This window comes from Elgaria multicarinata, chromosome 11 (genome assembly GCF_023053635.1).
Source record: "Elgaria multicarinata webbii isolate HBS135686 ecotype San Diego chromosome 11, rElgMul1.1.pri, whole genome shotgun sequence".
Lineage (NCBI taxonomy): Eukaryota > Metazoa > Chordata > Lepidosauria > Squamata > Anguidae > Elgaria > Elgaria multicarinata.
The window spans coordinates 7,567,396-7,855,753 of record NC_086181.1 but is presented as its reverse complement, the minus strand read 5'-3'; the positions used below and the strand labels follow the sequence as shown (position 1 = coordinate 7,855,753).

The 288,358-nt window shown below is 43.9% G+C and overlaps 5 protein-coding genes across 7 annotated transcripts; 4 read left to right on the top strand and 1 right to left on the bottom strand.

Moving 5' to 3' along the window:
• The first annotated feature begins 1,581 nt into the window (after nt 1–1,581).
• On the top strand, nt 1,582–10,240 carry CCR7 (C-C motif chemokine receptor 7). Its single transcript, XM_063137771.1, has 3 exons — nt 1,582–1,591; nt 2,823–2,872; nt 8,883–10,240. Exons 1-3 carry the CDS (start codon nt 1,582–1,584, stop codon nt 9,960–9,962), a joined length of 1,140 nt encoding a protein of 379 aa, XP_062993841.1. The 3' UTR covers nt 9,963–10,240.
• A 27,096-nt stretch (nt 10,241–37,336) lies between these two features.
• Nucleotides 37,337–82,250, top strand: TNS4 (tensin 4). 2 transcript variants are annotated; one of them, XM_063138813.1, is made up of 13 exons: nt 37,337–37,409; nt 46,437–47,047; nt 54,262–54,691; nt 57,535–57,803; nt 59,888–59,974; nt 65,121–65,228; nt 70,480–70,572; nt 71,650–71,727; nt 73,117–73,188; nt 75,990–76,158; nt 78,562–78,630; nt 80,811–80,837; nt 81,556–82,250. In XM_063138813.1, the coding sequence occupies exons 2-13, from the start codon at nt 46,561–46,563 to the stop codon at nt 81,683–81,685; spliced, it is 2,019 nt and encodes a 672-aa protein (XP_062994883.1). In that variant the 5' UTR covers nt 37,337–37,409; nt 46,437–46,560; the 3' UTR covers nt 81,686–82,250. The 2 variants fall into 2 exon arrangements, with proteins under 2 accessions (XP_062994883.1, XP_062994882.1); XM_063138812.1 differs by having other exon boundaries at nt 57,535–57,950.
• A 52,720-nt stretch (nt 82,251–134,970) lies between these two features.
• IGFBP4 (insulin like growth factor binding protein 4) lies at nt 134,971–182,319 on the bottom strand. Its single transcript, XM_063138811.1, has 4 exons — nt 181,801–182,319; nt 143,584–143,747; nt 141,306–141,440; nt 134,971–136,991 (listed from the first exon to the last, which is right to left on the bottom strand). Exons 1-4 carry the CDS (start codon nt 182,156–182,158, stop codon nt 136,857–136,859), a joined length of 792 nt encoding a protein of 263 aa, XP_062994881.1. The 5' UTR covers nt 182,159–182,319; the 3' UTR covers nt 134,971–136,856.
• An 18,616-nt stretch (nt 182,320–200,935) lies between these two features.
• On the top strand, nt 200,936–238,222 carry LOC134406609 (collagen alpha-1(XVIII) chain-like). The gene is made up of 25 exons (XM_063138115.1): nt 200,936–201,083; nt 201,787–201,899; nt 210,192–210,302; nt 211,441–211,512; nt 212,551–212,619; nt 215,325–215,390; nt 215,830–215,898; nt 216,283–216,339; nt 217,247–217,411; nt 219,878–220,237; nt 220,689–220,790; nt 221,722–221,763; nt 221,929–221,955; nt 222,074–222,160; nt 223,315–223,359; nt 223,716–223,796; nt 224,494–224,535; nt 225,460–225,487; nt 228,235–228,287; nt 230,129–230,263; nt 231,524–231,586; nt 234,876–234,944; nt 235,373–235,567; nt 236,016–236,137; nt 237,622–238,222. The coding sequence occupies exons 1-25, from the start codon at nt 200,936–200,938 to the stop codon at nt 237,815–237,817; spliced, it is 2,517 nt and encodes an 838-aa protein (XP_062994185.1). The 3' UTR covers nt 237,818–238,222.
• A 7,371-nt stretch (nt 238,223–245,593) lies between these two features.
• Nucleotides 245,594–287,514, top strand: TOP2A (DNA topoisomerase II alpha). Of its 2 annotated transcripts, XM_063137346.1 has the most exons (35): nt 245,594–245,679; nt 249,551–249,703; nt 250,682–250,772; nt 251,070–251,133; nt 253,902–254,047; nt 255,350–255,447; nt 255,936–256,148; nt 256,308–256,481; nt 257,533–257,634; nt 258,196–258,333; nt 258,507–258,645; nt 259,071–259,228; nt 259,590–259,715; nt 260,920–261,030; nt 261,153–261,258; nt 261,892–262,001; nt 263,436–263,528; nt 264,952–265,066; nt 267,713–267,834; nt 268,454–268,602; nt 268,831–269,062; nt 269,518–269,652; nt 269,769–269,969; nt 272,142–272,337; nt 274,619–274,710; nt 275,175–275,330; nt 275,423–275,506; nt 275,968–276,159; nt 276,449–276,557; nt 276,782–276,940; nt 277,255–277,402; nt 279,286–279,350; nt 285,612–285,728; nt 286,081–286,304; nt 287,389–287,514. In XM_063137346.1, the coding sequence occupies exons 1-35, from the start codon at nt 245,647–245,649 to the stop codon at nt 287,506–287,508; spliced, it is 4,671 nt and encodes a 1,556-aa protein (XP_062993416.1). In that variant the 5' UTR covers nt 245,594–245,646; the 3' UTR covers nt 287,509–287,514. The 2 variants fall into 2 exon arrangements, with proteins under 2 accessions (XP_062993416.1, XP_062993417.1); XM_063137347.1 differs by lacking the exons at nt 277,255–277,402; nt 279,286–279,350.
• Nucleotides 287,515–288,358: the final 844 nt, after the last annotated feature.

The following is a 288,358-nucleotide window of genomic DNA, read 5'->3' as shown; positions in this document are numbered from 1 at the left end:
TAGTCCAGGGATCCCCAACACAACACCTCCTATAGCTCCTGGAAAGGGGTCCCCAAAGTGATGCCATGGGCACCTGAAAATTTCCCATTTTAAAAAAAAAAATGTACATGGATTTGTATGAAATGCATACAACTTTCTAGCAATTATATATAGACTTCAGCAAAAGTGGACCAACTATCCAAATAAGAATCCATTTGAATGTGGTGTCTATGTGCGACCCATTATTCAAATATTGAATGAGGGGTGGTAGGGTCTGTTTTGGGGGGAATGTCACCCACCCCTGAGCTAGATGGACCAACGGTGTGACTCAGTCTAAGGCAGGTTCCTACCATCTATAGTGACACTGTCTTCAGCATTCCGTGGTGGCACCTGTGCTATAGACCCTCCTCCCATGCAGATGACACCCATCAAGCCATCTGTCTTAGAATTTTGAGATGCCTAGTTAAAGAAATTCTCTTCTACCATGACTTCTTCAGTGGCTTTGAAGTGCACTGATTTTCATATGTTGCTGTTGTTTTTAAACGCATTGGCTTTTGACATTCTACTTTTTTAAAAAAAAAACTTAGATGTATAGTTTCTGTTGATACATAGGAACATAAGAAGAGCCATTCTACATCAGACCAAGGGTCCATCTAGTCCAGCATTCTGTTCACCCTGGCCAACCAGCTGTCAATCAGGGACCCACAAGCAGGACATGGGTAAAATTGCACCCTCCCAGCCATCTTCCCCAGCAACTGGTGCACAGAGGCTTTCTGCCTCTGACCCTGGAGGTGGCGCATTGCCACCATTGATAGACTTCCTCTCCAGGAATTTATCCCGTCCTCTTTTAAAGCTGTCCAAATTGGTGACCGATCACAACATCTTGTGGTGGCAAATGCTATAGCTGACCTGTGCTACGTCACTTCGTGGTGTCACCGTAAGAAAGTAAAATATGTTGGGCAGAGAAGCACCGAAGTACATGGAGGGTGGGTGAAATTTTGTCTCACATGTTCAGTTTTTGAAAGAGAAAATGATGGGGTTGGGGCAGGGGGGGTAAGATATTTGTTGGGGGACATTTTCCAGCCCTTGCCCACCTCTGTGGTGCTGCCTGTATGCTTTGAGGATCTTTCCAGGTGAAAAGCAGGCAATACATAAATATAAATGGATCCTGACCCTCAGAGGCCACGGAGGCCCAGTTCTCTACTGCACATCACTGCAACAGTTTGACTTGCAACATTTCATTCTACAGGGACTTTTTTCTCAACAGGGCAAAGCCCTCCACATCAATCACACCAGCTGTGTTTTCCTAATGCAGCAGAAAACATCTGAGCCTATTAAGGCCCCACAGCAATGCCACAAGCCAAGTGGCCCTGTTTTCCTGTCCACCTTGCAGGTAGAAAAGCAGCAAATAAATTTTGGCCTCTGAGTACAACACATCATGTGCACCTTGCAGAGTATGAAAGAAAGGTTGCGGGGCTGCATGCTGAGCATAAAAGGGAAGTTCTTACGCATTGCCTTTCATAGACGATTGTTCTAAGCTCCCCTCCACTGACTAGCGCATACATTTCCTTTCTGGTTTCTGTAGCTGGTTAGTGAAAAGCCATGGACAGTGGTGAGTACTGATCTCTCTTCCCCCCCCTCTCTCTCTTATTTGCTCCTACAGGGATGAGTTTGAGCCAAAGGTCAGCCCCTGGACAAGTTTTTAATGTCAAACCTCTGTCTTGGGAAGTAGTCCCACTGAGACGGCATCTCTGGCAACCTGCAGAGTAAAATCCCTTTACTGTTGAATAACGGCACCCTTCTGCTCAGACACTCATCTGGGAACAGGGGTTGGGCTTCCAGGTTAAGAGGATCAGATTTAAGCCCCAGTTCCTCTCCTTTTTCCGATAGTGATACTCCGCTCCTGTTACAGCTGTTGGGAGAACCGCAGTTTTTAAATTACAAGGCAGAGGAAAGGACTTTAATGTGGTGTTATCATCAGAACTTTGTTCTCTGTTAAAAGGAGAAACTTCATCCCACAGTTTCACTTGAGAGATGTGGTTAATTTCTAAAATAAGACGTATTGGAAGTCAAGCTTGCCTGGGAGCAAAACTCTGCCCAGGAAGCCCTCAACCCCCTACAACCTCTAGTGTACAGAATGGCACAGTTACTCCATGATAAGTGAAGCTCTTTTTAAATGAATATTTGACAAGTTTTGTGGCTGAACCTGCCATTGACAATAGGATCTAGGGCTCAATTTTGACTGGGAAAACAAGTATAGATGTTGGTAGCAATATATGTGGTTGAATTTAAGTTTAGTCATATTTAGAGTAGACCCAGTGATGGGATTTAAGTTGGTCATGACTTCTTCCATTGATTTCAATGGGTCTGTTCTAGGACTAAATGTTGATCCAACTCTTGAGTTTTAAATATCTTGTAGATAAGCAAATAAATTTAATGAATTGCAAGGAGGACAGCGGAATAAGGTATTCAAAAGGACCTGGGTAAACTGCTTTGGATAAAAATATTCAGAGCTAAATCTTGCTTGAAAAGTACATTTGGAGCTTTGGCATTCGTATTGGTTTTCAATTGCATTCTGAGCACAATTCTAAGAATTGTTTTGAATATATATAAAGGCAGCTTTGAGCTTTAGAAAACACCCCCTTATACTGGTACAAGTCCCTGATCACAGGCTCTGTGTATCACTATTACTAACATAAGATCTCTTGATGAAACAAATTTTGTGTGAAAAGCTTAGCCAAAAGATATTGGTCTTTATGACATCCCAAAATGACAGTGCTGAGAGCTTCTCTTTGCTTTCTGATACAAAGGCTTGTAATGTGTTGTGTCTTTCTCTCCTCTAGGTAAACAGTTAAAAGTGGCCATCCTTTGGAATCTTCCTTTCCTTTTCAAGGTATGAAGCTAACAAAAAAAAAACCACTTGCATTCTCCACTGTCCTTTTATTTGTCACCACTGTTGCTGAGGGGAGAAAGGGGGTCTATATATACCCCCTCTCCCCGTGTTTCCTCCTTCCAATCTTCCTTTTCAAAAGCTGGGAAGAGTGGGGCAAAGGTGCCCTGGGGGGGGGGAGGGTATGGGACAAATGGGGCATTCAACCCAGATGTTAGCTTTCTAGGAGGTTCTGAGAATCTAATGTTCTTATATCTAAACAGACATATGGGCATGGTGCAACAACAAACCACATTTTGCCACCACCTCTGGACTAGGGTTGGCCTTGCATACTGTGGACTCTTATTCTCATTCTCATTCTCATTCTCATTCTCTCTCTCTCTCTCTCTCTCTCTCTCTCTCTCTCTCACACACACACACACACACACACACACACACACACACACACGGAAAAGTGCTGAGGTCCCTCCTTCCTTTCTCTCTGAGCGATGCTTCTTCAGGTACACCCACAGGATGTGGTAGAAGCCCTCGCTCACTGAGCCCACCACAAGGGTTTCATCATTAACCTTACATGTCTAAGACATGTACGTGTGTGTGTGTGTGTGTGTGTGTGTGTGTGTGTGTGTGAGAGAGAGAGAGAGAGAGAGAGAGAGAGAGAGATGGCCAGTAGCCCCAAACCCATGAGTGGTCTTTCACTGTCCTCACCTGTGCCTCCTCCACCCCACCTTGTCACTGCTAAGAATCTCTGTTAACCATGATCCCTTCCCTGTTTCTCTCCCACTGTTTCTGCAACAACACCCCACTCCCTTCCTCCTATCCCGGAGATCTCTGTTACTTTCTCCTAGCCTGCTCCTACTGACGCTGTCCCTTTTCTCCCACCACTGCCCATCCACACCCAAATCCTCAACCAAACCTTGTGTCAAACTCATCCAGATCCGTGGGGCATTCCTCCCTTCCATTGGATAAGGGCAGAGGCATCATACTTTGAACTCCTCTGCAGGGCAAGACTTCCCAGACAATTTGCATCCCTGCGGTGTGGTTTTCATTGTCCGAAGTTTCCTAGTGTAAAATGAAGTGCACATATTTGCTTTCTTTGTGATGATGCAAGGGATCATGAGGCATGCTGTGGCCACTTGTGAGTTTGGAATGGCCCTATTTCAGGAGGGGCAGTAGTGTCATATAACACATTTTAACCTATTTGAAGTGGAACAAAAGTTATTTCTTTTTTTATTTCTTAAAAAAGTGAATTCTTAAATGTGAGCTTAAGAGAGTGGCTCAGTTCAGGCATCATGCCAAACCATGATTCAGAAAGTTTCATGATGGGTTGGTGCGATGTCTGAATTGACAAACCATGGATTGGGAGAGGCTTGCAAACCATAGTAAGTAGGATTTTTCATGACTTGCTTGAAAAGCAAAACCACTGTGTTTTCTCACCTGTAAACATATTCACAGGTAGGCATTCCACTTGCAGGTAATTTTCTCACTTCTCCTTTAGCTAACAAGGCAACATTCTTTATGATTTTACTCCAGACATTGGGTTGGATCCAGGCTTAGTCAGAATAGACACTGAAATCAATGGGATATAAGTTAATTATGAACATGTTAAGTCCCATTGATTTCAATGGATTTATTTATTTATTTATTTAAAATATTTATATCCCGCCCTATATCACTAAGATCTCAGGGTGGCGTACAGATAAAAATATACAGTAAAAACAATAAATATACACAGTTAAAAACAAATTAAACCATGATCCAAGTTAAAACAATATATAATTTAACAGCAATAGATACAGTTAAAACAATTAAAACAATGTGCCAGTGAGTTTAACCATCAAAGGCTTTGTTAAAAAGCCATGTTTTTACTTAGCGTCGAAATGCAAACTTTAAACTTGAGAAGGAAGCCTCTTTTGTCTATGGTGACAACCTCAAAAAGAAACAAAACTCTTGCATAAGATGTATGTTATGTGAGCCGGGTGTGGTGGGATTCCCCATTTGTATGTCACGTGAACCCAAAGGTGGGGATTTTGAATCTTTAACCTATGAATCTGGAAATCATGGTAGATGCTCCATAAAGATAGACTCTTTTTCTGGTTTACATTGAAATTGCTTTCTGAAGTTGGTATTCTGGACATAATTTTTGCCCTACAATTGCTGGAAAACTTGATTCCTAGAACCCTGTGCCTGCAACTTTATCTTTGTCCCATCAATGGGGATTACGCTTTATGAGGGCATTTTCTATTTTGTTCTTCTACATGGGCAAAAGATTATTGTTTAAAAGCTGTTCAAATATTATTGGGTGGGTTCGCATGATCACCACAGCCCAGTATGGCTTATCTTAGCCACAGTTTGTTGTGGTGCATACAGGCGACCATTTTGAATATTCAATGGTTTATTGTGGCATACAAATCCAGGCAGCAGGGGTTGTTTGAGGGTTTGGATGACATGACCAGCTGTGGCCAGGGTTGGAATATGCAGCTGGCCGCCAGTGGGTGCCACTACTCATTGTGGCTTAAATAAACCACAGTGGGCTGCAGGGATCAGCAACGAAGAGCCTCTGGGGAAACTCTTGATAGACACCATGTGGACTGCAAAGGCAAGAGGGGCATGTGGAATAACAATTGTGATGACCATGGGATTGGGTACATTGATGGGTGTGAAAATAGGGCTGTCTACCACCTTCCAAATCCACGTCATCTCAAAATACCCCTGAAGTAAAGCTCATTGCTAACTAGAACCCTAAGAGATTATTTCCTTCCTGTAGCGAGTATTAATACAGCAGGGGACAGGGACATCACATGGATATTACCTCAATGCTTCCAGAAAGCCATTTGCAATCCTTCATACTTCCTTTGTGCTTCTCCCTTCAAGATGTTTTTTACTGAGTAGAAGGATCCTTAAGCCACCTCCAGAGGAGATCCTAGAAGCTTCACTCACTAGCTAGAATGTAACCTTGAGTTGAGACATAGCTTTTATGATTTCCATCTTCATGAACGATGATCAGCTACACTAGCCTTCCCCAACCTGGAGCCCTCCAGAAGTATTAGGCTACAATTCCCATCATCCCCAACAAGCATGGTCCATGGTGGTGATTGTAATCCAAAACATCTTGAGGGGACAAGTTTGGGGAAGGCTGATCTACACATTTGGATTCTGGACTAAACAGGAAAGTATACTCAGGCTATAAGACCCATTGAACACAATGGGATTTATTCTGAGTATATAATCACACTGTAAAAATGCCTTCAGTGTTGCTTTATTCATTCATTCATTCATTCATTCATTCAAATATTTGTATCCTGCCCTATATCGTTGGGATTTCAGGGCAATGTACAGATAAAATCAATTCAAACAATATAAAACAGTAAACAATGTACACAGCTAAAATTTATATTAAACTGTTAATAAGCTAAAACCAATAGAAAATTTAAAAGCAATAGAAACAATTAAACTATGTGCATCTTTTAGGCAAATTTAACCCTTAAAGGCTTTGATAAAAAGCAATATTTTAACTTGGTGCTGAAACGAGGCCAATGTTGACCCCAGTTCAACAGCCCAGTATGGCTTGGAGGGGCGTTCCACACCCTGGGTGCCATAACAGAGAAAGCCCTCTCCCATGTCCCACCATAGCATATGTCTCGCATTGGTGGGATGCAGAGGAGGGCTCTTCCAACAGATCTCAAATCTCAGGCAAGCTTTAAAGGCTGAATAAATCCCTGTCCTGAATAAATCTTGTTCTGTGGTTTTCTTCACAGAGAATAGAATCTGAGGGCCAAACTAGGTGCAACATTATTGACATCTTGTGTGGCTGATTCTCTTGCTAAATAGCCATCCTAGGGAAAGTAAGCTGGATTGGGAACTGAGCAGGGGTGTGGGGGGAGGTTAGGGGGATTTAATACTCCACATCCCATCATCCCAACCTGGATTACACAGCCCCAAACGCTATTTGCATCGGGAGGGGTGGGGAGCTTCCAATTGCCATTGGCACAAATGGGAGCTTTTCTTTTAAAATAAATAATTACAGGTGTGCTCCCCTCCGTCTGGATTGGGATCACAGTGAGGGGAATAGGTCACACCCTCTATCTCCAGGGTCCCCATACCTGCTATTTACTTTTTTAAAGACCTTCACAAATTGCTAATTGCATAAATGGCATCTCACCTTTTTTTGCCCCCCTGACTGTGACCCAGTTCACAGGATCAAAACAGCCCACAGTGGGTTGTGGCATATATCAGTCTAGTTTTGAATATTCAAATCCAGCTGCAGCTTGTCATGACGTCCAAACCCAGGGACTATAGGTTATGGGAGGGTTAAAGAACCCTCCCACAACCCACAGTCTGTTGTTGGGTTATACGAGGGTTGTTTAACCCTCATAAAATCCAGAGTCCCTGGGTTCCGACAACACAACAAGCTACGGCCATGTCTTCACTATTCAAAATAGCCACCTGCTTGCACTGCAACCCACCATGGCTTAAATAAGCTATGGTGGGCTGTTTGATTGTGTGAACCAGTAGGGGTGTGCACTCCGCCCTGGAATTATCTGGTAACTGCAAACATCCACAGAGCATTCGATCTTCCAGAGCAGAGATTGGCCGCTTCCAAACCCATTGATTAATATCAGAATGGAGACATGCCCAATCGTAGCTCTAAAGTCTCTGGAATTATCCTGCTGTCTCTCTCTCTCTCTCTCTCTCTCTCTCTCTCTCTCTCTGTGTGTGTGTGTGTGTGTGTGTGTGTGTGTGTGTGTGTGTGTGTGTGTGTGTGTGTCTAAAGTGAATATCTCCATATTTGGAAGACGGTGAGTGGGGGGATATTGATATTGACATCTGTGTCTAATCAATTAGGAATAGCCACAGCGCTGTCACTGACCATGTTCTCCTCCAAACGCAGTGTTTTGGGGAGTGGGAAACACTAACTGGCTGCTGTTTCTGGCCATGGGATGTAGAGGGATAGAGGGAGCGCATCTCTGCTCAGACTCATAGAAGTCAATCATCCGTATTTCCACAGTGTGAAAGTGCTGCTGGGTTGGCTGCCAGGCATAGTGAGTAAGAAAGCTTCTACACCTGAGTCGGGCAAAGGCAGGCTTTTTATTCCAGTGGCTGGGCTTCCAGTGTAGGGGGGAGGGGGGCTCTGTCCAATAGATCTGGAGGGCACCAGGTTAGAGAAGGCTAGAGTGGGATTTTTTTTTAAGAAATCCTAAAAAATCAAGGCATGTGTGGATCTGATTCAAACTTGGCATGGCTAAAGCACTCCTTAAGAGCTGCCACATTGCCATGTTTCATCTCTTTATCTGTAAAAATTATGCAGATGGAAGCATTTTTGTTAATTACCATTTAAAAATTCCTAAAAAATCAAAGTATGAACCAATCTGATTCAGACTAAGGCCCTCCTTAAGAGCTATCACTGTACTAAGTTTTATCTCTTTATCTTTAAAAATGAGGGCACTGTAAGCATTTCTGTTTATACCAGTTACCCAAATACTGAACTGTTCTTCAAAGGGTAATTTGACGAGGTGGAGAGAGAGGGGGAGAGAGGCAGAGAATCACTTCTATGGAGCTCCAGATCAAATTTCGAGGCAGAGAAGACCCACTTTGCACACCCCAATGAACCAGCCCTGTGTCTGCTTAAACTGGTTTAACTATCATTCCCTCATCCCAGGGAATGCTGGAACATGTGATTCTATGAGGGAAGGCTAGAGATCTGTAAAAGCACCTTAAAACTATGATTCTGTGGGGGAAGCCACAATAGTTAAACTGAAACAAAACCAAGACAGGTTTGCTGTGTAGATGAGCCCGCGATACTCAAGGACTATGCCACTCTTATCTGAAGATTGGTTCCTGGCTTTTCTTCACTTAGGGCAGCCTTCTCCAACCTGGTGCCCTCCAGATGTATTGAACTACAACTCCCAGCATACCCCAGCCAGCATGACTGGCTGTGGAGATGTTTCCAGCCAACATGTAGAAATTACACGTAGATCGTATGAGATCCTTTTATATCCTTTGATCTCCTTTCCAGTTCTGCATGGGCGGGTATACGACAGCTGACTACAAAGATGCCTACTCCAACGACACCTTTGACTACAGTGACTTTGAGGAGGTCTGCCGGAAGGATGAGATCCGGAGATTCCGTGCTACCTTCTTACCCACCATATACTCGCTTGTGTGCTTTGTGGGCCTGGCCGGCAATGGCCTGGTCATGTTGACCTACATCTACTTCAAGAGGCTCAAGACCATGACTGATATCTACCTACTCAACCTTGCCTTAGCAGACATCCTCTTCCTGCTGACTCTCCCTTTCTGGGCTGTAAGTGCAGCCAAATACTGGGTCTTCAAGGAGTTTGCTTGCAAGGCTGTCCACTGCATCTGCCAGATGAGCTTCTTTAGTGGCATGTTGCTGCTTCTCTCCATCAGCATCGACAGGTATTTCGCCATAGTCCAGGCTCCCTCAGCCCACCGCCTCCGCTCCCAGAGGATGCTTGCCAGCAAGGTCACCTGCCTCTCCATTTGGATACTGGCTTTCATCCTTTCTGTCCCTGAGGCAGTCCACAGGGGCGTGTACGAGTCTGATTCCCAGAAGCCACGCTGTACCCTCAAAACGAACAACTTGCTGGAGTTCAGTACTGCCCTCAGGTTATGTCAGATGCTCTTTGGCTTCTTGGTGCCTCTCCTGGTGATGACCTTCTGCTACTGGATCATCATCAGGACCTTGCTGCAAGCGCGCAGCTTTGAGAAGAACCGAGCCATCAAGGTCCTCATTGCCGTCATGGTGGCCTTTGTCATCTTCCAGCTGCCCTACAATAGCATCATACTTGCTGAGACCATCTCGTCCTTCAACAACACCACTGGCCAATGTGAAGCGATCAAGCGCCTGGATGTAGCCAATGATGTGACATACAGCCTGGCCTGCTTCCGCTGCTGTCTCAACCCCTTCCTGTATGCTTTCATAGGCATCAAGTTCCGTAATGATGTTCTCCGGCTCCTTAAGGACCTGGGCTGCCTCAGCCAAGCACAGCTCTGGCGAATGTCAACATACCGGGAGAACAACAGATGCTCCATTGCCACTGAAACCGAGACCACCACCACTTTCTCCCCATGAGCTGCTTTGAGCAGTAGGGCAGGAATGTTGGGCTGCCAGTGAAACAGATGTCACACGACCATATTCTCCATCGGCCAGCATCAGGAATCAAACCAGGAACCTCTGAATCTCACCAAGCAGGTATGTTGCCAAGTACCGGAAGAGGTCAAAATACCACACCATCCTGTCACCCCTCCAGAAATCAACTCACATAATTGAGATTGTGTGCCATGAAGCAAAGAGAACGGGACTGCACAGAGTTCTTTGCAGCTCTCAAGTCAGTGAACTGAGCCATGAGATGGAGGAAGAAGCAAAACATCCTCCCTCTGCCCTAGAAGAGTGAGCCTGAAAGGTGAATCCAAAGATGCTGACAACATTGATAGGAAGGTGACAAATTCCCACTAGGGGCCTATTTAGACCTCGAATGAATTTGGATAAAGAACTATGAAAATATAAAATGGTGACAATAATTCAGCCTCTTCCACGCACTGAGAAGCAAGCGAGGTGGGAGGTTGGGAAGCAGACAGACAAACTCATCATTGCACTTCTGGATTCTTTCTCCCTCCACGACCCCCACCCACCCACCCGCTCCCCTCCTTGCAGTTTCTTCTTTGATTTTCCTGGCATCCATGTGTCATTTTTACACACGGCCATCTGGCTCAAACGATTTCCCCCAGAAGCCAGGCTAGCCATGTGCCCTTGACGTCGCTCAGATCCACCTCTGCAAACGTGATGCTCGAGAGCAAACAGCGGCAAGGAACTCTAGCAAGAAAAGAATGTGCTGTTAAAATGCAGACGACAAAGCTTGGCTCCTAGACAAAAGCTGCATTTAAACAGGAAAATTGTAAAATATACTTGTTTTGTATACCACAATACGTATATATCTCTGCAGACTTTAGTGCCTTACATCAGGCTTGTTATTACCCGCTCTCCCAGTTGCCTACCTGCCGTGAGCAGCAGAGTTCCCACTGTTGCATTGTTGCACTGCCCAGTGCTTATGGGATTATGAACAATTTTCTCCCCAGAAAGGACTAAAGGCCAAACTAGCTGTGATGTTAATTGCAACCACCATTCTGGGCAACAATCTCTTCACCAAACTGTTATTCGCATTTTGAGGGAAACCTCCACTGGCACCAATAGGAGCAGGCTGGGTTCACGCAACATGGTGAATCATAGAATACCAGAGTTGGAAAGGGCCTACAAGGCCATCGAGTCCAACCCCCTGCTCAATGCAGAAATCCACCTTAAAGCACACCTGACAGATGCTTGTCCAGCTGCCTCTTGAAGGCCTCTAGTGTGGGAGAGCCCACAACTTCCCTAGGTAACTGGTTCCATTGTCGTACTACTCTAACAGTCAGGAAGTTTTTCCTGATGTCCAGCCGGAATCTGGCTTCCTTTAACTTGAGGACGTTATTCCGTGTCCTACACTCTGGGATGATCGAGAAGAGATCCTGGCCCTCCTCTGTGTGACCTTTTTAGTATTTGAAGAGTGCTATCATGTCTCCCCTCAATCTTCTCTTCTCCAGGCTAAACATGCCCAGTTTGGCATGTGAAGCATGGGTTTTTTGTTGAATGAAGGGTTATGGCTGCTCTAACAAACCATGGTTTGTTAGTGTGGCTGGATTCACACAACACAACAGCTGTTGTGATGAAGAGGGAATTTCACCAGATGCATAAAAATGACACCTGCTGAAATTCCCTTTTCTATGCAACTGTTAAAGATACAGGAGCCCTGTCCTCCTTTTCATATGGTCACCCTAACTAGAATGTACAAGATTTAATGGAAGGGAGAAGGAGTCAGCAGTATAGCTTCTTCCAGCATAATGCTACAGCAGTGGGGGAAATGTGCAAGGTAGAGGAATCCTATTCTGTTTTCACTCTTTTTCTCACATGTAGCACCACCTCTCTCTCTCTGAATGTAAGCTATTGTGGATAGAAACCTTCCCCACCTCCAAACCCGATTATAGCAAAATACTAGACTTCCCCAAAGCAATGCACATTAATTAAAACATTGACCCTGTTAACACACTAAGCCACGGTGGTTAAGCATTTGAGCTAAACATTATGGCTTAGTGTGTCATGTGAAGCATGACTTACCATGTTGTGTGAACCATTCCTAACCATGGTGGCTACATAACAACGGTTTAAACGTGCTCACTAAACATTTGCTGCAAAAGGGTTCACAGCCTAACCATGGCTTAGCATGTTGTCTGAACAGGACCAATAAAATACAGCATCTACCTAACTTCACCCTCTCTCTTATCCGCTGCATCCTAGAGGTTCTTTGTTTTTTGTAAGTTATCTGCAAAGCTAGTAGATGTATGTTCTTAAACTCCATTTTTTGTGCTCTGCAATGCAACTAATAAATGAAAAGGATCAGTTGCAGTCAGTGCCAAGGTTCAAGTCCGATTAGAAACACAATTTTGAAAAAAAAATTAAACATCCCTTTCCCCTGCCCCTGACACACATACACAATCTTAGAACGTGGAATCATAGAGCTGAAAGGGACCTCAAAGATCATACAGTCCAACCCCCGTCCGATGCATGAAATCTGATGCTACAGCCTCCCTGTTAGGTTGACATTCAGCCTCTGCTTAAAACCTCTAACAGAGGCGAATCCACCACCTTCCGAGACTCCCGGTTTCCACCATAGTTCATGCCCTTAGGAACTTCTTCCTAATGTTTTGTTGAAAATCCCCTTTCTTGTAATTTGAACCCATTAGTACTGTGCTCTGGAGCAACATAAAACAAATTTGCTCCTACGTGACAGGGCCTACCACTAGTTGGAAATGGCTACCCTAATGCCTCTTCATAATTTCTTTTCCAGGCTAAATATACCCAACCTTTCGGTTTCCAGGCATACCACTATCTTTGTGTGGGGGGATTCTCTATACCAGGGGGACTCTTTGTGGCCTTCCAAATTTTTTTGGCCTACAACTCCCATCATCCCTCACAATTCACTATGCTGTTTAGAGCTCATGGGAATTGTAGGCAAAATACTTGGGGGGCAATAAGTTGCTCACCCCTGCTATACTATAATCTCTCAGTGGTGACAAAAATGCACTCTGTCTCTACTCAAGGACTCTTTAATATATTTTACTTAATGAACCAGTTTTGCACGCTTAAACACCCCACCATGGCTTAACCAAGGCACGGCAGGCTGCAGTTTGTGCCAGCAGCCATTTTGAATATTTTGGCCATGGCTTGTCACGTTGTCAAAAACCAGGGAGTGGGATAATGTGAAGGTTAACAACACTTGCATAACCCATAGTCTGTTGTTGGGTTTGTGAGGGTTGTTAAACCTATACATAACCCATGCCTCCATGGGTTATGTAACACAACAAGCTGCAGGTGAGGCTTGAATATTCAAAATGGCTCCAGCACACACCAGCAAGTGCCATGGCTCAGCTTGCCCATGGTGGGCAGTGATGATGCTGTGAAAGGAGTCATTATCTCGTATGTTTACTAGTAGATTACTGTGAATAAGACGATCACTCACTGGGGCTTTACCTTAAGGAAATACCTGGTAAGATTCTTGGACTCGACAAAGGAATGTTAATATTCAGAGGATGGATCTCAAAGAGGGATAATTGTTAGAAGATTGTTTCTTGATGCAGAATATTCTGGAATGTTTCGAATAGAAGAAATCCATCAGAAATTGGAGAAACCCTCAGACCTCCCACCCCATCTGCAGGTGGTGTAAGCAAAATCCATTTGTGAGAGAAAAACATGAATAAGTGGCATTTTTGGAGTTGGATTGAGAAAATGGCAAAGAGCTAAACTGAGCTTTGGAAAGTGCTTGGGGGGCGGGACTACTTCTCTGGAGATCAGATGTGGGAACTGGAATTTGCTGTTTCTAGGAGTGCTAACCTGTGCCTCCACCTATGTTTATCTTGTATATTTGTAAATAAACTCAAATATTATAGAAACACCATAAGTCTCCAATGATCCCTCCTTCCAAAGGGAACTAATTGTAGGTAAGTGCTGCTCCTTGAGCATCTTCCCATTCAGAGAAGTTGGGGAGTGTGTAAGAGTATGTTCAGGGTTTGAGCCCTGGCACTGAGAACAGATGCCAGGGCTGGGTTCTGATATGCCATAGCACCCAGTAAGCCCTGTAGGGCCAATGCATTACCACAAGCAATGCATCCCAAACCTAGGATGTTGCGCCAGTGCAAGAACTTAACCGGACGAGGCAAGGTGTGGTATAGGACAGACGTTGGGGGAACAATGATAGGAAGCAACAGAAACATACAATGGTAGAAAAGCAGGGGTTCCTTTTATACCTGGGCAATCACAAAAAGCATCAGAATTAACTAAAAACACGAGTACCATAAATAAAAGCCCATAAGCAGGCTACAAAGCCAAAGATATTTTGGGTGTCTGAGGCAGAGAATCCAAAACACTCCCGGGACTCCCCAGACCAATGCACCACAATCAAAACAGAAGTATATATGGAACAATTGACAATTTGCTGCCTTATAACAGTACCCCAGCATCCACCACCTGGAGCAGACCCTGTCATCTTGGCTAATGGTAGGCAGGACCAGTGCCAGACTATTTTGCGCCCTAGGCAAGGTGAGCTACTTTCACACACACACACCCCGAAAAAATGCCAACTTTGATTTTTAAGAACATATGTTTCCTGGAAAAAATAAGAAGCACAAAACTTGAAACTGCTAAATTTATTTTAAAGTGCAAGGAATATGTCATGCCATTTATAGCAAACAAATTGGAAAGAACGTCTATGGGTCTAAAATGCATTATTTAATAGAAACATCACCTCCAAATCATCCCCCCCCAACTCACACGCGCACGCACACACACACTCAGCATCACTCACTCCAAACAAACACACGCACGAACACATGCATTCACTCAAAGACCCCATGATGCACCCCATTCACCCAGACATTCCCTCTCTCTATCTCTCTCCCGGGCGCGTTCCAGAAGTCCGAACGTGGAGCCGCCCCACCCCAGCGTCCCTGGCTTCGCTTTAGCTGGGCGGCTGCGGGGCGCCATCTCGTCCGCCCAGGCCCAGCTGAATCCTCGGGCTGGCCCAGCTCACAGCCAACGCGCGTGAGTGCTGCGCTGTGCCCGGCACCCCTCTTAGCTTGGCGCTCTAGGCGGCCGCCTGAGTGGCCTTTATGCATGCAGCCTTTATGCATGCGGCCCTGATGATAGGCCCAACGCTGCTACAAGTGCAACAGCAGCCCTTCGCAAGCCTTCCCATTATCAAGCGATCGTCTCTCTTACATTTAAAACCTACCTAATGGGAATCAGGTTGGTAGCATTCTACTTCGGGCAGCACTTTCCAGAAGGTGGTGCTTTAGGATAGAGGTCCAGAGCCCCACTCAACAGAAAAAGGAGGAAGCTCAAATAAACAGCAGAGCTGGCCTTCTGCATTTCGGAATAAGTGAAGTAATGCACATTACCAGCTTAAAAGATGCACACAAAACCTAGGGTGAGGAGCCCTGCTTTCTTTTGTATCTGGTCACTCTAGTGTAGCTCCTGCAGCTTTCACTGTTGGGATGAAGAGGGGATTTCACCAGGTGCTGCATGCATACAAATGACACCTGCTGTAATTCCCTTTTCTGCGCAACTGTTAAAGATACAGGAGCCCTGTCCTCCTTTCCATATGGTCACCCTACTGACAAAATCATTTGAAATAGGTGGGGGAGGCTCTCCCGTACGACCCTTGCCAAGGAGAAGCAGCTCTACAATAGGCTCCTTTCCAAAGCAGGGAGGTGGTGTTAATTTATTATTTATTTATTTATTTATTTAGAATATTTATATACCGCTCCCCATTGAAAAATTTCGGAGCGGTGTACAAGGTAAAATGAAAATAAAAACAGAATAAAACAGTTAAAACAAAATTTAAAAAGAAGCAAAAATCAGAAATCCAAGGCTGCATGTTAAAGAAAGGCTTCTTGGAATAAAGATGTTTTCAGGAGGCGCCGAAAGGAGTACAAGGTCGGAGCCTGCCTGACCTCCAGAGGCAGGGAATTCCACAGAAGGGGGGCCACCACGCTGAAGGCTCTTCCCCTGGTGGATTCCAATCGGAGGGTGGATCTATGTGGAACCACCAGGAGCAGGCCCTCGGATGACCTCAGTGACTGGGCAGGTTGGTAAGGGAGAAGGCGCTCTCTCAGGTAAATGAAGGTGTGAAACCTGTGCACTTCTTGCTAACCTACAAACTCTTCTGAGGGGAGCCACACAAGAAAAAGAATGCCGAGGTCCTGTCAGCATCCTCTCTCAGAGATGCATTAATCATTCAAGAAAAGGTGAAGTGAAACTCTTCCTGAAACTGCTGTAGAGATTTGGGTTTCCCCCTCCTCTTGCTTGCTCATGTGACCCCCCGAAGCAATGTGACTGAAACTCTCCATCCTAAACATGAGGCCCTTGAAAGAATTAGATGTTTTTTCCCCAACAGCAGAGAAACAGCCTACTAACTTTCATATTCCTAGAAGCTGGTTGGTGTGAAAATGGGAAATGAGAACTAGAAGAAAATGAAATATATATGCTATTTTTAAACAAATAAAATATTGTGAAAGACAAGTTGTTGCCTTAAAACCATCACTAGGAATGCATTAGGCAATCCAGACGCATCAGAGAGGCAATTCCAGTTTTGCAACCTGTGTAAATTCTGCAGATTGAAAAAAGAATGTGAGTATATGCATTGGTTTGCACATGAACATATTTGTAAGCACGTCTTTCGTTAAATTTGTTTCTACGTTTTCCCATTCACCCCCCAAAAAGTGGAATGATGGAGGACAGGAGATAGAAGGAGACAATGACATGGAAATTGAGCACAGGTTAGATTCTATGGGCTCCATCACACCAGCGTTTTATCACTCTTGTCATGCCTGGTTTGTGGTTTTGCAATGCGGTACTCACGTGACATCATCACTGTCCTGCTCTCATCTTGCCTCTTCCCCTCCCTTTTCTGTCTTAGTTTGAACTGGGGAAAGTCTGCTTTATTTCCTCCATGTAGGATTAAAGTGCCCTTCCACCCCGTGTATTGCCGTCCTCCTTTTCCCCCCTATTTTTGGGTATGTGTGTGTGTGCTTTGAAATGTGTGCTTGCTGATGAAAGGAGGGTGGGGCAGTTCTCCTCCTCCAGCACATGAGATTCCCTCTCCTGGTGCCCTCCTTCGACCCATCTTCTCCAAGTCTTTCCTTCCTACTTTCCCTCTGGGTTTTTGACCTGGCTGCCTGATGGTTTGCTGGGTGTGGGTGCATGTAAGCCCTTCCTTCCTTCCTTCCTTCCTTCCTTCCTTTTTCTTTCTTTTTTTCTCTCCTTTTTGGAAGCGAGTTGATCTGGTCATTACACTGGGCAGGCTTATTAAGGGCTGCTCAGCAGCCCTTCCATCTCAGCTCTCCTCCTGCTCTTTGCTTCGTGTGGTTTCTAAATCTTTTAATTCCACGCACACACCCCACACACTCTTACTGTAGCTGCCAGAGCAGAGAGAGGCGTGCATCTATCCAGACACACAAGGGAGAGGTTAGAGAAAACATGGCAGAGGTTAGAGAAAACACTTTCACTCCTTAGTGTCCAGGTCAGACCTGATCCCCTAGCCCCAACATGGCTGAGGAAGGAGCCCATGCCTGGTTTTTAGTAAGTTGTCCTAAAGATGTTGGCTTGTATCCCATGTTAGTCCTACTTCGCAAAGACCCATTGAAGTGAATGGGACTGAAGTTAGATGAATGCGGGAGACACCCCTGTGAAGGTTTGAGACCTACACAGGCTTGGGTTTGGTTTAAGCCTGAAGGCCCAAACATCTGATGGGAGGAGGCATTCCTGAGTTTCATTTCCCCAGTTTTAGGTCACCTGATAGTATGTTTTCAGTTCTGGGGGAGGGTATAAAAAGGGGTGGAGTTAACTGTACACAGAGAGAGGGGAAGAACTACAGAGAGAGCTGCAGAGAGCCACAGAGGGACTGGAGAAGAACAGCCAGGAGAAGGCTGGAAGGGACTCTAGGGGCCCGTCTACACTTGTCTAGATGAAATGTAACAAGTTGGCAGAGATGACGTCAGCAGTCACGTGATGCTGTTGTTGTTACGTTTCTTCTGACTTTTAAAACCGTTCTACTTTCTGTTAAAATCGTTTTAAAACTAACAATGTGCCCCAACCTTTCGTTGTTTTCAATGCCGTCTTTCAAAGTCATGTCTCGTGACCATGGTCTTTGCTTCCTGATTAGGACGACTTCTGGTAGGCGCCAAAAGCAGCTGTTTTCTCCTCAGCGTGAGTGTGTGTGTGAGAGAGAGAGAACATAAACTACCCCAATCATAGAATCATAGAATAGCAGAGTTGAGATTCCGTTCTCCAGCCATTACATCTATCAGTGCAACCACCAAAGCAAGAAGTCCTCCAAAAATCCCGCCTGAAATCATTTCAAATGGGGAGGATGCGAATTGCAAACGGCCAAAGGCAGAGGCGCACAAGTGAGGGCTTTTCTAGACGAGGGGAGGGAGAGCTGGCACAACGCGGGGAGGGGGAGGGGGAGGGAGGGCGGTGAAAGAGGGGACAGAGGCTTAATTTTTTTAAAAAAACGCTTATCTTTCGGGGCGCACGTGGCCCCTTTAAGACGCTGCAGGGCTTCCCTCGTCCCTACGCGTCGCCCCGCCTCCCTGCCAGCTTATCCCGGCAGGTCTAGCTCAGAGTCACCGGAAGAAGGAGGTTTACTTCAGAGCCGGTATGAGCATAATGAAGAACGTTCTAAAGAAGAGTGTGCCCGGGTAAAACGATAGAAGAAAAGGTATTTCGATTGACTGGGCTCAAGTTGCATTTTGTAACGTAGCAAGGGAGGACGCAACAATGCACTTAAACAACGGTGTAATGAATAGTGTAGATCCTGCCTAGGCCAAAGCCTACAGGTAAAAGCGTAGCTAGGCTAGAGGAAACTGTGGTTTTATTTCTTTTATTTCCATTTTAAATGCCTTTTGAAGTCTTACAGCTCTGCTTGAGTAAATACCTTAAGTTTATGTGACTTTGCCTTATATTTTGGAAACCAAAAAGGAGGACAACATGGTCACCCCCCAGGGCGCGTGTCCAGCACCAAGGGGGCGTGCCCACTCGAACATAGCCTTGGTCACATGTCTGATTTTACAGCACACATTTAAGACAAATCTGTTATACATAACATCTTAATGTTAAAATCACTGAAATAAAGAACAAGTGAGAGATTCAATGTATCTGAAATTAACTTCACTCACTCCTACTTTTGTAGGTTTTGCTGTACTTTGAAGCTTTTGCTATACTCTCTGTGTTACATTCTCCCCTTCCCTCAAATATATTTTCTGACTGTATCTTCACTCATTGCAAGCTGCTGTTGTTGTTAACAGGGTTTGCTACTGGCCCCAGATCTGTTTCAAATTTGGTATGGCTAAAGCTCTACCTAAAAGCTATCATGGTGCCAACTTTCAGCTCTTTTTCTTTAAAAATGACAGTTTTAAAAATAATAATTTTAAAACCTCATTTTTAAAAAAATTCCTAAAAAAATCAATGGGTGAACGGATCTGTTTCAAATTTGGTGTGGCTAAAGCTCTACCTAAATCCTATCATGGTACAAAGTTTCATCTCTTTAACTTTAAAAACGACGATTTAAAAAATAATCATTTTAAAACCTCAATTTTAAAAAAAATTCTAAAAAATCAATGGATGAACAGATGAAAAATCAATGGATGGAAAATGGTGTGATGGAGCTCTATGTCATGGAAGTGAACTGAAAATCTATGGGTGAGAATAAAAGAGCTGTGCAGGGCACTGAAGTATTCCCACCACCACCTCCCTTTGTCCACTGCAAGTCCTGGGAAACCTTTATGTGGCTTTAGCCACTGCTCTTGACAAATTACGAGGCTTTCCCTGAAGCCAACTAGTCTAGACGTTTGATTTTTAGAAACTGCTACAGAAGATTTTGCTTCTGACACCAGTCTGTCTATTTGCATGTCAAGCTGGCTGGAGTGTGGAACACGTTGAGCCTTCCCCCATTCTCTGTAGATGCAGAGTTAACACTGGAGATGCAGCAACGATAACAAACGCTATTGTGCCCTTGCGAGATGGAAGCTTCCGAACTCAGAGACTTGCGGCTCCTCCGTACCCCGTCCTGTGATTGCTGGGTTTTTTGCTAGATGGCCTTCCTTGGGTGGGGGAAAGGGTCAGCCCTAGAGCAAGACCAGTACTGAAAAGGTCCACTTTGGAGCATACTGTCCAAGATAATCCTTGAGCAGTAACAAATATCCCACTTTTGCTCATGGTGCTCAGATGTCTCATGTCAGCACAATTACAGGCTTTTCTGGATGAGTCTGGATCCATTTCAATCTTATTTATGACCTGGTTTTGTTTAGTTTTTAATTGGTGCATGTGTGTATGTGTGTTTAGCTCATTCTACTATTGCTTTTAAGTATGCTGTTGTTAGTCACGCTGAGTGATTTTTCTGTGAGTTGAGAGGAAGGATAGAAAGATTTTAATAGTAATAAAATTATTTCATGTGGCAAGACAGCACTTTAGCTCATTTTTATACATTGTACAGCAGAGGGCAGTGTAACATAATCTGACTTTCTGCAGTTTGATTTCCCGTACATTCAGGGGGTGCATGCAATACCGTTGTTTATAAAGTGTGCATAGAAATGCAGCGTTAATAAATGTTGACTGGAAATTAGAGGGTGGTTGAGGCATAACATTCTGGGCAACTGCACATTGGCTTTGAAACAGAGATATAAGCGTTTTATGAAGGCAACACAGAGTTTCCTTAGGGTGAATTTAGGCAGTCATGCTATTCATTGGGTGATTGCACTGTCGCATAATAGCTTCCTTGTTGAAGATGTTATGATATGATAACCTAGACAGGAGATAACAACCCATGGCTGCCAGAGTTTTGTCAATTTTAGCAAAGCAGAGATGTGAAATTGACAATATATTCCTTGTCCTGTGCTCTTGGAGAATTACTTTGTTGAGATGTATTTATCTAGTGCAGCAGGCATGGCCAACTGACAGCCTGCATCCTGATGCTGGCTCCCAAAGCAACTTTACCTATCCCTCCTAAGCCCTGTATCCATGAATTTTGTGTTGAGTTCTTCACTTGTATGATACTCAGTGTGCATTTCATATAAATGTTGTTATGCTGACAGTTTATGCTCAGCTAATGACTACTATATAATAGATTGTGACTATCTGTTATTAGGTCAGACTGTACTGGCCTAATAGAATACTTGGAAACAGAATGACACCACCACCCCAAATACAGATGTTGTCCGACCGTGGTCTCCAAAGCTAGATGAGATTTTTCCATGTCTGAATGGTAGTTGTCTTGGGATGTAGCTGCCAATGGAGGTAGAGGAAGAGCAGGAGGATTAGAAAATGCAGGGTCATCCTATGAAACTGATTGGTGGGAGATTCAGGACAGGTAAAAGTGCATTATAAACTATGGATTTCGCTACCACCAATTAGATGGTTATGGCCACCAATTTGGATGGCTTTAAAAGGGGATTAGACAAATTAATGGAGGAGAGTGCTCTCATTGGCTACTAGCCCGATGCCTCTATGCTACCTACAGTATCAGAGGCAGAATGCCCGGGTACACCAGTGGCTGAGGAACTTGTGTGGGAAGGTGCTGTTGCACTCTTGTCCTGCTTGTGGGTTTTTTGTGGTCAACTGGTTGTCCACTGTGTGAACGGAGTGCTGGATTAGATGGACCCTTAGTATGACCCAGCAGGGCTCTTCTTATATTCTTATGATGATGCTAAACAAGTGCGGTCCTGCAAAAAAAATTGCCATTTATCACCAGCCGCTAATGGTTGTACTCCTTTTCCAGGGCTTCAGACAGCCTAGAAGAGGACGTTGGTAGTGCTAATCAGGTCTCATGAGGCGGGAGGGAAGGTTCTCAATCTCATGAATCCTTCCCGTTCTCATGGTTTGTGTACTTTCTTGCTATAGAGCAGCGGGTGGAGATTATTTCTGGAGAATGGTAAAAGTAAAAGCCTTTTCCTTTCCCTCCTCCTGATACCTCACCATTTAGCATGGGGAGAAGAGTGGGGGGTTTTACATCATCATCATCATCATCATCTACATTTGTATACCGCCCCATAGCTGAGGCTCTCTGGGCGATTTACATAATGGCGCTTACTCCACCTCCACAAATATTATAAGGGGCTGAATTAGACCAATTCACTTCACTTCCCCTCCCCCATTTCCCTTTTTGATTTCAACTGACTCCCTCAGTGTTTTGCATCTTCACTGTTCTCTGCATTCTGTAGATCCCAGAAACTCATTGGTCCTTGTTGGGCCATGTTGGCTTTTCTTTAAATTTCTTTTTCTTTTTAATTTACAAATGAATATACTTCTGCAGATCGGGAGCCCCCTAACTATGTAAAAAACACTCTCATTTTGAGGTGCCCCTGCTTTGCTTCCAAACTAATAAGCATAGGACCCACGCAAACACACACACACACACACACACACATTTAGTATTAGAGGAAATATGTGGGAGCTGCAGTAAAATGTTGTAGTATGAAGTGCTCCTGCTCAGGATTCCAGTCAGGCTGTCATGCCCCTTTTCAAGGTACTCCATTACATTTTCCATGCCAGTTTTCCATTCCCACCCCCCAACAGACACTCAGCACTTCTAGTCACTCAGCATGTTCAATCTTCATGGTGCTGTTTTTAGGGATCCCCTCTTAGGTTCCCCCCTTATGGTCCCCTTATGGTTTTGTTGCTGTTGTTCTTCTGCAAACCTTGGGACTCCTCCAAGCCTGCTAGTATGTGGATGGGGTCATTTGGGGTACTTAAAGGGCCATCACTCAGAGAATTGAGATTGCTACTTCTATATAGGATGATGATAACCCAGAGAACAGCATCAGGAAAATGGAAGAACTGTGTGAACTTATCAGTAGTGATGCGATGGACAGTGGTCCCTGCAGGTGCTCAGGACATGCACGCAAGCACACATTCTGAACACCTCCAACTACCAGATGCTGGGGACCAATACTAGAGGGGGAGCTGCTGTCTTTACATCCTGTTGAGAACTTTGGGCTGGCCACCGTTGGGAACAAAATGCTGGACCAGGCGGACTTCTCAGCATTCATAATTGCAACTGAACTGCTAGTAAGGAGAGGAAGGGGAAGCAGAATTTGCAATTTCCTACCAGCGACATTGCACAGTTGACTGCTATGGTAATCCAGTTCCTCTGCTTCCAGGATGACTTGATTGCATATATCATAGCTTACATCTTCAACATTTCAGGCAGCAAGCCGTGGCTATGTATTATTTGCACTAATGCACTAGGCTATTGACCACAGAGGCCCCAAGTGATCCCTAAGCCCCACACAGATTATACTTTCTATGGTTTCCAGAGAAGATATGATCACAATTAAACCAGATGGCTGTACATGTCCAAAGATTCACTTGGCCCTCCATACCACATTTTCTCATTCATCCCTTTCCACCAAAACCTTCTTAATCCACTACTAATGCTCTCTCACTCTCTCCATGCAACTTCTACCCCAGCTTTTATAGTACTTCCATATTACATGATCTGGTCAACTTGTCAGCCACTCCAAGAAATCTTGTTGTTGGGCGGCTGATATTGCCCTATTTGTTTATTTTATTATCTTAATGTGATAAAATCAAAGAAATTAAATGTTTCAATCCCGTAATGCTTAGACTTGAACTACATTTCCCAGGAACCCACCTCACCACCATTTCCCAGTGGTTTTACTGCCTTGATCATTTCCACCCCACCACAAGCTTTCTTCGGTCTCTGTTCCAGGCTAACTTCACTCTACGTCACCTTGCTGTTTTAATGATGTCTTTCCCATCGGCCAAGCTGAGCGGCTCTCTTCCTTTTGCCTGGGAATGACTGGAATAAGGGCAATAACAGCATGGGTTCCCCTCATATAAAAATCCCAGGTTTCTCATGCTCATTCACATCCTCGCGTTTTCACGGGGAAAAGCCAAATGCAAAGCATCCCATGCTCGTAAACCCTGGCCGTTCCCAGGTTTTCCCACAAGGCGGTGCAGCCGATGTCGTGAGAAAAGCCCCTGCTAGATCCCCCCATGGCCAGTGGGGAAGGAGAGAGGCCATCCAAGTTGACTCATGTGTCAGTACTCCTTGTCCCAGCTGCTAGCTGGGAGATCCAAGTGGCCGCCCTCGCAGGGAATGAGTTCCCTTTTCTTTGGAAGGTGCTAGGGCTGAGCCGTGCTGCTTCTCTCAGAGGCAAAGGCAGAACGCCTGTGGCTTGTTTGTGCATCGGAAGGCTGGCACCCAGATGCAATTTTAAACAGCCTAACATTGAGATGATGCATTTAAAAACAAGCAATCCAGAGAACAAGGAAAAGTCTCAAAGAAAAGCTTTTTATTATCTGTTTGTTTTTTCGTATTTTATTGTTGTTGTTCTTTGCGGCTTGTGTTATCAGTTTACACAGTGGTTTTATCAAGCGATGTAAATAAAGAGACATGCCTACATCCTAAAGTTCTTACAATCAAAATTATCCTGAGTGTTGTCATGCCAGATGTGCTTTGAGGATGACCAGATGGAAATGAGGACAAGGCTCAGGTGCCTTTAGTAGTTGTATAGAAGAAGGAATGCCAGCAGGTGTTGTTTTTCTCATTGCCTACAAGAAAAGTTGCATCAGACCAAATTTCCTCTTTTGCACAACTTTAAAAGACGCAAGAGCTCCACCCTTCTCTGCTTATATCTGTTCTCTCTGTAGGACTTTTCAGAATCTATCCAATTTTACTCTAATGTTACCTGCCCTTAATTTTAGGGATGGGGTTGATTGGTTTAAATAAAGAGGTAAATAAAACAGTGTTCTGTGCAACTTGCAATCTTGCTCATCTATCCATATCCCTGGAGCTGACTGCAGACCACACAAGCCTATATAGAATGCAGAGAATGGAGATGGTGACTGAATATACATCCCTTCTGTTGCAATGCTCTCCTCACTAGGATGGAGCCAGTGAGCCACCCATTGTCTCTGGCACATTCCTTGTGAGCAACCTATCAGGAATTCAAGCCACAAAGTGGGAGACAAATTGGCCTGCTAGTGATGGTGAAACAGAGGGGAACACACATGCCTCCAGGAACCAGAAAGGTACAATGCACTTGCTGTATAATGAGTAAAGCCAAGATGAAGGGGCAGGGGAGGGGCTGTGGCTCTGTGGTAGAGCACAAGCTTTGCATGCAGAAGGTCCTAGGTTTGATCCACAGCTTCTCCAGGTAGGACAGGGAGAAATTCCAGCTTCAAACCCTGGACAGCCCCTGCTAGGCTAGGTCTACACTACTGCTTTATAGTGGTATTGAAATGCACTGATAACTATTGGTGCACAATCCACATTCCATATACTGCTTTTAGAGTGTAATTTAATCCACATTCATAATGATTTGAGACAAGGTGTAGATCTGGCCCCAGTTAGTGTTGACATCGCTGGGCTAGATGGACCAATGGTCTGGTCCAGTACAAGCAGCTTCCTATGTTCCTAATTGGGCATAGAATCCACCTTCCTGTGAACCTATGTTCTTATGTGCAGTTCCCGCCTCCACCACAGCATACCCAAGATGTAAAGCTCCATCACACCTAGGAAAAAAGCCCTGGCTACCATCGCTTCTCCATCGTCGCTCAGTTACTTCCTGTTTGAAAACAGGAAGTAAACAAGGAGCACGAGGCCCATTCAGTAGGGCATTGTAATCACACTGCTTCTCCCAGACACAGCAGGAGAGAGCATCAACTTCCAGTTTAAAAAACATTTCAGAGTTTTTCTGGTTTTTCTTGCAGTGCAAGGAAGGCCAGAAGGGGTGGAAGGCGCGCGAGAAGCAGACGACGTCATGTGAGAGACCTCCGAGAAATCTGTGAGTGCCCAATAACAAGTGTGCAATAAAACGCTTGTCAGATGGAGCTCATAGTCACGTGCAGGTCAAGTGTTAGTATAGGCACCCATTGTCATTTCCAAAACTAAATGATGGGCTAAACCTCATTTAGGGTAAACCCTTTGTAGGGTAACTACAAAGCCTGCTCAAAGTTTGGGAAGTAAAAGCATCACTCACTCTACTTAGCTTCATTCAGAGTAAGACTACAAACTCCAGGCCTACACACAAACCACAAGCCTACACGAATTTCAAGTGTGCTTAGATATATTGCATTCTCAACTCTGGGTTCATGTATACCACCATACTGTGAAGTGCTGCACAGGGTATGGTCTCTACTGTGAAATTGCATGTGTCTCCATTTTTACATTGCAGAACACCATGTTTCTAGTCACTGTGGTTGGAAAGAAAACACTGGAATGGAGAGGGTGGATTTTATTTCTTTGTTCAGTGCTGTAGAAAATACAAAATAGAAAACATCAGGAAGAGTCTTGCAGTGAGGCATAGATCAATTATCTGAGAGCCAGGCCAAGATGGAGCCCCCGCCTTCCAAGTACAGAAGCCAACTAGTCAGGCAGTTGAATCCTACTTCAGCAACGGCAACGGGACAGCATCTTCTCCTGCAGGCATGGACAGACTTCCGGTTCAGATCTACACAGAGTCGTGAAGGCGCTTGCGTGCGCCTGCAGGGCGCCCCGAAACTCCTTGTGTAGATCCTGCCCACAGAAGAGACGGAGGAGGAGGCAGCGGCCCCGCATCGCCCCTCGCGGGGATGGGGTGAAAAGTTTCTGGGCTTGGTGCGTCCTCGCCGCCGCCGCCCACCTCCCCGCTGGCCTCCTGCTGCCGGCGAAAGAGCCTGGTCGGAGAGCTCGAGTCCTGTGGTACACCATCTGAAACCAGGTGCAAAATAGCAGCTCCGTCAGGTGGATGCCTTGCTCTGCTTAATGCTAAAACTGCCCCCTTCTCGTCAGCCTCCACTTGAACACACCTCCTTGATCCCCTTCATGCAAGGTTCTGCCAGCACTTCTAGCTCCATATATAGTCTTCTACCTTCATGAGATTCGAAGGTAGGGCAAGAGCACCAGGCAGAAATGAAGTGGCTCAATCTAATCTCAGAAAGCACAAAGAACATTTACCTCTCCCCTGAGGGGAGCCAGACAAGGCGCAATTTGCTGTGTGATTCACCCCCTCTATATGGTTACATAAACAGGGGACAAGTTTGGAACTGTAATGGCAGACTTACATACTATGACGTCTGTGCTTCTGAAGAAGAAGTCAGAATTGCAGAGGCAATCGGCGAAACATATTCTTTGGAAAGCTCATTCAAATATGCCTCTCAGAAAGCTGATTTACACATGATCCATGTTCTTCAATTGATATCACTTCCTTTTATGACTCAGTACTTGATTACTTGCAGCTGAAAGCATCAATCGCCTTCCTTAAAAAGCATCGTGTTTGAGTTCAACTGAGGTAACAGAGAATCTCTGCATATGATCAGAATAGCTAGTCCTTTGCTGCTGCAAAGTGATAAACAGGCAAGTATGAATTCTCTCTGAGAAAAGGTTTTGCTAAACCTGGTTTCTCCTCCTCAACCACAGATCATTTTTTTAAAAAATATGTTAGAATGTTATCTACCAATCCAATAAAGAAAAAAAATATTAAAATTCACATTACTAATGAAAAACTCAGTTAATGAAGATAAGAAAAAATGACATTTACCATATGCAAACAAAAAAACACAAGACACACTCACAGACACGAAGTAACTAACATTAGAAGCAGTGCATGCAGCACGGCAAAAAATACATGATTGTACATTATTTGGAACATTATTATTCTAGAAATGTATAAACAGATATCACCTTTCAAGAAATCTATTAAGTGGTCTCCTTGAGCAGTTTCTTTTTAAAAGTCAATGCTAGTAATAGTGCAGTGACCCTGTTCTGTTTTGTTTTTGTTTGTTTTTAAACACAAATTTTATCTGAAGTTATAGGAGTTTATGTGGATTTCCAGTATTCTGCAATACAATTTCTTGCAGGTACAAATAAATTAACGACTAGTTCCAAGTTGGGGAACTTAAAGGAGAAGGTTGAAAGGGTTGATTTGGAAGGATTATCTTCAGATCAAATGAATTATCATATCCCATAATTTCTTTAATTTTGTCCAAGGATGTCTTTCAAAGCCTTGGTAAATATGGATAGCTTCAAAAACATGCATAAAATCTGCCTGAGCAAAATTATATTACAAACAGTTTTTAAGAGCATTTGAATGCATTTTATATAAGGTATACATTATAAACTATATATTACAGTATGCAACGTGCCACTGATACTGTCTTAAAACAATTCTCTTTCAAATTGGCACTAATTCAGTATGTTACTGAATAGCCAAAACCACCCAAGAACTCATTCTGTGGTGCCGGGCAGTTCAATGTTTTTCAATTACTCTGGTGGATTATGCAAATATCCAAAACTGAGGGCAAAAGAGGATACACATTTGCAACAAATTGACATATGCTAATTTAGCCACCTTCAGCATCATTTTTGGTGGGTTATTTTCAACCTCTGCTAAACAGGTTCTCCCTCATTTGTATACCAGTGACTTAGTCCAGCAAAGTTACTGGGACAGAATACAAAAATGCAAAGCTAAACACCTCTACCAGTGAGTAAGCCTCACTTCATGGAAGTTCCTTCCTAGTAACATATCTCCGAGTACACTGGAAAAGTTATGTTTAAAGACAAACAGTGTTAGGACTCTATTATTATCCCCAAAATTGGGGTGAGGAAGAATTGAAGCTTAGTCTAGAGATAGAACATGATTTCTGAGTGAGTTGAAAGTAGTTTGAGAGAAGCAGAAGAAGAGGTTACCTGGGTATGGATAACTGTAGCTAGATAACTACGGAGTCGGTATATCATCAGGTTGGAATTCAAGGTGTTGGTAATGACGTTTAAAGCCCTAAATGCCTTGGGACCTCGATACTTGAGGGAGCGCCTCTCCCTATGAGCTTTATCACACTAGCGTTATACTGTGTAATCACTGCGAATTGCATGCAAGGGACTCAGAAGTTTTCCACCTTATAATTTGCTTTCTTTGTGAAGTACTCCCATGCATCCTGCCTTAATTGTGCTATAAAGCCAAAAGATTCGCCATATTTAGCCCCTACTTTTTGAGCGTATCTTCCGAGCTGCCGCTGGGGCGCAGGAGCAGGATTTTAAAGAAATGCTTACATCTGCGTAAGTTTTAAAGCCAAAGACACCAAAATTGGCACAGTAATAGATATTAGGGAGAGCTTTAAGCATACCAAATTTGAATTGAATTGGGTCATCCGTTGATTTTTTATGATTTTTTTACATTTCCCCCCTTAAACTCACTTCCTGGTATTCAAAGGATCGCTGTCACCCGGTAGCAAAAACAACAACAGCGAAAGCATAGCGCTACGGGGATAATCCGAGGGAAGCAGGTACATGGGATGAAGGACTATATCTGCCTACCTGAGATCTGGGATCTGTTGAAGGAGCCCTTCTCTGTGCCCCACGAAAGCAAGATATAGGCTATGGTGGGACATGGGAGAGGACCTTCTCTGTTGTGGCACCCCAGCTGTGGAATACCCTCCTCCAGGAGGGCTGACTGGCGCTGGCACTGTCTTTATTTCGGTGCTAGGTTAAGACATGGCTTTTTAACAGAGCCTTTGATGGCTAAATCCAACAACCTGCACACTGTCTTGTTTTAATTGGATTTTACTGTTTTAAAATTTCATATTGGTTTTAACATATTAATGGTTTAAATGTTTTAGAACTGTATATTTATTCTATTTTATATGTATGTTTTTTTTCTGTACGCCGCCCTGAGTTCTTTGTGAAGTAGGGCGGAATATAAATGTTGAAATAAATAAATAAATAAATAAATAAATAAATAAAAGGCGTTCCATGCCACCAACTCCATCTGTGCCTCAAGTGACAGTTCTGGGTCCAAGAGAACCCCCAAACTACAAACCTGATCCTTTAGATGGAGTGCAACCCCCTCCAGGACAGGTTGAACATCACTTAGCTAGGCAGACAAACCACTTTCATCTTGTCTGGATTGAGTCTCAGTTTATAGGCCTTCGTTCAGTCCATTACCAGACCCAGGCCCTGCCAAAGACAAAACTATAGGGAAAAACCATTCACTTATGAGGTGAAGCATTATAAAAACGAGACAACAGGTAATGTATTTAATTTATTATTGCTGCAAATTATGAATATTATGACTATCAACTAAACAGCATGGATATTCACTTTTCATCTCATGGAAAACACTGCTTTGCCTAGTAAATGCTGGCCTTGTTTCTTAGCATTTAGCACATACTTTCAAGGAAAGAACCTTATAAATTTACTGTACAAGTGATTTACCTGTGACAGACACCAGAAATTCAGAATTCTCCATGGAAAATACAATACAAACAACTGGAACTATATGGATTCCTTGTAAACTCATTTCAGCTCTGACTCATCCCATGAATATAATAATTCAAAGACTGTAAAAGTTCCAGCATTGTTATCCTGGCATAACTAGGCCCCTTAACGACACACTGTTTTAACCACCCTGACCCCATAATGGCAGAGCAGGTTATTAAGTATTGCCTGACTTGCTCGAAAGGTTCTTTTCAGGCATATGCTCCAACTCTTCCTATTTTCAGACACAATCCCTCTGTCAGTGATCCTGGACTTTTCTACACGAGGCTTTTAACACGGCACTTTACCAAGACTTCTGCTTCAGATTCTTTGGGGGATTAAGATTGGCTCCTTTACACATGTCCCCCCCACCCCCATCTTTCTTTCTCTCCTTCATTCCTTCCTTCCTTCCTTCCTTCTTTGCCTTTCTATATGTTCCATTACACAACCACTGTGCTATAATAGAATTGTGCAAATACATGAAGCTTCTATAACACCTTCACAGAAATACCAGACTTTCCTCATTAGAAAAAAGCACATGATATAATGATTGCAAAGCACTGGAAGGCCCTGGTGGAAGATGACTTCATGTAAAGCACCTGTAAACTACTGTGAGTGAGGAATCATGAGGGCACAATGAATGCCTTGTGAAAATAAGATTTCCTGTTTTGTCTCTGCTTATGCATATGGATGGTGTGGTAAGGTTCTTCAGATTCTAGCCTCTAGAATTCAAATCTCTGAATAGAGAGCAGCTGCACCCAGTTTAAAATCATAGATTGGAAGGAACATTGGAGGTCATCCAGTCCAACCCACTGTTCACAGGATCTACAAAGCAGGATGGAATTAGAGCATGCTTTTACTCTAAACCCGAGATCCACCAACTGCAGCTGGGTGCAAAATAGTAGTACAGGCAGATGAACGCATACTAAGAATTAAGGAGAAGGGCGCAGTTCTGAGCATATGCTCAGCCCACATGATCAGTACTAGAAGCAAGCTCACAAATGCTTTCAGGCAAAAATTCACTTCAAGTCATCGCCTCTGCCCCCAGCATGCTTTTTCAGAAACTTAATGTTAGTTGTTGCCAATCTAGGACAACTGAGAGTCAAAAACACTTGTGGATCTACAGCAAATAACATAGAGATTTATGGTAGATCAGCCCACCTCTGAACTAGAGTACCCAATCTCAGGTGAAGGAGAGCCTACCACCTCTGGAGGCAATCCGCTAACAGCTCATACTGTTAGGAGATTTCTCATATGGTTAGGAGAGGGGTTTGCCCCAGGGTGGATCCGTAGCGGTGGCAGGTTATGATGCAGCTGCCATCATGCAGCCATCCTGAGGCGAAGCTCCTGTCTAAAAAAGTCAGGGACTTACCCTGACTTTTTTCTCTTGGAGTGAGGCGATGATGGCATCTGCTGACTGTCACCTTGCTCTAGAGCTGCTTCGGAGGCGTGTCTGCACAGATGGTGAACCCTGATTGGTTGCCATCTGTCCATGTAGCGGGGAAGGGGTGGGCCAGCTAGCCAAATGGCTGCTGGCCCATCTCCGCGCTTCTCTGGCATGGGGAGAAGCTCCAAAAGGTTTTGTTTTTTTTAAAGGGGATGCAAAGAGGTGCAGGCGGGCCTCCTCCAAAGAAAAGGAAAATAAACAAACAACAAACGGGGATACAAGGAAAAATGGGGATGCGGGGAGGCCCTCCTCCTTGCATGCAATCCTCCGCGCTCGCTCCTTCATGTGTGGATAACACGAAGGAGTGCACATGTGGGGATTTGGGGGTTCACAGCGCAAAAGCGCTGTCATCAAGTTGCAGCCAAAATCTGCTGTCCTGCAATTTCCACCCATTGGTTCTAGTTTTTCTCTCCAGCAACAGAGAACAAATCTGCTCTATCCTTTACTTGACAGCCCTTCCGATATGTGAAGACTGCTACCCTACGTCCCTTTAATCCTTCTTCTTCAGGATAAACATATCCACTGCTCTATGACCATTCCTCATGAAAATAAATGCACATACACACATGGAAACAACCATGTTTCCATGCACTTTAGATCACTCTTTTAGAGTTCTGACTGGTTCTGGCTGGAACCCAGAGTGGATTCACTGCCCCACTGAAAGAGGAGCCACCAGCCTCCAGTGGGGTACTGTTGACTACACAAGCATGTCCCTGCTTTCGTCTGTGAAATGTTGATGCTTTCAGATTCTGGTTAACAGACGTCTACTTCAAGTTCATCACTGCCTTTGCTCTCAGCCTGGTATCTTTTGAAACCGGATGTGGTGGCCTTGGGGCATGGAGGATGGCAGAGCTGGAGGCGGAGGCAGTTTCCAGGAAAGGTTTATGGAATTAAGTCACTGATACATTAAATCACAGTGGGAGAAGAAAAGGAAAAGTTGGAAGAGGGGGATGGGTTCATTGGTTGGCAATCCAGCACTGAGTCAACATGTTTTTACATTCCTAAGAAAAAGGTGACTCACTTGGAAGCAAAAGGGAAGAAACAGAACAATTCTTTTTTTTCCCCTGAAGTAGAATTAAAACATAGGAGGAGCTGCACTGGATCAGACCAAAGGCTAAGCAGATGTCTATGAGATGCCCAAAGCAGTAGAAAAGAACGATCACTGGGTGGGCTCAAACCACCAACCTTTTGGTTAAGAGCCGAACCTACTAACTGATTGCACCACCAAGCCTATCTTTCAGGAAGTTAGCTTTCTTCCCAGAATATCCAGGGAAAGGATTAAAAATGCAGGGGGGAGGAGGCAGGATGACGATTTATTTATTAGGGTTTAGGCAATTGCACCCCTTGCTTAGCAGGCAACCAGGGCAATGATAATAAAAGTTGGATTGATTCCATTTATACCACACTTTTTTATGAAGCTCACACCCAAGCTTTAATCAAAGGAACAGGCTATTTCTACTTGACTTGAGGGCTTTTGCCCTTTGCTCAAGGGTGCCCCTCTCAGGTTACCTTGAGCCACCAGACACAGGCAAGCATTCTCTGGGCCAGTTGCCATCCTACCCCCAGCACAGCCACAACCACAGCTGGGTGGTACAGTACATGCTTTGCATGCAGAAGGTCCCAGGTTCAATCCTTGGTATTTCAAGGGGGAGGGGGGCTGAAGGATAGCTTCCTTTGTATCCGGAGTGGCTTACAAAGCCTGGAGACAAATCGGAACTGGTTCAGAGGAAGGCAACAAAAGATGGTCAGATAGAAGCATGGAAAATAAAGCCTTATGAGGGAAGGTTGAAGGAAGTGGGTAAGTTTAGCTTGGAGATGAGAAGACAGAGAGGGGTGGGGGCATGATAGCACTCTTCAAAGATCTGAAGAGCTCTCACACAGTAGAGGGCAAAGACCTGTTCTTGGATGCTCCAGAGGGGAGTACTAGATCTAATTGGCTTACATTACAGGAGGGTAGACCTTGGTTGAACATTAGGAGAACATTCTTAATTGTAAGGACAGATTGATAATGGGAGAAATTATCTAGATGGGTGCTAGGCTCTCTCTTGCTAGACGTCTTCAAACAGAAGCTGTTCATCTGCCGGGGGTGCTCTAGCTCTGGATTTCCTGCATCAAGCAGGGGTTGGGGGTGGCCTGTAAGGTCTCCCCCCATTCTATCGGCCCCACCTGAAACCCTAGAAAGACACTGCCAGTCAGTGTAGACAATGCTGAACTCAATGGACTAATATGCAATGGGACTTAAGCCAAGAAAGTGTGTTTAAGACTTCAGCCAGTGAACAAAAGAAAAGCTCTGCTAGATCGGACCGGAAGACTCTATGGTCCAGCATTTTGTTCCCACAGTTGCCAACCCGATCGCCCAATGGTGAGACCACCAGCAGGACATGAATGCATTTGCACTCTCCTGCTCATGTTCCACAGCATACTGTCTCTGATATTGGAGGTAATATGTAGCCATCACAACTACTAGTAAAGCTTTAATGTTTCAACCAATGATACAATTATACAACAAGCATAATAAAAACAATGCTAAAACAAATCATACATTCTGCAAGGTCAGAAATTTTGCTCTATACATTTGGGCTGTAAGAGCGAAGTTGACCAATGCCAATACGACAGTCTTGTTATTGCTTGTAAACAAAAAGTATATTCGTTCTGAATCGGACCAGCTGGACTTATTCTAAAAAAAAAAACCACAATCTAAATATTTAGAACGAAATTGAGAATAGATAGGGCAGTAGAACAAATAATGAGGCAGATCCTCCACTTTGCCACTACAGCAAGGGCAGAAACTCGAGGCATAAGGAATTGAATTAAAATGCCCTTCTAGCACTGCTGTTTTCATTTGTTGCATCTTTAATCATGCAAGGGCTGATCTAAGATGAGAATTAGAAATTTGAGTCAGGTAGCATTCACACAGGGCCATAGAGGCAGCTCAGGCGGCGGCCTAGAGAGCCAAAGTAAGGGGGCGCCAAATGGCGCTCTCCCACAGCGGCTCTGGGAGAGTGGCTTCTGGGCGTGCCGTTCCAAAAGCCGCCATCCTGCCCCCCAACCCCAGCATCCTGGCTTCAAAGCCAGGAGCGACTTCCGGCCGGGCGCTGGCTTTGAAGCCAGGACGCTGGGACGCAAAATAGTCTGGCACCAGCCCTGCATTCACATTCAAATTTAAGCTTAGTCTCTGCAAACCAAGGCGCTATCTTATTACTTGAGACTGCACAGAGATCCATTTGAATAGAAACTCTATAGACCCTCTCCTTAAAGACCTCTTTGCTGTGAGCTAAATTCAAAGTAGTAAAGTACTGAAAAGAAAAACAATAATAATGAGGAATCAGTTTCTGAAACCAAGATGATGTATTTGATGAATTGGCTCTCGTTTGCTCTAAACGACACAATTTAGATAATCTGGATGGAGGGGGGAAATAAGTCTTGAGCCAGTAGTTAAAGGCCTGATGGCAGTGATAGATCTGACTGCTATGATGCCAGTTTCTGAGCGTAAAAATGAAGCAGGAGTGCATCTTGTTACACCTAGAATTGTCCTTAACAATTTATCACATCAGATCCCGAGGTTTAACAACGCACTGTTTGAAGAAATACTTCCTTTCATGACTCTCCCATGATTTTATTTCACTGGATGACTCTGGGTTCTAGCATTATGAGGGAGAAGTTCTCCCTATCCACTTTCTTCCAACTATAAATATTTTTATACACTTCCATCATGTCTCCCCTTAGTTGCCTCTTTTGTAAGTTAAACAGTCCCAGACGTTGTCAAACCTTTCCTCCTAGAGGAGTTGCTTCACTGCCTTGATCATTTTGGTTGCCCCTTTCTGCACCTTTTCCAGCTCCATATTATATGTTTTGAAGTGCAGCTATGAGAACTGTACAAAGTATTCCAAGTGATATTGAGACTGGGGTGAATTTATTTATTTATTTATTTATTACATTTCTATACCGCCCAATAGCCGGAGCTCTCTGGGCAGTTTACAAAAATTTGTGAACAAAACTTGACAACTGAGACTTGATGTTGATTCTGATGAGTTCTGCTGCAGTTTCAATTACACATATCTTCTAAAGATTCATATCAGATACTTTGGACTTGACATAATACTCTTTCAGTGTCACCATATCATCCTTACCACTTTTACCAGACATTATGATACTGTCCCCATAGTGTTCTATAAAGTTGCATTTGATGTGTCTCCTATTATATGCTTGTAAATCACCACCTTCAGGGAATGAACCTGTCAGTCATACTAGTTCTGCAACACTAATCTGTTTGTCATTTGCTTTTAAATAATGACATGTCCTCAGAAATACTTCATGCTGCTGTTCATTACTTGAGTGTCCCACATTCAACATTTTGGCCAAGTGCTTATTACTTGCATGCTGTTGTGGGATGTTTTTCCCATTATGAAAATTTGTGCCACAGGCAGCTTTGTTAATATATGCAGCATGTAGATCAGACAATTAATACCCTATTCTTCCTCTTACTAAAAATAATCATTTTTAGACAAGGTCTCTTACAGGTAGTTTGAATGCTTTCACAAACTGACTTGTCATTACTTTTATATGACCTGCTTTTGGCTTGTGCATTCATGAAAATCACTACAAATAAATAGCTTGATTGAATATTAAATGACCCTTAACTTAAATGAATACTTTTTTTGAAGGTACTGTTAACATTGCAGATTTCCCCCCTTAAAAGTTACATCTTTTATGTTGGTAAACAACATTGGTAAACAAAAGTGCAAGGTCCACTTTTAAGCCAACAGTTGTAAATAACAAACCATGGGCTGTTTGTGAGCACATCGGAGTAAGCAAGCATGCTGTCTTCTGCTACTTGCCCACTTCTGCTTTGCTAAACAACCCAGGGAGAAACAACTCAAGAATTATAACTCATGGTGTGTAATTGGGTTGAAACTCTGGGTTGTTTCTCCCTCAACAGCCCAGAGTTCTGGATTCGTACATCACAAATATCCTCAGCTGCTTAGCAAAGCGGAAGTGGACAAGCAGGTGGGAGCCAGCATGCTCACTCACTTCCAACCTCTCACAAACAATCATAGAATAGTAGAGTTGGAAGGGGCCTAAAAGGCCATCGAGTCCATCCCCCTGCTCAATACAGGAATCCACCCTACAGCATACTTGACAGATGGTTGTTGTTTAATTGTCCAAACTGGGTGTTGTTGAAACCTCTTCTTCCAGTTTTAATATTTCTTTTAGGTTATACAGATATCTGACAATTCAGCCATTATTTATCATTTCAGGGAACTGACAATGAGACCCTCAAAGTTTTTCAGACCTGTCCTTGATTGGATGTATGTGAAAGGCCTTCCGTTAGTCACTCATTATTCTCTGAGTTACCAGAAATCCAGATAAGAGCCAGCCCCCATTTCAATCATCCAGATTCACTTCTCTACTTCTGCTTATTAATTTCCATTCAGTATTATGTAGGCTTTTTGACTTCCTGATAACTTCAAGCTATGAGTTGTGGCGGAGGGATGCTGGCTGGCTGCTTGCCAGCTTCTGCAGTCAGCTCCTTCAGCTTTTTCACCACCCCTGGATATGAGCCAAAAGACACGCCTAACAAAATCCAGGTGTGGCTGCCATGAGCTCACCTGGCATAGGCGGGACAAGGCTACCGTTAAAGCAACAGCACCCTAAAGGCATTGAGATTTGCTCACACTTTCCTGTTGCCACACTTCAGAGACTGAAGACATTAAAGAAAACAGCTGCAGTTTAGGTAATGGGGAAAATGTTTCTCTCTCTTTTTCTTTTCTAGTTGCCCATTTGCTTTTCCCTTTCTTTGCTGATGTTTGCCACATTTTCTAGCATTGTGTATTTGCCCGAAAGTATATAATTTCTGTCTGAGTATGATATGTAATACTAATTTCTAATGAATTGGAATGCAACTGTGGGATCCCTTTTTTGGAGGGGTGTGTGTGGAGGGAGGGGAAATTGAAACATCTTTGTGGAGGATGGTTTAGCTCCAGAAGTCTAGAATACTATGCTAAAAAAAATAACACCCTGCTGAATCCTTCTACTGCTAGAGCGTTCAGATTCTTCATTACATATGTATCAAGCAAAACCTACATGGAAATCCTACTCAAAGCCTGTCGGACTCTTACACTAAACTTTTCCTGAATATGCAGGTGCTGTTGACATGAGGATGGGTTAGAGATGGGTGGAGGGGAAGAACATTTTAGTTGTGGAACATATGGATAATATGGGCTGATGTGTAGAGGAACAGTTAAGTGTGTTTCTGCTTGTGAACTGAATATGTGGTAAAAGTTGCTTATTGCTTCACAGGGTGAGCCCTGATGCCAATCCTGGGGTGCTTCCACACTAGGCAAAAAACACATATTTTTATGGAGCATCCATCATCATCCATGTATCATGCTGTATTTTGCCTGTGTTCCTTCCTTCTTTTCTCACACCACAGAAAATCCAACTTTGTTTCACAAGGACAGAAGTGTAGCACAAATTGCACAGGTATAGTGGTTCTTAGAGATGCTTTTCAGGGTTTTTGTTTTTTAAAAAGAGTGCATTTTTTTGCCATGGGCAGCGATGTACTTGGGGAGTGAGCATCTCAGCACACATTAACTATAAACTTTGTGATGGGGCACCATTTAAAAGCTTTTTTTCAAAAACCCATGTTTTTGGTCATTGTCATTAGCCATCTTGTGAAAATGGTGGTGACTGGAAAGGTTTTTAAATATATTATTATTATTATTATTATTATTATTATTATTATTATTATTCTTACCCGCCTCTCCATTTTGATCAAGGTGGAGAACAACAGTAAATATAAAATACATAAAACTGAATTAAAATATAATATACATTGTTAAAACATCCTAATACCACAATAACACTCTTTCAAGTGGAATCGCAATAAGATTGTATTTTTTTAAAAAAAAAAAGCTGAAAAAGCATTTTAGTGCTAATTAAAAAAACATTTTTTAAAAATATATAAAAAAGTGATAAAATGATGCCCACCACAAAGGTCACAGTGAATGAATGGCCACTCAGGTGAATTGTACTTTCCCCTTCTCTTTCCCCACCCACAGCTGTTTTGTCTGCTTTGGACAGAGCATAGTGGCATGTGCACGTAGAAAAATGTGATGCCCCCGATAGTGTGGAAAGTCAATTGCAATTCCACTTGTAGCATACAGTGGAAGAGCAATGATTGGGTTATGATAGACGGGTGTCTGGAAGCAGCCCTAGTCAGTCAAACATCAGAAACTATGTGCAGTTCTGAAGAACTATAGGGGTGAATGTGCTTCTTGATTCAGGATGGCTAGGACTAGCCATAAAAGGGCTTTATGCAGCTATACTATCTATAACAGATTTTTTGTGATAAGTGGTGAGAAAACACAAGAGGCTAAGAAATCGAAGGTAATATTGCCCCCTATTCCATGAATGAGGCAGGGATGTCTCCATGGTTTTTCCCCTTTAATCCCACTTTCAAAAAGGTCAGAGATCTGAAATTTATGTATGAGTGGCCTATTGCATAAATGGAGGGTTGTAGGGCCTCTGAAAAAATCAAAGTCTGGATAGGGGAAATTGAATGAAAGAGCGACAGACAAGAACACCATTAAAAGGGGCACTGGTATCTTTTGGATATGGGCCAATAGATTTTGATGCAAACTCTTTTTGATGCACATTCTTATCTGGATGCTATTGAACCAACTATCCTTGCATGCATATTCTCATCTAACATTGACCTACAGTTGGGATGGTCACTTCCACATTGCCAAAAAATAGAGGAAATGCATTCCCCAAAAAGAGGACCAAAAAGAGGATACAGTGTTGCATAAAAAGATGCATGTACTAATTGTTATGTATAGATACCCATTTAGAAATAATCGCTATAATTTAAATAAGAATACAAGAGAGATCACCATAATGGGTAAGACTGAGGCCAGGTGTTCTGAGTGCCTGCTCCATCTTCTGTCCAGCAGCTCACCGTTAATGGACACCTTCAGGGTTCCTGTTTACCCTTGTTATGTTTATTTTTAAATCAGTCGTACATTGGACAACCCTTCAAATAGAGGACACCTTCAACAGAGGGCTGTTCTCAGTAAAGTAGGGCACATGGCCACCTACCTACACCTGGAGACAATATTTGTTCAAATCTGACTTTAGTTTTTCTTATCTTTTGCTCTCCCCTCTTGAAATTTGAGCTGCAGAGGTAATCTGGCCTAGGATTTCCTGATCCTAGAAGTAACATGGAAGGGAAGGTTGGATCACAGATTACATGTGTCTTAATCATCAATGGGTTCCTTTGTGTCTCATCTGGATTAAGAGGGTGTGCTGGTGAGATTGAGGGATACAGTTACCATAGTTACTGAGGGTGTGTGTTTTGACTGAAGTAATAATGTTATCAGCAACACAGTCTAATATTAATACACCTCCAAAGCACTCAGCTCTCACTGCCTCCCTGTTTGTTTGTGTGTGTGTGTGTGTGTGTGTGTGTGTGTGTGTGTGTGTGTGAGAGAGAGAGAGAGAGAGAGAGAGAGAGAGAGAGAGAGAGAGAGAAGACCAGGAAGATTGTTTGAAAGCTGGCTCTACCATTAGGCAGAATGAGACAATTGCCTCAGGGCACCAATTTTGGGTGTTTTCAGAACAGCATCTTGTTAGTTATTTAGGGTGCAATCCTATGCATGTTTAGACAGAAAAAAGTCCTACAACTCCCAGCATTCCCTAGCCAGCTGTAAGACTTTTTTCTGTCTAAACATAATTGGATTGAACCCTTAATTTATTAAGTATGCACTTTGACTGGGGCAGGGGGCACCTCAGGCAGGAAAATGTCTTAAGCGAGCCGTGTGTAAAGGAAGGGCAGCCCAGAGATTATTTTCTTATACTTAATATTACTGTGGCTCGGAATAAACAGTAATATCTACTTTAAAACCAAAAAAGCTGACCATGTCAGCTCATGCAAATCACTAAAAGCCAGTTAGGGTGACCATATGAAAAGGAGGACAGGACTCCTGTATCTTTAAGAGTTTTATTGAAATATGCATAGGCACTCATCATGCAATCTGGAAGTCCCAAAAATAGATGTTTCCACCAGCTGTTCTCAATCTAGCACCCTCCAGGTGTGTTCAACTGCAACTCCCATCAGCAGTCTAACACATCTGGAGGGTACCAAGTTGAGAACAGCTGGCTCATACAATCGGCATGCATACATGATCAGATGCACAAGTGTAGGCCTTGTGTAGATCTTAAAGTTTAACTCTTAAATAAATGGAGGTCAGGGATCTGGATATTAGGCACATTCTCAAGGTCCCCTTCCCTGTGTTCATCTGTACACACGCGGAACTTTCCAAGAGAGAGGCAGTGTGGTGTAGCAGTTAGAGTGTCAAACTAGAATTTAGGGACTTGAGGTTCAAATCCTCATTCAGTCCTGACTCTCATTGGGGCTCTCACCCTAATCCAGTGTAGGCTGGTGGCTCTGGTTTCAGTGGGGCTGTGAATCCATTCCGGATTTCAGTCAGAACCAGCCAGAAGTCAAAAGGACCTACGCAAGGTGCTGAAGCTATTTGGGGGTAGGGATCAGCACTTTGGATAGGTCCTTTAGAGTTCTGGCTGGTTCTGACTAAAACCCAGAATGGATTTACAGCCCCACTGAAATTGGAGCCATCAGCCTCCCTTGCCCTAACCTACCTCACAGGGGGGTTTTTGTGTGTGAGGACAAAAATGAGGGAGCAGGGGGCAATGTATTATACACTGCCTTGTGCTTCTTGGGAAAGGCAGGATATAAATAAACTTTCTTTGCACAGGGTTAAGTTTTGCCTCAAGATCAACACTCTACTTACTTTCCTTAGCTCCTTATCTATCTTCTTTTTAAACCTTCTTGGATTACAAAGCCAAGATTCTGTTTCCTTTCCCTACTTGTGGAACACTCTAGCGTATGCAGGGCTCCATCTCTTCCTATTTTTAAACAGCACCTGCTCTTTATAATTGCTTTTCCAAGTTAAGGGGTTATTTTGGCCTACAGCTTAACCCTTCGTTTAGTTTCTTTCTCTCCCCCTCCCCTACTGTTTATATTAGATTTGTGTCCCTGCAGGCAGGGCTTGCCTCCTTTTAACTTTTGATCTAAACGGTGCTTCATTTTTAAAAGCTATAGAAAACCACGTTATTTTTACCTCAGGGGTTCTTAATCTGAAAATTGCTACCAACCTTATTGTGCCTATTCCTTAGCACCAGCAGAGGTTGTCTGGACAAACATCTTAGAATCAAGGTTTTGTCCCAGCCTTCTTCCTTCACTTTCATTAGAGTGTTCTTTCAAATAAAAAGCACTCATCCACATCTTTAAGTCTTCACCAGCACAGACCTCTTCTCAGTGTTCCTTCTTCTCTCTTTCTCTGGGGCAGGTGGTAGATTCTGGGGCAGGTAGTGGAACCTTCCTCTTCCCACTAACTATGACTTAGATGGGCTGAAGGCCTCCTGTCAGGGGACTCTCACCCATCTACTGCACTGGATTGGCAAGGGTGCATGAATCCCAGTACCCCCATTATCCCATTCTAGTTGAGGGGCTGAACGCTTGGGGGAAACTGCTGCGTTGTTGAAATGATAGTTTCGTGCACTCTCCACTTCCTGGAGCAGTCAGGAATTCCAGAGGCAGTGCTACCTCGGTTTGGTTTTCTTTGGATCGGTGTGCAATGGAGACTTCACAACTTTGTGACATTTTGCTTTATTTCAAGATAGAGCCTAAGAGCCTTTCTACATGTGGTTTTTATTGTGCATTTGTGATTGCTCACTCATGGTAGTTTTCTGCTCCTTTACACTACATAGTCATCCTCCACGGCATCTCCCATGCTTTGGAAACTTTATCATGTTTTTTCCCCTCTAATGAGGAAAGTGTAGCATTTTTCTGAATGGTGTTATAGCACCCCCATGTAATTGTGCAAGACTGCTGTACCACAGCACCAGCTAGCGGTTGTGTAATGAAACATATAGAAAAGCAGATGAAGAAACCCCTCAGGAAAAAAAATGTGTAAAAGAGCCAATCTTAATCCTGCAAAGAATCCAGAAGCAGAAGTCTTGGCAAAGATGCAGGTTAAAGCCTCATGTAGAAAAGCCCTAAGTGGAGGCAAAGAGGCAGCAGATCTCCCATCCGAGCCTTATTCAATCTGGTGCCTTCCAGATGTGTTGGACTACAACACCCACTATCCCCAGCCAACATAGACAATTGCCTGTAGACCCATAGTGATGGGAGATGTAGTCCAGAACATCTGGAGAGCACTAGGTTGAGGAAGGCTGCACCCCCAACATACCTTCAGCCTATAATTACCTTTTTCTTTGCATCTCTCTCTCTTCCAAACCAATACTGGTAAATATTAAGAGAAACTTCCTAATGGAAAGAGCTGTTTGACAGTGGAACAGATTACCTAGATTGGTGATGGGCTCTCTTTCGCTGGAGTTATTTCAGTGATGCTGTAGTTGCAGCCCTGCATTCAGCCTGGGTACCCTGTAAGGGCCCTTCTAACTCTTAACATTCTGTGATTCTATGACACTGCTGCTTTTACACACACAAGCACCAGACATCTGAGCCTCTCCACATCTGAAGAGGTGTCACTTTCCTGGGGCTCTGTTTGCATTCAAAAACTGCAAAGAGACTCCCAACTCTCACCATTAGATCCTGCTGAGGAAACATCAACCAACCATCCTGGGCTATGAACCAGAAGTCTACCTGACTAAAGAAGGGACAGCCAGCAGCCTAACAATAGTTTCCTGCATAGGGCTTTGTGGAGGCCATCAGAAAGGTCCATTTCTACTGCCAATATCTGATTAAAAACAGCAACAACCCGCATGCCAGCACAGGAAGCATCATCAGGAGGTTACGTGCAACTGCACATGTGAAACAGATTATTGGTATTGGGGACCAAGAACACAAGGTGGACTAAATTTGAAAGGGGCAAGTTCAAAAAGTTTGAGAATCTTTTTTTCTTGATTGTGCCCCCTTACCTATTTAGCACTCTAGAAAATGGCACCAAGCCCATCTCGCATATGGAAAGAACAACCACACGATTAGAGGAGGTGGAAGGCCATTGAAAGGCATGGACCTGGTTTTTACGATCATTTTCAGCCACATCCACCATGGCTTGTGGCATTTGCCAAACAACCCACAGGCACCCATTCTGTAACCCAACCTCCACTCATAGGTTGTCATGTCATCCAAACTTGGCAAGAATCGGCTGTTGGCATGGCTAACAAACCACCTACAACACTAAAACAGCCCGTGTTTCCTGGATGGTTTGTTAACCATGCCAACAACCCACCCTCTCCGGGTTTGGGTTCGGACAATATAATAACCTACAAGTGGGGATTGGGTTATGGAATGGGGTTCACAGGCAACCAGCACATGCTGCCAACCACGGTGGCTTATTTAAGCCACACTGGCTGAAAATGATTGTGTGAACCTGCCCATTGTATAAGTTTTCCCTTTTCAGGGAAAAGAGGACAGGAAGGAGTAGTTTGTTCATGTCCAATGTTTATATCATTCCTATGGCATAATGTTCTGGCCGTTTTTCAAGGCTTTGTATCTACCTCTCCCATCAGCCTTCAAGGCGGTTAGTCAGTGCTTGCTAGACATGACGTGTGGCGGACCTTTCGTTTTTCCACCCTAAGTTTGAGCTGTACACTCCGACTGCCACCAATTTGTCTTCTTCTGAAGGGACCTCTTCAGTAGCTGATAAAAGATGTAAAGGATCTTAAATAGATTTCTGTATGTAGGCAAACTAAGAAAAAAATTACTGTGGAAACTTATGATAGTTATTCTGACCATCTGTGCCTCTGTTTTCAAGTCTGTGCTAGGGTTACGTAAGACAATATATGACTGCCGAATCTAAATTTTTAAATGTTTTGCTGCTGTTTCCTCTTCAGCCTCTCCAACAGTTGCTCTTTCCTCTCTGTGGCTATGATTAAAGCTGTTCTGTATCCTCTTGTCTACCCTTTTCTAGATTGCTATAATGTAGTCTCTGATGGTTTACATTTACCAAGGACAGTCCTGATTTCTCTAGTGCCTGTCCATGGTAAATCACTTACTTACCTTTTATCTTCTTAGTAAACTTTGGCAGTGCATTTTCAAAAATTGTTGTGAGTGATCAGTTTGACATTCTTCTCCAGGGGCTCATCTACACCAAGCAGGATATTCCACTATGAAAGTGGTATGAAAGCGATATATAAAAGGCAGGAGCCACACGACTGCTTTATAGCAATATCGAAGTGCACTGACAACTGTTGGGGCCCATTGACATATACCATATACAGCTTTCATACCACTTTCATAGTGCTATATCCTGTTTGGTGTAGATGTGTCATGGGCCCCAACAGTTGTCAGTGCATGTCAGTACCACTATAAAGCAGTAGTATAAATCCTGCAGTGCACTTCAATACCGCTATAAAGCAGTAGTGTGGTTCCTGCCTTTTATATACTGCTTTCATAGTGGAATATCCTACTTGGTGTAGATGAGCCCCAGGTCTCTTAAAGTTAAACCACCAAGTGGGGAGGGGGCGATACATCTTGATTCTGCATACAATTTCATTTGTCTCCATGTAAAATGCTTGCCTTCCCTAATACCTAACATTGTGAAAAGCCATTAAGGCACAACTTATCTATTAACTACAGCCAGGTCCGTTATGAGATTAAACATTCCTAAGATTTATTTATTTTTTGAAGGCACCTGCTTTTGATCAAGTTACTGACAGCCTCTGCTTCTGAAGTCTGTGCAGGACAAACTAGGTTAGATTTACACTACTGCTTTATAGCGGTATTGAAGTGCACTGATAACTGTTGGGGCACAATCCACATTGCATATACCACTTTCATAGAGTTATATCCTGCTTTGTATTCCACATTTGTAATGATTTGAGACCAATGTGTACAGCAGGCTGACAAAAGCTTGGCTATAGCAGGGAGAAATAATAACATATGGGGAGTCTTCTGGCAGTAAACCTTGATGAGGCGATAAGGGTTCACAATGCCTTATTTTCATTTGTGAGTGGTGCTATAAAATCCTCACCTTCTTGCTGCTCTTCCCTCCTGCTTAACTAACACCCCTCCAGAGAACACCTCGATTCAATATAACAGCACAGCAATGGGACAAGAGATTCTCTCCTTAAATCTGCACGCTAGAACCAAAACAGATATGCTACGAAATGGGTGTTTGCATTTAACATGAGCATTACAAAACACACATAGCAGGCATAGTGGGGCAAGAGGGAGCTGATTTATTATCAGGATTGCAGCAGGTGGGAAGTAGGAGTTTAACCCTTTTCTTCCCCTTCGCTTCTCCAAGAGCTCATCTACAAGCAGGATATTCCACTATGAAAGCAGTATATAAAAGGCAGGATCTACACCACTGCTTTACAGTGGTACTGAAGGGCAATGACAACTATTGGGGCCAGCCCATGACTCATTGACACCAAGCAGGATATAGCACTATGAAAGCAGTATATGGCATGCATCATGGGCCCCAACAGTTGTCAGTGCACTTCAGTACCGCTATAAAGCAGTAGTGTGGCGCCTGCCTTTTATATACCGCTTTCATAGTGGAATATCCTGCTTGGTGTAGATGAGCCCCGAGTCTCCTATTTGCATTGGGAGGAAATGCAGTGAGGCCAGTGGTCTTGGCCTTAACAGTTAAAAGTGCATGCTTCCCATTCCCCCCCCCCATTCCCTGACCACTACCTGCTGTTCTGAGGAAGACTAAAGTGCATTGGTGACCAGAGTATTCCTAACCATTTTTCCTGTAACTTTAAGGTGCCATTTATATGGGTTTTCTCCTTGGATAAGAAAGGCCTCAGAAGCTTACATGCCTTGGCAAATCTTAGCCTTACAAAAGACAGAGACAATAAATAGTTCTTGAAGACTTAATAGCCGAAAGATGTCAAAGGTCATCCCAAACCACGTGGTACGTGTTGGGCAGACAATATGTGTTTCATCCCAGGAAGAAGATGCTTGTTTGCAGCACCCTAGTGGTTGCTTGTCCTATCACTCTTTGCCAACATCGTATTTGTATTACTCAATGGACGGCTGGGACAGACAGAGCTCGTCGGCTCAAACCAAGGGATGTTCGTTGCCCAAGGCAGAACTCTATGCCTCTAGTAACCCTACCACAGAAGTCACGCCTGTGATGTCCCCAAATCTGAGAGATAGATGTCTGCAAGAGGAACCAATGGAAGCAAGGAAGGACAACTGCCCAGTCTCTCCGACATTGGATGTATCCATTGAGAACTTGAACCGCCTGATACTGGAAATTGACCCGACTTTCCAGCCTCTGCAGCTGAAGCCAGCTCAGGCCCAGAGTCCTGTCCAAGCTATTCCACAAAGCAACACAGTGGTGGCCGCAAAACAGGAACCAGATTCACCAGGTAAGATGTGAAATTTAGCAAGTTGCAGGGTCCAACCTGCAGAGCCAATTAGGCTCTTCCCCAGGGGGGTTTTGCATAGTGAACCCAGCATGAGTTGTTTCTGAGGCCTTAGCTAGACCTATGGATTATCCCAGGAAAACGGAGGGGTCACCCCACCTTCTCCCGGTATCCCCTGTGTGTCATTTGGATGTACAGAAGATGATGGTGATGATGATGATGATGATTTTCTTAAATCCTTCAAAGCTGTCCAAACCACCTGGAGGGCACCAGGTTGCCTACTCCAAGGTATTCAGAATCTCAGTAACTTAAATCACATAGTGGGTGCATCTGTGCATCACTTTAAGCCAGGAATCTTGGTTTATGCAGTTTAATGAGCCAGGATTCCTAGCTTAAAGTGACACGCTAACATAGCCAGTATGTGGGAAGGGCTACTTGCCTGTGAGTCTTGAGAAAGGAATGAGTAGACATGAAGGGTGGATAAGCCTGAATCAATTGAGGCTCAAGCTCTTTGCTACAACCTTAAAATGTGCAACTCTGAAGTAAGTCCAACTGAAATCAAATGGGACTTATTTCTAAGGGACTGGACCTATATGCAAGTATAAAATGATGGGATATTGGCCATGATAGCAAATGAAATTTCCACATACAGAAGAAATATTCGTCTGAATTCTAGATGCTGGAGACACAGGCCATCAGCAAGGTGTGGTAGTTTCAGACCAGGACTGGGGAGACCCAGGTTCATATCAATCAGACATAAATCTCCTGGGGTGTCCTTGGCCCAGCCACTGTGAGATGAGATGGTAAACCTGTGTCTGGGCTGTACAACTTCACACTGCGGGTGTAGACTTGCCTTACTCAATGCTACACCAACCAGGCATCTATGTGTGGAGGAGTGTTCCATCAAGCAAGTCTCCACCTGCAGTCTGAAGTGGTACAGTCCAAACATAGGATTATCAATGCATTTGCTGTTTGTGACAACTAAGCCTGTCATGCTTGCATTATCAACTTGTCTCAGTTCGTGATGGTTGGGGGATGGGGTTAGGTCTTTTAATCTGAGGAGCATATGAGTGTCCCCTCTAACACACCTGATTGATTTGTCTTAATTGGTAATGGATCAGATGCGTCAATTAAATACAATGACATTTTGGGTGCTTTCCCCATAGATTTGGCTGGGCCTGGGGGCTTGTTCAGACAGGTGTGCTTACTCATTCTAAAAATCCAATGATGTCTCAGAGGGTGTTCCGTGTGGTGATTGCCAAAGGCAACAAAGAATTAATTGTGTGCGTCCCCCCTCCCCTCACATACACACACTCCATAGATATGTGTTTGAACTGCAGTAACCTAGCAAGTAAGGAAACTCAACAGAAATTGCACCTAATCCCCTGTCTCATCTGAAATGGGAATGTGGCTGATAATGTTTCTGCCCACATCTCAAGATTTTCTGGATGATCTCCTAGAAAGTATTTGGCAATGCCCATGAAACGCAGAGAACCAAAAAGCACTGCATATTTCAGTACAGAATCATAGGGTTGGGTCAAGACTTAGTCATACTTAGCATAGATCCATTGAAATCAATGGGATGGAAATTAGCCTTGGCTATTCTTAAACCACAGATAGACAAATACATGGATGCAGGCCTCTTCACCCATTCCCACCTCTTGCTATAGTGAATTCTATAAGTTAATTTTGTCTTCAGTGAAGAAGTACTAATTTTCACCTGTCATGAATAGTGATGGCAGGGGGGATTGCATTCAGTTCACATTTTGTTAAGAACGTACCGAATTCACACTTCCCGAATCAATATATGTACTGGAATGCAGTTATCTTTTGGTACTCACGTGTCTCCAGATTTTGCAATATAGTGTGTACTTGTGCAAAAACATACACAAAATAACACTATATTAAGAAAAACTGCCAGCAAAACCTGGGTATATTAGGCAAATTTGCATATACAAATGTACATATTAGCAATTGCCTGCAAAAATGCATATATTTGGGGAAATGTGCACAAAAATGCAGACTTGTTTTAGTCCCAAACTGATGCAAAAATGTGATGGAATGAACTTGATGGGGAAAATGAGAAGTGGAGAGAAAACCGAAACTGACAGATTCATCCATCCCTAGTCATAAACCTAGCGCTGATCAACTTCAATGAATGGCTCTGACTTCTAGTACTGTGCAAGAAAAAATCTCCCTCTGCTGATTCAGTTCATAGGGCTGAATCTAGGTTTAGTTGTACTTAGAGAAGACCCATTGAAATCAATATCTCATTGTTTTCAGTGGGTCTGCTCTAAGTATGAATACATGGGGAACCATCCAATCCATAATTCTGTAAATTTCCATCAGGTCTTCCTTGCCCTCTCTTAGTCTCTCCACCCCTGAACTAAAACAACAACAACAACCCTGAATGCTTTAGGCTCTTTCTCATGAAGGAAGATTTTCCTTTCTCTTGATCATCATATTGACCCACTTTTTTGACATTGCGTAGGAGGCTGCAAATCATAAGTAAGGTAGAAGCTTTTTAAAAGCACTTTGGTCACACACAGCCAAACGGGTATCTCTCCCTACAGCACCCCACCCCCACCCCGCAGCCATTGGCCTTTCTTTCTCCAGAACTAGAAGGGCAGGTGGGAAGGAGCATTGGTCACCACTGTCTAAAGGCACACAGGGCAGCTTTTAGGTAGCAGAGCGCAATGCGATGTATTCCCTTTCCCTGCCTGGGGGTGGAGGGGGGGGGCTTGATTGGTGTGGGGCTGACATCTACCATTTTTGGCTGGCTGGCAGAACATCTTGCCATTCAAATCAAAATCCCCAACGATGGCTGTTTTCCTGCTTTATCACATGCCTCTTCCAGGCAAAATTGGTTTCAGCCTCCACTCTGGAAGGCAGCTTTAATACTCATTCCGGGTATTTGGACCAACCAGCCCATGACAGCCTACTGATCACCATCAATGTTGTGCAGACTTTATAATGTTAGTTTTACCCTACCCTGTGCCTGCTTACCCTACCCTGTGCCTGTTTGCATTCTCTTCCCCTCCTTATTGTTTTACTATGATTTTATTAGATTGTAAGCCTATGCGGCAGAGTCTTGCTATTTACTGTTTTACTCTGTACAGCGCCATGTACATTGATGGTGCTATATAAATAAATAAATAAATAATAATAATAATAATAATAATAATAATAATAATCATCATCATCATCAATGACCAGGTCATGCCAAAGTGTAAAAATAAGGCAGTGACAGAGGCCTCGTCTACACCAAGCAGGCTATTGCACTATGAAAGCAGTTTATAAGAGGCAGGAGACACAGTACTGCTTTATAGTGGTATTGAAGTGCACTGACAACTGTTGGGGCCTGTGACACATACCGTATACCGCTTTCATAGTGCAATATCCTGCTTGGTATAGATCTGGCCAAAGTTAAGGATGATAAAGATTATTAGAGATGCAATTATTTAATCCATGACATATAGTACCTTGATATACTGTGGCTGAAAGCCACAGCTTTCCCTTATAAACTTGTGTAATCATCCCTGCCCAGAGAGTTCCACAGGTGAGAAGTGGAGATGCAGATGTGGGAGAAAGCAGGTTGGTGACTAATTTGAGCAGAAGAACAGACAACGGGAAAAGGGTTAAGAACCCCTTTTGCACCCCACTAATCACAGTTGTGTTAGGCTGAACTTAATTTTTTAAAATCACATATTTTGCAAATAACATCTAGTTTATCTCTTAGACAAAACACTGTTCTTTCAGTTTCTGATTTCTTCCCTGCCTGCACTGATATGATGATGATGATGATGATGATGATGATGATGATATTGGCCTATCTTGTAAGAATTAATATAATGTTGTATGTGAGTTGCTTTGAACATTCAAAACCTGCTACCAATACTTTCTGCCTGTTTAAAACAATTGGGATCATTTCCCCTTTTTCTGATTCCAAAATCTCTGCAAATTTTACCTCTTCAGTGCAGCTTAGAGCTATTAAATCACAATCAATTTGGGCCTGCTTGAAGAAGAGAGGAAATTTAAATGAGAAGCCTTCCTTGACTAATTTTGCAAAGAAAATCCTGCCAGTTACTTCCAATCTGAGCAAATGAGTCACAACCTGGAAGCAACCATAAACTGATATTTTCTGGGTTGGTAAATTGGTAGTGGCACCTATAGAAATCCCATAGAAACCATCTTGATGATGCTGTGATATGGAAGCCCCCTTTTCATGTATATTGGGTATAATATATATCGGAAAAGGTCAGTGTGAGTTCATTGCCTCGCTGGAGTCAAAACAGCACTGAGGAAGTTCCTGTGGAAGTTCCCGTTGCTTGCCTCTGATGTCTTCTTTGGGAGTAGCCAGATGTTTTTCATCTGGAGTCAGGCACAGGCAGGAGGGGAACAAAACTGAAGCATGCATCCCCACCCTCTTGTACAGGTGGCAACAAGTAATGGACTCCATGATGATCACAGGGATGACTCTACATAACCCGTGTTTTTTGGCAGGGCAGTTTGCCTTCCAGATCTGGGAAAAGGTCTTTTGTATCTAGAAGAAAGAAGGGCCTGCAGTCAAGCCATCCTGGAAGCAATGGCCTTTGGTCTAGGTAGGCTGCCCCCTTTTTATCCCAGGCACTCATGTGTAGGAATCAAATGTGCAGCCTGGTTGATGGACGACACAGGAGGCTGCCTTAGACCACTCGTCTATCTAGCCCAGGAACATGTATGGAACCTTTGGCCCTCAAGATGACCTGCCTGTGCTTTGAGATCTTCTGGGGAGGCCCTTCTCTCAGTCCCACCACCATCACTGGCACGCCTGGTGGGAATGCAGGGGAGGGCCTTCTCAGTGGCTGCTCCAGGGCTCTGGAACTCCCTTCCCAGGGAAGCTAGACTGGCTCCCTCTGTGAAGTGTTTTTGGAGGCAGGCAAAACCATTTTTGTTCCAGCAGGCCTTTGGTGAATAGTCTGCACTTCCGTTATGTATTTTAATTGTTATGTATTTTAAACGTTTTAATATTGAGGTGTATTTAATTATATTTTTAAATTTTGTATATTTCTGTTTATAGATTTAACTGTATATGTTTTAATTTTGTAAAGCCGCCTTGAGTCCCAGCTTTGGGCAAAGGGCGGAATATAATAATAATAATAATAATAATAATAATAATAATAATAATAATATAATTAATAATGATGTTGCTGGACTACAACTCCCATAACCCCCAGGCAACATGGTTAATGATCAGGAATGCTGGGATTTGTAGTACAGCAGCATCTGGAAGACTGCAGGGTCCCCACCCCTCATCTATTCCATTGGTCTATCTACTCTGCCTTGCAAAAGTGATTCTCAGCCCTGCTACGTTTTGAGATCCTTTCAGCTGCGTATTTCAAGGACTGAATCTGCGCAGCTCCTGCATGCTCAGCACCTCTGCTACATAACTCATAGATAGACCATAGAATCATTGCATGTGTCTGTGTCATTTGAACTTAGCAACTGTGGCTTTCCAGTTTGTGTGTGTGTGCGTGCACAGATTGTGCATGATTGTCACAACTGTCCATTCCTGTGGAAGCACCTTCTATGTAGAAAGGTTACACTGTGTAGGGAGAAAGTTACCAGTTACATTAGTTGTGTATTCATTTCTGAGTACAATTTAAGGTTCTGGTTTTAACTTTTAAAACCCTAAGCAGATTACGGCAGGTTTATCTGAAGAGACACCTGCAGCCTTATGAGCATGCCCAGGTTTTAAGATCAGCTTCAGAAGCCTTGCTTTATGGCCTGCCATTGCAATCTACCAGAAACAGGGCCTTTTTAGTCGCAGCCCCATATCTTTGGAATTCTTTCCCCGTGGAAATATGCATTGACACTGTGAAAATACAATTGATACTGTGTGTTTTTTAGAAAAGAACCATGACAAATTTTTAAAAATTCAATCCATATTTGGCTGATGTGCTGGTTCTTGAATTTTATTTGTTGCTGCTCATTAATTAGAAGGTTGCTTGGAACAATTCTTTTGTGATTTTATTTTATTTTTAAAAGAAGTAGGGCTATTCCCTGAAAGTCAGGCTAGAAATCTTTTAAAATAATAATAATAATAATAATAATAATAATAATAATAATAATAATAATAATAGGGATGTTTCTCAAAGGTGAGGCAAATATTCTCTGCATACGTATCTTTCTCTGTGTGTGTCTTGGCCTTATGATTTGCACATCCCTGGCTTTGAAAAGAGCTGCTAGGACAGCAGCCGGCCATGAAGCCAAGGAAGTTTCAACCTTTTAGCATTCTACAGTTGTTGAAAGTGAAATGAAGGGCACTTTCCCACCCCCTGGGTTTGGACTAACTTTACACATGCCCATAAGCACATTTTGTCATGAGTGAATGTTGTTAACACGAGATGGAATGCAAAAGGGAAATCAAATGTACATCTAAGCTAATGTTTGCTTTACATTCACAATACAGACTAATTCAAATACAATCAAATGAAGTCACAGGTGTGCAAATGCCCGTTCTGTTTACTGTGATCCAGTATGGCTTTGAGAGTCAAAGAGTGCCTAAAATGGGATTGAAAGAAAGCCATTTATTAGCAAATACCTCTGCCATGAACTCACTAGGTGGCTTGAGGCAAGTCATTGGTCTCTTCACCTCAGCCCCTTTCTGCACTGTGGGAACAATAATACAGGCCTCCTTTACAGGGTCATGTTGGTTTGGTTGTAAGGATTATTGAGATAATGTGAAGACCTTTAGACTATTCAAAATGGAACATATACTGCTTTTCAGGATAGGTTACAAAAGTAACTGAAGAAATCACATCTATGTATATATATATATATATATATATATATATATATTATTTTATTATTATTTATTTATATAGCACCATCAATGTACATGGTGCTGTACAGAGTAAAACAGTAAAACAGTAAATAGCAAGACCCTGCCGCATAGGCTTACATTCTAATTAAATCATGGTAAAACAATAAGGAGGGGAAGAAAATGAAAACAGGCACAGGGTAGGGTAAACAGGCACTGGGTAGGGTAAAACTAACAGTATAAATACATATATATATATATATATATATATATATATATATATATATATATAAATACATGCTAAATATGATTATATATACACTGCTTAAATATATAAGATTTTAGGGCTAAGCCTTTTTGAGCTCTAGTTGATCTTGTCTGAGTTTTGTTTTGTTTTTGTTTGTTTTTTAACTAGACATAAAATACATCGAAATGTCACCTGCCAGAGCAAGGTGTCAGGAGTCTTGGCAGAGCTCAGCAAGTCCTTCCAGCACTGCACTCTCTGGGTCTCCCCATTTGTTTCCATGTGGAGGAACCCACAGAGACGACTGTGACTTGAGTGGCCACATGACCTTCGCAGGTGGCCATGATTCCGGAGGACCCCGGAATGTCCCAACCACAGGGAGGCAGTCGCCAGCTTGCATCCAGGTGTCGGAGAGTATCTCTATTCCACAAGGGGACCAGAAAAATCCTGCTGCCTATGGATCAAATTCTCACCTGGCTTCCTCCCCAGGCTTGGAGTATTTACTGAAATTGTCACAGCATGTGAAGATAGGCCAGAGGTGCAGCGCGGCATCTGTACTTTCAACAAGTCCTGGGTCAGACACCAGTTATGTTCTTGGAAGGTAAAGCTGATGTTGGGGAATCCTATCTACTAAGAGAGAACTCATTCTCCAAGTGCCAATCCAAAATGGCACTATCCAAACACAAGAATGGAATAATGATCTAGATAGATAGACATAGATAGATATAATTGGTATTTGTGTCGTGTTTATCTATAAGGTTTTTGTTTTATATGAGATAGAAGAAAAGATCAGGATGAACTTGAAGATGGGCTTTTTTCATACCCTGCAATATACCTGACCCAGTCTGTACCCGTGCCTTGACCAAACTTCAGAGGCATACTTTTTCTTAATTAAAATTGGATACACTCTTTGCCCTTACAGCCCCAAAGGCTGGCTTTTCACATTTAAAAGTGTAACAATTCCCTGCTCTCCTAGGGGATTACCCCTGTGCTCTCTTGATGAGTCATTCCTGATTGGAGAGAGGCACAGCCAGAGCAGGGACTCATGCAGAGACAAAAAGACAGCTTTTCTGTGGGTGGATTATTCTGCTGACATCATGCAGAGATGCAACAGGCACCCTTCCCCGTAGATGAGTGTTTTGAGTGCACACCAGCTTTTTTTAATCATATCTTTCTTCTGGGACACTCATGTCAGTTTTGCCTTACCTTTATACAAAGCAGTGAGAACACCAATCACCCATCAAAAGCCAAAGGCCGGGGCACACATTGCAGCAGTGCTGCTGCTGCTGCTAGGCATGGACTTTGGGGACTGGGTCTGGGGTCCTGCAGCCACCCACCCCCCACTCTCAGGGAGAACAAAGCTCTAGTTTTCTTCTGCTGCTCAGCCCTGGATCGAGCCTAGGGCAGCCACCAGCACCGCTGGCAATCTCTCTGCAAAAGCTGCCACTTGGAGCTGTGTGGCTGGATTTTTAAATGCACTTTTTCCTCAAAGGAGAAAATGGACATTAAAATCCAGCAGCGTGTCTCCAAGCGGTAGTTTGTGAAGAGAGAGCAGAAACAGCTGCCCAGGCGGCCAGCTGCCATTTTGAAAATGCCTCTCAGCTGAGAGGAAGCGAGAGGTTGACCCTGCCTTAGCAGTTCCCATTTTCTCTCAGCTGAGCTCCATTTTCACAGTGGGAGCCAATGGTGAGCCTGGCTAGTGATCAGGGCTGTGGAGTCGGCACATAAAACCTCTGACTCCTTTATTCATGGCACCTCCGACAACTATATATCAATAAAGGAAATAAATTTCCGATATATTTCCTACATCGACTGCAAACACACAACTTTTTAGAACCATAGCCTGTTAAAGCCCGGGTCTAAAGGCTATAGCTAAGACATTCTGGCTTTTTTATTTTATTTATTAAAGAAGCCCAAAAATGAAAACAATGAGGTTATATTTTTATTTATTTAATTGCATTTATATCGCCCCATAGCCGAAGTTCTCTGTGCGGTTTATCAAAAGACTATGGAGTATAAAGTAATAGGATATAAAAGAAAGAAAATATAAAAGAAAATCGGGAACAACTTTCTCTACTAGTTCAAAAATCTAAAGTATATACTTTGATATCAAAGTCAAAATTACAAAAAAGTTTTTAAAAAACCAATTGAACACCTAAAACAACTTAACAAATTATCAGTTAGGTACATAAGTAACATAAACCTTTTTCGAGATTAAAGTATCATTTGAATATAAAATTCAAGTGAATATACATTTAATGAAATAAACATTATATTGGAGAAGGTTGAAGACTAACATATTGCTCTTAGAAACAGAATTGCTTCTGCCAAATCCTCCCTCATAGAAGCCCTTAAATCTGATTTGACTATTTTCAGTGCCGAAAACAGTCTTTCAACACTGACTTGGGTGAGTGGCATTGCTGTTACAGTTCTAGCTGCATCACTAATAAACTATATCCATCGCTGGATAAACTATAGTCAGGTTTTCAGGGACATATCGCAACTCTATATACAATTTAAATTTATTAGGAGTTGGAGTCAGTACATTTTTACCGACTCCGACTCCAGTAACCCAAGAATTGCTTCCAACTCCGACTCCACAGCCCTGCTAGTGATACTGGCCCCTGAGGAGAAAAGAGGAAGGCCACCAACCAAGCAGGTGGGGAGTAACCGTGGCAAGGGGAGAAGAAAACAGTGGCAGTGGGAGGAGAGAAGACACTACAGTGCAGGGAGTGGGGCCAGAGGGCGCCTTGCGCAAGGCCCCATGAAATTTGGCAGCACTCCTGCACTGCGGTTGAGGTGAACAGGGAGCAGCAGAAGGGGGGATCACATCACTGCATCCTTGTGCAAAGACAGCAGACGTGGGCGCATTTCATGATCAGTTCTCGTTTCCTTCTGCACCGCCAAACACTTTCAGCTCCCCCCACCTCTCATGACGAAATAACTAAATAGCATTGTTACAAAATGAAAAGTTGGGAAGTTCCAGATGCCAAATCTTGCTGCTGCTGCTGCTACATTTTGCCCAGACAAAGGGGAGCTGCAGAGGCACCACATGTACACAGCTCTTGCGAAGCAGGAGGAGAAACGTCCAATTGCGAACTAAAGGGGTCAGCAACAGGCGATCCCTGGGCAGATCTGATCCCCAGCGGGATGCCACCTGCCTATCCTCCCAATCTAGGACAAAAGAAGGGATAGGAAGAGGGGTCTCTGTGGCACAAGGCTTAGCCAGCAGGTAATTATGGGGAGAGTGAGGTATGACTTTGGCTGACAACCCCCTACTCCATATTTAAAAACTAGGTGCTGATCAGGACCGCGAGGGCTCTAGGAAGGGCCTGTGCCCCTTTCACATCTTGTACATGAACCATTTAGTGCTATATGAACATTTAGTAATAGTCGTTGCACGAGTCTCCTTTAATCCTTCTGTATTTCCTTTCTCTTTTGCAGTAGCACCCAGTCGCTGTCCAACAATGAACCAGACACTCCTCAGACCAGGTCTACCGGAAGTCCTTCCTCTCTTGGATCCTTCAATGGCTCTTATGCTGGATCCTGTAGCTCAGGTTCCTACTACCCTAGTGCCACTTGTTCCCAGAAAGGGAATTCTTCCCAACCTCAGCTGTACCAGAAGGGACAGACCCAGAGTGGCTCGCCATCCCCCATTGCAAACTCCCCGTCCCCAATCCCTATTGTGCTCATCAATGGTCGTCCAGAAGAAAGTGAGATTTCTCTCAAACCTTTCCGGGTTTACCCAGCTTCTTTCAGACACAAGATACCCCAGCCCAATTCTGGAACGTTTTCAGGAGTTAGTGCTTCCAACAAGACCTCTTCTGAGAGCTCGCTTTCCTCCTCTTCAGCTGTAGATAGTAAGTTATTTCATCCCTGCGTTTAGGGACAGCATCTTAATACCTTTATTCCCATTTTGCAGCACTTGATATTTCCATGAGCAAATTGTGTGTGGGCGGGGGGGGGGGGATAAATTATGCCTAAATGAAACCTCCCTGAAACAGAGGTAGAGGAAGAACAGTCTGGGCTAAAAATTGCGATGTGCCCACATGCATAATGTCCTGGGTGACAGGGCCAATCTGTTTGTTGTCCAGGGGAGGTATCTTAGCAAGATTTCCTGCACTCACTCCGGGGGCCCTGTTTATTAATGCTCCCTCCCCTTTCCTCCCCTCTGAGCTTTTTGAAACCACTTCAGAAAATGAAGAGGGAGGAGAAGGCAGGGACTGCATGGAAAGAAAATTCCTTCCTGCTCTCCCTTCTGTTTCCATGTCTTCCACTTGGAAACCAGTTTGAGAGGAGAGCAAGAGAGAAGCCCCAGTAGCAGAACTCAGCCCCTGCTTCTCTCGTTCACATAGATGCACCTCCTCTCTGCTGCCAAACCAGCCATTTCTCATCACATAAAGAGGAGGGGGTAGCTGTGAACTTTAGGGAACAGGTTTGCCTCCCCCTTTCAGAGCGGCCCACCAGGAAAACAAGTTGCTGACCAGGGACAAAAGGGCAATGATCCATTCAGGCTACCTTGTTGTTGTCTAAAGCAGCCCTAGGAAAGTTTACAAGTAGGAGAAGGCAACACTGTTCACTGAGACAAGCCCCAGTTATTCTGAACATGGAGAACGTACTTCTAGTTATTGTACTTCTACCTTTGGAACTCTTCGGTTTGGATTCCGATTTAGTCTGACTTCAAGTATACCTATTGAAATAAATGGGAGTTAAGTTAGTAACTTGAGCCACATTGAATTCAATGAGTATACTCTGAGTATGACTGAGTCTGGATCCAACCTTGACTGGGAAATGCTGGGAATTGTAGGACTTTTTTCGGTCTGAACATGCCTGGGATTTTGCCTTTAGGTTTAACCCCATTGTTTTACATCGGTTGTCTATTGATTTCAGTGGATGATTCTGGATACTTTATATTTTGAGAGCACATAATTTCCCCCCTCTTCTCTTTCCCCTTATATGAGCCTTGTGTGGCGCAGAGCGGTAAAGCAGCAGTTTCTGCAGCTGAAACTCTCCCCACGGCCTGAGTTCGATCCCAGCGGAAGCTGGTTTCAGGCAGCCGGCTTGGGTCGACTCAGCCTTCCATCTTCCCGAGGTCGGTAAAATGAGTACCCAGTTAGCTGGGGGAAAGGTAATAACGGCCGGGGAAGGCAACAGCAAACCACCCCGCTATAAGGCCTGCCAAGAAAACGTCACCAAAAGCTGGCGTCCCTCCAAGAGTCAGTAATGACTCAGCACTTGCACGAGAGGTTCCTTTCCTTTTCCTTTCTCTTTCCCCTTATTTATTAGCCCTATGCAGCATTCTGCCTGCACACATTAAGATTAAAACTATGGTGGTGGAGGGGGCATGTACATAAGCCCCCTTCCGGACCCCGATATCCTTGCACATCCAGCTCCTCTGTAAATCTTAACAGGCTAAATGTGAAGGTTTACAAGGGGGTAGTCAGCACATTGTAAGCTTAACACGCCTACAAACCCAGTGCAGACCTTAGTGCTAAATGTGAAAAGGTCTTTACAAGTGCATGTGCAACTCAGGGTCATTGGGGGCAGGGCTTGCCTGTGCATCCTCACCCTCACTACTATTTGAATCCTTAGGTGTTCAGGCTGAATGCCTGAATAGGGCTGTTGCGAATTTATAAACCCTGTTCAGATCCCACTTCAACCATCTTTTTTTTTCTTTTTGCCCTAACGCTTTAAAACTAATCCTGTCTCCAAAAGGAAAATATCCCTCTCTCATATCGTCTTAGTCGCATCTTTTGTTAACACCTTCAACTTCATAATAGCCTATTTCTTCTTGCAGGTTATTCCAAAGATGCCCAGCCAACCATGAAGTTTGTAATGGACACCTCTAAATATTGGTTCAGGCCTAGCATCACAAGAGACCAAGGTAAAATAAGCCACAGGGCCAATGGGGAAAGGTGACGGAAGAGGAGAAAATCTAAGAAAATCCGGATTTGTCCTGATTTAGGCCTAACAGCAAGGCATGGTTCATTGTTACGTGAATGGGCAGACAAAGGCCTTTGGCTCGTGTGCTTCCCTGCTTCCTGTCACTTGTGAGGAGACAGTGGCGTTGCTGGGTGTAAAGGGGCACTTGGCAAGGTGCCCTCTGGCAGCTTCTCTGCACAAGAGATTTATTGTAAACTCGTGATGGTCATTCACAGACGTTTGTAAATCCTTTCCATTACTTCATCAACCTCCAATGCCTCTCCCACCATTTTCAAGAGGGAATCTGCCATTTTATAAAATCCCCAAAATGCTGTAATAAATCGCAATTGCGCAATAAAGGAGCACCATCTGCTGGTGATATAAATGAAACATATGGGAAAGAACTGGGAAAAACAAGGGGGAAAGCGTGTGTATTGTGCCCATTGTAAACCCACAAAGACTCTGGAAGACAAAGCCCTGGTAAGGCTGCAAGGTTTTTGCTTGCCCTGAGACCCCGATGCTGGGATTCCTGGCTCCCTCCAGAGCTATCACTCCCGCTTTGTCCAGCTTGCTTGCAATACCCTGCTCTCCCCCCCAGCCTGTTTCTCTCTTTTCACCACTGCTTTGGTTCCTCCTCACCTTCCTCCTTCCTGCGGCTTACCAGGTGGTGCAGGAAAGGGGGTTACATAAGAACATAAGAAGAGCCATGCTGGATCAGACCAAGGGTCCATCTCGTCCTGCATTCTGTTCACACAGCTGTCAACCAGGGCCTCACAAGCAGGACATGAGTGCAACACTACCCTCCCGCCCATGTTCCCCAGTAACTGGTGTAGATAGGCTTACTGCCTAGGATCCCAGAGGATTCCTTTTTCATCTTTGTTCTTTTAAGGAGCAGTGGTGGGGCAGCAGTCATGCACACCGGTCAGCCAAGCAATGGGTGCTTGTGCCTGATAGAGCTGCCTGCCTGCCACTGTGCAACTGGGTCTTAAAAAGAAAATCAAAAAGGAAGGAATCCCCTTCTTGATGCTGCTTGGTAAGTCACAGTGGGGAGGAGAGCGAGGGAGGGCGAGTGCCGGGGCTGCCCTGGTGATGCTCAGCTGACCTCCCCAGCCTATCAGGTGGTATTGGGAAGGGGAAGGGTTCTGGTTGCCCAGCCAAGTGCAGGAGCAAATTCGCCCAGTCCTTGGCGTAACTATGGCTTGGCTGCACAATTGTTTTGAAGAAGAAAAAGGAAACCCTTCCTGTCCTAATGCCACCTGCTAAGGTCGTGGGATGAATTCTAGGCCCACCATGGATGCTCTGTTCTTCTCCCACACCAGCCCCCGCTTATCAGGTAGCGTCTAGAATGGGCAAGGGTTCCTTTCCCCCTCTTTTCCCTTAAAAATAAACCACAACAGTTCAGCAGCATCCACATGCAGCTGCTGCCACCACCACCTGTGTTTCCAGTGTGCCTCTCTAGCCCAGATGTATGCTGGGAAATTATGGTGATGGCAGACTGTCATGTTACTGAAAAGTGTGGCTGCTGCTGAAAGGTTGTGGTTTCTTCCCCAAGGGGGATGCTGCTGCCTTTCTCTGGGGGCCCTGGGGGCTGAGGATCCCCAGATGTCTGCCCAGAGGTTCAGGGCAAATGATGCCAGTATGAGGGAAAGAAATTTTAAGCTTTCATTTTGAAATCAATAAATGGTGGTTTGTTTACAAGCCGGGATATCAAGCCAGGATCAGGTTGTGCCACCTTGTTCAGTCAGCAGCCAGCATTGGTGGGGCAAATGCCAGGGCCCACACAACCTGGATGGCCACTGGGGCCGATGTTTGTCTCCAGCTTCTCTTTTTGAAAAAGACATTTTCACTAGGAAGGCAGGCTGGTAGTACTCAGCTTGGCAATGTGACGCAAAGTGCCAGGTGAGGCTGCCGCCATCCTCCCTTTTCATTTCCCCAGAATGCCTCTGGGCCCCAACATAGCTGGTCCCACAGGTACTTTGGGGAACAGAAGGTGGTGGGTGGCTGCAGCCTTGCCCAACGCTTTGCCTCGTAGCACCTAGCTGATCACTGCTGGCCTGCCATCCTAGTAGAAATGTTTTTAACAAAGGAAAAGGGATGCCCAAACCCACTGATTTTGCTGCCAACTGGCAAGCTTACTGGATAGTGAGGCCCTCGTGGTCACCTTACCCAGGGGTCCTTCACACCTGGCCCTGGCCTAGGCTTATTCATGTAACAAAAAGCTATAGTGTGCTGTTACGACTGAGCTGTTGTGTTGCAGGAATAGACCAGCGACCCCATCTAGTCCAGCATTAGATGTTGGTGAAGGGCAGCGTAAGTTTGCATGTCTGCCTCTGATGTTTAAAGTGGGGGCAGGGATGCATTTGCAAAGGGGAAAACAGCAGATGGGAGGGGGGTTCTTATCCCATACTATGCCCATTGGTTTTCTTTGCCAACTCTCCCTCTAGTCAGAGGCTTACTTTAGCCTGCTAAGCTTGGGACTGCTTAAGGAGGAAATCCACCGAGTTGAGAAGGGCCAATTTGCAGGGTGAGGTGGTGGAAGAGCTTAACCCTTTCCCCACCCATCACTTTTTCCTGTGCACCTCCCTCTCCCGGGGGTTCCAGCTTCCAGGTATACAAAGGGAAATAACACCTGTTTATAATGTGTGCATGTGTGTATGTGTATTCTTTAATTCCCAATGTGTTTTGAACTGCAGTCTTTCTCAAGGGAAAATTGCTTCAGAGAGAAGCAAGACAATTGGGTCTGTTCACTAATGCAATACAGTACAATCTTCTGCCTTATATGTGTTTCCAGACTCTTACCATGTTAAGGCAATATAACTGCTCCAAAGAGATTACAGAGCTGCCTGACTTATTTATCAAACAAATTTTCCCTTGAGAAAGACTGATATCTAAAACCCACTGGGAATTTAAGAGGGGGTTTTCTTTCTTTCTTTTTTGGTCTACAGAGCAGGTACTGTTGCATTTTTGTTGCTTTGGATTTTGTTACACACATTTGTGAGCAAAGTCTTGCTGTGCCCGTCCTTGCAAAGACTTCCCACACTCCTCTTTGTGTGGGGGGGACTGCATGTGCAGAACAAGCAGTACCAGAACCTACCTGGGAAAGGAAGGGAAGTTTGTCCCTCTCTATCCTGGAACTGATTTTGAAAGGAGAGTGAGCGAAGAGATGCAGCCTTACTTATAAGGAGGCAAGAAAAGGCATAAGGGCCTGGATTATTGTTGGGTGGGCATTTCACCCTCCAGCCTTTCTGCTCAAATTGATCATTCCTCTCAAAACACGGAAGATCCTGTCTAGTGTAATATAATGCTAAAATCCTATCTAGTCTTACCTAGGGTAGTGGTAAGAGACTGAAAGCTTCTCTACACAAGTGATTTATTGCACATTCGTGATTGGTCCCTCGTGGAAATTTGCAGGTCCTTTTCATGAGGTCTCTGACCTCCGATGTCTCTCCCACTGCTTTCAAGCACAGGAATCTGTCATTTTATAAAACCTTAAAATGCAATAATAAATAGAAAACTAGCTATAAAACAGTGTCATCTACTGGCAGTAGAAATAAAACATATGGGAAGGATCTGGCAAAAGGAGGGAGGACCCTGTGGATTGTGCTGATAGTTAAATCCTTAAAGACTCCAGAAGACAAAGCCCCAGTAAAGCTGAAGGATTTTTGCTGAATGTGAAGAAGCCCTCAGCTACGAATCAGGAGTCCCTGGTTTGAAATTTGCTTCTGCCATGAAGTTGCTACGTGGCTTTAGGCAAGCCTCTCCCTCTTGGCCTCAGCCTCTCCCTCTGCAATATGGGAGTTAATAATCCATTCCAGGGCTATTGTAAGGAGCACAAGTAGAGAATGCACGTGAAGAACTTTGAACACTTGAAAGTGCTACACCTGCCTTTCCCAACCCGGTACCCTCCATATCTTTTGGCCTACTTGTTGGGAATGATGCGAGTTGTTGAGTTCAACACATCAAGTTGAGAAAGGCTGCACCTTATATTTTATTTTATTATATTATAAATTTTATTTATAAAAATAGAAATAACTAAATAAACAAATATACTATTTAATAAGTGTGCTGAATAATCTTCATTTGCTGTTATAATGTCCAAATGCTCAAAGCTGAAGCGGGCAGATATTGTTGAAAGTCCGGTTGTGACGTATGTTGAATAAATCTCCACCATGCAGCATAAAAAGCTAGCAGTTCTGTTTTTCCTTGGATTAGAAGCAAATCATGAGTTATTTTTTCTGATATTGCCACAGACCATCTATTTCAGTACCATGCCTATAAGTTCAAATTGTCCAGTTTTTTCCACTGCTGTGTAATTGTCTAGCAAGCAGCAGTCAATACTACTACTACTACTACTACTACTACTAATAATAATAATAATAATAATAATAAATCCTTACATTTCAAACTTCCATTAGATCCTTTGTTTATTGATAATGAAAATAATTCTGGATCATATACAATCCTTTCTCTAGTAATAACCATTAATTCTCTATGTACTAACATCCAGAATCCCTGTATATGTGGACAAGTCCACCATAAATGAAAATGCATGCCTTTAACCCTGCAGCCTCTCCAACAAAGGAGGCTGCATGTTGAAGTAATATGTACTAGCTGTATTGGTGTGCGATACCATCTGTGCAGTACTTTCAAAGAAGTTTCTCGAATAAAAGCTGATACTGATCTAAATGGTCTATTGATCCATAATTTGTTCCAGCTAGTGTCGCCTAATTCCCTTCCAATATCTCCTTCCCATACTTTCTTCAAGCCTACCATCGAACCCATCTTGGTGTCTATTAGGATAGCATAAACTAATACAATTCCCTTCCCTCCTTTCCCTACCATTAACATTGCTCGTTCTAATCCTGTTAAGGTTCTGAGTGCATATGTCTTTATGTTGGGGTCTCTGAGGAGGTGGGATAAATGTACTTCTTGTAGCCATCCTAGGCCTAAGTCTCCTAGATCAGGTCTGAGTTGTTCTATTATTTTTGGTTTATCCTGGGCTGCACCTTATGTATGTTAAGTATTCTTATTAGTCCCTCACCATCCTTTGTAAAACAACCACCATCTTTGTTATGCTGACTCTTTGACTACTCTGTGTTTTTAAACAGCTATCCAACTGCTAACGGATAAACTCCCCGGCACTTTCATCGTGCGGGACAGCACCTCTTACCGTGGCTCGTTTGGCTTGGCCATGAAAGTCTTGGGCAGCAAAACAGGTACTGAAAATTCTTCTTGTGGATTGTTAATCCGGTCCTCTCAAAGAGGTTCTATTGCAAGACCTTGCAGGACTTGAATCTCCACTTTTGGGGTCACGATATTATACAGATGATTCGCTCCCAAAGGTTCCCAAACTCAATGTTGATGACACACAAGCAGGAAAGGGAAAGAAGAAAAGGAGATTAGGATTTTTGATAGCAGGAACTCCCTTTAAAAAAACACACCTAAAACTAGAGGCACATATCCCTCTTACTACTGAAGAAAATGTTTTTAGAGTGTGAAAAAGTAGCTCATATGTATTTCTGCAGAAGCCAGTGTGTCGAGTATGTAATTCACTGGAAGAAGGCAGATCGATTACTGACTTATGCAGAGAAGAACAAGCAGTGTCTTTCCCAAGGAGTAGACAATTTCTGGCCCTCCAGATGTTTTGGCCTATAGCTCCCATCAGCCCTAGCCAGCATAGCCAGTGGTGAGGGATCATGGGAGTTGTAGGCCAAGAAATCTGGAGAGTCACAAGTTGCCCACCCTTAGCATAAATTGGCTGCAGCCAACACAGAGAGGCAGCAGGCAGCCTTCCCTATAGAGCAGGTAACCTGAGCTCACAGCACTCATTTAAAGCAGCCTTCCCCAGCCTGCCACCCTCCAGATGTGGCAGGGCGGGTGGGAATTCCCCAGGGAGGGTGGGAAATGTGGTCTAACGCATCTGGAGGGTGCCAGGTTGAGGAAGGCTGACCTGTATTTCTTGTTGCACACTAACAGTTCTCTCCTGGCACACAGTTAGGGAATTTCTTGAAAATGCAAAAGCGATATAGGTGTTATAGTATGAAGCACAGTGTCGTCGTACAAAGCCAAGCAATCACTGTTGTGTTTCTAAAAATACCCAAACAAACCCAAAGGCAGAGAAATCTGAAGTCTTTTAAAAGAAAAGAGTTGGGGGCAGAGCACAAGGGAAAGAAAATGGACTGACTTGAGAAGGGAAAACGCAGAGCAGGAAAGCTGATGTGGTGTCTAAAGGAAACACAAACAAAGAAAGCCGAGGAGTAAGAGGCAGTCAGTGAATGATGATAATATCCAGGCCTCTGGGGCTCTCGTAATCAAGGGCAGGGTCAAGAGTCAGGGAAGGCCTTGGCCCTCCTGGTTCCTCCAGTTGAAGATCAAGCTCAAAGTGCAACTGACAGGCCCTGCAGTAGCCTCGGGGAAGAGAAACATGGAACAGAAACAATCTTGTGAAGAATAAACTGATATCCACACAACAATTTCAGTGCATGGCGGCTGCAGGCCTTTGGGAATTTCCAGCGGCTTCGCCCAGACCATGCTGGTTCTGTTAATTCCACATGAATCTCTGCTTTTAGTACACAGCTACCAACTTGGACCCATAACAGACTCATGCACTTACTAAAGAAGTGTTCATCATAGAATCATAGAATAGCAGAGTTGGAAGGGGTCTACAAGGCCATCGAGTCCAACCCCCTGCTCAATGCAGGAATCCACCCTAAAGCATTCCTGACAGATGCTTGTCCAGCTGCCTCTTGAAGGCCTCTAGTGTGGGAGAGCCCACCACCTCCCTAGGTCACTGGTTCCATTGTTGTACTGCTCTAACAGTCAGGAAGTTTTTCCTTTTTTAAAAAAAAAAATATATTTTTTATTTTCTACAATACTTAAACATACACATTTACAATTAAAAAAACAATAACACACTACATGAATGTTGAATAGATGTTGAATACATAATACCTTATCTAAGTAACATAATCAAACTTAACATACAAGTGCACCCCCTACCTTGGGATCTCATTCCTGATTCCAAAATCTCATACTTTCTTCTGCTGGTGGTTTCCCACTTTCCTTAGAAAACACAAATATTAGGAACTGTTTCCAAATTCCTTCAAAATCATTTGTTTTAGCTATACCTCTTCTCCATTTAATATTACATGTCAATTTATCATTAATAGCTATATCCCATACTTCTTTATACCATTCTTCAATAGAAGAAGGACCGAGGGGACAGGAGCAGGCAGAAGTAACATCGGGGCCTGCTCCTGCTGGACTCTCCCCCCCCCCCCACAGGGCAAACTGCCATCAATGTACATTGATGGTGCTATATAAATAAATAATAATAATAATAATAATCTTGGCCCTATGGGGAAGAAGAAGGACTGAGGGGACAGGAGCAGGCAGAAGTAACATCGGGGCCTGCTCCTGCTGGACTCTCTCTCTCTCTCTCTTTCTTTCTCTCTCCTCCCTCCCTCCCTCCTTGACTCCTTTTCCTTGTGTGTCATGTCTTTATTAGATTGTAAGCCTGAGGGCAGGGACTGTCTTTTTTGCTAAGTGTAAGCCGCTCCGAGAGCCTTTTTTGGCTGAGGAGCGGGGTATAAGTATGATAAATAAATAAATAAATAAATAAATAAATAAATAAATATTCCCCTTGAATCTTCCAGTTCCTAGCTACAATCAATCTTGCTGCAGTCAGCAAATTCGTTATCAATTCCTTAAATTCTTTTTTACATTTTAAATCTTCAAATAGTGACAGTAATGCAACTTTTGGTGTTCGTTCTAGCTTCATTCCCACAATTTCTTCAATCTCCAAAAACACCATCTTCCAAAAATTTTGTACATAGTTGCATTCCCACCACATATGTAAATACGTTCCTTTTCCCCCACATCCTCTCCAACAGTTTGCTGATTATTTATCTTGTTTAATCTAACCGGAGTTAGGTACCACCTCCATATAATTTTAAAATAATTCTCTTTTATTCTTACTGACATATTTCTCAACGCCCTTTGTTTCCATAGTCCCTCCCAGCTCTGTTGTCCTATTTGTACATTCAAATCTGTCTCCCAAACCAATTTACCTGAAGTATCCATCAACCCTTTCTCCACCAATATTCTATATACTTCACTCATCAACCCTTTTGACGCTGTTCTTTTCCCCCTATCATTTTCTTTCTTAACTATTAATTCCTCAAACTTCGTCAATTCTCTACAATCTCCATTGTCTCTTACCCACTTTTTAGTCCACTGTTCTAATTGCCAATAATTTAACCAAGTTAATTTTTTATCTTTAAGGACCTCTTCCATATCCTCTCTTGTATTCATTCCCTTAATTTCATTTTATTTTTTTCTATTAAAACTTTACTTAATCTACTCTTTAATTCCTCCGGGAATTTTTTTAACATTATTACCAGTGACAAAGGGGAGCTGCTCAGAAGCAGCTCCCCTTTATATTTACTCCAAATTTCCCAGTGAAACCTTAAGAACGGATTACCTATACTTTCTACCTATTTTTTTTTCCTTCCCTAAAAAATACATTTTCCAAATTGATCTCTGTATTACTTGTAGTTTTATCCTCCATCCAATCTAATTCTCCTATTCCTATAATTGCCTCCACAATATGTCTTAATCTGTTAGCTACATAATATAGTTTAATATTTGGGAGACCCAATCCTCCCTTTTTTTGACTAGGAAGTTTTTCCTGATGTCCAGTTGGAATCTGGCTTCCTTTAACTTGAGCCTGTTATTCCATATCCTGCACTCTGGGAGGATCGAGAAGAGATCCTGGCCCTCCTCTGTGTGACAACCTTTTAAGTATTTGAAGAGTGCTATCCTGTCTCCCCTCAATCTTCTCTTCTCCAGGCTAAACATGCCCAGTTCTTTCAGTCTCTCTTCATAGGGCTTTGTTTCCAGACCCCTGATCATCCTGGTTGCCCTCCTCTGAACACGCTCCAGCTTGTCTGCGTCCTTCTTGTATTGTGGAGCCCAGAACTGGACGCAATACTCTAGATGAGGCCTAACCAGGGCCGAATAGAGAGGAGCCAGTACCTCACGTGATTTGGAGGCTATACTTCTATTAATGCAGCCCAAAATAGCATTGGCCTTTCTTGCAGCCATATCGCACTGTTGGCTCATATTCAGCTTGTGATCTACGACAATTCCAAGATCCTTCTCGTTTGTAGTATTTGACTATAAAGCAGGATGTGGGTGCTGCAGGGGGTGGGGGGGAGTTAACATTAAAAGGAGAACAAGGCAATGGGAACAGAACCTGCCCCCAACCTTACCTCCCAGGGCTTCACTGCTTTAAGACATTTTCCCCTAGCCTAGTTCAAATAGCAGAAGTGTTTGAGTCAGGCTGGGGAAAACAGCAGGATGTGGGGAAGTAATGTGAAGGAAGGGGTGGGTTTTTCAGCCTCTGTGTTCAATGAATTTACTTAGTGGGAATTCAATCCTATGCATTTTTAGAAAGAAAAAAGTCCTACAACAACCAGCATCCCCCAGCCAACAATACTGGTTGAGGCATGCTGGAAGTTGTCCAACATTTTTTTCCTGGTCCAAAGGGCTTGTGCGCTTACTTACTTTGGGGGATAGATACCCTGCCCTTCAATGTTTCCTGGGCGTCTTACAATAAATTGCTATTGCCATGAGACAGCCCCACATCGTGCACCCACTTTATAGCTCAGCCAGCAAGCAAGTGCTGAGTAACACCCACACATCTGGTTTGGCCCTCAGTCTAGAACCTTTGGCTTGCATTTGCAGGCCGAAAGGCAGAGTCAGCCTGTGCCGGCATCGGCACACAACCCGCTTTACATGGGCAAAAGTGGTTGGAAATCCACTCAGGGCAGGGCTTCTCCCATGGCGGCCACATGCAACCCCATTAATGGCCGCGATGGAGGGAGAGGGGGAGATGGCTAGAATGTGCAGCAAACCCTCTTGCTATGCTTAGGACTCTAGCTAAACAGCTTACATTTGAAATTCAGTTCACTTCCCACATTGCTGAATTTGAAACTGTGTAACATTCATTTAAACAGAGTTTAGGAACAGAGTTTGAATATAGCGAGGGTTCACATGGCCTTTTTCATGAAATGCTGAAATTGTTTTGTTTTTTAAAAAAAGTATTTTCTACAGCATCAACTTTTTAAATCCTAATAATAAGCCCAGAAATTTAGGAACAGAATTTGTGTTATTTGTGTGTTTGTTTATTTAGTTTAATAATGTTTAAGGCCACTTTCTATCCAAAGAATACACAACGCTGCATTTATAAACCAAATCTTAATTCTTTAACTATATATGTTAAAAAACAAAAACAAAACAATACCAATAGGAAGGTTGAAAGTCTATAAGGGTGCAAACACAAAGCCAGTTTTTAAAGCCAATTCAGATTTGTCTTTCACAAGACATCAGGCGCAAGATGATTTTTTATTTTTTCCAAAAGTCACATTTCAAATCCATTTCAGCTCTAGTTGTTTTGCTTTAAAGGGGAGGATGGTGGCGACCACATCAGACACTTCCTCATTGAGTCTTCTGCCCGGGGAGTACATCTTAAGGGGGCTGATGAAGAACCATATTTTGGTAAGACATTATGCCTACTTTGCTCTGTGTTCTAAGCTGATATATGCATGTATATCAGCTGTCCTCAACCTCGTGCTCTCCAGATACAATGAATACTGGGAGTTGGAAGGGATGCTGGGAATTATAGTCCAACACATCTGGAAGGCACCAGTTTGGGGATGATTGATATACATTATTAACTGTTATTACAACTGGTTGAGGTTTCATTGGTGGAAACTGGATTTAGTGTAAGTAATTCTGAGGTCACCTTCTCAGCCAGAGGACTGAATTCAATTTTGGAGAAGCCCCCAGAGACCATATTCCAATGATCAGTGTGGCTGAAGGCAAAGCAGGCAGGGTGAAAGGCAAAAAGGGTACAGCAAAAAATACCAGCATATTGTAGCTTAAAGCTACAAACAAATGCTTCTGGGAAGTCCACAAACAGGTTTAGAAGGCAAACACCATTCTGTCGTTATTTGCATCCCAGCAACAGGTACTCAGAGAATCAGACTAAATATGGAGGTTCCGTGTAACTACTGTGGTTAAGGGCACAATCCTATGCATATTTAGGTTGGGGGGGAAAGTCCCACAACTTCCAGCATTTCCCAGACAGCCATGCTGGCTGGGGAATGCTGGGAGTTTTATGAGTTTTTTCTGTCCAAACATGGATAGGATTCCGCTCCTCTCCTCCATCTCAACAGGGTCAGCTATCTCCCAATAATGCTCCTGGCCTGAGATATTTTGCTATTTGAGGCAAAGAATGAGAGCTGCCTTCCCAATCTCTGTACAAAAGCCAACTGGACTGGCAACTGAAACCCTTGGCTTCCTCGTAAATAATGATAAGCTGCCCCAAACAGGATCAGAACCACCACCACCCCCTTTAAAAAGTCACCAGAAATCACCCCTACCTTCACAGGAGAGAAATGGCCCCTTGAAAATGGGGAAATATTTGGTACTGCTGTACTAATAGTTTTCCTGGTGTTAACTCTTAGCAGTGGCAGATTGCATGGAAATTAATAGTTTCAGTTGGGATATTGGATTTAGATTTTTAAGAACACACTATGCAAATCTCTTCATCTCTCTTTCTGTTCACTCTAGGAAGCCTCTCAGCATTTGTGTATCAGCACACCATCATGCCTTTAGCACTACCCTGCAAACTGGTCATCCCTAGCCAAGGTATGTTTAGGAGCCTGAGCAAAGAATTCCTGCAATGTTGGGAGGAATGATACACCCCGTGGTGTGGTCCCTAGCTATTTATGCTACATACCAACAACAATTAGGCAGTAATCCTGATGTTCCCTTCTAGGGAGTAAACCCCAGTGAACACCATCGGACCTGTTTCTGAGCAAACATGTATAGGATTGTGCTGATAAGTCTGGGTTGAATATCATGCTAGAGTTGCCAGCTTCCAGGGTTTTAACCTCAAGATCTCCAGGGCAAGAATTAAAACCTCAGGCTGAAGGGCCAGAATCAAGGGACTAAATAGAGACTATTTTGGGTTTGGCTACATTGCCCATGGGCCCCTGAGCCTTGTCTCCCAAGTCTGCTGCAAAATGCCAGGGCAAGAAAGGGTGAAGGGGCAGACCGCTTTTCTCACCATGTGCCCTCCACTGCTGCTGTTTAGTTAAATACAGCGGGAAGTGGAGGAGGAGGAGGTTTTGGGCGTGGGGACTGTTAGGAAGGCTTTTGGTAAGTGGGCATTGCTGGCAGAGTAGAAGTCGTTTTCTGAGCCTTGTGTTGGCTTGGGAAATGATCTGGGTGTTTCTGATTTTGCAGGGAAAGAACTTGGATAATTCAAGGCAAGCAAGGGAGAACTTCTGCAATGGGAGAACTTAGGGCCAAACTAGAAGGAATGTCTGCATACATTTAATTGTGTCCACTTTTTGGAACTAATAGCAGCTTCCCTACTGGCACACCAATGATAAAAGCAAAATAACTGATCATAATAAAACAACATTTTAACATATATATGGTGGCAGCAATGAGACTAATAAAAAGCTTAGTGGAATAAAAAAAAAGTATTTCGAATTCACTTAAAGGCTGAAAGAGATCGGATCAGATGGAGTTCTTGGGGGAGGAAATTGCACAAGTAAGGAGTCACCACTGAAAGGCCCTGTCCTTGATACCTGAAAGCTGATCAGGCTTAGTGGCGAGCCCATGAGCAAGGCCTCAGAGCCTGAACTTAGGACTGAGGCAGGTTCACATGGGTGTAGGCATCTTTCATATAATTATTTAGTTAGTTAGATTAAATAAAAGGTCCCACTATTCAAGGCTATGCAACTGCTGCAAAATTGTGATATGATGAAGCCCCAACCCACTTGAATTGTCAATTGCATTGTGAAGAACGGTGAGCCTTGAAGTAGGAGAATAATGCAGCAGCTCCTGATATTATGGTGGGTGGGGTGGGTGTTGATAAATGTAACTTAAGAGGCTGCAGGCCTTTCCATGAGATGGTTTCATTGAGTAGCAGGACTGCAAATTTTACAAAGTGAGTTGTAATTGATCAGCTGTTGTCCTCAAACAGATTTGTTTTGATATTTTGATTTCCGTCCACTCCCATTTCAGATTTCATCGGCGGGCAAGAAAATCCTGCCATGGGTTCAGAAGCCACTCTTCCGATTTCACAGAACGTTGCCGGTACGTGAAATAGCAGCACATGTTCCTATTAAACGAGCAAGAACTGTTGGACCCCCATGATATTGAATGTTGCAATTGCACATCTGTGGTTCAGTTCTCACTTCTTCTGTCAAGGTTGTGCATTTTGTTGTGAAGGTATTGCATTTTGGTAGCATTCAAACCAAAATATTCTGCACCTGGATAAAATGAGGTTTTTTCTCCTCTCTAGCCAAATAGGGCATTCTTTGCTTTGACTACTGTGACTTTGGTGTGGAATGTGCTTGAGTGGCTATCTTGGGGACTGCGAGTGTGTGTGTGTGTGTGTGTGTGTGTGTGTGTGTGTGTATGTCTGTGTGTCTGTATGCATGTGAGGAAGAGGGAGGGAGAGGGAGTGAAGTTCTTGTGATATAAATAGTCAGGACTAAAAGCCTCAGTGGTTCCTAAAACTGAGAACTGAGGGCTGTCAGGCAAGAATTCAGCCTGCGCACCGCTACCCACCTCTGTCCAAAGAAGGGAACTACAGGGACACCAACTGGAGAAGCCTCCTTGCACAGAGACATCAGAGTTGAGCAGCTGATGCCCCCTGGCCCCACTAGAAGCTTCTGTATTAGTCACAGAAGAGCGGCCGGTTGCAAAATGTTTGGAACACTTTCTGTGCACGCATGGAGGGAGGTGGGTGGCGGCGGCGGCGGCAAGGACGCCTCTTCCTCGTCTCTTTTACAGGCAAGCTACACGATCGTTTTCGGGGTGCACTGGGGGCGGATGGAAGCGCCCTGAGTACGACGTGTGGAATCCCCCCCCCTCTCTCTCTGACTTCCCTTTCTCTCCCTCTCTCTGTTCTTGCTTTCTCTGTCTCCTTGTCTCTTGTTCACTTCCTCTGTCTCAGTTTTCAGTCACAGCTCCAGTTCTCATGGCCACAGGGGATCTCCTAACGGTCGCTGTACCATCCTGTACAATCTCAGGACCAACGTGAAAACTCATGCCTAGCACAAATTCTGCTGAGATTTCGCAACTTAGTGCGAGATGCCCTGCTTACAGTGAGGCCTCATGAGATTTTGCAGCAGCCATTTCCTTGCTTAAAATTATGGAGAGATGGAGCCTCGTGGGCACCACTCAATGTCTCAGGGGGCACCATGTTGCCCACAGGCACCACGTTGGGAATCAAAGGCCTGTGCTATGCAGTAAAAGAGGGAATGGTATTCCGGTGCCATGCATGCCATCCAGCAGAAACATTCTGATTGATATGAGTCTCACTTCAGGTGGGCTAGCAGAATGATAAGGACATAGTCCAGCATTCTGTTCACACAGTGGCTAACCAGCTATCCACGGGAGACCCAAAAGCAGGGCATGAGCGCTATTGATAGCCTTCTCCAGGAATTTGTCTATCCCCCTCTTAATGCCATTAAAATTCATGGCCATCTCTGCATCTTGCAGTAGTGAATTCCATAAGGAAACGATCATAAGGAACCCACAGCAGCCCAACGTTTACTAAGCATATTGTGGATAAAATCATTTGCATCTCCTTTGGCAAACCACTGCAATCCAGTGGTTTCCCTATCCTCCTCCCATTATTATTTTTTTTAAAAAAATTGATCTGTGGTAGTTTTTAAAAACTGCTAACAAATAAAACCCCACCTGTCCAGTGTGGACTGACAGAGTACTATTAATACATTTGTCCAGAGGTGTAACGGTAACCCTTCTCTTGCATGCCTCAATCTTATTTTGTAAAAATTGATTCTCTTGGTTTTTTAAAAGGTTGAACTACCCCAGTGCAGGAATGCAGTTCTAGCCATTATTATTATTATTATTATTATTATTATTATTATTATTATTAAAAAAACATTGTTATTTATTACGGTCACAGACCAGCAAAATCAACACCGAAGCATGCAAAGGATAGATAAAATGACAAAAAAACAAAATACAACTTGGTGAGTTGCTTCTCTCAGGAGGATTGCAACATTATTTTTCTAATTTGCATTGAGGTCATGAGAAACTTAGAATCATAGAATAGCAGAGTTGGAAGGGGCCTACAAGGCCATCGAGTCCAACCCCCTGCTCAATGCAGGAATCCACCCTAAAGCATCCCTGACAGATGGTTGTCCAGCTGCCTCTTGAAGGCCTCTAGTGTGGGAGAGCCCACAACCTCACAAGGCAACTGATTCCATTGTCATACTGCTCTAACAGTTTTTCCTGATGTCCAGCTGGAATCTGGCTTCCTTTAACTTGAGCCCATTATTCCGTGTCCTGCACTCTGGGAGGATCGAGAAGAGATCCTGGCCCTCCTCTGTGTGACAACCTTTTAAGTATTTGAAGAGTGCTATCATGTCTCCCCTCAATCTTCTCTTCTCTAGGCTAAACATGCCCAGTTCTTTCAGTCTCTCTTCATAGGGCTTTGTTTCCAGACCCCTGATCATCCTGGTTGCCCTCCTCTGAACACGCTCCAGCTTGTCTGCGTCCTTCTTGAATTGTGGAGCTTAGAGTTGAATTGTGGAACTTAGAGACCCTTTCAGTAATATGGGAGGACACATCCCTTAAACAAATTAATACCAAGGTTGTGGGGTTACATCCAGAAAAGGCTGTTAATAAAGGAAAGATTAACTTTTTCCTGCATTCCTCATACATGTTACAATGCAAAATGACATGTTCAAGTTGGAAGCACCAGTGATGCTAACTTCCTTCGCAACAATTGTGATAGCGGGGGTGGGGGGTGGGGGTGGGGCGGAGAGTTTCATTTATATTTTTAGAATTCTAACACCACCAGCAGATGTTGGCAGTCACCATAGATCACCAATTGCCTCTTTTGCCTCCTGGCCTTGCAGTATGCAATCTCTTGTACCTGCACTCCGTGACCATGGAGACTCTCACCGGGAAAGCAGCAGTCCGGAAAGCCGTGTCCTCCACGTTTGAGCTGGAGATCCTGCCCACGCCCACCATAGTCCACTTCAAAGTTACTGAGCAAGGAATAACCTTGACGGACATCCAGAGAAAGTAAGGAAATTGAATTGGGGCACATTTTCTACCCCTGGCCATTGTGGTGAAATACTGGGGATGGGAGAGATGAAATTCTGAAATTGTGCAGACAAAAGTGGAGATATTCCTGTGTATTTGTAACACCCACAGAACGGGCTTACACAACCTGCTAACCCACACTCAGTGGTTGAGTGTGGGTTGTTGTTGAACCATAGATTGTTTGTTGAACCATGGCTTAGCGTGTTGTCTGAACCCAAGGCATTTTTCTCAGGGTGTCTTGTTAACTATGCAGTGTGGCTTATTTTTCTTGAATGAGCCACCTTGAGAACCCATGGTTTGTTGTTGGGTTCTTCAGGGTGGTTAACGAGCCACCCTGCAGAAAATACCCTTTGTTCAGACAACACGCTAACCCATGGTTCAACAAATATCTCACAGTTCAACAAACAACCCACACCCATCCACTGGGTGTGGGTTAGGGTGTTGGGTGGACAGCCCCATATTCTCACATCAAGAATCACTGCCAGAGAGTCCATGCACATTATTACACAACGCTCAAGGCTTTCTACTGCCTACTATGTTCTGTATTTGCTGCTCTGGCTCCTGAAGTAGTTCTTATTAGTAAACTAGGGCCGGATCTACACTACTGCTTTAAAGCGCTTTATAACAGTTCTGACAACTGCTGGGGCCCAGGACACACTCCATATACTGTTGCCAAAACTGTTATAAAGCGCTTTAAAGCAGTAGTGTAGATCCAGCCCAGCTGTAACTGTTTTGGTTTTGGTTTGCTTGCAACTAAAGAAACCTTAATAGAATGTTTAGTCTCCCAATAGATCTGAATAGTGGCAACCTGAACAGACTGGGGCTACAATCCTATAGCTATTTACATAAGAGTAAGCCCCATTACACTCAACGGGACTTATACCTGAGTAGACATGTACCAGGTCAGATTCTGCTGTACCTAATCTGGTCAGGCAGTTCTGGGTGTGTTGGTAGAAGGGAAGATAGTGCACATGAGAGCACACTAACAAACACATGTTTTTTAAGCATCCAGCAAAGGCAAAATAGGGTGATTTAACAGGGACAAGTGCTAGGAGAGAAGGACTTTCTCTGTTAAAATAGGTTCCGCAGAGTGCCTTCACTGCAGTGGAAATCATACACAGAGTTTCATTTTCCCACTGAGGATACTGTATTTATAGTCCCAATCTAGTCCCAGGCCGGAAAATACTTTCCACCAGGGAATGGATGCACTTGAAACTGCCTTCCTCCTGCCCTAGGTAAGTTTGGGGGAGGGAGGGGGAGCAGTGGGCACTTCATGAGTGCTCACTTGGATTGCTTGAAAAGCCCTGGGGTCTTTGGGAGTGTTTGCTTGGAAATATCACAAAGGCTTGACTTTTGGGGGAGGGGATGCTCATGCATCCCCCAGTATGTAGCATCTGTTCAGTTGGTCACCTGTTTGAGAACTAGATGGGTATTTCACCCATCTAGCAAAGGCTTTGTGGAGGGGGAGGAAGGAGGCTAGAGCGGACATCGTATTTGTCATATGGCTTCTGCCCCGGTCTCTTCCCCCTCCCCACCCCCAGGAATGCCCCCTTTTCCCCATCTCTGCACTCCATTTTCCAAGCACAGACAGGTAGCCAGTGCAGTTCTCTCCACACTACCAAGAGGGCAGAAGGGAGAAAGGAGAGATATTTTTCTCCAACCCCTTTCAGTTTTTTGGGGTCATTTTTTATATATTTATTAATTTTGGTCATTTTCATTACATTCCCTGCAATGGAAGGGAAATGATGTATGCCAGCTCTGTGGTTGTTGTAAAGTTCCCCCAACTCTGGGAGCTTATTGGAGATTGGGAAGTTATGGATCCATGTGCTTTCCCAAATCTGCCCCCAACTCACCCATGGAATGTCCCACCATTTGCCTCTGCCAGTGTCAGAGACCCAATATTGGAAAGGCAAGGGGCATAGAAGTTTCCATGGCAGCCAGTGGGGGGATGCTGCTAGGTCGGATCTCCCCCTCCAAGTTTGCCCACCTTTCCTCTCAGAAAGGATGGTCCAAAACATGCTTTGAACCCTGGGACACTCTCCCAGTAATCCTAGGAGTTCAGCTTTAATTAACAGACTCATACAGTTCTGCCTGGTTTCTTAAAAACTTTCTATCTCTACGTCAGCCTTCTGCCCACCCCCAGATGTGTTAGGATGCAACTCCCATCATCTCCAGAAACTTGCCTGTGCTGGGTAGGGATAATGGGTGCTGTAGTCTACCATATCTGTAGGGCACTATGTTGGGGGAGGCTGACCTACGGCAACCCTAAGTATGTAGGAGCCAGTGGCACTTGTTTCACTATTAATAAGTGTTTGGTGGGAATGCAGAAAGAGTTTCTATCCTCTAAAAATTGACATGGCTCTTCCCACCTCATCCTCACAGGGTTTTTTTCAGGCGACATTATCCCTTGGCTAGCATCAGCTTTTGTGACATGGATCCTGAAAATCGAAAGTAAGTGCCAAAACTGCGCCACGGTACAGACCTTTGCCACAAGTGTTAATGGGCCACCTGCGGAGATGTCCAACACTCCCCTCCCCCCACTTCCTTCTCCACACGGTTTAAGTCCCAACGGTACTGTGTGTGAATGCTCACTCCCCACAGTTTAACTCAATGCCCATGGCCACCAGGGGGCAGAATGGCCCTGCCTGCTGCATTGCTACTTCCAAATGAGGAAGCACTTGATGGTATCCTAGCAACCCACCATGCTCTTTGTTTGCATCTGTAAATGTTTTCTGTGATTCCTCTCCCTGAACTTGAAATAGTGGCAAAGCAGTAAGCGTGGGGCCGTGGTGTGCAGCAGGGGGGTCAAATCCTTTATAGGGTATATGAGGCTGAGCCGGCGACAGAATTTATACAAAGGTTGCTTCCATACCAAGGCTCTTTAGTGCTGCTGAGCCATGGCTCTTGTACCATCAGTTGCAAGCAGAATTGAAATGGTGGTTCCATGTGGCACTTAAGTATGCTGCTATAGTCCTCACTGCAATCCCACAATGCCTGTCCATGGCAATGATGAAAGTGGATTATGGGTTGTTTCCAGATTCCATCATACCTATAGTAGATCAATAAAATCAATGTGAGTTGAGTTAGTCATGACTAACTTAAGTCCTTACGTATGACCAAATCTGAAACGAACACTATAATTGGAGCCTTAAAGAAAGATCCCCACTTCCTAGCAATGGGAAATACTCCCTAGAAAGAGAAATGAAGGGTGGGTGAGTGGGTGATACGTTGAGGTGGGAGTACTTGCTATAGGTAGAACTGCAAATTAGATTCCCCTTAAAGATTTCACCCTATCTCTGCTCAGTGCACAGAGGCCATTGCCTGCATGCTCTGTTCCTTATATGGATCCCATTGCAGTGATGGAAGGTTTTAGGATCTCTCTGGGATCCAATCCCAACTGGCAGAGGAGGCCAGCTTTCGTGATCCAAATGCCTTCCTAAGAACAAAAGAAGAGCCACGTGAGATCACACCAAGGGTCCATCTAGTCCACCATTCTGTTCACACATTGGCCAACTAGTGGTCAATGGAAAAGCCAAAAGCAAGACATGAGTGGAACAACACCCTCCTCTTAAAGGGGCCACCTGCCTGACTCCTGTCTTCCTCCTTTTGTAGGGTGGTTGTTTTTTACCATACTGGTATTGCTATGCACCATCAAGAAAGAATTGTTTTAAAACAATTAAGTGAGCACGGAAATGAGATAGAGCATGGTCAGCAATTGAAATATTTAATATAACACTTGTATTTAAAGGTAATGAGAGAAAGGCATGTCATAACAGTGTATCCAAGAAATCACAGAGCATCACTAACAACAACTACTCCCACCGGATGCATCAATAAACACAGGACAGAATGTTGTTTCAGTTGCATTTCAATTTTAAAAACTTGACACAACTAGATCTTTAAAGAAAATGGCAGGGCAACAGATAAAACATTGGGTTGCAATGGTTTGGCAACAACCATGTCTGGATTTTTCATAACGAATGAGTGAACTATTTCAGATAAAAAGCTAGTGAAAAAGCAACAAAATTCTCTTGGCATCGCTGATTCCTATTAACCTTTCAGGGTTGCCCAGTATTGATCATGATTCAGTCTATATGGTCTGAAACGTTTCAGTTTATGTTTAATACCAAATGCTATGATCACAGGACCTGGAGCAACTTTAAAGGCTATGCTGCTCATCCCTCAGCTCTAGAGAAGAGTGACAAAATGCAGCTCACCCAAGCCCGTTTCGGATCTTCACTGGAGAAGATTTCACTATGCCTCAGCGCAATACATTAAGATACTGCTGGAGGCCACAGAACACAGAAACACTGAACGCATCTTGAATGTTGAAAGTGGTGAAGCGAAATGCTTTCTGCACATGCTTCCATGCTTTAATGCACCATGACCTCAAGATTGTGGGGGGAAATTCTCAAGCAAAACAGTGTCTGTAAAAGCATAAAAAAGTCAGAGGTCAGGTTAGACCTTTAACAGGTCAAGAAATGGGGTCTGACTAAAAAGCTTCTTTTGCAAAAGCATAAGAGGCTGTTTTTGTAATTTCTTTTATGTTAGATTAAAGAAACAAGCAAATTAAATGATTTGTTGTATGTGAAATCTAACTTGCCTTTTTTTTCTTGTTTCGTTCTTTTAAGGTGGCAAAAGTTTTCTAGAACTTCAAGGTAAGCTAAATGGATGGGAGGTGTGATAAAGACCACGGGGACTATAAGAATGCTAGACTGTGATACAGGGCATTAGATATTGGTCAGGAGGATTTTTTTCAGCCATTTCCCAGAGAAATACGTTAGTAAAGGTTCAAAAGGGAGGGAGAGGGAAGCCAACAACAGAAATATAATTTAAAGACACTGAGATTGTATAAAGGCCTTCATAGTAAATCAGTACCCCAATCCTAAATCCATTTTCTTGAATGTAAAATCCCATGATTTTAATGAGACTTACTTAGATACTTATGCCTACGACTACAGCTCATATCCCATTTACTATTTATACTCTTAATTAATTCTGGATTTGAATCTTAATCCTTACTTCTTACTTACTTACCTGCTGTTCTAAAACAAATTATATAACAAATTAATAAAAGGAAAAAAGAAATGGGGCACATAATGTAGGTGAGTCAACCTTGGAGAATTCAGGTCTAAACTAGATGCCATTTAAACAAAAGAATAGAAGAAAAGGGGGGAATGCCTTACATCACTCTTTGCCCTTCCCTATAACTACTGGAAAAAAGAATACATTGTGCAAAATAAACATCTGGACAATTCCTTATACTGCCGATTAACGCACTGTGCTGGCTACATACTTCCTGAAGCCGTTTCTTCATCTATCATGAATGTTAACCTATAACTTCAGGACATGTTTCCTGTCCATCTCTCACTGCAGGATCTTCGGTTTTGTTGGCAAAAGCCCAGCAGACTCTGAGAATATTTGCCACCTCTTTGCAGAATATGATGCAGTCCATCCGGCTTCTCACGTGGTTGACTTTATCCAGAAACTTTTACCTGCTGCTTAAAGCTCCCCTGAGACTGGGTTGTCTATTTTCTAGCAGCCCTGCCCCCTATAACTCAAGCGCACTGCCCCTTTACTGAACAGGGCTGTGACGGTATAATAACATTTGATGGGTTGATGGGTTGACCTTTTGAATCTGACTGGGTTGCATTTTGAAAACTCTTAAAGGTCCAGACAAATGTCAGCTGCTTTGTTGGAGGGCTGGAATAGAAACGTGGAATTGGCAGGTTATATGTCTTCATGGGGATTTTTAGGTGGAGGACCTCATGCATTGTCTCATGTTCTCTTCTAGCTAAAGAAAGGCCAATGACGTCATTTCTTGTCTAATGATATCAGAAACCCATTTATCAGAAATATGGTTTTCTTCATGAAAAGGATAGTCTAGTCACATGCAAAGTTGCACTGTTTGCTGTGACAATAGCAAGTCTTTGGGGTACATTTTCCAACAGCAATTTTATTTAGTTGTTATGCCAGAAGTATTGAAACAAAACCTATACCAACAACCATGATTATATCATTTCTCTCCATTTATTGTAATGTTCTGTGGATAATACAATAAACTAATTTTGCAAGCTATCTTTATCATCTTATCTATGGTGAATGAAAATACTATTCTTTCCCCCAACAAACAAATCCCACTGCAATTGTGTGTCACAGGCACCTATTGGGTAGTATCCATGACCTCACCAATAATGAATGATACAACTACCCATTCATATGCCTTCCTATTTCATAAGGAAGTTTTTAAATTCGTTATATAATGCCCTTTGGTGGGTTTTCCCTCCAGTGCTACCATCACAAGGCTCAAATTAGCTTCGACTAATTTAAAGGAAAACTTGAAATCAAACACTTCCTCTTGCACGTTCCCAGTATTGTAAGCCTATGCGGCAGGGTCTTTCTTTTTACTGTGTTATCTGTACAGCACCATGTACATTGATGGTGCTATATAAATAAATAATAATAATAATAATAATAATAATAATAATAATAATAATAATAATAATAATAATCTGGTGGAATTGGCTGGCATCAGACATAGGCTGGGCTGCCATACATAGGATGGAACTGCAGGAAGTTTAACCTGAGAGCTGTTCACACAACAGCTGAAAATCCTGAAGTGATACAATAGAGCCAATCCAGTGCCATTGCCCAATATAAAGCTTTCATGTCAGTCCTTCCCTCAGTCTGGTTCACTTTTCACAAGGGAAGACAATAGGGTTTCCCTCTGTACTATTGGACTGCCTAACAAAACTGAAGATGATGAAGATGAATTTTTCAAGGTTCTTGAGATGGGAATGAGTAGGAGCTGGAAAGGTAATCTGGTTATTCTCACTGCAGCAAGTCAGCTTGCTCCCTTCCATTGCATGAGATGTGGATATCACCGTACAGGATATTGGCTTCATTTATACGTAATTCATTTTTCAACATAAGACAATATAACTAATGTAAGAACAATTACAAACTATTCTTTTTTGCATCCCTCTTCCTTCCCCCTTTATACATAATATGAAGTGAAATGTTCTTATCACTACAAAAGCATCATTGGGTGCTGTCTGTACCAACGAGGGGTTCAGACTGAATTGTACTTTTCCCTGAGTGTTCCAGTAATATATGAAATTCTTGTTCTATTCCTTTTTGTGTTGCCTTTTTGTTTATGCCTTTTTGATCGAAGGACTGCACCAGAAAATTCAGAGAAGTTTCAAATACCGAAGGAAGTGCGAATTAGGTTCTCATTAAAATGTGAGCCGAACAAATTCCTCTCCCACAAATCTGACCCTGTTCGACCTTTACTGCTGGCCAGTGTTTTGCAGTATCAGAGGCAAGGAGTTATGTATAATGAAAGAGAAACAGAGAAAAATTGTTCATGGCCTCTCTGCTAGAGATGATTACGGAGTGACTGGGTAGTGAAATTACTCTTGTCACTTTTGCTCCTTTCTGGCATTCAGATAGTAAAAGCACTTGAACAAGACTGCTGCCTCCTACTGAGACGGAGCCCGTACCTATTAGTCCTGCGCCGCAGTGGGTGCCAATGAGTCAGCGTTCAACTGTATCCCACTTTCTCTCACCAGCCTCAAGTTAGGAAAGTCTGCATTGTTGGTTTGAGTAGCCTTGTTTTGATTAAAGCAAAAACGTAATCGCGCTTGTTAATGTTCAGTTTGCTTTCTATTTTATTTTTTCCTGGCACTTAACAAGCTGAGTCTCTGAGGGAACCTGGGAAAGCTTCTTATGCAATCCGCGAACAAGGCTCTGCTTTTAAATTTGCTCGTATTTATGACAATTGCATCCCATGAAAACACTTTTATAATCGCAAAGGGGGCTATGAAGAAGCAAATGCTTTGGTTCTCTAGCTGTTCAGTGCAACTGGCCACTTTCTAGAGCAGCTGCTTTTTCCTCTCGCTTTGTTTTGGACTTTTTATTGCTTGGGTTGTGGTTTCATTTCCTTTAACGGACTCTGCGGCACTATCCCAAAGTCACAGAGGAGGGGGATTTGGCATTTATTTTTAAGTTTCTGCTACAAAGACGGGGTGCATGTGTAGCAATCTGGTCAGTTATTGGTTCTGTTTAGTAACGATTGCTCATAAATTCAGAACTGTAAAACAGACCGCAAGGCTAAAAAGGCCATTTTCTCAAACCATGGCCCACATTTTATAAGGTCCCTATGTTTCCAAAATGTTCCAGGCGCTTCACTTGTATTATCTCAGTAATCTTTACAAAAAGAGCCCTGAAGGTAGGCAACGAAATATAATCTCCCTATTACAGATTGTCGGGGCAGGGAGGATGGGACGGAGCTTGTGGCTGAAGCCAACATAACGGACTACCTAAAGCAGGGGTGGGACACCTCTTTCAGCTTGAGGACCAAACTTAGTTTCAGAGATGCTCGTCAGCACTTCATTTCATTAGAGGATGGGGGCCAGAGATGAAAGGGATGGGGCCAAAGGCAAAATGGATGGGACAAAAATGCTCCAAACCCTTGGTCTGATCCCGCATGGCCCTTCTTATGTTCCTAAGACAGAAGGTGCAGATCAGGCTTCACTAGATCCTCTGATGGTTTCAGGTTGCACCTAGAACTGTCGCTGGCACTGCTGCGATGAAGATGCATAAAATGGTTGAGCTCCCATATTTAAAAAAAATATAAAATCCAGATTGGTCTCTATGTTTAGACAAAACATAAAGGTGGAAAAACGAAGTAGAGGAAAACTAGACAAATTTTATATGAACAAAGCTGGAGAGTACTTTTAGGTGTTATAATGGGTAAAAAAAAAACCATACCAACTCAAATATTCAAAATGAAATAGATCCACACACCAAACATTGTACCTGGAGAATGCATTCAAAGATCCCCTTTATAGGCTTTTCTACACAAGGCTGTTAATCCACTGTATTTACTGTGAATTTCATTGCAAAATTAAGATCTGAGCACCACATGAAGAATGTTTCTTTTCCTGCTTTTCTGCTACATAAGCTCTAGGTGGCACTGTCATATAGCAGAAGAGCACAAATATGCTAGTGAAGAAGGCATTTTCTATCACTTTTACAAATAAACACCACATTTTTCCTTCCTCTAAAAAAACCTTGCCAAAAGTGCTCTTTAGCCACAGAAGTGAAACTGGAGGGCTGTGTCATAATCTAAAGAACCTGTAAATGACCGAGAGCAAGGAATGATGAACAATAATAAATGCCTTGTGTAGAAAAGCTTTAGTTTCATCATCCACTGTATATTTTTCCCTTTACAAAGCAAAGCAAACATGACAACTATTAACTGAAATTTACTAGACTTTTTAACAACACTGTACAATTAATTAGGAGATGTGGAGATAGATAAGAATATAAGGGGGTTGGAAGGTGATTTGCAATAACTAAAGTAGTGAGTTCTGTTCTCTACTGTAGTTTCCTTAAAACTAAATAAAACTTAGTTAAAGATTTACCAGCTTCCATCTCAAGATTTTTGTTTGTTTTTTCCATTGTAATGGCTCCCTAAACTTGCAACATTTCGTTATTGTCCCATTTGGTGTTTGCTTGGCAGATCCCACAATGTTCTTTAAGAGCCATCAAATATAATTGCATTGTGCACAATTGCACAAATGTGAATGATAAGGAACAGCCACTTGCTGCTCCAGATATCATATTAAGTCTTCTTCTTCTTCATCATCATCATCATCATCATCATCATCATCATCATCATCATCATGGATTTTTTGTAGCACAGACAAATGAACACTTGAGCATCAGATAAAGCCACCACAGTGTCTGCCCAGATTTCCTCAAACCACATTTTCAAACTGATCTGAGTGTCAAATTAGCCTCCAGAAAAGGCACATTTGGACTTTATTTGACAGGCCTCACAATGTTCTTTGAGCCATTAAACATAACTGCATTCTATATCAAGTCCAAACGATCAGGAACACCCACCCTGTCAAAACTGAGGACTCCACAAGGTTAATGACAGGCAATGTTAGGGTGAAATCAGAAACATCTCTAATAATGAGATGGCATAAGAGGTATGCAATGCTCAATTTCTTTTCCTTCTTTTTCTTTTAAGGTCTGGGGTTCAAGCCTCCATAGCAATCACATCCAGGGTCTCGATGTAGCTATGCTATGTTAGCAATACACTCTAAACATACACTTGGATATGGTGTTCATCAGACGAGTGTTTTATCGCATGCTCGCTACTGCCCACTCATGGTTTTTCGCGCAGCCTTTAATCGCCGCTGTCCGCCTCCCATGTGCTTCCTGCTCCTTCTTGCCTTTTTTCCATCACAAAATGGACCCCTTTTAATCTGACTTTTTAAAGGAAACGGAATGTGCTGCCATTTGCTGCTGTGCACAGGAAAAACAGCATGATAAAAATGGCCCCTGAATGGGCCACATGGTCTTTGTTTACTTTGTGGGGCAGGAGCAGGGGCAGGGACAGAAGCAACGGTAGGGAACCGCCATTTCCCCCCATCTGATGATGCTCATACTCTCTCTCTCTTCTATATAATCATTTCTCATGCAAAGACTGAACCATGCCATTTCAACCAAGTTCTGAGTCTGGGCTCTGACTCAAATCAAGCCCTACACCTATGTTACAGCCCCTTCTATACAAGCTGGAGAATGAGGTAGTGGAGTCCTGAAACTGTACTACAGACTGGACCACTTCAGATTGCAGGGGATATATACTATTTGTGAATGCTTCCCCATGCAAAACACACCCTGCAATTAGAAACAGCCTATCAGCAGGAGGTGAAACCCAGTCCTCTAGCTGCTCTGCTAGTTTTCAATTTGCAGAAATATATATCTTTTTTTAACTTCAAAAATTAAGTGTGCTCCCCCACATGCAGTATGAAGTGGTACAACCCATTCACTTCACAATTTCATCACCTGTCAATCCAGCCTGCACATTTGTGTTATTTAGTATAAGAGTAAAACACACATGTTGGTAGTTCTCAGAAATTACCTTCACCCAGAGAGGAAATATGGCCTGGTGTAGAACTGGAGTATAATGAGGCAATGGAATCCTGAGATGTTAAAGTGGAGTGTACTACTTTCAACTGTGTGTATATGTGTGGGGGGTGGGTGGATGTTGTCCCATTTATATTGCTTTTCTGTGTATCATACTCCCCATATGTGAAGAAATTCAACAAATCAGAAAGTAAAGCCCTGTCCCATCCCATCCAACTCCATCCTACTCCTTGCTGTTCTTGTTTTCTGACTGATCAGATTGATCAGAAAACAAGCCTTCAGAGAAATCTTCAGAAATGTGATTCTCCTGATGTTCACGTAGGGCATGCTCCTAAGGACATAGATTTTTTGAATTAAGGATTTGGTCTAAAATATAGTGGCTGAACCACACAATATGTTAATACATGATTGTATTTTTGTTAACTTGCAGTTGCTGGGTGTGTTTGTATTCAGGATAAGGCCCATGGTGCATAGGAAAAAGGGGTTGTTATTATTATTATTATTATTATTATTATTATTATTAATATAAATAATAAATTTATTTATTTATTTATTGACCCTTCTCCTCTTGCCACAGTTCTAACAAAAGTTGCAACACCCTCTGAAGCTTTTTAATTTTGCTAGTGGCAATCTGCTTTTCATACACACACACACACACACACACACACACACACACTGCACCTGATCAAGCCTTCCCACAGATGCTATTTAACAACAAGAATCTAGACAAATTAAATGCAATCATGCATTTAATGTAATGTGTAGTTTGGCCCCCAGAGATCCTACTGGCAGTTGTGTAGGGGGGAAAAACCTCTTTCTGAAACTGTTGGCATTGGTTGTGTAGCCATACCCATATTCATTTAAGTATACCCATTTAACATCCCTCACCCACCCACACATCTGGAGTCATGCCCCCGTTCTCCCTTAATTAAGCACTACCATCACTTCCCTTGACAGCATTTGGGAACACAGTGCATTATTAATATTACTGGTGCAAATCCCTTGTCACCACGGGGGCTAGTAGTATGAGAATGATTGGATAAAAATACGTTTTCCCGTTTCCCTTGCAACTTACAACTTTGGACTTTTAAAATAAACGTACTACAAATAAGCCTGAAAATGTGAAAACAAAACAAAAGATGTTCTTTTTAAAATGATTATTTACCATTTCTTGAAGTTTGAGGTAAAAAAAAAACCATGTGATGTAAAAAAATTCTTTGTCTTCTCCCTCTGGTGTCCTTTCAGGTTTTTCCCCTCAGCTTCTCTTCCTTCTCCTCTCTCACCAACTGACTTTTCTTCATCCTCTTTCTCAACAACCTGTGCCTGTCCTTTCATTGGCCCAACACTCTAAGAACTCACAGGAGTAAGCATTCTTAAACATGCGTGCACACATTGTGTCACATGTTACATGCACAGTAACCTCCCCTTTGCCTCATCCCTCTCCCTTCTCCATTCCCAAGATCAAGCTTTCAACTTTTTTGAAGTTTCAAGATTTTCTGTATGTCTACACTGCTCAAGCTTCAGTTTAAAACAAAAATGAGCAAAATTGGTCTGGTAGATCTCTAGTAATAAGCCAGACACCCTATGGCTACTAAGATGCCACAAGGGTCTATTCTATCTCCCATGCTGTTTAACATCTATATGAAGTCATTGTGTGAGGTCATTAGGGGTTTTGGGGTTGGATGCCATCTATGGTGACCAGTTTTCCCCAGAACTCTCCAGGTTTTCAGGTCCTCAAGGAGGCTCTAGGGGGAATTTTCAATTTATTTTAAAACCTCCAGGAAAGGCACAGGCAGGGGGCTAGCAGGGGGCATGTTTACTGGGCCTACAGAAACTGTGCAGATCGCCTACGCCATTAGTGTGGCTAAGAGGATATCTGTGCATGCTTCTAAAACTTATGCCAGTACTTTGTACTTGAATGCACCTGCTTGCTTTTACTACTGTCTGCCAATAGCTCTAAAAAGCTGAGATGCAGTATAGAAATGTCGATTTTCTGGGTGTTTCTTATCTGGGTTTTCAGGGTTTGAGGATTTTCCTTCAAGGCCTTCGCTGGGTGAAATAAAACCTTGGTTGAGAGGCCAGAATCAAGATTGTTTTTCTGCTTTGCCATCTTCCAGCCCCTCAATGTCCTTCAGACTCTTCTCGATGAGTGGAGGTGCAGCCAGGCCCGTTGGCCTGCCAGGTTCCATTTTCTGCCCCACCAGACAGAACTAAACTCTAACCATATAATCCCAGAATATGAGCCTCAGAAAATCTGGCAACCCTGGGCATGAACTATTGCCAGATGGATATATCAGTGAGGCCTAAAAGGAAACAAGCACCCAGGGAAATATGGAAAGCCTCGAAAAAAGGAGCAATCATCACCTGTAAAGCTAAGATGTGGCAGATAGCAAGGACTAACCAGCCAGGGTTAACAAGAACTAACCAGCCTTTTTTCATGGGGTCCTTTCTGAGTTCTGCGAGCTAAAATAAATCCCCCTCCAGGCTCCCAAGCCAATGGTCCCTGGTTTGAGAGAGGTTTTGGGAATGCAATACAAGGGGGCAAAAAATGACTGAAAAAATGGATGTGAAGCACCCTGAGAGGGATGGGAGGGAGATAGAGAGAGATGCTATATAAATACTAAGGCTGCCACCCACCCACTTTCTTGGGAGAAGCCCTATTGAACTCCAGAGGGCTTACTTCTGCATAAACACGCCTGGGAACAGGCTGCATACCTTATTATTCTTATAAGCCCACCTATGTACACACATGCACGTCACACACCCAGATGTGTTGGCGCCGAACCCACATTTTGCACACGCTGATAAAGGAGCGGAGTCTTCTTGCCAAGAGAGGTTTATTTAATGGAAAAAGGATGGGCAGATGCCAAGTGGGGGAGGGGAGGAAGCTTCGGTGCCAAGTCCTGGCACGTGCAGTGATGGTGAAAAGAGTCCTTCGCCCTCGAGGTCTAATTGAAAAATGATGACAAAGCCCTGCAGGTTTGGATCGTGAAGCGGAGTCTAACGGTTTTGGAGCTGGAATGTTTGCTCTCGATTGCCCCCGCACTCCTCCCCTTAATTGCTTTTTGAAAGGAAAAGAAAACAGTTTAAAGATGGACTTAGGGAGGGGAGGCAGCGCCAAGGTCCCACTCCATTATCGCCTGCCGCAAAACCCGGCTGAGGAAAACATTTGTGAAGGGAGGAAGACAGTTGTGAGGCTTTTAAGGATATCCAATTTCAAGGGGCTGTTTGTAAAAATAGATGGGCGTCTCAGTTTGCAGCTTCTATTGCTTTTCTTTTGTCACTGTTGTTTGCTAACACTTCTTAGATGTTTTTTTAAAAAACCACCATGTGCTTTAGTACTTTCTGCACTTCAGGGAAATGTACTAAGAGCAAAGCCCTCTATGACCTGCACAGCACTGGGCCTCTCTGTCTTGAAACGTCTGAAGTAAGAATGAAGAACCTCTGAGCATCTGTGGAGTAGTTTTTCTTTCATCATGGAGTAGTCATATCAAGAAGGGACTTAGTTAAGAAAACAACTTCCAGCAGGGCAGAAAATATGATGACCTGGAAGTCTTTTATTGCACCCTTCTTCCACCTTTTACTTTGAATGTTAGTAATATTCTCTCCCCACTTCAGTGATTTTGTTACTGGGGCGGGGGAGGGAAATAATAGCTCTGCGGTTGCTTAGCAACCATAGCATACCTTCCTCAAGTTGACCTAGAAGCGCTTTTGGTTACTAGGCAATCACGAAGTACTTCCCCTTTGTTTCCAGGGCCAGCAAAATAGCCAGAGAGCTGAAGCACGCCATTTGGCTACACAGCACATTCTTCTAACCTGGACAGAGGTCTAGAATACAGCTGCCAAGTCGGCCTACATTTTATTAGCCTATCTAAGTAAAACAGTGTCCTGTCAGGCAACCACTTTGCGGGACTGAAAAATCAATAAAATCCAGTTTTTGCCAGTCCTTGTCCTTAACCCACCAGGTTCAATCATGGCTCCACCTCTGATTTTCCAAATTTCTAAAGATGCAAACCCAGACTCTGCCCAGGCTGTATCCCTGGACTGCCGTCTTTTGCCCTGGCTCCAACTCTTGGCCCTGCTAAGTGGGACAGAATTTCAATAACCAAAAGTGCCAACCAGTGCCAGGTTCTAGATGTTCTCAGTGGGCCCACCACCACCTCCTTGCCACTTGCCTCTCTCATTCACTTGTCTACCCCTCTCAGCTAAAGACTATCTCCCCATGGGAGAGGATAAGGCATGAAGTTATGTAGCCCCTCCTCACTCCTCACTCACTCACAGAGGGCAGATAAACAACAGCAGCACCAACAACAACAACTTACAGGCACCAACAGCGCAGAAGTTGACCAACAGGTTGTGGGCCCTTTGACTGGGCTTATAAGCCTCAGCAGATGCCCAGTGAAGCCACCCCTGATGCTGGCCCTGTCAACAAAAGCCCAAACCTGCATGTTCATCTGAAACATAGCCGTCCCACCCAACTAGTGCAGTACAGGGTTCCAAGGCTGCTTAGAAGGCAATCTCCCTAACCTTCAATGGATGTGAATTTCTTCCTTGAATTTGCTATTCCCAGTTAATTGGAAGATTTTGTAAAAATTTGCATTACAGTGAATGAATTAAGGACCACTACCCTTTATCACGGTTCCTGCATACGGTTCTCATAACTTTACAGTCTCACTTTGCCTAAAGCCCAACATATCACTTCCCTTCTAACAATCCAACCACTACCAGAAACATTCCAAAGGTGTTGGAAAAGGAAAGCTTCATTTTGCTCTCAAGATGACTGTATGTAAATCCATGTTGTTTATTCTGCTCACATTAACCTTTATTCCACCCCACCCCCAACTCCTTGATATGGAGCTTTTTGAATTCTTAGAAAAATTTCTGTAAACTTCTTCCTGGCTTTCTGCTTTCTTTAATATTCTACTAACGCACTACAACCCCTACAACTCCTGGCCAAAATCTTTTGCAAAAGGATTCAGTCAGTGGGGGAGAAAAGTTATAATTCTATTCACTCAGACTTTGCACAAATTGTTTACAGGATCTAGGGTCACGGCATGTTCCCCTCTTGTCTCCAAAAAAATATATTTCGGAAAGAACAGGCTGTTAACTCTGAACAGCAAAAGCTGAAGCCTCACGCCTTGTGTTGGGCGCCGTGTAAGCAAATGTTTGTTTTGGAAGAGGACAAGGCCCCGTGGGGACCAGGAGCCACAATGCCTGGGGTAGTATTTCTGATATTGTCCCTGAATCAGCTATGGAACCATGGAGTGTATACGCAAGATATCCTGGGGACCTTGGTTCTATACAATTAACTAATGAGATTAAACTCCAAAGAGTACACATAAACATGCAGTAAAATCAGGAACCAGGGAGGTGGGGGAATCCACTTTTCAGAGTGCAATCCTATGCATGTTTAGCAGAAAAAAAGGTTCTACAACTTTTTCTGTCTAAACATGTAGGAGTGCACCCTTAACCACTCTTTGGCTGCATTTGGACAACATGATAGTCAACACTGGGGTAATAATCTACTCGACAGTTGTTTATCTAGGGGGTACTCCCAACACAACACGATAATAATTATCTGTGGTGCAAATTAGGATCAATTGTGATGTGGATTAAGTGGTGTGAATTAGTCCACATTGCATTGATTCACTCATCCCCCCTCTCCCCCCCAGTCCTCCTGCTAGTATCCCATCAGCCACTGCTGCCGAAAATCAATCCTGCTGGCTGGACTAAAGGAGCAGCAGCCACTTTGACCCCTCTTGCTTTGTGACTCTGTGACTGACGAAATAACCAATGATGGCTGAGGAAATAACCAATGGTACCGTCCACACAACACGATAATCAACAGTGGTTCAGATAGCCAACTCTGCACAGTGTTTATTTGGCTGAAATGACCAATACAGATAACCAATGCAAATAACCAACACTGCGCAGAGTTGACTATCTGAACCACTGTTGGTTATCGTGTTATGTGGAGGGTACCATTGGTTATTTCCTCATTGGTTATCCATCATTGGTTATTTCGTTGGTTAAAAAACTCCTGCCGCACAACACAATAATCCACAGTGGGTTAAATAACCAACAGTCAACTATTTAAACCACTGTTGGTTATCGTGTTGTCTGAACCCAGCCTTTAACTACTATGTACGTCCAAGAATGTTACTAAAACTTGCTGACCAACTCATCCTCATTAAACCTTGCCTGTGACTTTGATGGCTTTTTCAAAACCAGGAATGGGGAACTTGCATTTCTCCAGGCTGCAACTTGGATCCTATATTTCTCTGTCATCCCAAATGAATAGATACCAGTGAAATACATCCCGAATGAGCAGATACCAGTAAAATATAATTAGTAATCATCATCCCAAATGAATAGTTACCAGTAGAGATATAATTAGTAATCATCACTTTGAGAAAAGTCACCTCCAAGAATTCTGGGATGGCTAATCACTGCTGTTTGTGCTTCCTGCCAGAGGAAAGCTCAGTATCTGTATTCTGAATTGGCAGGTGGAGATGCCAGGATGGGATGGCTTCATCTCACTGCTCACATAAGTCCTTCTCCGGGCCAGAAGTAACCACCTGGAGAACATTCCCACAAAATAGAGATTCCCGTGAATCCATTTTAAATTCCTAACATCTGCAGGAAATATCCAGTTACTAATGGCTCTAATTATAATTATTCTTTTGGATGGTCAAAGACTTTCAGTGAGTATTTAAGTAGTTATTATTATTATTATTATTATTATTATTATTATTATTATTATTATCATCATCATCATCAACAACTCCCCCTTCTCCCTCCTTTTCATATATTATTTCTTCCTTTCTGGACTTTATCCACATGAAATTAAAATGCCAGCGACATGGGTTGGCAAGGATTTCTCAGGCTGGCTTTTTGCATTCCTGCACCCATTCTTCACTGTTGGCTTTAACTGTTTCCTCTCTGCTTCCAAACTTTAACAAACAATAATTTTCTTCTTACCAGGCTAAAGCAGATCGTCAGAACCCACTGCCACCTCTTTTTCTATTTAAGTATTTTTAAGAATTGTTTTCAAATATTGTTTTTAAGTCTCTCTCTGCAGTGGCGATCTTTATGTGTCAGACAAATGACTAGAATCCAGAAATTCAAAATCCTATTCCTAGGTTTGAGGAAGGGAATTAAAAAGAAGATGGTTAGAACTAGGATTCCTGTCTTCCCTTCATAGAAAAGTGTAACACTAATGAATGTTAATATTACAATATTTAGTAGTCATATTTATTTGTTTATTCATAGCACTTTTATGTTTCCTTTTATTCAGAAAGGTTCCCAAGATGGCTTACAAAGATAAGAAAGAAGACAGTCGCTGCCCATATGTTTATAATCTAAAAGACACAACACAAAAGGAAAAGGAATTAGGAGGGAGGAGGAAAAGACCAAATTCAGGCACTAGATTCTTAGTTGCAAAGTTTAGCAAGTTATAGCACAACGGCTCTTTACCCTCTCTCTGATGGCCTCAGCAGTGACAGTTGGCAGCAAGAGGGAGGAGGCTCTGATGTGGAGCTGCATCAAGGCATGATAGACGTGTGCCTGGCTGATGCCTCCTCTCCTTCTGATGGCCTCGGCAGTGACAAATAAATAAATAAATGCTCCTTCATTTAAAAAGAAAAAAAACAAAACAAGAACAACCAAGAGTTGCCTCCATGTAGAAAATGAGTGCATCAAAGAGGAGGCTAGGTTATGGAATGCTTTAAGAACATGCTAACAATTTGGTTAAAAACCCGCACAACAACCATCTGAGAACAGATGGGGGTGTTAATAGGAAGACCACAGAAAAGGAAGCAAAACTATTGGTAATTAAGTGCAGGTCTATGAGTGTACTTGCATTTCACTCACTCACCAACCTGCACTTAGGCCTTAGCTAAACCTAAGGTTTATCCCAGGGTCGTCCCTGCCTGCTCCCGGGATATCCTGTGTGTCATTTACATGAACAGGGATGACCCTGGGACGATCCCGGGATAAACCTTAGCCCATGCAGGCCCTGACTGCTGATGAAGGTTTTTGCCACACTGAGTGCACAAGCTTTCACTAGACAGTGCATTTTCTTACAACCAGACCCTTGTCAACCAAACCCTCCTCTTCTGTGGAGGGCTGTGCCTTCACTCCCCGCTGATGGCTCTCATCCACCTCTGGGTTAGAGATCATGAAATGGAAGCTGTGACCATCAAAATCTCTCTGCCTCTTCTTACTCTGGAACCTAAAGCCTGAATCTTGGATTTCATAGGCCTTGAACCATGTAGTGCTAACGTAGCAAGGAAGATTTAAAGGTGGGGCTTAATCTCTGCATCTCTGTATTTAGGGCTCTTTCTGGAGTGCTGGTCTTTGATAGCCTAGGATGACTTCTGCCAGGAACCATTCACGCCCTTTGCCCACTCCTTTAAATCCTAGGGATTGCACGAGGGGAACCCAGCTGTTCAGACCTCTGACATGGTCGTAGTTATTAGCTTGGACTGATCATGGAACTACATATTGAGACCAGAGCTAATTACCAACAGCACCCATTAAGTTCTTGCCACGAGAGCTAAAAAGCTCTTCTGTGCACCTTGATTTGCTAATCATAAGAGTTTGCACAGATTCTGGCATTTTGTGTTAGCTTGCCAGGATTTGTTTGTGCAAAGAGATGGACCCAGGCCATAACGCATTGATGAAATACGTCACTTGGGGGGGGGGGAAGAATTAGTTTCAAAATGTATCAATTAAATCAAATAAAACAAAAGTTAGCAATTCAGACTAGATGGGATAAATTCTGTATAGCAATCAAATAATTTGGACTTGATACATAGCAAGTATGCACCCAAAAACTAAAATGACAGAAAGAAGAAACAAGAGAGAAAGAGTAATCTAGCTAATCCACGCTGTGATTTCCAGTCTTGCTGCACTCCAAGGGGCCACAGCAGCCTGGCTGAAACACAGTTCAGAGGTGGCTGTTTTTCTCCCCATGGTTCACAGCTGCCTCCCTCATCTCTCCTCCAGGGGCAGAAGGAAAAGGATGGGTTTTCTAGAGTCCTGCCACTCCCATTTCGAGGCAACTACCAGAGATAAAACAAAAGCGAACCAGAGAGTCTTACCAGCCCACAGGCACACACAAACCTATTGTAGAAAAACAAACAAAAGACTCTTCTTTTGGTAAAGTTAGAAAATAGTTTACTTATGAGTATTCTTGCATTTACAATATGCAGGAAACGTTTAGGGGTTCAAAGCAGAGTTTGTTCAGTCCTTTTCTACAACACCGGCAGGAGATGGAGGAAGCATGTGCCCATACCAATGGAGGAAGGCGGGGGGGGGGGGAGGTGAGGAACGAAAAGGAGGAAACAGGAAGCTAAGCATAGGCTATAGAGTTCCTATGGCTAGCGATGCCCATGCATTAACTAGCTAAATGGCAAACTCTCCCCTTCCTGTAACTTGCAGGCGAGATTGCAAATATTCCCTTCTCAACGTCGACTGCAAAAGCCATGAAGCTTCATCTTGAACGACAAACTCTCAAAGCGTTCTCTTGGTAGTGGCTTGCTTAAGATGCCCACTCTCATCTCTGCAGTTCGATTGTAATACATCTCAGTAATCCCGTGTTCTTCGAAATTGTACACTAAATGGTAATTTACTCCAATTTTCTCCGTTTGAGAAAGTTTGATACAGCTCTGTTTTTCTTCACTAATCTGAACTGGTTTCTGTTCATCAAGTCCAAGGTGTATCAGCCGCATTCATTCTCTGCATGCTTCTGCTGCTGCTATGTATTCGAATTCTGTGGATGACAGATCTACTGCGGTCTGTTCTTGGCTGGCCCCAGAGACCGGCCAGTCCCCATACATGAACAAGTTTCCAGGTGTGGATTTGTGGTCGGAGCTGTTGCCAGCCCAAGCTGCATCCATGTAGCCAACCAGTTCTGGATTGCTGCTACTACCTGGCGATCTTTGTTCAACGTCCACAGACCCTTTCAGTATCCAGCCACCCTTTTCAAAGCCAGAAATCTCCTTCTCTGGGTGAGCTGCTTGTCATGTCTGGTCTGCATTTTTTTTTTTTTTAAATCTTCGGGACCGATTTGTATCTCCTGGCTGTCTTGCCTGGCAGTAGAGTTGGCTTTCTTGATGGTGGTAGCATAACTGAGGACCAGTAAAATGATCTTGCCACCTGTTTCTGTCCATGAAGTCCTTTCTTGCGGTTTGTAAAATATGGAGGTTGTTCCATAAACAGTTCTTCTGTTACGTCTCCACACAGAAAAGCTGTCTTTATGTCTCTGTTCCTTGCTTACATCTTTCTGGATGCTCCTAGACTTGGGAATATTCTGCCGGTGCTCTAATGCCATACTTCTCCATATGTCTGCAGAAAACGCTCCACTTCATCTTTTGCATTTATTTATTTATAATCTCGAGGACCCATTTGTATCTTCTGGCTGTCTTGCCTGGTGGAATATCCTGATGGTTCTGTACTTCACAACATGGGCAAAGGTTCCATCGAAGTCTTCTCCAAACTTCTGCAGAAAACTTTTGGCCACTACTTTCGCCTTGTAGAGTTCCACTTCACCGTCTGCACTTTCCTTTATCTGGAAGACCCTTTGAATTTCCTGGCTGTCTTGCCTGGCCGTAGTGTTGGCTTTCTTAATGCTGATAATATAATTGAGGACCTGGAAAGAGATCTTAGTCCAGGTCCTCAATTATAACGGCATCTGGATGGAAAAGCAGAAAAGTGAGAGTAGCTTTAAAACATGAAGGCAGGGGCCACTGTAGAGGTCACATTTAAAAGCTCCACTAATTGGGGGTGTTTTTAGTACTGACGTACTAGTGGGGGATTTGTGAAAGAGGTCGTTTGGTCTTATTGGGGAATCTCTGACCCCAAAACTGAAGGATTCAGGGTGCTGGGGCAGAAATCCCTGAATTCTCTTGGGGCAGGGAAGGCTGTGCTTCCTCTGCATTCTTCCCCATCTTCACTCTTTCCAGCCAACTTACCCCTCTGGAGACGGAGCAGCTCCTCGTACAGGGGAAGGGCTTCTTTAGCTTGTTTCCGGAGCTCCTCCCTGCCATCAAGGAGGAGCTCCTTCACTTCCCCCAAAAGCCGGAGTAGGGCTGGCTCCTCTCCAGGCATCTAGAGGGAAAGAAAACAAGTTAGATCTCTCTCTCTCATCCCTCAATGGGCCTCCATCCTGGAAAACTGCATGTACGACAGGCCCTCAGGGGGACTCCCATGGGACCCTGGCATTGGGATGGAAGGGCTGTAACCCTTTGCCCCCCTGACAGTGGCCCTGATTCGGGTTCCTCCCCACCCCTGCTCATTATATGGAGAAAAGAGCTCCCTTTCCCTCCAAGAGCAGCTTGGGTCCACTTCTGTGGCGTCTCCTACAGTCCCAGTTCAGGGCTGCTGCCATGCCAGCAGGTGGGGATACTCACGGGCAAGTCACGGAGGTGGAGGGCAAACCCGAGGAGGTTCGTTGCTGCAATGAGGGCCCTCCACCTCTCCAAAACATCCTTGGACCTGATCCAGTAGTGGATGTGCTGTGGAGGGAAGCAGCAGCTCAGAATCCATGCAGGATCTTCCCACTCACACTGGGGCTCCCGATTGGGTGTCCTCACATGTCTTGTGAGCAAAACCAAAATTCTCCTGCATCCCCACTCACCTCCAATAAAAATACCACATGGCCCATGGTTGGCTCTCCACTGAGCAAACCCCTCAGCATGAATTCTACCATCTCATACCCATATGGCTTGAAGAGGTGCTGAAAGGAAAGAGAGAAAGAGAGCATTGGACCAGGGTGTAGTCACTGAAGGATCTCCCCTGCCAAGGTAGCAAATTAGGCTCTGGCAGGAGTCAGCAATGTGGCACCCATGGATGCACAGGTGCCCACCGAGACCCCGCAGTGTGCCCATGAGTTACTCATCCCCCCCCCCAACAAAGTCAATGGAGCAACACTGTCCCTTTGTCTTTAACAGAGGTGGGGGAAAGTGCACCTTGCAGCAAAATGGCTTGAATAGGCTCAGGCCACACCAAAGATCCCTGGAGCAAGAAGGTCGCCTCCCTCCAGCCCAACCATGTTTTGGCCATCCACCCCCTCCCCCTCTTTATTTAGGTCAAAGAAGGGGCAAGGGGGGAAAGAGAGATGAGAGTGTCAGATGTGCCCGCAGGCCTGGAAGCTTTGCCTTCCTCTGTCCCCGAGGCCAAAGAAAGTCATGTACCTCTGCTTCTCCAAGGAACCCTCCTTCGGGAAATGGTTCCATGGACTCAGCCCTTCCCCTCCTTCCCCGAAGCACAGACATCTGCCCCCCAGATCACAAAGCTGATCTCTGCAACCGCAGTTGGAGAAGGGATCATGCACCACAGGCCCAGAACATGGTCTTTTCTCCAAGACCAATGCATCTGGCCAGGATTTACCTGATGCCGAGGGGCTGCTCCACTCCTGGAGTTGCTGAAGATCTCGTGGAGAGCCAACCGTAAGACCTCGGACTCCAGGTCCCGGGTAAACGCAGGTCCGGTTCGGCTGGTAGGAGAAAAGGGAAAGTAATCAGTTCTAGTGAGAGAGGGAAGGGCAGGTGTTCAGGCTGGGCCTAGGGCTGTATCTGGTCACCACGCAATGTGGATTTCCTCCTCTGGAAGGAGGAGATCGGATCACGGGACTTTCCCACCCACCTCCAGTGATCCAACCTGGAAATCTCTGCCCTGGCTCCAGTTTGCAAGCAAGAGCAACCTCGGAAGAGAATGGGGAAGGTGGGGAAGAGAAAAGGCCTAAACCTCCCACCATTCCCCAGCCAGGACAGATTCTGTAAGCCACTGTAATACCTCAGACGGTAGATCGCCTTCAGGGCACAAGCTAGGATGCCTGACGGGAGAGTTGCCCCGGGCTGGGTCTCCATGGCCACCTGGGAGAGGGCGACAGGGAAAAGGGAAAAGATGACAGTCAAAGCCCTCTCAAGCCCCAGGTTGGAGATTCAGGGCTCCTCACCCACCCTTCCCACTGGATTGCAGGGGCTACATCTCACTCACCGCTATTGCCTGCATCAAGTCCTGTTTGGAGCAGGGGAGCTCCAGCGCCCGCCCCCTGCTCCTCCGGGTGGCCATGGAACTGGAGATGAAGGCCTGGAGAAAAGTGACCTTCTCCAGGCTCTCAAAATTCTAGAAAATTGGAAGAATCAGGCTGTTAATTATGGAAAGACACTTCTGGGCCTTCATGTCAGGGCGTCCCTTATATAGGCTATGGGCTGCTTTTCCATGGGGAAAATCAGCTCCTCCATGCTGCCATGTGTAGGAGAAGCTCTCAGAGAACCCAGGAACTGCCTTCCTGGATTCCCCCTGGAGCGAAGAGCAGTGGGCCTGGTCCTAGGCTGAAGGTGGGCGGCACCTGTGCAGGGGGATCTGGAAACCCAGGGTTTTGTGTTAAGGGTGGCGAGGAAGGGGGTAGCTGTACCTTTTCTCCAGCCTGAACATCTCGTACGAAACGTTTCACAGTTTCCAGTCTTTTGGCCAGTTCCTCCGCTGTCAAGGCAGGAGGCAAGCAGGTGCTCGAATCCATTGTGTCTGTGGATGTAAAGAGGGAGAAGTCAGGGCAGATGGCAGGAGGAATGAGTGAGTCCTCCCCTCTTCCAAAGGCAGGCTGCTCCCTCCCTCTCAGGCCTTTGGACCCCAGACCTGCCTCCTCCTTCCACCAGCCCTTCCCCTGAGCTGTGGGCATCACCTCACCTGAACCCTCTGATGCGGCCTTCTGGTCCTCCGCCAGGGCCTCCAGCCTCCGGAGCAGGGAGCTCGGGTCCAGGGCCTTCCTCTGCTTCAGAGGTTTCAGCCCCAGCGGATGGACTCTGGACTTCCAGCAGCAGGGCCACCAGAAGGGCCTTGGGGGTGCTACAGGTGATGCACACCCCCTGGCAGACCTGCTCCCCTCTGCCTTGGCTGGCTGGACCTTGGCGGTCCTGAAGGCAGTTCGCAGCTTCCGCAGCCTAAAAGAGAGAAGGGGGAAAGTGAGAAATGGGGCATGCAGTTCCTTCTCGCCCCATACAATGCAGTCAGCTGAGGCCACCGAAAATCTCCACGACTGACGTGTATTTGGTGGCACAAGCATCTTGGGGGAGAGAGTTTTTGATCTTTTAGAATGATGGCCGTTTTGCATCTAGGGCTCTCTCTCTCCAAGGGGAAGTTCTTCCTCCCACCCAGCTTGACTCACAAAACCCTAAACCAGAGCAGGATCTACACTACAGCTTTAAAACAGTTTATAATGGTTTTGACAACTGTTCAGGCCCAGGACACACTACATATACTGTTTTCAAAACGTTATCAAATTGTTTTATCCTGCTTGGTGTAGGTTTCTAGTCCCATAACTAAACATTTCTTCTTCCCAGCTCCTGTCCTGCAATTAATGCTGCTCATTCTCTTTCATGTGTTGGGTGTCTTTTGTTTATCTTTTGTCCTGTTTCCAGGCTGCTGATTCTTAGAAGTATGCCAGTAATTTTGCCCTTACCAAGGCCCAGGGAGCAGTGGCCAATAGAGTTCTTGAGAGAACCCATTCCTCGATGCGGGAACAGTGCAGGAGAAAACACTTCCACGTGTGGCCAGCAAATGGGCCTCTGTGGTTAATGCCACCCTCCGAAAGGGCCTCTCCTGCAGACCGTATTCCCCATGCAGCTTCATTGTAAGACAAGTGGCCCAGACAGATGGCAGAAGTCCAGGTATTTTGAACTTCAACTCCCAGATGCCCCTGCCAGCACAGCTAATGGTCGAGAATGCTTTGAGCTGAAGTCCCAAATATCTGCAGTTCTTTTTTCCTACCCCTGTCTCAAATCCCTAATCCAAATCCTATGCGAGCTCATGTTCCTCGGAGGAATTGTGGGACACTGAAAGGGTGGATAGACTCAGCCGCCCACTGCTACCACCACAGCCAAGTTAGCCCATCAAGGCCCATGAATACAGGAGGGGAGCCATAAAAGGAACCCCCTCCTCAAGGCTGCACACGCCCTGTTCAAGCGGAATTGGTTTGAAAAGAACTGTTGGCTCAACTCTGTGCTCAACATGGAATTGATGCTTCCGAATGAAAATCCTGAGAGTAAAAGGTCTGTCCAAGATTCCATTCATCAGATGCTAATCCTATATCAGTATGAATGGGGTAACAATCAGGCCTCTTTCATTGGCCTAGAAGCAGATGCCACTTGCATGCAGGGTGGGTGGGGAGTATCTTTCTGATACTTGCCCCCTTTTGTGCCTCTGTTCCTGCCAGTGGGGAAATTCCTTTACCATTTTTATTCATAAATGCATTCATAGATGCAGATCTTTGTTTTAAACAATGACCCCCCACTCAGGGGGGCATATAAGAATGTAAGAATTGCTATGAGGGGCCAGAGAGACCAGATATTTGTGGGCAGAGAAACTGGGACAATTTCACCTAATTTCTCCAGGGGGAGGAGAAATTCTCCAGCAATTTCTCACAGTTAAGCATTACCAAGAGTTGTAGAACAGCTTCATTCTTTTTTTCCTATTTTTGTTTTGTTTTGCTTTTTCTGCACTACTACTGCAAGTGGCAACAGCGTCAATTGTGTTGGCTGCCTGGCCCCCATCTTGCATCCTCCACAAGACTCCACACACCTAACATTAGTCTCACAGTGGCTTCCAGTTTTCTGCCTCATTCTCAGGACATTTTATAATTCATTTTGAATGTGTGTTGGTGTTGTCTTACTGCCTGTATTTTTCTTTCTTTTGCACATCTCAGCATTGCTCTGCAGTTCCCCAGGCTGCCTGCACTTCCTGATCTGAAAACGCCTTGTGGGAGGAATCAATTCATGATGCCTTCCCCAGGGCAGGAAGTGTGGGAAGCCAAGGAGGCTACAGGCTGTCAGAGAGGTGACTGTGAAATGAAAAACATGACATTCCCAAACACACACTCCTCGGCCATCTCATAAGTAAGGGAAGCACAAGAACTCTTAACCAAATCCATGCGAATCTCACTTAAATGTCTTCTTGAATTTCCCCCCAAAAGCAATTTCCTTTCTATCAAATTGAACGGGAATGGTTGAAATCTTCATGGGAGAAATGGTCCACGCAGCACTAGGACCAGACCAGAGGCAAGCAGTCTATTCCTACAGTGGACATGGGTCCCACAGCCCCCTCCCACTGCTGCTTCCCAGCTCCTGATATTGGGAGAAAGGAAAATACGGGCAGTGCCCTCAGCCACCTCAGAGTCAAAGACAACACCGACACACATTCAAAATGAATGATAACATGCCCTGAGAATGAGGCAGAAAAACGGAAGCCCCTGTCAGAATGACGCTAGGTGGACGGGGCATTGTGGAGGATGCAAAATGGGGCCAGGCTGCCAACACAGGTGATGCTCTTGCCCCTTGCAGTAGCAGGGCGGAAACACAAAACAAACAAAACCACGGAGGGGGGGGGAGAAAAAGAAGCTGTTCTACAATCCTTGCCAATGGTGACACCTACTCAGAAATCGTTGGAGAATTCCCCGCTGTCAGGAACAGAGACACAACAGGAAGACAGGATCAGAAAGATACCCACGCACCCCGTCCCCCATGGCATCTGCTTCTAGGTCCAAGAAAGGGGCTTGCATTGATATCCCATTCAGGCTGACATAGGATTAGCGCCTGGTTAACGGAAACTAGCACTGACCTTTAACGCTCAGGATTTTATATAATATATTTCCATCTCGACTAGTAGGTTTATCTTCCATAACTGGGTTTCCAAAAACATGTCCACGGTGGTCATGGAAGGACTGCAGCAGCTGTCAGCACTCAGGGGAGCAGATCACCATTCATGGCTTGGCTCAATAGGACCATTTCATGCTCTTTCAGAAGGTTGGACATTTATTCATCACTCAGTAACGATACTATTTTTTGTTGCTTGCATTGTTTATGGTTGTATTTTTAGTGCTGCTGTGAAAATACCCCACCCCCAAAACACACATTTCCATGAAACTTTTTGCCTCCTGTGAAAGAGGCAGCTCTGTTTTTCCCCATTTTCGTGTGTGTGTGTGTGTGTGTGTGTGTGTGTGTGTGTGTGTGTCTGTGTCTGTGTCTGTGTCTGTGTCTGTGTCTGTGTGTGTGTAGGGGGGAGAATTTCATTCCACGTTCATAGTGGGGGGGATTGTGCTTACATAAGAAATTGTCTGTGGCAGGGAGGTTTATTGTTGACTTGATGAGGATCTGTTGAAGAATGGGCTAAGTGTGTGCGTGTTCTTCACTGAGCATGTGCAGAGTGTGCTTTTTATTTAAACAAAGAAAGCTTGCTAATCTTTCCCCTCATGCTGCATTTGTATAACTACTTCAGGAAGAATTTTCCATTATATTTTCTCTCTTTCATGAGGTTTCTAAGACTTTTTTTAAAAAAGTTTTATTTGAGGTTCATTATTAGCTGGAGCCAGACTCTGTCATACTTAGTGTAAACCCATTGAAATCAATTTGATTAGTTATGACAAATCAGTGTGGTGTAATGGTTAGAGTGTTGGACTGGGTCTCAGGAGATCTGGGTTCGAGTCTCCACTCAACCAAGAAATGCACTGGATGACTTTGGGCCGGTATTGACTGCAAGCTTAAACAGCGGGCAAGTAGTGTGCAAAAACCTGAGCAAACAGCTCTGTGTGTGTTTGGGGAAGGAGGTTTCTGACATCTGGCCCCCATCTTACTTAAAAACCTTTTCAAATAGCTTTTTGGTTTCAGTCTACAGTATGGAGGGGGCAGAGGTCCCTTGAGGGCATGCCCCCTGAGCCTTGCAGCTAGTTTCTGCCTCTTCCAAGCTCCTTGCCTCGGCTTTTTAGGGGGGTTAGGAGCACTCTTCGAATACCTGAAAGATTATCACACAGAAGAGGGCTAGGATCTCTTCTCAATCATCCCAGAGTGCAGGACACAGACTAATGGGCTCAATGTACAGGAAGCCAGATTCCAGCTGGTCATCAGGAAAAACGTCCTGACTGTTAGAGCAGTACGACAATGGAACCAGTTACCTAGGGAGGTCGTGGCCTCTCCCACCCTAGAGGCTTTCAAGAGGCAGCTGGACAGCTATCTCTCAGGGATGCTTTAGGGAGGATTCCTGCACTGAGCAGGGGGTTGGACTCGATAGCCTTATAGGCCCCTTCCAACTCTACTATTCTATGACTCTATAACCATGTAAGAAGCAATATCTATTGCTGCCTGGAAATAAAGATTTCTTTAACATGATTGGTTTTGAGTCAGTGGCTGTCCAAAGTCACCCAGTGTGTTTCATATCTGAGTGGGGACTCGAACCCAGTCCAACACTCCAATCATTACATCATACTGGTTATTCATAAATAGAATCCCAGCACCATCCTGCATCAGCTGCAGGAGTTCTGAAGCAGAGCCAAGGAAAGCCCCTTTACCTCAAACACTTACAATCATCTATCTATCTCTATCTATCTATCTATCTATCTATCTATCTATCTATCGCTATAATCTTAACCTGGCCATGAAAGAAAAGTGAGAGTCCCCCTAGGTTTCTGAACCATCACATTTAGTGTGAGAAGCAGAATATAAAACATATAAAAAATGTTACTCACATCTTTAAGGATTCAATGTTTCTTTAGACGCCCTCACTGTCCCTCCCACTAACTAACTCTAATAATATAAATAAAATAGATAATAAATAATAAATATATAAATAATATAAATAAATAATATAAATAAATAAATAATATAAATAAATAAATAAATATGAATAAATATAATAATATAAATAAATAAATAATGAAAATAATAACAAAACTGTCCACTGATCGATAACTCTCTCCAATTCTCCAACTCTCTCTCACTCGCTAACTCTCTCTCCTCACAACCCACAAAGACCGTTTCCCTCAGAGGCCTCCTAAAGGCCTCCCAGCTGGGGGACGTGTCACAATGGAAGACATGCCATGGTTACTTAGCAACCTTGCTCAGCCATGGGCATTGGTCCTCTCAGTACTGGGGTTTTTGGGGTATGGCCTATGATTTCACAAGGGTGCCCCATATTTGGTCAGCCTCCTAAGCCAGGTCTGTTTTGTGGCCACCCAAGTCCTGTCCCCCTCTTCCAAGAAGATGGGTTGCCCTGCAGACTGCTGAATGCATGGGCTCTGAGGGAGCTTCACCAAGTGAAACCGTCCAACCAGCCAAGGAGCAGCCTGGGTGCCTTCCTTGCAGGGGAGATGGCCATGTGGCTGATGGCACTAACCTGACTATTATGGGATTAAATGTATAACTGCTTCCTTAGAGGTTTTACATTTAGGACCTCTTAATATTATTAGCTGCAACAAGACTCTGTCTTTGTACTCCTGCCTCCTAGTTTCTTTCAGTCCTTCCAAACTATCATCAAGCACTTTTGAAAAGCCGAAAATAAATACCACTATTCCGTTCCGTACATAATCTTTCTTTAGTGAATTAACTTGCTTCGTAGTTCATGTTGTCTCTAGGGCTGGTGCCCATGTCATGCTTATGAGATTACTTAAAACACTGCCTTCATTCTTATCAACCTGCTCACATGTTATGATCAGCAAGAGAGGCCTTCTCCTTTGCCCACCTGGAAGAGGACTTAGTTGGGTGACCACATGTGAGAGGGCCATCTCTGCAGTGGCCCCAATCTCTGGAATGAGTTGCCATCTGCAGTGCTCCACGTTCCATCATCACAGGCTTTTAAGAAGTCTTTGGAAAAGATGCTTTTGCTCTAGCCTTTGCCTGATATGATGATTGTGGCTGCTGTTTTTTATTTATATTATTATTATTATTATTATTATTATTATTATTATTATTATTATTGCTGTTTCTTTTGTTGGTTCTTTTTGCTCTTTTTGTTGCCTTATTGTGGAATTTGGAGGATGTCAGTGAGCACAAGGTTGGCTTCAATGTACATTTCGAATTCTAACTCAGTAAATAACAGCTTTATAAATTCTCGAAGCCAACAAAGTGACATCTCACCGTGGTTCTCTGAGCTCCGTATCGTGTGTTATAGTCCATGGTCCACAGGTAGCATCCAGAGATCAAAGCCCAAGAGCACAGACCACAGAGTGGCTTTTTCTCTCTTCCCTGTTTTTCCTCTTCTGGTTGGAAAATGTGAGGACTGGGCCCTGGAGCCAATTTTATTGCTGTTCAAAGTCCTTTTCAACAACCAGAAGGGGAACAACACCTCCTGAGTCAGCTCTCAGGCTCTCAACAGGCAGCAGTGCAAAGGGGGAGGCCAACATGGCCCATCCGTCGGCCAGAGAAGGATCACTTGAAACGGGCTCATTTCTCCTCCCTCCCTCTCTCTCTCCCAGCCAGAAAGGACACTGGCTGCAGCTGAGAGTTTCCCCCTGGGATGAAAGAAGGGAGGGGAGAGGATGCCCTGGACCCCTCCGTCAGCCCCGGCAACCTCAAGAGCACCATAAGTTCATCTTCAGGGGTCCTTCTCCGTGAGCCCCTGCCAAAGGAAGTGAGGCAGGTGGCTACCAGGAGGAGGGCCTTCTCTGCTTTGGCACCCCGGCTGTGGAATGAGCTCCCTAAGGAGGTTCGCTTGGCACCTACATTATATGCTTTTAGACGCCAGGTGAAGACCTTTTTATTCTCCCAACATTTTAACAATCTATAAATATATTTTAACATGGTGTTTTAAATTTGTAATTTTGCATTGCTGCTGTTTTTATCTGGTTGAGCTTTTTTATTGTATTTTATATTATGGTTTTATACTGTTGTTTTATATTATGAATGGTTTTAATTTTTGTGAACCACCCAGAGAGCTCCGGCTATTGGGCGGTATAGAGATGTAATAAATAAATAAATAAATAAATAATAAATAAGGGAAATTGGCTGGGCTGAAACACCACTTCTGGGCCCACGTAGAGCTCCTCCCCTTGTTCTGGCCTTGAAGGAACTGATCTCCCTCCTCTTCCTTTTCCCTCCAGTCCCCTTCCCTTGTGGGTCATTTTAGCTGGTAACCCTGAGGGCAGGGCCCGTCTCGCTTTCTGTTACGGATGTCAGCCACCCTGGGAGACCATAATCACCTGAAAAGTTGGGATACATCTGCAAGAATCAACCGACATGCAGAAGATGCCATGAGCTTGATGCAGCACGTTTTGAAAATGTAGGGAATCAATAATTTCATGTTAAACAATGGCAGAATTTAACAGGTTGATTTCATCTCAGCTGGAATTGAAGAAAGGGGTTTTGTATAGAAAGTGTATGAAATAAAAATGCCCTACTATAAGTTACCCATCATTGGAAAGGAGCCAGCAGGGTGCTGTCCACGATTGCCACACATGTGCTCTATTTCCCAGATGCTTCTGATACCCCGAATTGAGTTTGAGCTCTTAAAGTACGCGCTTCCCAGAATCACGGCTTGTGGTGGGGAGAGTTGGACCATCATATTTGCAGTTGGGGGAAAACTTCTCTGTTTCCTGGAATAAATCTTACCATTTATTCAGTATTTTTAAGCTTCCTCTTGTTCCTGGGATTCAGAAGTGGTGCTGGTTCCTCCCATATCACAAGCATGACCCTGTGTTCATCTGTGAAATGGGGGCGGGGGGCTATGCCTTAGTAAGTAGTAGCAGTAAAATTATGTTACTTCAATGTTGGATTTCGGGGGTCTTGCAGAAGAAATAGAAACTTAAAATTTTATTTTAGAAAACATGACCGTCTTTTTCAATAAGAACTGATGGCATAAGATGCTCTTTAGTTCTCCCTCCCTACAGGTTTGGGAGCAAGATACTTGAAGGACCACCTTCACCCGTATCAGGCTGCCTGCACTTTAAGATCAGAAAGAGAGGCCTTCTCATTTGCCCACCCATGAGAGTAATTAGGTGAGTGATCGCAACCTGAGAGAGCGCCTTCTCCCTTACCAACCTGCCCGGTCACTGCGGTCATCCGAGGGCCTGTTCCTGGGGGTTCCACATAGATCCATCCTCCGATTGGAATCCACCAGGGGAAGAGCCTTCAGCGTGGCGGCCCCCCTCCTGTGGAATTCCCTGCCTCTGGAGGTCAGGCAGGCTCCAACCTTGTACTCCTTTCGGCACCTCCTGAAAACATCTTTATTCCAAGAAGCCTTTCCTTAATATGCAGCCTTGAATCTCTGTTTTTGCTTCTTTTAAATTCTGTTTTAACTGTTTTATTCTGTTTTTATTTTCATTTTATCTTGTACACCGCTCCGAAATTTTTCAATGGGGAGCAGTATGTAAGCCTATGCGGCAGGGTCTTGCTATTTACTGTTTTACTCTGTACAGCACCATGTACATTGATGGTGCTATATAAATAAATAATAAGATAAATAAATGTGAGAGGGCCTTCTCTGCAGTGGCCCCACACCTCTGGAACAGGCTCCCATTGGAGGTCCTCCATGCTCCATCACTTCAGGCTTTTAAGAAGGCCTTGGGAACGCATTATTGCTATTGTTGTTGTTTCTGGGAGGGTTTCTGCCCTGAGTCTTTTAAATAAAATAACTCAAAAAATAAGTGGGAGCAGCACTGCCACTCAAAGAGCAGGAGCATCTGGCAATGGGTGAACGAGAAGTACCCTCCCCACTGACCTGGGTAGCCTTGGGGGAAGCTGCCTGCTGGTCAGTTAGGTGCTCAAAGAGGCTCTGGTAGAAGGAAGCTACAGCTAGGAAGGCAAAGGTTATGTTCAGTCAGTGCTTCAGCCCAGTGAACAAGGGTACAACAAGGCAGAGACTACTAGCACCTTGGACAGCATTCCTCTTCCTCTTCCTCTTCCTCTTCCTCTTCCTCTTCCTCTTCCTCTTCCTCTTCTGCTAAACTGGGGTAGCTCCAACAAGGGAAGAAGCTGCTGTTCTGGCCAGGGACAAGCAACAACGGAGGGCTTAAGTAGGCTCATCTGCTCAGGTCTCTCAGAAGCTCCACATCCCAATGGATACTGACTGCAGCCTTAAAGGGCCCATGCTCATTTCTGCAGCCCTAAGGTCCTTCTGGCTGAGAGACCTGAGATGATTTCGGCAAGAGAGCCTTGGAACCTGAGGTCAATGGGAGGGCTGAGTCCTTGGGTCTGAGGGAGGCATCAGAGGTTCCCGAGGAACCTCCCAGGAGTTGGCCGACCAGTGTCTCACTGGATTCAGAGCCCTCTTTGAGGTGACGCTGAGCCTCCAGACTATGACTCTGAGAAAGAGTACAGGTAACCAATAAGCACTTGGTTTCCCACCTGCATGGGCTGAAAAGCAATTGGTTGGCTCTTAATCACTGAGAAATTGCCATGCGGGAAGCGTTCCTGAGTAGGCTCAGGCTCTCTTTACCTGCACAATTCATTGGCCAACAAAATGAATACAGCCTCTCAGCCTTGGACAGCAAAAGCCCAGTTTGCGGGGTGGGGGTGGCAGGAATCAAGCACCCAGGAGTTCACAATCCCCACCGCTCCCTCTCCCCCCAAGCAGTATAGGCACCAGCCGAACCTCTCTGGGGAGCTCATTCCACAGCCAGGGTGCCACAGCAGAGAAAGCCCTCCTCCTAGTAGCCACCTGCCTCACTTCCTGTCGCAGGGGATCACGGAGAAGGGCCCCTGTGGATGATCTTAAGGTCCGGGCAGGTACATATGGGAGGAGGCGTTCCTTCAAATAACTTGGCCCCAAACCGTTTAGGGCTTTGAATGTTAGTACCAGCACTTTGAATCGGGCCCGGACATGGACTGGCAGCCAATGAAGTTGTAAAAGGACTGGTGTAATGTGGTCTCACTGGCTAGTCCCTGAGAAGGCAGGCTGCCCTGTTTTGTACCAGCTGAAGTTTCCAGACCATTTTCAAAGGCAGCCCCACATATAACACATTGCAGTAATCCAAACGAGAGGTTATCAGAGCATGGATAACTGTAGCTAGGCTATCTCTGTCCAGATAAGGGCGCAGTTGGTATATCAGCCTAAGCTGATAAAAGGTGCTCTTTGCCACTGAGGTCACCTGTGCCTCAAGTGACAGTTCTGGATCCAAGAGCAACCCCAAACTATGGACCCGATCCTTTACGGAGAGTGCAACCCTGTCCAGGACAGGCTAAACATCACGTCGCCGGATAGATGAACCACCCGCCAGCAGTACCTCTGTCTGGCTGGATTGAGTCTCAGTTTGTTAGCCCTCATCCAGTCCATTACCGTGCCCAGGCACTGGTTTAGAACAGCCACTGCCTCACCTGGGTTTGATGAAAAGGAAAGGTAGAGCTGGGTATCATCCGCATATTGATGACACCTCAGTCCACATCTCCGGATAACTTCCCCCAGCGGCTTCATGTATATGTTAAACAGCATAGGGGATAAGATAGAACCCTGCGGAACCCCATGGCTTAGGTGCCACAGCACCGAGCAATAATCCCCCAGCACCACCTTCTGAAAATGGCCATCCAAGTAGGAGTGGAACCACTGCAACGCAGTACCTCCAACTCCCAGCTCAGACAACCTATCCAGAAGGATACCATTGTTGATGGTATCGAAAGCCGCTGAGAGGTCCAGGAGAACCAACAGGGTCATACTCCCCCTGTCTCTCTCCCGGCAGAGGTCATCCCACAGGGGGACCAAGGCAGTTTCCGTTCCAAAACCCGGCCTGAAACCCGATTGAAATGGATCTAGATAATCCCTTTCATTCAAGAGTGCCTGGAGTTGTCCTGCAACCAACCAACCACTCAAGCACCTTGCCCAGGAAGGGGATGTTCGCCACCAGCCTATAGTTTTTAGCAACTTCCCGGGCCAGGTTTGCCTTTTTTAGTCATCACTAGCATCATGGGGAAAGGAAGGCCAATTGTGCATGTGTGTGTGTGTGTGTGTGTGTGTGTGTGTGTGTGTGTGTGTGCGCGCGCGCGCGCACGATCATGTATGCGTAAGTATGCTTTGCAATTTTCGGTCATGGATTCATATTCTGGCTATGAGTAGGTTGCTTAACTGTCCACTCCAATTCTCTGTGACAGTGGAAGGCCTGCACCAACCCACCTTGCCAATCTAGTTCATGCCCACCCTAGTCTGGAGGCTACTGGTCGGTTGTGAAGGAGGTGTGGGAGATAAAAAGTGGATTCCACTGTGGAGGTGCTGCACACAGCTCAGCAGGCACACCGCTCAGCAGGCACCTTTCTCCATGCAGAGCGCCATGGAGCTCTAGGTCCTTCTCTCCATGGAGAAAGGAAAAGTGGGCAGCTGGGGCCAGATGGTATCATGAGGGGAGGGGCTTCAGGGAGAGAGTGAATCTCGATTTTGGGTTGCCGAAGCATCTTGGCACCAGTACACATGCATGGCAATGGGTGCACATGTACACTAAGGCACCATTGAAGGATCTGGAATGACGGAGCATACATTGGAGATGCTTTTATTTTGTAAATTAATCTGTATCTTCAGCCAACAGAACCAACTCCGTCTAAGGCATGAAGGGCCAAACTATATGTGATGCTGTTAGTGTAAAACCGTGCGAATGATTTTTAAAAGTAAATTGCAGGGACCTAATCCAACTCAGGATACCAGCATGGGGGTGGGCCCCCCTGAACCATTTGTCTCCCCCCGAAGTCCCGATCTCCTCCTGCACCTGTTGTTTGCATTGGGTGGGTGGGGGCTCTGCCATTGCAATTGGCTTCTTTGGGGAAATCCCACCATTCCTTGCAGTAATTGTTTAGCTTCAACTCATGCGGTGATTCATATCTGGGGCTGCCCCTCCTTTCCTCTCCATGTTACAAGCATTTCTCTCTCTTCACCCGTGACATCGTGGCGGCTACACGTCAATAATCAGTAGCATCTCCATGACTGCAGTTGGGTTTTGGACTCTCACACTCGAAATGGTATTATTTCAAAAGGATGCAGTTAGAAATAGCTCACTCCTTTTAAATGAGAAAATACAGCATACGATGCTCTTCAATTGCCCCACGCCCACAGATGTGCTCCCCTTCCAATTCCGCTCCCATTTTTCTGGCCCTTCACATTGCCCGACTCTTTGGTTTAGTTAGACGCCCTTTTTGGTTTAGCTGTAAGCTGCTTTCCCACAGTGATCTACGCCCCAAACGGCTTGCAATAAACATGAAGACATTGGGGTTCAGCCCCAGTGTAACAGCAGGCTGTGTAGTTTACAGTCAGAATGGGATCCGAAGGGGTCCGGAAGGGTTTGGAGCCTAGTTCAGAAGGGCAACACAGGACAGAGAGGGCAGAAGAGAACTGGCCTGGTTGGGGTAGGTTGCATGGATGGGATACGATTCCCTCTACATTCGATAGTTAGGTGAGGTGTTTTGCATCCCCATCCTGGCTCTGAAGGCAATGCCCAGGGTGGGAGCCTTTGCAGGGAACATTGTCATTAACGCCCACCTTTCATTGCCCACCATACACTGCCTGTAACTCTTCATGTTCAAGATTTCGGTTCCTCTGAGAAACACCTCACACATGGGCTTGGTTTGTTCACCTGCAATGTCTCTCTTCTGGAAACCTGAAGTGTTTGTTTGATCTGTGAAACCACCTGCTGTGGAAGGTATTGCTACATGTTCCATAGAATGTGAATTTGTTTGTATCTTCCTCATCACACGCCCACAATGCCTGCTGGCTTTGACTGACCCTCACTCTTGGACTTTTCGATGTAGTATAGAGATCATGAAATGGAAGGTGTGACCATCAAAATCTCTCTGCCTCTTCTTACTCTGGAACCTAAAGCCTGAATCTTGGATTTCATAGGCCTTGAACCATGTGGTGCCAACATAGCAAGGAAGATTTAAAGGTGGGGCTTAATCTCTGCATCTCTGTATTTAGGTCTGTTTCTGGAGTGCCGGTCTTTGATAGCCTAGGAGGGCTTCTGCCAGGAACCATTCACGCCCTTTGTCCACTCCTTTGAACCCTAGGGATTGCACGAGGGAAACCCAGCTGTTCAGACCTCTGACATGGTCGTAGTTATTAGCTTGGACTGATCATGGAACTACATATTGAGACCAGAGCTAATTACCAACAGCACCCATTACGTTCTTGCCACGAGAGCTAAAAAGCTCTTCTGTGCACCTTGATTTGCTAATCATAAGAGTTTGCACAGATTCTGGCATTTTGTGTTAGCTTGCCAGGATTTGTTTGTGCAAAGAGATGGACCCAGGCCATAACGCATTGATGAAATACGTCACTTGGGGGGGGGGGGGGGGAAGAATTAGTTTCAAAATGTATCAATTAAATCAAATAAAACAAAAGTTAGCAATTCAGACTAGATGGGATAAATTCTGAATGGCAATCAAATAATTTGGACTTGATACATAGCAAGTATGCACCCAAAAACTAAAATGACAGAAAGAAGAAACAAGAGAGAAAGAGTAATCTAGCTAATCCACGCTGTGATTTCCAGTCTTGCTGCACTCCAAGGGGCCACAGCAGCCTGGCTGAAACACAGTTCAGAGGTGGCTGTTTTTCTCCCCATGGTTCACAGCTGCCTCCCTCATCTCTCCTCCAGGGGCAGAAGGAAAAGGATGGGTTTTCTAGAGTCCTGCCACTCCCATTTCGAGGCAACTACCAGAGATAAAACAAAAGCGAACCAGAGAGTCTTACCAGCCCACAGGCACACACAAACCTATTGTAGAAAAACAAACAAAAGACTCTTCTTTTGGTAAAGTTAGAAAATAGTTTACTTATGAGTATTCTTGCATTTACAATATGCAGGAAACGTTTAGGGGTTCAAAGCAGAGTTTGTTCAGTCCTTTTCTACAACACCGGCAGGAGATGGAGGAAGCATGTGCCCATACCAATGGAGGAAGGCGGGGGGGGGGGGGGGAGGTGAGGAACGAAAAGGAGGAAACAGGAAGCTAAGCATAGGCTATAGAGTTCCTATGGCTAGCGATGCCCATGCATTAACTAGCTAAATGGCAAACTCTTAGGCTGCCCATACCCTCCGGAAAATTCTAGAAACCTCCTGGGAGAGCTGGGGGTCCGGAGGAACCGGACTTAGGGCCCAAAATACCGGGGTTGTGGTTACTGGGCCCGCAGCAACCCCAACCCCAACTTACCTGGCTGGGAATTCTGCGAAACCCAGGCAACAGCCGAGATCTCGCGTGAGTTCGGGCGAGATTTAAGATGGCCACCGCGAGGGGTGGGCAGTGAGACCGAGGTGAGTGGTTGGGGGCTGCATGCAGGAATTTCCAACAATGCAGCCTCCAGCACCCCCAGCGCAAAAGAAGAAGTAGAAGAAGAAGCAGCAAGAAGAAGAAGAAGAAGAAGCAGAAGAAGCAGCAAGAAGAAGCAGAAGAAGGAGCAAGCAGGAGGAGGAGAAGATAGAGGAGGAGGCAAGACTGAGGTTTGTGTGTGAGAGAGAATGTGGGGGTGCATGAGGTCTTTGAGTGAATGCACGTGTGCATGCATGTGTGCATGCGTGTTTTTGGAGTGAGTGATAATGAGTGTGTGTGTGTGTGCTGACAGTGTGAGTGTATTGATGTCTGAATGGGATGCCTGATTGTTTGACTGAATGAATGCATGTGCATGTTTGTAGTGGGGGTGGCTGTAGTTTTCTGTGAGTTGGGGGGATGATTTGGAGGTGATGTTCCTATTAAATAATGCATTTTAGACCCATAGACCTTCCTTTCCAATTTGTTTACTATAATTGGCATGCCGTATATTTTGTAACAGTGGCTGACAATTGTTCATCCTTCTTAAAGAAACTTTTAAAAAATTAACAGGGTTGCTATTATCATCATTATCATCATCATCATCATCATCATCATCTATCTCTCTTTTCTTGCTTGTGGTGGTTTTCTAGATGAACATGATGGGCTTTGCCAAGTCATGTTGTCTTTTACTGATTCAGAAATGTCCTGACTATTGAACATGTTTTAAATATGACTGCTTTCTGGATGTTGGCGTGCATGTATTTTGGTAGGCCTAATTTTTGAAGGTTTTCTGTAAAAACAACCACGATGTCATGCTGGTGACTGATGAGAATAACAAATAATTGTAAGTTTTTCCTGTTGCCATAGTTCCTTAACTTCCATATCCAGTCGTGTATATTTTTCTTTTCTGCAACATTTTTGTCATTAGGTATTGCAATTTCAATGTAGGTGTGTTTTTCTCGGTTGTTTTTGACTGCTATGTCTGGTTGAAGTTGTAACAAGCTAAGACAAGCTTTAATCCATTTTGTTCCATGGCTAACGTTTGCAGGCTAATAGTAGTTTATACTCTTTCTGAATGCTTGGTTGTTTGGTTGTTGTATACTTGTCAACTGCTTCATTTGTTCAGTGGTAGCAGTATGCAGTAAGGTGATGGGGAAACAGTGTTAAATGTTAGGAAAGGTTAGACTATGGTCATCCAGTGAAGGATTTGCAGTCAGAAAAGATATTTGAGGGAAGGGAAGACTGTATCACACACAGGGCTCATCTACACCAAGCAGGAAATTCCACTTTGAAAGTGGTATATAAAAGGCCTGAGCCACACTACTGCTTTATAGCAGTATTGAAGTGTACTGACAACTGTTGGGACCCATGACACATACCATATACCACTTTCATAACACTTTCATAGTGTTATATCCTGCTTGGTGTAGATGTGTCATGGGCCCCAACAGTTGTCAGTGCACCTCAGTACCACTATAAAGCAGTAGTGTAGCTCCTGCAGTGCAGTTGAATACCTCTATAAAATAATAGTGTGGCTCCTGCCTTTTATATACCGCTTTCATAGTGGAATACCCTGCTTGGTGTAGCTGAGCACACAGTACAGCAAAAGCTTCAACGTACAGCAAAAGCTACAGAAGTAGGAATGAGTGAAGTTAATTTCAGATACATTGAATGTCTCACTTATACTTTATTCCAGTGATTTTAACATTAAGATGTTATGTAGAACAGGTTTGTCTTAATTGTGTGCTGTGAAATCAGACCTGTGACCAAGGCCATGTTTGGGTGGGCACTCCCCTTTTGGGGGGCTGGACATGCAGGTGAGCACGCCCCCTTGGGGGCTGGACATGTTGGTGGGCACACCCCCATGGGGCAGCCATGTTGTCCTCCTTTTTGGTTTCCAAAATATGGTCACCCTACCTTAGGTCTAGCTAAGGCCTTAATTGCCAATAGTGTTGCTTCCTTTTCTGCAGTCTTCCTACTAACAATAATACTCCTAAAACGTTGGCCTCTAAGGAATGACTAGCCTGAGGAGAATGGGAGGAAAACTAGATGATATGGTCATAGAAAGTACTGCAAATAATAAAAAAAAACCCATATCATCTAGTTTTCCTCCCATTCTCCTCAGGCTAGTCTTTCCTTAGAGGCCAACATTTTAGGAGTATTATTGAAGTATAGACCAAAGTAAAATTTGACCCAGCTTGGCCCTGACAGGATTTATTTGGTATTTCTGCCTCCTGTAAAAAAAAAAGCAGTTAGCAGAGAAAAACAAAAGGCTGAACAGAATGAGTGTTTACCAGTCCCACATGCACACATAAGGCTAAAAAAAGAAGACCACACTGTTCTCCTGCTCCTAACAATAGAGAAGGGGAGGGGAAGCAGAGAAATAGCTATGTCCAAAATCCCCATGCATTAGCTAGCTAACTGCAACTTTGCCCTCTTCCTGCAACTTGCAGACGAGGTTACAATATTGCCAAAAGGCCCAGCCCCAATTCTTGGAACTTTAAACTAGCTGATGTTCCACAAGCACTCCTCAATCCCCACTTTTCTGGGCCTTGATTTGGCTCCTACTGGCCTCCATCACGCACTTGGGTTTTCCTGCATTACAAGCCCCCTTACTCCTGATACCGTCAACATATTTGAAGACAACCTCTGGTCTGGGCAACTGTACCAGCAGAGAAAGGATAGGAATGTGAATACTCAGAGGTCCATTATCTTTATCCTTTAATCTCTGTTTTAAAGCAACACAGGCAGGATCTACACTAACAGTTTATAATAGTTTTGACAACTGTTCAGGCCCAGGATATATTACATATACAGTTTTCAAACCGTTTTTAAAGTGTTGTATCCTTCTTGGTGTAGATCTGGCCACAGAGTGAGAACCAAGATGAAAAGGAAATGCCGCCCAGCAAATGATATACCGAGTGCCAAATACAGGGAAGGCCTGGTCTGAACCTGAGCCCTCACATTGAAGAGGCCTTCCCAATACTTGATTTCAATTAAATAATTACGTTAATGTATTAAACAATGTGGCAAACAAAAAATGAAGAGGTGCAGCATTGGAGAGTAAAAAAAATACAAGAGTATGGGTGAAGCCTCAAACTCAATAATACTCAATAATGGTTTATTATTGTAAATTGCCCAATGCATTTTATTTATTTTTTAAAAAAGAAAAATCTTGGCATGTCTTGGTCTAGTAAAGCTACAGCTGTTTACTCAGGTTTATTTCTTTAGGGAAAATTCTTTCAAAAGTCTACATAAACTATCTACAATGTTTAGTGCTGGTTTGAGGCTTCATCTGCACTCCTGTATTTTTTACTCTCCAATGCTGGTTCCTCTTCATTTCTTGTTTGCCCCACATACTGCCCCCGAGAACCAAAGTAAGAGTATACTAGAACAGTTTTAAGTAATATATGACCCGGATGGCAATTCAGATTTCAAGACCAGCCTGATTTCAAACAAACAAAAGCCAACCAGTGTAGATTAAGAACATTTGTTGTACTTTTAATACCTTATAACAACTACATAGGGTGACCATATGAAAAGGAGGACAGGGCTCCTGTATCTTTAACAGTTGTATTGAAAAGGGAATTTCAGCAGGTCTCATTTGTATATATGGAGAACCTGGTGAAATTCCCTCTTCATCACAACAGTTAAAGCTGCAGGTGCCCTGCCCTATTTTAAATCTGGTCACTCTAGTATAGCTCCTGCAGCTTTAACTGTTGTGATGAAGAGGGAATTTCACCAGGTTCTCCATATATACAAATGACACCTGCTGAAATTCCCTTTTCTATGCAACTGTTAAAGATACAGGAGCCCTGTCCTCCTTTTCATATGGTCACCCTACAACTATAGCAAGACAAAACACATGTCAAAAAGACACATTTTTAATATTTTATTTTTTTTGTATATGCTGCCAGAGGCTGAGCAGCCAGTCATTTTAACAGAATACAATTCTGCTGTGGAAATCCCAGGCCTCTGGTCTTTGGGGAAAGAGAGGTATAAGATGCAGGAATGGATATAAACTACTATGGTTGATGTTAAGCAGAAAGACTTTCACCTTGGGCCCCAAATGCTTTCGCTCATGATGTAGGTAAGGAGACAAACCTGACAGATTATCATGATTCCATAACCTCAAGTTAGAACCACTGATTTAGAGCCATTATCATGTGAAGGCATGGAAGAGCCCTCCCTGTGCCAACCCTTTTCTTCTTCCGGAGCCTTTCCAGGTTTACAATGGGCTTCTTTGGATGGCAACCATGTGATTTGGAATTGAAAACGTGCCAATATTCTGTATGTTCAATGAAACAGCACCATCTTGTGGCTCAATTATATCATTTCACACTGCCTATATGGCACCATTCATTCGCTTATCTACAATCTTTATGAAAGTGGGATAAAGGGGGAAAGCGAGGGAGAGGTCCTGGAGGTTGACAACATTGTGTAAAGGTCCCACAAATTTCCATGAGCGACCAATCATGAGCATGCAATAAATTGCTCATATTGATAATCTGATGCTGTCGTGGGTTAACAATGAGTTTGGTGGCCTCTCTCTTGGGAGACTTTACTGGCTTACCAGAGAGCTTCGGCTATTGGGTGGTATAGAAATGCAATAAATAAATAAATAAATAAATAGTCTGTGTGGAGCCAGATGCACTATATAGGTACCCTATTTCTTCGATTCTAAGACGTACTTTTTTCCCCATATAAACTTCTCTAAAAATGGGGTGCGTCTTAGAATCGCGGGTGTGTCTTAGGGTTTTTTTTTCTGTTGGTGGTACTGAAATTAGTGTGCGTCTTACAATCAAAGAAATATGGTATATCAGAGAAACAGGTGGCTCTTAGGGTGACCATATGGAAAGGAGGACAGGGCTCCTGTATCTTTAACAGTTGTATTGAAAAGGAAATTTCAGCAGGTGTCATTTGTATATATGGAGAACCTGGTGAAATTTCCTCTTCATCACAACATTAAAGCTGCAGGTGCCCTGCCCTCTTTTGTATCCGGTCACTCTAGTATAGCTCCTGTAGCTTTAACTGTTGTGATGAAGAGGGAATTTCACCAGGTTCCCCATATATACAAATGACACCTGCTGAAATTCCCTTTTCTATGCAACTGTTAAAGATACCCTGTCCTCCTTTTCATATGGTCACCCTACTTAGAAAGCGAGAGCCCAGCCTGATAAAAGAAGAGGAGAAACAGTTCAAAATCCAGGAGGACGTACACATAGAAAACGTACAACATCCCCACCATCGTGTGGAAAGTGAACTGCATTTCTGCTTGCGGCTTACAACAGAAGGGCCATGATTTATTAGCAAAAGGAGGGAGCTGTCTCTATGGAAGACCCCTGAGGCACTAGCCCAGCTGGGAAAAATGTCCACAACAAGAGAGAATTACAGCTTACCAGCGAACTTGGCTTAGTGGTCAACAGTCATTCCCCTGCCATGGAAGTGTTTGCTGGGGGCACGAGGAGGTTTAGTGATAGCTATGTAGCGCCTATCAGCGACTAAGACCCAGCACTGGGAAATGCAGTAATTAACATGGTGGTTAAGATGAATGCGCTCCTAAGTTACTTGAGGAGAAGAAGAAAGGAGGCTTTATGGGTTGGATAGTCTCCTGAGCCTCTTGAACTATGTAGGTGAAAGGGGACCTTCCTCATTTGTTTTGGCTCCACTGCTTTTCTCATCCTGCTGCAGCCCTCCTCCTTTGCTACTGTTGGCACTTACACCATTCCCAGGCCCAGGCCCAGGCCCCCCCCCCCCGTCGTTCCCTGCATTTTTCCTTGTGTTTTCTTTGTAATATCTGATCTGGGGTGGGGGGATTTCTGAGTGCTTCTTACACCAGCCATTATGAAAACACAAGCCCATGTTCCCCGCTGAAGCTCTTATTTTCACAGCCCTGCACTTGACGAGTCAGGAAAGCCAAACAAAATGCCCCTGGTGAAGAGCAGCGGGAGCTTGGCTGAGGTGTGGGGTCCTGTTGCCCTCGGCGTCCTTGCAAATGGGGGACAACTTGGGCTGAAGCCCAGCGATGTCGTGGGCTGTAACCATTTCGCTTTTAAGTAGTGCTAAAAGAAAATTCTCCCACATTTTTTCCTGACCATTCTCATTCAGTTTGGTGCAAAAGGAATTGCTTTCAAAAAGACATTCAAAGGAGAAGAAATTTCGGAGAAATTCTCATGGTTTTGTTTTAGGGTTCCTGCCCTTATGCGATGGCTGAGGAGTCTGCACAAATGTCCAGTCTTTCATTGTACAATCATCTCTATGGCAGCTTGTAACTTCCTCAGCTTCCAATACATCAATTAGGGTGACCATATGAAAAGGAGGACAGGGCTCCTGCATCTTTAACAGTTGTATACAAAAGGGAATTTCAGCAGGTATCATTCGTGTGCATTCAGCACCTGATGAAATTCCCTCTTGATCACAACAGATAAAGCTGCAGGAGCCCTGCCCTGAGTGACCAGATACAAAAGAGGGCAGGGCTCCTGCAGCTTTGACGGTTGTGAAGAGGGAATTTCATCAGCTGCTACGTGCATACAAACGACACCTGCTGAAATTCCCTTTTCTATCCAGCTGTTAAAGACACAGGAGCCCTGTCCTCCTTTTCACATGGTCACCCTACTCCAATCATGTTTTTTGTAATGGCCACCTTCCCTCTCTTCCCCCTCAATGCTTTGGAATGAGCATACCTGCAATGTATGGGATATATTGTGGAGTATAAATAAAAGAATAAAAGAATTTGCTGGCTGCCCTGTTGAGACTTGAATAGAAACTGTGCCTTAAGCTACACGTGCATCAAACTATGGCTTTCTGAGAAGAGGTCATACCTCAGCAGAGCACATGCTTTGTATTCCAAAGGCCCCAGACCCAATTCCTGGCTTCTCCGATTAAAGATAACAAAGCTGGAAAAGGGTTTTGCCAGCCTCCATGCCAAGAAAGAATTAACACTGTGCTAGATGGACCAATGGTCTGACTCAGTATAAGGCAACTTCATGTTTTCACATAGGCCTTCTGAAAGTATCAGAATAATTTGATTGCATTTCCAGATATTTTAAATTTAATGTTTTTTTCTGGGCAGTACTCCTGGTACCTGGGTCTACACATACATGAAATGCCAGTTCTCTAGCTCATTGCAAAATAGTTTTGATACCCCCATGACTCAGTGAGTGGGTGAGGCTTGAGCAGAGAGAGAGATCCATTAGAATAACTATATAGTAGACTGACTTTTCCCTCCATGAGTTTACCCAAACTCTAAATTCAACAGTGAACACCCTCCTCTGATCCCACCTGCGCACGCGTGCACACACACACTTTCTGAAGTTAGGTAGGTGGCAATTGAACAGGTTTCATCAAGGAACACCCTCCTCAAGCAGGCTTGCTTGGCATCCAATCTAATGTCCCCAAGTGTGATCAACACTGATTTTAATTTATAGTTTTATTGGTTCTGCTGGTTGTTGTTGCTCTGCTGTGCTTTGCTGGTTCTGCTATATTTTTTTTTAACAATGAAGGTATTGTGTTTGTTTTGTTTTTTTAGGATCTATGAACTGCCCAGGGCTGCTGAAGGGCAGCATATAAATTCATAGGTAGATTTCACTGTTATGAATGGGACTACGCACTTTAGCCAGGTGATTACAGGTTACCTATAATATCCTTTAAGGAAATAACCTGCAGCCTCCTTGGTTCAGGTTTGTCTGTGTTAGCCTGCTTTGGGGGCAGTCTTCCTGGCTTCTGGTGACCAAGACCAACCAATCGTTGCCATTCACCCTGGAATGCCCCCCACCCTCGGATCGATGACGGAGCAAGGTCACACAGCAGAAGGGCCATGGTGACCTCGCTTTGAAGAAAAAACTCAGGGTAAGCCCCCAACTTTTTTATAGCGCAGCTTCAGGGTAAAGCCCCATGGCGACTGCAAATTGGTTGCTGCGTCATATAACCGATGCAGCGTGAATTCACAGCCAACACAGTGCTTTGAAGACATATAGACAACACTCTGGTCACAGCCCACATGGGGCATCTTATACTAATCATAAGGGATTTGCTGCAGCCCTTACCAGGAAAGTGGGTATGGGGAGAAAATGGGGGGAAGTGTTATTTGTTTGTTGTCAGGTGTTTCAAATCTCTGCCCCACTTCATACAAGGCTTTCATAATTCAGTGGCCGGCCAACTTCCTGCCCAAATTTCACTTTCACTTACATTGTCACTTGGTCCCCAGGGGTTGCAAAATATGGCTGAGACTGATTTCCTGTTGGAAAACTGCAACCTTTTGCTTATACCTACATCCTGCAGGGGCAGATGTTTTGTCAGGATTTGCAGTCAGAATGACTGCATTTCGATTTTATGTTTAAGCCACCATGGAAAGATTTGTGTCCTGAACAGTGGGATATAAATCATTAAAACAAACAAAATCTCTAATCCTAGGGAAATTATAAGAAGAAAAGGCTGTATTTTCTGGCAGGATAACTATACATATACTGTAGCACATGTTCGTTTATTTTTGTGCCCTTTAAAACATTCCCACCCCCTCTTGAGTTGCACATTCTGGAAGTGAGGATACAGCGATGCTGCTGCTTCAGTATTTGTTACTGAACATGCAGAGAGACTGCAGGAAGCATAACCAGGTAGGAGGCAACTTCTGGTGCTTCAATAGGGCCAAACTCCTGAATGCATTTGAAGGAGGACAGGAGGACCTTGCACACTTAGGCCAGCCTCTGCCGGAGAGTCCGTGGACACCATAATTGGAGGTGTGGATGGTCTTCATTCACCACGGCGGGAGCAGCTGTGTGGGTATGGCCATAGCAGGTGCCAAGGACTGGAGTGGCCCATTATCTCCTACGGTTTCTGTATTTTGTAGCATGTGTTTGTTGTGCAATTGCTTTTCTTACTCCAGCATGTATGGTGTGTAGGGTGACCATATGAAAAGGAGGACCGGGCTCCTGTATCTTTAACAGTTGTATTGAAAAGGGAAGTTCAGCAGCTGTCATTTGTATATATGGGGAACCTGGTGAAATTTCCTCATCACAACAGTTGCAGGTGCCCTGCCCTCTTTTAAATCTGGTCACTCTAGTATAGCTCCTGCACCTTTAACTGTGGTGATGAAGAGGGAATTTCGCCAGGTTCCCCATGTATACAAACGACACCTGCTGAAATTCCCTTTTCTATGCAACTGTTAAAGATACAGGAGCCCTGTCCTCCTTTTCACAGGGCCACCCTAATGGTGTGCACATTTTCTTTGCTTGATTAGGAAGAGATCCCTGCAGATTGATGCTGTTGTTTCAGAAAAGCCAGCCTTAGTCAAAAGGCAGAGAATCAGAATGCCAACCCATTTCATGGGTCCCGTCTTTTGGGAGTTTGGGTGGATGCTTCAGCAGGCAGAGATCTAAAATGTTAAACCCTTCCCTTCTTTGGATATGATAACTGGGCAAGTCTGCACAAGGCCAAGGGCGTGATTTTAATAGACTGAGTAAACGTCTCTCCTGCATTCAACATCCCCATGTAAAACAGAAGCCTGTGGGTTTCCAAACATGCAAAATCATTCATGCTGGGTGAAAACAGCCATGCTGTTTTTGTAGACACCTTCCGGAAATCTAACATTTCCAATAACTTAGCTAAAATTATTTTGAATGTGTGACATGTGAGACTTTTGAATGTTAGAATCTTGAAAACAGGAGTTTATAAATTCCAGTTATAATGCTAAATTATTCTGTGGTTTTCCTTTAATAGACAGACAGTCTCAGCATAGAATAATGGTTAACTCCACCCTGACTACACGTTTGCTCTCTCAGTAACCTGACTGCATTGCTGTGATTAAAATCACTTGTTCTCTCACCCATCAAGGCAGAAAGAATAGGGCTGCATGCTTTACCTCCCAAACCCTCTGATCTCTTACTGCTTTTTGATATCTTCTAAACCAGCACAGTGTGTATTGTGTACACTGCATCCTACTGGGACATAAACATGGACAAAGCCAAAGTCCATTTCAGGATTCCTCCCTTGCCATCTAAAGTTCTTGCTGCTTGCCCTAACAGAACCTTACACTCTGTTGCAAGCAGAGGCATCTTTGCTACGATTCTGTGAGAGCACAGCAAATGTGCAAGACGTGGCATTGGGTGCAGTATTCAGGTTTGTGAGAATCTCACCTCCCTGCCCCCACTTTTTCTTTACCTTCTTTTTTTTAGGAGAAGCTTCTAGCCATTTTTTGCTGTGGCCAAATGAATGAAAGTGTGTGAGCAATGCCTTGTGATAATTCAGAAGCCATTGAGTTTGCGGAGTAAGATTCCTAGTGGCCAGGGCAGCAAGGATTCACTTCCTTGCATAGCGATTGGGCAAGGCTTCTCTTCACATGTGCAAATGACACTTTTACCCACAATTAACTGACTTTGCATACTGAATATTTGGGGTTTTTAATTACCTAGTAGAAATTTGCCCTTTCAAGGGGATAGAACAACTTGTTAAACTGGTAGATACATTTCCTGCTCTATTTTTTTACAAACATACCTAGGACACAATCCTATGCACAATCCCCAGCCAACAAAACTGGTTGAGGCATGCTGGAAGTTGTCCAACATTTTTTTCCTGGTCCAAAGGGCTTGTGCGCTTACTTACTTCGGGGAATATATACCCTGCCCTTCAATGTTTCCTGGGTGTCTTACAATAAATTGCTATTGCCATGAGACAGCCCCACATCGTGCACCCACTTTATAGCTCAGCCAGCAAGCAAGTGCTGAGTAACACCCACACATCTGGTTTGGCCCTCAGTCTAGAACCTTTGGCTTGCGTTTGCAGGCCGAAAGGCAGAGCCAGCCTGTGCCGGCATCGGCACACAACCCGCTTTACATGGGCAAAAGTGGTTGGAAATCCACTCAGGGCAGGGCTTCTCCCATGGCGGCCACATGCAACCCCATTAATGGCCGCGATGGAGGGAGAGGGGGAGATGGCTAGAATGTGCAGCAAACCCTCTTGCTATGCTTAGGACTCTAGCTAAACAGCTTACATTTGAAATTCAGTTCACTTCCCACATTGCTGAATTTGAAACTATCTAAGAAACAGAGTTTTATTATGGTTCCTTTCATGAGATACTGGAATTGTTTTGTTTCATTTTTTATTTCCCACATCTGTGCCATAATGCCGTTGCAACAACAACATGCCAGCTGGGGAATACTAGGACTTGTAGGAACTTTTTTCTGTCTGAACATGCACAGAATTGCATTCTTAGTTTGTAAGGGTGATGTCAACTTCCAACGACAGTTCCCATCATGCTCTATGCTTTCATGTTGTTTTTCAGATGCCATATGGGTCTGCAAGCCAGTCTGATACCATGTAGGAAACATGGAATAAAGTTTGAAGTTGTAACCCACTCACCCTGTTCTCATGTCATCCACAAGGAAAATTAAGCTTAAGTGAGCAAGCATGATGGTTTCTGGCTGCCTACCTGCTTACAAATCTCTAGAGTCTTAGGGGATGGACAACCCAGAGTTCCAGGTTTTAATGTCACATTAAAAATCCCAGGGCGGAGCATCCCAGGGTTGTTTTATTGCAACAGGAGCAGACAGATGTTCAGGAACCACCAAGTTCACTTGCTCCTGCATGTTCACAGCTACCCGGGGTTGTTTAAACCCTGCTAACCAGGCCACAGTGAAGCAAAGCAAGAAAAAATAGACCTGCACAGCCAGTGAGATAGTAAATGCCTTGTGGAATTATATTTAGGTAGAGGCATGCAATGAGATACTCCCATAATTTGGCTTTCAGGGCTGAGCAATTACACCTTGCCTTATGTTGGGTCAGATGCAGGGTGACCATATGAAAAGGAGGACAGGGCTCCTGTATCTTTAACAGTTGCATAGAAAAGGGAATTTCAGCAGGTGTCATTTGTATGCATGCAGCACTGGGTGAAATTCCCTCTTCATCACAACAGTTAAAGCTGCAGGAGCTATACTAGAAGACCAGATACAAGAGGGCTCCTGCAGCTTTAACTGTTGTGATGAAGAGGGAATTTCACCCAGTGCTGCATGCATACAAATGACACCTGCTGAAATTCCCTTTTCTATTCAACTGTTAAACATACAGGAGCCTTGTCCTCCTTTCAAAGGTCACCCTAGTCAGATGACTGGTCCATCTAGTGTTGCCTAATGCAGGGGCTTTCAAACCACTCTGGGAAACTTTGGGGTTCCTCAAAATCTGATCAATAGTTCCTTCATAAGAAGACCAATCAGGATGGACAAGCGTTCCTGGAAGACAGTTTGATCACTGCTACCAATCTTCGCTTTCACTGTACAGATGAAGGATAGTGTTGGGTACATTTTGGGGCAAAGCTTCTCATGAGACAGCCCAACATGACTGGCCAATGCACTTGTTGAAGTGAATGTTCACCCGAAAACATTCATTAGAATCCTTGGCAATGTGAAGGGATTCCATGGCAGATAACTCAATGTTCAAAGTGTCCCATGAAGGTAGAAAATTTGATAATGGCTAGGGTCTGAAGTAGAGGTCTTTCCTGTCCCTGATACATGAGCTCCATCCTGGGATCATCAAACATGAGACTTCTTAAATGCCAAACATTTGTTCTGTCACTCCAAATGCTTGGCCCTTCTCCAATTGCTTGCTGAAAATGAATTACTGTTTTAAATATGGCTCCCCCAAAACAGAATAAGAAAAAAGTGGTAATAGAATAAATCAGTTCCTGAGCAAGAGGATGTATGAACAGGTCCTCCCGGAGTATTGATTGCTTTGGTTTGAATTTTCCTCCCTGGAAGCTGCTCAGCCCCCATAGGAATACCTGTAAAGTGAAATCTTTTCTATCTGACCGGCTGGCAAAGAATGAAGACAAGACCAAGTCAGGCTCAGAAATCCATTGGCCCTCATCCCCTTCCCCCCTGCAGTTAAGCTGTGTTGGAGAGCTACTCTTGGGATCTGATAAGGAAGGTTTTTGGCACAGTCCTATGGGATTGCTGCCCATTAGATGGAAACTTCCAAGCTCAAAGGCTTCTGAAAATCCTTAGCCCCACTGGGCTGTTGTTGGCAGGGCGGGAAGAAGACAAGGGCAATTTTAATTCCTATTCTGCCTTCTCCGACCCCCACTCCCAGCTAGACAGGTCAAGCAAATCTAGCTCACTTACTGGTCATAGGAACAGGTGATAGAGAGGCCATAGGATTCTGTGGATCTGGGCCTCTCTCTCGCCTCCAGGAACACACCCCCCCCTTTTTGAACTCTGAGATTTCTTTTGCAGTTCTTTCCGTGACAGCTGTGGGCAAAGGGGGACAGATCAGAAGTCAGATTCCCCTTCCCAAGGTTGCAGGAGTTTGTACATCCTCAGAAGGGGGAATCCGAAATATCCATTTTAGTAAGTTTGAGGTTTCGTTTTATTTTAAAAGCCACTATTTCTGAACTTCTCTCATCTTGGTTCTTTAATAAATATATTAAATTGGAAAATGGAATTGAGTTGATTCTCTCACCTAGCCTGACAGGTGGCCTTATTCATGTGCTGGGCTGCCTGGGAGCCATGCTAGCCTGCTTGTTAGGGAATTTAAAAGGGGCTTTGAAACAGGGGCGGAGGAGGGAGACTATCCTTCTCCACATATAGAAGCCACAAGCATGAATTCCCATGAATCCAGGGTAAGAGTTACTCAATATTAATATTCCATAAGAATTAATATATGGGTGGCGGCAGCTCTACCTCTGAGGAATATAGACAAACAGATGTCTAGCAGCTTGATCTACCTCACAGGGTTGGAGCTACAGACACATTGGTGTGTCACAACATAGCCTTGGAAGGCACATCATGTTTTATCTAAGGAGTGGGATAGAGAGAAGTGATGTGGGGATTGATGGAACATAGAGCTTTCCCATGTGGCTTTGTATAGCCCAGAAGGCACAAATCCCACTCCACTATTACAAGGATTATTGAGCAAATTGTTCTATGGGCTGAGTGTTGCCTAATGGTCGCCTGTTGACCATTCCTATGTTGAAAGAACAAGGCAGATATCCATGAAATGTTTCACTTGTATTCTGTGCGGAGAGAGAGATCTTGGGGACCCTCCTCTCCTCACTCAAAGGGAGAGAGGCTGCTGTATCCTTTCCTCGGCTTTCTACCTCTGCAACTCTATGATCTTACTGTCTCCTCTTCTCTCTATTCCTCCCTCTTCAGAAAAACGATATGCCCAGGGAGGCGGGACAGCTTGCCAGAGGTAAAGGGAGAAGACTTAGCAAGCTGTTGGCTTTTCTTCAGGCTTCGTGCTGATGGGGCCCTTGGCCAGCTGCCTCCATCTCGAACAGCTTTTCTCTTGTGTGTTTATCAGCCCGGTCCTACAAGAAAGGTGTGGGCTGGGGGGGGGGGGGGGACAGGCTGAGAGCTCTTGGCCAGCTTGCCAAGAAAACGAAGGAGCAGCTGGAAACGACATTTATCTTATCAGCACGTCATTCCGAAATGGAAGGATCATTAAAATGAATGATTCCAGTGTGAAGGCCTACATAATTTTCATTATTAGCTGGCACCAGAGAAGAGGTGGAGAGCCATAAATCTCATTTTTGTGCACAGAGTTCTCTCTACAGCCTTGATACAAGCTGAGGCCACAGTCAACAATTCTTCCCCATCGTAAAAACAACCAAAAATGAATAAACTAACTGACCCAGGCCAAGATACAGTTTGCCAGATTTAGAGATGAAGAGTGAGAGGAAGGGGGAATAACTAGCCCTGAAGTAGCATTGCCAATAAGGATTTAGGGGTTATAGTTGATAATAAACTGGGCATGTGTCAGCAAAATAACATTCTGTTGCAAAAGGGTACTCTCGGTCACCTCAGATGAAGCATGTCCAAATAACTGTTCTGCTTGCCTCTGTGATGTTATGCAGCAGTTAGAGCAGCGTTCCCCACCTCGCTGCCCTCCAGTCGTGTTGGACTACAACTCCCAGCATCCCCTAGCAGGGGAGGGCACCAGATTGGGGAAGGATGGATTAAAACATTGGCTATGGATGTGAGCAGTCCTGGGTCAGATTTGGACTCACATGCTTCCTCTTCCAACTCCCATCTTCACTTGTGTGCAGTGGTTCCCTACTTCTGATCCTAGTTTGTCCCAAAATTTAGTTTACACCTTTATCTGATCAGGAAAACTACGGTTCTCACTTTCCTGCATGCCTGGATCACAAACTAGGATCTGCCATAAGCAAGGATCAGAAGTAGGGAATCACCAGGCACCAGGGGGAGGGAGGAGGAGGAGGGAGTCCATAAGCCTGAAGCTACTCAGGGCCTGTTTATGTAACATAACACCAAACATGGTTTCATGTTACATCTGAATCCCCCCTCCCCCCAGCAGAGAGTGCAAGAGATAGCTGAGAATTTCTATTTAGAGTTATCTGAAAAGGTTCGCTCCCTTCCCACAAGCGGAGGGCACATTCACATAATGCAAAATCATGGTTTGGTGTTAGGTCTGAATGTGTGCGCGCACTCGCTTTCTCTTCCTGTTTCAACTCCAAGCTGCTCTCTCTCTCTCTGAAAGCCAAACTCTTGGCATTTAAAATGCAGGTTTTAAAAAATACAAATACCATCAGCTGCAGGGAGGGAGGGAGTTTAACCATTTCATCCCCTGGTGCAGTGGAGGGAATTTTCATCCTTTCCTCCCCAGCTATACAGCCCTCAGGAAAATTCCTCCTCTGAAGATACTTGCACTGATTGGGAGGAAATCTCCCATTGGATTTCCTTCTGAGAACTTGTTTTCCTCAGGACTGCAGCAGGAGAGGGAAAAGAATTATCAGCACACACACACCACCACCACCAGCTAATGCTATTTGCATTTTTAAACACCACTTTAAATGCATTACCAGTGCTATCTCACACAAGACTGCAAACATCTGCAGAAAGAGGGTCCCTATGCAGGTTGGATCTGTTACACACATGGCGTCCAGAGCAGGTTCTGCTCCTGGCTCTTTGTTTTTTTCTCCCTCTGTCTCTCTCATACACCCACTGGAATGTTTGCATAGATCCTTTTTTTTCAGTCTGTGCAAACTGCAAGTGTAGAATCCTCGATCTTAATCAAGACCACAGTGGGGGCCAAAGGGTTGCAGCCCCACCCCCTGTTCTAGGGTACCAATCTGAATTGGGTCCTGTGCTTAATCTTGAGTGAGGGATGGGAAAGATATGCCTGTTAGCCTGATCTGTAAAGTAACATGTACCTTGACTCTAAATCTCTTACTCTCATCAGGTATCTTTATGCAAAATCATGGTGATAGTCCCATTCACAGTAACCAAGACAGGGTAAATCAAATAATTCAGAGACCTGGTTACTTTACTGTTCATTGTTGGAGTCCCTTCACTATGGTAAGTCTCCTCATCCTGCTTTGAAGTCTAATGTAGATGGCTAACTGCAATCCTATACACTAAATCCCATTGACTTCCCAGAAGACACAGATAGGATTACACTATAAGTAGATCATCCGGAGTGCATGGAGCATTTTCTTATCTGTACTGAATGTTTCTGAAGGCACAGGTGCGGAAACTGTCCACATTGGATATTACTGATTTTTTTATTTATCCTTTATTTTACCATTTATAAATAGCTTTTTCAAGAAATGCTCCAATTAAGCGATGTACAACAATCATAACGTTTTGTTTTAAAGTTAAAAAAAACAAACAAGAGCAATAAAATTCACAGCAATTAAAAACATTACGACCAATATATTAGCAGATAATCACAGCACTAATTGTATGCAAAAGCCTGGCAGGGTGAGAGAGTCACCACGCAGAAGGATAAAGTAATATGCAGACCAGACCTTACTTGAATCCTACGAGGGTGGGGTCATAGGTCCATGGTAGGATGAATACAATCTTGAAGGCTCAGACCCAAACTAGGTGTTACAAAGGGGGAACATGGCTGCCATCACCAATCCACATCTGGTGCACAATGGATGGGACTCTGAACGTGATGTCATGTCACGTGTCCTCTCTTACATGGGAGATGTAGGTTATTGGAGAGATGTAGGGCAGCAGCCATGTGACCCTGTTGCCTCTAGTCTGGGCCTTAATCTCTAGCATTTCCAGATATCTCAGGGAGTTAAACTGGGGGGAAACTCAGCCTGAGATGAGCCACTGGTAGGCAGTACTGAGCTGTTTGATGGCATGGATCCATCTTGTTAAAAAGAAAAAGTAAGTCGTTCCTTATATTATGGTTTGAGTTCATGGGGATAGTTGGGTTTGGTGCAGCATGTAGAAATTATCTATTTATGGGGAAATAAATTTGCAATTTTCAGAATCAAGTGGTTCCCCCACTCCCCAAAGCAATATAATGTCCTTTTCTTGCAGTGCCACTTATTGGTAGATTTCAGCACATTAATAGCACACAGCAATATATGTATTTCAGGGCCATATTGCAAGAGTGCCCCTCGCAAAAATCACATTGTATATTTAGCACAATATGGTTGTAAGCCCTGATCCAGCATCAGTAGCACAATATCTTGTCTCCATACAATAGAGGGATGGCCTGTTTAGGAGTAGGGGGTGTAGTGGGGGTGGGAATAGCCAGATGTGCGTTTGCAAATTATTTTTATTTAACACTGGGGCTGGATGAGTGTTCCAATACTGGCTTTGCACAGTGGGGGAACACACAGCCAGCAAATAATTCAAACACACAAACTAATTTTAAATAACAGCAGGGCAGAGTGTGGTGAGGTTATTCTTCATGCTTAAAAACAATGTAGTGGGATTACACAGCAGGAAGCATAATTTAAAAGAACAAAGGTTCACAACATGGCAGAACATGTGTCACTTTTTGCTAATTGCATTGGAGTAAATATTCCAAGTGCATCTCTATCACAATTGTACTGCCACATTTTCCATGGCAATTGTTATGGATTTCACTACCTGTAGAAATGAATCAGATATTCCCAAATCCAAAACAGAGTGCATCTAGTGCTCGTGAATATGATGTGCAATCTCCACATCTGAGCTGTACGCAGCAAATATATAATTGTTGTACATTTATTGTGATGGTATAGAAAGGTGCTATGTAGCCCAGTGCAGACTGTGCAATCCTATATGTGTATACTCTGAAGTAAGCCCCATTGGACTTTACTCCCAAGTAAGTAGAGGCAGGACTGCAGCCTAAAAGACTTGCTGTACCAGGAAATAAGGATGGAGAGGGCCCTAAACTGTGCCACTACAAAATGTCACCGGCCACATAGTTAAGCTAGCAATGTAACACGGAAACATTATGTCACTGTTAGGGACCTACATGGAGGTACAAACGTTTACATTCATGCTAGCTCACTGACCTGGTTTGCACGTAACACCAATTCATGTGTTGTTTAACCCATGAATTGGCAGGGCTGGGCCAGAGCGAGTACATCGCCTCCCACGCACACACTGTTTTGCATTTGCTTTCAGCAACAACCCAGGAACTCCCTGTTCTGGGTTTGTTTGATGTGATGTGTGAACCCAGAACTCTGGATTGTTGAGGAACAAACAACCCAGAGTTCTAAACAAACAACAAGCTATGGATTCAAACTCTGGGTTGTTGTCCCTCAGCTACCCAGATCTCCAGATTCACATGTCACATCCAAACAATCCAGGAACAGGAACTTCTTGGGTTGTTGCCGAAAGTAGATGCAAAGCAGAAATGGTGAGAGGGCAGGAGGCAGCACATTTTCCTACTCCGGTACAGCCCCAGCAACCAATGATTTAAGCAACCCATGGGGTGTTGTTATATGCAAACCAGGTCTGTGTTGCTGGAAATATACTATCAGCAGAATTCAAGCAAGACTTGCTGAACTGTACCACTTCAGAATGAAGGGGACTGTATGTTTCAATGTCCCCTCCTCACCCTCATAGTTTTTAAAAAAAAATCAGCATTCAGTAAACCTCTTGACCAAGGTAAAGATTTTACTTGGCTTTTTACAATGGGGAATTAAAAAGTAGATTAAGAATTAACTCTAAGTTTCCTGGCAGCTGCATCAATTTGGTTTAGGATGGTTTAGGCTTAAAAATGGTATGGCTTAAAAATATTGGGAGATTGCTTTACTAACAAAATTAAGGGTGCAATCCTATGCATATTTAGACAGGGGGAAAAATCCTATATTTCCCAGTATCTCTCCAGCCAGCCATGCTGGGAATTGTAGGTCTTTTTTTCTGTCTAAACATGCATAGGATTGCCCCCTAAGTCAGCCTTTTTAAGAGGTTATTTTAGAGAGCAATCGTAACTTCTATATCCACTTGCAGATGGGGGTTTAGTGTATGGCAGAAGTGCTTCCCCACTGGTGGAGAGGAGTTCCACCAGTGGTGGGCACACTTCGTGTTTGGAGGCCACATTTACTTGAGTGAAAAACTTCAGGGGCGTAGATTTAACAGTGTTTTTCCTTTGCCAATGGCACATTCCAGTGGTGCGTTGGAACCAGGCTTAGATCCAGTCGATCCAAAACCCTTTTGTTCCCCCAGGATCGTGTGTCTCAACTACGTATAATTCATTTTTCCGCTACAGAAATTAAAGGGGGGATTAAAAAATTAAACAAAACCAGCAAAACATACAGGAAAAACACTGACTGGCCCTTCTGCAGTGGCCAGCATGAACCAGCATGGCTTTGGAAGTGGTGGAGGGTCTATCAATTCACTCCTCTCTTCACCCCCTGAATAGAATTGCTCTGTTAGATATAAGGTTGACAGCTTTCTTCAGAGATGGTCCTTGTTTAGAGATTTTTTGGGAACAAGAATAACCAAGTTAAGGTGCAACCCCCGTCACGTTATAAATTATTACAATTCTTTTCTTCTGTTTGTTCCGTTCCCATTTATTCTTTGTTCCCATTTCTTTTGTTCAAATACTTTCTTTCATTATGCTTTTGTTGTTCTTTGTACAACTTTTGTAATATCATAACAATAGTAATTACTTTTTTTTAAAAAAAATACCCATTTAAAGTACTGTCATTTCGGGAAGAAGGTTTAGCTGAGGTTTTTTTTACTTTTCTACATGCTGAAAGTTTTTGTATGGGATACCGTTTCAAATGTCATTCCTCCACCTAGACTGAAGAGATGCAGACCAGCAAAAGCTACATCATATGGTTTTGCTGATCGTGTATGGAAACTTTTAGGGAAGCCCTGATCTGGAGCCGGTCACTGGAACAGCTGTATCTGATAAAGAGCTACCTACTCCCCGAAATGGGATCTGGTCCACTTGCTAACGGGAACAAGTCATTCTCACACTGCAAAGACTGCCTGGTGGCACTACCTGTTATGCTCCTATAACTAGAATGCATAGAAATTCTCGAAATGGCAGGCGGGGGGCAGCTGCTTTCCACCAGTGCTGGACAGTGGAGTCTAAGGCTAGGCAGAAGCCCCCTAGTCTGCCCGTTCGGATTTTGACTTGGAACTACTACTGTCCTTATGCTGTTCTTTATCATCAGAACTGAATGCACTTTGCACCTAGAGAAGTGGAGGGACAAAGCAAAATCCTGCTACATATATAAATTAAACCGATTAGGCCATTTTTGCATATACTGACTTTTCTCATGTCTTTCATTTTGTGGGTGATGGGAAGGGGCACAGGGCCACCCCCCACCCTCTGCTGCCCATCGAAATCTTGCTCAGCTTTACTGCTTACACAGTTTTAAAAAATATCTACGCAACCAGAAGTACTCAAAACTTGCTTTTCTTTTTTTCATGAATGCTGGGATCCCGAGGGTGCCAAATTGTTTCCAAAGTAAGGTGACAGGTTCCCATTGCTCAGAGGGCAACAGAATGTCAGGCAGATTATAATAATTTGTTTTCTTTACTGCTTTTTTAAATGAAGGATTAAGGATTGATGTTCCAGAAGGTTATTTATAGTGCTCTTATTTTATGATCTGGACTTTCCTGCTTATGCAGTCCTATATCTGCTTTTTAATATGACCTGATAACCACAATTAATTCCTTAAATGAAAACAAAGAAAAGGGAGCATTTAACCCTGCTTGGAAGCTCCACATTTGTTGTCTGCATTATAATCTAGAGATGTGGGGGTGAGAGCAGATTGTATTTGCTCTTTTGGTTTGAAAGGTGCACTTTTCACACATTCAAAATCGCTCTGTTCTTTATTATTGCTTTGCCTATTCGAGGACTGAGCCATGGCATTGAAAACAAGCCCCTGGGTTGTTGTTTTAGTGAGTCCTGGCTGAAAAACGAAGCCTTCCCAATAAGCCTGATTCTGTCCCACCTCACCCCCACGCCCAATTTAACTTCCCCCTTTCCCCCAAAGAATTAGGGAACACTAGGATGGGAAAAGGTCCAGGCACCTTTTAGTCAGTTTGTTTTTGGGGGGAGCCCCCCAAAAGGTGGAGAAAAGTCTCTCTGTCATCCATTCCTCTTTTCCTTTTCTCAGCAGAAACCCTTGAAGAAGAAACAATTCTCCAGCGGTTTGTGCCGAAAGCAAAAGTAAGCCTACCTGGGGAAACTCTCACAAGACCCATCACTGTACTTTTTAAAGCTTGTAGGTCTTTTTCTTTTTTTTTGTCATCGGTGGTCATTCAAATGGAATGTAATTTCCAGAGTCTGTGAAGAATGAGCCATGGTTGCAAATAGCTATCCAATTAAACACCCAAAAAGATGTGGGTTGACTAAGTCACATCATGCTTGAATTAATGCAGTTATGGGGCGGGGGGGAGGGCAGATGCTACTGCCATTATCACTCCCCTCATGAAAAAAAAAGTATTGTGGTAACATTCCCCATTTGTGTTCCATCTGCTCACACAGCACCATTAGTTTCCCTGGCAGTTCCTCAAGGAAAGCTTTGTTGTCCACTTAGCATCGGTCCAGTCACTCCTGCACTCCTTCCGCAGGTTGATGGCAATCCAACTCTCCCTTCAGCTCCAGACTTCCTGGCAATTTCACCCCAGTTTTCCGATCCACACACCAACATTTCCCTCGTTGCCCATCCAATGCTGGGTGACACTGAAGAAGAAAGGCAGAGTGAGAATTCATTACTGGAACAGCAAATGCATCGATCCACTGTGTCCATTTGAGCAGAAAGGATCTCAGGCAAATTCTGCTAGCTTACAAGATGTCAAATATATACACTTCTAACATCTTTGTTATGCATGCTTTGGATGTTGAGACTTTGAATGAAGAGCATTAAATCTGGCAAATAAATGCTTAGCATGAGGGACTTAAAATTCAACAACAGAATTTAGGATTTCAGTGTTTGGTTGTTTGCTTTTTTAAAAAATATATCCTGCAACATTGAATTATGAGGATAAAATGTGGAGATGTTTTGAAAAACAAATTTGTATTCCGAAATTCTAATGAATTACATATTTTTGTCACATTTTATTTCAGTTCTTGAAATGGAAGGATCCTGTTTTAAGAATGAATACATAGGCCCTTTCTACACCTAAGGATTATCCCAAGAAAATGGGGGGATCGTCCCTGTGTGTCATTTGCATGCACAGGGATGATCTTGGGATGATCCCTGGAAAAATGCAGGTGTAGAAATGGCCACAGTCTTGTTTAATAGGTTCAGCTTGTGAGGCAGAACAAGTTTTTTCCCTTGCAGGTCAAAACTTATCCTGTAATGGTCTTCCTTGAACATCTGTAGAAGAAAGATTCTCCAAACAATTCAAAAGAAAGTTGGATGATATGGGCCGTTTTTTCCCTGGTGCCACATTCCTGAGGCAAAACATTCTCACCCAGGTTCACTGCTCCAGTCCAGCCTCTATTCCAACAATTGCATCCTAACACACAAATAAAGAGTAGGTGAAACTCTTCCCAACACCATCTTTTCACCTGTTAAACTCTGCATCTGAGTCTCTTATTAAAAGAACAGGAGCCAAAAGATTTTTTTTTTTTAAAAAAAGTGGTAGTTCTTACCTATGGCACATCCAAGACAGCTGCCAGTTGCAAAGCATGAGAGGTTTCCTTTACTTTTGCAACACAATGCTATGCATATCTACTCAGAAGTAAGTCTCATTGAGTTCAATGGGGCTTACTCCTAGGAAAGTGGGAATAGGATTTCAGTCTTAATGGTTATATAGCAGGGAAAAGTCAATCACTCACTACATTACTGTGATGGGGGAAAGCCCCTCACACACACACACACACACACACACACACGTACTATCTATACAGCTTTTAAAATCACAACTCTCACAGAGTCTGGACTTGACAACAACAGCATTTAGAGCATTCTATGTGTATCACATAAATTATCTTGTTGTAATCCTTATAATAGCTCTGCTGATGAGAGATCACAAGCTTACCTAAGGCTATCAAGTGAGTTCATAGCTGCAGTGAGATTCAAGGTGGGATTGCTTTATACTTCTATAAAGCTATTTTATTGTTTTACTCTGTACACTGTGTACATCAGTGTACATGATGTACACTGTACAGTGTACATCATGTACACTGATGGTGCTATATAAATAAATGAATAAATACTTCTTGCTTAAGCTGCCATCACACCAGGCTTTTTGTCCTGCAACTTTCCGGGGCTTTTGTTTCCAGATTCTAACACAGGATTAAGACTGTCTCCTTTACATGGGCAGACAGGTGCTTTCATTCTGGGACTTAATTTGTCTGTGAGTTCTATACATTTAATTATACAGCCACTAGATGGCGTTGCTATATAGCACAATTCTGTCATTACACACTGCGGAGATTTGGGATTAATACTCTTTGCTGCATTATCTACGATCTTTTTTAAAGCAAGATAAAGATCAAAATGAGTGGGAGACACCCTGGAGGTTGACGATGTCATGTAAAGAACCTGCAAATTTCTGTGAGCGGCCAATCATGAGCATGCAATAAAAGCCTCATGTAGAAATGTTCTCAGTCTCTTAGCTGAGCTCAGTGGAGACTGGTGACTCCAGCTTCAGTGGGACTGTGAATCAATCCTGGGTTTCAGTCAGAACCAACCAGAACTCTGAAATAGCTATCCAATATGCTGAACCCTTCCCCCAAAATGGGTACAGCACCTTGGATAGCTCCTTTAGAGTTCTGGTTGGTTCTGACTGAAACCCAGAGTAGATTCCCAGCCCCACCGAAATCAGAGTCACTAGCCTGCACTGACTCAGCTATACCAGTTCTCTGAGGGGTGTTTCTAGACAGAGGGCTCCTAGCACTAATCATTGTCAGCTACAAACAAAATTGCAATATTCCACACTATGTGGGTATATTGTGCATTTCCTATGCATACATCCTAATATGTTCTATCCACACCAGTGCCCTTAGCACTACTATTTCATCTTTAAGAGATGTGGTTTTGATAGGGCTTTTTAAAATATTTTAATTAGCATTATAGACATACAGCATTGCCATAATTAGGGAGCAATCCAATGGTTTTTGGGAGAGAGTTCCAGGGCAGGAGGATTTTTCAGATTTCTATCCCCCTTCCCCAAAGCTGTAGGTACTCCTAGAACTTTGAGAGGGGGACTCTGAGATCCAAGCCCTCTCCCCACATGCACGCAGCTGCCACAGAAATATTGTGCCGCCTAGTTTCCAAGGTTGCAAAAGCAACCTTGGTTACCTCATAGAAATAAAAAAGGGGAGTTCTGGTGGGCAGAGAGGCGGGAATCTTTTTACCCTGTGGCAACATATATCTTGTTGCCTTTCCAGAAATGTCTTATTGCCTCTCCAGCTCTGAACGACTCCTCAAGAAGGGCACAGAGACCCCTCTGGAGGAAAAATTTCAAAAGGAGGATGGAGCGCCAGGTAGGAGAAAACACACTGTATTTCGGCAAGAAGAAAAATGTGGAAATGCCACCAGGCACCTCTGCCTTAGCTCAATAGAAGAACACACACTTTAAATGAGAAACATCCCAGTTTCTGACTCTGATATCTTCGCTAAAAGGACCTTGGGTACTAGGACTAAAAGACACCTCTGTGTGAGAGTACTGGAGAATCACTGCCAGAACAGACAGTGTCAGACTGACTGAGTAAAATGCAGCTTCATATGTTCATCCAATTTCATAGACTAGGGGTGGGTACCTGGTGTGACCCATCAGTGGACCATTTGCCAATTTCTGATGAATCACCTAGGCTGCTTCCATACTGGGAATTTAGTGTGGAATACTCATGCTGTATTCACTCATTATTTATGGGGCATCTGCATTCCCATGTGTTCCTCATTAAACCTTCCATTCATTTTCGGAGCTCAGAAAATCCCATTTTTAACACAGTGGAACAGATGCACAATCTCCCTGCGTGTATATAAGCTATCACACAGCTATCCCTGTACATCCTGCATAGATTCATTTAGCCACCTATCCCATAGCATTTCAGCTAGATAGTGTTTCTGCTATAGCCAATATAGATTGCTCTAGCTGATTCCTTCTCTATGACAAGAGTCGTCAACTTCAGGGAGTTCAGGCAGCAATTCAGCAGTGAGAATAAATGCCACATTATTTGCTTTAAAACAAGGCATGCAGGGAAGCAGGTACCTTGTTTTAATGCAAAATCAAACTCCTGAAGCTCCAGGAGAGCACGATTTTGCACTAAAATAAGGTGTATGCTCCTACACACTTCATTTTAAAGCAAAAATCGCCTTTTATCTTTGCTGCCGAAATTTGGCAGCAATTCAACAGTGCCCGGTGGGGGGGTGCAAAAAAATGGGGGTGCATGCATTCCATGAACCCCATGCTGCCCACCCCTGCTCTATAACCTCTCCCTCCCTAAGAATTAACTCTAGTATTTCAACTCTTACCTTTCTAAATTGTGTTGCCTTTCCCGTTTGTTTCTTTTCTAAATTGAAGTTGCTCCAATCAGGATTGGAACCGCAGAAAGTGTGTTTGTGCATGTATTGGTGGTGGTGGTGGTGGGGAGTGCTTAACACATTCCCAGCACATTCCCCTCTCCCCAACATTTAGGGCTAGGAACAGGGTAACCGCTTACAGGGCTACATGGTACAGAAACTGATTTGGTATTCCGCTTCCAGTTTGACTGAAGTGGAAAAGCTGGGACAGGGTGCCTCAGTCTATATGTGGAAGTGCCCATAGGGTTGTTTGGATTGTTGCAAAGAAAGACTGGACTCAGTGAATCTTGGTCTGGTCTGGCAAGGCACTCGTGTTTTTAAGCAAGGACTGCATATTTGGAATCATTTAACACAGTAGTTATGACTTAATTAATAGTTATTAGTATGCAATATGTGCTCTTGATTTGAAAATTAAACATTGCCAATGAATCAAGTTTTAAAGTCATACTACTTCAAAAAAGTCGTAGTACAACACAATGCAACATGTAGCACCACGCAAAGAGCCAATGCTTCAGTGTTACCTGCTTGGGGTGGAAATTCCCATTTCGGTCACAGTTGGGGATGGGTATTATGTACAGGTCCTCGTGAGTTCGGGTTTGAGAAGCTGCTAATCTCTCCAGTGCTCTCTGAAGTTCACTCTGACATGAGCCCTGGACCTATTGGCAAAGCAGGAGGAGGAAATAAAGTCAGTCCATGTTGACAAGAAGTGGAGAAGGGGTGAAGGTACCGAAAGAAAACACCACCACCGCCACCGCCACTTCAGTTTACTACTTGTAGCCTCCCAGTCGGAAGGGATGGCTTGGTCTTCAGAGTACTGTCTTGAATGGGACACAGCTGAACCTCATCCTAAAATACCCAGTGGGATTTTATTTATTTATTTTATTTATTTATTACTTATATTTCTATAATGCCCAATAGCCGGAGCTCTCTGGGCGGTTCACAAAAATTAAAAACATTCAAAGTATAAAACAACAGTAGAAAACCATAATATAAAATACAATATAAAAGCTCAACCAGATAAAAACAGCAGCAATGCAAAATTACAAATTTAAAACACCAAGTTAAAATTTATTTATAGACTGTTAAAATGCTGGGAGAATAAAAAGGTCTTCACCTGGCGTCTAAAAGCAAATAATGTAGGTGCCAAGCGAACATCCTTAGGGAGCTCATTCCACAGCTGGGGTGCCACAGCAGAGAAGGCCCTCCTCCTGGTAGCCACCTGCCTCACTTCCTTTGGCAGGGGCTCGTGGAGAAGGACCCCTGAGGATGACCTTAGGGTCCGGGCAGGTACATACAGGAGGAGGTGTTCCTTCAGATAGCCCGGCCCCAAGCTGTTTAGGGCTTCAAATGTTAATACCAGCACTTTGAATCAGGCCTGGACCTGGACTGGCAGCCAATGAAGCTGGAAAAGGACTGGCGTGATGTGGTCTCGCCGGCCAGTCCCTGTTAGTAAACGGGCTGCCCTGTTTTGTACTAGCTGAAGCTTCCGGACCATTTTCAATGTATAATGCATTGCAGTAATCCAAACGAGAGGTTATCAGAGCATGGATAACTGTAGCTAGGCTATCTCCGTCCAGATAAGGGCGTAGTTGGTATATCAACCTAAGCTGATTTTAAGATGCTTTTAGTATGTTTTTAGGAAGTTTTTACAATGTATACTGTGTTTTAATATTTTATGTATTTTATACTTGTTGTTCCCCATCTCGATCCCCATCCCCATCTGGAGAGGCGGGTTAGAGATATATTATTATTATTATTATTATTATTATTATTATTATTATTATTATTATTATTCCACCTCAGGATAGAAATGAAGGAACATATCGTTGCTTGGCAACAAAAATATTCTGCTCTCCAACCAACTCAAAGATAAGTTGGGCTGCAAATGAGAAGAGTTTTGTGAACAGTTTTGCTGTCTTACTCGGCAAAAGGGATTTCTTCCTAACCTGTTGGGCTGTGATATGATATGGACTCAGTAGGCCACAAAAGTCATGCTGAACTGATCCAAACCAAACCCTGCTGCTCTGTTGCAACAGGGCAGAAAGCTAAGAAGGATGTTTTTCATCAGCTACACTGTCTCCTGCCATTAAATCACGTTCTAAAGTACATCCTTTCTCAAATTTCACCTACAGTCTCATTCAGTGGAGTATGGTGGTGAAAACCTAGCAGAATATTGGGCCTTGAGGGTACAGTGACTTCCTGTTTGTGGTATAGATATACAGAGTAGAATACTTATTCTGGCTGAAGGAACTATTTTCTCTCTGCAGTGTCTTGTTGCCTTTTGCATTTTTGCAACTATTTGTACGTTTCTCCAGAACCATTATCATGCACTTAAATACTTACATATGTCTTGGAAACCTTAACTTCAATATGGCTTCATTTGAAGTGCACTGGAGTCGGGAGATTGGCAGTAAAGTGCATTGAAGCAAGTTGAGTGATGCCTTTTATTTTATTTTTTAAAGCCATCAGCAGAAAGGGATATTACTTAGCTTAACTTTGCTGTGAGGAACCCATTGACTCTGTTCAGATGACACACTAACCACGGTGGTTAAGCATTTTGAGCTAAACGTTATGGCTTAGCATGTTGTGTGAACCATGACTTAGCATGTCATGGGAATCATTCCTAACTATGGCGGCTACATAACCATGGTTTAAACATGCTCACTAACCATTTGCTGCAAAAAGGTTAGTGGCCTAACCATGGCTTAGCGTGTTGTCTGATTAGATCCTCTGATTTAAGGAACAGCAAAGCTGGGATTTGTGGTGCCCCTCCCTTAAAGAGAAGCCAGGACATCTCACCACTGGCCGGGTGTCCTCCCGGACAGGTAGGTTACCGTTGTTCCTCATCTTGACACTAATATTTATCCGGTCGCGTGCTCTTGCTTGCTGCTTCTGGAGGCATTTTCTGTCGTGGCTGAGGCAGGGGCTGAAGTTGGTCTGGTGGAGCTCAACCTCCTCCTGCTCTAAAGAGGAACAAAACCACAGGGGCATGAAAAGCATCAACAATGGGGATTTGTTATATGAGGTCAGTGTTTCAAGCAGCAGTGGAGCCCCAGCCTAGCCTCTGTTGCTCTGTAAAACCAGCAATCTAAAAAGCTCCTTCCAAGACATTTAACCACCATTACTACAAAGTAGAATGACAACTTGATTTTCATTAATTACTGAATGTACAGCTCCCATCAGGCAAACACCTTGCTACTGCCCTCCATGTGGGTATTGGGGTGGTCACCTCTCAAGAAGGCACCGTAAGGAGAAGATGGGAGCAATTCTTTATTTGTCTCACCATGAGAGATGGGTTGTGTGCAAGCCCTCCTGGAATCCATAGCCGGTGACAGGACTGGCCCTGTCATAATGCAAAGTGAGTCAGTTGCCTCAGGCGGCAGATGCTAAGAGGTGATAGCATGGTGTTGGAGGAAAGTCATCTGTGCCATGCAGCCTCTTCTGTGTCCCTTAAGATAGCCTGCTCCCTTCAGGTGCAGCGGGGAACGTTGTACCATCATCAGTGTTGAAGACAGATTCATCTACCAGTCCAGTCAGCTTTTGTACATGGAATGGGAGGGGACTTTGCCTCAGGCAGCACAATGTCTTGGGCTGGCCTTGGCCTGTGACCTAAAAACCTTGCTCTGTAACCCAATTCAGGGTATGTGGGTGGTTGTGTTATTCAGCAGTGAAGGAAAAGCACTCTGTCCTGTACTACATGTTCCTATCACTGATAATAGTTTTCAGAGATAATACCCGCCAGCGTTTTGTTTGAAATTAAGCCCTGCTTGAGTAGAAAGATAACAGAATTCTACTCATGCTCAAAGACTATGACTTTTTTATATCTCAGTGTTGGCAATCAAAATAAGCGCTGGGCCTGTATCCTGGTACGAATTAAGTTTTGGAGATGATGCGTGGCCAGCAAACTGGGCCACAAAAGGGTTTGGGTTTTTTTTTTCCCCTTGCCAGCCCTGAGCTGGCCCATGCTCAGGCTTTTCGTGGTTTGCTTCAGCCTCCTCTTCCCATCCCTTTTCTCTTCAAAAGCCTGCCCAGTTGGCTGCCTCCAGGTTTCTAAAGTATGGCCATTCTCTCTTTCATTCCCCTTTCCAAATGGGCTGCATCCAAGTTTCCATGAATTTATGTGCAACTTTGGATCAACTTCTCGTTAGCTGACAAACATCAGAGATGCAGCTTGCTTGCTGCAGAGCAAAGCAAAGCGACAAGCTTTTCTCTATAGGTAAGATATCCCTCGTACCACCCCTCAGGACAAAAAAAAAATCTAAAGAGGTCAACTTCACAAAACGCTTTAGAAAGCCTATTTTCTTTACAACCTCCACTCCAGTTTCCTGTTGTTATGCCTAAAACATTTTGAGATATTATAGAATCATAGAATAGCAGAGTTGGAAGGGGCCTACAAGGCCATCGAGTCCAACCCCCTGCTCAATGCAGGAATCCACCCTAAAGCATCCCTGACAGATGGTTGTCCAGCTGCCTCTTTAAGGCCTCTAGTGTGGGAGAGCCCACCACCTCCCTAGGTAACTGATTCCATTGTCGCACTGCTCTAACAGTCAGGAAGTTTTTCCTGATGTCCAGCTGGAATCTGGCTTCCTTTAACTTGAGCCCGTTATTCCGTGTCCTGCACTCTGGGAGGATCGAGAGGAGATCCTGGCCCTCCTCTGTGTGACAACCTTTTAAGTATTTATTATTATTTATTTATTTATTTATTTATATAGCACCATCAATGTACATAGTATTTGAAGAGTGCTATCATGTCTCCCCTCAATCTTCTCTTCTCCAGGCTAAACATGCCCAGTTCTTTCAGTCTCTCTTCATAGGGCTTTGTTTCCAGACCCCTGATCATCCTGGTTGCCCTCCACTGAACATGCTCCAGCTTATCTGCGTCCTTCTTGAATTGAGGGGCCCAGAACTGGATAAAATATTCTAGATGAGGCCTAGCCAGGGCCAAATAGAGAGGAACCAGTACTTCATGTTATGACAGCACTTAATCAAATTCATTAGTCTCCTAAATTAGCAGTCCCTTCGTCTTTTGGGAAAGTACTCACATTGGCCATGTTTTCACACTGTGTTAAGCTATGGTTAAGCATAATGTACACAAACAGGAATGAGCTGCAGTGCGCCTCAGACTTGCATAATCTCCTACTCCCCTCTTGTGCGTCCAAGAAGAGTTCAGAAGTGTTTGCTTCCACTTTTAGTTAACCACAATTTACCATGATGTCTGTTTATGCAGAATTGTGGTTTACACTAACTATGGTTAGTTTCACAAGCCAACTTCAGAAACCTGGGGGGAGGTGATGAGCGGGGTACTGCAGGACTCAGTCCTGGGCCCAGTGCTCATCAACATTTTTATTAATGATTTGGACGAGGAGGTGCAGGGAACGCTTATCAAATTTGCAGATGACACAAAATTGGGTGGGATAGCTAATACCCTGGAAGACAGAAACAAACTTCAAAGTGATCTTGATAGGCTGGAGTGCTGGGCTGAAAACAACAGAATGACATTTAATAGGGATAAATGCCAAGTTCTACACCTAGGAAAAAGAAACCAAATGCACAGTTACAAGATGGGGGATATTTGGCTCAGATACACTACAAGCGAGAAGGATCTTGGAATTGTTGTAGAACACAGGCTGAATATGAGCCAACAGTTTGATGTTGCTGCAAAAAGAGCAAATGCTATTTTGGGCTGCATCAATAAAAGTATAGCTTCCAAATCACACAAGGTATTGGTTCCTCTCTATTCAGCACTGGTTAGACCTCATCTTGAATACTGTGTTTAGTTCTGGGCACTGCACTTCAAGAATGATGCAGACAAGCTTGAGGGGGTTCAGAGAAAGGCAACCAGGATGATCAGGGGTCTGGAAACAAAGCCCTATGAGGAGAGACTGAAAGAATTGGGTCTTGAGAAGAGACAACTGATGGCAGACATGATAGCACTTTTCAAGTACTTGAAAGGTTGTCACACAGGATCTCTTCTCAATCATCCCAGGGTGCAGGCCACGGAATAATGGGCTCAAGTTACAGGAAACCATATTTTGATTGGACATCAGGAAAAAAATCCTGACTGTTAGAGCAGTACAACAATGGAACCAATTCCATAAGGAGTTTGTGGGCTCTCCCACACTGGAGGCATTCAAGATGCAGCGGGACAGCCATCTGTCAGGTACGCTTTAAAGTGGATTCCTGCATTGAGCAGGGGGTTGGACTCGATGGCCTTACCCTTCCAATTCTACTATTCTATGATTCTATGAAAGTCACTATAGTTAATGTTAACCCCAGTTTATTATTCCAGACAAAATGACGAACTGCAGTAAAGCAACGCAAAAGTCTCCAAACTCCTTTCAGTATCGTGGCAGGAGAAGGAAGTGGCAAGTTTGCAGCTCATTTTGATTTATTGCACTAAATCATGGCTTAGGGCATGTCTACACGAAGGGTTTGCCCCTGGGTGGATTCAGAGTGGTGGCAGGTCATCTACATGATGCTGCTAAAAAAAGTCAGGCACTCACCCCGACTTTTTTGGCAACGCAGGCTTGTCACAGAAGATGGCACCACCTGATTGGTCACCATGGGCTGGCCAGGGAAGGGGGCAGAGCTCAGGAGAGCCCTTGTCCCGTGGAAAATAATTATAAAAAGGGGGGAAGAGGAGGTGAGGAACGGGTCCCATGCCTCTTTAAAAATTAAAAATGGGGGGGGGGAGGAATGGGGCCTATTCCTCCCCCTTTTTTATTGTTATTATCTGTATCTGTGCAGCTGCGCAGATACAGATAATAACAAAAGGGGGAAGGAATGGGCAGTCAGAGAGAGAGGTGGGTCAGGCGCCTGGCATCCCTCTCCTGGTTGCCTTGCTCCTGCCCCCTCGTTCCTTTCCTCCCTCGGCACTGTGGGGAAAGTTTGCACTCGCGCTCCTTCCTGTGCAGATCCCAGGAAGGCACACAAGTGTGGGAGCCAGGTGCCTCGCGGCACCGTCAAGACAGGGGCGTAGTGTGACATGTGAATGCAGCACCTATTCACTTCCTTGTTCCCCCTCATCTCTATAACTTCCAAGGCCTCTCTTGTAGAATGTATGATATGAGCCTAAACGCTCATTGTGAACAACCAGAAAGGGCCTGTTCAGGATCCCACCTGTCATCTATGAAGTGAGCTGGCAATTTATACAGGTTGCAGGATTCAGCTTTTCTAATTGAAAAGTTGACCTTTCTTTGCATAGAATTTTAATAATTGTACATTGTCATACATTCTTCCTTTTCTACTATATATTGAACTTTCAATTTGTGAAAGTTCTAGTCCTTTGGAACTAGACTTTCAAGTCACACTAGAAAATATGGTGGCTTGCGTTATCGAAATGTAAAAATATACATTTGTGGGGCAGCTTAGACAAATATATTGGTTGAGGTGAAAGTTTTCATGAGGGATATTTTTTGCTTATGTTTTTTTAAATGAGAAATGCCAACTCAGCCATCAGACCTCCGTGAAAGGGACTTATTTTTGGTCCCAGCTCTGTTCTGCTGTGAGGAAGTACTGTTTTTCTTCATGTTAAACAAATATATCTAATTTCACCTAAGCTTCGGAGAGAAATGGGCAGGAATAAAATGTCCTAAACAAACAAACAATGGCATTATCTCTAGCACTTGGAGATTATTATTATTATTATTATTATTATTATTATTATTATTTATTTATTTATTTATTTATTTATATAGCACCATCAATGTACATGGTGCTGTACAGAGTAAAACAGTAAATAGCAAGACTCTGCCGCATAGGCTTACAATCTAATAAAATCATAGTAAAACAATAAGGAGGGGAAGAGAAGGCAAACAGGCACAGGGTAGGGTAAGCAGGCACAGGGTAGGGTAAAACTAACAGTATACGCTGGAGATGAACATTAAGGTCACCACAGCTAAAATTCCTTCCTCCGCAAAACTATTAATGACAAATGATCCCAAATGTTGAAAGGGCTTGGCCAGCTTCGCCCTGGCTAGGCCCTCGAAGGTGCTACTTCTCACCCAGATGGTGCAAGCCCCTCCCATTGCAGCAGTGGAGGCTGGTGGCTCCAAGGTCAGTGGGCAAAGAATCCGCTCTGAATTTCAGTCAGAACCAGACAGAACACTAAAGGAGCTATCCATACACCTCAGATAGTTGCTTTAGAGCTCTGACAGAAACCCGGAGCAGATTCACCACCCAACTGACATCGGAGCCACCAGCCTCCACTGCATTGCAGAGTGAATGAGCAGGAGCTAAGGTTGCCTCTCATTTCCCACACAGGGATGCCTGACCTGCCAGGTGAGAAGCAGCACCACACAGGCGTTACCCAGCCTGGAGAAGTAGTGACAGCCAGACACATAAGGGCAGTGTGTGTGACTTACGGGCTGTCAGTTGGCCATTCCTACTCCTGGGTAAGGAAGGACATCCTTCCCAGCATTTACTGGTTTTATGCCACCAGTATCCAACAGCCTCTGGCCAACTTTGTATCTTCTCTTGCTGCCACCGCCGCCGCCGTTGCCTCTGTTCCGCACTTGCCCACCTGGCCCTCGGCTTAGCTTGCATCTGCAGCGTTAGCTAAGCTGCCTGGCTGCAGTTTCCCCAAGCCAAGACCAAAGAGTGGCAGTTCTTGCAGGGTTTAGGACTACTGCTGGAGAAAGAAGGCGTGCTGGTAGCCTGGAGGGGAGCATGTGCTGATTTGAAGCTTCCTGCATTCTTGGGAGCACATCTTCTTCCTTGCTCCCCCAGTATTATTTGGTCAGCATTATTGTCAGCCCTAAGCAAAATGTCGGTAGTTGGCAAGGCGCTCAGCTCTTTAGGGAACTGTCTGTGTTACCTGCAGGGATATTTAAAGAAAATGAAAAGTAACAGCACTGTGCCAGGATGGTCAGCAAATAGTCATGCCAAGCCCACCAGGTAATTCAGGACTGTTGTAGAACAAGTATTTGTGAAGCTCCATGTACATAGATGGTTCTGTAAGGGCACAATCCTATGGGTTGCACCTGGGTACTCATAAGGCCCAAACTCTAAAATGCAGAGAGGTCACGCCTGCCTCTCTGCATTTTAGGTAGATGGGCGATTTTGCCTGTCTAGCAGAGGTTTCAAGGATGCTGGTGCGCTTTGGAAAGTTCATAGGACTGGCACCCCAGTCTTCTCCTCTCCCTGGGAACCCTTCTCCCCGTCTTCATGTTCTGTTTTACAATCATGGGGAGGCAGCTGTTGTGCTTCTCTCTTTCTTTCTTTTTATTATTATTTTTATTAATTAACAATACACTAACACAATACTACAGTAATCACAACAACACAAGAAGAAGAAAAAACATAATACATAAATTGAATAACCTTATAACATTTCTAATTTGATATTTTTACATCATTACATAAGTGCACGCCCCTCACCCCGGGATCTATTCCTGTTTCCAAAATCTCATTGATTCTTCTGGAGGTGGTTTTCTACTCCCCTTAGATAATACATATTCTAGGAACTGATTCCAAATTCCCTCAAAATCATTCGTTTTTGTTATCCCTCTTCTTACTTTTATATTACATGTCAATTTATCATTTATAGCAATATCCCAAATCTCTTTATACCAGTCCTCAACATGATAATCTCCTTGCACCTTCCAGTTCCTAGATATGATCAACCTTGCTGCAGTCAGCAAATTCGTTATCAGTTCTTTTGTTTCTTTATTACATTTTAAATCTCCATATAATGATAGCAATGCCACTGTAGGTGTCTCTTCAATCGCCATTCCCACTATATCATTTATCTCTTTAAACAGCATTTTCCAGAGTTTTTGAACAAATACACATTCCCACCACATATGTAAATATGTTCCTTTTTCTTTACATCCTCTCCAGCAATTTGCTGAATACAGCTTATTTATTTTATTTAATCTCACCGGGGTTAGATACCACCTCCATAGAATCTTATAGTAGTTCTCTTTTATCTTCACTGACATACTTCTCAACACTCTTTGTCTCCATATTCCCTCCCAACTCTGTTGCCCTATTTGTATCTTCAAATCCGTTTCCCATACCATCTTGCCCATGTTTTCTGACTTCCCCTTCCCAACCAATATTCTATATATTTCACTCGTTAAACCTTTTATCATTTTATTTTCTCCTTTCTCAATTTCTCTTTTTAAAATCATCTCCTCAAATTTCGTTAATTCTCTACACTCTTCATTATCCTTTAACCATTTATTTGTCCATTGCTCTAATTGAAAATAATTTAACCATGTTAAATTCTTCTCCTTTAATACCTCTTCTATTTCTTCTCGAGTGTTCATCCTCCTTAACCAATTTTTTAGTTTCATTATATCCTTCTCTATTAACATTTTCCCTAGTTTGTCTTTTAAATTCCCTGGAAATTTTCCTAACATTATCACTGGTGTTATTGGAGAAATACTTGGAAGTAACTCCTTTTTATATACACGCCATATTTCCCAGTGATTTTTTAGAAGGGGGTTCTCTATTTCTTCCCCCCATTTTTTATTATATTCTCTAAAAAATATATTTTCCAATTTCCACTCTTTATCCATTCCTTTTCTATCCTCTAACCAACTTAGATCTCCCACTCCTAACATACCTTCTACTATATGTCTTAATCTATTGGCTACATAATATAATTTTATATTTGGGAGTCCTAATCCTCCTTCTTTTTGTCTTAAATACCACCTTTTTTTATTTATTCTCGCTTTCCTATTCGCATTGCAATAATTATTTAAAATATTTTGCCAACTTTTTATCTCTTTTCCCGGGCACACCGTTCCAAAGCCACCCCCCAACCCCAGCGTCCTGGCTTTGAAGCCAGGAGCGGCTTCCGGCCAGGCGTTGGCTTCAAACCCAGGAAGCTGGGGCGGGGGGCAGCTTCGGAACGGCATGCCCAGCTGGAAGCCGCTCACCTGCCTAGGGCGCAAAATAGTCTGGCACCAGCCCTGCCACCAAATCCCACAACCTGTTAGATCATCTCTTCTTTTTTTTTAGCTCTACTCACACTACCAGGCAATGGTAGTTTCAGCTGTCTCTCTCTTTGCAGGTGAGTATGACTTAGGGTGCATCACAGCTGGCTTTAAAGAGCAGATTAATTTCCCATTAGGGTCCAGTACTCCCTGTCATGGAGCAAATAATGGAAAGCTTGAGCCAAAGAATATTTCCCACCCCCGTTGCAATAGAACAGCATGACTCACAACCCCATTGTTTACAATATTCCAGTTATACCCTTAGAAGATACAGGATATGGGACTTCCCCTTTAAGGCTTGTAAATACAGAGTTCTGGCAAACGGGCACGAGGGAGCAGCAAGAGCCCTGCCTTTCCTATTTTTGAACATAAATTTTCATTAGAAAGAGGTGTTTTACTTTTACAGTCAAAAAGAAATAACAAGAAGTTAAAAAGGGGGTGGTGGAATATTCAACACAGGAATCTAGTTATGCAAAACCAGGACAAAGTATGGATAAGCGAGCCATAATAATTTGTGTTTAAAAATCCAATAACCCCAGTACAATTTTACAAATAATAAAACAACTACCAAATAAAATAGCTAAAATAAGTCATCCTGAAAGGGAGGGGAGGACAGTGTATGAGGCACATTAATAATACAATCACACATTTGAGGAGAAGATCGTTATAAAGAAAAACATTTGAACCTGTCAGGAGTATGTATTGCCTTCTTGAGCTGTCAGATAAGTGTGAAATACAACACAGAATTCATGAAAGGAATCTGATTTTTCCCTGTCCTCTCATTTCTCAAACCTGACAAGTTGACCTGCATAATATCCTGTAATTATCCATCCACTGAGCCCAAGTGGAAGAAGTAAGTCTCTTGCCTTTAAAAACTAAAGCTACCTCACTTGTCAACAAAAGACTGAAAAACAGAGATCGATGTGGTAGGAGAGGGCTTTCAGAAGGCAGCAAATTCAGTAGAGAGATATTAGGGTATTTCTCTACTGGGCTACATAGAATTAAACATGTGTTTGTAAAATCTGTTCCCAATAAGTTTGTTTTAGTGGGTACTCTCACCAGGGCCGACCCAAGACATTTTGCCGCCTGAGGCACAGCAGCCAATGGCCCATGACCACATGTCAAAGGTGCATCGTACTCAAGCCCAGCTAGGTTATTTGGGCAGCTAAGGCAGAAAATCCCACCTATGTACCTCTTTCCCTCCCTGGCAGTAACTACCCACGCCTGCTACCCACTTGCTGTAGTGGGCTTTGTGGGCTTCTATGATGGTCCCTGTATCATCTGACGTGAATTCTGTGGACCTGTTCAGACGTGCACAGAGGGTGGGTAGGTAGGGCAACCACAGAGAGGAGAGGGGTAATGGAACCACGTCAAGCAGGCCCGCCACATGATCGTGGAACCACACCGCTCACTGTGGTTCTGCTACCCAACCCCTGTTCGTAGGTAGATCGCTTACCTCCACATAGTTTAATGGCGCATCCCACAATCCTCCATGCGCCAAACGGGTGGCTGGCAGGAGCTCAATTGTGAAAATGGAAAAGAATGGCTGCTGCAACAACAGCATTTCCAGAAGTGGCGGTCACTCTTGCCAGCAGACTCTGTGGTTACTGCCATTTTATATTTTTAATGGCAAAACAAGCAGAAATAACTCTGAGGTTCACACGGCATGGGAACCACTGTGAAAGCCCACTAATAGGGTGACCATATTTTGGAAACCAAAAAGGAGGACAACATGGCCGGCCCCCAAGGGGGCGTGTCCAGCACCAAGGGGGCGTGCCCACCCGAACATAGCCTTGGTCACATGTCTGATTTTACAGCACACATTTAAGACAAATATGTTCTACATAACATCTTAATGTTAAAATCACTGAAATAAAGAACAAGTGAGAGATTCAATGTATCTGAAATTAACTTCACTGACTCCTACTTTTGTAGGTTTTGCTGTACTTTGAAGCTTTTGCTATACTCTCTGTGTTACATTCTCCCCTTCCCTCAAATATCTTTTCTGGCTGTATCTTCACTCATCGCAAGCTGCTGTTGTTGTTAACAGGGTTTGCTACTGGCCCCAGATTTGTTTCAAATTTGGTATGGCTAAAGCTCTACCTAAAAGCTATCATGGTACAAAGTTTCATCTCTTTAACTTTAAAAATGACGATTTTAAAAATAATAATTTTAAAACCTCAATTTTAAAAAAATTCCTAAAAAATCAATGGGTGAACGGATCTGTTTCAAATTTGGTGTGGCTAAAGTTCTACCTAAATCCTTTCATGGTGCAAAGTTTCATCTCTTTATCTTTAAAAATGACAATTTAAAAAATAATAATTTTAAAACCTCAATTTTAAAAAAATTCCTAAAAAATCAATGGATGAACGGATCTGTTTCAAATTTGGTATGACTAAAGCCCTTCCTAAGAGCTACCATTGTGCCAAGTTTCATGTCTTTATCTTAAAAAATGACAGAGTTATAAGCATTTTTGTTAATTCCCATTAGAGCTGCTCTTTGTAAAAAAATCCGATTTCCCCTTACCCTCCCGGATTTGCCATCAAAAACCCGGACAAATCCGGTCATATGGTCACCCTACCCACTAACCATCTTGAAGAAGATGGGTTGTGGGTGTAAGTATTTTGCCCACTGCGTGGAGGGAATTCTCCCCCTACATGACACACTAACCCACAGTGGATCATGTTTTTGAGCAATCCATAGTGGGTTATTGTGAACAGACCCCAAGGATATAGTCTGTTGTTCCAGTGAAAAAATTAAAAGAAATGGCGGTGACCCTAGAATCACCCAGTAAGAGTGACTGCCACTTTCAGCGAAGTTCTTGCTACCATGGACTTTCTCAATGTTCGCATGACCGTTCCTCCTCCCCCTTCTTTCAACCAAGTGGCTGCCAGGAGCCCGTTCATGCTGTGGAGGTGGGCAGGGATGCACGGGTAAACTGCATAGGGATGAGTGGGTAATGGAACTACAGGGCATGGTTCCATAGCCGCCACCACCTCCTCACATGTGTGAACCAGCCCCAAATCTGCTGCCTGAGATAGTCACCTCACTCTGCCTAATGGTAGGGCTGGCCCTGAGTTTCACCATAAGCAGTGAAAAGTTCACGACAGCCTACAGTTGGAGGTTTGCTTCACTCCACCACTATAACTGGGGGGGCTTTTTTCTGCCCTCCTCCATTGCTGGAAGTACTTGTGTTTGCCCTCTCGCTCCTGCCTAACAGAACATTTGTGAGTAAAAACATTTTACCTTTTCCTCACCCAAAGAAGGATGTCGTCCCTTTTTATAGTTTGTGCACATATGGTAAATGCTCATTGTGTTTTGCGTTTTATTTTTTTGTCCAGGTCCGGGCCCGATTCAAAGTACTGGTATTAACATTTAAAGCCCTAAACGGCTTGGGGCCAGGCTATCTGAAGCAACGCCTCCTCGCGTGTGTACCTGCGTGTGTACCTAAGGTCATCCTCAGGGGTCCTTCTCTGCGAGCCCCTGCCAAAGGAAGTGAGGCAGGTGGCTACCAGGAGGAAGGCCTTCTCTGCTGTGGCACCCCGGCTGTGGAATGAGTTGCCTAAGGAGGTTCGCTTGGCACCTACATTGTATGCTTTTAGACGCCAGGTGAAGACCTTTTTATTCTCTCAGCATTTTAACAGTCTATAAATAAATTTTAACTTGGTGTTTTAAATTTGTAATTTTGCATTGCTGCTGTTTTTATCTGGTTGAGCTTTTATATTGTATTTTATATTATGGTTTTATACTGTTGTTTTATACTTTGAATGTTTTTAATTTTTGTGAACCGCCCAGAGAGCTCCGGCTATTGGGCGGTATAGAAATGTAATAAATAAATAAATAATTGCCTTTCTAACAGGAGGCATCATTACCAAATAATTCCATCAGTTTAAACCCCGCCCCATCCAATAGCTCCATGGTAGGGCACATGCCTTGCATTCAGAAGGTCCAAAGCCCAGTAGTTCATATAGTACAGCCTTCCTCAACCTGGGGCGCTCCAGATGTGTTGGACTGCATCTCCCAGAATGCCCCAGTCAGCTGGCTGGGGTATTCTAGGAGTTGTAGTCCAACACATCTGGAGCGCCTCAGATTGAGGAAGGCTGATATAGTAGATTTGAGAAAGGCCTCCGCCTGAGTCCTTGGCAGAGCAGACAATATTCTTTCAGATGGACCAGTCTTAATATAAGGCTCTCTTAATATAAGGCAGCTTCAAATTGTTCTCCAGATTCTGTGGGCCCTACACAGCCAATTTTGTGGTGATGTCGCTGCTTTCAGTGAGGGGAAATTTGGTCAGCCAGCTTCGTTGGCGCAGCTACCTTTCAAACTGGCTGTAGGCCAAGGATCTCAGCAGCTACCCAGAAAAGCTTAGTAACCATTACAAAAGCCATCGCTCGCTTCCCTCCCTTGGACTGCCCCACTTCTATTTATGTGCCTTAAACCAGAGCAAGCAGAAGGCACTGTGCCAGGGAAACAGCTGCGGGGAGTCTAAAGGAGGCTGCCGTCTCCCTTCGAGAGCCTTGAAGAAGCAGAGTGCTCTTGAGTGGAGAACTGGTAAGTGGCACTTACAAACCGTCTGGGGGATGGGGTGGGGTGGGGGATAAAAAGGGCTCAAGTTCTTGCAGGGTGACAGAATTCTTATGTCCATTTGGGCAGGTCACTCAATCTCTCTGGCTCCTTTTCCTCTTATTTTTAAAGGGTTGATTTAATTAGTGATTTTGAAACTCTTCTAGGGACCCCCGATATTCCTTGGAAGCTTCCAATGAGATCAGTAATGGTGGAGAACTTTCCTAAAAGACATTTTGCTCAAAATCTGTAGTAGCTTTCCCCAACCAGGCACCCTCCAGTGGTGTTGGACTACAATTCCCATAACCCCCTGGCCAGCTGTGCAACACCATTGGAGGGTGCCAGGTTAGGGAAGGTTGACTTTCAGGCTTCCCACAGGAAAATGTTGCCTACTGTTAGGGGTTGGACTCGTTGGCCTTATAGGCCCCTTCCAGCTCTACTATTCTATGATTCTATAGGCCCAGTGGTGAAGGCCCAACAGGTGTGACAGAAGCCTGCATGAACTAAATGTATGCCTGTTCTCTCCAACAGTCAGTGTCTGATGCTCATTCTTTTTTTGGTGGCATTTAGCTAGTGTGACCTGTTGCTGCGTGATGCTCTAGTTAGCCCTGACCCAAGACATGTTGCTGCCAAAGGCAGAACACCAAATGCCCCCTCACTTCACCCAAGACAAGTTGTCCAGTACCTAAGACCGGTCATGTTATTTTAGCACCTGAAGCAAGAAATTCCATAAATGCTTCTTCTGCTCCCTAAAGGTAAAAACTCAATAATTATAAAATAAATAACATATAATTGCTGTTCACAACACCCAAAATCAGCTGCTAGAGGCAACTGCCCTACTCTGCCTAATGGTAGAGCAAGCCCTGTGTCTAATCTAGAACGCTCCCTAAAATCAATGTGGAGAGAGTACAACATCTGAAAATCACTAGTTTGATTATTCATTCTAAACTATTAAGTAATAATGTAATGTAACTGGAAGGTAGCCAATGTTAACAGCAGTTAGTTTGTTTTTTAAGCATCTGTGAGATTACAGGAAGTAACAGACCTGCCTGTTCATAGTAAATTGGTGGAAAGCACTATTTTTAAGGTTAAAATTGTTAAACAAATAGGAAAAAAGGACATAATAACTGAAAGGAGAAACCTCCCTATATGGAAGCAGTATTTGTTGCTACACACAATCCACCCTGAGAACTCATGACTTACTGGGTTGTTCCGGATGGCTTGTTTTCAGGGTGGTTTGTTGTGACGTGCGAACGGGGCAGAGTGGCTTAAGCATGACTTGGCTGGAAAGGGCTACAGAGCTGCCTGGCAAGAGTGGCAGTATTCCAGTCACTCCTCACAATCTCCTGCCTCCATCTTCCCTTTCTCCAATATAGCGATAAAAAAATTACACTTGACAATTTACTCCTCCATTTCATCACCTCCCAGATAGTGACACTTTAACATTATTTTTTCACCTTTGGGGAGATTTGTGCAAATTTGCACAAAAACAACTAATTCATAGTTTGCCTTTTTGTTGCATTTGAACGGCACTTTATCACCTCTTGTTGTATGTTTCCCATTGCTATATAGGTGACTTCATTCACCCCATGTACCATATTCTTCACTTGGTCAGCCATATAGTTTGTCACGGTTAGACTATTGCAAGGCGTACTAAAAGTGGCGAGCTTTGAAGAGTGACTGGAAGTTTGAATTGCTGTAAAATGCAGCAGTTAAGCTGCTCACTGTGGACATATCACTCCAGTACTGAAAGTTCTGCACTGTTTTCCAAGCTCAGTTCAAGGTGTTGGTTTTAATCATTAAAGCACTAAATACCACGGAGCCTAGCTGTCTGAAGGACTGCCTGTATTGGTATGAACTTGCTCAGTTATTAAGATCAGCATAAGAAACCTTTTTGAAGACACCCCTGCTTCCTGGACACACAGAAAAGGGCTTTCTCCTGAGTAGCTCCCAAACTCTGGATCAAGCTCTCTTGGGAGTTACAGCTGGCCCCCATTCTATCTGCCTTCAGGAAGGCGGTTAAGACCCATCTTAATTTGGCTTTTTAAATTATGGTTTTAAAAGGTTTACTTTTAGTATTTTACTGTCTTTACTTGATTGTTGTTTTTAATCTTTACATTTTTGGTCAACCGCCTTGGTTGACTTCAGAAAAGCAGCCTAGAACACTGGAAAGAAAGAAGTGAGGTGCTCTAAGGTTTTATCGGCATCTGAGCAGGTAAAAGTAAAGGAGCTCCTTGCTTATTTCCAGTGAGCTGCAAACTGTAGTGTGTTAAACAACATGCAAAGTGCATGTATGGCAGGAGGAGGGACAGATTTCATGGCAAAAAGTATAGAAGTCATTTTCAACTGCTAAGAGTCTTGGCAACTACTTTCTGGGTTAAATGCGATTCCAGCAGTGGGATAACCAGATGTTGGCAGCCAAGAAGGCAAGTGTCAAGAGAGCACATCTGGTTAGTTTGACATTTTTTGAAAGGGAAAGCAAATGCACGATGCTGTGAATTCGGGGCATTTAAAGCTTAATATTTTGGTACAGCACACATGAAATCTCCCCAGTGTGTGGGCGCGCGCGCACACACACGCGTGTGTTCTCTCTTCTTTCTGAACTTATTTGCAGCTGCAAGGTCAAGATGTCATGGCGTTAAGCACATGCTCCCACGCCTCACGGGGTCTGTATCGAATTATCGATCTTTGCAAACGGAAAAGAGCTCCACGGTGTTTTTACTTTGAGGATGAGCAGCAGCGATGGACTGAAACAAAACTGTCTGCCAGAACCCCAGGCCTCTTGCCAGCTCCTCTGAATCAAACCCAACAGGGTCCGCTCTGTGGAAGCCTATAAACATTGTGAGAAGTGTTTTAGCACCATCAAGTTGGAGTAGGCAAGACCCATAGATGGAAAAGCCAAAGTTTAATTTGTTTTTAACTGTGCATGTTTAATGTTTTATACTTTATGCTTTTATTTGTACGCCACTCCGAGATCTTAATGATATAGGGCAGGATATAAATGTTTTAAATAAATAAATAAGCCGGATCTACACTACTGCTTTAAAGCGCTTTATAACAGTTTTATAGCGCTTTAAAGCGCTTTATAACTGTTAAAAAGCGCTCTAAAGCACTAGTGTAGATCCTGCCCTGAAAGATTGGCTCTTTGGGCGGCTAGAAGAAAAAGACAGCTGATGCTCCTTGATTATCCAAAACTAGGTATCCCATTTAATCTTAAAAGATTTCAGTGAAACAACTGAAAGCTGGAAAACAGGGTAAGAAAAGTTGTACCGAGAACTGGGCTGTCAACATGCCTATGATACTGATAGTCCCTGAGGCAATAGAGTGTTGATCGCATATTGTATTGTTTTCCTGCTGATCACCAAATAGCCCTTCAGTCTGTATTCTTCCAAGATTCCATTCTTTGGGAAAGGCAGGCTGTTCTATGTACAAGACTGCCTTGTACTAAGTCAAACCAAAGGAAGTAAATGAAATTTGAGCGGTGAGATAACTAGACATTTGCAGCCAGCTGTTAACTATGAAGCAAGTTTCATATCTTTCACAGGCCAGATAATCTAGCCCAGGGGTAGGCAACTTTTGGCCCTCCACTTGTTTTGGTTGTCCTTTGTTTGTTACATTTATAGCCTGTCTTTCCCCAAAAGAGCCCAAGGCAGCACACATGATCCTTCTCTTCTCCACTTTATCCTCACAACAATCCTGTGAAGTAGATTAGTCTGAGAGTCAGTGACTGGGCCAAAGTCACTCACTGGGCTTCATGACTGAGTAGGGAGTAGGTTTAAGGGTGAGGGTTTTAATGGAATTGTCTTAATGTGGGTTGAGGGTTTTAATGGAATTGTCTTAATGTGGGTTGAGGGTTTTAATGGAATTGTTTTATATGTTATTGTAAAGCTCCTCGATGCCAGAAATGGTGAGGCGGCGCTATGAAAATGCTTTAAATAAATAAATAAATAAATTTCCCAGTCCATCAGTATAACAACTACACTGCACTGGCTCTCTGTTTTGGCCTATAACTCCCATCATTCCTCACAATTGGCTGTGCTGCTAGGGCTGGTGGGAGCTATAGGCCAAAATATTTTGAGGATCACAAGTTGCACACCCCTGAGCTATTTTGTAGTGGCTGTCTTGGATTCAAGGTTTTCCTATCCCTGCTATCTGAGGCTTCGGCTACACATGCAGCTGCACGAGGTAGGAATGAAGTAGAAGAGTCCTGAGGTGCTAGGAAGGATTACATTGCAGGTGGCGATCACATGTTAAATACTCTACGTTTAAAAAAAATATCTCTACAGAACCTTTCCTTGTTACGTCGTTGTTCTTTGTTCTTTTTTAACTTGCAGTGTGGGTTTTTGTGGTATGTCTCTGTAGGGAACAGAAGTGTGAGGGTGCTGTTTTCCTCATGCCTATGGGAAGCCCACAAGCAGGAATTAATGCTAGAAAAGCGGTATACAGAATGTATAACATCATGCTACAACAGTTATCAGTGCACTTCAATACTGATAAAAAGTACTAGTGCAGATCTAACCCCGGTTAGCCATTGTCGGAAAAGAATATTGACTCCGTAATCCTGATAACAACCCTGTAACCCTGGATTTTCCATGCAGTGTACAAATTTCACATAATGCCATTGGATTGGATCCAGATTTAGTCATACGTTAGTAGACCCACTGAAATCAATGGGAAGTAAATTAGTCGTGATTAGCGTAAGCCCCATTGTTTTCAGTGGGTCAATTCTAAGTAATACTAAATTTGGAACCTACCTGTTGTGTGAACAACCATGTCTGGATTGGGGCCATTATCTTCCTCATGTAAAAGTATGGCAGATGAGTTTGATTATTTAACTGTGAAATCCTAATCTCTCTTCAAGATGTGTCTTTTCTTAATACTTCAAATATGAAATTGATTGTGGCTGGAGAGATACACAAGGGGAAACTGTGAATGTAAGCCTTGTCTCCTCTAATTTATCTTCTTCTGAGATATATTGACAGAAGAATTTCCCCCTTTCTCTTCCCTACAAGGTTAAAGCCTGAAACCAGAAGTTAGTAAATAGCCTCATTCGCATGTATCAAGAAGCTACCATGGGTGCATTTCCCTACAGGGTTTCTCACTGTGGTGGCTGTTGCCATTTTGAATATTCGGGGCATGGTGGGGGAGCGCTGTAGCTTCTCATTACATGCGAGCCTGTTGAGGGGGGGTTGTTGGGGTGGCTGTTAAGCCACCCGCAACCCTAAAATAGCCTAAGTTCTGGGTGGCTTGTCAACCACCCCAACAACCCACCCACGCTGGGTTCGCATGTAACAAGAAGCTACAGCATGCCCCCGCCATGCCCCGTATATTCAAAATGGCAGCTGCTACTGCAATGAGAAGCCCTGCAGGGAAATTCACCCGTGGCAGCCTCTTGGTACAGCTGAACCAGGTCAATGTCCTTCGTGTTCCCCCCTCTCCCCCTTCTGTTTATTGTTTTCAGTTTAACTTGTGGGCTGTCTTGATGTCTTCTTTGCCCCGGGGTGGCTCCAAATCTGCATGGTGTGTGTTAGATAATGCAGCTGCAGATTCGAAACCACCCTGGGACAAAGAGCCAAAAATGCATAGCAGAAAAGTCTGAGACTTACCTTGACTTTTCCGTCCAAAGCGAGGGCACCCTAGGAGCAAAAGTGCGGGGTTTGGGGGAAATGCGAGGCCAACTCAGCCCCATGGAATATTTTTTTTGTAGAAAAAGACTAATTCTTTCAAAGAAAGGCTGTCCTCCAGCACATCAGCCAAGAGGATTCTCAAGATCCACAATAGTCTTCACCTGATTCAACAGTCATGTCCTCTGCCCTGGGACATCACCTCAGAACTGTACTTGTGTGAAGTGGGCTAGGCAGGGATTTTTAATAAAGAATGTTCAATACCTTCAAATCAACTGCAATTCACAGGATCCTTTGGGGGAAGCCATGACAGTTAAACTGCAATTGGCAAGGGGGGCCTGCAATAAAATGTTGCAATGTGAAATGCTTTTGTTCTGGTTATTCAGCCAGACACGCTTTCCTTCACAATACCCCATTCGATTCACACACACACACACACACACACACACACACACACCTATAATTCAGCATTAAATGGCTCCTGGAAACAGTTCTCACTGGGCTAGTTGGGAGGCAGGCGTGTTGCCTCTAGCTTAAGGTGTTTTTTACCCTAAAGATTTTTAATTTTTTTAACATCTCAAAACTCAGGATTACCACTCCCCTCACTCTTGTGCATGGCTACTGCCATTTTGGCTACAAGCAATGACACTCCTTGGAAATAGAGGGAATGATACATGGTTGTAGGGTAAGCATAGCTTAACTGGGATAAGAAGTTACTACTTCAGCTCTTATATGTGTTGATGTCAGTAGGAACTAGCATTTCATTTCTACAATATATTAATAACCAGCTTCATTAAAAATATGATTTTGAGGTGGCTCATTTGAGTTGGAGGGCATCATCTGAAATTGTAGATATTTTAATATAAAAGGTATTAATATATATTTTTAAAATAAACTGTAGCATCCTGGACACACTGTAGAGTCCTGGGGCACATTATATAGTAATAATAAAGATGAGAATGCCTCTGAGCATACGCAGAATTCCTTTCCCTCACTAACAAGCAGGGGGTAATTACTACCAAGGGTTAACTAATGAACACATGAACTGTTAATAACAACAAAGAGGATATTTTAGAGCATGTGCAAAGTCCCTTTCAGAATGAACATAACCAGTCTCCTCACATATGAACTATGGGGGGAACAGCATCTATAGTAGAGCATGTGATTTGCAGATACACTTCAACTCAAGGCTGTCATCTTTTTATTGGTCTTCTGTTTGCCCCTGCCTCGTCAAGCTTTTCCTGGCATAAAGTAACAGGAAAGGCTTCACGTGCTTAATGTGTAGGGGACTGGCTGCTGTTACAGGCAATGGAGCAGGGCAAATGAAAAAAGGCTGCAAACTTACATGAGTCCAGTACTTTAAAGCAAACCTTACTTCTTTTAATGGTTTAAGAATATTTTTATTTTTCTTAATAGCCACTGTGGTGGGCCCCTTTGGTTGCAAGCCTGAGGAAGTTCAAACCCACAGAGAATTCAAACATTTGAATTGGGGGTAGGGGTAGAGGAGCCTGGGGTCCAATCCTGCACATAATTTATTCCAGGGTGGAATGCACAGAGGGTTGATTGCTTATTTGAAAAGGGCCCCATATAGAAATTTAATTCCCTATGCAAGATGTACATGTGAGGAAGAAGGTTCTGTCATAATACTTGTGCTCTAAAATATGTATACATAGTTCAGACATACAATTTGGTGCAATCCAGATATTATAACATCTGACCAGTTTGTATAGGTCACACTTTCAGGATGCATCAGCAAGTGAGAAATTTTAGGTCATGGCAGGAGCCTTTTATGTATTTATCTAAAGCTTTAATTTCGGCCCTGATTTATTGCTTGTTCGATTTTCAAAGGAGCTTACAAAGATATAAAATGGTATTAAAATGACCCCAAAAGCAAATAAAATCAATATTAAAAACAAAGGAGAAGAATATACTGAAATCATTGTGACGTTCAGAGGTGCTTGAGATATAAGAGAGGGGTGGGTGGAAAGCACTTCCTAAGATAACCCAGGCTGAAGTAGTTTCCACATCTCCACTATACATCTAAACCAATTTCAAGCCAGTTTAATTTCAAGAGAGCTGTTTGTTGTCTAAGTTGCCACATGGCAGCAACCTTACTGAGGATTGTTTTCTATGAAGTTGCTATGGATCTCTCATAAGAAACTCAGCACCCTTTCGCCTGCTCTATAGATGTAGCAGAATGCAATGGGTAAAAGGCCGGCTGTAGTTTTGAAGGGCCCCTTGTCAAAGTGCTCGCTGATGGCAGTAACCACAGGCAAATTTAATTTCCCACAATGCTCCTGGGATAGCATTCCCCAGGGCATTGTGGGGAAGTTAAAATGGAAGCTCGCATACCCAGCTGCCCAGTGCAAGGCGGGTGGGCAGTGCTTATACTGAAGCCCCAGCAGATGTATGAGAGTTCCAAGTGCTGATGGTGGCAAAATCCTGAGGGCTGTACCGCTTCAAGTTGCAGGTCAAATGGGCTGTATCATTTCAGGCTGCAGGTTGACAAAGCCATTTTGTGAATGTTCTCTCGTGGGGTGGGGGAACTGTTTGCAAGAAAAAAAAAAAATCCTAGCACATCAAGGAGAAAGTTTCTAGCGCAGTATACTGCTGTGCTAATTCTCTGCTTTCAGCATTAAAAAAGTGATTTCCTACCTGCAGCCTGAAATTGTACAGTCCACTTGAAAACACTACCACTTCTTCGTGCTATATCTGTACATTACAGGATTCTTTGGGAGGGGGGGGTTGATGGTGGTTGAAAAAGCTTCAAACCAGTTTAAATCTGTATATATGCGTCATTATTTTATTTTTATTATTTTGGCTTTTGATGTATTGGCAAGTATAAGTTGTCCTTTGCAGCTTTTTGCTGCCATTGTACAGCCAAAAACTAGTTAGGCTTGCTCAGGCTCCAGAAATAGGTCATTTTTTAAAAGAAGGTGGCCATTTTGGGACGAGTGTGTCTTCACTCCTTCCCCCACCCATCTGACCAAACTGCATAATATTGTTCAAAAATATTTGCATTTCTGGTGCCCGTTATGGAAACTGCTTGGGGTAGGAGAAGTGATCTTGGCAAAAAAAATCAAATCTCTCTCTTTCTCTCTCTTTAAGTGTTGAATTTAAATGGGAACAAATAAAAAACATTTTGAATGAAGCCAGATGCAAACAAGACCTTTTTTAAAAAAATAATAATAAGGTCACTGGAACGCAGAAGCACCATGAAAAAGAGGAAGGAACATTTGGCTACTGGGTAAGGAAATTTGATCACTGATGCAGATCTGGAAAGAAAAGCTGGCCTTAATTTCATACTCTCCACTAGGACATAGGTCCAATTCCCAATTTGTCAGTATTCTTCACATGGCAATATTTAGTAGCCCCTCCTTAAGAAACTAATTTGGATTCCAGAGCAGAAATATCTGTTTCCTGTCTTGGCATCACAGAGCCAAGCTACCCAGGTGGGATGTAGGCATGAGCTTAAAAAGAACCAGGGTTCCCCAGTCTCTGAGCTCCATCACACCAGTGATTTATTGCACTCTCGCCATGCCTGGTATGTGGTTTTGCAGCACGTTACTCACATGACGTCCCTGTCCTGTGCTCATCTCGCCTCTTCCCCAACCTTTTCTGACTTATTTTGGAGTGGGGAAAGTCTGGATTTTTTCCCTCTCCGTGCAATAAAGGTGCTCTTCCCTCCAGTGTATTGCTGTCCTTGCGCTATATCGGACCATCTCGTTTTTTGTTGGGGGCGTGTGTCGAAGGTCTGTCTTGCTGACAAAAGAGGAGGGCTGTGCGGTTCTCCACTGAACTGCTCAACCGTTAAGGGGGGGAGAGAGAGAGGCCGCCCGAACACCCGTGGAGAAGGTGAGCAAGGCCGCTGCCGCCGCCCAGGACCGAAGGCCTCCACTGTGGGAGCAGCTGCCTCGGAAGAAGGGGGCCCTTCACCACGCCTTCTGTGGGTCTCGCAGGCAGGGCCGGTGCCAGACTATTTTGCGCCCTAGGCAGGTGAGCTGATTTCACCCACCCACACCCACCCCAGCGTACCTGGGCGCGGGGCGCCATCTCGCCCGCCCAGCCGAAGCGAAGCCAGGATGCTGGAGTGGGGGTGCGGGTGTGGCTTCGCTTCAGCTGGGTGGGCGCCCAGCCAAAGCGAAGCCAGGACGCTGGGGTGGGCAGGCGGCTTCAGAACAGGGTGCCCAGAAGCTGCCCTCTCAGAGCCGCTGTGGGAAAGCAGCTTCCGGGTGCGGCATTTGGCGCCCCACTTACCTTGGCGCTCTAGGCGGCCACCTGAGTGGCCTCTATGGTAGCGCCAGCCCTGCTCTCAGGCCTGCCAGGGCTTGGCCCCTGCCCAAAACGGATAAAAGAGGAAGGGAAGAAATTGTAGCAGAGGTACAGGAGGAGCGGGGTGCTTTGCTGCATCACGGCACTCTTCCCTGCTTTCAAAAAACCCCACCACCCTCTGAGTGCAGGACGAGGGAAACAGCCTCCTTGAAGGCACTCAGAGCAGGCCTTACACAGCAGCCTTCGAGGGTCACGCTCCTGCTCTTTTCTATGGGCCGGGGGTTCGGGCAAAGCATCCACAGCAGGTGGAAAGGTTAACAAGAGAGCGAGAGAAAGGCTGAATTCCACACACACTTCTGCACTGGCACCTTAGAAAGAGGGGGGGCATGAAGGCTGGAGGTGTGAGGGTGGGTTTCTCCTCCCTTGGAAGGGGCTGGCTGAGCTGCTGACAGGAGGGGAGAAAAATCCCCCTTGGGGAGGGGGGCATTTTTAATTCTCCCACCCTCAAATCATTCCTTCCCATGAACACACACAGAGAGACGCCTCCAGGGGTGGATTAAGGCAGAATAGGAGAGGTGTGAGATGGTTGACAAGCATTCCAGACTTATGTTTACACACACACACACACACACACACACACACACACAGAGAGAGAGAGAGAGAGAGAGAGAGAGAGAGAGAGAGAGAGAGAGAGAGAGAGACTTAAATAGTAGGGCCTCCCAATCAGGAAGCAAAATCATCAAGATCCTATGTAAACAAAGATCTAAAGATATACAGAGAAAGAATCTAATACATTTTTAAGGGTTAGGGTGTAAAACCACAAACTGGAAAGAAGTGCTCTGCAACCCTATGCTTGCTTCTGAGCGACCACACTATTAAAAGCCAGTTCTATACGTGTTTACTCTGTTCAACGGGGTTTACTCAAAGGGAAGCATGCATCAGATCTTAGTATGACTTGGATGTAAATACAGTTGGGATTTACTCTTGAGTAAAGGAATCATGCTCTGGCAATAAAAGAGCTCCAGTGCACTAGAGAGGAGGGGGCTTACTTCCAAGTCAACGTGCACCGGATCAGACTGTCATTCGGGTGGCACAGTTCGTATACATGGATTCTGAAAGACATCGATCCCACGCCAAGGCTGCAGCGCTTGGCAGGGGAAGCACACTCTCCGATTCTCCGCAGGGGTGGATTAAGGAAGAATCGGAAGGGGGGTGTTCACTGGAGCTCATTTATTGCTGAGCCTTGATTCCCTTACTCAAGAGTAAATCCCATTGATTTCAACTGCATTTACATCCAAGTCATGCTAAAATCCAGTCCATAAATCTGGAATGTTAATCAACCATCTCACACCTCTCTGATTCTGCCTTAATCCACCCCTGCGCAGAATCAGAGAGGGGTGTGTGTGTATGTGGGTGTGGGTGTGGGTGTGGGTGTGGGTGTGTGAGAGAGAGAGAGAGAGAGAGAGAGAGTTCTGGTGAGGGGGGAAGGCTGCCACATCAATCACAATGTCTATCAGTGAGAAGAACCAATGAACTGGAGGGGGAAGGAGAAGAAGCGTGGCGGTTGCAATAGTGGCGGGAGAGCAAACAAGTGAGAAGAGCGTGAAAGGGACCAGTGCTTGCTGCACTAATGAAACGGAGGTCAAAATCGCGGATCCATACCAGGAAAAACAGTAGGTGTGATGGAGCCCTCTATCTATCTCCCCTCCCTCCTCTCATTTTCATCCTCTTAGGCTAATGGTTTAAAGAGGGAGAAGTTGGAAGGGGAAAGTGGCAGATTAGGAGAGAGTGAGGCGGTAAGCCTATGTATTGAGGCACTAGGCCTATATCACTGCTGGCGAACATGGGTGGGAGGGCGCTGTTACACTCATGTCCTGCTTGTGGGTTCCTGGTCAACAGAATGCTGGATTAGATGGACTCTTGGTCTGATCCAGCATGGCTCTTAGGTTTTTATGTTCACCCTTCTGCCAGCTGAAAGCTAGAAATGGTGTCCTGCCAGCCCCACTTTATGAAAACAGGTTTTGTCACCCTTGAGAGCTCTGTCTTATGCAGACTAAACATGCCTAAGATTCATACATATTAAATTCTGCAAGCATTAGTCCTAACCTTGCTGTGTATCAATGTTAACAGTTAGTATTTTGCACGATAAAGTTTCAACCTATTCTCTCACCACCTCAGCCATAATTTTATACAGCTCTGTTCTGTCTGCCTAGTTGTCTTTCTCAGTTAAAGAAGCACCAACTGTCTTAACTTACCTGTTTTAGGGTGCAATCCTACACATGTTTAGACAGAAAAAAGTCCTGTCTAAACATCATAGAATTGCACCCTCAATATATTTTATTTCCCAGCGACCAATACAACTGGCATGTCCTATGCTATATCAAGCTCTGTGTCGAAGGTTTATCCATTTTTAACGTAAGATCAAGACAGCCTGGAAGTCACTGCCTTCTGACATGGAAACCTTTCCAAAAGCAAGCTGCAGTTAGACAGGGAGAGGAATGCATTCTGCACGTGCTTATTTTAATTATTACTTCCTTTATTCCAGGTCTGAGTCCTGACACAGAGAAACAGAAGCAGAGCCCTGGCTCAAATTAAGTGGTGCTATTAAGAAATTATGATGTAGCTCTCCAAAAATATGATTGAAAATGAAGGCTGAGACCACAACTTTTATGAAGTCTTGAGCTGATTTTATTAAATGTAATGACAATTAAAACACACACACACACACACACACACACACACACACACACACTTTTGGAATGCGCTATGTTTGCAAATGGAGGTGGGTTGGGATGGAGGCCAGTAGAGAGAGCTTGTTCCCAGCCACATCGGCTGATTTCCTGGGGACAGTTGATATTATTGTCTGTTGCAAATTTTAAAAAATCTCATTGAATTTTGGCCTGGGCAGATTTGGCTAATGTTCACTGGGAAGTAACAGAAAACCCTCAGCCTTTGACTGTGAAAGTGGAGGCGGAGAAGACAGAAAGTCAAACCAGAACAACTCAGCAGCTGTTTCATCAAAGCCATAAAGGGAGACCATAAAGGGAGGGGAAAAGGGCAAAGTGAAATGAAAAACAGATCAGACAACAAATGGGGGCTGGGGACGGGGGGCATTGAAGATAGAAGGTTTTGGTGAAAAACCACCAAAAACCCAACTGACAGTACAGGAATGAAACATGAAAAGAGACAAACCTTCATAGCCTTCAGCTAAAGCAGCAATAAAGCCTTACAATACTTAATTTGGTGAATGGCCACCACCAGAGAGGGCAGTGTGCTGCAACTTCTCTGTTGCCTGCCAACCACCAGGAAAGAAGAACGGAGCCCCCCCACCCATAGGATAAAGGGTGAGGGGGCTTTATAGACATTCTACTGTATTACCTGGCAACTGCCTTTTGGGTGGGGAGGGGGAGGTTGTTTTGCCCCATTCTTAAAACATTTTCAAACGTACTCCTCCTTTGCTACCATCACCACTCCCCATTTAGAGGCATATTTGAATCTTAATAGGTTACGTTTGCTTATTGCCACAGAGATAGACACAAAGTACCTCCCCTTTATACCAGACTTTGCTCAGCAGCAAGTAGAAAACACAATCCTGTTCCCCAAACACTAGTCTTTTCAGTTCCTAGAAAAACGTCCTTCTTGCCAAGTTGTGCCTTTAAACCACCTTTGCTCCTTCCCCCTCTTCCCTTTCCTATCTCTGCCTCTTCCCTCTCCACCACCATTGCCAAGGGCATCGATTTGCCTTTGACACTCAGTAAAGAACGGAGGCAAAAATAACAATTTCAGAAGATTTTGTTCCTGGTACTGAGGCAACACAGAGAGAAAAATGTTTACTCTCTAGGCTACACATTAACCTGTTCACCCAGTGGTGTCTGCCGGGTAGAGGATACAAGTAAGAAGTCAGCAGTTCCGTCCAAGAGAACCCCACTCACCCATAAAGAGCTAAGACGTGTCATTCTGGATCAGCATTTTGTCTTGTGTTGCCAGTCAGTTGTGCCAGGAAAGTTTACTGTAGGACACAGCTGTGCTTCTAATATCTTGTTGTTAGCAAACTAGCATGTGGTAACCAGAGTTAAACTACCTCTGAACATAAGTTATATGCCTCTGGCTCTCATGGTTAAGAAACACTAATAACTTAAAAGGCACAACATCTGCCCCAAAAGGGTATGCTAGGTGTATAACATTCACACACACTTAAATCCCTACCCAGTGATGCAGCTGGCCCTGGCCCTGATAACCTATGTGATATAGCACACCCAGAGTCTGGTAACCTATATCAAGAACCCACAAAAATGAAAGTAACAGAAAACAGCTTTGCTAGTGTGTGTTTCTTATTTTCTATGCAGCCAACAGATGATGGAGAATGTTGGGATCATGGTTGGGTGTGTTAGGGTGACCATATGGAAAGGAGGACAGGGCTCCTGTATTTTTAACAGTTGTATTGAAAGGGGAATTTCAGCAAGTGTCATGTGTATGCATGCAGCACCTGGTGAAATTCCTTCTTCATCGTAACAGTTAAAGCTGCAGGTGCCCTGCCCTCTTTTGTATCTGGTTACTCTAGTATAGTTCCTGCAGCTTCAACTGTTGTGATGAAGAGGGAATCTCACCAGGTGCTGCATGCATACAAATAGCACCTACTGAAATTCCCTTTTCTATACAACTGTTAAAGGTACAGGGCCCCTGTCCTCCTTTGTATATGGTCACCCTAGGTGTGTATATATGTAGGCACTGAAAATGCAAAACAAAATGGACAGGGGTTAAGGGAATAAATACTTATTCACTTGCTACATTTATATCCCACCTTTCTCCAAGGAGCGCAAAGTGGTGTACATGTTCCCCCTTCTCTCCATTTTATCCTCAAAACAACCGTGTGGTAGGTTACACTGAGAGTCAGTGACTGGCCCAAAGTGACCCAGTGAGCTGCATAGTCCAGTAGGGACTAGAGCCGGGCCTCCCAAGGTCCAGTCCAGCACTCTTACCACTCCACCACCACACTGGCTACACCACACAAGGCAGAATCTTATAGCACCAAAGTACATGGCGCTTGTTGGAACATCTAGTAAAATATGTCTAAAGAATTAGCTTATTAGTTCAAATCAAAGTGTAACATTGGTGGACTGAGTCCACCAGGAGAAGAGCCTTCAGCGTGGTGGCTCCCCTCCTGTGGAATTCCCTGCCTCTGGAGGTCAGGCAGGCGCCAACCTTGTACTCTTTTCGGCACCTCGTGAAAACTTCTTTATTCCAGGAAGCCTTTCCTTAATATGCAGCCTTGAGTCTCTGTATTTGCTTCTTTTAAAAATTCATTTTAAGTGTTTTATTCTTTTTTTATTTTATTTTATTTTATCTTGTACACCGCTCCGAAATTTTTCAATGGGGAGCAGTATATAAATATTCTAAATAAATAAATAACATTCAGATCTACCCCATTGTACTACCTCTTGCCTCTCATAGCCCTGTTAGGATTGTCAGCTCACAGAATTATCCTTTCTACTTTACACTTAAAAGCACAGGATGGAGCCTCTCAACGTGTGGTTCTGGATACCCTATGTCCCTTGGATTACTTATCACACAATCTCCAAGCTATTTCCTTCTGCCCCTCTCTCTTCCACCTACTACTCTCTTAGATTCCTCCGTTAGTCTGTTTCATTTCACTCTATTCCTTTCCTTCAGCCAACCAATCTCAGAACTCTCTTCTCCTTGTACATTATTATTATTAGTAGTAGTAGTAGTATCCCGCCTTTTGCCCAATACTGGGCCTCAAGGTGGCCTTTACAAAATTTAAAACATATACATTTTAAAACCTATGAAAAGAAATATACAAAAGTTAAAAATATATTAAATATACTACAATATTAAAACATTAAACATTTAAAATACATGACAATTTTAAAGTCCTTAGCATAGACAGAGGCCCAGTTTATTCGGCAAAGGCCTGCCAGAACAAATAAGTTTTTGCCTGCTTCCAAAAGCACATTAGGGAGGGAGCCAGTCTAGCTTCCCTGAGAAGAGAGTTCTAGAGTATTGGAGCAACCACTGAGAAGGCCCTCTCCCATGTTCCCACCAGGTGCACCTGTGATGATGGTGGGACTGAAAGAAGGCCTTCCCCAGAAGATCTCAAAGCACGGGCAGGCTCATAAGGGAGAATGCGGTCCTTCGGATAACCTGTATAGGGTTTTATAGGTCATAACCAACACTTTGAATTGTGCCTGGAAACAGACTGGAAGCCAGTGGAGCTGTTTTAACAGGGGAGTTGGTGGTGTGCCCAGCAGCATGGGTGGAGCCAGATACGCCCTCATGTACTCCCCCAAAGTGGCTTTTCCAGTCCTTGGTCTCATGTCCTTCTTCTTCAGGACATGTATTAATCCCAATAGCCAAATTGACAACTTACCTTTACCCATCAAAGCTAGGCTGTGAGCATTTTGTTTCCACCTGCTTTATTCACTAAGCAGTTGGAATGTTTATGGACATTCCATAAGATCACACTAGCTTAATAAGTGTGAGAGGCATCACTGCCACAAGTGCAATACAACATAGATATCCCAGTACCAACAAGTGTTAGAGAAGCTGTTTACGTCCACTAATGGAGGAAGCCCTTGCTCAGGCTTCTTTCTCAAAAAGGATGTTCCTGTAATACCCCAGCTGTTTCCCAGATGTCTAATCTCCCCCAATTTCCACTGGAGGCAGGAAAGGCAGCTTCCTGTTGCAACTTCCAGGGTAGCATCCTTTGGGATGTCATGATTCAAAACAAAAGACCAGAATGATACAAAAAGCTGGAAAGCAGGGATCCTGCCATCTTCAAGCCAAATGGCAGAAGTACGTGTGTGCAACCCTACAGGGAATAAAGGTAGAATCACACAGAAAAAAACCATAGTGGAAGAATCAATAAAGAGACCATGCACAGCACTTACTATATAACAAAGAGTACCACTGCAGCATAGGACCTTTAGGCCCAATTATTTGGTCCATGCCAAGACTGATTTTTATCTGGAAATTCTGTGCCAAGATAACCTCAGTTCTGCAACCTGTGTAAAGTATGCAAGTTAAGGACATTTTCATACCTGTTCTTATTCTGTGTTCTGTTCCTATTAGGCATGGGGAGAAGAAAGGAGCTAAGCATGGCACTGAAGCCCCCTCCCACATATTACTAGAAATCATAGCCACCACCTATCCCCTGGCTCCTGAGATGTCATCAGCCGTTGCCCACAAACTTTCAGGACTCTGAGCAACTAAAAAGGCAAGAAACTTGCATCTTTACAAAACTGAAAAATGGATTATCTTAATTCTTAATTGATTTTTAAAAATTGAAAGGCATTTAGGATGTTTCATTTTACTTCACCAAATTTAAATGTTGGTGTTTTGTTTTGTTTTGAATGATCTTTTCTCAGAGGAAAAGACATGTATTTCTTTATCAAATGTAGAAGGTTGGATCCAGACAAAAACGTTGCTGTTAAAGAAGGTTCTTTGCGCTGTACAAAAGAGTTGGCAACCTTCTAAGAAGGGGCTGGTAAATATTCAGTACCAAATGATGAGGGTTGCTTAGCAAATGATAAGAGCTGAATCCAGAATGAAGTGGTCATTTCACTGTTTCATCATACGTCCATTTCATGGCTTATTGTGGCACATTTTAAAAGCACCAGAAACATATTTTTGGATGCAAGGTGGAGGGAGCAAAAGGGAGAGGAAATAGATTCTAAGGAGGCAAGTTCTGCTTCACCTATCATTTTTATATTTCTCATTAATAATCCAGTGCTAAATATACTTACTCAGAATTAACTCTGACCCAAGAAATTTTGTTGCTTGAGAGAAATGGCAAGATTTCACCTTCACCTCATGCAGATGCTTTTATTTATTTATTATTTTATTTATTTATTACATTTCTATATGCTGACCAGACTAGCTGCTGGATGTTATTTTCAACAATGGTAATGGGACACAGCATCCTTTATTCCACTTCAGGACAGCAAGCTGGATTCACTGCCTCACTGACATAGGAGCCACCAGCCTCCACTGTCCAGCAGTCTGATTGATGATGGATGCCCATTCCAACAATACACCAGGTAGGTTCATACTAAAGGGGAAGTGATCTTACTTACTGAAATCCTAGACTATGGTGACCATATGAAAAGGAGGACAGGGCTCCTGTATCTTTAACAGTTGTATTGAAAAGGGAATTTCAGCAGGTTTCATTTGTAAATATGGAGAACCTGGTGAAATTCCCTCTTCATCGCAACATTAAAGCTGCAGGTGCCCTGCCCTCTTATAAATCTGGTCACAGTATAGCTGCAGTATAGCTCCAGCAGCTTTAACTGTTGTGATGAAGAGGGAATTTCACCAGGTTCCCCATATATACAAAATGACACCTGCTGAAATTCCCTTTTCTATGCAACTGTTAAAGATACAGGAGCCCTGTCCTCCTTTTCATAGGGTCACCCTACCTAGACTGCACATAGGGAAACTGGGCACTTCCTACCTAAAGACTTACATGTAAAATTACCTTGACCCTATGTACTCCTAATCCATATCCCCGTCTCAGTTCCTCTATTACCACGTCCATCAAGGAGCTGGCTTATACCTTACATAGTCTTCCTCACTCCCATTTTCCCATTTCTATCTTCACAACAACTAAGGCCACAGCTAGACGTAAGGTTTATCCTGGGATGATCCAGGGTTCGCCCCTGCCTGAGCACTGGGACCCCTGTGTGTCACCTAGGTGAACAGGTTTGACCCCTGGACGATCCAGGGATAAACCTTAGGTCTAGCTGTGGCCTAAGAGACAGTAATTGGCACAAGTTTAGCAAGTGAGCACAACTACATCACCAATCTGCAAATGATCCCTCTTGCTGACCTGCTGCAAATCTACTAAGGCTGCAATCCTATGGACAGTTACCTGGGAGTAAAGTCCCACTGAATTCAGTAGGGCTTACTGCTATGGAGACAAGTATAGGATTGCAAGGTTAACTCGAATACTCCGTCTGCTGTGCACCACACTGGCTGTCATACGGAAACAAACCTGGAAGCAAGCAGTCAAAAATTATCTACTCCATCCCACCAACTTCCTCCAGATGGCTTGCCCCATTATTTGCCTCCCACTTCCACTCACAGGAGAGCCTCGTGTGGCACAGTGTGGTAAGCGGCAGTTACTGCAGCCGAAATTCTCCCCACAGCCTGAGTTCGATCCCAGCAGAAGCTGGTTCTCAGGCAGCTGGCTCAGGTCGACTCAGCCTTCCATCCTTCCGAGGTCGGTAAAATGAGTACCCAGCTAGCTGGGGGAAAGGTAACTGTGACTGGGGAAGGCAATGGCAAACAAAGTCTGCCAAGAAAACGTCAGCGAAAGCAGGCGTCCCTCTAGAGTCAGCAATGACTCAAGTGCTTTGCACAAGAGGTTCCTTTCCTTTCCTTTTTCCACTCACAGGGCTGGATGGTTGATGCTCTTCAGCTATGGAGGGGAGAAGGGACAGACCTACCAAATGGAGTATAACACGGTATAATCTGGATAATTTCTTTAGAAGCATTTGCTCTTTTTACTTGTTCCCCAGTAGCCAATCAGTTTAAAGACATTTTATTACATTTTTTTTCAATGTGTGACAGCATGTATTTCAATAGAAATGTTGTTATATTGCTCTTCCAAACCCATTCTGGAAAGGCAAAGTGTCATTATCAATATGTCTCTTGAGTTTCTTACAGACGAATCCTATTCTACTCAAAAGAAAGCTCCATTGCGTTCAATGGGACTTACTCCCAAGTAAGTATATATATAGGATTGGAGCCTCAATCTCACCTCCACTGATGATCTCACAGCATCTGAGCAAATGCATAATCAACATTTTACTAGTAGGTCATGCAAATGTGAGGGAGCTGGTGGATTGTTTCACCCCCAGGCTACTAGGGGTCCATACTAGGGGTATTTATTACATTTATAACCCAAAGCAGCATACATAATCCTCCTCCTCTCCATTTCTATTCTCACAACAACAGCCCTGTGAGGTAGGTTGGGTTGAGAGTGTGTGACTGGCCCAAAGTCACCCACTGAGCTTCTATGGCTGAGTGGTGACTAGAACCCAGACCTCCCGACTCCCAGTCTAACACTTTAGCTACTACACCACTCTGGCTCTCTGTATTTCTGAGAATACAAAAGTCGCCCAACACTGTTGAGTCAGAATTTGTGTGCTGCAACATAACAGTATTTCATGCTGTATCTTTTGCATTGTGGAAACTTAAAAGGCTGATGTATTTGCCACCCTAACGCGTTCCTTTTTAATGTTTTGTTCACCATGCTAACACTGAAATTAGTTACATCTTTTGTGTTGCTTTTTTTAAGGCTTTGGTTTGTTTATCTAGACATCTCAAATATCTTAATATTGTGACTCTTATGTCACTGAAATATGTTTATATTCATAACTTGGGAATTGAGGGTTGCCAACTTTCAAATCAGCCCCACCCTTGCAGTTGAATCTTACAGAGGATAGATCTGCTGCAATTAGCAGATGGAACTACATTGTGAAACCTGCTGATTTCTACATATCAAGTTCTTAAAGGCACGAGGGCTGGCTAGGATCAGGGACATTCATAGGTATGGCAGAATTTTTCACTTGCAGTTATTCCTAACTTGCAAATACCAGTCAAAATGCATGGGAGGGAACATGCAACCAAATGTCATCACTATTCATTCCCTCCAAAGTCTCATGGGAAGAGTTAACCACTTGCTCTCCAACATCACCTTTGCTTTTATTTGAGTATGAGGTTCTGTGTAATGGAACTAGGTGGTGGTGGTTGGTGGGGACATTCTTGATTGGCACCCTCTAGAACTCTGATCAGCCATGACTGAATGCTGTTTACATGGCCCTGACGTGTATGGCGTGCCACTTCCTAGCATAGCCCACATTTTCTCAGAAGGCAATGAGCTGCGATCACAAAGCATGTCCAAAACGTTTTGGGATGTTTGTACATGGGGTCAGTCCATTGATATAGGTAATACGTACTGGAACAATCCAATGGAAAGGAGGACTTGCTTGCTTCATTCATTTATTTATTGTCCCACTCTTCCTCACAAAGAACCCAGATGCTTTTTAAGTATACATGCAGGAGAGGGGATTTCAGCAAGTGCAGCTTTTTTTAGCCGTCCATGGCAAGCTGCACCTGCCTAAATCCCTGAATGCAGAAATGACCCGGGTAGTTGACACAGTTGCTCCGTGGTAAACCCCAGAGCTGAAAGCACTGAAACAAAATAGGAGATGGCTTGAGTGCAGATGGAGAAAAACTCCTAGTGGATGCAATCAAATACTACTGGTAAGTGCCTATGGTAAGGTATATTCAGGGGCAGTGAGGATGCAAAAAGACAATACCTTGCTGCCACTATCAAATCATCAATCTGCCACCCAGCGGAGCTTTTCAGAGTCGTCCAGGGGCTATTACATGCCAGCCCCAAGGACATGGTAGAACCCTCTGAGGCCCGCTGTAATATATTTGCTAGGTACTTCCAGAATAAAATCTTTGGCATCTGCAAGGACTTAGATTCCAGTGTTATAGCAGGTGAATCAAGCAAGGTATCCAGAGCACAGCCTTGTCCTGTTTTCTTGGATGAGTTTCAGTTGATACAGCTCGAGGATGTTGACATGGTGCTTGGACAGGTTCATGCAACCACATCCGTACTGGATCCTTGCCCCTCTTTGCTAATAAAAGCCAGCAGGGATGGAACAGCCAGCTGGGCCAGGAAAGCGATTAATGCTTCTCTGCGGGAGGGAGTGGTCCCAGGCCACTTGAAAGAAGTAGTAGTGAGACCACTCCTGAAGAAATCTTCCTTGGACCCAGAAAAGTTTAATAATTATAGGCCAGTGGCAAACATTCCATTCCTGGAAAGGGTCCTTGAGTGGGTGGTTGCGGGCCAACTCCAGACACTCTTGGATGAGACCAATTATTTGGATTCATTTCAGTCGGGTTTAGGCCTGGTTTTGGCACGGAAACAGCCTTGGTCACCCTGTATGATAACCTATGTCATGAGGAAGATGGGGAATGTGACTGTGGATTCTCCTTGATCTCTCAGCAACTTTCGATACCTTCTGGGACAATTGTTTGAGTTGGGAGTGTGAGGTTCTGCATTGCAATGGTTCCGTTCCTACTTGGTGGGTCAACTACAGAAGATGGTGCTTGAAGAACATTGCTCGGCCTCATGGAGTCTCCAGTATGGGGTTCCGCAGGGGTCAGTTTTGTCCCCCATGCTTTTCAACATCTACATGAAATTGTTGAGTGCTGTCATCCAGAGTTTTGGAGTGCATTGTCATCAGTGTGCTGATGATACACAGCTCTCCTTCTCATCTTCATCAGGTGGGGCTGTGGATGTGCTGAACCGGTGCCTGGCTGCAACAGTGGACTGGATGAGGGCTAATAAACTGAAACTCAGCCCAGACAAGACTGAGATGCTGTTAGTGGGTGGTTCTTCTGAACAGATGCAGGGTGTTCAACCTGTTCTGGATAGGGTTGCACTGCCCCTGAAGGAGCAAGTTCATAGCTTGGGGGTTCTTCTATAACCATCTCTGTCACTTGAGGCTCAGGTGGCCTCGGTGGCACAAAGTGCCATCTACCAACTACGCCCCTACCTGGACAGGGATAACTTGGCTTCAGTTATCTATGCTCTGGTAACCTCCAAGTTAGAGTACTGCAATGCGCTCTACACGGGGCTGCCTTTGAAGATGGTTCAGAAGCTGCAGCTTGTGCAAAATGCAGCAGCCAGATTAATAACGAGGACCAGGAGGTTATAACATATAAGACCAACTCTGGCCCACTTACATTGGCTGCCTATATGTTTCCGAGCCCGATTCAAGGTAGTTTTAACCTATAAAGCCTTACACAGGTTGGGATCACAATACCTGATGGAACACCTCTCCTGACATGAACTGTACACTACGCTCAACATCTAAGGTCCTCCTCCGGGTGCCTACTCTGAGGGAAGCTTGGAAGATGGCAACAAGGGAGAGGACCTTCTCAGTGGGGGCCACCCAATTATGGAATGACCTCCCAGATGAGGCCCACCTGGCACCAACATTGGTATCTTTTCGGCGCCAGGTCAAGGCTTTTCTCTTCTTCCAGGCATTTAACAGCATATGTTGAGTTTTAATTAATTAACCCCAGATCTATCTTTGGCTGAAAGCTCAAGGTTGTTTTTAAATGGATATTATCTTTGTTTGTTGTCTGTTTTTATGGTTTTAAATTTTGTATATCGATTTTTAATGTTTAATGTTTTCATCTTTTGTAAACTGCCCAGAGAGCTTTGGATATGGGGGCAGTAAAGAAATGTAATAAATCATCATCATCTTGTATCTAATCAGTGTAAGGCAGCATATGTGGTTTACTGGATCCCCCCCCCCCCGGTAAACCCCCTTTCTTGCAGGAATCTCTCACTGAAAAAGTCCTTTTACTCCTAATTCTTTCAGATACTATTGCCCCAGTCCTTGGCTTTAGGGAGCAAATTGCATACACAAACTCAACCTCCCTCCCCATTATTTGCTTCTATAATACAAACTTCCAGTCCCCAGTGGCCTATACTTGAGATCATAATGCAGATTAACATGCTATAGCAGGGCTGTCATGTCCCCTTCACATGTGCTCTCCCACACTGGAGGCCTTCAAGAGGCAGCTGGACAACCATCTGTCAGGGATGCTTTAGGGTGGATTCCTGCCTTGAGCAGGGGGTTGGACTCGATGGCTTTGTAGGCCCCTTCCAGCTCTGTTATTCTATGATTCTATGCTCCTGGTAGCATTGAGCCACTTGGTGCGGTCCCATGTTGCACCACAGGGTTAGGGTTATTTATTTACTGCATTTATATCCCACCTTTTTTCCTCCAAGGAACCCAAGGCAGCGTACATAATCCTCCTCCTCTCCATTTTATCCTCACAACAACAACCCTGTGAGGTAGGCTGGGCTGAGAGTCTGTGACTGACCCAAAGTCACCCAGTGGGTTTCCATGGCTGAGTGGGGACTAGAACCTGGATCTCCCAACTCCCAGTCCAACACCTTAGCCACTACACCACACTGGCTTAGGGTTAGGAACAACTGTGTGCATCTTTCCCATCCCATCCGCCCCAGGTGGTGTGTGCCAAATGTATGGGGAAGGCCTAGACAATTGACCCTGCCTGCGTGACTGTGTCGTTTGCACATGTGCCATTGCACCACACAAATGTGGCTCCCCCACAGCTGGAATTGTATGTGCAAGTGGTCCTCGTACTTACATTGGCTAAATAATAATAGCATGCCATGAGATGCAATGACTGGGGAACAGTCAGCATGGGGGAGGGGGAGTTTCACCTGTTGAATTTCTGTCTGTTGTGCAGCTGTTAGAGACACAGCAAAGAAAAAAGCCTTGTCAACCCTACTGAAAAGAGGTTAGTAAGTAGAGGTCTTTGCCCTTTCAATGTATGTTGGTGGTTGTAGCATAGACAATGGCCTAGTACCAGAGGAGTTTGAATTAATTAAATCCAAAATAATTATGAGGGGAAAGGCAGAGAGGCGCATGAGCCGTTAGAGAACATACTTGTAGGCATTTAATGGGGACTAATTCTGCCTTGAACCACCTTTGCTGCCTTTTAGATTTCTAAGAACTCTGCCCTATTCTAGACTCAATTCTACATACAGCCTGCATTGAAAATGTCGGAGGAAGACACCCAGGCATTCCCATTGGACTATTCAAGCAGCAGGCCCTATATACACTTATCTAGGAGTAAGTCCCATTGAGCCCAGTGGCATTTACTTCTGAGTAGACACGCAAGAGATTGTACTGCATGCCTCCCTTCTGTAACTGCAACAAAAGGGAAGTCCAAGCATGCATAGGGATATCTGATGGACATAATTAATTAAATCCAAAATAATTACAATCTTGAGGAAGAGACTTTGAAGCTCCAGGAGAAAACACTTTCTTGCTCTCTATATAGAGCAGAGAGGGTTGGTTGGCAAAGTCTCCTGTTAACTCTCTCCCATGTGCCAAAATCTATCAGCAGAATCTTGGAGGTAATTTACCTGACCGACATTTCAGCCCCTTGCTATCTCCCGAGCGTTCACGCATGAGCAGCGCTACTCTATACAGCACCACCAGGACAACATACAAAGGGGAGGAAGTAGATTCGCCTGGCTTTCAGCTGTTTCTTTTTTCTCACTGCATCTGCACATGTGAGCACTCTTCCCTTGCCACGGAAGACAATGCAAAATGTGAATAAAGGCAGCCTATAAAATAATTTCAGGTAGGTTTAGAAAAAAAACTTGCAAGAAGTAGAGGAGTCTGTTACCTCTGACTAAGTGCCACTGCCACTTCTGAACATGTGGACACGCCATTCTTGTGTTTATGTTGGCAGCCAACAAGTTGTTGCCCAGAAATGCTTCACAAGGGCTCCCAAGAGTGCACTGATCATTGATGTGGTGCTAGTATCCTTCCAGGCATTGGTCAATAGGTATGACTGTGCCCAGCTGGTTTTCAGAGCTGGCAGCTTGAAGACTATTTAAGCATTGCCCACAAATGTAAGGTACCCCAAAACAAATTAGCCTTCCCACATCTGGGATGGACACCAGAAGGCAATCTCTGTGAAATGGCTGCTGGCCTGGGGTGCCCCATTGCCCAATGCCCCCTTACCTGTGGACTGGATGCTCTCTTGGATAGCTTCGACTTCAGACAGCTCCATGCACACCCCTTGGCCGTGCATAAGCGTGTGCAAGGGCTTCTCCATTCCCCGTGGCGGATAACATCGTAGCCCGGAGCCGCAGCGCGGTGTGTAGACCCCACAGGGCATCCCCTTGGCCAGGGCACAAGTGGCACAACAGCCGCAGCCAGGCTCCTGCACCAGCTCTTCGCATCCAGAAGGCGCCCTACAGCGGGCCAGCTTCTCCTCGGAACATGGAGGGCACTGGATGGCCTCAAGGCTCACGGAGAAGCCCACCTGGGCTAGCAGCAGCAGCAGCAGCACTGAGACAGGCGGCCTCCCCGAGGGCATGGCAGGCGGGCAGGCGTCACTGGGAGGTTAGGCACCGACAGGCAAAGGTTGCGAAGCCCGGCGTTGCTGGCGGAGCAGAGAGCCTGTTCTCCGGCGAGGGGCACGCTCTGCACTGAAGGGGGGAGAAGCTCATTCTTTGGACTTTATACCACTCTCTGGCCACACCTCCCTGCTCGAGGGAGAGGCAGAGGAGGAGAAGCAGCCGCAGCCGCAGCAGCAGCCGCGACGGCGACCAGGGCTGCCTGCCTGCCCCACAGCGGAGAAAAGACCTTAGCTGCCCCGAGGAAGGAAGCGCAAAGAGCGCGCAGCAGCTGCGGAGACGGAAACCCGCGTTGGAGCTGGAAAACCGCCGGGGCCGCCCTCGGCCAGGCTGCTCTTGTTACTTGGGTAAGTTTTCGAGCCTGCTTCGCCAGCCCCCCTCCGCCGCCGCCGCTTTCTGGGGAATGGCGGGGGAGAGCTCACGCCCCAGTTCGGTGAAGGGTGCTCTTGGGTGAGGCCCGGGCCACGCCAGGCATTTTTATTCTGTTCCGAGAAGGTGAGAATGGAAGGGCTCCTGCGTCGCCGCCGGATCAGCCCATCTGGCCCAGCGCTCTGCCTGGAATCGTAGCCGGCTCGCAATCAGGGCAGAAAGGACGCGGCCATCCGCCTTCATTGCTTGCAACCCAGCATCCGGCAGGCGGGAGGATCCTGTGGAATCGCCTCTGGAACTTACATTCTTAGCCACGATGGCAACTAGGGGTCGAGAGACGCATCTTCCACGAACTTGTCTAAAATTCTCGTTTTTTAAAAAACCAAACAAACTATTTTAGTGGCGGTCGCCAGGTTTTGCAGCAGATGAATGTCTGCTTCTCGGGTTATCTGAAATGTGGGCTCACATTTGAATGACTTGTCCGTAGGTTTTCTGCTTGCTTCCACATGAGACCTTGCACACAGAGAGTCACAGGCCTTCCCAGGTGTGCGCGGTGCCTGCATTCCTTGCTGAAAGATGCACAATGGCCCTCTTTGGTCACCCCACTAGTAGAGCGGAAAACCGATGGGCGAGGCTACCGCGTGTTTGCCGCAATGTCTGAAGCATCCTCCTTGAGTTGATGATGCGTTGCACGAAGGCGTTTTGCCCAGCCCTCGGATTTCACTAGATGATCCCAGGTTCGAATTGGAGAGAGAATATTCACTCTTTCCACCTTTTCTCTGAAAGCTCCATCCCACGAGCATTTTATTGCACGCTCGTTACTGGGCGCTCCCGCATGTTTGCTCAGGTCCCTCACATGACATCGTCTGCCTCCCATGGCCTTCCTTGGGGACAAAGAAAACCCCCTCTTTGAGCTCCATCACATACCAGGGGTTAACACGCTCCCTACCTTCGCTTCTCAGCAAGTGTTTTCCTTCCTCAAGTTACTTCCTCTTTCCAAAAAAGAGGAAGTACAGAAGGAGCAGGAGGCCCATTGAGTCCGCTGTTCTAATGGCGCTGCTTCTCCTGCACACAGCAGGAGAGAGCAGCAATTCCGAGTTTAAAAAAAACCTCGGACTTAAAGACCGGTTATTTTGTTGCGCAAGGAAGGCCAGAAGGCGCACGGGAGGCAGACGAGGTCATGTGAGGCACCTGAGCAAACTCCGTGAGTGCCCAGTAACGAGCGTGCAATAAAATGCTTGTGGGATGGAGCTTTTTAGTTGTTGTTTTAGACTCGGAATCGCTGCTCTCTCCTGCTGCGTGCAGGAGCGGACTCCATGGGCCTCCCTCTCGTTTTGGATTGCCTCTTCTTGAAAGATGAAGTAACTTGAGGAAAGAAAACAGGGGCGGAGAGAATCAAGGTAGGGAGCGTGTTAACCCCTGGTGTGATAGAGCTCTAAGTTTGTAATGCCCCTCTCACTTTGGGGCCAGCAACTATACCTCCCCCCCCCTTTTTTTTTTTTAGCTTAAAAAGCCACATGACAGGAAAAGTTTGAGACCTTGAGAAGTCTACTGCTTCCCTGCTCCAGGTTACACCGCCTTGCATGATTTGGCCCTTAGATGATGTAAAGAAAGCGAAATCTTTCATACTGACAATACTTAATTTTCTAAAATTGCAAACACCGGGGCTCAACTTGCCACCAAAGCGCTCTCTCTCTCTGTGACCTGGGGCACTTTCACTGACCATTTCAGATGTGTGAAAACTGGTTGTGGTCATTCTGCATATCCTCCGAAGCACTCTTTTTGTTACTTTTCTTGTTCTAGGACTTGGCTCTGGCACTGAAAATGAATTCCAGGATAATGCTTTGATGAGGTTTAAATTATGCACTACTTTTTAGGCAGGTTGGCCAAATGCAAAAGAGCCCGTTCTGCACCTTAAACAGTTGTGTAGAAGAACTGATTCCAGCAGAGATACCTTGCATAACCCATGTTTGTACAGGAGCATGTGAGCCTCTGACTTTTGCAGAACTCCTCCGTCTGATCTAGAGTTCTTGGAAATTCAAAAGCTTGCATATGCCTACCTCAGCTCAAACTGATCCAACAAAAGATATCATGCCTATTTTTATCAAGGGCATGTAACAGTTCAAAACATATAATCAAGCTGTTAAACAGGATGTTCCCATGCATGTTTACTCAGAAGTAAGTCCCAGTGTGTGTTCAAAAGTGTTTACTCCCTAAGGGTACATAGGATTGTAACCTTTGAGTATCTCCCACACACACACTGCCACTTAAAACAGACATTTAAGGTCCCCATCTTATTCCCAAATTACAGAATGCTTTTAAATGTTCTAGATGTAGCTACAGATCGACTTACTTCACTTATTTATTTCAACCATGATGAGCCATGGTGGGGGCCATCCTGAATATTCAACTTCCAACTGTGGGCTGGCAAGAATTATGGAAGGGTTAAACAACCTGTTCTAAGGCCTAGCCAGAATGGGGTCATGCAAACAACCCTATGATGTTTTCTTGAAGCTTGTAGTGGCTTTCGTTGTGTAAATCCTACATTGACCACAATGTTCATTTGCATTACAAATGCCTCTCAAGTGAAGCCCAGTGTCAGTTTCCGCCTGTGATGACCATCTGTTTGCCAGCTTTGGTGCTTGTTCAGAGTTGAGGCATGAAGGGCACCAGCCAGAAAGGCTACAATGGGGCAAAGGGAAGGAGGCGATGGCCAGCTGTGTACCAATGCACAAATGCCCTGTGCAAACTGCATTGTTCCACACATCGTGTTTAGGTAATCAATGTACAACTGAGCTAGTAGGCTATTATTTGTTCATGTCTATCCCACACAAGAGCTCAGGATGGATTCCAAAATGCTTTATAATTTATAGAGACAAGGGGTTGGGAATGAGAAATCGTTGCTGTTGTTTCTCTGTTGAGCCATGACTTCAAAAACCATGTTAGCAAGGAAAGAAGCTGGGGTGGATATTAAAAAGAGGAAACTTTTAAGAAATATGCAGTGCAAAAACCTTGCTTTGCAAGTCATACCAGGCCAGAGTGCCTTGATGTGAGACAAGTTGAAAATAAGGGGGTGGGGAGAGGAAACAGCCTAGTTGGAGTATTGCTTTTAGGACCTTTGTCAGGAAAAGTGTAAGGCCAGTGTTCCCCCTGGTTGCCTCAGCATGTTTGTTTATAACTGTGCGTTTCAGGTGGAAGGGCAGCTTTGGTGCTAGGCTTTTTCCCTGCTCCCAGGCCAACCCCCAACCACTGGGCTTTGGACCCAGTCTGGGCTCCTCCTCCCCTCCCCCCCCCCCACAAACTTTTTAATTTAAAGAACTGGCAACCTTATATTGGCCAGTTGGAGGCTCTATGGGATAAAAATGTAATACAAAAACTGAAAGACACTTTTGCCTTTTCTCTTTCTGTAGCAGCATTCCTCAATCTGGTGTCCTCCAAATGTGTGGACTACAACTCCCATCCTCCCCAGCCAGTGGCCATGTTGGTTAGTGATGATTGGAGTTGTAACCCAACACCAGGTTGGGGAAGGTTGCTCTAGGATCCATCCTTATGCCAAAGGCAAGCCACTGATCCCTTAAGTATGTATAAAGGTCCGCTTATACTAAGGGCTTTTCTATAAAAGGCTGTTAATACGCTGCATCTTCTTTCAGTTTCATCAGGGAATTGAGATTTGACCACTACCTGAGGAGTTTCCTTTCCTGTTTTTCTGCCACATAACCTCTAGGCGGAAGTGTAGTATAGCAGAATAGCATAAATATACAGGTAGAAACAGTGTTTTCTTTCCAACATCAGAAATCATACCCCATTTTCCCGGGTTTAAAACAAAACCTGAAAGCGCTGTTTACAAACAGAAGCAAAACTGGAGGGTCACAACATCGTCTAAACAATTGAGTAGGGAATGACAAGTGCATAATAAATGTCTCATGTAGGGAAACTCACATATGCAGCATGCTCACATTCAATAACTGAATACCCTTCTAAAAAAAAAACCCTTCCAATATTCAAAATCAGAATTTTTCCAGTCCTTTGCATGATATCTTATGGCCTTCCTTTAAATCAGGAGAGGGGAATTTCTGGCCCTCCAAATTTATTTATTTATTTATTTATTTATTGCATTTCTATACCGCCCAATAGCCGGAGCTCTCTGGGCGGTTCACAAAAATTAAAACCATTCAAAGTATAAAACAACAGTATAAAACCATAATATAAAATACAATATAAAAGTTCAACCAGATAAAAACAGCAGCAATGCAAAATTACAAATTTAAAACCATGTTATTTAAAATTTATAGATTGTTAAAATGTTGGGAGAATAAAAAGGTCTTCACCTGGCGTCTAAAAGCATATAATGTAGGTTATATGGTTGGCCTACAACTCGCATCATCCCTCATCACTGTCTCTGCTGGCTAGGGCTTATGGGAGTTGTGCATGAAAACAACCCGAAGGCTACAAAATGCCCACCCCTGCTTTAAATACAAAATATTCTCCAGTAGCTTCCCATTCTTCCCTTGCCCAGGCCGAACCAGATATGATACCTCACCAGCAATCTGTCGAAACTGCTAGACACAATGGGGAAAATAAGTAACTCCTGCCATCTGTGTGATATAATTGCCTTTTCATGTATGTATTTGGACTATAAATTTTGTAGGCACGCACCCACGGCCAGCCTCCAAGTCTTCGTGAATGGCGCCCTCGTGTGGCTTTTAAAGGTTACTTCTTTGGTACAGATCTGGGCAGGCCCTACAAATCCCCGTTATATTAGGGAAAGCACCTACGGTAAGTTAGGGTGACCATATGGAAAGGAGGACAGGGCTCCTGTATCTTTAACAGCTGCATAGAAAAGGGAATTTCAGCAGGTGTCATTTGTATATATGGAGGACCTGTTGAAATTCCCTCTTCATCACAACAGTTAAAGGTGCAGGAGCTATACTAGAGTGACCAGATTTAAAAGAGGGCAGGGAACCTGCAGCTTTAATTGGTGTGATGAAGAGGGAATTTCACCAGGTTCTCCATAAATACAAATGACACCTGCAGAAATTCCCTTTCCAATACACTGTTAAAGATACAGGAGCCTTGTCCCCCTTTTCATATGGTCACCTTAGGTAAGTAGTCAGTTCAAATACCAGGGAATGTGTTCTATATAAAGGTATTGTTCCAGTTCTTAATCATATAGAAAATAAATAATTAAAAGAACGAACAACCACAACAAAAAGACCACACTCCACTCTCACAGTTACGCAGGAATTAAATATCACAATAGCCAGAAATATGTATTACTAAATATAGAGGGAATCATATTCAACAAGCTGAGAGTGAAATAAGTTAACTGTAAATGGCAGAAATGACATCCAAATGAAAAGGAAGTTGTTAGATTCAGCTGAATGTTCATGAAGAAGCCCCTTGGTTGCCCATTCTCATAGGGACAGCAAACTCAGGAATGGATATTACTCTTTAACTTATTTTAAACCAGATTTAACACACATCTGTGTTGGAATGAGCTAAGGGTGGTAGTGGTGCATGAAGCCTCTGGCAGAAGTGGGTTGAGCTCCTTTAGTATCAGAGAGGATTGGGGCGAGCTAAAGAGGCTCCGTCGGCTGAGTTGATTGTCGAGAGAGGCAGGCAGAAGACCCAGGAAAGGAGCAAAAGGACTAGAAACTTGTCTTACCCAGGCATGCCAAGGAAGTATTATAAATCAGCATGCCAAAAAAGAAGGGGGAGTTTGGGAAACTATGATTTGGAAGTTGGAAGGGCCTTTTCTGCAGTGGCACCCCGGTTGTGGAATGAGCTCCCTAGAGAGCTTCGCCTGCCGCCTACATTGTACTTCTTCCTGTATCCGGTGAAGACCCTTTTATTTTCCAGGGCATTTTAGGATTCCAGTCTTTTAGCTCTGCTGTTTTAAATCTGTATTTCAAATCTCTGCGTTGCGACTAAGTTTTATTCTGGTTGTACTTTTATATTGTACTTTTAAGCTTTTATATTGTTTTATGCTGAATTTGTGGTTTTAATTTTTGTGAACTGCCCAGAGAGCTTCAGCTATCGGGCAGTACAGAAATGAAATAGATAAATAAATATTGTTCCAGAGGAATGAGAGGAAGAGGAGAAGGGCGGACGGAGGACTCACAGAAGAACAGGAAAACTGGGAGGGAGAAGAGGCACAGAATCACACCTGGACAGATGCTGCGGAGGTGAGAAATTACTTGTTGGTTAGAAATAACCAGCCAGCTCCTTGGCTGTAAACTGCTGGTAATCCTCTAATGCAGGGCCAGCTGAGAGAGGGGTTTTTTTTTTTACATATTACTAAGCACTGTATCAGCATAGAAGGTCTGACGAAGGAGATGAGTGCAGCCGCCTGCTCCGAGAAGGAACAGAAGTCCCATCCACAACACCCAAGGGAGGTCCCTGGAGGAAGGGTCCCGGTTCATCCTTGGGGTGACATGGCCAACAAGGCACTGTCAACCCCTGGGCTCAACCCTCTGAAGGCAAAGAAAATGGCTGCTCTTGGGAGGGCTGGAGGAGAGCCCTCACTCCCTGCCTCTAACTGGGAACAGCATTGGAGCAGGGGGATGTGTCATGCCGCCTAAGGTGAGGACCTGGCCCCAAAGGCGGGTGGGCAGCCTTACGTAGCCCCACTATCTCCAGTCGGTCCCTCATTCACCTTGAGCCTCGGTCATATTCCCTCCCTACATGCGTGGGAATTGAAATAATGGCACCTTCATTGTTTCATTTTTTTACCTAAAGAATGTAATTTATCCGCTCCCTCAAATTTAGCACCCCACTAAACTTGGCACCCTAGGCAACCACCTACAGTAGTTTGCCTATCTGGACAGGCTGGATTGACTGGAGGTTCTGGGTGTGGGTGTAAGATTATTTCTTCATTTGAAATTTTACCAAATATGTGTAAGATTGGGGTTCTAAGAGTTTGCTGGCATAGCATAGAAAAAGACGTTTTGAGGGCATAAAATGGATTTAAATGGGTGTACAAGTAATAGGGTAGTGCTTTAATATTAAATGGGCAAGTAGGCATACACACATAGAACACTGTACCAGGGTTAGATGATTTAGTTTGGATAAAGCCTGATAGAAATGATTTGGAAATATGATTTGAGGTTGCTCAAAGACGTTAGTCATGAGAACTTGTGACATGTACTAACTGTAACTAGGGGAAGGGTCCAGAATGAAGGACAGGTGAGGTTGTGGCTGGAAAAATCCACGTGTGCCTAAGAACAGCAAAGTTCTTAGGCACACGTTAACCACAAGAACAGGCAACTTCACCTTTCGTTGAGCTTTATCACACCAGCGTTCTACTGTGCAATCACTGCGAATTGGATGCAAAGGACTCAGAAGTTTTCCACCTTATAATCTGCTTTGATTGTGAAGTACTCCCATGCATCCTGCCTTAATTGTGCAAGAAAGCAAAAAAGATTCGCCATATTTAGCCCCTACATTTTGAGCGTATTTTCCGAGCCGCCGCTGGGGCACAGGAGTAGGATTTTAAAGAAATGCTTACATCTGCGTAAGCTTTAAAGATAAAGACACCAAAATTGGCACAGTGATAGATATTAGAGAGAGCTTTAAGCATACCAAATTTAAATTGAATTGGGGCATCCATTGATTTTTTACATTTCCCCCCTTAAACTCACTTCCTGGTATGCAAAGGATCGCTGTCACCCGGTAGCAAAAACAACAACAATGGCAAAAGCTTAGCGCTACGGGGATAATCCGAGGGAAGCAGGTACATGGGATGAAGCTCTTAGTCATAAATGTTAGAAAGGGGAGGAGGTTTTCAGGAGAGGATGGTCTAAATTAGTGACGTGGACCAATAGGTTTAGCCATTTCAGAATAGCTTTTAAACGTTTGAATTAGTTTTATGTATTTTATGGTGTTTTCATTTGTGTTGTACCCCGCCTCGATCCAGAGGTAGAGACGGGTAGCAAATAAATAAATTTATTATTATTATTATTATTATTATTATTATTATTATTAAATATGTATTAGGAGGGAGGTCTTTGTCTTTATAAAGAGTATTTAAGTTTGGATACACAAGACAAAGATGTCTTCTCTTTCCTTCAGGCATGGTTTGGTCTTGCCTGGGAGAGATGGGAACCTCTCTGTGGAGAAGAGCTCCTTCACAGAGTCTGTGTTTGTCTGTCTTTGTTTGTGTTTGTCTATACTTATCTTGTTCTCCAAATCTGCCAGACTTGTATGTTCTTTTAATTTGCTTTGCTGAATGGAGGTTTGTGTGTCTGTTTGACTTTAACTTACTTAAATTGTTTTAATAAACGTTTTAAAGTTATAACAGTTTCATTGTGCTTGTGAGTCTGAGTGAAGTCAATCATTCTGGATGTCTACCTCCGGATCTTCTTTACACCTACTATAGTGGGGAATTTAAGGAGTACTGTTAAAACCACCAGAAAATTCCTCCTACAGGGGGGTCAGCAGTGAGCTTTCTGCTTGAATGCCTGGTGCAACTTATCTTGTGGATTGCTGCGATGACACAGAGAGTGCCCACGGCTAGATGTTCTTGGCAGTTATTGACAGGCATGTGTCTACATGATGAGCAGTGGCCCATGTTGTATGCTTGCCACTTGGGGGGGGGGGAGGCGCTGGTTTTGGAAGCCTCCTTGTGACAAATATAACCCAAGATCTGACCCTGAGACTGTTTCCAAAATGGTTAATTCCATTCGTCCCTTGCCTTGCCAAACTTGCCCACAGGATTGGCCAGGGGAAACATACAGGCATCCAATAAGATCATAAGAATTGCCTTAGTGGAGCAGGCCACTAACCCAGTGTTCTGTTTCCAAGAGTGTTCAGCCAGGCTCTAGAAGTTCACAAGCAGAGCATGAAGGCCACACTTATCCCCAGTGGTTTTGTCTCTGGCATGTTGTCATTTAGCCTCTCTATACGGAGGCCCCATTTAGCTCTTATGGCTTGGACCCTGCTTCCAAGAATTTATATTTTTTGAAGTTTAGGGAGGGTAACATCAGATATCCCATGGGATACTGCTGCACATAAGTAAAACACACAGATATAGGGAAAAGAAGCTATCCTGTGGTTAAGTGGCAATTTCTAAATGTGACCCCATATTTCCAGCATTCCTTTAAAACAAAATACATGTTAAGAAGACTCCAGGCAATAAAAGCAGACCACTGGGTCCTTGGATATTGGGAAAGGAAAGGAACCTCTCGTTCAAAGCACTTAAGTCATTGCTGACTCCTAGAGGGACGCCTGCTTTCGCTGACGTTTTCTTGGCAGACTTTGTAGCGGGGTGGTTTGCCATTGCCTTCCCCAGTCGCAGGATATTGGACACCTTGTGAATTTCTGCTTTCTGCATTTTCAGAAGTATCCACATGAGGGCACCAGAGCAGAAGGGAAAGGAGTCAGAAGGAGAAAGGGGAGCATTATTTAACAACTGCCAGATTCTGTTCATGGCAGGTTCAACAGTCACCTCCCCTTTACCATTCCCTGCTACAGGAATAGGCTGGTAAAGGTTTAAGCTTCCGGAAACAGCACCTGGCAAAATTCCCGGTTTTCCTTACACAGACACACACACACGGGTCACCATGTACATTGATGGTGCTATATAAATAAATAATAATAATAATAATAATAATAATTATGCTTTTCTGCACCCACAGCCCTGAAACCCGTGTTTCAGTCTTCCCCCAACCTGGCGCCGTCTGGATGCATTGGACTACCAGTCCCATCATTCCTACCTAGTATGGCTGTTGACCATGCTGTCTGAGAGGTTTTGTAGTCCAACACATCTAAAAGTTGGGGAACCCATTGTAGTCTAAGATTATTTTCCTTGTAAAGATTTAATGTGATGGTTTGATTTATTTTTGGATAGTAGATAATGCAATGACTGTACCTGGGTAATATAATTACATTTATTTCGTTTTAGCTTTCCACTAAAAGTAAGTCACTAGATCTCATGACTGCAAGTTCCACTGAATGCCCCTTCAGGCTCAGAAACTAGAACAGAAAAGACACAAGCTATCAAATTTCTCATGAAATGTGACCATCTCAGTAGGATGGCAGAGCACATAGTTTTTGGCAATAATTTATTGTATTTTATATCATGTTTTTATACTGTTTGTTTTATGCTTCGAATGGTTTTAACTTTTGTGAACTGCCCAGGGAACATCGGCTATCAGGCGGTATAAAAATGCAATAAATAAATAAATAAATAAATAAATATTAAAGGTGCAATCCTAAGCATATTTAGACAGAAAAAGTCCTACAACTCCCAGCAAGCTCCAGTGAGCCATGCTGACTTGGGCACACTGGGAGTCGTACGATTTTTTCTGTCCAACAGAGGAGTGTGCCCTGAAAATCTAAGGTGCCTAGCAATTTTGAAAGCTAGGGGAGGAATTCTTCGGGGGAGGGGGGAAGCAATTGCTCTAAGACACCTTGGGAGGGCTTCTGCCCTGAAAGGCAGCCAAGAAATGATTTAAATAAATAAATATTAAATAAATAACCAATAATAGAAAGACTGACTCCGAAGAAAATGGAAACATATAAACTCATTATGTAACCTTAACTACTGTTAAAAAAAATGAAATTGTCCAGTTAAGTTTTATAGCTTAGTGATCCTACATTTATTTGAAATTGCTCAGCCTTGGGTGTGTGTGAGTTTTGTTTTTGTTTGCCAGTTTAGTCTCCCAACCTATGGGGTGAGTTATACTGGGACTAGGAAGAAGGTAGACCTCCAGGCATTTGGGAATTCAACTCCCAGAAGCCCCTGCCAGCATGGCCAATGGTCGGGAATGGTGGGAGCTGGTTCAAACATCTGAAGATCTACTTTCTGCCCACTCTTGAGTTGTATATAGCAACAGACCCAAGATCACCAAGAAAGCTTAAAGTTGGAATGAGAATTTAAACCCAGGTTTAAATCTACCATCCAATTCTTGTTGGTTTCTAAGGAGTGGGGGGGGGGTGTATGTGTATGCATGCATTCAAGCCATCCTACTCACAACTCCCCACTTACTACAAGTGGTGTAGTAAGTGGTGGCTTACTACAAAAGATACTTTATGCCAGAGGTCTCCAATGCAGCAACACCTGTAGACACTACAGCACCTACAAGGCCAGGCTGAGACACCTAAAAAACTATTTCTCCCCTCTGTAAATGAATGGAATGATTCTTTCATTCACTTTTACAGAGGGAAAAAAGCTGCCCTGCCAAAACAAAATGGTTGGAAGGAGGGCAAAGTCCACCCCACCAGCAACAAGGACAAGGGCCGTTTGCGGGGGTAGGGAGACCTTCAAATCACTCCATTTGGCTTTAATAGGGAGGGGAGGAAGAGAGGAGCCAGAGAGATGGAAGGAAGGACAAAAGAAAGACAGAGGAGCCAGAGAGAGAGAGAGAGAGAAGTAAAGAGGAGCTAGAGAGAGGGGGGAGAAAAGACAGGAAGAGAAGCCAAAGCAAGAGAAAGAAGATCCAGAGAGTGAGAAAGGCGCCAGACTAAGTAGCACACATCTGGAGTGCACATTAATGCAGACACAGCAACACACATGGGGCGGGGAGGGTTCTCCCAACATTTTTGTGATTGGCCCTCCACCTCCCTACAGCAGCCAATGTGTGGGGGTGCCCAGGGCACTTTTTCAAAATGCCAAATGAGCCCAGGGTTCCAAACATGTGGGGGACCTCTGCCTTATGCACTATGGGATAGGATGGGAAGAAAGGGGGATAATCTGCCTTGAGTAACATGATGAGATAATCCAGAGAGGGGGAATCAACTAAAAGAAGACGACATTAGAATTAGATGGGCTGCTACATAGATAAGGCTATTTCACCATAAGAAAAAGATTATGGCTCAGTTCAGACAACACGTTAGTCAACGCAGTGTGAAAACTCCACTCAACGGCTGAGTTTTTAGGAGGTACTCCCCACACGACATGTTCTGAGTCCACCGATGTGTGACTGTGGGCTACCGTGGAGTTGAGTAAAATGTATCGTGATTTTGATTGACAGTTCCTATAGTTTCTCTCCTCCCCTTGTCCTCCCGATGGTATCCCATCGGCCATTGCTGCAAAAAAAAAACCAATTCCGGCAGCTCTCCTAGAGGGGCACTCACTCCTTTCACCGCTCTTGCCAGGGAACTCTGTAGCCAGTGGGAAAAGTCAACTCAATGCAATGGAAAACACCACTGAGCCCACCACACAACGGTTGTGCAGGAACTCTCCTCTGCATAGCAAGCAGTGTGTGTGTGTGTGTGTGTGTGTGTGTGTGTGTTTAAAAAAACCACCATTGCATGGAGTTTTCCCTCCAAAAAACACATTTCTCAACGGTGGGGTAAAAATTCCACTGTGGAGTTCTAAAAATGTGCATTGCTGGAAAAAGATCACCATCAAACACATGTATCTGCAATACATAGCAGTAACATCTCAATTAACAGTGCAATTCTGTAATATGTCTACACAGAAATAAGCCCCATTGACTTCAAGGGGATTTACTCCCAGGTAAGTACACACATGATTGCAGCCATAGTTCATGTTCGTGGAGGGAGACCACAACAAGATAGTCTTCATTGGCATAATCATGATGTGAATCTGCATTATTACCTGCATGTATTATTTTCTGCATTTGTATAAATCTAACAGTGTTTCAGTTATTCTTACCTTTAAAAAATTTCCATTAAAAATTCTAGAGTGAGGGAGAGAGATGGGGGGGGGGGATTTCTTTTGCTACAAGTGAAAGAAGCTTGTGTGGAAGAACCGTCATCTTCCTGAATTGGTTCTTGGAGCCATCCCTGCTCCGCAGCCCCCCTCCCTCCCTCCCTCCCTCCCTCCCTCCCAGTCGACAGGAGAGTGTGGCCACTGCCAGCCATGACTGAAGCAGCCTTGAGCTGTTTTCAAAACCCAAACAGGGACCCTCACTCCACCAAAACCTTATCAGCCGCTGACGCCCAGGGTTGGTGTTTAGTCTGTAGATTGCTTAGTGGGTAACACACTTGACAGAAGCAAAAGTCAAGATGGAGAGGGTGTATCTTCAGATGTTAAACGTTGATGCTTGGCCCAGCACCCGCAGAGATCTATTAATCCCACTGCCAATCCTAGCCATCATCTGTTCTGGCATTGCTGATATACATTGATTCCAACACCTCCCTTTATCTTGCCCTCACCCCAAATATACCATTGCTTCCTGAGCTTTTGTGAAGCAAAAATCCATGCCATAATTCCCCCCAATCCTGCCTCTGGTACTAGGGAAACCATTGGTTCTCCCCTTTCCTTCGGTTTTCCTTTTTTAAAAACCCATGAATTAGGGTAGTCCCTGGCCTTATAATTGCTGTGGGGAACTCTGGTGTTACACAGTTGCTTCTGTTAGCAAATGCGTAATCTGTGGACATCACACACAAGTGTTCATGCATCTTTAACCGCCAGCATACAGATACGTAGGGAATCTGATTGAGCAAAGTATCCCAGATGCGTGGACATCAGTGTGTGATTATGTATTTTCTGGGTTTCTAAGAGCCATTGTAATGTACAGCTCCCCTTAATCTGCATGGAGATGCAGTGATGATGGTGAGACGCTTCCCTCCATTTTGTCCTATGTGCGGATTTGGTGCAGATGCATAGGCATGACTGTAAGGAAGGTTGGTTCTTTACCTGGCATTCCAGAACCTCTAAAGAAAAAGAAAGAAACCAAACTATCTAAATTGCTGCATATTTCCATTGGCCTGAACAGGAACCTTCAGAACTCACCTAACCATATTGTGAAACTATCCAGCCACACGTTGAACCCAGAGTCTTTTCTTTCACAGGGCCTTTCCTTCTGCCCCACCCAATCTATACCTATGATACAATGTTGTGGTGGCCCAGATACTTGTTTCTGCTGTCCGTAACTCCACTATGACACTAACCATTGCATCAGCACACAAGTTCCTAGCACATAGGTGGACACATGCAACAAACAGCCTCGTAATGCTACAGGAAGAAGAATGGTTGCTGGTGGTGGTTTTGTTATCGGCTCTTATTGTTCTCATTGCTTTTTTATTGTGTTTATGCTTTCATTGCTTTTGATATTTTAACTTTTTTTAAAATATGTATTTTATTGCTGTAAGCCGCCTTGGGGGGGCTTCTGCCCTGAACAGCAGCCAAGAAATGTTTTAAATGAATAAAATAAATAAATTCTCTACCAGCACCTCCAGATAGTTGTAACACTGCATTGGATTTCTATAGAGTGATTCTGCCACTGTACTGAAGCTGCAGTAATCAGAAAATAGCATCATCTACCACACAATCTCAGCCGTGCAGAATATGATGCCATCCGCAGCCTCAGAAACTATGCTGACATCATCACTAAAGAGGCCAGCAACGGAGGAGTTGCCATGAACAAGTTGGGACTACTCACAGGAGGATGAGAGGCAGGTCTCCATTACCACATTTTACAGTCCCAATGATCCTACCACACTGAGGAATACCAGAAGGAACACACACCCTTCTAGGGGCGGGGGGGGAGTTAAAAATAGAAAGAAAATCTTCAGTGGCATCAATAGAATTGTTTTTCTTCTTTTATCGCTTCTAGGAGGGGGTGAAAGTTTAGGAAGAAAATGGGTGGAGGGGCACTATGGTCCCAATCCAAATTGGAGCAGCACACACTTGAGGTTAATAATCCAATCACACTTAGCTCTGCTTTGCATGGCTTAAAGAACATGTAGTTTGGCCCATAGAAACACTTTCTCCATACCTGTCACCAAAATCCTTTTCTCTGTTTGAGATATATGGATGTCATCTTTATCATCTAGACTCATGGACAGCAGGTACTGAAGAAATTCCACCTACAGCTTTCACCCCACCATCAGCATGGGCCTAGACCTGTCCACACAGCGGGTTCATTGTCTAGACTCTACTGTGAAGCTACATAATGGACATATAAGCACCATCTTGTATGGGAAACATACTGGCCTGGTTCAGACAACACACTAAACCATGCTGCTTAACCACAAAATGGTTAACAGAATGCATTGACCCTAATGCATTCCATTAACCATTTTGTGGTTAAGCAGCATGGTTTAGTGTGTGTCGTCTGAACCAGGCCATTGACTGCTGCACGTGCCTACATACTTCCAAGTTCCACCCAAAACAACACTAAATCCACTTCCAACAGCCAAGCTGTGCAATGAAGACACATCTGCTCAGTCTCATTGGACTAGCGTTTCTCAGACTACAATACTCAACAGTTCCCAGGAATATTCTATTGTAAAACAAACCTAGAAGAACAAATGACAGAATGCATTTCCAGCTAAACCCATTCAATGATCTACAGCCCATCCTTCTCCCAAACCTTGTGTGGTAGGTCTGTATTTACTTACAGACTGCCCCATGACCTAAAACAGCTACTTACCAGCAACAACAGGCCACATAACAGATATGGACACGGGACCAAAGCCGGCAGGGGGTCTCTGTGCTATCTCTGTCTCCGTGTCTACTCTGGCAATACAATCACAGGATAGTAATATTACCCAGAATATCAGCAATTCATTCACCTGCACATCTTCCAATATGATATATGCCATCATCCACCAGAATGCACCTCTGTGCTCCACACAGGACAAACTGGCCATTTGGATTAAAAAAATACAAATCTGGATACAAATTTGACACCGGAAATAGCAATGTTCAAAAAACACTGGGCGGACGTCTCAGCCTCCCGGGACACTCTGTAATTGACCTTAAATTGCCAATTCTTGAATAAAGGAACTTCAGGGGGAAACTGCAACATGAAACCATTAAATTGCAATACATCAAGAGGTTCAGTTCTACCAATTATGGCTTGAATGAGGATGAAGTTTTTAAAACCAAAACACACACTACATATGGATCCTTGCCCCTCTTGGCTAATAAAAGCTAGAAGCGATGGAACAGCCAGGTGGGCCAAGGAAGTGATTAATGCCTCTCTGTGAGAGGGAGTAGTCCCAGGCCGTCTGAAAGAGATGGTAGTGAGACCACTCCTGAAGAAATCTTCCTTGGACCTGGAAAATCCTAGTAACTGCAGGCCAGTGGCAAATGTTCCATTCCTGGGCAAGGTCCTTGAGCAGGCCAACACCAGATACTCTTGGATGAGACTGAGTATCTGGATCCATTTCAGTCGGGTTTCAGGCCTGGTTTTGGCACAGAAACAGCCTTGGTCACCCTGTATGATGACCTATGTCGGCAGAAAGACAGGGGGAGTGTGACTCTGTTAATTAGGGTGACTATATGAAAAGGAGGACAGGGCTTCTGTATCTTTAACAGTAGTTTAGAAAAGGAAATTTCAGCAGGTGTCATTTGTAAGTATGCAACACTTGGTGAAACTCCCTTTTCGTCACAACAATTAAAGCTGCAGGAGCCCCGCCCTCTTTTGTATCTGGTCACTCTAGTATAGCTCCTGCAGCTTTAACTGTTGTGATGAAGAGGGAATTTCACCAGGTTCTCCATATATACAAATGAGACCTGCTGAAATTTCCCTTTTCTATGTAACTGTTAAAGATACAGGAGCCCTGTCCTCCTTTTCATATGGTCACCCTACTGTTGATTCTCTTTGAACTCTCAGCAGCTTTCGATACCATCGACCATGGTAGTACCCTTCTGAGATGACTGGCTCAGTTGGGAGTGGGAGATACTGCATTGCAGTAGTTCTGCTCCTTCTTGGCTGGTCGGCTCCAGAAGGTGGTGCTTAGGGAACATTGATTGGCCTTGTGGATTCTCCAGTATGGGGTTCCACAGAGGTCAGTCTTGTCCCCATGCTGTTTAACACTTACATGAAACCGTTGGGTGCGGTCATCCGGAGTTTTGGAGTGTGTTGTCATCAGTATGCTGATGACACACAGCTCTATTTCTCCTTTTCATCTTCATCAGGTGAGGCTGTGGATGTGCTGAACAATGGCTGCGACAATGGACTGGATGAGGGCTAATAAACTGAAACTTAATCCAGACAAGACTGAGATGCTGCTAGTGGGTGGCTCTTCTGACCAGACAGTGGGTGTTCAACCCATTCTGGATGGAGTTGCACGCCCACTGAAGGAACAGGTTCGTAGCTTGGGGGTTCTCCTAGAACCATCTCTTGAGGCTCAGGTAGCTTCAGTGGCATGGAGTGCCTTCTACAAACTTCAGTTGGTGGCCCAGCTACATCCCTATCTGGACAGGGATAACCTGGCTTCAGTTGTCCATGCTCTGGTAACCTCCAAATTAGATTACTGCAATGCGCTCTACGTGGGGCTGCCTTTGAAGATGGTTCGGAAGCTGCAGCTTGTGCAAAATGCCCCAGAGTGGGTATCGGAACATTTATTTATTTTATTTATTTATTTATTTATTAAACTTATATACCGCTCCCATAGCCAGGGCTCTCTGGGCGGTTTACAGAAATTCTAAAATTGAAGTAAAAACAAGTGTACAAAATTTAAAACTCTAAAACACAGAACATACACACATAAACATTAAAAACCAATTTAAAAACTAAACATGTGAGCAATTAGGATGTGCCGCCATATGCCTGGGCAAAGAGGAAAGTCTTAACCTGGCGCCGGAAAGATAGCAGCGTTGGCGCCAGGCGAGCCTCATCAGGGAGATCATTCCACAGTCTGGGGGCCACCACCGAAAAGGCCCTATCCCTCGTTGCCACACTCCGAGCCTCTCTTGCTTAGGACCTTAGATGTTGAACATAGTGACCATGTTGAACATGGTTTTCATGGAACTCCCTGTCATGGAGTTGCATGTGACTGGTGGGTTTCGTTGATTTCAGTCATTCGGAAGTGGCCAATCCAGGCCATCCATTCTGTTCTGGCTGTTGTTCTGGGAATTACGGGGTTAATAGTGATATAATATTGCAAGGATTGTAGTCCTAAAATATTTTTCTCAAGTGTTTCTAACACATGCCATTGTTTTTGTCATTTTTTTTTTTTAATATAAAGGGGTCGTTCAGGTCTGTTCTGGTTTTTACAGTGTCCCCAGTGCCAGGATGTGTCTGCTTTTACCAGCAACTGATTTATGATTGGCCACTGTTAATAATATAACTCTCACTGTCTATACTTTCTGCATTTAATTTCCCTCTGACACCCCCCACTCCTTCACGCCTGCAAGTGTGTTTATATACCCGTAATTCAAGATAACATTTCATGCATCAAATGAAACAGAAAACATCTAGGAAAGCCATAATCAATGCGTTGGTCTTTAAGCCACCACAAGGCTAATGCAGCAGGCTCACACAGCTCTCTGCCGCCCCCCATGGAAATTAAAGCAGAATTGGGTGTACTAGTGTGAGATGCCAGCTGATTGGCAGAGTGAGAGTCTGGTGGGCGGGTACTATGGGCTGATAAGGGCTGGAATCAGAAGTGGCAAAGGTTGGCGTGGAGAGGAGCCTGTGCCAAAGACTTGGAAGGCGGAAAGGGCCATGGAAGCCCTTCGAGGAGTCCGGTCTTGCGGTTGTCTCTGCCTCCTCTTGGCATTCATGGGGCTGGTTTCACCCAGTGCTGCCCAGTACTGGTGGCTTTTTAGTGATCCCAAGGCTACAACTGTTGTGATGCCCACATCCCCCCAAGGTAGGCATAAATGGTGTAGTAATCAATCTCTCCTTCCCCTTGCTCTCCTCTGGAGTTGGAGAGTAGGAGAAACCTGCAGGGGAGGGATGGTGAGCAGTGATTGGCGTTAGGGGAGGGCTTGGATTTGCATGGGGAATGTGGGAAGTCGTTTGGAGAAGAAGGTATGGGGAGCTAGGCTGCCTGGGACTCAGGTGGCCACTTTGGTCCACACCAGCTGGGACTTCAGAATCTCATATAGCTGTTTGATGGGCAGCATTTCCAGAGGGGCTGCTTTTTCCTGCATGAAAATGCAGTAATCCGTGTAGCTCTTTCCATTGCTGCATCCATACATGGGGAAAGTTACATCTGTTGGATTGCTGCCTGCTGTGCAGCTATTAAAGATATGGGAGTCTTGCCAGGGGCAACTGGGGAGAGCCAGTATAATGTGTGGTGTAGGGTGTGTTGGACTTTGACTGAGTTCCAATCCGGATGCTTAGGGAGTGTCCTTGGGCAAGTTGCTCTTCCATGTAACAAACCTCACAGGGTTGTTGTGAGTCCTGCCCTGAGCTCCAAGGAGAAAGGAAATAAGTTAGAAAAGGTAGAATTCTCACTGTGGTCCTTCTCTACACTGCTCTGGGGAAAGCGTGTTGGGAATGGAGCTATTTCCTGGATGTTGTGGATGCTCTGATGTAGTAATAGCCTAGTTTCACTTTTGCCTCACCAGTTGTGGAAGCTGATGACACCTCTGAGAAGATGGTCCTGAGCACACCCTCTCTTTGGAGTACACCAGGCCCGCTTACAGAGGAAGAAGCCACATCTGAAAGAACAACAGAGCTGGTGAGTAGCTGCCATGTGGTGGCTGGGTGGGTGGTCCAGGTTGTGCATGGTGAATTGTGTGGCAATTAGGTTTAATCCTAGAGTTGGAATGGGCAGGTTGCCAAGGCCAAACCTTTGCTCCATGCAGGACAGTAAGCTTGCGTTCTTTTTTACTTGGGAAGGCTCCTGTGCCTTTAATATCAGTGTGATGAGCATATGTTGAACAGTGATTCCTCATTGCTCTGTTTTTATACAGAGGGAAACTTCACCTGCTCAATGTCTCACTTTCCCAGAGCTGCTGAAAGCAAGGGAGCTTCTTGAAAAAGAAGAAAAATGGGGGGGGGGGAATACTTGTGATGGATATGTAACATTGTTATGGCAGGATGGAAAGCACAGCTGCCAGAGAGAAAATGTTTGGGCGACTGGGTACGTATTGGGCATAGGAGCAACAATACCAGCATTTATACTGAACGTTTTTAGTGTTCATAGCCTTTCACATTATTTCAGTAAACCTTAGGGTGACCATATGAGAAGGAGGACAGGGCTCCTGTATCTTTAACAGTTGTATTGAAAAGGAAATTTCAGCAGGTGTCATTTGTATATATGGGGAACCTGGTGAAATTTCCTCTTCATCACACCAGTTAAAGCTGCAGGAGCCCTGCCCTCTTTTAAATCTGGTCACTCTGGTATAGCTCCTGCAGCTTTAACTGTTGTGATGAAGAGGGAATTTCACCAGGTTCTCCATATATACAAATGACACCTGCTGAAATTCCCTTTTCTGTGCAGCTGTTAAAGATACAGGAGCCCTGTCCTCCTTTTCATAGGGTCACCCTACTTAACATATTAAGCGAGTAACATCACCCACCCACCCAGCCCCCATATTGTTGGTTGGAGAAAGAGAGTGTCGAGGCCACCTTGTAGGTTCATGGCTGGGGTGAGATTAGAACCAAGGATTTCCGAGCTAATAGCTGCCATGCTGAACTAGATATAAGTAATGCATTTGAGTACACATGCTGAAATTACCCCTTTTTGAAACTGAGTGTGAATTCACAAGTGAGTGCATGGTGGGAGCAAGAACATAATGATACAAAAGAGTGAACATCCTGAATGTGCCTCAGCCTTCAAAAATGCATACAGACGGTTGCAACCTTTTACTAAAAGAAAAATTCAGAATCATGCCCACTCCCTTGTTTTGTATTTTCAAACACTCATATAAAAATTGAAAGTGAATTTCTCTAGTGCAGTACTGAATGTTTGATGAGGATTAGATTTAGATTTCATGCTTTGCCTGCAGGAATGGGAGTGTGTGTGTGTGTGTGTGTTGATTGTGGAGGAGGGGCAATCCAGCTTTCTACACGCCTTTCACACCCTGAGCAAAAATGTGTTTAAATTGTACCAATAGGATGACCATATGGAAAGGAGGACAGGGCTCCTGTATCTTTAACAGTTGTATAGAAAAGGGAATTTCAGCAGAGGTCATTGGTATGCATGCAACACCTGGTGAAATTCCCTCTTCATCACAACAGTTAATGCTGCAGGAGCTATACTAGAGTGACCAGTTACAAAAGAGGGCAGGGCTCCTGCAGCTTTAACTGTTGCGATGAAGAGGGAATTTCATCGAGTGCTGCATGCATACTAATTACTCAAGCTGAAATTCCCTTTTCTATACAACTATTAAAGATACAGGAGTCCTGTCCTTCCAATATGGTCATCCTAGTAATGAACACTATTCCATGTTAAGTAATCTGGAAATTACATGTCTGGGTGAACTGGTGACTTTCACCACATGGAGGGAGTGTGGAGAGGTTGTAGACAAACGTCCACACCCTCGTGCTCCATAGTAATTAATCTGGAAGAATGATCCCCCTCATCCCATTCAGTTATAAAAGTTAGGGGAATCTCCTGGCTGTGAACAGTTAAAAGAATACCACAATCTAATCTACATTAGATGATCTCAAGTATACACGCTTTTTGGTATACAGGAACAGCTTTATGCCAAATACACAGCATTGTTCCTCTCACTCAGTATTGTCTACACCAGGGGAAGACACCCTGGTGACACCCAGAGGCACCAGTATGCCCCTGTATAGCTTCCCTGCCCAGGTGCCGTAAGCCTTTATTTATTTATTTATTTATTTATTTAAAAAACCTAACCAGCAGCTGGAATTGCTTTAAAGCAAATTGAGGGCCGCCAGCTGCATTTCCCATGGATGCCTCCGGGCTGCATGTGGGGCTCAGAGATATTCTTGGGAAATGAAGATGGTACATGCCCAGCCATCATGTAAAAGAAGCTGGGGGCAGGTAAAAAAGGCTCCTGTTAAGCTGGAGGGGGGGAGGCTAAAGAGAGTAGGGGGTGGCTAGGAAGGGAAGCAGGAAACCAGCAGGAACTGGGAGAACCAACTGGGAGCAACCTGGGGGGTTGGGGAGGGTTGTGTCCTTGCATGTTTGAATGGGGCTGTGTGTGAGAGAGGAAGAGAGATTGGGGAGGAGGATTTAGGGGGTTTCTGGAGCGAGCCTGAAAACATGTGAGTGTGTTTCTTCATGTGTTTGCAGTGCGGAGAAGGGAGGGACATGCATGTATGCCTGCATGTATACATGCATTTATGTATGCTTGAGAGAGGGGTGTGGGGTTGCAGGGGAGAGAATGGATGTAGGATGACTGGTTGGTGTGGGTGGGTGTACATGTATGTGTGTGTTGGAGAGAGAGAGTGTGTGTGTATCTATGGGCAGTGAGCCAGGATGAGTGGTGATCCAGAGTGTGTGAGAGAAAGGATACACGGGGAGGCATTGCCTGTCAGAGGGGAAGGGATAAAAAGAAAGTTTCCTTCTGTGAAATAAGGTTCTGTTGGTGTGGAAAGCTGTGGGTTCAAAGGAGTCATTTAGTGTGTTGTCTTGTGACTAGCCATGCCTTGCATGGCAGCTAGTTTGTGTCAGATGGGTCCACCAGCCCCCCCCAAAAAAAGTTGTCTACCCCTGATCCACACTGACTGGCAGCAGTTCCCCAAAGTTTTAGAAAGGGCCAGGCCTGTTGATGCTGAGGACTGAATCTGGGATCTTATGCATGTGAAGTCATGTGCTCTGCAACTGAGCTATGACTCTTTGCTGCTTCTGGTACCCCCAATGTGAGTGTTATAGATAAATGTATGTGTTTAACACCTCTGAGGGCTTGTAGCACATGCACAGGATCACATTGTGCTGAGCAGTTATCCTTTAACCACCCTGTGGTATTCACAGTCAGACTTGTTAGACAGAGAGGCATCTGTCTGGTCACTGTTGGAAACACAACACTGATCTAGATGGACCTTTGTTCTCATCCAGCAAGGCAATAATTTTCTAATGGCAGGTGGATTCCGCCCCCCGCTGCCCCCATTTGGTAAGTGACTGTGAATGAAGCAGAGATTTCAATCCACCATGGTGAGTGTTGTGAACACAGAATCAGAAGCATGGTGGAGTATTCTGCGTGCTTTAAAGGAGAGAAGGAGTGATCCTTTGGTGCGCATTAAAAGGTGTGGCCTTCTCTCTGGAACAGACAAGTGTGCTTTAGGACAGAGGGCTTATGCCTCAGGAAATGACTTTACTAACAACGCAGAAAGCACAAAGTACTAACCATGCAGGAGAATCACATTTGGAGCTGCCCTCAGAATTGCATTCACCCTTTTCCTTTTTTAGGCGTACCATTTAAAAAATTATATAACTTAGGTGTACCCATAAATGTGCCAAGAGTGACTGCACACCCATACACATCAGGGAACTGATAATAAAATGAATAAATAAATAAGAAATAAGTAAACTAGGATTGCCTGGCTGCAAGTCCCAGTCAGGTGTACACAGTAGCAAACCTGTGTCTACTGTTGTGTGAAGCTGTGCTTTGATGTGAGCAAAGAAGTTATCCTTTGAGAAAAGAAACCTGCTGTTTGTGTGTGCATGTGTGTGTGAGGACATCTGCATAATGCTATTCAAATGCACACATTTTGAACCATGGGTATTTATGGTGTATGTTTTGTTTATGCATACAAGTTGGGACCAGGGTGTTTTGTGGGTTGCTACACATGAGTGGTTGTGGCTGGTGTGTGCTTTCTGGGTTGGGAGTGGCGGCACATGAGTGTATGTGTTGCTGTGTGCATGCACCAACTCTGTAAGGTTTACCACTTTCTTTGTACTACTCACTCACTCTCCTACCCTGCAATTAACTGCACTAGCTGTCCCATAGGTTCTTACCTTTCCCCCCAATCTCTCCACATGAAAAGCGTGTGGCAATATAGGCCAGGCGGCTGCTAATTGGAATGTGCTCTTGATGCGGAAGACACAGGCCAAAGTCCCAAGGCCAGCTCCCCCACCCTGTGACAGACGCTCGCTCACTCCTACCCTCTCCGCACCAGGCCAAGCTGTGCTTTTCCTGCTACCTTATCAACCACCAAGGTTTTGCCAGACACAACAAATCCTTGGCTGCTGTGGCACAATGACCTGGACTTGTGGGCCAAGTCCCCATTTCCCCCACATGGAGCAGGAATTCAGTACATGTACAGTAAGAGGTCTCAAGTTGCCAAAGTGAGATTGACATAAAGTAGAAATGTGAGACATGAATAGGGGCAGCCTGAACAGGGAAATTAAGAAAGAGAGAAACAGATCTATCTGTGAACACAGCATATCTCAAAATCAACAGATGTCCCCCGTGGGTAAGGGGTGGGGGACATAAACAGATCTATAACGGCATCAGTTCAGCATCATGATGGGCTGGTTCACGTATGCATGCACACTACTTAATTTCCCTGTACTCATTGTGCATGTGATAACTGCGAGCTGAATGTGTGAATGGACTCTGTAGGAAAGCACTACAGGGTCAGGACCATGGGCTTATGGTGGAGCATACACTTTGCATACAGAAGGTTGTGGGTTTAAATTCCTGCTAAAGGGTCCCTGGCAGCAGGGCCAGGAAAGACCCCCTGCCTGAGACATCAGAGACCTACTGCTTGTCCAACTAGACCATAGTGCAGCCTTCCTGGGGCGCTCCAGATGTGTTGGACTACAACTCCCAGAATGCCCCAGGCAGCTGCTGGGGCATTCTGGGAGATGCAGTCCAACACATCTGGAGCGCCCCAGGTTGAGTAAGGCTGCCATAGTGGAATGGATTGGTGATCTTATTCTGCTTCATATATTCATAAAACAAATTCACATGCTCCTATATATTTGAGGTAATAGTTATTTATTTATTTCATTTTTATACCGCCCAATAGCCGAAGCTCTCTGGGCGGTTCACAAAAATTAAAATCATGAAGAGCATAAAAACAACCAACAATCTAAAAACACAAATACAAAATACAATATAAAAAGTGCAGTGATACAGTTTTCAGCAATAAAAATTTGGGGAAGCGCCATAGACCAATGGTATAGAGCACATGTTTGCAATGCAGAAGGTCACAGGTTAAATCCCCAGCATCTACAGGTAAGGCTGGGGGGGAAATCCTGCCTGAAACCATGGAGAGCCATTGCTGCCCGTCAGTGCTGACAATACTGGGCGAGATGGACCAATGGTCTGAGCCAATATAAGGCAGCTTCCTGTGTTCCTAATATTTGAAGCATCCTAAAATGTATCTGTGATGGACTATCAAATGATGAGCATACAAGTGTGAAGCAGCTCTCTGTGGCTTTAAGATATGAAGGCTGAAAAAGTACCACTAATTGTGCATTAAAAATGTAACAGTGAATGCTTGACTGTTCATAGGGGTGCACAGGATCCGAAGGATCCTATAATAGTTAATACGGAAAGACTCAGTACGTAAGGACTCAATAACTCATGTTTGCCCAAGAGGTCATAATATAAATAAAGAACTGAATTCCAGAGCTAAGTGAGAGCTAGGGCAGCAAGATGGCTAGGATCCAGCTAAAGTCGCGATGACCATGGTTCAATCTCATGAACTCACTAGATTGCCTTAAGGCAAATCCTTCTGTCAGATACATGAGGCTTATGATTTCTCACATATGAACAGAAACTGGATTAATAGACAGACAAACTGCAAGAAACAAATGTTTGTTTTTGGACGTTCCTCCAGTTATAGTGGCAAAAGTAGAAAGCAAGGTTTCTGAAATGAAATGTGAACTTGATGTAAGAACAGACTTAACAGTTTGCTTGCAGTCTAAGTATTCTGAGCCACGCTTGCTGCATTTTGAGGCTTTTTTTTTAAGAGCAGAGAATGTGTGTTCAATCGACTTCTAATACTTAAATTGTTGTGCTTCTCTCTTCACTCTTTCATTCCTTGAGGCCACTATATAAGTGGAGGAATATGTTCTTTTTAAGAAGCTTTTGTGTCTTCTAGTGTCTGTTTACTAAGTTGGTTTCTGCCGTGTATAAAATCTTCATTTTGTTTTTTTGAAAAGTGTTCATATAGCACTTGGAGGCAGTTCCTAATTTGATCCAGAACCTGCAGTGTCATCATTCATTTTGGGATTGCTTGACAAATGCAAATGGCTATTCTTTGTTTCTGTCAAGATTCCATAACCCCACATTTCACAGATGAAAGTAAGACGTTCTTGTATACTAGTAATGTCCATGCTTTTGTACCGGTGATAAACGCCAAAGGCAGCGTTTGTACTTTTGGTTATAGCTGTATGAGAAAAAAAAATGCAATTGCACTGTAATAAGTTATCAAGTGTTTGAAATGAACCTCGCCAGCTGAGCATGTAAAATGGTAGTGTTACAGTCTTACTGTTGTAACAGCTCTCACTAGGTGTGGGTATTGGGATAGATCAGTGGCTCCTGTATCTTTAACAGTTGTACAGAGAAGGAAATTTTAGCAGGTGTCATTTGTATGCATGCAGCACCTGGTGAAATTCCTTCTTTGTCATAACAGTTAAAGCTGCAGGAGCCCTGCCCTCTTTATTTTAATCTGGTCTTAGCTCCTGGAGGGTAAATGTTCCCGTGATGGGCTGTCATGCCATGCAAAGCAGCATGGGTGCTTCCAGATGAGGCTTTTATTATGTAATCATCCTGCCTTGTTTCAGCAGGGGAGGGGCAGGTCAGGTCAGGTCCAGCAAATAACATCTTCCATTTGTAACCCTCTCATTTGTAACCTTTTCTCATCGCTCCTTCCATCTTTTATCTTACTTACCACAGCAAATCAATTGAGGAAAAGATGAAATAGCTGCATAATGTCTTGTTTGGTAGTGCTAACACTAGCTATGAGATGTGTGTGTGGAAGCACTTGGTGTTAATTTGAGGGACAATGAAAACAAATTTACACAGAAATATGTGATGAATGTAATTAGAACTAGAGGTGTACTTCCAGACAAGGTTTTTATGACTTCCTTGACAGTTGCTGGGAGGTGTACGTATGCTGGGACTAGAGGGCGTCAGCATAGGATTTGTTTAAAATTATTTTAAAATAGTTAAACCGCAAACATTTGAGTATTTTTTTTGGGGGGGGGATTGTACATTGTACAGGAAGACCTATCAGCATCCCAAATTTCAAATTTGTAGCTCATCTAGAAGTGGGTAAATATTTCTGGACATACAAACACACACACATTTTCAGCTTCATAGGTAGAGATAAGCAGTCCTTCGAATTCTGCCCAGAATTCGAGTGAGTCAGTGAGTCACATGATCCCTGTAACCACCCCCAAGTCAGCAGTCTGGCTGCAGTATTCTAGACCAGCTGGAATTTCTGAACAGTTTTCAAGGGTGGACCCAGATAGTGTGTGTTACAGTAGTTTAAATGGGATGTAACTATTCTAATGTCCCTTCCCTTCTTCCAAGCTTAATTTGATCCATAGTTCAGTCCTAGAACATTTTTTAATGGCACAATTTTGGGAAATGTGAAATAGTAATGATGTGTGTGTGTGTGTGTGTGTGTGCGTGTGTGCATGTGTATTTGTGTGTGCGTGCATGTAGATATATATGTATGTACACATGCCTATGATAGTGGTTATTGCTCTTGGAATATTTCGTTTTGTGTGGGTTTTAATATAGACTACTTTTATCTTCTTTTAGAATTTAATTGTACAAGACAGGATAGCTTTTAGCATGTGCAAAGTTACTTTTTTATCATTGAGTAATCAAATAGAGGTTGTTATCTGGATCATAAGGATGCATTTTTGAGGTAGGTTTGAAGCCCAGCCCCTCTTTTAAAAATAAAGTTCTATTTGTATACTTATGGTAGAAAACACACTGCTATTTAGACATAGCAAAATATATGCCCCCATACCACAGATTAATATGCAAAATGGCACTGAGCCATACACTAATATAATATGGACACCAAACTGGCATCTGTATTACACCAGGCTGGAGTGTGCTCACAAATTCCATTTTCTTCCCAGGCCACCTCAGCAGCTGACAGGAAGGAAGTGTCTCCTGGTATTAGCTTTCCCATTTCAACAGACTTTGAGGGAAGCGCTGAGGAAGAAGAGACTGAATTCATACAGATCCAGGTAACTGGGGAAGGGGTTGACTCTAGTGCTAGGTACTTCCTGACTGAAAGCATCCTTTCAGTCACCTAGGGGTGACCACATCACACCAGTCTTAAAATCTCTTCACTGGCTGCCAATTAGTTTCCGGGCAAAGTATAAAGTGTTGGTTATCACCTTTAAAGCCCTACATGGGTTGGGTCCAGGCTACCTGCGGGATCGCCTTCTCCCATACAATCCGCCCCGCACACTTAGGTCCTCTGGGAAGAATTTACTCCAGCCAACAAAAACAAGGCTGACAACTCTTACCCAGAGGACCTTTTCTTCTGCCGGTCCCAGTTTGTGGAACGGCTTGCCAGGAGAGATTCATCAACTTAACAGGCTTCCAGAATTTAAGAAAGCCGTAAAGACTGATCTCTTCCGGCAGGCCTAAGTTGCCTTTTTTTAACGGTGTGCTGCTTTTAATGATGCACTGGTTTTAAATGTTTGAATTAGTTTTATGTATTTTATGTTGTTTTTATTTGTGTTGTACCCCACTTCGATCCAGAGGGAGAGGCGGGTAACAAATTATTATTATTATTATTATTATTATTATTATTATTATTATTATTATCCTCAGTCTTTATTTGGATGGTTCGTTCCCTCCCCCGCCTAGGAGGGGGTCTAAAAAGTAAGGTGCTTCTGCAAACCTTGGTGTTCCCCTGAACCTGCTGACATCTCCCTCTTGTGCAGTGATGAAGCTGTTTCGGCTATATAAGAATAGGCACCCAGTGAATTGAGCTTGCTATTAATGTAGAGGGAATTATGATAACTACCCATTTCCTTGCCTTCTCTACAGTTGCGTTTAAAAGTTGGCAAATTTGTCATTATGCAGTGCTGATAATAACAATTAAAAACTAAAGCATGGATGAATCATTATTTGTTCTGCAAATAGGAAACACATTAGTAAAGCCCAACCCCAGCAATTTGGAAGTAAAAGGCCGATTTATATGTTTGGAGTGAAGGAAATAATGAACTATCTGAAGGACCAGCTGCTTTTTGAAAGCAGACAGATACATGGTATTGTGCAGCTACTGGGTCTTCATCATATAAAGGTACCTGGTCTTAGCTGGTGCCTTAGAAAAGGTGATTTCCTAACTGTTGCTATCTTGTATGATTCCAGGACACTTCAACAAAACGCCTGAGGCCAACAGTTCACCAACCTACAATCAAGGGTGAGCCTGCGACAAAACAGGTATGTGGGCTTTAGCTATGAATCAAGTGATGCCGCTTTAAAAGGTAGGGGCAAGGAAGAAATAACAAAAGGAATAGTAGCCAGGGAAAGGAGAACCTTTGTTCAATGGGCTTTCCGTGTGAATACACATATATTAGGATCTCGTCTGTGGGATGGGTTTTGTTGGGTTGTTATGGTAAATATAGAACTCTGTTAAATGGCATGTGGAAGTAGTGTTTTAATTCTGCTTCAAGTTGCCTGAAAAGAGCAATCCTCAGCAACATTAGTGCCCTGGAGGCTGTCTATACACACAGAAAGCCCCAGGGTGGGTGCACAGTGGTGCTGCACCAATCATACAACGCATCATCCACTTCGCACCCGCCCCGGGGCTTTCCCACAAAGCTGTGAAGTAAAAAAGTCAGGCACTTATCCTGACTTTTTTCTCTGGAGCAAGGCCAGTATGGCACAGCTGCCATCTACCCTTGCTCCAGAGTCGTGGCGGAGGCATGGAGGGAGGATGGCACCCCCTGATTGGTCAGCATCTGCCCAGGCAGGGGGCAGGCCTGGTTGCCAAAAACCCTCACTTTTGCTGCTGTGTCGGGATCAGCTGCCGCCACCACTCCGAAGCAGCAAAAGCGTGAGGTTTTGTTTATCACGGTGGCAATGCACTGTTGTATAGGTGGCCCACTAGTGTGGAGTCCCAAGGATTAAACTGGGGCTTAAGTAAACATTCAGTTCTATGCTATAAACCTGTATCAGCTACATAATAGCATAGTTGTCAGGGATTCCCCCAAAGAATTGTGGGAAACGTCATTTGGCAGGGTGATAATTCTCTGATAGAAGCCTTGTTCCCCTCACAGAACTACAGTTCCACTGATTCCCTGTGGAGAGGGAATTAATGGATTTGTCCAAAGTGGTTATTCCTGAAAAACAAACAGTCACATTGATGATTTAATACAACCAGAAACCTTTGCTTGTTCTTTCCACTTAGTTAGAAAGCACCTTTCTTCAACTTTCCCAGAGAGTATACTAACTCCTGCTCCCTTCTTCACGTTTCAGACAAATGGGAAAACTGAAAGTTCACTCTTGCCTCCAGTGACCACAGAGGGAGACCACCAGAGTGTTAAAGTGAGTCAACTGAGGGCTCCAGTCTTCCTGATTGGAGAATTCATACCACATGGTTACAAGGCAGCACCAGTTGACTTGGCAGCATTGAATCCTCCAGGAGTGAAGGAGTGTTTCCCCCAATAAGAAGTTCCCACTGAGATTGGCACTGCTGTAGCTATATTTTGCATGACCTTCGTTGAAATATTTCAGGATCTCCAGGGAGAGTCGGAACGGTATTACGAAAGAACTACTGCCCCTGAATATTAGGAAAGCCCACCCACCCACATCACATTGTGGTTTCTGAGCCATTGACAACACAGCTTCTTGCTTTTCTACACTTTCTCTTTACAAAACAAAATTGTGTGTTTTCTGGATCCCAAAAGTTAATTTCTTTAAAAAATATTAAGTGCCAGACCTTGAGTCTGCCTTAATGCCACAATCTCTGACCTAAACCCCTTTCCCTCGATCTGTCCCAAAGGCAAGAGTGAGTGGCTGGTTGACACAACATGCTAAGCCAGGATGATTTATTTTCTGGCAGAATCCATGATGTGTTCATGTGTTGTCTGTGGGATATTTCTGCCACCCACAATTGGTTAATCTGCCCAAGACCTCGCTCTGAGAACCATGCTCTGCAGAATGGGTGTAATGGGTTGTTTGCATAATCTACGATGTACAGTGGACCCCATCATGCAACCCATTATGGTTTAGCAGTACATGTGAAGCCAGCCATTATCTTGATGGGCTTTATTGCAACTACACTTGAAACATGTGAAATATTTTGCATGTAATGTTTGAATGCAACCACTACATGTTTGCCATGTATGCTTCCTGGAAAGTGTATATGGATATTTTACATGAAGCTGTGATTGGCTATAACTCTCTATAAAGTGTAACCTTGGGCTAAACCCAGCTAATATGGCTCTTGGTTATTCAGAGGTTGTTGTTTAGGTTATTCAGAAATATGCAGGGTTTTAGCTGCCCTTGTTCTGAGGGCTCCCTAGGAGAGGGGTTTAAAAATTCAGACGGACTGGAGGAATCTTTGCCCAGTAGATACCTAAGGACCACTTCCTTTTCAATAAAAAATACTAGACTAGGAAACATAACTAATTCTACCAGAATTCAACACGAAGCCATTAATCCCAGCTCAATTACACAGTAAAATTGGAAACTATTCCTGTAGCTCTGCTATGTTTAGCTATTTGCAAACATTTATTGCATGAATGTGACAAAGGTGATGCATGATATGTGCACATTATGTTTGTTGTGTCCCAGCAAAAAATATTTCCACCCCACAAAGGAGTTAGCAATCATGACCGCCAATGGCTGTGGCTCTAACTGTGGCATTTAGTAGCCACTACTGGCAAGCCAGGTCTTTGCCCTATAAAGGGCATCTACTGCTTAGCCCTGAAGAGACATAAGTGCCTCATACTGAGGAAGATTATCCATCTAGCTCAGTAGTGTCTCAGCACTGTTTGGCAGTGCCAGTGGCTCCCCAGGGTTTCACACTTTCCCATCCCTGCCTGGAGATACTGGGGACTGAGCCTGCGACCTTTTACCTGCTAAGTATTTGCTCTACCGCTGAACTTTGGCCCTTCCCTAAGTGGTTCCGTTATTTGTGGTAAGGATGCTCCAAGCTTTACTGAGTTTTATGTGATGTGCTCTCATTAGACCCATGTACAAATTTGCACACGTTCCAGTGAGACTTTCACCCGCTTATAAGGAATCTCTTAATGTCGGCAATAGAGCGTCTGTGGCTAAGTAAGGCGATTCTTACTCAAGGAACTTACAGCACTGAAGGGGATAACGCCACAATGGCACATTTATTGAGGTTGAAACAAATACAAAGGCACAAGCTAGTTTTGGGGGAATTAGAGCAAGTGGAGGCTTAGAAGTAGTTTCAAGACTGAAAAATAGACTTTTTGAGACTTACGAGCATACACACACAGACAGCAGGGGAAAGAGTAGAGGGAATCTTTAAAGGCAACATACCTTTCCCTGGGCTGCAACCTTTTCCTGTAGACCGGAACTGGGGAGCGTTGCAACTCCTGGTCTTAGGTGAAGAGGAAAAGAATACAGGGAGGCAAAGCACTCACCCATGGCAGCCTGCTTGCACAAGCTGGAATACGTAGTATGCTCTGTGCTTCTGGTTCAAGAGAGAGAGAGAGAGCTAGCCTCCCTTTTCCTTCCCCCAAACCTGAGGTTTTTTGTCATAATAAAAATCTAAAGAAAAGCAGTCATCACAGTGCTCATAAACACTGTGAGATGTTACTTGTTATGGGAGGGAGAGGCATAACAAAAGAGGGTGATTGGGGATTGATGGCTGTACTTGTTGACAATATTCTCTTTACAAAAGATGACTTTCAGCTTAGAGCTCAGCAACAGGGCTGCATTAGCACGTGTATGACCAGGTAAAACTCTTGCCATCCACATTCATATTCTGCTTAATTTTACCCCTCACTTTTGTCTCTGGGGAACCATTTGAAGAAGTCTATCAGAAAATGATTACTTGATCTGTCCTTATGTGAAGGCTCTCAGTCTGCAGGTGGGGTTTTGGGCTGCTTCAAAATGGAGTCAGTACTGCTCACAGAAGCTACCTTGTAACATGGGGGACCCCTGAAATGTCTGATACGGCCCAGGGGAGGGGCTTCTGTTTGACACCTCTACCCTAGGCTAGGGCCACAGTCCTGACCTTGTGGATTTTTTAAACTGTTTTGCTTTTTTGACAGGTGACAACTGAGAAAGAGACCTCATCTACTCTCTCCCCCAAGACAATTGCTGCCTCCATTCTCTGGGTAAAGAGGAAAAGATGAGGGGAAATTTCTGCCAAGTGCCCGAGCAAACATTTCTGCATGGCTTCTCCCCCTCCCACCAAGCCACCCTGTAAACATTGCCCTTGTCACTCCTCCTCTCAGCTGCTAGGAAGTGCATTCACCGTCCCATTTCCTCTTTGGTAGAGCTTTTCCTGGCCCCTGCTCCTCAGAGGACTTGCCCTCCCCTTCCCTGAGAATCTGTGGCCCTCCAGACTTTTCTATGCCTCTTCTTGGAGCTGCCATTTTAAAAGCAGACTGATGCATGCATTGCACCATGGCTGGATCTTCCTCCACCATAAGAAGATGCCATATCTGCCCTTGGGTTGGGTGTGGGACTGCTCTGTGGCGAAAGGAAGAGACCTGGTCTTAAGCAATACGTTAGTAAAGATGATTTCCTAACTGCTGCCATCTTGTATCCCAGGAGACCTCAAAACGCTTGACGCCTTCCGTTCGCCAGTCCACAGTTAGCAGGGACTCTGTGACAAAGCAGGTATGTGGCGGTTTGGTTACTAAGTGTGTGTACAGCAATACTTCTATAGCTCAGGGACGTTCACTCATAAAGAGAGCTGTGGATGGGAACGTTGCCAGAAGAGGAATTCGTTGACTTTGGTATTCGAACATGTTGCGTGGAAGGAGACAATTCATAAGGCAACAAATTGGCCTGAAGTCTGGAGCTGGTGCTGTTCTATGTTTTTACTTTTATGTGGGACTGTTTTATTAATGCTTTAACAAGTGGAGTGTGCATTTTTAAAAACCAACCAACAAACCAACCACCTACGAATACCTCAGTGAGCTGGGATTTCAAATCCTTCTTGACTGTTAACAATATATGAGAGATGTGGCTATTACTAACTGCTTTTTCTGTCTTCCATAGATGAATAATGTTTCACAGTGCGTTTGTCCAGCAGTCCCTGGCCCTCGTGGTCCAAAGGTGTGTATCAAGTTTTGTACTGTATTTATAGGGAATACAGGCCAGTTTGTAGCTCAGCCGGCACCTAGAGTGCGACCAGTTGAGGCCTTTAGAGTGCCCTTGTGCTGCCTCATCCATGAAAGTTTTCGGGGTGGGGTGTGCAGTCCAGATGGACCCTTGGTCTGATCCAGCATGTCCTTCTTACGTTCTTAAGAAGAAAACCACAGCTTAGGGTTGCTGCCTTTGCCCCCCTTCCAAACAGTGGACCAGTGCCTTTAAGGGTTGCAAGGTAGTCAGGAATTCAAGTGGTGGAGCTTTCCTCAACAGTGTATCTCCAGGCTGAGAACAGTTGATGCTGTTGAGCTACATTGACTGCTGTGAAGCTGTTAAAGTTAATGGCACAAGAGCTCAGCCAGGAAAGAGGTAGGCACTCAGGCTGCTAGAAGGTAACCAAAACAACCCATTTCCCCTGTGTTGACCAGAACTATACAACGTATGGCAATATTAACCTGGTATCCTCCAGATGTGGTGGGGATTTTGGTGGTTCCAGGTCAGAGAAGGCTGCTGGATGGAATCTTTTATGAAGAGTCCACTGGAACCCAGTTTCAAAGACTGGCTCCTGATGGAATGAGTGTGGGCCCCATCTCCAACAATACATTTAAGTTTCCCTGAAATATATGTCCACATTCTTCTCCTGCAGGGTCTGTGCCATTCAAAATAGGTGCCCCAAAAGGGGGGTAATATGTTACAGGGTAGCCCTGGCTAATGTCCAGACATCTAAGCAAGCCCTGATTTGTAAGTCTCTTTCCTGTGGAGTTCTTAAAGGAAAAGGAAAGCATCTTGCACAGCAAGGGTGTTGACTCTTGCTGTGGACATTGTTGCCTGAATCTGCTCCACACTCCTTATCAAAATTTCTTTTCTCTGGCAGGGAGACAAGGGTGACCCAGGCCCTCCTGGGCAGAAAGGACTACCTGGGGAAACCGGCCAGCCTGGCCAGCCTGGCCATGCTGGGCCCCCAGGACTTCCAGGCGTGCCACATCCAGGAACACCAGACTGTACTGGTACCAAGGATGGAAGTGGCATCTCTGAAAAGGTGAGATTTGGGGTACCATCCCTGCAGAGAGGCTGGGAATGTACTGAGATGCATGTTCAAGCCTTCTCCAGTAGTTTTGAAGTATCATCAGGTTCACGGACAGAGGTCTTCGTACTCTCTGGACACACAGTCAAAGATTCAAATTGTGCCTCAGGAAAAATCAAAATGCAACCTGTCTTGGGTTTTTTTTAAAAAAATTGCAAAGAGTTTTTTGTTTTGTTTTGACTAAATCTTCTCAATTCACTTGCATTATTATGAATGTTTGGTCCAGCTTTTGCATTACCTTACCTGGCCTGCATAAATTGTGAGCTGTATACAACCCGCCCCCTCTGCCCCCAGCAGACATTCATGTGATTCAAAGGGGGGAACACATCTGGTTTTGCAGTCCAAAGCGGGGAACAAGAACTTCCACAGGATGATCCTCACTGCCATGGTGCCTGCACATGGGTTCTTCGGTTCTCATAGAGAGTTTCTGCATCACCAGTATTGCTGGTCTGGAAACCCTCCATGAGATGGAGTTGGGAGTTGGAATCCACATGGCAAATGTTATAGCTGTGATGATGGAGAGCAAGCACACAGAAGCTTCTGTCCATGGGGTAAGGTCGCACTGGCTGTTATGGTCAGGCTGGTAGCCCAGATTCTGTACTTATAAACTGGGAGCATCATCAGACAACTGTTTATAGCACGCTTGTTAACTGGGCGCTCACGGATTTTTGCGGCTCCCTGTCATGATGCCGTCTCTTCCTGTACGCCTCCCACTAGTTTCTCGTTCCTTCTGCCATTTTTTTATAGTAAAATCATCCAAACAAAATGCAACTCTGAGTTATAACGAAATTGGTAGCCATTTCCTGCCGGGTGCAGAGAAGTTTTGCGATAAAATGGCCACTAGAGGGCGCTGTCCCACTACACTGAATGGGCCACATTTGTTTTCCCTCTTTCCAGTGTGGTTCTTCTCGAGAGCCTCGTGTGGCGCAGAGCGGTAAGCGGCAGTTACTGCAGCTGAAACTCTCCCCATGGCCTGAGTTCGATCCCAGCAGAAGCTGGTACTCAGGCAGCCGGCTCAAGTTGACTCAGCCTTCCATCCTTCCGAGGTCGGTAAAATGAGTACCCAACTAGCTGGGGGAAAGGTAACTGCGACTGGGGAAGGCCATGGCAAACCACCCCACTACAAAGTCTGCCAAGAAAACGTCAGCGAAAGCAGGCGTCCCTTTAGGAGTCAGCAATGACTCAAGTGCTTTGCACGAGAGGTTCCTTTCCTTTCCTCCTTCTCATCCCTATAGCAGAAGAGCAGCAGGCGGCAAGAGCAACAGCAAGGAAACGCAATTTCCCCCCGTCTGATGATCCTCTGAATTCTGCAACTCAACTGGTCTAATTTTAGGCCAGTTCTTGCATGCTTTATTCTGTTTCTGCTAGTCATGAGGCGTGGGAAGTGCTGAGTTTCATCAGCTTCTGAGACTTTAACAAGCCTATCTTTGTCATGTAGTGAACACATAACATGTTAGAATGTTTGCAGTATTGAAATGAATTGTTTCTTTGGGTTGTATTACATCTTGAAATTAATCGATACTGGAGAGTGTTGATTGTAATGATGTATTGATATATATTCCTGTATTGTGAACTCTTTGTGCTCACAATACAGAAGTGGTGTGCAAATCAAAGAGGTGGTAGTGATGATCTTCATCCAATTCTATATATTATTGACTTGAAAACAATGTTCCATAAAGTTCAGTGATACTTACTTGCTGTGGAGGCTGGTGGCTCCAATTTTGGTGGAGCTGTGAATCCATTCTGGGTTTCAGTCAAAATCAGTCAGAACCCTAAAGGAGCTGTCCAAGGATCTTATCCTCAAGCTAGGTTCAGCACCGTGGACAGCTCCTTTAGAGTTCCGTCTGGATCTGACTGAAATGCAGAACAAATTCACATCCCCTCTGAACCTGAAGCCACCAGCCTCCACTGGGTGTGTGTGCTTAGGGCTAAAGCCGTAAGGACTAGAAGCTTGTTTGTTTTAGCGAAAGCTGGTACCAGTTTCTATGCTTATGTTGAACAATGACATAACTGAAATGGCCCCGCTTCTATTTGCACTTTTGCAGAATATACTTTTGTGTGGGAATGCAACAGGAAGAGGCAGATAAGCATGCAGAATGCAAAGGCTCTCCTCCCTGAAGTGCTGGAAATGTCTGAAGCCATTACCTGTATATTTTCAAGTGTATCTCTGGGCACTAGAAACTTGCCTACTTTAAAATAAAAGCCTAGATTCTGCAACACTCAAACTGCCATCCAGAAGAGGGGTCACCAAAGCACCTTGCCCTGCTGAGCATCTCTAGTCTTAAGCACGTCATTCCTTGTCCACTCTCTTCTTTGCTCTACCAGGCTGCCCTGTCCATTGTCAGAGGCAGAATAGAGGGGCAGGTGTTTCACTGGTTCAGTCTCTTAAAATATTACTTTGTATTTCTACAACTTTTCTAGGATTGTGCTACCATTGAAGGACCCCCTGGACCTCAGGGCTTGGCTGGCCACCCAGGCCCTCCTGGACCTCAAGGATACCCAGGGCCTGAAGGCCTCCAGGGACCCCCTGGCCACCCAGGGCATGATGGTCAGACAGGTGTTCCAGGCCTCCCAGGTGCACCAGGCCAGCCTGGACCACCAGGATCTACAGGCCCTCCAGGTATTCCAGGACCAGTAGGGGCAGAGGGATCTCCAGGAGCCATGGGCCCCGAAGGGCCTCCAGGGATTTCGGGCTACGTGGGACCACCAGGACCTCCAGGCTTCCCTGGACAGGAAGGGCCTCCAGGACGAGAAGGGCCTCCGGGCAAGGATGGGGCAAAGGTAACCCACGCCAGAACTGAGCGTTAGGGAGGTGGAAGAATGGGATGAAGGGGAGAACAAAGGAAAATACGATAGGCCAAACAATAGAATAATAGAACAATAGATCGACCAGACAATAGAACAATCAGGAGAACAATAGACAGGCCTCTTTCCGCATACACCTCTCCTGTCATACTTGACAGGAATTTTGCTAGCTAGTCTACAACACTCAGCCCCTACTGTTGCACCAGAGTCTGAGCAACACAATCACTCTGCACCACACGAGAGCGGATTTACTGCCTCACTGACATTGGACCCAGCAGCCTCTGCTACCTAAATCTCTCTCTCTCTCTCTCTCATTCTCTCTCTCTCTCTCTTTCTCATTCTCTCATTTTCAAATGGTGGCACTTATGAACCCTGGGCTTTCTGTTTCATCTTGCCATGATAATTTCCATATGTTTTATCCTTGCAGGGTGAGACAGGTGACACTGGCCTACAAGGACCTCCAGGGAATCCAGGACCGATTGGAGAAAAGGGGCCTCAAGGTCCCCCTGGCCCACCTGGCGAGAATCAGGTGAGTGGGAACCTAGCTAGCCCTGAGCCAGCATATGGCTCCCCTTTCCCTGATGCCCACCTGGGATTGGTTGCTTACGGTAGTGAGGGTAGATGGCCCCCAAGGACAAAATTGTGTGTGCTTACTTCCACGTGCGTTTCTTCAGAGCAACTTCCTAGAACTTTTGACTGCAGATAAGGGCCTGAAAACTAGGGATGTACAAGAACTTTGTTTATGTACACAAATCATCTGAACATTCAGGTTCACAATCTTGAACAGAAGCCCGAGCACCCACCCAGAAATATTTGCAAATTCAGGACAATTGCAATTACATTTTAAAAAATGTGTGTATTTTTATGCTTTAGTCAACGGGCGGGGGAAGTCTGCACTTTTGAAAAATACACACAGAAATGTGTGTTTCTATGTGTATTAAAGCTGTATTAAAAATATGAGTTTTTCGTGTTCAAAATGTGTGCTTTCCCCATTTGAACAAGTAGATTGAAAATAAATGGGGGCAAGGCAAAACAAGCTTGAAACTGCATTTGGAGATTTTTGGTGAGGTCAGACATTGCTGGTCCTCCATCCTTGCTAAAAACACATGAAAAGATCCCGGTTACCTTTTAGGAGCTAGAAGGAAAGCGCAGTTCCAGTCATCATGGGGCATCAGTTGCTTTCCATTGATATTTCCCTTTCACCCTCAGTCTACTTAGCTCACAATTTCAACATCACTTCCTCCATCTAGAACTCCTCTAGATCTTGTCAAAAGAGAGAAAATCCTTTATTCTTACAGGGCGGTCTTAATTGGCATGATTTATCAGTTTGGTGTCCCTTTATAAGCACCAAATTCTGCAACGAGTACACAGTGCATACTTAATGCAATAACAAGGATGTGAGTTGCCTCTCGTGGGGTTCCTTATGTGTTGCATTGATGCCTTCTCCATTCTCTTGGCAGTGTAATGTGCACACAGGACTTCTTGGGCCTCCAGGTCCTAAGGTAAGTAAGCAGCATCCCCACTAATGCCATTTTCTAATGTGAGAGCTGTGGCTAATCCCACCCTCTAATGCCTTATTCCTGGTCCTGCCTGTATTATAAGCTTGCTTAGAAAGACAAGGTCAAGAACTTGGAATTTGACCAGCTGTACGTTTATTTTCTTTGCAGGGTGAAAAGGGGGACCCAGGTGAACTGGTGCGTAGTTGTGGAAACAGTACCTCTCTCCTTACTGGTGCAGTGGTAGAAACGGGGTGATTTATTTTTATTTCCTTTTAAAATTCATTCTGAGGCTCCAAATGCTGCTTTCACACAGGATTGCCGCAGGTGCTGTGAAGAAGCAAGAACTGAGACGAGATTGCCCGGTTCATCAGACTCTTGGGTGCCTTTTACATATCAAGAGGTACATCTAGAGAAGTTTGTGTCCCATTTGGGACAGTTCATGTAGCGCTGGCTGGGCTTGGGCCTGGAATCCCCCCTTCTGACCAACATGCTTCCTCTCCCTTCAGCCTCCCCAGTGTCAGTCCTGGGAGATTAGGGGAAGTTCTGTGCAAAGATTTCCTTGCATCAGGCTGTTGCAAGCAATTCACTTTGCCAAGTTGTGAAGTCCAGGAGCGGCACTGGAGAGTTTGGTTTCCCTTGGATGGGAGGGCAGTGGAGAGTTTTGGTGTCTTTGAAATATTTGTTCTAATTACAAATATACAAGCAGAGCACAATGAAGGCAAATGAGCATTCCTGCAGCAGGCAGCAAATTGGCTAACCCTGCATTAAATTCCCAGAGAAGTATTTGTACAGATCCTCCAAGGCCATGCCCCCAGCTTACAGCTAGAAACCTCCCAATCCGTCTCTGCCTCCCTTTCTGTTTCTCCCCATTCAAACTGCTTTCTTTTCTTGCCAATCCATCCCTGCAGAGTATTGGTCTCAGACCTCCACTCCCTGTAGACAGACCACTCATCTATCACCCTACTTTGACTTAAGAAGGCAGCAACCTAATTTGAGCTGGGCAGTGTTTCCTTCAGGGGTGAATTAGGGGGACCTCGCCTTGGTATCTGGGTCAAGAATACTTTTGCCTGTGGAAGAAGCAATAAGAGAACATCCAGCGTCCCACAGGCTGGGTTTCAGTGTAATTCTGGAATATCATGGAAAATATTAGTGGAGACATTTTCTTGGGATCTCCTCTTGTGGTGCACTCAGGTTGCAAGACCCCAAATTTTTTAGGTGCTGTGCTCTTTCTCCCCATCCTGGGGTGAAATTGCCATATTATTGATAGGTGTACTTTCCAAAGTGGCATCAACATGGATCTTTCAGCACAGGTCAATAAAAAATGTTGGCATCATTGTGTCCATGACATCCATAGGACTCCCAGCCTGCACCAACAATGCTTGTGCTCTGGAGTGATCCCAGCTATCTTTGGAACACCTAAATCCCTGCAGTCAATATGAAAAGATAAGGTGAAGGGAATGTACTCAGTACAAAATATTGTGGGTGGGCGAGATGTGCCAGTAACAATGCCTGGCTATTGAACTTGCATCTCACCCCCTTCTCCTCCTCCTGCAGAATGGCAAAGGAGACCCGGAGCTATATGGCGCAATTGTCAACCACGTACGTCACTTCCAGATTTGCATCTTCTGCAACAGATCTTGGTTTGGTTTTGTCAATTTTTATTTTGTTTTTGGACTTCAGGATGTCCTAAATCCCACCTTGGCCTCTTTGTCCAAGAAAGCACTGTATCTAAATGACTGTGCATGCAGCAAAGCTCCCAGAATCTATAAGGGCTTTCTTGGAGCACTGGAGTTCATGGGTTTGTCGGTGGAATCTGGGGATCTATTAACCCCTGCAGGCACATTCACACTTAGGAGGGATTTCTGAGAAATCCCGTTGTCTGCAAAGTTTAATTTCAGGATGTGCCTTCTGGGATAATGGCTGCTCTCTCTCTCTTCCCCCCCCCTTCCTTCTAGGGTCCTCCTGGGCCCCCAGGAAATCCTGGCTTGCCAGGCCCTCCAGGCCCTGCTGGACCACCAGGTGTTCTTTATTTCAACGTGAGTGACTCCCCCCACTCAGCTCTGCCGATGCTCAGCTAACTTGCATGAGTGTAACTATGACTTTGTCTTGGGGAAGGGGGCGCAAGCGCATGGTTTTTGAAGAGTGCTTTGTGGGAAACGAAGGAGCCAGTTCTTCTGCTGTTTTTAGGGTTTAATTAAATATTTCACACATGTAACTCAACAGCGACAGCTGCTATTGTTAAGGAAACTTGGGTGGGGTTATTTGAGGAAATAAAGTGAATTTAGGAGAGGGCACTTTTCAGTGGACAAGCAGCGGAGGGGTAGGAGGAGGTGCTTAGTCCTTCTGTGCTTTCCATGCACGAGCGCATGCTCTGTTACATGATCCCAGATACTCTGCAACACGCAAGTGTTTTGGCAGCATTTTATGACGGCAAAGAAATTAAAAACCATCAGCCTAAAGCCCCTTGTGGAAAGTTCAGCGCCAAAGTCCAAATGTGGCCACCCTAACTTCCACAACTGCTTAGTATTTGGCAGATGGGGGTGGGAGTGTCTTTTGCTTTGTAGGGTTTTGCATCTAATACTAAAAGCTTCTGAGGAAGGCATTGGGTAACTGACCTCCACCCCTTTTAACCCCTTGTATCCTGTCTTTCCACCTCCCTCCCTGTGGTGTTTTTTTGGGTTGTTTGGGGTTGTTGTCATGATGTTTGGCGCCATCTGATCTTTCTCTTTCCAGAGAGTGTTCCCTGTCCGACCCAGGCCACACTGCAAGCAGCCGGTGAGTTGACAGGTCCAAATGGCCTTAAAGCCATCTTGCAAAGACAGGCAGCCCCCGGCGCAGGAAGCATTGTCTAGCAAGCCAGGGCTCTGCCGCGTGAGAAGACAGCCAAGAGAAATCTGGCGTGTACAGAAGCACCGGAGGCAGGCGGCCCTTGAGGCAGGGGCTGTGGTGATGCATTTCTAGGTTGCTGGCTGGCTGTAGCGCTTTCCCCAATCTTGCCAGCTTGCCAGCCATTTCCTTGGTCGAAGCAGAAATGAATGAATGAGCCCTGCACCCTGCAGATGTATTGGACTATAATTCCCATGCTGGCTGAGTGCTCGTATGTTTTAAAATGAGAGAAAATAGCAACATGAGGAAAGGGGGAGGAGGTCAGCATGGAAAAGGATATGGAGAGGAGGTTGCCCCCTCCCCATGCCGTAATTATGGTCTAGAGTCCCCGCTCCCCCGAGCAGCGGGGTGGTTTGTAAGAGAGAGACTTTGGAGTTCCAGGCTCTGAACTCCCATGTCCCATCCCGTTTGATTTTTAGATACTCCTGCCACCTGGAATTCTGATTGGCATGTTGTGGCTTTGGCTTTCCCATTATTTATTTTAATCATTCATTTTATTTATTATTATTATTATTTTTATCTGGACTTTCTTCTAAAATGAGTGCTCAAGGCAGCTAACAATAAATTACAAAAAGAGTTATAATTAAAATGTGAAAAGTCATCAATTAAAAACACATCCCACGAAAAGCATATCAAATAAAACATGAGTAAATATAAAATCAAAATACACCAATAAGAAATAAATAACAGCACTTGCCAGATTAAAAATCCCAAGAGGCCAAAATCCTGCATGAAGAAACATTTCTGCCCACATCATTCTTCGATATAGCTTGGCTAATATGGTGTCCACCTCTCTGCTTTTGTTTCTTTCAGCTGCCCCAAGACCCATATTTGGATGCAGGTACAAGCCCTTTTCTCTCTGCATTTGAAACACAAACATTTCTAATATGCACCTGTCTTGCATGTCTTTCCTACTGTCTACTAATCCTGTTTGTATATATTGGGAATGGCCGTCTGGCAGCCTGTCCAATGCTTTTCTCGGACTATGCAGCCGGTTGCCGCATGGGCCAAGCCTGGGCACAGAGCAGAAAGGAGAGAATGTGAGGACAGAAATGCCCCGGGTTGCTCTTCCGCCCTTGTCCTGCACTCTGAATGTGCATAAAAGCAGCTTGGGCTGGAGGAGATACGAAGACTGGGAGGAAAAGGTGCTTCTGCTCTTGCTTGGGGAAAGAAACAGCCAAGGCATTTCTGCCCCTTCACCTGCCTCCTCTATGCTAGCCTGCAGTGGCGATTACTTTGGAACTTGGCCCCTGAGCAGATTATCTATGGCAGATCTGACTCCACCTGGAAAGTTGACAGTCCCTGGTGTGGGCATATAGTATTTGTAGGCCTGAGGACAGCACTTTTAAGCCCACGATTCATGCATACCTTTCTAGTAGACTTTTAGCCCTAGCCAGTACCTTCTCTGCTGTCTTCATGAGGGGAAAGGATCACACCAAAACGTGTGGAAGGTGCACAGGGCCGGTGCTACCATAGAGGCCACTCAGGCAGCCGCCTAGAGCACCAGGCTAAGAGGGGCGCCGCGCAGCACAGCACTCATGCGCATTGTTGGCTGTGGGCCGGCCCAGCCCGAGGATTCAGCTGGGCCTGGGCGGGCAAGACGGCGCCCCGGGCCCACCCAGCCGAAGCGAAGCCAGGGATGCTGAGGTGGGGGAATGGCACCACGTCCGGACTTCCGCCCGGAAGCCGCCCTCCCAGAGCCACTCTAGCTACCCAGAAGCTGCTCTAGCCACCCGGAAGCTGCCCTCCCAGAGCTGGGAGGCCGCCGCTGCCAGAAGAAGAAAAAGCACGTGGCGAGCTCGACCCTGGCCCAAGCCAGCCTCTGCCTTACTCCTGAGGAAAGGGCACTGGGTCACCTCGCCTCTCCCCTCAAACAGGCTGCGATGTCCAGGCAGGCGGGCAAGCGGGACTCCCTCTCCCTTCCCCCAGGAAAGCTAGGGACTTGTGGACTCCTCGCAAGGCAAACTCTCCTGCTTCCCAATCCTGTGCGCGTGGATCAACGGGACTTGCATCCGAGAAAGCGTTGCACCAGGAGGCACCAGTGCGGCCTGATCCGCCTATGCCTCTTTACTCAGAAGCCTTGTTCTCCCGAGTAAACGTGCAGAGAGGATCAGGACACCAGGATGCATAGCGGGTTGCTTTTGCACAGAAGTAAGTCCCGGTAAATTCCAGACGGCTCGGTCCCAAATTGAAGCGAGCCAGTCCCAGCTCTCCACTCGGTACACACGTTCGGACTTCCATGTAATTGTGTGTGTGTGTGTGTGCAAGTAGCTCCCCTTGCCTAGGGCGCAAAATAGTCTGGCACCGGCCCTGAAGGTGCACTTGTTTTATGTTTCCTACGGTCTCTCTCCCAGAACTGGCAGCAGCCTGGTCTGGGAGCTTGAGCCATACATCTGCTGGCAAAAGTCCCAAAGCAAGGAGGGGCTGTTGCCTGCCAGCCATTCTAATTTCCAACCGTTGAGATGTAGCATATCAGGATGTTATTTGCAGAGAGAGCTGTGCTGAGTCTCTCTCCATGGTAGGAAACAGGGCAAACTCCTAGTCTTTGTACAGCTGCCAGAATGTTCGCACCCTGCAGAGATGGATGAGCACATTAATAGTAGTGAAGAGCTGAGATTGACGAGTTGAGATTTAATTGAACAAAAGTTATTGTTTTTATGGAGAAGGGAGGATGTGATATGTGGATGTATATATCTTTCAGAGGCCTGTAGCTGCTAGTCTCCAGGTCCTCATCGAAGGCCTGGGCGGGGCCTCTGTTTCAGCCACTTGGTGGTGTGGGCCTTGCTACAGGGTTTTGGAGTGTCACTGTTCTAGGAGGTTTCAGTAATAAAGGAATCCAGCAAGGAAAAGACTCTGAAGTTATTGCCTGGTAGTCTAGGGGCAAGTGGCAGGCTGAGCAGGTAAGCTCACCCGTATGGTCCCTATGCCTGAGGGATACTACATGGTAGTATGTAATGCGCTCTATGTGGGGCTGCCCTTGAAGCTGCTCCGGAAGCTGGAGCTAGTGCAGAACACTGCAGCTCGGCTGTTGTCTGGAGCTGCCCCTTTCCAGCATGTAACTCCTCTGCTGAGGGAGCTGCACTGGCTGCCTATTCGCTACCGGGCCAGGTTTAAGGTTCTTGTACTTGTGTACAAAGCCCTGAACAACTTGGGACCAGGATACCTGAGGGAGCGCCTTCTCCCTTACCAACCTGCCCGGTCACTGAGGTCATCCAGGGGCCTGCTCCTTGTGGCTCCACCTAGATCCATCCTCCGATTGGAATCCACCAGGGGAAGAGCCTTGAGCGTGGTGACGCCCCTCCTGTGGAATTCCCTGCCTCTGGATGTCAGGCAGACTCCAACTTTGTACTCCCTTCGGCGCCTCCTGAAAACATCTTTATTCCAAGAAGCCTTTCTTTAACATGCAGCCTTGGATTTCTGTGTTGTTGTTTTTTGCTTCTTTTTAGATTTTGTTTTAACTGTTTTTTTCTGTTTTTATTTTCATTTTACCTTGTACACCGCTCCGATATTTTTTCAATGAGGAGCGGTATATAAATATTCTAAATAAATAAATAAATAAATAAACTCTGTCCTGTTTCTGCTCTATAGATGCTGAGCTGCCTCTGAAGGATTCTTCCAATGGAAACCAGAATGGTTTTAAGGTGTGCTGCCTTGCATTTTTCCTTTTTGATACCATCCTCATTAATTAGTCTGCTGAGCACGTACAGCATGCACTTCCTGCTCCCAGCCCCTGAACTCATTGGATTAAAGAATAGGGGGCTGTCTATACATGGGGAAGCCCCGGGGTGGCTCTGCAGTGGTGGCATCTTGTTTATATGATGCAGGAGCCACTGCGGAGCCATCCTAGAGCTTTCCCCTGAAGCTCCGAAATAAAAAAAAGTTGGGGACTTATCCCAACTTTTTTGTCCAGGGCGCAGCAAGGACGGTGCATCACCATCTGTTGCTGTGCAGTCATGGCCAAGGCATGGCCGGTGAATGGCGACCTCTGATTGGTTGCCGTCCACCTGGACAGGGTGGAGGGGGTGAGCTGAATGGCTGCCAGAATGCCCCTGCGCTGTCTCTGGAGTGGAGAGGAACCTCTTGTGCAAGCACTTGAGTCATTGCTGACTCCTAGAGGGACGCCTGCTTTTGCTGACATTTTCTTGGCAGATTTTGTAGCGGGGTGGTTTGCCATTGCCTTCCCCAGTCAGTTCCCTTTCCCCCAGCTAGCCAGGTACTCATTTTACTGACCTCGGAAGGATGGAAGGCTGAGTCGACCTGAGCTGGCTGCCTGAGAACCAGCTTCCGCTGGGATTGAACTCCGGCCGTGGGGAGAGTTTCAGCTGCAGTAACTGCCGCTTACCACTCTGCGCCACATGAGGCTCTGGAGTGGGGAGAAGAGTCTCCCTTTTCAAAAGTTCAAGGGAGGGACAGGCAGTGGCAGCATGCTGAGGAAAGCAGGCCAGGGCAGAGGTACTGGGGCAGTGATGCCAGTCGGCTGTGTCAGTGTGGGTGGCTGGTGCTTGCTTGCTTCCTCCCTGTGTGCACAGAGAACTTGAAGCCTGTTTGGAAGAAGGTGCCTGGTGGCTGGGGAAGAAGGTGGCAGCGGTGGCGGCGGCTCCCCCTGCATGCTGATGAGTATAAACTCCACACTCGCTCCAGCAAGTGGGGATAACATGGCACAACCCTGCAGGAGCGAAACCACATGGTTTTGAGGGTTTGCAGCACCAATGCACCATCGTCTAGACAGCCCCTAGGTCTTCCGAATCAGGGGGAGATGCAGCTTCCAGACAAGCTTGTCATTTGGCACCTCCTGTTTATGTGAAAGTATCTTAAAGTAAAATAGCCTGCATTTGAAGAGCGTTACAAGCAAGATCATGACCCTATGATACTACCATCAGAGATACAAGGGGTTCAAGGGTTCATGCCATGGTTCTACATTACACAACACACTAGTGTAAGTATCCACATGCATTAAAGGACAGATATGTAGGAAGGTGGGGGGGAGACTGTCAGAAGTGGCACGCGATGGATTGCCCCGGGATCATGTACAGACACTACGTAAATTCATTTTATTTAGTAAATGTACATGCTGGGCCAGAAGAATGGACTCTCTTGCTCAGGAGTGTCTTCTGATAGCCAGACAGATGCCACGTGGAAGCAGGGATGGGGTGATAATACCTGACCCCTGTTGCTCTTCCCCAATACCTGTTAGTCAAGGGGGTGGCTGCATCTGACGGTTTTCTTTCTGGCTATCGCACCTTGTTGCTACACCTTGACTGATGTCTGTTATTCATGGTGGCACTAGCCTGGAGCAGGCCCAGTTGGAACAAATGTTGTAAATTCCAGTAATAAAACAAGCAACAACTAAGCGTTAAGGTGAGGATGAGGGCGGTAGGATCTAGCCATTACAAATGCAAGCACGGTTACAAATCCTTTCTTTAGCTGAGGCTAGATAAATGTCAACGCTAATACTAAAATTCTGCTCTTCTCCACTTCTCAGCGCTCCACCTGGACCTTCAAATCAAAGGAGCTGATGTTCAAATCCGCCGCCTCCATTCCTGAAGGAAGCTTGGTCTATGTCAGCGAAGAGAGTGAAGCTTTCTTCCGGACCCCCAAGGGTTGGAGCAAGCTTCTGGTAGGAGCTGTAGGGAGACTAGTCCACTTAAATGTGGAGGATTGCTAGAACTTGGTAATTGCATGACCACATCTCCTTAAACACCAATGACTCGGGTAGGTGCGTGTTGCCCAGGCTGACTTTCTGTCTGATGTAAAGGCATCTGCTTGGCCACTTTGTGAAACAAGATGTTGGGCAGGATAGGCCTTTGGTCAGATTCAGCAGGGCTGCTCTTAAGTTGGCAGGGACTGTTTCCTTCCCTCTCCCCTCCTCAGGTCAGCTTAGCTAGTAACCTGGGGAAGGTGTAGGTGTTGCCCCCCACCCCCAGAACACTAAACCTGTCCTCTTCCATTAACTCCGTGAAGGGATGGATACATAAGTATAATTTCTTTTAACTTTTATTTTATTGCTCATAGGTAGGTATTTTTTTCAGGGAAGGGAGCTCTGTCTTTCTTTTCTAGAGAGTCTCTTGGAGAGGACCAGTTTCTGCTGACTGCTTTTCAGTCCAGGCTCTTTTCCCAAGATTTCCACTTTGTGCATCTCTTGGGGATAGTCAGAGATCCAAGAGGAGCTGGCCCTGGGTTTCTACCTCCTCCACTCAGGTGCCAGTAAGTTTACAGTAATATAATAGTAAACCAGAATAGTAGTTTACCAAAAGATATACCCAGAGGGTGGTAAACCTAAGGGTTTTTGCAAGTTCCTTATTGAGAATAGCAAGGTTTGAGCCCTTATCATACCTGGGCAGAGAACAAAGGAAATCTGCAGCAAATTTCGCAGTGTTTCCTAGATTGAGGTAAGTGGGTACTCCAGAATTTCCAGTCCCTTTCTAGGCTCTCCTCTTCAGGATCTGGCCAGCTTTGGCTATCCATTGTTGCCTGGGTCCTTCTCCCTTCCTTTCCATCAACCTTCCCCCCCCCCACCCCCCGGTCCCTGCCATAGTGTTTCACCTCATATCTCCTGTCCCTCCCTGCTCGGTCGTCCAGTTTGGGCTTGCCAGTCAGCAGCCCAAGCATCAGTTCCCAGCATCACCACTCATTGCTGTCTCAGCTGGATATTTTCCCTATGAGGGAGGAGCTGGCCCTTGCCGGTGAGCCCTGGCACTCTCTGTAATAGTGGAACTTTCATAGTGTGGCTTGGCTCATTTGCTTGAGTTACCTAAAATACTGACTCTGATGGCATATTTATTAACTCTAACATTTGAAAACAAATCATCATATTTACATTTATTTCATTTTAGTTCAGACTTAAATACATCTCTGCTTATTCTTATCTCTTGATCAGTTGGAGGATTCGGAGGCTTTATTTCTTGGTGATGACCCTTTGGTGTCTACAGAGAAAAATCAGGTGAGGAATTCTCCCAGCTTCTGATGCCATGCCAATGCTTGCTCAGCAGGCCTATTGCTCAGGTGTTGTCTTTTCTGGATTTTGCTCTGAAACAGCAATGACAAGAAATTGCTTAAATACAAAGGAGAGTGAAATGGAGGGATGAGAATCTCTACCCCACTCTGCCCCTTCAACCAAAGAAACCTAATCCCATCATGTATTAATTCATCTGGGTGACACACTTGGAGAACAAGGTTAACTATTGGATAAAGTAATAAGATTAAGAGTCTTTCTACACAAGTCATGTATAGTGTGCTCATGATTCCTTACTTATGATAGTCTGCATATCCTTTACACGATTGTGTCATCCTTCAGGGCCTCTTTCATGCTTTACAACAATTTTAGCATGGGTTATTTTTCTAATGAAGAAAGTATCGTATTTGTGAATGGCGGGATAAAGCCTAGTGTAATTCCACAATTTTGCTATACCACAGCACCACCTAGTGCTTGTATAACAGAAAATAAGGAAGAGAAAGGCCCCACCACTACCACCACCAGAAATAAATACGTGTAAAGATGCTGATCTTAATCCTGCAAAGAATACAGAAACAAAAGCCTTATTAAAGTGATGGTTTAAGTCTATAGTGTAGATATGTCCTAAGTAATGTAAGCCCCTGGGGATAGGGACCTGCCCTCCTATGTTTTTGTAAAGCACCTGGGCCTCTTGTTAACATCTTCATATAGGGTGATCAATTTGAATCATGATTTAAATCATTGACTTAATCCAAGTTTCCCAGTGTAACCTTTTCATATATTTCCTGAACTATGGTGCAAATCTGAACACTAAGCCATATTAATTTACAGCCAAAAAGGGTATTACAAGCAGGCTTTGCATATTTGTCTCACTGTATTTATTTTGCATGCTTTCCTTCTTACCTATAGAGGGTACATTCCCACCACATTCCACTAAAGTCAATCATTTTCACAGTCAAGAAGCCATAAATGGTGGCTTAAAAGAGATTAGGCTAAAATGTTTCACTGGTTTCAAAACAATTGTGACTGACATCAAAGTTAATTATTCCAAATATCTTTTGCATTCACTCAATTTCATCATTCCAAGGATCTCGGAGATATCAGTTTTATCCACATCTTCGAGTTTTTGACGAAGATAAGTAACTAGTGTATTATTTGCATTTTACCCAATGAAAAGTCCAGTAACATAGGTGACTTTTAGAAGCGGCAAACACAGCTGGATCAAAAAGCTAAATTAACACTTGTTTAAGTTGAATAAACTGTCATCCAGGAAACTGAAGTAAATGATACAGTTTTTAATACTTCAAAAGTTTTTTTAAAAAGCATCGAAAAAATAATTTTGTGCAAAGTAGTAATACTATGGGAGGCCCAAATTATCTCTCCCCACCCAATCTATGAGCTATTTTTAAACTAGGGTTCTCCCACAATGTAAATTTTTCATGAGTTTAAGGGTCAAAACAATACCTATGATCCAATAAACTCTCTGACTAGGTTCGGATGTCATGATAATCTATGATGGGTTAAATAAGACACGAGGGCTTATTTAACCCATCATGGGTTACCTTGTCATCTGTTGGGGTTTTTTTAACCCACAATGGAGTATTTGGCCAAAATAACCCTCTCCAGTAACCCACAGTCCACAGAGTATGTTATTTAACCCATCATGGGTTATTGTTTTTGTGGCGGTCTCAGTGGGTTATTTTGGTCACCTACAGTCACTTGGCAAGAGTGGTCAAAACTGTTGCTGCTGCTCTCCTCCAGATCTATGTAACCATGATCTACCTAGCAACTGATTGCACTCACAGCCTGCCCCCGCCTGCCCCCAGTGGTGTGCTCGGCAATCTCCCAAAACGCTAAACAACTTGAGGCCAGGATACCTGAAAGAGTGCCTTCTCCCCTATCAAGCTGCCCGATCACTGAGGCTACTAGCCCTGATGGTTGTGTGCTATCCCCAGTATTTGAGGTAGTAAGCCTGTGTGCAACAGTTGCTGGGCAACATGGGTGGGAGGGTGCTGATGCCTTGGTGGTCCCTAGGCGACAGCTGGTTGGCCACTGTGTGAACCAAGTGCTGGACTAGATGGACCCTCAATATGATCCAGCATAGCACATCTTATGTTCTTAAAGTGATGCCCAAACACAGTCCCCCTTCTCTCTCTCTGGCCCTGTTCAAAAGACACCTTAAACCACGTTTTTAACTATGGTGGTTAAGCCAGAAAGCCGGGCTGTGTTCAGAAGACACCTTAAACCACTGCTTTACTCACTGTGGTTAAAGCCATGATTTAAGTTGCTTTTTGAACACGGCCTGGCTTTATGGCTTAACCAGCATGGTAAAAGCCATGGTTTAAGGTGTCTTCTGAATGGTCTCTCTCTCTGTCTGTCTGTCTGATATTATTATGCTCTGTTGTAATCTGCCTTGAAGATCATTTGATCAAAAGGCAGGATACAGATCTAAATAAATACATAATAAATTAACCCTGCATCTCTAAGTCCAAAAGGATGAAATCCAAGCAGCAACTCATGCAGCATCAACTAGCATTTCCCAGAGGATTCCTCCAGTAAGTCCAACCAGAGGTGCATGCAAGAGAATGAAACTGTTGGCAGAATAGTTTTCCTTTTTGAAATACTTTTTGAATTAACTCATACTGCTGTTAATATAACAACGCAGTTTGGGTCTTGATACCAGAAGTGCTACAATATGTTTCACTGATTTCAAAACAACTTGCAATTGACATACAAGTTCATTATTCCAAAAATCTCAGAGATAACAGCTTTATCCAGATCTTTGAACTTCTAATCAACATACACCCAATGAAAAGTCCAGTAACAAAGCTGAAGTGTTAGAAGCTGCAAACACATCTGGACTAAATGGCTGAAATAACAATTGTTTAAGTTGAATAAACTACCAACCAGGACTCTGAGGTAAATGATATACAGCTTTTAATACTTCAAAAGCTTCAAAAGAAGTATCAGAAAAAATATTATTTTCCGAAGTAATAATACTATGGAAGGCCCAATTTACCTCCACCACCCCACACCCAACCTATGAGCTATTTTTAAATTCATATTCTTCCACAATGTAAACTTTTCATGAGTATAAAGGTCAAAACAATACCTACAACCCAATACTCTCTCTGTGTGTGTGTGTGTGTGTGTGTGTGTGTGTGTATATCAGTGTCTTATATTATTATGATCTATTGCAAGCCATTTTAAGGATCATTTCATCAAAAGGTAGGATCCAGATGTAAATCAATCAATAATGTTAACCCTGCATCTCTAGGTCCAAAAGGATGAAATCCAAGCAGTGACTCGGGCTGCATCAACTAGCAACTCCCAGAGGATTCCTTCGGTAAGTTCACCCAGAGCTGCATGCAAGAGAGTGAAACTTGGCATAATAGTTTGCCTTTCTGACATACCACACATACTGCTGTCTAATGTAACAACACAGTTACAGTCTGGTTTAACTATGACAGCTTCTCCCAAGAAGTTTTTGTGAGGGCGTAGGGAATTCTGGAAAACGTTGATAGAACTGAATTCACACGGCTCTTTGGTTCGTAGCCATGACAGCTAACTGAAATTGGTTTCAACAGGTGGTATAGAGCCTGTTTGTTAAAGATATGGCATGAAAGCTGGTAAAGCAAAGAGCTGATGGTGTGGGATCAGCTGTTCTTCTGGTTCATCAACTCCACCCAATTGAATGAAGGCCTCCTTAAGAATAATATATTCATCTACACTTTTATGTACATGTATTTATCAAGGCTCTCTCCTATTTTCTAGCTTCGCCTAGTGGCGCTCAACATCCCCCTGACTGGTGACATGAATGGGATTGGCGGTGCTGACCTGCAGTGCTATCAGCAGGCACAGGCGGCAAACCTGTATGGAACTTTCCGGGCCTTCCTGTCCTCAACCACTCAAAGCCTAGTCTCAATTGTGAAGAGAACTGACCGGAGCCTGCCTATTGTCAACCTTAAGGTTAGTAACAAAATTCTGATACAGACACCCTTCCTGAGCAGAGTTCTGGAGAGGGAAGCACATGGCAGCTGACCAGGAATTGCCAAACTAATTCCAATAACTAAAAGCTGTTCAGTGCTTGCTTGCTTCTCCTTGTGAATCTCCAGTTGCTTTGCTTTACAACTTCCATGAACCCTCACCATTGGCTATGCTGGCTAAGGCTAATTGGAGATGTGGAGCTCCACATATTTTGGCCTACAACTTGCTCACCCCTGCTGTTCAGGAAATGCAGGCCGAGCATTCAGGTTGACACCTGAAGACACTAGCTGGCATTCCTTTTTACAGGTGCCTGATACTGTTCCTTAGGATGAGGAACTGAATTTCTGATGCTTGGGGCTGCGAACAATGGAGCAGAAGCTGCAGCGTCTGTTGATTGTTTTTAAATTGATAACTATTGTTTCCATTACAGGGCCAACGATTGGCAAAAAGCTGGAATTCCCTCTTCAGTAGAGATGGCCCTTCTCATTTCAACTCAATGAGGTTCCCCATCTACACATTCAATGGGCTTAATGTCATAACAGATCCTACATGGTGAGCATGGCGTGGTGAGAGAAAGCATCCATAGGGATGTGTCACTATATAGGATGTACAATTGGGGAATCCCAGAATATATTCGTCCACTGCCCTGGCTTATCTTGTAAGAGAGCTGTAAGGATTACTGAGAGAATATACATGGGTCGCTTCGAGCACTGTGGGTAAAGGTACTATGTAAACCCATATTATTACTGAGGCCTAGGGCCAAAGTAGGGTAACAGTAGCCATTTTGCGTGTTTAATAGGGCTGTGCTTCGCTTCGCTTCAGATCGGAGAAGCGATAGTGAGGCGGCCTGATTCGCCTCTGACAAAGGCGGAGATGGATCAGGTCGGGGGAGCTGCGGATCGAGACCAAGCGGATCCTTCGCCTCGATCCAGAGCTCCGAAAAAAAGGTAAGTGGGGGCTTACCTGGCACTGCCGCAGTCCATGCGGTGATAGCGACAGAGCCAGGTAAGGGGAAGGGCGGCTTACCTGGCTCTGTCGCGGTCCGGGGGCGGCTTCAACTGAGGCCAAGGATTCAAACCAGAAGACCAGGCCGCTGTGGCCTGGTCTTCCTGTTTGAGTCCTCTGCCTCAGTTGAAGCCACTGCCAGACCACGAAGGAGGCAGGTAAGTTGTGAGGATGTAGGGGGGCCTTACCTGGCGCCACCGCCGCCCTCCGATTTGGATCCGGAGCTCCGCAGCGGAGCGGACCATAGGCGGATTGGCGCGGGGTGGAGCGGACCCGATCCGAAAGTTGTGGATCGGGAACCGGAGCGGATCGGGCAGGGGGGCAGTCCGTGCACAGCCCTAGTGTTTAAATATGGAAATGCCTCAATCACATAGAAAAAGATGGAGGGGGCTGATTTGAGGAGTGATTTTGAGTGCTGAACCCTCTTTTTGCCTGTGCCTTTCCTCCCCCACAGCTTGTCTCCCCAAGTGTTTTTCCCCTAAGCTGAGTTCTAATTTGGGAAGTGGTGGCTGGGTGAAAAGCAAATGCAGAGAGGAACACATGCAAGGAGCTGTGCATCCCTTTTTCTGTTCAACTACAACACAACCTCTCCAGCCCCCTCTTTCTCTGTCACTGAGACAGTTCCATATTCATATATGTAGAATTGTTGCCAGTGACCTGGTTCGCATGATCAAAACTGTGGCTTATTTAAATTGTGGTGCGTGCGGGGTGCTATTTCCATAACCACTGCCCAGGCATGGCTTGTCATCTGAACCAAGGCTGCATGGCCTGTTGTAGGGTTATTGGAGGGTTGTATCCTCCTTCATCAAGCCATGCCGCCCAGGTATCGATGACATGACAAGCTGCTCTCCACATGCAATTATGGAAATTGTGCCCTGCACTCACTGTGGATTAAATAAACCACGGCTTCTTATTTTGATGGTTGTGTGAACCAGCCCATTGTCTAATTTAGGAGTAATGGACCAGCAAGATCACCTAATGCTTTCTTGTGCAGTGCGGTTGACTTCCTCTGTCTCCTTTTGTATGTCCAGGACATATAAGGTGGTCTGGCATGGCATCAAGCTCCATGGAGGCCCGTCCCAAAATCAAAACTGCCGGGACTGGCGAACAGCATTCCACCAGTCAGAAGGCCTTGCCTCGTCTCCAACTGGCAGCAAGTTTCTCACAGAAAACAAACATAGCTGCTCAAATTCCCTGGTGGTTCTGTGTGTGGAGAACACCTTCTGATATGTGCATATACGGGTGAGCACAGCCTCGGATGGACAAGGATCACCAGAAGGATCTAGTTGCTGCCGAGCCTGGATTGAGTTGAATGAAAGAGGCTCATGTGCTAAGGGAAGAGGTGGGAAGCACAGATACTCCTCTCTCCACACCCATCATGGCTGCAGGGGGGAGTCTGTGAAGAAACAAAGCCATCTGTTGCCCTACAACACGGCCTATTGCCTGGTGTGCTGTTGTGCAGAAACAACACCTCATAACAGCCAGGTGCAAATGGTGCTGCTTGTCCCTTGGCTTCAGCACATAGGTAGGGCCTCCACCTGTAAGGAGATGTATGGGCGCGCTCTCTCTTTCTCTCTCTCTCTCTCTCTCTCTCACACACACACACAAATCTTTACTTGGCAAAAAGGTGGCAGAAGGATGCATTGGGCACATAAATGTGCTTTGGGGGGGGGGACTTAAGTGTCTTTTTTTATATAGAATTCTTGCAAAAGGAACCCAAATCTGACAGAGAAGAGGGAGTATCCAGGTTCCTGGCATATTTACACTTCTTAAAAATCCTAGCGTTGTTGCCTCTATAGCTGGGAGGCAATGGATATGGGACAGCTAGTGCAAACCCTTGCATTTACATCTGAAGCGGATTCAGGATCCTCTTGACAAGAGCCAAGGAAGAAAGTTTCACACCCACCTCTCTAGGTAGCTTGTAAACCAGTGAGCAGGGCGTGTTGTTTGTTATTGTTTGTTATTGATCTTATCTAAGGCTCTCTGCCAGCCTTTTTGGCTGAAGGGCAGGGTAAAAATGCTTTAACATAAATAAATTTTTGTACATTCCCAACTGGAAGTGTCTCATTGTAGAAAATAAGTGATGTCAGGTATCTCAGTTAACAGATTATATTTATCCCAGATTAACATTAAATTTTAAACTCAAGGACCCGTTTTGAACCTAGTTTAACCAAGCAATTGTCACTAATGGAATCCTTGACATAGATCATTTTATTTATTTCCTGCTATTATGAAATTGTTCAACGAACCAGTCGCCCATAGCAATTGCCTGCGTGGTCTCATAGAATGTTAACATCGGTACATTAATTTCTGGCTCTCTCTTTCGATGAAGGATTATGAAAGAGATACTATACCATTTGCTTATCGTTAATAAAATCCGTTTGCATCTTTCCTGATCACATCAAGGTTGCATCAGCACACGTAGCAAAAGGAGGAGAGATAGAATTCCAAACAACCGACATTTTAACAATTGTTATATGAGTTCCATTATAATTTCAATTTCCCCCACTTTCAGAGATCATTATCACTTTTCCCCATGACTGAAATAAGATAAAATAGTTCATATACATCAGCTCACAATTTTGTGCCTAGATACATAAACCCTCCTCCCCCCACGCCACCCCAAAAAGCAAGAAGCTCCTTTCCTCATTCTTTGATGGCTAAGACATTCCAGTTTAACATCATTCAATGTTACTTAATTTCTTCAGTACTTCCTCTCCAGAATGTACTGAGTTTAGTAATAGGAGCATTATCTGCACATGCTATAAGTTTATTTTGAAGGTTTGCAATCATCACACATTGAATACAATGTTAGATCTAATTGAAATCAACAATACCTCAGTCCAAGAAAGCTGAAGATAAGTGACAGCCCTGTTTAGTCACTCTTCCTAAAGCTATTCATCTTCTAAACACTGACTATCAATCAGAATCTTTATTGAGTTATTAGATACGAGAGATATCCACTATCTAAACGTGGCACCAATGGCAAATATTTGAATAACTTTAATTTAACAGGACCACTCTTACTCTATCGAGACCTTCTGAGCATCAGGAAAGACTATCAGTTCTTCTATAATCATTTTTTGCCTTAACAATCCAACTGTGCAACCTCATACTTTTAGTGCCAAATATGAACGCATTTAATTGCTTCTGCCATTGTTGTATCTGCTTTTTTGGGATCCAAACTTTTAGTGTTTGAAATAAAAATAAAAGTTTAGGAAGTGAAATCATTTTAATAGCAATTAAGCAGTCTGAGATACCCAATTGCTGCTTCTTCCACCTCTTTATTTCAGTACTAATGATTTTCCATACTTATAATTTGCTTCATATACTTTATTTAAATTTTTAGTAATTTGGACCCCCAGATACCTAAAACTAACGTGGCAGAATGATATTCCCATCCTTTCAGCCAATTGTTTTTGAGTTGCTGGAGGTAGATTTAAACACATTATTTCAGATTTTCTATCATTTACCTTTAAGCCAGCCACAGAACAAAACTCCTCTAATTCTTTTTTCAAGTATGGACCTATATTGATTGGTTGATTTGTAGTCAGTACCATGTAATCCGCATAAAGACCTAAGAGGTACTCCTCATTTTCTATTTTAACTCCCTTGATGTTTGGATTATTCTAAAGATTTTGTGTCAGGGGTCCCAGTGTCCATATAAATATCAGTGGTGAGAGAGGGCAACCTTGGTTTGTGTCCCTTCTCAGGTCAGTATTATCTGAGTTAACATTATCTACCCTGATGCTGTGGAGTTACTATATATCTTACCTAATATATTCAGGAAACTTTGTTCAATTTTCATCTTATTTAAGACCTCTTTCAGTAATGGCCACTCCAAGTAATCAAAGGCCTTGAAAATATCTAGTGACATTACTGCTAAGGGGAGCTTGTTTGACTTAGAATGGTATAATATATTCAGTAATTTTCAAATAGGGTCAGAGATTTGGTGCCGAGGGACAAAACCTGTCTGGTCTAGATGAATATTCGGCAATTGTATTTAACTTTATAACCAACTTAACACTATTTAAACAAATCATAACTATGCCTATTCGGGGTATTTCCCACAAATAAACAAACACTCCATTACCCTATCTTGGGTCCTCTGTTACATATTTCCCTTCTTCCCCATAGCTCGGGGTTGCAGCTCTCAACATGAGGAGATGCTCTAAAAAAAAGAGAGAGAAGTAGGTGAGCCAAAGTTGTTCATGATCAGTTTTCCACCACCCCACAGTCACCTCTGCATATGATAACCTGCTTCCCTCCAGATATTTGAGATTACAAGTCCCAGCATTCCTGACCATGGGACATACTGACTTGCAATGATGGGAGTTGTAGTCCAACAATCTTTTAGATTGTAAGCCTGTGGGCAGGGACTGTCAAGAAATACTTTTGTAAGCCGCTGTGAGAGCCTTTTTTGGCTGAATGGCGGCATAAAAATCCTTAAATAAATAAATACCTTTTGAGGGCACCAGGTTGGGGAAGGGCTGATCTAAACAAAAAAAAAGGGGAAGTAGGTGGCCCTAAGTTGTTCATCGTCAGTTTTCCACAACCCCACAGTCACCTCTACATATCATATTCTCCATCCTGTCCTCATGGTTTATCTGCTTTGGGAGAATGAGAATTTCACTGGCACTTTCTGCCTCCTTAGGAAGGATGTGGCATTAAGGCTTATGAGCCTTAACTCCCAATTTCCCTGCTTTTTGGTGCTTGGTTGAAAACTGTAGAGCCTTAACATTGTTTTGTAAACCGTAGGTTTTTTGTTGACAACCAAACCAGAATCAGCCAGGATATTACACCATGTTGATATCCAATATTAAATCAAAGCTAGTGTTGTGTTGAACTAATTTTTCAAATTAATTAATTAATTAACCAAAATGCTTAAATCTCCCTCATTTTTAAAGAAAAAGAGATGAAACTTGGCAGCATTATAGCTCTTAAGTAGGGATTTAGCTATGCCAAGTTTGAAGCAGTTGCATTCATGCCTTGATATTTTGGGATTTTTTTTTAAAAAAAAATCAAACACAAATCTCCTCTTTGGGGTCTAGGACCTTGAGCAGTACAAGTTTTAAAAAACTGAAATTAAAGATAGAGATGGAACTTAAGAGCATGGTAGCTCTTAAGTAGGGCTTTTAGCATACCAAGTTGGAATCAGATTGGTTCATGCCTTGATTGTTAGGGTTTTTAAAAAGTCAAACTTTTTTAAAAACCTAAAAATGAAGGCATGAACCAATCTGATTCCAACTTGGCATGGCTGAATTCTTGCACAGGCTGCATTTCCATCCCTAGACATTTACTCAAAGTAAGACCCATTGAATTTCCTTGGTTCTTGAAAAGCAACATACTTGCTTTTAGATTTGCCAGTCTCAGCACTCTATGTGTGCTATGAATGCTTGTTCTGTCTGTCCCTATAGTTTCCTGCAAGGCCCAGCCAGAGAGGCCAGTAAATTAAACCCAGGGTTGATCAAGTTCATCTGAGGTCGGATTTCTGGCAGACCTAGCCAGGCATTTTATGGCCTGTTAGTCCCTCTGTTTGGTAGCCTGCAGGAGCATCTGCCTCATAAAGCAAATGGCCACATGAGAACTGTTATTTTGGTCTACTACTTTGTTTCTCTTTAATAGTCTGTGATCCAGACCTCTTCAGAAGGGGGAATAGTGTTACGTGGTTGGGGAGAGTCTAAATGATCTCCAGGGTCCCTTACTCTGTGCTTCTGATCGCAAAGAGATTGAGGATTCCCCCCCCCCAACTCTGTTATCCTTGAAGTTGAAAATAGATTTTATAACATAAACAGGAAAACAGTGAATTTTAACTTGTTAAACCAATGAAAATATGCCTCACAAGAAGTCTTAAGATATGGTTTATAAAGAAAAGTAAATGCAAAAGAACATCAAATACAGAAGTGAAATGTGAAAAAAGCCCTCCCTGGACCCCTTGGACCTTAATAATTACAGACCAGTATCAAATCTTCTATTTTTCAGCAAAGTGATTGAGGACAGTTGCCTTCCAACTCCAAGCAGTTTTGGGTGATACAGATTTTCTAGACCCATTTCAAACTGGCTTCAGAGCAGGATACGGAGTTGAGACTGCTATGGTCACCTTAGTGTAGTGGTTCCCAAACTTTTTCAGGTCACCGCCCCCTGGGTTCCACAAACTCATGCCCAGTGCCCCCTACCCTATAAAAATCATTATTCAGAATAGCGGTTTTCAACGACCCACTAAGGAAGATAATAACAATAAAATTCAAACTAGTAACAATTAATTGAATATTTATTCAAAATCCAAAGCACCTGCCGCAGGCTTGCCGAGGGAGGGAGGGAAAAGAGAGCGAACGCCTCTGTTTTGCAGCCAGCGTGGCGGGGCACACCAAGCAGGGTATGTCTCTTCATTAGCATTTTGGTGCTTTTGAAACATTTCAATTCACTGTTAAAAGGACTCTTTTTAAACGGTATTAATACATGTGTGGATTCTTCCCCTATATGGTTTGCGACCAAACTACCTTCTCCCATAAAAATGTCCCTGGGCTTTAAGACCTTCTGGAGAGGCGCTTCTTAGAAAAGACCACCTCGAGCGACCCCCTGCCGCCCCCTTGCCTCTTAATGCCCCCCTATGCAATCCCACCGCCCACAAGGGGGCAGTACTGCCCACCTTGGGAATCACTGCCTTAGTGGATGATCTTTGCAAGAGTATTGACAGGGGGAGTGTGTCCCTGCTGGTGCTTTTGGACCTCTCAGCGGCTTTCGATACCATCGACCATGGTATCCTTCTGGAACGTCTCAGGGGATTGGGAATCGGGGGCACCTCTCGTGTAAGTTCCAGATGGTGATGCTTGGGGATAGCTGCCTGCTCCTTAAAGAAGGAGCTGTTGTATGGCATACCACAAGGCGCCATCCTATTCCCAATGCTGTTCAACATCTACATGAAACCACTGGCAGAGATCATCCGGAGGCATGGGGCGGGGTGCTATCAGTATGCTGATGACACCCAAATATATTTCTCTGTGCCTTCAACAACAGCATCAGCTAAGGATAGTGTGTCTCCTCTGAATGAATGCTTAGAGGCGGTAATGGGCTGGATGAGGAATCCAGCTGAATCCAGACAAGACGGAGGTGCTTACTGTCAAAGGCCACAACCTGAGTTTAAAGATGTGTCAATCACTTCTGGATGGGGTTACACTCCCCCTGAAAGACTGCATTCGCAGCTTGGAACGGCAAGGAGTGCCTACTATCAGCTTAGGCTGATACGCCAGCTGCACCCCTTCCTAGAGTTGGAAGACTTAAAGACAGTAGTGCATGTGCTGGTAACTTCGAGGCTCAACCTCTGCAATGCACTCTACATAGGGCTACCTTTGTGCCTAATCTGGAAACTTCAACTAGTTCAAAATATGGCTGCCAGGTTGATCACCAATACACCCAGGGGTGACCACATTACATCAGTTTTAAAATCTCTTCACTGGCTGCCAATTAGTTTCCAGGCGAAGTATAAAGTGTTGGTTATTACCTTTAAAGCTCTACATGGTTTGGGTCCAGGTTACCTGCGGGATCGCCTTCTCCCGTGCAATCTGCCCCGTACACTCAGGTCCTCTGGGAAGGGTTTACTCAAGTCAGCCACAACTAGGGTGGTAACTGTTACCCAGAGGACCTTTTCTTCTACTGCCCCCAGACTGAGGAATGGCCTGCCGGAGATTCATCAGCTTAAAGCTCTCTCTGAGTTTAAGATAGCTGTAAAGACTATTTTCCGGCAGGCCTACCCAGATGAATTTTAAACCTAAGAATTTTAAGATGCTATGATTGTTATTTTAATATCGTATTGGTTTTATATGCTCTTTTAACTAATTTTATGTATTATATTGTGTTTGGTGTTAGAATAATATATTTATTTATTACCCGCCTTGATCCAGAGGGAGAGGCGTGTAATAAATAAATATATTATTATTATTATATTTGTATCCTTCCTTTTGCCCAATGCTGGGCCTCAAGGCGGCCTTACAAAATGAAAACATATACAGCTAAAGCCTCTAAATAGAAATATACAAAAGTTAAAAACATAATTAAATACATTTCAATATTAAAGCATTTAAAACTTTTAAAACATTTGTTCTGCTAAGTGCAAAAGAAGTTCTAATGTCACAAAGCAGCTTAACTAGACTATTCCCATTCGGGGAACTGAGAGGGTGGCTTCTACATTATTGATCCCTTTCAGATGTATGATTGGGGCCATCTCATGCTGGCTCCAATCAGCCCATATGGCAAATTGGGTACACTGGGCAATGCTGGTTTCTTGTGCTCACTTAAATTGGTGTCATGGGTAGAGTAAAAAATACCTGCTTTTTTCCCTGAGAAACTTATTGCATATTGATCTATTACATTTTTATAACTCCCAATAGACGAAGCTCTCTAGCACCAGACTCCTCCGCTTCTCGGCGCCATTTCCTTCTCTGCGGGTGGAAAGCGGCCGTTGCAAGATCAATCCGCTCCCTTCTCCCTCCATTACACGCGGGGGGGGGGGAGGAGGAGGCGGTAGTTGGGGGGATCGTTTCTTTTCTTTTTCTTCTAAAGAAGTATTTTGAACACTCCAGTTTTGTCCCGATTGGTTGAATAACGGCTACTCCCCTTTCCGTCCTCCCTCTCCGCTCTGCTGTACCAAGCGACGATTGGTCCGTCTGTCAGAGAGACCGGCAGCGATTGGCCAGGCGGCGTTTGAGCGGGCTGAGGCGAGGCTTTCGAAGTGAGCCTAGTCTTAAAGTGTTTCCCCCACCCGCGTCTTTGTCCGCTGCTTTTTGCCTCCAGTTAGTTAGGCGTTTGGTTAAGCCAGGCTCAGGAAAGCGAGCGGCCCGAACAGCAGCCGGTGGCGGAGGCGCGAGAGCCTGAGGCGAATATCGGGTGCCGAGAGGTGGGCGCGGACGCTTCTTTTCGTTGCCAGCTGCCCTCCGCCCGCGACCCCCCTCCCCATATATCGCTCGGCAACGCGCCCGTCGTGCCGTTAAACTCCCCGCCGCCGGCTCACTCTTTTCACGAGACCGCCAAGTCCCTCTACTTGCCTCTGCAAACCTATTATGGATCTCGACGACTCCTTTTCCCCGCTCAAGGTGAGTCTTTCCAACCCAACCCACCAAACTATCACTTCCACATCCCTCCCCCACCCCCTCATCGTCTTCCCAACTTCCCAACATTTAATTAAAACATTAAATGTTTTAATTTTACATTAAAAAACGTAATTTATTTCCATTTTTTTATCCACCCTCTCATGACTCTTATCTCCCCCCCCCCCTTAATGTTGTCTGACTGGAACCTCTTTCCTGTCTAGAATAGCGGGTTGGATCTATATATAGTCAGGGAAATAAGTCCCATTTATTTCCCTGGGTTTAGTCTGAAGCGAGGAGGAGCTGAGGAGCCTTATGACAAAGGTGAAAGAAGAAAGTGCAAAAGCCGGGTTGCAGTTAAACCTCAAAAAAACCAAGATTATGGCAACCAGCTTGATTGGTAACTGGCAAATAGAGGGAGAAAACGTGGAGGCAGTGACAGGCTTTGTATTTCTGGGCGCAAAGATTACTGCAGACGCTGACTGCAGCCAGGAAATCAGAAGACGTTTACTTCTTGGGAGGAGAGCAATGACAAATCTTGATAAAATAGTAAGAGAAGAGTCGGAAACGACTGAACGAATAAACAACAAAAATGGCTAAATCGCAGCCTTGTTCATCCTGGTGTGCATAGAATCAGAATAGTAGAGTTGGAAGAGGCCTAAAAAGGCCATCGAGTCCAAACCCCTGCTCAATGCAGGAATCAAGATGTGCTGAACTACATACCCAACTGTGCTGGACAGGTCTTATGGGAGTTGTAGCCCACTTCTGGAGAGTGCAGATTGGGCAAATCTTACATATATGAACGTTTTATGATCTTGTGAAAGAGTGCCTGTAGCTCAGTAGTGGAGCACATGCTTTTCATGCAGAAGGTCCCAGGAAAAACCAATAGAGGTAGGGACATTAAAACTAAATATAGACTAGTATGACCACGCTACGGTTAAAAAGCTTTCGAGAAAAGAAAAGTTTTCAGGCATTTGAGGGATACCTCAAAGAACTGAGTGAGTGTGGTGTGCATGTTCCTGTTCCGTTTTCCCCACTCCACCCCAGATTTTATCCGGTCAACAAAACCATTGAGGCAGGTTAAGTTCAGAAACAGTAATCTGTACATGAATTCTTTAGCTTACGTAGAGAAGTTATGTCTTGCCTTAAGACCTAATTAATATTTTAAACAGCATAAAACAAATATAGAAAACAAGCAATAAATAACAGCAGGCAGCATAAAATACTGCAGTAGTAAAACTCAATTGCCTTTTATTTGAAGGCATGGGTGACCTGGTGCCTAAAGCTTAACAGGGTTGGTGCCAGGTGATCATCCATGGGAAGGGATGAATATAAGTGAATTGTCCTCCATCACAAAGGAGGACCTGTATACAAGAGCAACATGTCTAAATTCCCAAGGTGGGAGAACACAGAGAAGATACTCCAAGAAGGTCTCAACATCTAGGCAGGTTGAATGGTAACAATTAGCCCTTTAGATGTTCAGTTTTCAACATATGAATAGTTTTAAAGGACAACACAAGAATTTTTGAGCTGGAACACCAAGTCAGTGGAGATACCACTGGTAATATGTGTTCTGTGTGCCTAATTACCATCAATAATCTAGCTGCCATATTTTGTATCAGTTGAAATTTCCAAGTGGTTGTCAAAGACAGACCTGCGTACAAAGATGCAGTGATCTAATCTGCAAAATGTGTATATCTTTGATCCATTGCTATCTCCCAATTCCAAGTATATTCATGTTTATTTACATTTGTTCCCATTTTATTGTGATTCCCCCTTCATTTTAGCTCTCTTCCCAATTATTCTCATAACCCCCATTTCTGTTAAAAGTACCACCAGCATCAGTGCCTCAGTGCTCCTCTACCAGTCCCATCATGTTCTGTAAAGTCCCCCACACATTTTAGTATGGGGGGGGGGGTGGCAGTAAAACTTTCTGCTTGCTCTTTTTCCTCACCTCCAAGTATATTGCCATAAACATGGGTAAACTGGGCATCAGGGCATCTGAACTGGGTCTCTTGTGATCCTAGAATAGCTACTTGTTTTTTCATCCCCCGGCCATCCATTTTAGTTTGAAGGGATTAGCTCCCTAAAATATAACACAGTGAGCTATGCTGGATCTCATTTAATCCAGCATCCTATTTGAAACAGAGGCCAAGCAGATGTATCTGGGAAGCCCACAGACAGGATATAAAGGCAGCTTGTATGGGTGTGCTCGGACTGTTGCTTAAGTAGTCCCCTGTTGGGGAGCCGCTATCGGGGGCTCCCCACACTTCCTGGGATAGGCACATGCCATTCCTGCGTGGGGTGCTGCTGATTGCTGTGCCCCATGTGTTCACAAGGATGTACACATCTCCCCCTCCACCGCGATCCATTTGGAGATTGGCTCGAAGGGCTGGAATGGATTGTAGAGTGGGGGCAAAGGATGTCTCCCATGGCTTGACAAGCAACATCAAACCATGGGAGAAATCCAGCTGCTTATTTTGGGGGGGGGGGCACAAGGATCTGTCCTGTCCCCATTCGCCACATGAGAAGGGCAGGGATGCACAAGCATCTCCTGTTCATCACAGCTGCAGGACAGATCTTTGCACCAGCGCAGCACCCCTCCTTCCCCGTCAGGGCCATCACAATAGGAAAGGGGGTGGTGATGGGGAAGATCGCGCTGTACTAGGGTGCCACCATTCCGTGGGGAGGAGCATGGGGGGGAGAGATGCAGTGCATAGAGACATGCTGCGGCGATGCGCCCACTGGTGCTTGCTGTGGCGGCCACAGAGGGAAAGGCGGTGGCGACGCATCCTTCACCGATGGATGGATCTCGTCCCCTGACATGTGAGGAGCCTGTGCCACAGCTTGTGGCTTCTTTGGTGTGCATGCGCAGATAAACCCGCGCTGCGCCCATCACAGAAGCAACAAGCTGTGAAATGGTCTCTTCACATGTCAGGGGATGAGATCCATCCATCGGTGAAGGATGCGTCGCCACCGCCTTTCCCTCTGTGGCCGCCACAGCAAGCACCAGTGGGCGCATCGCCACAGCATGTCTCTATGCACTGCGTCTCTCTCCCCCCCCCCCATGCTCCTCCCCACGGAATGGTGGCACCCTAGTACAATAAGTGGGAAGCAGCAACGCCATTTGGTGAGGATGGTGCAGGGCAGGGAGACGAATAGTCAACAGAGTGTGAATACTCTGCTCCACACATGACTACTTCTGTGTCGCCCAAGTGCAGCACGCAAATAGTCATCTGTGAGGTTAACTATTCACACTTAGTTGATTAAAGTGTTGTCTGAACACACCCTATGTCTGAATCATCCAGTGTTCAGAAGCATCATGGAAGTTAATTTTAGGTATTGTGGGTATAGTAGCCATTGACCTGGTTCGGACGTCACAACAGCCCAGGAGTTTATTTTTTAACTGGGTTGTTTTGAACCAAGTGGTTCCCATTGCCCTATTGCTCCCACCGTGGGAGGAGCAAGGCAATTCATGCATAAACATGATATCTGAGGTAGGATTTCTGGATTGTCTTCCTCCAACAATCCAGAAATCCTGCTTCACACGGCTTGCTTAACAATCCAGGGACAGAATGTTCCTGGGCTGTTTATTCCAGTGGAAGCAGTTGAGCAGTGGGAACCAGTTTGTTCCTGCTTCGTTCATAACCCAGAATTTAAAACAACTCTGTGTTGTTGTGATGCCATTGATAGCTGAGCACAATTACTTATCTCCTTTATCTTCCCAGTTTAATTCCTTCATTCAAAACTATAGCTTGGGCATATATTCATATTTTCTGTTTTTATTTCCAGCCTAGTCTTTAATTGTAGGCACCCACCCAGCTATTCTTCCTTGCAGACTGTTTCATCATGATGGTTTTACTTTGTTTCCAATCAGGCAGTGGATGCGAACCCCAAAGTGGGTAAGATCAAGAATGAGGATTCCAAAAAGAGGTTGTCTGTTGAAAGAATCTACCAGAAGAAAACACAGCTAGAGCATATATTGCTCCGCCCTGATACATACATTGGCTCTGTGGAACAAGTAACCCAGGTAAAAAAGCCTTTATTTGGGGATTTGGGTTAGAGACTGAATGTGTTGCACTAAATTTGAAGAAGCTTTTCAAGTTACTTTGTTCTGCTAAGCACAAAGGAAGTTCTAATGTCACAACACAGCTTAACTAGACTATTCTCATTTGGGGAATTGAGTGGGTGGGTTCTACATTATTGATCTCTGTCTTTCAGATGTATGCCATCTCATGGTGGCTCCAATCAGCCCATATGGCAAATGGGTACACTGGACAATGCTGGTTTCTTGTGCTCACTTAAATTGGTGTCATGGGTAGAGTAAAAATACCTCCTTTTTTCCTGAGAAACTTATTGCACTGCCAAGTTGTGCATTCCAGTATCCAACTTAAAGTATGAGATGCCAATGTTTGGGTGAACCAACAGACAAATAAAATTAAACTTCCAATCCATGGGCTAAATGAGCTGGTTCACACAACACGCTGGGTTCATCATGAGTCAAATAATCCACAGTGAGCCCAGCGCGTTGTGCGAACCAGCTCAATGTCGCCCATAGGGCTTCCAACTCTGACTCGTATCCACTCCATACTGTAATTTATCTTTTTAAAAGCCTCCATTGGCACAAATGGAGGCTTTTAAAAAGCTTGATTGTCACAGGGAGGAGCATTTTTAGTGAATGTTGGTGGCTGCTATCAGCTTTTAGCGGGGAGGCCTTCCCACCTTTGGCATGAAGAACCCTTGAAGCTTGCTTTAAAGGGAATGTAGCCCTCAGGCCAAAAAGGGTTCCCACTCCTGAATTAAATAGTTGACATTCTGTGTCTATTCTGCAGTTATTTCTCTGACTGCCATCCTTTCCTTCTCTTGCCACTTAAAAGTTATTTCCAGTCTTGCAGTACAAACCACTTGCTAACCATGAGTTCACCTTAGTAGAAAGCAATGTTCTATAGCTAAATTGTTTTTAAAGTCATGAATGAAACATTGCTACTTTTTTAAATTATCTTTTCAGCAAATGTGGGTGTTTGATGAAGATGGTGAACTGAATTGCAGGGATGTCACCTTTGTACCTGGCCTGTATAAAATCTTTGATGAAATCCTAGGTATGTTGAGATGCTGTAGATGAAATACATTTGTGGTGAAGCATTAGGTATTTTCTTGGCATATCTTTTAGTACCAATTGTTGAATGGAATGAAATGCACAGCAATTGCAGTTGAAGTTAAGGTTGGCTTGGTGAAATTTCTAGTTTGACCACAGGCTCATTGCTTGAATGAGTTGCTAGCATAGCCTCATTTGAAAAAGGCTAATTGCAGTTAACCAGGTGGGGACTAGTTAGGTCAAGAAATTAATTGATAAGTACTGGCCTGTCACTAACAATGTATATCTTTCTCCATTTTAGTCAATGCTGCTGATAACAAGCAGAGAGATAAGAACATGTCTTGTATCAAAGTTACAATTGACCCGTAAGTTTTGTTTGGGCTTTTCTTTTGTATTTCTTAGTTTCTTCAAGCGCTGGTGTATGCAGGGGAAGGGGATGTGTAGTTCATCTATTTGAAACTAAATCTGTGCTCTACTAGAATTCTACTTAGTGAGCATTGTTGCCTGCTTAAATTGTTAGTGAGTTGGTAGGACACTGTGCCAAAAGGTTGTTAGCATCAATGTAGAATGGGTTACAGGTGTCTATACACATGTATAGGTTCTATTCCCTTCCTCTAGCTCTCATGTACCTGGTAGCTCATCCACTGAGCCTTCCTTTCTTGCGGTGCTGTTAGTTAATGCCAAGTCGGTTCATGATAAGACCACTCTGGCGAGATTTAATCATGGATGAGAAAGCTGACATGGCATGTATTGCTGAAACTTGGGTGGGTGAGATGGGTGGGATTGATCTGACCCAACTCTGTCCACCTGGGTACTCAGTGCAGCACCAACGTAGTTTGGAGGGGGTTGCTGTGATTCATAGATCTTCCATCTCTATCACCAGGAAACCACTCCACCTTGGAGCAGGCCTTGAGGGGTTGCACCTGGTGTTGGGCCATAGAGACAGATTGGGGATGCTGCTGCTGCCCAGCATCCTCCCTGACTGAACTGGGCAGAGGTGGTTTCAAGTGTGATGTTGGAGGAACCCAGGATGGTGGTTCTGCGTGACTTCAACTTCCATGCTGAGGCTGTCTCTGGAACTCCAGCTCGGGACTTCATGGCCTCCATGATAACCATGGGGCAGTCTCAGTTTGTCAGTGGCCCAACACATGAAGCAGGGCATACCCTTGATTTGGTTTTTGCTCCAAGCTTTGAGATGGGTAGTATGAAGACGGGGAGGGGGGTGGTTTTCCAAGTTTCCCCATTGTCATGGCCGGACCATTTCCTGATGAGATTTGAACTCATGGTGTTACTCCCCTCCTGCAAGGGTGGGAGACCCATTCAGATGGTCCGCCCCTGGAGACTGATGGAATCCAACGGATTCCTGAATGCTCTATGGGGATTTTCCAGTGGAGAGAGCTTGTGATCCAGCCAAGGCCCTAGCCTCACTGTGGAACAATGAGATGCGGAGGGTCACCGACTTGATTGCATTTGAGTGCCCTCTCCAGCCCTGTAAAGCCCGCTCTGCTCCTTAGTATACTAGGGAGCTGCAGTCAATGAAGCATGCTGGATGTCGGCTAGAGCACAAATAATGCAAGACTCGAAGAGAAGATGACTGAACATGCACTAGAGCACTTAATCGTGCCTATTGTGTGGCAGTGCAGGCAGCAAAGAAGGCTTATTTTGCTACCTCCATTGAGTTCTTGAGTAGCCATCTAGTGGAGCTCTTCCAGGTGGTCCAGGGGCTGTTAACACCTTCCCCAGCAAATGGAGCCCCGTCCCTGTCGAGGATGCGCTGTGACCTTTTGCATTGCACTTTGAGGACAAAATCGCTTGTCTCCACAGAGAGCTTGATGCTGTTGTTAGTCCAGCTCCAATTGATGCCACCAACTGCCCGGTTTTGTGGGATAAGTTCCAGATATTGCAGCCTGATGATGTGGACAAGGTGCTTGCAGCAGTGCGACCAACCACTTGCCCTCTCGATCCCTGTCCCTCCTGGCTTATAAAAGCAAGCTGAGGTGGTTTAACTGGGTGGGTCGAGGGGGTGATAAATGTTTCCCTTCAGGAAGGAGTGGTCCCTGCTGTCCTTAAAGAGGCAATAGTGCAACCACTGCTGAAGAAGCCCACCCTGGACCCAATGGTACTAGACAACTACTGTCCAGTCGCAAACACCCCCTTTTTAGGGAAGGTACTTGAGAGGGTTGTGGCAGAGCAATTGCAGGCACTTTTGGAGGAAACGGATTATCTAGACCCATTCCAGTCTGGGTTTCAATCTGGTTACAGGACTGAATCAGCCTTGGTCACCCTGATGGATGACCTTTATCAAGAGAGGGATGGGGGAGTGCAACCCTGTTAATTCTGCTCGATCTTTCATCAGTTTTTGATATCAACAACCGTTGTATCCTCCTGGATCAACTCTGTCGGATGGGCATTGGAAGCGCTGTGCTACAGTGGTTCCAGTCCTACTTATGAGGTCATTTTCAGAGAGTAACATTGTGCGACCACTCCTCGGCCCCGTGGCAATTGAGCATGCCACAGAGCACCATCCTGTCCCCACTGATGTTTAACATCTATATGAAGTCGCTAGGAGTGGTCGTTAGGGGATTTGGACCTAAATGCCATCAATATGCTGATGACATGCAGCTCTATCTCCCTGTGCAACTGAATCAGGTGAGGCTGTGCAGGTCCTGGACCAGTGCCTAGACTCAGTAAGGGGCTGGATGAGGGCCAATAAACTGAAACTAAACTCTGGCAAGACGGAAGTCCTGTGGGTGAGTGGTTCCCGGGTTCCGGAGCTAGGCTCATTGCCTGTTCTGGATGGGGTTGCACTGCCTCTGAAAGATCAGGTTTGTAGTTTGGGGGTACTCAAAATAGAACTTTTGTCATATTCATGAGCTTTTTCAAAAGCTGTACTATTAAACAAAAGCAGTACTAGTAAACCAGAAGTCTAATAGTAGATTTGTAACTTAGGATTGCCTGTCATTGGGTGAATAAAGATCTTATTTTGGGTCTGTAGAGATGAGAAATTGAAGAAACTAAGGGGTTGTGGACAACAGTGCTGAACAGCTCTTCTAGGGTGAATTTGAAATTAAGTCTATGAACGGTGTGGCTTTACCTGTTCTTGATTCATAAGGGGTTTGTTTTCTCTTTCTAGGGAGAATAACACAATCTCTGTGTGGAACAATGGAAAAGGGATTCCTGTTGTAGAACACAAAGTTGAGAAAGTCTATGTGCCAGCTCTTATTTTTGGGCAGCTTTTAACCTCTAGCAACTATGATGATGAAGAGAAGAAAGTAACAGGTTAGAGGAAAACTTCAATAAGAATTATTAACCAGCCTAGAAGTGACTCTGAAGCTTGAGAATTTCTGCAGGGTGGGTTATCGTGTTGTCTGAAGACAGATGGGGTGGCTTGTTAACCACACAGCGTAGCATGCTAACCACCTTGAACAACTCAACAACAAACCATGGGTTCTCAACATGGCTTGTTTGAGAAAAATAAGCCACACTTCATGGTTACCAAGCTACCCTGGATGCATTCAGCCAATACAATAACCCATAGTTCAACAAACAACCCACGGTTCAAGACAACTCACCCTCAATCACTGATTGTGGTTTAGCATGTTGTGTGATCAGCTCCATATGCTGTGTTCAGACAACATGCTAACTCATCATTCAACAAACAGCCCATGGTTCAAACAACCCACTCTCAATCAGTGAGTGTGGGTTAGCATGCTGTGTGAACAGCTCCTATGGCTTTAGGGGCTAGCCCCTTTCAAAAAATTTAACTATGCCTTTGCTAGGATCTTCATTAGCTGGAGCTTGCATTCCTATTGCAGAACTACAAGATGGGAATGAGCACTCAAATATTCATTCCACAATAATTACCTTTACCTTAGTTCTTTTCTCCCATCCGATAATGTATACTAGAATTTGTATTTTACACATGGAGGAGAGAAAAACTACCTGTTTACTACTAATATTGCTCTTCCATTGTACGCACTAGAATGAACAATGGGTAAATAACACATAATTTAACATGCAATATTTAAAATATGAGACCTATTTTTTACCCGTTGCCTGAAAGCAGTACGCTGGGTGAGCTATGCTTAACTTGCATCTGTTGAGCTAAAGCAGGGGTGAGGAATCTACGGCAATTCCAATTGTTGGACTTCAACTTAAATCATACCTATCCATGCTGGCTGGGGCTGATGGGAACTGGACTCCAACAGCATCTGTAGGGTCACAGGTTGCTCAACCCTTAGCTAAAGGAAGTGGGGGCAAAAAGTAGAAGAGGGAACAACACATCCCATGCTAGCAACTCTTGGCAGCATAGGACAATGTGGGTGTTCCAGGGAAAGATAATGTAGAAATGGCCCGTATGTGGGGGGGTTTCAGGGGGGTATTCTAAGGGTGAGGGCAGTGGATTTAAGGTTTCAATGTTGAGTTGAAGCAGTCCTGTCCACACTTGCTTGGGATCAAGCCCCAATTAACCAAATTAGGCATATTTCTAAGTAAAAATACCTAGAATTGGGCTATATACCTCCTAAACTATACTAAGTTTTATGGTGTGTTATTAGCCTGACTTGTTTCCTCTTGTTCCAGGTGGCCGAAATGGTTATGGAGCAAAGTTGTGCAACATCTTTAGTACTAAATTTACAGTGGAAACTGCATGCAGAGAATATAAGAAGCTCTTTAAACAGGTATGGGGACCTTGTAATCATATTAATGATTTTGTCGTTTTAAGCTGCAGGCCCCAAAGGCTGTATAATTTTTATACCAACTTTGAAATTTGTTCCACATTTGCTGGGGGCCCAGGCATCAGCTGCAGTTCTAACTATTGTGCTTATACATCTTAAATACTTCCTGAGAATCACAAAGTGGCTTTAGTTAAGGGAGTTGGGCCAACAAGCTGCTTACTGTATTTCTTCCCTGATTCGAACTACCGTATTTCTTCGATTGTAAGACGCCATCGATTGTAAGACTCACGCTAATTTCAGTACCACCAACAGAAAAGAAAAAAACTAAGACACCCGCGATTCTAAGACGTACCCCATTTTTAGAGATGTTTATATGGGGGGAAAAGTGCGTCTTAGAATCGAAGAAATAGGGTATCTCCTGTAGGTAAAATAATACATCTGTCCATTACTGTAGCTGAAATTTTTTAACTGCTCTTGATTTTCTCTCTCAGACTTGGTCTAATAATATGAATAAGGCAGGAGAGATGAAATTAAAGTATTTTGATGGTGAGGACTTCACGTGCATCACTTTCCAGCCGGATCTGTCAAAATTTAAAATGACCACACTGGACAAAGACATTGTGGCTCTAATGTCTCGCAGAGCTTATGATATTGCAGGATCTGCTAAAGATGTCAAAGTCTTCTTGAACGGAAAGAAGCTACCTGTGAGTGATTTTTTTGTTGCCTTTTTCAGCAATGAGTTGTTGATTGGGATTTGGGAGAAGCAATCTTACTATATGCAGAGTCCATTGGCTGTGTATAGCCCTCCTTACCTAGCATGTTAACAACCACAGCAATGTTAAGTTACCTGCCTGTCTCTGTAGGTCAAAGGATTCCGCAGCTATGTAGATATGTATATAAAGGACAAGCTGGATGAAACTGGCAATCCATTGAAAGTTATCCATGAAGAAGTGAATGGCCGGTGGGAAGTGTGTCTAACAATGAGTGAAAAGGGCTTCCAGCAAGTTAGCTTCGTCAATAGCATTGCTACAACTAAGGTAACTAGTTGCAGTGGTATAGTCTAGCTATTCTGAATTTGTCTTGGTAATTGTTTAGTAATAAACTGCAACTCAGAAACTTCACTGAAGGAAGAGACCATCTTTCTCATTTGGTAGCTGTTACATTTCTAAAGTAGGCCGTAAGATTTCAATTAAACTGTTTTTTCCAAAATGTGCAAAGTCTTCCACTACATGTCTGTGTTTTAATTAATAATCGCTATGGGATGACATGTTGCGTTGCGGGAACTAAGCAAACCAGGCAGTATCTCTAAAGAGTCCCGAAGTTTGGGACACCTTCCTTCCCTACTATTGATATGGTTGAACTAACTTTGGAGATATGTCCGTACTTGCACATGTAAATTTATTTATTTTATTTGTATGCAGCCTTTCTACCAAGAAAATGGTAGAAGGTAGCTATTTATTTTCTAATAATCCCAACAAAGTATAATAAAATCTCAGGTAAAAACAACCGAAGAAGACTTTTCATTTTTATAGGTTCAATGTGCAGGCCATTTTGAAATATTTTCTAAAATACGCTAAGAGATTTTGCCAAACCTTTCTTTGGGAAATTAATTAAGCTAAAAATATCATTTAACTCACCCCATCTATACACATATTACCACTTAAAGATACGGCAATATTATGCAGTGAGAACAAGACAGCTTTATTCATTTGAAATTTTAACTTTAAGCAAGCTGGCAAAGGTCCTGTACCCATTTATTTATTTATTTATTACATTTCTATACTGCCCAATAGCCGAAGCGTTCTGGGCGGTTACCTTTTCCAATTGAAAACACTTGAGAAATAAACCTTAACAAATTTAAGTTCTTGAGTCAAGGTAAATCAGTTTAGCTCAGTGTGAACATGGACAAATATAAATCTTCCTCGTACATAAAATAGCACCATTCAGCGCAAGAGCAGGGTAGAAATCAAAATGTATTTTAGGCCACTTGTGCTTGATAATTTGCTACAAACCAAAGCCCCTTGCATTTTTATTGTAATAAGCCGTGCAAGAAAGTTTGCTAATACTTGGGTTCTCTTTTTGTTATAGGGTGGCAGACATGTAGACTATGTTGCTGACCAGATTATCAACAAACTCATAGACGTGGTAAAGAAAAAGAACAAAGGTGGAGTTGGAGTGAAGCCTTTCCAGGTGCAAGTCCCAAATTTTCCTGTTCTCGCAGTTCTCTTGGGCATTTTAATGCCACATTGTAAACTTGTACCAAAATGTTTAATTGTAGGCTTCGTAAGCTTCAATCTCATGAAAGTGCAGTTGAACCTTCAGTTTGTTTCCCCAGCTATGTATTACAGCGTCCTACAGTGTAAATGCAGATTAAGCAAGATAAGATTCTGTAAACATAAGGGTTCCTTGAGTGATATGTTAACTAGATGCGAAGGTGGATGGGCCTTGTACCTTTCATTGCGTAGAAGAGGAAATATTATGTGGAGCTTACCAGATTCAGCTTTTGTGCCCCTACACAACAAGCATAGATAGATAAAATGGTGCTTTCTACATACTTTGCTCACTTCCGAACCCCTCCTCTGCCCCTTTTGATATAGTAGGTTACCCTTCTTTTGGGAGACATACTGTTCCCGTAGTTAGCTTGGGAGCCTAGGCACATATCACCATTCCAGCCGGGGAAATTTGAGAAATAAAGCTGCCCAATAAGCTAAACATTTGCAGTCTGTAATGACACTTGTATCTGAATTCTAGGTGAAGAATCACATGTGGGTATTTGTTAACTGCTTGATTGAAAATCCAACTTTTGACTCCCAAACAAAGGAGAATATGACTCTTCAGGCAAAGGCCTTTGGCTCAGTATGCAAGTTGAGCGAAAAATTTATCAAGGGGGTAAGTGCTAAGACGTTCATTGTGTTGCCTGCTGCTTGTTTTGTGTGTTTTTTTGGAGGGGACTGGAGCCAGAGTTGAGCTCTAAATGAATTCCAACTCAAGTAGGACAAAAAAGCGGCCTGCTGGCACTCTTCAGGCTTCCTTTCACAGGCAATTCTCTTCTTTCTTTCTAGGCAGTTGGTTGTGGCATTGTGGAAAGTATTCTGAATTGGGTGAAGTTTAAAGCCATGACTCAACTAAACAAGAAGTGTTCTGCTGTAAAACATACTAGAATTAAAGGAATACCTAAACTGGATGATGCCAATGATGCTGGTATGTGTTCTAAGAAAGTTACTAGTCCCGAAGCCTTGCTATTTATTAGAAGTTGAGTATTGGTTCCTACAGGACTACTCAACCCAGATTCCTGAGTAACAGGGGCAGACTGGCACAATGTATGGGGCTGGTGAGAGGATGGACTTAGCGTCCTTGCTGCCGACTGCAGTTTGGCCCCAGGAGAGCAACTGCATTTTGGGAAGAGGAGCTAAACCCTTGCTTCTGGGCATGTGGAGTTGTCTTGTATTTTGGGTGAACCTGCCATCTGCTCTCTTGCCCAACATGCCTTGAAGTCCAGCTCTTGCTAGCTGGGCTGTCCCAGAATGTGAGGGAAAGATCTGTTTTTGGCATCTGAACCTTGGCAGCCAGCCCTGACTAAATGGGTATGTATATAGCTAAATGAAGATGTTCAATTCTCTTTCCAGGGAGCAAGAATTCTGTCAGCTGCACCCTCATTTTGACAGAAGGAGATTCAGCTAAGACATTAGCTGTTTCTGGACTTGGAGTTGTGGGCAGGGACAAATATGGCGTGTTTCCCCTCCGTGGAAAAATGCTTAATGTACGGGAAGCTTCCCATAAACAGGTCAGTTGGCAACACTTTGCAAACCCCATTATGGCTCTTACTTGGCCGTGACTTGCTGTAGGTATTTTGAGCAAAAGCTGTCAATTCTCATCTAAACCGTATCAGGAAAGTGGTTGTGCTCTAAACCTTGCAGAAATGACAGCTGAAATAGAAATCAGACTATTCCAAGAATCAGCAACGGCAACAGTACTCTGCTCAAGGGACACTCATTGGTGCAAAATCTGTTCCTTTTAAAGTGCTTTTATTATCAGTTAAATACTTTGAACAGTAATTTGACAATGTCTGTCTATAGAATAATGCAGAAATCTATAAGTTGATAGGTGAATACTGAATCTGAGAGAGAAATTCTGGCCCTTTTCAGATTATGGAGAATGCTGAAATTAACAACATTATTAAGATTGTGGGCCTGCAATATAAGAAGAGCTATGATGATGAAGAAGCACTCAGGAGTCTACGTTACGGAAAGATAATGATCATGACAGATCAGGTAAGCCTTTTTGAATGTGCTAGCTGCAACAATACTGTGGCACCTAAGTAATTACCAGATCTCCACACTGTCTTTTAACTCAAATATTCCAAAGCCACTTTCATACAATTAAGGGAGCAATCCTATTGTTTATGCCCTCATGTTGGTAAGACTAGGGCCATAAGTCACTTAACCTGAAAAGTGAAATGGGAGGGCATTGCTAGGATGTTTGTTCAGTCCTTTTCCTGTCTTTTCCCTTCTACTTCCTTCTTCCTCCTGTAAGCAAAGCTGACCAAGTAGTTGTTTTTCAGCCATCTTGACTTGAGATGTAAGCGTGTTATACCTCCAGTAAAGTTTGTTTCTAATCCACTACGAATGTTTTGTCTACACCCATGGATACTCACTGGGAGCTGATTTGTGCTACACTTAAGCTCTGAACTCAGGGGCTTAAGAGCATCCTGTGCAGAGCAGAAGAGTGGTGGAGACACTCGTCACTTACCCACTCTGTATTTTCACTAGACAGGCTTTTTTTAGAGGGGAGGGCAGGAGGCTAGAGAGGCATCGGGATAGCTTGTATCCCAGCCTCTACCATCCTCTCCGCTCTCTGCCCATTTCACACCTGTTAATGAGTGGGTAGAGTATTCTCTACTAGTTGATGATTCAGAGCTTCTTTTAAAAGCCTGTTAAGGCCATCGTCTCATGCTGGGTCATATGGTCTATGCAATCATCACTCTCAGTCTTGATATCCTATAATTAATCTCCCATGTACAGCATCATTGGCATTGCTGTTACCCATGTGTAACTACCCTATTTTTATTTTTATTTGGCATCTGCCACGTTCTGATTTTAGTTGGGGTCATCATATGTGTGGCTTCTTCATCATTAACAGAGTACTTAAAAGTAAAATGCTTTACAATCTTGTTTGACTTCACAAAAACATTTCAATAGATAGTTGTTTTATATTAAAAGGAAGCCATTCAGTGGCTGAACTTCGGTCCAAGGCTATTGCTAGAGCAGACTGGCAATAATAATTGAGCTCACTATTGATTTTGTAACAAATCAACTGTTGTGGCTGTGGAATGATAGGCCAACATATAATCAGTTTTTGGCTAGCTTTATTTCTCTGAGTACATGGGTGCTGAGCATTCTTGACTTCTATTGCACATGCTTGATAGCCCCTTAACAGCACCAGTGAGTCAAGTCTGTCTTCTGAACATTCTTTTAGGATCAAGATGGCTCCCACATCAAAGGCTTGTTGATTAACTTCATACACCATAACTGGCCATCTCTTCTGAAGCACCGTTTCCTGGAAGAGTTCATTACTCCCATCATAAAGGTGAGGTATTCTTTCTTCTGAGAGACAATTAAACAGTTGAGAACATTCGTCCTAAAATATACTTGTTAAATGGTTCCCTGCTCAAAATGTTTCCAAATTAAAACTATTTTACTTCACCCTAGGCTTCCAAGAATAAGGAAGAGATTTCTTTCTACAGCATTCCTGAATTTGAAGAATGGAAAGCCAGCAATCTTACCTACAAAAACTGGAAAATCAAGTATTACAAAGGTTTGTCAAAAACCCTGTATAATACTGCCAGATAAACCAAGTAAGAGCAGTTTTAACATAAAAATAATACGCTATGTAGAATAGAACTGTTTTTTTATAGCTCATACGGAATCATGAAGAATGGTGGATATTTGCCAACTATTTAAGACTACTCAATGGTCTCTGTTTAAGAAACAAGAAATATTGTTACATGTATATTGTAGAAGATAAGGGCGGGGCTCTATCTACAACCTACTTGCCAGGTTGTATGCAGCAGGAGGAGGCTTTAACCTACCCACCCAATCCCTATGCAGCCAAGATTGCTTGGAGGAGAGGCTTTAACCTCAATGTCCCATCCAGGCATCCCAATCACTATAAGAGGATGCTATTTGTTTCTGTGGGGGTGGATTGCAGCTATAGATGATACAAAGAAAAAGGATTCCATACTTTGTCAGCTAATACCTAGGGGAATCTACCCATGAGACCTCTTAATGACAGCATATCCATTTCTAATTCTGCAGCCTTTGGTTTATTTCTTTCTGTTAAAGGTACTTTACTGCAATAGATGTTGAATTTTGTACATGCAATAGAGAATAGGTTGTATAGATTTTTATCTAGATGCCTTACTGGAGTTGTCTATCCCTTTCTCCATAGGTCTGGGTACCAGCACTTCAAAGGAGGCAAAGGAGTACTTTGCAGAGATGACAAGGCACCGAATACCTTTCAAGTACTGTGGCCCTGAAGATGATGCTGCGATCACTCTGGTAGCCAAACTGCTTCCAATCCTTCATTGCTTGAGGATTGCACTTGCAAAGTGGTTGTGCATGAATTATTATGTGTTATCAGTTAATGTGACCCCAGCAGAGCTGCTTTTTTTTTTTAAAGGCAGAAGCTAGCAAAGGGATGGGTGAATATGAGTCACTAAGGCTTGGAGAAGATCATTTCGGCATGGGATAGCCTTTACGTACCTGACCTCAGGATTTGCTTATAATCTAGCAGCAGTTAAAAAGTTGGCAATTAATTTAAAATGTTCTGTGGTTGGCTGCAGTGTAGACAAGCCTTATATCTCTTGCATTTTCCAGCATGTTTGTATGCTTCCAAGATCTAGAGTCCCTTGTCTCTAATGTCCAATAATGTAAGTCGGATCCAACAATTTAATTTCAGTTCCCCGCCTGTTCTTAGTGGACTGTGTATACAGGGATATACCCAGAAGCACCGCCTGGCTCTGAGAAAGAAGTTCTAGCTGAGGCAACATTGGGTGCAATCCTGTTTACATCCTTGATACATGTAAGCCTCTGTACTCCAAGGCTTACAAGTATCCATTGCTGGGTGGGAGGAGTGTGGAGGCAGTTGCCGCCTCCATGCTGCTCTCACCCTGCGTTTTTGCTAGATGGGTGATTTTGCCTGTCTAGCTGGGGCTCTACAGAGCAGGAGGGAAAGAGGCTGGGGCGGCCAAAGGATTCCTTCTAAGCCAGCCAGCCTGGTCTCCTCCCCTCCCTGCCCACAAAACCACCCCCTTTCCCTCCTATCCGAGCTCACATTTGCAAGCTCTTAGAGGCAGACGGTGCAGTTCTCTGTGGGCCGGCAGGGAGGGGAACTCAGACTTCTGGGTCCAAGACTGGAATGCAGTCTCTGCCTTGGATCCAGAAATCCAAAAACTCCTATGGCCATAGGATTGCTCTCTTAGAATGGTAGACAATTTAGTGGATGTTAAAATGAATTTAAACTCATTGAATCTTCATATTTTACTCAATATTAGGGCTGTGCACGTCTCGAGCCTCGGATTTGGAAATCTGCATCATGGAGGCCATTTTATGGTGGATCCGCCATTTTATGACAGATCTACCATTTCCTTGCACAGCCCTAGGCCCCCATACAGCATACAGCATCCCAGCATGCAGTGCCTGATAGGGCTGCATTTACCAGGGCCCAAGAACAGAGGGCATATGTGTACTTGCCACAGCCTGCTCCTCTACGCCATTGCCACTGCCACCGCAATACAAAATATTCCATTGACCCTGGAGGGGTCACCACATGTTCCACAGGTGCCCTGCAGCACCCTGCTTCCCCCAAGAGCCCACTTCCTTTACCAGAGGAAGCAGCGATCTCAACAGTATACATATGATTGTCCTGAATAAGTGTAGTTATAAATATTAGTCTCTGAGTAAATTGGCTGTCCATTTTTTTTAATGTTCTAGGCCTTTAGCAAGAAGAAGATTGATGATCGAAAGGAATGGCTGACAAACTTCATGGAAGATAGAAGGCAGCGGAAGCTACATGGCCTTCCAGATGTAAGTGGTCTTGGGAGCAGCGTGGGATTCCCACTAAACGGTTTGGGGAGGGACTATAGTTGTAGAGCACATGGATTGCTTGCAGAAGATTGCAGGGTCAATCGCTGGCATCTCAGGTACAAATATTAGTTAGCAGGTGATGTGAATTCCCCAAACCCTGGAGGGCAGGCAATATTGGGCTAGATGGACAAAGAGTCTGACCAGGTTTTAAGGCAGCTTCCTGTTTTTCTACAGGGCTGCTGGGTTCTCTGTCAGGCAAGTGTATTAGAAGGTTCAACCGTTTGGCCAGAATATTATTAAACACCTCCACACTGTAGGGAAATGGAGCAGAGACTTCTTTTCACTGCTTTAGTGCCAGTGGGAGCTTTCCTCTCATTGCAAATGAGAACAGAGGTTGTTTTCATTAGAACTACTGGGGGAGGGGAGGAAAAGGGTTAAAATTCTCTACCATACATGAAAGGGATAGGAGAGACAGGCTGATTTTGTGGCCTGGTAATTAAAATGGAAGTGAAAGAAGGTTAAGGAGTCACCAGAACATGCTAATTCCCCCTGTGCCCTCTGCCTGTGAGTTCACACATGCAAGTTCATAACTGTTCAAAAGCAAGATTCCAGTTGCAGGTTTGAAATAGTTACCACAGACCAAGCTTTTCATATTTGTTGTCATCTCAAATACAAGACTTAAGTGGAGGCCGTAAATCTGTTCAGCTGTGAGTCATTAGTCATGACTTAGCGATGTCTGCATGTGGGAATCCGCTCTATGTGAGCCCTGCACCATGGCGACACATCTAGCTATATGCAACCCCAATGAGAGGATAAAGCGGGCTATGCATCAGATCGTTTCCTTTGGCCGTGTTTGGCCACCACAATAGTCAGCGGTAGATTAACAATCAACTCACAGTTGGTTATTTTGCGAGTACTCCCACACGATCAGAGAAATAGCTAACCGTGAGTTGGTTATAAGCAACTGTGAATGGATTATTAATCTACGGTGTATTGACTAACTTGTCCCCTGCCCTCCTTGCTCTTCTCACTCCTCCCGCTTGTATCTCATAATCTCTTGCTGATGAAAATAGAGTTTGAGTACCACTCTTGCCTAGCGACTCTGTAGCCTACAAAAATAACTAACTCCACACTCCGCTATAATCAGTGGTGGTTTAAATGACCATTCTGCACATCATTAGTATTTGTGTGAGTTATTTTTGCCAAAAAATAACCATGGGTTTAAAAAAATTCTGCCACACAACATGATAACCCACGGTGGGTTAACCCACCATAGATTATTTAACCCATTGTTGGTTGTCATTGTGGGTTGTCATTGTTAAGGAGAACAAACTATTAGAAATAGCAAGGTTATTGAGGTAGAAAAAAAGCATTAAGCTGCTCTTTTGAAAACGTAACTTAAAAACTGTTTTGCCACATTTAGAATTACTTATATGGGAAAACTGTGAGTTATTTGACCTACAATGACTTCATCCATAAAGAACTTGTCCTCTTCTCAAATTCTGACAATGAGAGATCCATCCCATCGCTGGTTGATGGTAAGTTGTTCATTATGTAGACATTTTGAAAATCTAAATCAAATTTTCTGATATTTTCCAATGCTGTGCTTCATTATATTAGCAGACCCAAACAACAAAGGCAGGTTCAGCAGGAAAAGTTCTTTAATTGCGAAAGGTGTAAGATTCTTTTATTCTACACCAGAATGAGTATGGTGCATTCGATTTTTATATATTTATAGGGGAGAAGGCTTTCTCTGTTGCATCATCCCGACTGTGGAATGCCCTCCCCTTGGAGGCCCGAGTGGTGCCAGCGCTGATTTTATTCCGGTGCCAAGTGAAAACATGGCTTTTTAACAAAGCCTTTAATGGTTAAATTCACCAAGCTTGCACATTGTTTTAACTGTTTTAATTGTTTTTACTGCTATTAAATTATATACTGGTTTAAACTTTATTCATGGTTTAATTTGTTTTTAGCTGTGTATATTTATTGTTTTATATTATATGATTTTATCTGTATGCCGCCCTGAGATCCTAGTGATATAGGGTGGGATACAAATGTTTTAAATATAAAAGGTGCATTTGCACTAAACCAGCTTCTAATTTATCATCTTATGAGACTTTCCAGGTCTGTCTTCAAGGATCCTCTTGAGTATCTTTCTGGAGGAAGCCAACATCTTTATTAGTGAGCAAACTGCCAACATTTTTCAGTGTTGTTACGACACCCAGACTTGTTATGGTTGCTTGTCATTTTTATGTTTCCCTGAGTCTACTAAGGAGAGGATCTTCTCAGTGGTGCCCCCCCCAGTTGTGGAATGACCTCCACAAAGAGGCTCACTTGGCACCTACATTATATGGTCTTTGGTGCCTTTTTGTTTTCCCAGGCTATTTACCTCTTTAGTTTTTTAAAAAAATGCTTTAGTGCATCTTTAAATCTTTGTGCTGCTGTATTTTACCTTGGTTATTACCTTGATTTAATTCTATTTTAAAGTTATATATTATATTTTACTGTTACTTCATTTTATGCTAGTAAGCTTTGTCTTGTAAACTGCCCAGAAAGCTTTAGCTAATGGGCCGTATAGAAATACAGTAAATAAATTGTGATTTTATATTGTGAATTGGTTGGTTGACAATGACTGCTACCCTAAACCAATGGTCAGAGGACAAAAATAACTTCTTGCAGCCCTATTTGCATTATGGGAGCAAACAAAGTACTGCAAGGTAGGGAGGAGGGCGAAGACGGTGTTTAGTTCACTTACATATTTTTTAAAGTATCCAAACTGGGTCAGGTATTAAAAAATAAGCTACATCACAACAATAAAAACAAAATTTAACGTATCTATAGCCAGTAAAATAGCGCTCAAACATTAATAGTCAAAACAATTTAAGCCATGCTCTCTGGTTTCATGAAGATGGCAGCTATACTATTCCCATTCCTGTCTTTGTGGACCAGAGGATATCTTCTTCCAGTTCCATTCACTTGCCATTTATTGGCTCAGTTTCCATGGGCTGTGATACTCCCTGAATGGTGCCAGCAATTGTACTGAGAGCATTGTTTGGCAACAGTTATGCTGCAGTTTTTACTGAGGCTCCGAGTCCAAGGGACAAGTGGGAGCAGCATTTGTCCGTAGGTCTCAAACTCTCATAAGAAAGCTCAGTGTTAACGTCTGAACTTAATGCATTAAATTCAATTTCTAGGCTTTGAAAAATCGGTGTGTTATGCTGACTGTAACAATTTGTTGCTGGTCTTGGTTTTGTTCACCTTCACTTCCTTTAATGCTTGATGTCTTTTCTCCAGTTGGAGACTCTTCATTCTGTAGATTGTCATGACACTTTTTTGTTGGGTTCCTGAACAAGTTGGGATTAAAGGCAGTTAACTGGTTAGGCACACAGGGATCCCATTTTTTTACTGCATCTTTATAAATAGACATAAATAGAGTGATTGTAAAGTAGTTACAGTTGTGGGTAAGCAAGGAAAATCGTAGATACTTTGAGCTTAAACCAATAATCTGATCCTGTTCAAATGCATCCCTCAACAATGCAAACCCAGCCATCTCAATCTGCATCTGCACCATATCAGCCTAGCTTCAATTCTGGGTGAAGACATGAATCTGGTTTATTTTTAAAAAATCTTCTGTCCAGCTGTTGTCTATGACCTTGAGAATTATTAGAATCTGGTTGTTGAAAGAAGGAACTTCTTTATATGTGAACTGAATGGAAACATAAGACAATTGTTTGAAATGAGCTAAGGTGCTTTGTTGCAATATGGCCTAGGAGCAACTTCCTCATAAAACTAACCTACAACGATCTTGCAATGGTTCTAGTGCAGTCTCTTCTGTCGTCTTAGCAGCCCCATATGAAGACAAGAGTCCCAGAATCATCAGCTCACCAAAAGAAAACTCCCATCTCACAATTTTATCTGATTTACCCTATAACTGGGCAACTGCTTCTTGGGAAAAGATTGCTAAGTCAGATGTCCTGTCAGTTGCCCTGCCTGCAGAAAGAAGGCAGTGAGGCAGTCCTTATGCAGCCATAGTTTCACTACTATCTCTGCAAAACTAGTACAACTGCAGATACAAAGGAGCCTTGATATATAGTAGTTTTTATTGTGTAAGCTGAGAGGTGCTGGTTATGGAAGGGAAGAAGCCTATGTCTTGCTTTAAAGCAACCTACCTCTTATTCTCTCAGGACTGAAACCAGGTCAGAGGAAAGTTTTGTTCACCTGTTTCAAAAGAAATGACAAGCGGGATGTGAAGGTTGCCCAGTTGGCTGGGTCAGTGGCTGAGATGTCCTCTTACCACCATGGAGAGGTAAGGGAAGTGAGAGTGTGGACCAAGGCCAAAGAGCAGCAAGTAATGGAAGTGTAGCTTCCCAGAAGGGTTAGCACAAGTAGAAAGAACCAGGGTTGTTGTCATCTTAATCACAGGCAAGACTTGCCTTTGATATGGTTTTAATATTCTAATGATGTTGATTTAATTTGATTTAACTGGCTCCATCCCAAAGGCTCTGCATGGCATACACAAATATTTAAAACGTACATTAAACAAGAAAGAAATAACCCCAAAATTGGACTTCCTTTTTGCTGGGAGGGATTGAGTATCTCTTCAAGCTCTGGCTGGTGACTGGGTTTGGTGCTCAGGAGTCCTTCCCCTCGTTTCTGCATCCACAGAGCAACTGGTCAACAGTTTGAACAGATTTCTATCTGGAAGGGAGGAGGAAGTGAGCTTCCAACAGCTTTTGGTCTTCTGACCAATGGTTGTGGCCAAACTAATCTTCTTGCCAGTTAATTTCCTTGTCTTGGAATACTGTTCCTGTCCTATATTCCATGTTCCCCCTACTCGCCCACCTTTTCCGCCCAGTCCCAATATTTTGGCTGTCCTTTTTCAAAGAGGGACGTTTTCACCATTTGATATTGTATTTTTGTTTCAGGCCTCACTGATGATGACCATTATTAATTTGGCGCAAAATTTTGTGGGCAGCAACAACCTTAACTTGCTTCAGCCCATTGGTCAATTTGGCACCAGGCTGCATGGTGGGAAAGACTCTGCCAGTCCTCGATACATTTTTACAATGCTCAGGTTAGTGGCAGCCTGTTTTTTTCTTGGACTTGGTTAGATGGTATTGGCTTTGAAAGATATAAAATGTTTTTAAGTGTTAATCTCTTTGCATGATCTAAATGCAGCAAGTCTTGCTGCAAGAAATTTAGCAAGATGGCCCTTGGTCCTGTCATTTCCACCTCAGCAATTCTCCTATTTCTAGGATACTTATTACAGAACAACTTACGCCCAACCCACTTTCTTTTCTAGTCCTTTGGCACGGTTGATTTTCCCAGCAGTGGATGACAGTGTGCTGAAATTTCTGTATGATGACAACCAACGAGTAGAACCGGAATGGTACATCCCAATTATTCCCATGGTGCTTATCAACGGTGCTGAGGGTATTGGGACTGGCTGGTCAAGCAAGATACCCAACTATGATATCCGAGAAGTGGTGAATAACATTCGACGCATGCTGGATGGAGATGAGCTGCTACCCATGGTAACCAAAATGCAATAGTTATTGAATAAAAAGGGGCTCACAATTTTTGAACAGAGATAATGATGGGCAGGGTGGCAGTATGAGGCAAAGGCAGAATTTTGCTTTCTGCTATGGTGTTTGATGCTGTAATATCAGAGCTATGAGACTTCAGTTCTGAAAGCTAATCCTCATTATGAAGAAAGCTTTAAATGGTGCACAGTCTACTTTGAAAGACTTTGAAAAATTAAAATGGGTGGCTATTACCTCTGTGCTTTGAATATCTCTCTGTGAAGCCCAGTCCTTCTTCCTTCCATCCCATACTGGTATAACCACTCTTCTCCATATGTTGTCCTCCTTCATTGGTCTAAGCCAGTCAGTATAGAAGGGTTGAGATTGTCTTAATGAATTTGTAGTCTGTGTATTACGCAACCTGAAGGAATGCATACAGTTTTGCTTACAATTTCCATGTTTTTTAGACTCCTAGTTATAAGAATTTCAAGGGGACAATAGATGCCCTGGGGCAAAACCAATACCTTGTCAATGGGGAGGTGTCTATACTGGATTCCACCACCATTGAAATTTCTGAGCTTCCTGTTCGGACATGGACACAGGTACGATATGCTGCAATTTTGTACTATGCTTTTAGGTTAGTTAACATTAATATTTGTTTTGAGCATCACTGGTCAAAGAAACAGGCAAACTACTATGCTATTCTTTCTTTCCTCAGGTATATAAAGAACAGGTTCTGGAGCCTATGCTGAATGGTTCAGAAAAGACTCCCCCACTAATAACAGATTATAAAGAATACCACACAGACACCACAGTCAAATTCATAGTAAAGTTGAGTGAGCAAAAGCTTGCGGAGGCAGAGGCTGCTGGTCTACACAAGGTCTTCAAAATACAGACTTCTCTTTCCTGCAACAACATGGTAAGCAAGAACCCAGAAGGGTTCTCTTTGCACAGTGCAAGGAAGGGCTGATACCCCGGGCTTCCCAGTGGAAAGGATGACATTTTAGGGACCATTTCCATTTTTTCAGTGAGGAATGAGGCAGGCAACCCAGATGGGACCTATCAAGGCAAAAAAATGAAAGATTTTTAGTCCTATTTGTTTGCCTTTTAACTGAAACCTTATATATTACAATATCTCAATCAAGCTGAAGAACCTGATATGAAGAAGATATGAGAATAGTTTCCCAAGTGCAGTGTAACTTGCATTACAGAGTAGCCCCCATTTTTATGATGTTAAAATCTGTTCATATTTGTGGTGTGTGTGGGGGGGGGGGAATTGGGACAGGATACAGAAGTGAATAAAGGGTTCCTAATTTATTTCAAAATGTATTGTATTTTTATATATTAAATATATTTTTAAAAATACTTTAGAAAACAAAGAATCATCAGTGTCTCATCCTAGATCAGTACTTCTTGCCTAGAATTTTTCTCCAGTTTAATATTATTCAAAAACAATTCCTTTTGACTTTGTTCCATACATTGTTACTATTTGTCTTTGATATGTGGTTAGTAAAATCTGTGTAACAAAGTAGCCACCAGAAAAGTTCAGCATTATAACTCAGTCTACTTCCAGTTCTATATCCAAATCGACTGGTTAGTTTTGAATCAGATACCATCCCAACGGTCTGTTAAAACATAAAGATTTTCCCCCATTTTCCTATAATCTCTATTTTAGTTTATGTAGATATTAATGATAATTTTAACGAATCTATTCAAACATAATAGTTAATAATATAAATTTTCAACCTTAAGTGTCTAAAATACCATCTATAAAATGAAACCTTAAACCTGATATTTGATGCTATAAAGTAAGATATACCATATTTTTCATCAATTCAAAAATCTTGTTGCCATTTCCTTTTAATGTTCCATTTCGGGAACATTAAGAGAAATACCATGGGTTGGATCTAGATTTAGGCATTTGCAATTGGGCTGGCTAATTACATTTTTTTACTAGTTAAAAGACCTACAAAACTTGGAAGGCAGATCAACCTCCATGTAGGATGTTATATTTCCCATAACCTTAAAAATTGCAATTTGGTTATCCTGAACTTCTAGTGCAATCCCATACATGTCTACTCAATAGTAAGCCCTGTTGAGTTCAGTGGGGTTTACTCCCAGTTTAGTGTGTACAAGATTACAGCCACAATCTCCTAAAGTGCCATTATCGGTTAAAATTAGGAAGCACTGTTATGCGCTCTTATTCTGTGGACCATATAACGTCAGTTTGGACATGGCCATTCCCAGCTTACGTCATTTGCTCCATGGCTGAAGTGCTGGGTAGATTTTCTACCGAGTGCTTGGGCCAGAGATCAGACTTCGCTGTGCCCAGGAGGTGGGGTCGGTGAAGGAGCATTATCCATCTAGCTTCGCTGCGTATGGAGCTTCCCTGACTGGGAAGCTGCACACAGGGGAATTCCTGCTATTGAATCTGTTACTAGAGAGAACAGTGGGGATTCCTCTCCCTATGTCCTCCCCAGCACCCAGTTGGAATGGGGTTTTTGAGGGACGGGGCCCACAAAGGTGGTATAAGCCTTTGTGGGCCAGACCCAGATTAGGCCTGCCCACCAGAGGTTCTACACCCCTGCTTTGATTAGTTATATTTTCTGATTGATTAAAGCCTGCAACTCTATTTAAAAGAAAGTTAATGCAATCTTCTCCCAAAATTAAAAAAAGTAGTTCTTCCTGTTGCAAAGGGTCTTGATCAACCTTGCAGCATCTGCCTACTCATGTATTTTAGCCATTTGTGGTATATCAACACCATGAAAGAAATGAGCTAACTTTCTTCCAATTTACAAAAGCTTCTTTGGTCACTTGGAAATTCCGACTTGACACAAGGAAAGGGTATTTTTACAGAGAAGGCTAACAAAAATATTTACTCTCTTTAAAAGGCTAGAACAATAAAGAAGTACAATAAATAGTTCAAGGGGAATTCTACAACTAGACCCAGAATATTCAGAGCCCTTTGATCCTATGAAGCAAACAGTGTGATGTAATTGTGCGTGGTGGGGTGGAAACTCTCTTGCGCTCTTCCAAGCCATGATCACAGGCTTGCAATTGCAGACTTCTGGAGTATTGTTCTTTGCTCTAGGTGCTCTTTGACCATGTTGGTTGCCTGAAGAAATATGAGAGTGTAGAGGATGTTCTGCGTGAATTCTATGAGCTCAGGCTGCGCTATTACACCTTAAGAAAAGACTGGCTTGCTGGGATGTTGGGTGCAGAGTCTGCAAAACTAAACAACCAGGCACGCTTCATCCTAGAAAAAATAGAGGGCAAAATAGTAATTGGTAAGTATTGTCAGAGTTTGCCATATGCCAAGGATGGACAACTTGTCACCCTCCAGATGTTGTTGAACAGCAACGCCTATCATCCCTCACCATTAAATATGCTGGCAAAGTTTGTTAGGAATTGCGCACCTCCAGATGTCATTTAACTGCAAGTTGCCCAACCCTGCCATAAGCCATTACTTTCCTTGAAGACAATTAGTATAGGGAACAATAAAATAAAAATAATAAATAAAATAAACTGGGGCTGAGTGAGCAGGCTCCAAATCAGCTTCCGTGGAGAAGAGGCTGCTCTCCTGTCTCCAATAATAAGGGAAGCTTAATGTTCCTAAAGAGCAACTAAATAAAAAAGGCTCACGCAAATATTCATTTGTGACAGAAAGAACTAAATAGTTAGATTATTTAACAGTGGCAAAAAACTTCAATCAGATATGTACACTCAACCCAAGTTCAGAATACCTAGTTTTATATTGAAAAGAGCCACAACGTAGACCTAGCTAGTAGAAAATGTGCTTATTAACAAGAGGTGTAAATAAAAGTTTGGGTATAGATCTCAGCTTTTCATTTAGTTTTAAAAACCAGGTGAACCTTAGTGGGCCAGTTTCCCTGATTGAACAGCCCACTGTGGTGAATTTAAGCCATTGTGGACTGTTTTGCATCTGGGTGCCCATTTTGAATATTCACTGCCCACCACCACTTGTGTCATGCAAACCCAGGCAGTGAGGGTTGTGCAAGGGTTAAGCAACCCTCATATAGCCCATGGTGTGTTCTAGGGTTACGTGAGGGATGTGGGCACTGCAGCTGATGGTGGGCTACTTTCATCATGTGAACCTGGGCAGTGACTTGCATTCCCAGGAACTCAAACTGCATCGTCTTAATCTACCCATTCTCATTGTCGTCTTATTATTATTAACCCTGATAAAAAAAAATCTCCATTCCCAGAAGACTAGACCTAGCTTTCCACTCTAGTGCAGACTAGTAGTTTGAACCACACCCTCACTTGTTTCTTAAGCAAAGCATTCTAATCTAACTGGCTGGAAAAGTAGCTGGGGGAAGCTAGCTAGGGCTATAAAAATTGGCACGCTTGTGAGGGAGCTTAGCTCGGCCAAGGAGTCCCAGTGGTAAAGTGTCTCAGCCCCATTGACAAAGCATCAAGGTAAAAAGAAGTGAATCACACACACGTGGACTAAGCACATATGTAAGTTTAGAAAAGGGCAAGGAGGGCCAGGGCAGCTAACTCTTCCTTGCTTTCTCATAACCCTTCCCTGCCTTCTACCATGAGTTTGTCTAATCCGCTTTTAAACCCATTGAAGTTGGTGGCCATCACTACATCCTGTAGTAGCGAATTCCATAGTTTCACTATGTAGTGCGTGTAGAAATAAAAGCTTTTATTGTCAGCTTCATGGGATAAACCCAGGCTCTAGTATGAATTTGTACACCTCCATCGTGTCTCCCAATACTCACCCTTTTTCTAAGCTAAAGAGGCACAGATGTTGACCTGGTTCACACATAATGCTAACCCATGGGTTGTTGAATTCTGGGTTGTAATGTGTGAACCCAGCCATACTAACAAACTATGGTTTGTTAACCACAAACAACCCTGAAAGAGAACCCATGGTTAGTTGTTTGGTTGTGAACTGTGAGTTGCTTGTTGTTTTTTAAACCATGCATTGTAGTTCCGTGTGAACCTAATACTGTGGGCTTTTCATGGGTTATATCATCAGGCAACAGAGACAGCAGGTAAGAGTGGTAAAAACAACAACAACCAGTCATTCTACATGACAGTACTTGTCTTCCACAAAGGTATTTGGGATATAGGGAGGGAGCAGGTGAAAGAAGAGGGAAAGGAACATCCCAGGAATTTAGAAAACCACTCTTTGTTTGTCTGCCACCCAAACCACTGTTAGAGCAACAAACCACGGGTAAGATAAACTCTGGGTTAGTGTTTTGTGTGAACCGGGTTGTTGTAATTTTTCTTCATAGGGGAGTTTCTCCAACCCAACCCCTTGATCATGTTGGTTGCCCTTTTCTATATCTTTTCCAATTCTACAATATCCTTTTTTAGGTGCAGTGGCCAGAACTGTACAGTCTTCCAAGTGTGCTCACACCATAGTTTTATATAAGGGCAGTATGATATTGGCAGTTTTCTGTTCATGGAATGAGAGTTGACTTGTGTTGTGTTCCTGAGTGCCAAACTGTTAAATTGGTGTGACATTTAATTTTGGTTGCTTTTTTTTTCTGAATTCATTCCTTGTGATGATCTGAATATGTCTGCTGTTTCTAGAAAACAAGCCCAAGAAAGAATTGATAAAGGTCCTTATCCAGAGGGGTTATGATTCTGATCCAGTAAAGAAATGGAAGGAGTCTCAACAGAAGGTATTATTGTCCTCAGCCTCCTCCTTTTAATTAATTCAATTGCTTTATGACTCCAGTTTATTTAACTTTTAAGGAGATGCCACCAATCCTACTACTATTGCAAATGCTGTTGATGGAAAGATGGATCTTCATCCTGAATCTCATTATGTCTTAAGGCATACTGGCCTTTTAAGGCAGATGGGTGACCCCAGTGCTGTGTGCACAGCTCACATGGTAGCAGCATCTCTATCTCTGTCACCATCGCATGTCTTGGAAAATAATAATAGGCCCTGTATTCAGCAGCATCCTGTGGGGAGCAGACAATGAGCACCAGGATCTACTGTCATTATTATTTTTCTAAGTCCAAAGAAAAGCATTGGGAGAAGGGTAGACAACCGCCACATTAGCCTGAAAGGGTGGATTGTGTTGCAGATGCTGAGCAACCTCAGCAGCTATTAACAAATGACCAACTTTCTATGCTCCAGAGCAGCGATGAAGACACAAATGAAGAGGAGGATAGTGATAAGGAAAATGAATCTGCCGCGGCCAGTGGACCAGATTTTAATTATCTTCTGAACATGCCTCTCTGGTACCTAACAAAGGAAAAAAAGGATGAGCTATGCAAACAACGGGATGACAAAGTAGGTGGATGGACAGTTCTGAAAAAGTTTGAGAGTTGGCACTGTTAAATGCTTAAGCACGGAGTATTAACTATTTCTCACTGGTCTACTAGGAAACTGAGCTGGAGAACCTGAAGCAGAAGAAACCTGACAACTTATGGAGAGAAGATCTTGCAGCCTTTGTTGAGGCTCTTGATGTAAGTCACTCATTGAAAAAGGCTCTGGATTTCTGGCTAACTAATCTATTTTCAGTTTGTATTGATTGCTCACAGCAGGACTCTTTCTTCTGTTGGGTATGACATAAGTGTTCAGAACAGGAAAGGAAGACTGTGGAGAGGGTTCACTGTGGTCTGGGGCTCTTAATATATTCTAAAGCAGAAATCTCTGAAAGATGCATGCGGGGAGCAGAGAGATCACAGGGACAGTTGACTTCTGGCCTTTGATAATGGGTGCTGTAATTGCTTTGTAGTTCAACTTAGGCTACATTGAGGTATCTCATTTTCTTTTAAAACAAACACCCATGAAGCAGAAACGTAAAGCCTATTCCTGCTCCTCCTATAAGGCTGTTTCCCTGGGTGATTGGCAACTTTTCAGCTGTGAAATCATAGTGCATAATGTTAGGTTCTAAAGCTCGCCTTTGGTCTGCTGTCCTCTCTAGGTCTTAGAAGAAAAGGAAAGGCAGGATGAACTGTCAGGAACCACTGGCAAGCCCATCAAAGGGAAAGGAGGAAAAATGAAAGTAAAGAAGCTGCAGGAAATCATGCCCTCCCCACATGGCAGAAGGGTCATCCCCCGAGTGACTAACGAGATGAAAGTGGAAGCAGAGAAGAAATTAAAAAGAAAAATCAAGGTAAAATAGGAAATGTTAGCCTCTGTTAGGGATTGGATACATGTATAGATATATAAATTAAAAAGTATGTATATATGGTTGGATCCAGATTTAGTCATACTTGGAGTTAGACCCATTAAAATCAATGGGATTTATTAGCATGACTAACAAGTCCCATTGATTTTAGTGAATCTACTCCTTAGTATGACTAAATCTGGATCCAACTTACAGTTTTCCTTTGTTTTGTTTTTGTTTTTAATACCTTTCCTTTGCCCTGTGATCAATTCTAATTCCCTTTATTTATCTGTAGAGTGAAAAAACTGAGCTTGATGGGAATCAAGAAGGAGATTCACAAGGGTGTGACAAAGAACCAAAGAATCTTAAACAAAGATTGGCAAAGAAACTGAAAATGGAGCCAGGTAAAATCTATTCACACAAATTTGTTCTTTGGTGGGTTTTGCCTTAGAACCAGGTTTTAGTTTTTTTATAAAAAGCAGCATGTCCCAGACGGTATAGAAGTGTAATAAATAAATAAATAAATACATTCATATTAAAGGAGGGAGCAGGGTGATGCAAACAGATAGAAAAAGTGCTAATGGGACTAAGCATTTCCATCAGTTTTAATTTTTCTCTTACAATTTAGCAGACTTAACGTCAGATACCAAGAAACAATCTGTGCTACCGTTCAAGCCAGTAAAAAAAGCAACGAAAAGAAATCCTTGGTCTGAATCTGAATCAGAATCAGAAGAAGATGATATAGAGGTTGTACCTCGTACAAAGGTACCAAATCGCCAAGCAGCAGGTAGGTTGATGAAGAGCTGTAAAACAACTTTGAATCCTTTCTTGATATTGTATTTGTTTAAGTACTTGTGGTATAATAAAACCTTTAAATGAATTTACAGCATTTGCAAAGGAGGATAAGAGAGTTGACTCCTTCTCCTGGTAATATCTTTGTCTGAGACTACAATCCTTTACCCCCTTAACTAGGAGTAATTCCTGTTGAACACAGTGAAACTTACTTCTGAATATTTATTTATTTATTTATTTATTTATTTATTTATTTATTACATTTCTATATTAGATTACAGCCTAATTTGTGTATTCTGCTTCTTTCAGCAAAAGTTAAGTATGTGGAAGATTCTGATTCTGATTCCGACCTCAGTGACATAGTTGGAAATCACCAGGCTCAAAATGAAATGGATGAGGATGTTGTATTTGATGAAAATGCAAAGGTTCCAGCTGCAAAGGTGGCTGCTGTTTCTAAGTGAGTGCCTGAAAATTATGCAAAAATTGGTAGCTGTGTTGGATAGTTCAAAAAATATCCAAACAGGCATAGCAAACTTTTGATGGTTGTGTCAGATTTTTCCTTGCCTGGGGATATTATAATACGAGATTTCTGTATTTTGCTAAACCACTGATCAGCAAATAGTGTATCTCATGCTATATTCCAGGAACAAAGTGTCATCTTGGAATTTGTAAGTTTACAAAATTCCTGGTGCTAACAATTTATAAATAGAGAACGCTGAGATGAAGCATCTCTTTTTATCTTATACTGTAAAACCAAGGCGATTCACCTTTGTTGTAAGACCGTTGAACTGAGACAGAATACATAATTGTTACAAACAAAACACATTTAAAAAACATTTTCGGTTTAGTTCTAGGTGCATTGCCTTTAAACTAATAAAATATCTCACTCACATGGTATTACTGAACTTGTAGCAAAACAGAGCAGTCAATGAGGAGCAGTGTTATCTCCTGAGGAGAGCCAGTGTTTGGGTCTAGAGTTCCTGTATTTCCCCCTTCGTATTATATGATTCCTTATTAGTACTGCTTACATATATTTCCCACAAAATATGTTTTTTATGACAATCAGTTATTATTTTTCCAAAGTTCTCAGCTATGATTTGATAATATATTTACTTCATATCTTGTTAGCTTTTCTGAGCACACTTCTTTAAGTTCACCAAACAGGATAAAATCTGCTTTTCTAAAAAAAGGTTGGCTTTTTTAAAGTTGATATTTTTTTTTAGTTCTGTTTACAGTATTTCATGTCATTTGTGTCATAAGCAGAACATGAAGAAAATAGTCCAGTAAACAGCTATTTTTTCTTCCTAACTTTCTTATCTGAAACACCTGTTGACCTTTCCTGAGTTCAATTGGGAAAATTTCATCTTTCCTATAGCAGGCTCCTAGGTCAATGAAAAGTTCAGTCAAAGGTTGCAGCATGTGAGCACAAATGCTTCTGTTAGAATCAAACTGATTCTAACTTAATACAGGAATCTATTTTAATAATCCATTTACTTCTTTGAAAATTGTAGCTTAGGAAAGTGTAGCAATTTATGATACAAATGTAGACAAAAAACTATTTTGGATAAATATTTGCAAGGTAGTCTATTACATAGATTAGCAGAAGTTTTACCGGATGCAAAGGCTTTTGAGGTAAATATTTGTCACAGGGTTAACCAGAAAACAGCAAAGATGTGTATGAACTTCCAGGTTGTACAAAACTCTTCATATAGTATGCCAGACTAAAACACACACAAAAACTAATAAAAAAGAGAGAGGTGTTCCTGGTGTAGGGCATGATATTGATTCAACAGCAGAAACATCTTTCTCTCTTAATAGAAGTATCATAGAAAAATGCCCTGTACCCAGTCAGACTATTTATCTCCATCTGTCTACTTTGACTATATTGTCTCTCCAGAGTCTCAGGCAAATGTCCTCCACACCACAACATTACTGCCTAATGTTTGAACCTGGAAGGTTCTGCATTCTTCTGTATACGTCCACTGATTCATCTCCAATCGTTCATACCACCTTTTGAGAAGTCCACACACTATCAATTCTGGTCATCTCTCAAAGTATTGTTTGCTCTTCCAGTTTAGAATTTTAAGTGTATTCAACCCCACGTTGCTTTGTTATCCTAATCTCCCAGCTATGTGAATGTCAGTATTATGTGTATCTCAATTTGACAAGGCAAAAGCAGTTTCTTTTACCAAATATTCCCCAAAGACCCAAGTGTTCAGCTACAGTGTTAAATATAACCTTGGGTTTTTCTATTTCATATGAGTTATTTCTATAGAATATAAGGGCAGTCACATGAAAATGGGGAAAACATGTTTTTTGTTTTTTGTTTTTCTCTTCTAGGAAAGCCAAGGAACAGAAAAGTAAAGAGGAATTAAAACCACCAGAGGTACAGATTGCTATCTCAAGTAAGTATATCATTCAGTTAATGGTATCCCAGTTTAGTCTGTCAAACTAGATTCTATTCCCACCTATTAACCCTTTGCCTGACTTTCATTAATGCAATCAGATACTGCCCTGTATTCAAATAATTTCTGTGCTATTAAGCCAGTCAGCTGTCTCAGAGTGACAAGGTCCTAAAATGTCTTCATGTTATTGGATCGGTGTTTTCATAAGGAACTCTGTTTGCGATTGAAATATATTGGCAGAACCTATAAATGCTGAACTGGGAGATGTGGAATACTTCTGGGATAAAGGTTTTAAATGTTTTTTTGGCGGGGGGATAACAAGGAGAGCAAAGCAAATTATCTGAATGAACAACTGTCCTTCTGATAAGAGCTCCTAAAAATTAATTTTCAGAGCCTAGAGCTGCACTCAAGCCTTAAAATGTAATTTGCTAAGCCTAGAACTGCACCCAAGCTTTAAAAATCAATTTAGAAGTATGGGAAACTCCCTTTAACTGAGACCATTGGTCATCTAGCTCAGTAATGTTGACACTGACTGGCAACAGCACTCCAGGGTTTCAGGCTGGAATTTTTCCAGCCCTATCCTGAGATGCTGGTGATGCAAAGTGTGTGCTCTTACCAGTGAGACAAAGCTCCTCCCTACAAAGCCTAGACCCATGCCCAAGCCAAAATTATTTTAAAGCCCAAAACTGCACCCAAGCCTTTAAAATTAGTTTGCAGAGTCTAGAACTGTAACCCAGTTCTAAGAAACAAATTGAAAAACTTCCTTACTTTCTGGATGATGCCTCAAACACACACACACACACACACACACACACACACAGAGAATTCAGAAACAAAAATTAAAGCAAGCATGCGTGCACAAACTCTGCTCAGGGGGCCTGCTGCTTCTGCTACTTACAGGAAAGACTGGTGCTTGGCTCCAGACTCTGCTCTCTGTGGATCTGTATTCTGAGCCCTGGTTCTAGCTGCATACATCAGCCATGTGAGTGATATAGGTGCTGTGCTCTGATTCTCGAGGTTACCCATAATGTCCTGAGGAATGGTGGGGGTTGCCCTATCTCCCTCAGCGGCTCCAGTTTGCAGGAGCCACTGAGCCTTCGTGATGGCCACAGCACAGGAGCCTTTACAATCTAAATACTATTCAACTCAATATTTTTGATACTTACATAATTTCATACTTAATATTTTAGAGGGGGAAATATTGCTAGATTTGAAATTTCCTCATGGTACCCCTATTCACATTGCATGCAACACTACGGTTCACAGTTTGAGAAACACTGGACTGCGCTGTAATTTTGCTGTATACCATTACTTCCGGATCCTCTCTCCATTCCTGCAGAATGCAGATAATAGTTTGCTCTTCCTCAACATCCGAACTCAGCCAATGTGTAATTAACTTTTGTAAACCCCCCAGAGAGCTTCGACTATGGGGCGGTATATAAATTTAATAAATAAATAAACAAACAAACATAGTGCAGGACAACACTTAAAAGGTTGAAGGACACCGCTCACCGCCTCCGCCATCTCCAAAACAACCCCACATTTCTCCACAAAAGAACTGAAATTGAAAAAGCATGAACTTCAGTCTCCAATGTTTGCGGGTAGTGGGGCATGATGCTGCCAAATCACTGCAGCCGTGGTCTTGTACGTTGTTCCTGTGAGCACTGGTCATTGTTAACACTCTTAACGAGACAGAGCAACCCTTAAAAAAATAACCAGGAAATCTGGTCTGCAGACAAAAGAACTGTCAGTCTAATACTTTTTTTTAATTAGGTCAGTGGTGGTACTTCCTTGCATTGTCTCTTTGTTTTGCAAGCTCGATAAACAAAGGGATTCCTGAACCCTGGAGGTAGCTGGGGCATTCTGGGAGATGCAGTCCAACACATCTGGAGCGCCCCAGGTTGAGGAAGGCTGGTTTAGTGCATTTGGCAGTTGTGCTTGGTGCACAATTCAAATCGCGTGAGGGCATCCCATAATGGGTTAGCTCCTGCTATCGCCCAGGAAAAGCAAGGACTCAACGTGACTGAGTTTTAAGCCCTCTATCGGTCTGAACCTCCTCCTAGCCAGTTTGTCATAGAATCATAGAATAGCAGAGTTGGAAGGGGCCTACAAGGCCATCGAGTCCAACCCCCTGCTCAATGCCCCTGCTTTTCACCAAGGACAGAGCTAATTCTCATCTCCTATCTCAAGCCTATACTTATCTGAATTTCTAAGATTTCTTAAAATCCTTACCAATTTGACCTTTTTTCTCACAGCTAGCCTTTAGTTTCACCCTCTCTTACCAAAATGGCCAGCTACTGTATATATCTGTGTGTTTTTTTACTTGCTATGCTTTAATCTAAATGTTAGATACTTCTTGCTCGATCAATCATTATGTTTGGTTTTTCAGAATTCAATATTTTGTGTATTGCAATGTGTTATCATGTTTATATTCTACACTATGACAATCTATGGTTATAAACGAACTTGAATTTGACAACGCCAACTATTTTTTTAACCTTTTCTCTTTCTCTCTGTGCATTATGCATGTTTGCTTCTCATTGAACCCCTGTCATTGTTAACCTTCCCTACTTCTTATCATTCCATACTATGCAGGCTCGTCTCTTTCTTCATCCCAAAGCACTTTCCTTTCTGTCCAATCCCGTTGCTAATTTCTCATCTCCTTGTGTTATTATCCATTCCTGAGTTTGTGGCAAAAATGAACACTATGTAGCATGGTCTCTTGTAAGAGGCTGGAAAAATTAACATCAGTTTCATCATGCACTTCTGGATCCAAGGAGGAAAGGAGCAGTACAAATGTAGCAGTCCAGGCATTCTCCCAGCTTCTGTTGAACTTTTGATAGGCCTGAGTGGGCCTTAGCTGTTCTCTCACCGTTGTGAGAAGGGTCTGCGAAGAGGTGATAGGACTTCAGTCAGCCCATAGCTCTTATAGAATCATAGAATCATAGAATAGCAGAGTTGGAAGGGGCCTACAAGGCCATCGAGTCCAACCCCCTGCTCAATGCAGGAATCCACCCTAAAGCATCCCTGACAGATGGTTGTCCAGCTGCCTCTTGAAGGCCTCTAGTGTGGGGGAGCCCACAACCTCCCTAGGTAGCTGATTCCACTGTCGCACTGCTCTAACAGTCAGGAAGTTTTTCCTGATGTCCAGCCGGAATCTGGCTTCCTTTAACTTGAGCCCGTTATTCCGTGTCCTGCACTCTGGGAGAATCGAGAAGAGATCCTGGCCCTCCTCTGTGTGACAACCTTTTAAGTATTTGAAGAGTGCTATCATGTCTCCCCTCAATCTTCTCTTCTCCAGGCTAAACATGACCAGTTCTTTCAGTCTCTCTTCATAGGGCTTTGTTTCTAGACCTCTGATCATCCTCGTTGCCCTCTTCTGAACACGCTCCAGCTTGTCTGCGTCCTTCTTGAATTGTGGAGCCCAGAACTGGACGCAATACTCTAGATGAGGCCTAACCAGGGCCGAATAGAGAGGAACCAGTACCTCACGTGATTTGGAAGCTATACTTCTATTAATGCAGCCCAAAATAGCATTTGCCTTTCTTGCAGCCATATCGCACTGTTGGCTCATATTCAGCTTGTGATCTACAACAATTCCAAGATCTTTCTCGTTTGTAGTATTGCTGAGCCAAGTGTCCCCCATCTTGTAACTGTGCATTTGGTTTCTATTCCCTAAATGTAGAACTTGGCATTTATCCCTATTAAATTTCATTCTGTTGTTTTCAGCCCAGCACTCCAGCCTATCAAGATCACTTTGAAGTTTGTTTCTGTCTTCCAGGGTATTAGCTATCCCACCCAATTTGGTGTCATCTGCAAATTTGATCAGCGTTCCCTGCACCTCCTCGTCCAAATCATTAATAAAAATGTTGAAGAGCACTGGGCCCAGGACTGAGCCCTGCGGCACCCCACTCGTTGCCTCTCCCCAGTTTGAGAAGGTTCCATTGATAAGTACTCTTTGAGTCCGATTCTGTAGCCAACTGTGGATCCACCTAATAGTTGTTCCATCTAGCCCACTTTTAGCTAGTTTGTTAAACAGAATGCCATGTGGTATTTTGTCAAAAGCTTTGCTGAAGTCAAGATATATGACATCCACAGCATTCCCACAGTCCACAAGGGAGGTTATCCTATCAAAAAATGAGATCAAATTAGTCTGACAGGATTTGTTCCTGACAAATCCATGTTGGCTTCTAGTAATCACTGCATTGATTTCAAGGTGTTTACAGATTGACTTCTTTATAATCTGCTCCAGAATTTTCCCAGGGATGGATGTCAGGCTGACTGGTCTGTAGTTCCCAGGTTCCTCCTTTTTGCCCTTTTTGAAGATAGGGACAACGTTAGCCCTCCTCCAGTCGTCCGGCACCTCACCCGTCTTCCATGATTTTGCAAAGATAATAGACAAAGGTTCTGAGAGTTCTTCCGCTAGCTCCTTCATTACTCTTGGATGCAGTTCATCGGGCCCTGGGGATTTGAACTCATTCAAGGAAATTAGGTGTTCTTTGACCATTTGTTTATCAATCTCAAACTGCAATCCTGCCCCCTCAACTTCTGCTTCACTTTTTCCAGGGGGGTCATAGATCCGCTTTTGGGAGAAGACCGAGGCAAAGTAGGAATTGAGCACTTCAGCCTTTTCTTTGTCGTCTATTATCAATTTGCCATCCTCATTAAGCAGTTGAACCACCATTTCTTTCCTCTGTCTTTTACTACTCACGTATCTGAAGAAAGCCTTTTTATTGCTTTTAGCATCCCTCGCTAATCTCAGCTCATTCACAGCTTTAGCCTTCCTGACGCCATTTCGGCACTTCTGCGCCACTTGTCTGTACTCTTCTTTTGTAGCCTGGCCTTCCTTCCACTTCCTATATGTATCCCTTTTTGTTTTCAGTTCATCAATAAGCTTTTTGTGGAGCCACATTGGTTTCCTCTGTTGTCTTCTATCTTTTCTCCTTGTTGGAATTGTTTGTAACTGTGCCTTTAAAATTTCATTTTTTAGATACTCCCACCCATCCTGCACTCCTTTTCTTTTTAGGCTCCCTTGCCACGGGACCTTACTTATTATAGTTCTGAGTTTATTAAAATCAGCTTTCCTAAAATCCAGAGTACGTGTATGGCTACGCTCGACTTTTGTCTCCTTCATAATCAAGAATTCAAGTATGACGTGGTCACTTTCCCCCAGAGTTCCCGTAACTGCCACTTTATCCACTAAGTCATTCCTATTGGTCAATAACAAGTCAAGGATTGCTGACCCTCTAGTTCCTTCCACCACTTTCTGTAGGAGAAAGTTATCACCCATACATGTCAGGAATTTCTTGGAAGGGCCGCTTTTGGCAGTAATGGTCTCCCAACAGATATCAGGGTAATTGAAGTCCCCCATCACTACTACATCACACTTCCTTGAAACACTGGCAATTTGTTTCTCAAAAATTTCGTCCTCGTCTTCTCCTTGATTGGGTGGTCGGTAGTAGACTCCTGTGCATGTCTGCCCCAGGAGCATCTAGTAATATCGGCATCATTACTACCCACTTCCTGGATATAGGACTAAAGAGACTGTTACCCCTGTTCATGAATGTATCCAGTTTGGCTAATTCTAAATACAAGGGGATTCAGCCTCTTCTGGACGGTGTCACACACCCCTCGAAGGCTTAGGTTCACAGTGTGGAGGTACTTCTGGATTTGGCCTGGACCTAGGTTGTCCAGGCTTTGGCAGCTCCTTTGTTAGGACAGATTCACTGGCTACTGGTCTGTTTCCAGACATAATTTAAAGTGGTGGTTATGACCCATAAAGTCCAATACAACTTGGGACCAGGCTATCTGAAAGACGGCATTATCTCATATTAAGATCTTCCAGGAGGCCCTTCTCTCAGTTCTGACATCACCAGAGGCACGCTTGGTGAGGATGCAAGAAAGGGGGGCTCCCAAGCTCTAAATCTCTGCGGTGGGAGGCTGGGTTGGCTTCTGCCAGCTGGCTTTTTTTTTCTTTCCAGTCATGCCTTTGGCATATAAGCTGGTGGTCACTTGCTGAAGGATTTTTTATTGAGTTGGGTGCTATTTATTTCTTGTTGTTGTTTTAATTTTGCTTTACATTTATTTGTTTTTTGTTAAGTTTTTGTTTTAATCTTGCTTTTATTATTAGCCACTTTGAGCGCCTTTTTTTTTTGGTGGAAATGTGGAATATAGATCAAGTCAATAAATAATAAAAATACAGTTCAGAATTGAAAATATTTAGGATCTGTTAGTTTACTTGAGGACTTTTCTTTATTCAAGCTGTCATTGAAGACGATGATGAAGAAGCTAATAAACCAGTTCCAACTACTGATGTCCCAGTTAAGCCTGCTCCCAAAAAGAGAGCTCCAGCCAAGAAAACAGCAAGCGTAGCTAAAGGTAAGTTTATTGCAAATGTCAGTAACATTATTTTTGAAGCGATCAAAAAGCAATTGGTGCTGATTTATTCTGGTTCAGTGTGAAGGAGGCATCCAAACCACTTCCTACACTCACCAGGCTGATACACAACAGCATCTCACCAAAAACAACGTCATCACCTGGAGGTTATGATTCACTTTGATCAACTGTAGTTTAGTGCTTTGAGATCAATTAGCACTTGTCCTGACAATCATCATAATGCCTTTCTGAAGCAGTGGCTTGAAAATGTTCTTGCAGCAGGCCCAGCTTCTTGCTAGAAAGAGACAAACAGGACTTTGGGTAGCAAAGATCTAACTGATTATTTTATTTTTAGACAATCAGCCCTCTATTATGGATGCCTTCTCTAAGAAAAAGACAACTGCAAAACCCAGCAAGGCATCAACAGCTAAGACGTCAGACTCTAGGGCAGATGGAGCAGCCTCCAAAAAACCTGCGCCTGCCAAGACAAAGAAACCTGCTAAAAGGAAGCCTTCCGCCTCCTCTACGTCTCAGGACTCAGATTCTGACTTTGGCCAATCAGTTAAAAAATCAACTGCGCTTAAGGTTTGTTTGCCACCGTTTATATTCTCACCATTTGCCTCTAATATTGCAAGATGGAAAGTAATTTTAAAGGTCTGGGGCCACCCTATTCCGTGCCCACATTTCTTTAACTCCACAGACTTTGGGGCCCTGAAACACTTTCGCATGTCTGAGGAAGAGCTGTTTAAAATTGAAGCGCTGTGTACGTGGGGGTGACTTAACTGCCTCCCTTTAATTACCATCTTAGGAGGATGCCTGCAATACCCTGCAAGGAATCCAACCTCTTAATAAAATGCGAGATCTGGTTTCAGATATGCTGTGAAGTTCAGAGTGCTCCAGGGCCTTTGGTTTCTCATGCGTGAAATAGGAATAGTTGCCTACCTGCCAGGGTGCTTTGTAGAGCAAGGATGGGTAGCTGCTGGCTTCGGTATGCAATGCCTTTCAATCTGGTACGTGCAAGCTTCCAGCATGCCCCCTCTACCCACCCACCTCTCCTGCCCCACCGCAATGAGGCCTGGCTACAAATCATGGTGACTAGTGTATGGTGTAGAGTCCTTTGCAGAAACACTCTAGCCGCCACGTGCTCTGGTTGAGCCTCCGAGCTTGCATTGCCTGCCTCCCGCTATCATTCTTGTTCTTGCAGTGGGGCAGAGGAAGAGTGGGGTGGAAAGTGCAGCTGACGCAATCGTGGTGTGAGGAGGAGAAAGGAAGTTGCAACTGTCAGGGTCTGTTTTTAAAGCTGTGTGAGTGGAGTGGTGGTAGGTGGGCCAAAGCCAGCCTTCCCTTCCTTAGGATCCACACTCTTTTCTCTTGAGAAGCCCACCCCACCTAACCAGCAGCATGCAGCCCCAAGGTGGCAAAAGTTATCTCTTCTCCCCACACCCCCTGCAAAATGCAGTATATGAATTCTGTGTATATGGAGAATGTTTCTTCTGCGCATCACACACATGGGCTTTGTGCCTCCACAGAGCCTTCTTTGAGAAGTTCCTATAGCTGAGTATCATTTTGGTGGGCATACTCCAGCGGGATCCAGCCTTTCTTTTCAGTTCTCTTTCTTGAGAGTTGACCAGCCCTTTTTTTCTCTTTTCAGAAATCCAAGAACTTGGATAAGTCATTTTCCATTGCAATGGATTCAGATGAGGACTTGCCTGTTCCTGAAAGGGTGGGCCGGGCCAGGAAGCCAGTCCAATATCTGGAGGAGTCAGATGATGAGATGCTCTGACTTGAAAACAAAAATGTAGTGTGTCTGCTTTAGAAGACAAAGAAATGAATTCCAAATTATTTCAGTTGCTTTTTGGCTAGCACAAAATTTTAGCATTGTCCTGTCTGTAAATATTTTCTGTCTGTTTGTTGATACTGTTCTAATTACTGTGTTTATATTTGCTTAATAAATGTTTTTCTACTTGAAGGTTCTGGCTTAGAAATCTAACCTGAATCTGTGTTCAATTCTCTGTTCTCTCAAACAACAGTTTATTTTTATGAAAACTCGGAATGGGAGCACAGGAACCCAGTGTTTGCTATAGCATGTTCTCATAACTAAACTGTAGTTTAGTGTTGCATCTGGACTGGGCTAAACTGAGGTTTCTCACATACAATTTGGTAACTGAAATGTCAACCAATATTTGTGATTTAACTCAAACATTTATTGCCACTTAAATTAACACATAGACTTCCTGTTCCTTTGCAACTTGCAAATAACAAATAATATAATTAAGTTAATATGTGCAAGCTGGTCCAATACGCAGAAGTCATTCTACTTGTAGACTGGTCTTTGAGGTACAAATATAGAACTCAACTGTTGGAAGCAGGCTTTTTCTGCAAAGCTGTACTAAAATCTGCATCTTTGAATTTGTATACCATCCCTAGGGCCTTCAACAGATATAGAAAACAGAGAATAGCTTACACTCCAGTGGCCCAGTTGGGTATTATTTGTGGGGAGAGGGTGTCAGGCTGTCCCCTTGATTCCAGGGATTCTGCATCTTAATGCCTCAAGGTCTGATTGCTCTCTCAGAGTTGGGTTCTGCAGTTATCTCTCTGGGCAACTCCAACCAGATAATTTTCCTTTTATAAAT

Coding starts and splice junctions, on each gene's coding strand:
- TOP2A (XM_063137346.1), top strand. CDS start 245,647: ATGGATCTCGACGACTCCTTTTCCCCGCTCAAG. Junction 265,067..267,712: donor CATCCCATCGCTGGTTGATG/GTAAGTTGTTCA, acceptor TTATTCTCTCAG/GACTGAAACCAGGTCAGAGG. Junction 274,711..275,174: donor GGAAGGAGTCTCAACAGAAG/GTATTATTGTCC, acceptor TCTATGCTCCAG/AGCAGCGATGAAGACACAAA.
- CCR7 (XM_063137771.1), top strand. Junction 2,873..8,882: donor ATCTTCCTTTCCTTTTCAAG/GTATGAAGCTAA, acceptor TCTCCTTTCCAG/TTCTGCATGGGCGGGTATAC.
- LOC134406609 (XM_063138115.1), top strand. CDS start 200,936: ATGGAAGCCCTTCGAGGAGTCCGGTCTTGCGGTTGTCTCTGCCTCCTC. Junction 201,084..201,786: donor GATGCCCACATCCCCCCAAG/GTAGGCATAAAT, acceptor TTGCCTCACCAG/TTGTGGAAGCTGATGACACC. Junction 220,238..220,688: donor CGGGCAAGGATGGGGCAAAG/GTAACCCACGCC, acceptor TTATCCTTGCAG/GGTGAGACAGGTGACACTGG.
- TNS4 (XM_063138812.1), top strand. CDS start 46,561: ATGTCAAAGGTCATCCCAAACCACGTGGTACGTGTTGGGCAGACAATA. Junction 54,692..57,534: donor ACCAGTTATGTTCTTGGAAG/GTAAAGCTGATG, acceptor TCTCTTTTGCAG/TAGCACCCAGTCGCTGTCCA. Junction 65,229..70,479: donor AGTCTTGGGCAGCAAAACAG/GTACTGAAAATT, acceptor TTTGCTTTAAAG/GGGAGGATGGTGGCGACCAC.
- IGFBP4 (XM_063138811.1), bottom strand. CDS start 182,158: ATGCCCTCGGGGAGGCCGCCTGTCTCAGTGCTGCTGCTGCTGCTGCTA. Junction 143,748..181,800: donor AGAGAGCATCCAGTCCACAG/GTAAGGGGGCAT, acceptor GTTCCTCTTTAG/AGCAGGAGGAGGTTGAGCTC. Junction 136,992..141,305: donor GGAATTTCCACCCCAAGCAG/GTAACACTGAAG, acceptor TTTCTTCTTCAG/TGTCACCCAGCATTGGATGG.